We start from the raw sequence: 288,358 nt of genomic DNA, 5'->3' as shown, positions 1-288,358 counted from the left end.
CAGTGAATGGAAGACGGGAGTGATGGGATTAAAGAGCACCTCCTCCTCCATCCCTCATGTGTCATTACTGGGTACAGATGTCATAGGGTGCTGCCTGCCAGGCATTTCTTTCACTCCCCAGGATCATCACTAATAGGACTGTTGGTGTCATACAGACTACATTTTATTAGATGATTAGAGAAGATTAAGCCGGAGACAGTTAAACACCCCACAGCCAGAGCTCTAGCTTGGCTCTTCTATCGCAGTCATTATGCTTCTTCTACATTGGACTAGCTTCTACCTGTAACAATTACAAACATGATTTTAGCATTTTATGCTCTCATGATGTAACTTGCTTATGTTAAGCACTCCCTGCCTCTTTCTTGGTGAAGAAATATAACTTCAGTTTATTTAGACACACAATGGTATGAGTGTATCATAAGATACCTCCATAACTCTCACAATATTTACAGTGCCTTGAAAAGGTATTCATATACCCATTTTGTCATGTTTACAACCAAAAACGTAAATGTATTTTATTGGGATTTTATGTGATAGACCAACACAAAGTGGCACAAAATTGTGAAGTGGAAGGAAAATGATAAATAATGGTTTTCAATTTTTTTTTTTACAAATAAATATGTGAAAAGTGGGTGCATTTGTATTCAGCCCCCTTTACTCTGATAACCCTAACTGAAATATAGTGGAACCAATTGCCTTCAGAAGTCACCTAATTAGTAAATAAATTCCACCTGTGTGTAATTTAATCTCACTATAAATACAGCTGTTCTGTGAAGCCCTTGTTAGAGAACCTTAGTGAACAAACAGCATCAGGAAGGCCAAGGAACACAACAGACAGGTCAGGGATAAAGTTGCGGAGACGTTTACAACAGGGTTAGGTTATAAAAAAATATTCCAAGCTTTGAAAACATCTCACAGAGCACTGTTCAATCCATCATCTGAAAATGGAAAGAGTATGGCACAATTGCAAACCTACCAAGACATGGCCGTCCACCTAAACTGACAGGCCGGGCAAGGAGAGCATTAATCAGAGAAGCAGCCAAGAGGCCCATGGTAACTCTGGAGGAGCTGCAGAGATCCACAGCTCAGATGGGAGAATCTCTCCACAGGACAACTATTATGCCCCGTACACACGGTCGGACTTTGTTCGGACATTCCGACAACAAAATCCTAGGATTTTTTCCAACGGATGTTGGCTCAAACTTGTCTTGCATACACACGGTCACACAAAGTTGTCGGAAAATCCGATCATTTTAAACGCGGTGACGTAAAACATGTACGTCGGGACTATAAACGGGGCAGTGGACAATAGCTTTCATCTCTTTATTTATTCTGAGCATGCGTGGCACTTTGTCCATCGGATTTGTGTACACACGATCGGAATTTCCGACAACGGATTTTGTTGTCGGAAAATTTTATCTCCTGCTCTCCAACTTTGTGTGTCAGAAAATCCGATGGAAAATGTCCGATGGAGCCCACACACGGTCGGAATTTCCGACAACACGCTCCGATCGGACATTTTCCATTGGAAAATCCGACCGTGTGTACAGGGCATTAGTCGTGCCCTCCACAAATCTGGCCTTTATGGAAGAGTGGCAAGAAGTAAGTCATTGTTGAAAGAAAGCCATAAGAAGTCCGTTTGCAGTTTGTGAGAAGCCATCAATATCACTAGTTCTGTTCACATATGAGAAAAAAAAATGGAGTTTGTCCTTTCAGAAATTTTTGTTTAGAAAGTCTGAATCAGATGTCGAAAGTTGTGTACACATTATACAAAAATCGAACGATCGTTCCTCGTATGGAATTTTTCTGCTGATTTTCTTATAGTGTGTACCCACCTTTACTAACCACTCAGGGTCCCTTTCTGCCGATCCTTCCACTGGCTTCTGCTTGCCTAACAAATAAAATTCAGATTACTAACAACAACCTACAAAGCCATCCACAACTCTGCCCTGGGCTACATCACTAAGCTAGTCTTAAAATCGCAACTAAACTGTTCACTTCACTCCCCACAAGACCTCCTGCTCTCTAGCTCCCTTGTCACCTCCTCTCATCCAGGACTTCTTCAGAGCCTCTCTCTTCCTCTGGGACTCCTTACCCCAATCATTCCAGCTATCTTCTACTTTGTCCACCTCTAGGAATCTATGAAAACTCATCTCTTCAGGGAGGCCTATCCCACCTCCACCCAATAAACTGTACTTTTAATTTCTCCATTAGCTCATCCTTCTCAGTTATTACCTTTTGTGTAATTTGACCGTCCCTTTTAGACTGGAAGCTCTCACACGCCAGGTCCTCTGATTCCTCTCGTACTTAATTGTATTGTAGTTGTACTGTCACCCTTATTTTGTAAAGCCCTGCACATGCTGTTGGCACTACTGTATATAAATCCTAAATAATAATATCTAAAGTCCAACTTCACTTTCCCTGCCCCCCCCCGTTCTTCCCCCACCCCTCTTCTTCTCTCCATTATTCCTCTATTCTCTGCACCTTATTTAAAAAAAATGATCTTGCAGTGAGATTCTCTCACTTTGATATCCCCCCCCCAATACCCCCTAGTAATTTTAAGAAGAAGAGGACAGCAATGCCAGCCTCTATATTCATAGAGGCTGGCATTACTGTCCTCTTCTTCTTAAAATTGCTAGTTGCCTGGATGACATGCTGATCCAGAGGCTTTGGTACTTTGTGAGTGGCTAACCTGGAACAGTATACAGATTCAGCCCCCGATCACACTGGGTGCGACTTGTCATGTGACTTGACAGATCAAAATTGTGCCCTATTTGCCGCTATGGAACTATTCAAATCAGTGCCATGCAAGTTGCAGCGACTTTGAAAAATGTTCCTGCACTGTTTTTGAGCAATTTCATGTGCGACTTGCATTGGGAATTATGTATGAATTTGCACACAGGTCGCCAAGCCGCACTGATTGGCGGCTTTGAAATCACGCTGAAGTAGCATGACTTCAAAGGCGCACCCAGTGTGAACAGTTCTCATTCACTCCATTCTTCTAATCTTCATGCTTGTTCCAGGTCAATGACTGAGAAAGTACTGAAAATGGGGACTGCCAGGTAACCAGCATTTTCAGATTAGGTCTAGATCATCTGATTAGCATCAGCAATGGCAGCCTCTGTTTTTTTCCCTGTCAGGTTTTTACAGCTTCATCTGGTTCACACACTCTGTCAATAAAGGCCAGAAATGGAGTGATGCACTAGTAACAAATAGTAACCAATCTACTATCTGTGGCCATAAATTGTTACAAAACTGTTACTTAAACAAAATGTTCTGTAAAATACTCTTCAAGTGTAGAGCAAGCCTTGTAGCTTTGAAGAGTGGAGTGCTCCAAATGCTACAACACATACACAAGAACAAAGCACACATCATAGTGTAGAGCAGGGTTCCATGGAACCATAGGGTTCCTCCAGAGGTTGCTAAGGGTTCCTTCAGCAGTGAGACATTTCTGCCTCCCAGATAAGTTCCCACTGACACCATTGATCTTTTTAGCTATCTGTAAGGGGGTAATTCTTCCTAATGACCACAAGTGTAAGGAACATTCCTCCCAATGACCAGAAGTGTAAGGAGATTTCCTCCCAATGACCACAAGTGAAGGGACCGTTCCTCCCAATGACCTTCACACTAATGTATCATGAGTTGTAGATATAATAATTATTAGCAGGGGGTTCCTCGAGAATGGAAAGCCATTTCAAGCCTTCCTCTGTGTTGAAATGGTTGAGAAATTCTGGTGTAGAGGTTTGGGTGTTCAGCTTAGTGATGGCACTGCTGAGACTGGAGTCACACATTTTCGGATTACACCTTTAAAATTTGAGATCAACACTTTCATAGTTCAAATCAAGAAGGAGAAGAAAGAAATTAATGAATAGATTATTTCTTCGGCTTCTTTCACACTGACATGCTTACCCCCTTGTGAAAAGCAATCTGTGGCGGATAGCTTTTCAGAGGGTGGCTGACAGGCATTCAGGAGGCGTTACAGCCACCTTCTGATACCTGTTTTTTTTCACTTTTTTTTTAATTGCCCTTGTGTAGATTCTATTCAGACAAAATGCATTAGGAGGGGCTTCGTTATGCTGATACTGACACACCTATCTTCACACCCTCCATGGGTCATACAATTGGCAGCTTACGTTGTACATTCTTGCCAGGGCTGGGACATGATCATCTAGAGCCCAGGGTGAACGTGGCAAACTGCCCCCCCCCCCCCCAAGATGTATAAGCATAATGTGTCAGCAAAAATCCCCCCCCCCCCCAAAAAAAAAAAATCAAGCACTAATCTGCATGCTTGCCCCAAAGCATAAATTCCCCCTCCTCCCAGTACAAATACACCCCCTTGCTGAAATCACCCCTCCCAGCACAAATCTTTTCCCCCCACCCCCCCCTCTCAGTTGAAATCCTCTCTTTACATAAATCCCCCGAACACAAATCCCCCCTACTCAAAAAACATTTCCCCTCCAAGCACACATCCTCTCTCCCCACTCTAAATCCCCCCTCCTAGCACAAATCCCCCCCCAAAATTTCCTCCCCTAGTACAAATACCCCCAATCATCCTTACTAGTACAAATCCTAGCCTCCACTCCTCTACCATATCACCACTTCTAGCATAAATTCCCCCACATCCCGGCTTCTAGCACAAATTCCTTTCCCTCATCCTCCTTCCCACCACAAATCTCCCCAAATCACCACTCCTAGCACCCCCTCCCCTCAAATTTCCCCTCCTAGAACAATTCTTACCCTCTGCCACCCCTGAAAATTTCCCCCCACCAACAATCTGACAATCTGATTGCAGCATCCCCCCACCTCACATGTTACCACAGTGCCCAGGGCAGTCCCCCCCCCCCACAAGTGTCCCAGCCCTGATTCTTGTATATACTGTATAAGAGTGTTTTATATGCATTTTTTTATAGAAAGAAATTTTGTGTAATCTGTACTTTTGGAGTGTTTCTCTTTTTTGACTACCAAGTATGACATTAAAAAAGGATGAGGTGGTTGCAGCTCCATTGTTAATCCTGTATGGGAATTGTACCATACTCATGTTCAGATTGATCTATACACTGTGAGGCCCAACCTTCTGGTAAGCCTTGGATTCAATTGTGATGGCAGTGGTTTAGCTAGATGTTCATGGTAGTGCCATTCCTGTTGGGAAAATGTTGTTGAATTAAAGTGACACAATGTCACCTGGGGATTTCTTTTGAACATCGTGTTCGAGGATTTTCTCCTTATGTGGACGAATCCTACTACCATTTTTGTGTATACACTTAAAGACTTACTATGTAAGAGTTTTGCTAGTATGGCTGAAATTTTTATTTGTACATTTTTTTCTAGCACTGCAGTTTTGTATATGAGGACCATTTTACATTGTGGGGCCACACTGCAACTGCAAGCCTTGCATTTGGCTGGCAGTTGTATGGCCCCATTGATCTTAATGGGTGAGTTTGACAAGTGGATCCACCTGTCAAACTGTGCAGCCTGAGTTAATAATGCTGTGGCCACAAAACAAAGCATCATGGTCATGGCATCTGTACAGCCCTGTCAGGTTGTAATGTTATCATTCTGATGGGCAGCCTGGGGGCTTAGCTGCTCTTTTTACCACCCCCAGTCACCCGTGTGATAGAGCCCTTCCAGTTGAATTCCTATAGCCTTGTTTAATTTGCATACTGGTGGCCAGTGCCGGGACAAGGTCACCTAGATCCCAGGGCGAACATGCCCCCCCAAGATGTATCCGCATTACGTGTAAGCAAAAATCTCCCCCCCCCCCCGCCCCAAGAAAAAAAAAAAATTGGGCACTAATCTGCATGATTACCCCCTAAGCATAAATTCCAAACACCCCCCAATCATCCCCAGTAGCACAAACCTCCCTTCCCCCCTATCAAATCACCTCTTCTAGCAAAAGCCCCCCAAATCGACCCTTCTAGCCCAAATCCTCTTCTCCCATCCCCCTCCCAACACAAATCCCCCTGAATCAATACTCCTAGCACACACACACAAATTTCGCCACTTAGAACAATTCTTACCCCCTGCTGCCCCCCAAATTCCTCCTCCCAACACAAATCCCCCCCCCCCCACCTCACATGAAACCCGTGTCCAGGGCAACCGCCCCTCCTGCCCACTCCTTGTTCCGGTCCTCCTGGTGGCCATGAGCTGCAGGATCAGAACACACATATGTTCACCCATCCAGTCTTGATCAGCGTAGGTAATTTCTGTCTGTGGCTGCCAACAGCCTATCTTTGCACTGTACATACTTGGTGGCCAGTGCTATCCACACACAGCTGTCGAACCAAGTCACAGGAATTGGTAGATTCTTGCCGCTGGGATTCACAGCATGGCTAAATGCCTGTGCAAATGCGGTCTTATTTCTCTAATATAATTGTTTAGGTGACCACTGTAACCAGGACAGAAAATGATTGGATCCAAACCATCATGGGACAGAATGTTAGGGGACATCTTCCAATGGGAACAAAATGTATGTTTTGTATGACAGCCACCAAACAGGAGATCCCCTTCATCCTGGAAAGAAAATCAATTTGTGTTGCATCTCCGAGACAGAAGGAGAATCTTCCCAAAGGAAAACAGCAGAAAATGGACAGGTTTTTTTTTATCATATTCTATTCTATCGAAAAAGGAAGAATAAAAATGTTGGCTTTAGGAATACTTTAATCATTTTCTCATTTGGCTTTATTACACAGAATCCTTAACAATTTGAAGAACCCATTAGGTGTATTTAAAGGTACCTGTCTGAAAATGGGGAAGCGGCAATTACTGAGGGTCAAAAGCCAAGTAAGACGTGCCTGATCACACACCTTCCCAGTGTCTAGTTTTCGAGTCCTGAAAGTTGACGACGTATCAACTGTTCAGACTTCAGCTGCCCTCTGACCCCTGAATTCCAACTAATGCATACAACTCATACAATGAAAAATAGGCAAAATGAGTCTAATATAAACCTTTCATAAGTAAGTATGCCTTTTTTATATTAAAGACTAAATATCTAGATACCTGCATATACCAGATCATGACTGGTTCTCTTTAACTTTCCAGCATCCACATGATACTAAAGTATTTGAACTTTATAGGGAAAATGTAGCGTTACAATACCGTAAAACCTTGGATTGAGAGTAACTTGGTTTGAGAGCGTTTTGCAAGACAAGTAAAATTTTTAAATACGTTTTGACTTGATATACAAGCAATATCTGGATATACAAGTAGTGTTATGTCACAACTGAGTATACAAGAGAAGAGAGGCGCCTCTTAGTGTAGCAATATGGTTACATTTAATAAAGGTACAACTTTTAGAAACTCACATGGTTGATGATTTCAAAGATGCACATCTGAGTATGCAGGCATCCGGGGTAAAGCTGTCCACATAGACCATCCTCCTCACAGCCATTGACATCATCCCTTCCACGCTGCACTCCACGAGCGCTTCAAGCCTCACTTTCAGATCACTCTACTGCAGGGTAGTCTTCCTGTTCACGATTGCAGACTGACAGTGGTGAAAGCCGGCGGTGCGGAGGATGGTCTATGTGAACAGCTTTACCCCGGATGCCTTCATACTTAGATGTGCCTCTTTTAATCATCAACCATGTGAGTTGCTAAATGTTGTCCCTTCATTAAATGTAATCATATTGCTACACTTAGAGGCGCCTCTCTTCTCTTTTATACTCTGTAGCTCCTGCTGGATTTTGCTTCTAATCCCCTTGTGGAGGCGACCATTTGTGGATGAACATTTTATGGTTACACAACCTATCACATTGCTATAATCTTTTTATATAGACTATAAACTGAAGGATGTATGAATAAATGGTTGTGAAATGAATCATTTGAGTTCCCATTATTTCTTATGGGGAAATTTGCTTTGATATATGAGTGCTTTGGATTACAAGCATGTTTCTGGAACGAATTATGCTCGCAATCCAAGGTTTTACTGTATATGGTGTTATTATGGGACTCTGGGGCCATTGCCCTGTGTAATGCTTTCTACTGGCAAAAATAATTCAAAGAAAAATAAAACCGAGGCCTGGAATATTCTGCAAATGTGAATGAGACATGGTGCAGCCTCCAACTTGGCAGGTGCTAAAAATATATAGCCTGGATTGTGATAAGTGGCTGTATTTAACAATCTGACAAGCTCCCTCTGACTCACACTATAATTTTATCATCACTTTCCTAGTGAATTAATGAAGGAAGTCAGTACGGGAGCTGGCACAAGCACCATGCAGGGAAATCAAAGCACCTACTACGTAATAAAAACAGGAGAAAATAGGCATCTATTTTTATAAGTAAACTCTTGTTTATACGGCATCTCCTCTGTTGTTGTCAGATACCGCGCTGTTTTTGGTGACTGTAAGGATTATAAAACATTTTATGTTATATGGAAATCCAGGAAAGTAGGATGTTGAGCGTACCCTTGGAACAAGGGGGGGGCTGTTTTTTTAAAGAACCTGACTGTTACTCCTTAGCCTAGACACACATATTACAATCTCATTACACAATTTCCTGGTAATATATACTGTATACCAACTATATACTGTATACACTCAACAGCCACTTTATTAGGTGCACTGTGCTAGTACCGGGTTGGACCCTCTTTTGCCTTCAGAACTGCCTTAATTCTTCATACCATAGATTCAACAGGGTGCTGGAAACTTTCCTCAGAGATTTTGCTCCATATTGACATGATAGCATCACACAGTTGCTGCAGATTTGTCGGCTACACATCCATGATGTGAATCTTCCTTTCCCGCGCATCCCAAAGGTGCTTTATTGGATTGAGATCTGGTGACTGTAGAGGCCATTGGAGTACAGTGACCTCATTGTCATGTTCAAGAAACCAGTGGTGAGATGATTTGAGCTTTGTGACATGGTGCGTTATCCTGTTGGAAGTAGCCATTAGAAGATGGATACATTGTAGTCATAATGGGATGGACATGGTCAGCAACAATACTCAGGTAGGCCATGGCGTTTAGACGAAGCTCAACTGGTACTAAGGGGCCCAAAGTGTGCCAAGAAAAAGAAAATATCCCCCACACCATTACACCACCAGCCTGAACCATTGATACAAGGCAGGATGGATCCATGCTTTCATGTTGTTTATGCCAAATTCTGACCCTACCATCTGAATGTCGTAGCTGAAATCGAGACTCATCAGACCAGGCAAAGTTTTTTAAATTTTCTATTATCTCATTTTGGTGAGCCTTTGCGAATTGTAGCCTCAGTTTCCTGTTCTTACAGGAAACTGAGGCTGACAGGAGTGGCATCCTGTGTGGACTTCTGCTGCTGTAGCCTGTCTGCTTCAAGGTTTGATGTGTTGTGCATTCAGAAAAGGTATTCTGCATACCTTGGTTGTAACGAGTGGTACCTTAGTTGTGACCAGTGCGGTCACAAGCTTTACATTTACCATTAAATTTGTGTGTGGATATACAATCTCCATTTAGATTTTTCAGCAAATGTGTGGGGCCTGCATGATGAGATATAAATGTAGTTGACCATTTAGGTGGACCATAGCACTGCATAGTTGCTGATAAAATTGTACAGTCAGATTGTAGCCATGATCCGTGCATAGTTTGAGTAGGCATAGTATGACTTTGCCTTTATGCGAGACAAAATCTATTTTCAAAGGGTCACAGCAAACATATTTTTGTCAGGCCCCTGCTACTTCTTGCCACTCACTTCGATCATAATTCCCCAGCCTTACCATTTAACAATGGTTATTCTGTGCATCAGATTTGGCACAGTTCAGCCTTCTTGCTGGGGTTGCTTTTCTCTACTTCAGATCTCAGGGCAACAGTAGGGGAAGGGCCTATTTTCATGAACCTCCAAGTACCTCTTCCCCTGGTCAGGAGAAAAGACAGTATTGCCTTATCATGACTTCTGAACGCCACAGCTGCTGTAGAACCTGTTGGACATCCAATCTGTCATTCACAGAGGCTTGTACTGCTGATTTGCTGGCCATGACAGATGATTGACAGCTACGTTTGATTCTGTTGAACATCAGCTGCATTAGACCTGGTTCACCCAGGCTTCAGCCTGTATAAGAGCAGTGTAAACAGCAAGTTTTGACAAAGCATTTGCAGAGCTTTCAACAAGCTTTGATGAAGCTTTTAAAGTACCATTCAACTCCAGTTTGTAAATGTTTAAAGCGGGGGTCCACCTATCTATCTTTTTTTTTTTTTTTTTGAGTTCATTCACAAACTTTTCTTCTCAGCATTACATACTCACATATTGTGTGTAATATGTCCGCCTGTGTCAGATTTAGTCGGAAAGAATAACTTATATTATTCACTGCAGGCGGTTTCCATCTTCATTGTGGGCATTTGAAGCCCACAAGCATTTATTTCCTGGATGTGGTGAATGCTGTGCTCCCAGCATTTACTGCTCGTTCCCGCACATGCTCAGTGGCATCCTGGGAAGCCTGAGACTAGCTCCCAGGAGTCTGGGAGAGGCTAGAAACACGCCTACTCCCACGGGAGGAGAACCAGGAAGTACAAAGAAGAATAGAAAAATAAAAGGTAATTACGGCGATTTAAATTTTTTTAAACGGCATGTCAGCATCTAGGCAAGGAAGAGAATACATACAGATATTGTTCAAAATTTGGGAGGAACCCCGCTTTAACACAGAACCTAATGGGAGTGTTGATTGCCACTTTAACCGCTACCCATCCAGTGATATACTGGTACGTCCTTGAATGGGAAGGGTGGTATCAGTCAGTGTTTCCAGTTGGTGATTCCAAAGCCTGTAAAAGCAATCCAAGCAGCCAAAGAACCACTAGATTACTTTTACAGGCGGCGGAAGAGGGTCCTACCCCCTCCCGGCGCCACCTTTACAGGGCTCTCCTGAGTAATCAAGGAGCCTGGTAAGGATGTGACCAGTGGCATTAAGCTCTGAGCACACAGTGAGAGGAACGGATGTTGTTCCTCTCACTGTGTGACGCCAGAAGCCGGAAGCGACAACGATTTTGTCACTTCTGGTTTGGGCTCTTTGTTTACCTGGATTTTAACGGCCGGGGAAGCAGCTGGTCAGACAGATCTGTGTCTGATCGGCTGCATTGGAAGCCAGAGGAGAGGTCTGGGGGTCTATGGAGATCCCTCTATAAAGAGGACCTGTTACAGCCCATGCTGTCAAAAAGGATGTTGTTTATCCCTTGTCATATCAATAAAGTTAATGAAAAAAAATTTAAAGAGACAGTGTAAAAATGTTTACTTTACATAAAATAAATAATAAAATGTAAAAAAATTAAAGTCCCCCTGTCCGCCTGTGCTCGCCCACCAATGCAAACGTGCCGATTCCCGAACCCATATGTAAACGGCGATCGCACCACACGTGTGAGGTATTCCCGTAACTGTCAGAGTGAGAGCAATGATTCTAGCTTCAGAACTCCTGTGTAACCCCTAACTGGTAACAGTGGTGGCTGGTGCTCCCCCCCAGGGATGCCGATGTAGAGGACTGAGATACAGTCCTGCATATTGTTGGTAGAGGTATCCTGTTCCCAGCAGGTCTTATGGCTCCAGGAAAGAAGCAGCCTGCATTACCTTTCACACATGACAGAAGATGGCAGCAAAGTGCACCTGGGCCCCCCCGCGGGTGGTACTCACACGGTCGGGCTCTGTGTTGGTGCCAATGCAAAGCACTACCACTGAGAGATCACTCTGATAAGGTCGATGGAATCTCCCTGTACATCCTCCCCCCTGTCCGGCCAATATGGTTGCTTCTCCTCTTGGGTTTATTGTCACACAACTGGGTGGGCTCAGGGCACTGTGCTCTGCACCCCAAGCCCACCCTTTTTTGAAGCCAATTAGAGCCTCAGGCTCTAAAAAGAAAAAAATCCTATTTGAATCCATGCGTCCAGTGCCCTGCATGGAGATTAGGGGCCGGACGCATGGATTAGGGGGGCGCCGCCCCTGCGCCCCTAATGGAGCAGCCGCCACTGACTGGTAACCTGTAAAGACTTTTAAAGTGTCGCCTATGGAGATTTTTCGGTACCATAGTTTGGCGCCATTCCACGGGCGGATGCAATTTTAAAGAATGACATGTTTGGTATCTATTTACTAAGCATAATATCATCTTTTATTCTTTACCAAAAATTGGGAATTGTATTATGTTTTTGTGCATTACAATTTATCAAAGTGTATTTTTTCTCCAAAAATTGCGTTTGAAAAACTGCTGCGCAGATACAGTGTGATATAAAAATATGCAACACCCACCATTTTATTCTCTAGAGGGCATCTGCTTAAAAAAATATGTTTGGTGGATTCTAAGTACTTTTCTAGCAAACAAATGATGTTTTATACATGTAGGAAAGGAATGTCAGAATTGGCTCAGACTGGACGTGGTTAAACAAGCTGCTATCAGGCTTCAGCACTTCTTGAAGCTTGTTGAAAGCCTGCTGAACCCTGCTAGCAGCTTGCTTTAAGTGTCAAGTGAGAAAGGGCTTCCTGTTAAAATGCACTCACCCTCTGTGAGTATCCTTCTGGGAAAAATGTCCTCCAACTGGAAGCTAGAGTTACCTGGGAATGGCATTTTAGGAAATTCTGAGAGACACCCTGAAAGTTGGAAAATATTTGCTTTGTTAAATGAGCCTTATTTAGCTGCTGTGTAAAGTTTCTGTTTATTACTGGAGGAACAGTAATGTTTATTCTCTTCTGGAGTACCCGAACCTTAATGGATGTTCTTCTGTATATGGACTAGGGTATGAGGAGGTATAGGTGGTCAGCACTGAAGAGGGCTCTGTCTATACAACGAGGGGTCTGCCCTGTCTTAGGAAGTGCCATATTTTACATTTACAAAGTGGGAATTAGGGTCTCTGTGATGTGTCTGAAGGGGGAACAGAAAGCCAATGGACTGTGTGATGTCTTGGAGCTCCCCTCCAGGAACTGTACCTGTGTTATTAGACAATTTCGGTGTCACACGTTGAGGTCTCCAACCACTTGTAAATCACTAGAGCCTGACAGTCACTGGAAGTGTGACTGCCAGCCCTGATCTTATGGGAAAAGAAGGCCTCATCTTGCCTCCACCATGCTGTCTAAGGTAGGTCATATTGTCCTCGGGAACACCTGTACTCAGACACCACAAGACCTTTTTTGGCAAGGAAAGTTTATTGCACCCACCTCTTTGTTTTAGGTCTGATTTGTTTTCGGAACCTGACTTTATGTGTAAACCCTACTACCTGCCATTTCCCTGACCAATAGGACTACTTCAGAGGCCAGTGAGGATATTCCAATTGGACAAGGGGATGGCAGTTGATAGAGCTTACTCATAATGAAGTCAGGACCCAATAACAATGTAAAGCTAAATCAGAGACTAATAAAGACAATAATACTGTATGCATCTTGTGGTATCTGCACTTACGCAAAATGTTTACTTTGGAAAATTTAAAAAGGAGTACAGATTTACATAAACATCTAAACTGGCATCAAGAAAGAATTGCAGGGAACCTTACATGTCTGCACACATCTTCATATGTCAAGAGGAGCTCTGAAACCTGACATGCTTGATTATGTAGATCTTGAGACTTGAAGGTGAAAAGTCAAGAGCTAGCCTTTCCCTTCCCAAAAATCACAATTGGTCCTCCAATGTGACTTCAGTGACCGGCTATAAGTTGTGGGAGGTGGGGGAGTGTTGCCAAGCTCTTTCAGCAGACTATACTAGAAGAATTTCCTTCAAAATTTTTGGTTTTAGGAGTGTTCATTTCATTTTTTCTTATCCTTAGTGGTATCAAATCGACGTTAATTTTTGACCGCAGTGACGACAAAAATAGGAACAGGATGAAAATTTTTTTTTGAAAGAATGAACTTCTAACAGTGTATGTGGCTTTCATATGGTAACGTTCATTCACTCCAAAATTGGATGTTGAAAGCAAACTACAGGCATACCCCACTTTTAAGTACACAATGGGGTTTATTTACTAAAGTTAGAAAGTGCAAAATCAGGCTCACATCTGCATAGAAACCAATGAGCTTCCAGGTTTTATTACCCAAGCTTAATTGAACAAGCTGAGGTTAGAAGCTCATTGGTTTGTATGCAGAAGTGAGCCTGATTTTGGAAATACCCCATTGTGTACTTAAAAGTGGGGTATGCCTGTAAATGCTTAAACTACTTTTGTCAAGCCATTGAATGTACTGATAATTTTCATGCAAATTTTCACTTGAAAATCTAATAGTGTATAGCAAGCTTAAAGTGATACTAAAGTCTCATTTTTTTATAGTTAAAAATAACAAACAAACATGTTATACTTACCTGCTCTGTTCAGTGTATTTGCACAGAGCAGCCCCGATCCTCCCCTTCTCGGGTCCCTCTTCGGTGCTTCTGGCCCCTCCCTTCTGCTGAGTGCCCCCACAGCAAGCAGCTTGCTGTGGGGGCACCCGAGCTGGGCCATAGCTCCCTGTGCCCATTCAGACACAGAGGCGTGACCTGGCCCTGTCCCTTTCTCTCCTCATTGGATGACTGGTTTTGATTGGCAGCAGTGGGAGCCAATGGCGCCATGCTGCTGTCTCAGCCAATGAGGAGAGGAGTCCCGGACAGCTGAGACACTCCTGCAACATCGCTGGATCTAGATGAAGCTCAGGTAAGTATTAAGGGGGCTGCTGCACACAGAAGGTTTTTTAACTTAAAAAGAAAACTGTCTACCGTGGAAGATGCCATGTGCAGGGGTGTATCTACCGCAAGGAAAACAAGGCGTTTGCCTTGGGCGGCATTTTTCAGGGGGGTGGCACCTCCCCCAAGCAGAAAGGACACTACGAGCAGTGGCCTCGCTACAGGGGTGCGGAGAGTGGGGATCACACCTGGGTGACACCAAGGGCGGCTGTGGATTGACTGTTCAGTGACAGGGGAGCATAGTTAAAAATAAACGCGGTGACTATCAAAAATCAGTACCCCTTACCCTTAATATCTGGTTGAAAGCTGCCTCCATTTTTACCAAGTTGGATCTTAGAGGTGCATACAATCTGATTTGGATACGGGAAGGTGACAAATGGAAAACCGCGTTTAACACTAGAGACGGGCATTGCGAATACTTGGTTATGCCTTTTGGTTTGGGTAATGCCCCGGCTGTGTTCCAAAACGTTGTCAATTAAATCTTCAGGGATCTGCTTGTCCAGAGAAACACTGTACTTCAGCACCGTAGAGAGAATAATCTGTATGCTAAGCTGGAGAAATGTTCTTTTGAATGTTCTGAGGTCCTGTTTCTGGGATGCTTTGTCTCGAGCTTGAGTCTTCGTATGGATCCTGTAAAGGTCTTGGCCTTTACCAACTGGTATAGAAAACAAGTGTAGATGTGGCGCTGTTCTAGTGGAGTAAATATTTGACGGAAAAACCGTAGTTTAATACCTTGTGTAGTCTCCCAGACTAGGTATGAAAGCTGGGTAGTTTAAATTATATATACTATAAATTGCTACACCAATGGACACCATAAATCCGTAGCACCACATTGTGATATATGTGTACACACACACAGGGTTTGAGGCACTTGCCACTAATTTATAGTATATATAATTTAAACTACCCAGCTTTCATACCTAGTCTGGGAGACTACACAAGGTATTAAATGGTGATTTTTCCATCAAATATTTACTCCACTAGAACAGCGCCACATCTACACTTGTTTTCTATACATATTCTAGTACACTCCACCCAGGAGCAATTGTACCTGTAGAGGCACCAGTTCTATATTCCATCTGTACCCATATCCACTGCGCAGACTTATTGTATATCCATTACCAACTGGCCTCTTCCTGCTAGCCTCAAGGCCACACAGAGCTTTCTTGGGTACACAAATTATTATAGGCAGTTCATTAGGAATTACTCTTCCATTGCTGCGCCTATTATCGCCTTGACCAAGAAGGGTGCGAATGCCAAGGACTGGCCCCCTGAAGCTGTCTCTGCATTTCACGACCTGAAACAGGCCTTTCTTTCTGGACCTCTCTTGAGAAGACCTAATCCTGGGGATCCATTTTTTATTGAAGTGGAGGCTTCTTCAGTGGGGGTGGGAGCTGTGCTTCTTCAATCCTTTGAGAAGAGACGTCAACCATGTGCATTCTTCTCAAAAAAAATTCTCAGGCAGAGAGAAATTATGCTATTGGTGATCAGGAACTTCTTGCAATTAAATTGGCGCTAGAGGAGTGGCGTCATCTCTTGGAGGGTTCCCCTCACTCCATAACGATTTTTACTGATAATAAGAATTTACAGTACTTACAGAATGTTAAACGTCTGAATCCCAGACAGGCCAGCTGGAGTCTTTTCTTTTTAATTTCATGATTACGTACAAACCTGGTCGGGCTGATGCACTCTCTAAGTCAATTGACACTTTGGACGAGGAGTCCACCCCTGAACCTGAGCCAATCGTTCTGACCTCATGCATTGTTGCTCATTCTACCACCTGGAGTCAAAAATTCCTCCTGGCAAGACCTTCGTCCCCACTGAACTTAGAGCTAAGATCCTCCATTGGGGACATGATTCCAAGGTGGCAGGTTATGCTGGGTTTCTCTGATCCCTCCTGCTCATCAGTCGCCACTACTTTTGGTTTAACCTCCGTTCAAATGTCAAAGACTACGTTAAGGCTTGTCATGTCTGTGCTCAGTCTAAATCCTCCACACAAGCCCCTGCTGGTCTTCTCATGCCCCTGCCAATTCCTAAGGAGCCCTGGTCTCACATTGCCATGAATTTTATCACGGATCTCCCACTGTCTGAGAATAATACGGTCATTTAGGTGGTAATCGATTGGTTCTCCAATATGGCTCATTTTGTTCCTCTTCCTGGTCTCCCTTCTGCCCCTGCTTTGGTTCCCATTTTTGTTCAAGAAATCTTCCGCCTCCATGGGGTTCCTTCTTCTTCCTTCTCATATTGTTTCCGACAGGGGTGTTCAATGTACGTCTCCTTTTTGGAGAGCTTTTTGCAAATCCCTCAATATTGACTTGAATTTTTCCTCTTCTTACCACCCCCAATCCAATGGACAGACTGAGAGGGTTAAAGGGGTTGTAAACCTACGTGTTTTTTCACCTTAATGCATCCTATGCATTAAGGTGAAAAAACACCTGGCAGTGACCGGCCCCCCAGCCCCCCCGTTTTACTTACCTGAGCACTAGGAACTTGACCCACTGGGACACGCTGTCTCTCTGCCCAGGGTTCTCGGCTCTTGATTGGCTAGATTGATAGCAGCGCAGCCACTGGCTCCCGCTGCTGTCAATCAAATCCAATGATGCGGACACCGGGGGGGGGGGGCTGCATTCGGCCTCTATGGACGCCGAATGCTAGACTCAGGAGCATGTCAGCAAGGTAATCCCCCGGGAGAGCGCTTCTCCAAGGGGGTTATCTGATGTGGGGAGGAGCCGTGAGAGCCGCCGGGGGACTCCAGAAGAGCAGGTTCGGGGCCACTCTGTGCAAAACGAGCTGCACAGTGGAGGTAAGTATGACATGTTTGTTATTTAAAAAAAAAAACGAACCCTTACAAACACTTTAAACCAGAGTTAAAGGTCTTTCTCCACACCTTAGTCTCTGTTCATCATGACGATTGGTCCTCTCTACTCCCGTGGGCAGAATTCTCACAACAGTCATGTAAGTCATGACCAGTTCTCAGAAGACACCCTTTTTCACAGTTTATGGAAAACACCCTCAACTCCCTCTTCCCATGACCTGTTCTCTAGACATTCCAGCTTTGACTACGGCTCAGGAGTCTTTCAATTCCATTTGGGGTGACGTTCATGATTCCCTCTGGGAAGCTGCTGACAAATGCAAAGGCTTTGCCTACCGTCACAGGCGTAAACTACCTTCTCTACAGCCAGGGGACAAAGTCTGGCTCTCCACCAGGAACATCAAGCTCCGAGTTCCTTCTCTGAAGTTTGCTCCAAGATTCATTGGTCCGTACACTATAACCTCTATACTGAATCCAGCTTGTTTCAAACTTCAGATTCCTAAAAGCCTCAAAATTTCTAACTCCTTCCATGTTGCCCTTCTGAAGTCTTTAGACCTCAATAAGTTCTCTCGTCCTCTCCCTACCGGTTTCTGAGGATAATCAGGAGTACGAGTTTAGTCAATTTCTTGATTCCCGGCTTTGTAGAGGCATTCTTCAGTACCTTGTGCATTGTAAAGGGTTTGGTCCTAAGGAGAGGTGCCTGCATCTGAGGTCTTTGCACCTCGTCTGTTGAGGAGGTTTCATCTGAGGTTTCCCTCTAAGCCTGGGCCAAGGCGGGGGAGGGGGAGGCCTCGTGGGGGGGGGGTACTGTCATGAATCCACAGTAATGTTTGTCAGTTACACCTCTATGTGTTCAGCTTGAGAGACCAGCCACCCTTCACCTGGCTGCTTAGGTAATCTCTCCTCAAAGCATGGCTCCACCCACCCCAGTCCCTATCAGGGAACACTATATTAACCTGTGCACTGCAAGCCAGCCCTGCTGATCAATATTGTGTGTTCGGCTTCTGTGTGCTCCTTGCTGTGTGTTTACGGCTGATTCTAGTTACCGATCTTGGCTTGTTCTTGACTGTCCTTGTCTGCTTCATATTCCAACCTTGGCGTGTTCCTTGACTATCCTTACATGCTTCTTGCCCCGACATTTGGCTATCTCCTGACTATCCTTTGTTGTCGCAGTCTGCTACTTCCTCTCTACCTTCCTGTAGTCTACAGTGAGCCTGAGCTGGGAGGCCATGGGGGTTGTGACGTGGAGCCAGACTGCAGCTAAATCCATCCCCACCACTAGGGGCCTCTGGTGAACACCCGCTGGCTCTTAGATTCCGCACCCTGGGAAATTTCATGCTCTAGCTCCCAGTGTGATTCGTGTTGGTGCTGCAAAATACCTGCTCTGCTGAATCACCTAGAGCTCCATCTGAAGCAGTCAGCCTTAGGGTCCATACCCATACTACCTTGCGGTGCACTCCTGACCCAATCGGGGTGCATGTATCACCTGGACTCAGGTGACCTGACAGCGATAATGTCACTGTTACTTTTACAAAGTAAAGGCATTTGGTGCAAAATAGATTTATATAGTTTGTGGCTACTGAGAAATTTTTTAAAAATGAAAGCTTATGTGCTCCAAGGTAACTTTAAAGTGGGATGGTTGGTGTGAGAACAAGCAGTAATAGGCAACTGCAATGTTCCTAGAGACACCACAGTGATCATCTGATGAGGGATTGACATGCCGTGCAGCTGTGTACTCACTGCTTACCAACACCATCTGTGAGAACCCAGAGTGGTAATTTGTTTTAAATAATTTATAGGGTGCTAATGCCTCAATACAAAGACAAGACTAAACACAAAAACAAAAGAATAGTACCTTCGGCTGCACACCAATAGATACATAAATCATCTTTATTATATTAAAAATACATTGTTAAATATACAGTGCCTTGAAAAAGTATTCATACCCCTTGAAATTTTCCACATTTTGTCATGTTACAACCAAAAACGTAAATGCATTTTGTGATTTTATGTGATAGACCAACACAAAGTGGCACATAATTGTGAAGTGGAAGAAAAATGATAAATGTTTTATTTTTTACAAATAAATATGTGAAAAGTGTGGCGTGCATTTGTATTCAGCCCCCTTTACTCTGATACCTCTAACTAAAATGTAGTGGAACCAATTGCCTCCAGAAGTCACCTAATTAGTAAACAGAGTCCACCTGTGTGTAATTTAATCTCAGTATAAATACAGCTGTTCTGAGAAGCCCTCAGAGGTTTATTAGGGAACCTTAGTGAACAAACAGCATCATGAAGGCCAAGGAACACACACACCAGACAGGTCAGGGATAAAGTTGTGGAGAAGTTTAAAGCAGGGTTAGGTTATAAAAAAAATCCCAAGCTTTGAACATCTCACAGAGCACTGTTCAATCCATTATCCGAAAATGGAAAGAGTATTGAGCAACTGCAAACCTACCAAGACATGGCCGTCCGCCTAAACTGACAGGCCGGGCAAGGAGAGCATCAATCAGAGAAGCAGCCAAGAGGCCCATGGTAACTCTGGAAGAGCTGCAGAGATCCACAGCTCAGGTGGGCGAATCTGTCCACTAGACAAACTATTAGTTGTCCACTCCACAAATCTGGCTTTTATGGAAGGGTGACAAGAAAAAAGCCATTGTTGAAAGAAAGCCATAAGAAGTGTTGTTTACAATTTGCGAGAAGCCATGTGGGGGACACAGCAAACATGTGGAAGAAGGTGCTCTGGTCAGATGAGATCAAAATTGAACATTTTGACCTAAAAGCAAAACGCTATGTGTGGAGGAAAACTAACACTGCACATCACCCTGAACACACCACCCCCACTGTGAAACATGGTGGTGGCAGCATTATGTTGTGGGGATGCTTTTCTTCTGCAGGGACAGGGAAGCTGGTCAGAGTTGATGGGAAGATTGATGGAGCCAAATACAGGGCAATCTTACAAGAAAACCTGAAAGAGTCTGCAAAAGACTTGAGACTGGGGCGGAGGTTCACCTTCCAGCAGGACAACGACTCTAATTCACCCCAAAGGTGGTCTATCGGATTGAGGTCAGGACTCTGTGCAGGCCAGTCAAGTTCCTCCACCCCAAACATGATGGACTTTGCTTTGTGCACTGGTCCAAATCATTTGGTGGAGGGGGGCTTATGGTGTGGGGTTGTTTTTCAGGGTTTGGGAACTCTTATGGCGTCAGCATACCAAGACATTTTGGACAATTTCATGCTCCCAACTTTGTGGGAACAGTTTGGGGATGGCCCCTTCCAGTTCCAACATGACTGCGCACCAGTGCACAAAGCAAGGTCCATAAAGACATGGATGAGCGAGTTTGGGGTGGAGGAGCTTGACTGGCCTTCACAGAGTCCTGACTTCAACCTGATATAACATCTTTGGGATGAATTAGAGTGGAGACTGCGAGCCAGGACTTCTCGTCCACATCAGTGCCTGATCTCACAAATGCACTTCTGGAAGAATGGTCAAACACTCCCATAGACACACTCCTATACCTTGTGGACAGTCTTCCCAGAACAGTTGAAGCTGTTGCAGCTGCAAAGGGTGGGCCAACTCAATATTGAACCCTACCGACTAAGACTGGGATGCCATTAAAGTTCATGTGAAGGCAGGTGTCCCAATGCTTTTGAACATATAGTGTGTGTGTGTGTATATATACACACACACACAAATATTTCTTTTTGAGTGGACCCTCACCCTAACCTGCCCTAAATTGCCCTGCCTCCTCCAACCTCTCTCTCTCTCACAATTGGTTGCACATGTCTTTTTGTACTCAAAACATCACTTCTGCAGCTCTCTCCACCTAGGTGAGAATGATATTTCTGCCCCCAACCACAGAGTCTTTGTTATTACAAGGCCCCAACATCGTTGCACATGTGTGGGAAATCTTCTGCAGCCTTATGCCGCGTAGACACGGTCGGACTTTTCAGCTACAAAAGTCCGACAGCCCGTCCGACAGACTTTCGACAGACTTTCGACGGACTTTCGGCGGACTTTCAACAGACTTTCTAACGAACGGACTTGCCTACACACGATCACACAAAAGTCCGGTGATGACGTACACCGGACTAAAATAAGGAAGTTGATAGCCAGTAGCCAATAGCTGCCCTAGCGTGGGTTTTTGTCCATCAAACTAGCATACAGACGAGCGGATTTCTGGGTCCAGCGGAGTTACGACATAAAGATTTGAAGCAAGTTCCAAATCTAAAGTCCGTCAGATTTGTGACTGGAAAAGTCTGCTGAAGGTCTGGTGAAGCCCACACACGATCGGTTTGTCCGCCGGATTTGGTCCGTCGACGTCCGTCGGACAAGTCCGGTCGAAAAGTCCGACCGTGTGTACGCGGCATTAAGGCCTGGCAGAACCCTTAGGCACATCTACATATGTGCCATATTAGCAGCCCTGGAGAGGGGGGTGGAGCCACACAAAAAGGGGCTGAGGTTCCTCTTTAAAGGGGTGTTCCACCCGCAAATTTTTTTTTTTTTTAAGTCAGCAGCTACAAACACAATAGCTGCTGACTTTTATTAAGGACACTTACCTGTCCAGGAAGCCCGTGATGTAGGCCCCCCGAGGCCGATCCGTCCATTGGATTGGGTGCACGAGCCGCCATTCTAACTAAGGAAAACTGCCAGTGGAGCCCTGCGGCTTCACTGCCTGTTTCCTGCTGCGCATGTGCAAGTTGCGCGGCACTTTGTGAATGGCCAGCTGTCTTCTGGGACACACACAGGTTCCAGAAGACAACGGGGAGCTCGCCGCACAAGAGGATATGACGTCCTGCGCCACGGATCAGATGGATTGGAAGTACAGGCTGTAATTCATAAAAAGGTACTATAGAATAAAAAAAAAAATAATAATTTTTAATATCCAAAAACGAGGGATGGAGAGGTGGTCTTTCGTTTATGACCACCTCTCAAAAGTGGGTGGAACTCCGCTTTAAGGAAAGATGTTGACAGATGAATTTAGGCTTCCAGTGCCGACCTCCTTCTGAAATTGTTAGTTGCCTCTCTGTTATGCCGATCCAGGAGCTTCAATACTTACTAGGTTTTTAACCCAAGAAACAAAAACAGATTAGGAGTTTTCATTTTATTTGCTGCATAGTTGATTCCCAGAGGTTCAAAGCCAAAGAACAAACATGACAGCCAAGCAGCAAGCATTTTCAGGAAGGGTTCAGTATTAGCAGTCTACACATTTCTATCAGTACAAGTTTTCTTTAAGCGACATTCCCTCCTTTGCATCTTATATCACAATGCACCTGTATTTATATTTGTCTTCTGTAATCCATGTCTGCTCAGGTGTATTTGCGATGGAAATCACAGAAGGTGTGAATGTAGGTGAGATGAACTGAAGGAACTTCGTACAGGGTAGTGGCACGTGAAATGTCACATCTCCTTACATCTTATAGCACAATTTTACTTATACCTAGAGACCTGTACTGGGAGAAATAAGTATGCTGCCATTGCTGGCCTTTATTTCTAAAAATGCAAATTGCCTGGCTGTCATTCTTATCCATGGGCTTCAAAGGTTTATGAGTTATAGACCCACAACGAGTGTGTGGATCAGGTGGTCGGCCTTCACTGACTTCACTTGCTACATGCTTCCGTCTGTCAGTAACTCAGCAAGTAAGTAAGCCAGAGACAGGCAGGCAACTACCATTTTTAGTTAGAAGTCAGTAATGGCAACCTACATGTTTGTTCTAGTACAGGTTTCCTATAGCAGCCAGTCAAATTATAGCTGTGTTCAAAAGGTTGAGTTGTAAGCATTCTAAAAGTTCAGGGGCCCCTAGACCGAACTGCTGCAGCACTCTTCCTTATCATTTCTTCTGCTTTTGTTTCCCCTTCCAGCCTCTCCCCTTTCCTGCTGCCATTTGCTGCCCTCAGTTCTAAGCCAAAACGATCTAGCAATACTATTGTTTCCACCATAACTTTTATCATGTATTCCTAAATAATCCATAAGCATAGGCTTGTGCAGGGGGTGTGCCAGGTGTGCCTGGGCTCACCCTAATCACCTGTGCAGCGCAGATTTCCCCTGCTGATATTTCACCAAAGCCCCAAATGGGGGGGCTATTGTACACAATGATACAATAAAAAAACTACCAACCTCTGCCCTACTGACTTGTCCACTGCCCTGCTAACACCGTCCATGTTTTAATACATTCTAAAATGTTTTTTACATTTATTTATAAGAGTGTGTGTGTGTGTGTATATAATATGACCTTTGAGGTGCACACCCTAATGCACACACCTATGTCCCTAAGACCTCGTTTACACTTGTGTTTAGGGGCAGTAAAAATGCACAACTAAACCATGTTTTTACCAACCTCCCTTATGCAAAGGCTGTGGAGGGGGGAGTACATATGCCATGGTCGTGATGCTTGGCATTGTGGCATGGCAAAAGTTATCGCTGCTAAACGCGACCATTATATGCTACCAATTTGACTGAAAGGGAGCGCCCTGCAACTGCCCCACAACCGCATGTAATGCACACAGTTGTGTGGGGTTTAAGGGGTGAGAAGGCGATCCAACACCTCCTCACTGCCTGTCAAATACTCTCTCAGAAGCGATCTGAACACAGATCGCTCTTCAGAGAGCAACACTAGTGTAAACTAGCTCTCAAAGAATTGTCTTTGGATGAGATCTGGGAAACTTTTTTTTCCTGAAACATATCATTAGTCATACACTGTCGTAAATTTAAAGTTGGACTCCAAACAGATAAAAAAAGACACACAATATTGCAACTCTGTAATCATTAACACAACCTTTAGGCCTCTTTCACACTTATACGACTTCAAAGTCGTGTGATTTTGCGGCCGCTATTTTGCCGCAATTTTACCGCGATTTGGGAGCAGTACTACTTTGTACGACTTTGCCACAACTTTGGCATTAACAAATGAAAACATACAGTAGGTGACCGCGATATTGTGTCAATTTCGCTGCTGTTATCGGTGAGATTTGACACCTGCGAGCCCTGTCGCAGGAGCCAGCGCCAAGCTGGCTCACTGATCGGGAAAGGAAAACTTTTTTTTCCTTTCGCAATGAGTGACAGGCAGTGCTGACAGCTGTCTGGTATGAATCATGAGGGGGGACTCCGCGTCAAATTTTAAATAAAAAACCGGCGTGGGTACCCCCCCAGGGGCATACCAGACCCTTAAGTCTGGTATGGATTTTAAGGGGAACCCCCTACGCTGAAAAATCGTCATGGGGTCCCCCCAAAATCCATACCAGACCCTTATCCGAGCACGCAGCTCGGCCGGTCAGGAAAGCGGGTGGGGACGAGCGAGCGCCCTCTCCCCTCCTGAACCGTACCAGGCCGCATGCCCTCAACATGGGGGGGTGTGTGCTTTGGGGCAGGGGGGCGCCTGCGTGCCCCCCCCACCCCAAGGCACCTTGTCCCCATGTTGATGAGGACAAGGGCCTCTTCCCAACAACCCTGGCCGTTGGTTGTCGGGGTCTGTGGGCGGAGGGCTTATCGAAATCCGGGAGTCCCCTTTAATAAGGGGGCCCCCAGATCCCAGCCCCCTACCCTATGTGAATGAGTATGGGGTACATGGTACCTCTACCCATTCACCTAGGGAAAAAAGTGTCAATAAAAAAACACACTACACAGATTTTAAAAGCAATTTATTAGGCAGCTCCGGGGGTCTTCTTCCGACTTCTCCGCTCTCTCCAGCCTCTTCTCCCAGTGTTCGGCTTCTCCCGGTGTCTAGTTCTTCTGCTGCTGTCTTGTCCCCTCCTCTCTTCTTCCGATGTTGACACAACGCTCTCTCCAGCTGGAATGCTCTCTGAGCGCTCCGCAATGGACTTATATAGGTGGTGACCCTGCCCCCTTATGAGGTAGTCCCTGGGCATGCTGGGACTGTGCCGTCATAAGGGGGCGTGGACATCGGGTGATGTTGACACTTTTTTCCCTAGGTGAATGGGTAGGGGTACAATGTACCCCATACTCATTCACAAAGGGTAGGGGGCCGGGATCTGGGGGCCCCCTTATTAAAGGGGGCTCCCAGATTCCGATAAGCCCCCCGCCCGCAGACCCGGACAACCAATGGCCAGTGTTGTTGGGAAGAGGCCCTTGTCCTCATCAACATGGGGACAAGGTGCTTTGGGGTGGGGGGGCCTGCAGGGCGCCCCCCCCTGCCCCAAAGCACCACCCCCCGTTGAGGGCATGCGGCCTGGTACGGTTCAAAGGGGGGGCCGCTCACTCGTCCCCACCCCCTTTCCTGACCGGCCGGGCTGCATGCTCGGATAAGGGTCTGGTATGGATTTTGGGGGGGACCCCCACACCAATTTTTCGGCGTAGGGGATTCCCCTTTATATCTATACCAGACCTAAGGGCCTGGTATGCCCCTGGGGGGAAACCCACGCCGTTTTTTTCATTTAAAACTTGGCGCGGCGTTCCCCCTCATGATTCATACCAGACAGCTGTCAGCACTGCCTGTCGCTCATCACGAAAGGAAAAAAAAGTTTTCCTTTCCCGATCAGCGAGCCAGCGCGACATGCACAGTACCCTGTCGGCAAGAAACACAATCTCACGGTCAGGTACTGTACATGGCGTGAGGCTTGTGCTTACAAAGTCGTACTGAAATCGTGTCTATATTATTCAGGTACGATTTGCATACTACTTGAGGGTTTAACATTGAGGTCTATGGAGTACAACTCGCATAGAAGTTGGACCAAAGTAGTGCAGGGACTACTTTCAAGTCGGCGCGACTTAAATTCGTGCCAATATGAATGGTAGTCATTGAAAATCATGGAGAATGGCTTGTCATACGATTTTGCAGTACAAAATCGTGGGACAAGTCGTATAAGTGTGAAAGGGGCCTTAGTGTTACTTTACTGCAGCAGTGAAAAATCAGGTGTCCAGCCAGAAAAGGCTGTGCTGTGCTTTTGTGTAAATGTCACATATGAAGAAACACAAATACTTTAGCTGTTAATACAGATGCCTTATATGTATTGCATATGGGTATTTAGCTGTTTGTGTGTACTGTATCTGATGCTACAAAAAAAAATAGTCATATGTATCATAATTACCTGAAAAATAGGGAGAAAGAAAAAATAATGTAAAAGTAAGAACACTATGAGATGTTCCAAAAGTGTATAGAACATAAAAAGAAGAATGTCTATCTACAGGATCATACTTGTGAAGATGACAACAGCAATGGAGACCTCCGCTGTGAGGTTGCTATGAGCTGCTAAGTGTTTACATTGCTCTTTAAACTCATTTATTGGGCCCACTCACATTAGTATGTTTTCTTCAGTCCTTAATTGATGTTCCTAAGATTTTTTTTGGAGTACCTTACGAGGCGCCAATTCAGGAGAGCTGCCATGTGCAAATTCCAAACCGTCTTGGTCCCATGGCACGTTAGTCATTTGTTTGCTGGCAGAAAAAGGATTGCTAGGAGAGCAGAGAAACCACTCACCTGATTCCATGGCATGGCTCCCTCACTGGTGTAAGAGACTCTGCAGCAAATCTTCAATCAGATTTTAGCTATCAGTAATTTTGAAGTAGATAGAAAACGCAACATTTAGAAAAAGACATGACAGTCAAATACAAGGTGATACGGCATTAAGTCATCAGTATTACATGGTTATACAGTCCATAAGGTACATTTGCTCAGTGGAAATAGACAAGGAAGAATCTCAGGGAATTAGGGCCATGGAGTATCCATTACATTTTAAAGTGGAGTTCCACCCAAAAATGGAACTTCCACTTTTTGGATTCCTCCCCCCCTCCGGTGTCACATTTGGCACCTTTCAGGGGGGAGGAGGGAGCAGATACCTGTCTAATATAGGTATTTGCTCCCACTTCCTGGCATAGATCACCGCAGAGCTTGCGGTGACCTACGCCACTTCCGGCGCCTACGCTCTCCTCCACCGCTGTGTTCTGTGAGACGTAGAACACAGCAGGGACCAGAGAGGATGCGCAGCACGGCTCGCGCATGCGCAGTAGGGTACCAGGAAGTGAAGCCGCATGGCTTTACTTCCTTATTCCCTTACCGAGGATGGCGGCAGCAGCAGCCGAGAGCCGAAGGACGGATCGGCTTCGGCTGCCGGCATCGCGGGCTCTCTGGACAGGTAAGTGTCCATATATTAAAAGTCAGCAGCTGCAGTATTTGTAGCTGCTGGCTTTTAATAATTTTTTTCAGCGAACCTCCGCTTTAAGTAGCAATAAAGAGTAGTGCACCCAGTAAACGGGACCAAATATGGTCAGGTTTACGCATGGTGTTTCGCAGAAAATAAGTGTGTTTTTCATATGCTATACACCTATTGGCAACAAAGTGGCTAAGTGGTTAGCACTTCTGCCCAGCAGCACTAGGGTTGCTGGTTTAAATCCCAACCACGACACTACCTGCCTGGAGTTTGCATGTCCTCCCTGTGTCTGTGTGCATTAACTCCAGTTTCCTCCCACACTCCATAGACATGCTGGCAGGTTATTTAGATTCTGTCTAAATTTGCCCTACTATGTGTAAATGTGAGTTAGGGGCCTTAGATTTTAAGCCCCTTGAGGGCAGGGAGTGGGACTGATGTGAATGTACAATATATATGTGAAGAGCTGCGTAAATTGATGGCGCTATATAAGTACCTGTGATAAATAAATAAATAATACATATTTCGTTCCTAAAACCTTTCCTGTATAGTGGGAAGAGATGTAGAGACCCATTTGATGACTCTGCAGCATTTTGTCCAGTGAGGAAGCCACACAATAAAGTCGGCCATAAACGAATCTAAATTTGGCTGGTTCAGTAGGGACCGGATGAATTTTGATCATTGTGTGGCTGTCCCCATCCAACAAAAGCTGTTCAATTTCTGTTTGAACACTTTTGCCAATCAGCTGTGACTGCTAATCAGTGTATTTTGGCAGCATAGAGTCTCACTTGCAGAATACAATGTGGTGGTGGGGGGGGAATTTCCCATTTCACCTCGATTGTGCCTGCTGGCTGAAAAAAAAAAGATAACAGTTTGTGGCCAACTTATGAGTGGTTGAGTTTTCTTTTTTGTGATCTTATTTCTGGTGACTTGCCTCCAGTGACAAAATCTCTAGTCTGACCTGGACTTTAGCCAGTGGCGGCTAGTGCTCAATATTTTGGGGGGTGGGGTGGGGTGGGTGTCAAACAAACCTGCCCCCCTCACTCACACTACTGCCACCCATGGTACGAACAGGAAGGCGGCGATCAGTGGCTTTACCTTAGGAGGCTGATGACGAGGTGGTGCTCCTGGAAGTTGGAAGAGGCTGTTGCTGCCCCTCCACCTGCTGCTCCTTGCTCCGGCTTGCCGAGGGCTGTTGATTCTCCTCCGGTTGAACAGGAATTGGGTCCTGAGACCCAACTGGCCAGGAGTTGTAAGACTCCCTGGCCAATCGGGTCTCAGGACCCGCTTCCTGATTGACCGGGAGGAGAAGCAGGAAGACATTAGCGAATATTAATTTGCTAATGTCACACAACTGGGTGGGCTCAGGGCGTAGTGCAAATTAGAGCCTTGGGCTATAATCATGTGCTTCCAAAAAAAAAAAAAAAACATTGAAATCCATATGTTCCGTGCCCTGCATGTAGATTAGGGGCCGGGCACATGGATTAGGGGAGCAGCGCCCCTGCGCCCTTAATAGAGCAGCCGCCACTGACTTTAGCAATGCAGAAGGTTGACCCACCCGCTCTCACATCGGCTCCTTCCCATCACTGTTATGGCCTGCCTTACTGGACAATAGGAAACTGCAGAAGATGTGATGGAGCAGGCCAGCAAGAAAGAGACAGAATTTGCATATTAGAGATCTCCAGGTTTTTGAGTTTAAGAATATATTTATTTTTACAGGCACAGACACTTGAATTTAAACCATGTTGGCCAGTGTACTTTGTGAAGGCAATCCACAGATAGACACTGTCACATGATACATCTAGCCTGCGAATGACCACAAGACCTAAGTCACACCAATTAGTCAGGTTACAATTTTCAATCTTGTATTCTGTTACGCGGAAACTGAATTCACCATTATTATCACATAGACAGTAATAGGTGGTTAGTTGCTGACATTCATAGTAGAGTGGAAGTGGACATCATGTATACCCAGGATGATTTAGCTGTGTGGTCATTTTAGAGACAAGAAAATCCTGGTGTGTAGGCCAGCTTTGCACCTTCATAAAGGACCTGGATATACAGTATGGTTGTCATATCTGGAAATGGCCCAGTAATTCTAAACAACAATCATTTCTGGAAATTGCATTGTTTGCTCTTGGCAGTTGCCAGGGATTGGACTTGTCAGAATTTATGGGCAGTGTGGTTAGCATGTCACGCCCTTCTGCTAAGGATAATAGATTAACCTCTGTCAAACAATGACGCCGGTAACCCAACCTGCTGCACCGCTGACATCCTAAACTATGGGAGATCCAACACACAATTCAGTGAAATGTAGAGCAGAGGGATACAGTTACAAGACACTGTTTTATTTAAGAGTTGATCATCTTCTTAATTATTTTCTCTGTGTGAATTTATGATATCTGCCTCAGGCCAATGTCTGGTCAGAGGGAGGTTTTACAAGGAATGTAAACTACTCCAGGATAGTATCATAGCAAAATAGTTGGCCTTCAGTTTTCAGTGCTGGGGCCCTTAGTCTGATTCTAACCAAGGATCACAGCATACTAACACATTGTCCTTACAACAATATACTGTATGTGTGCTAGGGACATTAATCAGTGGCAGGGATTTTTCAGAACACTTCTATGAACATAATATACTGGTACAATATAAATAAAATGTAAAAGTAAGAAGAAATTAGGAATTTAAGTTTTTTCAATGCGCATTTTAACTGTGCAATGTACTCTATAAGGCTATTTAAACTGTGTTATAATAAGCAGGGCCGTCTTTAAGGCAGGGCAAAAGGGGTAGCTGCCCTGGGTCCCATCATTGTGGAGCCCAAAGCAGCTACCTCATACTTCCCAACTACCCCAGTTTAAATTCCCTTGTTCCAAGAAGTTTTAGTCCTGTGCTGTGTCCCGATATTTCAGTGTGAAGTTCTGTTACTAATGCTGCCCAGCTCTGCCCTTTTGCCATGTACAGATGATTCACCTGCAGACCCTGTGTTTACATGTAAATAACATGCATTGATATGTAAATAGAGGCTGCATTAATATGTAAATAGCCACGGACCAGCTGCATTGATATGTAAATAAGGGCTGCATTCATATGTATATCATGCCCCATGAGGTCTTAACCACCATCACCTCTGCTGAATGCTGCCCACTAGGGAGGTAAAGGGATGTGCTTGAAAGTCCTGCCTACAATTGTGGTCATTAAGCCTAAGCCTAACAGCCAATTCCGCAAAGGTAAGCAAATTTGAGGTGGACCCCCTTTTTCAAAATAACATGGTGCCACAGCACCGTGAATTTTGGTGCATGTGAATACGCATATCGCAGCAGATGTGTGAGGGTGTCATTCACAATTAATGGCACTGCTGTGTCTCTGCTAAAGGGCAGCATGTTTCTGTGGTGTCAGGAAAGCGATTTTGCATGCATTCCCGACACACACAAATGTGTCAGTTACATTGGTGGTCAGTGTAAATCTTCTCATTACATCGGGGCTTAGTGTTCAATGCTCTCATTCACACTAGTGGCCAGTGTGAAGGTTCCCCTTACATTGGTGGTCAGGGTAAATGCCTCCTTACATTGGTGGTTACTGTGAATGCTCCTGTTACATTAGTGGTCAGTGTAAATCCCCATCACATTAGTGGTCAGTGTAAATCCCTATTACATTGATGGCCAGTGTAGAAACTCCTCTTTGTAATGCTAATTGTTAATCAAATCCGAATCCTCCCTTGCATTAGTTATCCATGTAGAAGCCACCTTTAAATTGGTGATGAATGTAAATCCCCCCTCACATTGGTGGTCAGTGTAAATCTTCTCATTACATCGGGGCTTAGTGTTCAATGCTCTCATTCACACTAGTGGCCAGTGTGAAGGCTCCCCTTACATTGGTGGTCAGGGTAAATGCCTCCTTACATTGGTGGTTACTGTGAATGCTCCTGTTACATTAGTGGTCAGTGTAAATCCCCATCACATTAGTGGTCAGTGTAAATCCCTATTACATTGATGGCCAGTGTAGAAACTCCTCTTTGTAATGCTAATTGTTAATCAAATCCGAATCCTCCCTTGCATTAGTTATCCATGTAGAAGCCACCTTTAAATTGGTGATGAATGTAAATCCCCCCTCACATTGGTGGCCAGTGTAGAAATCCCCCTTCATTGGTTGTTGACGTAAAATCCCCCTTTACATTGGTGATCAGTGTACATTTCCCTTTACATTGGTGGTAAGTGCAAAATTGCCCTTACACTAATGGTCAGTGTAAATCCCTGTTTACATTGGTGGTCAGTGTAAATTCCCCCTAACATTTGTGGTCGGTGTAGAAGTGTCACCTTGGTGTCACATTGGTGGTCAGTACAAATCTCCTCAATAATGGTTGTCAGTGTAAATTCCCCCTTACATGGAGGTCAATCTATATTCCCCCTTACACTGATGGTTGGTGTAAATGCTCCTATTACATTGGTGTCAGTGTATAAATCCCTCTTTATATCAGTGGGTGGTGTAAAATCCCCCATTACGTGGTGGTCAGTGCAAATTCCCGTTACATTGGTGGTCAGTGTAAATGCCCCCTCACATTGGTGGTCATTGTAAATTCCCCCTCACAATGGTGATCAGTGTAGAATCCCCCACTTTATACTTGCCAAAGATTTACAGCTTTGTTCTACATGATTCAGAATTTGCCACAGTGTACTGCCTCCTAACTAATCCCACCCCCCACCACTGATACAGATCCCATCAACCCCCCAGCATTGCTACTGATCACACACCCTTTCCACCAGCATTGCCACTGATCCCAGGAGTCATAGGATCCATAGGAGTTTTCTGTCTATTGATGGGTCCCCTCACCTCCCCAGTCTATGGTGTGCAGGCACTGAGGAGATTATGTGCTATAACCTTTAGCAACCAATCAGTGAGCAGTAATGATGTGCACTAACTTCTTGTAACCAAACATTGAGCGGTAAGGATATGCAGTAACCTCTAGCAACCAATCATTGAGCAGTAATAATGTACAGTAGCATCTAGCAACCAATTAGTGAGTGGTAAGGATGTCCAGTAACCTCTAGCAAACAATCAGTAAGTAGTATTAATGTACGGCAGTGGTTCTCAACCCCTCCAGTGCTGTGACCCCTTGATAACATTTCCCAAGTCGTGGGGACCCCAAACAGAAAAATTATTTTCGTAGCGTGGGTTGTCAGCACCCAAGGCAAGACAAGTAATTTGCCCCCCCTAACACATGGACATTTAGCACTCCCCGAGTCCCTTCCACTTGTACAGTAATAAAACCCCTAGCGGTACATTTTAGGGTGTTCTCCTTTCTTTGCCTGTTATCTCTCTCTATCGTAATTTCCTGTTTTTTTTCCCGATCCATCTCTCTAACCATCTTTCTTGTTCTTTCTCTCATTCTTTCTCTCCCCTCTTTTCCTCTCCCTTGCATGTATCCTTTATTTTTATTCCTTCTCTTATGCCCCGTACACACGAGTGGATTTTCCGTATGAAAAAACTTGGATGAACTCTGAAAAACTCGGAATTTCGCTTAAGCTTGCCTTGCATACACACGGTCAAACAAAAGTTCTCTGAACTTTCGACCGTCAAGAACGCGGTGACGTACAACACTACAACGAGCCGAGAAAATGAAGTTCAATGCTTCCGAGCATGCGTCGAATTGTTTAGGAGCATGCGTAGGAATTTTGTGTGTCGGAATTTGTACAGACGATCGGAATCTCCGATCGGAACTTTTTCCGACCGAAAAATAGAGAACCTGCTCTCAATCTTTTGCTGGCGGGAATTCCGCCAGCAAAAGTCAGATGGAGCATACACACGGTCCGAATTTCTGACCAAAAGCTCACATCGGACTTTTGCTGGGGGAATTTCTGATAGTGTGTGCGGGGCATAACTCCTTGGTGGGGGGAGGGTGGGGGGAATGGGATGAGTAGCAGTGCTGGCGGGGAGATGGGATGAGTAGCAGCGCTGGGGGGGGGGTGGATGGGATCATTGGCAGTGCTGGTGGGGAGTTCTGATCAGCCAACTTAGGTGCTCTTGATAAAGGTCATCTGCTCATCCGAGAAATGTAGTGCGGACTTTTAATGGCAACTATGATCACAGGTAGTGTTACTCACTGTTTCTCCGACTTTGTGATGTCTCCCAGCAGTGACACCTATGCCGAAATCAGGAGATAGGGTCTCCTCTAGCCCCTCCCACTTCACATTCCTCACCAGTCAGCTGACCTCCAGTCTCCGCCCCCCCAGTCATGCCGTGAACTGAATGGGTGGCTGCGAAAAGGCTGGGAGAGCGGAGCGGGCTTCAAGAACAGCCCAGGATTTGGTGACCCCTGGCAAATCGTCATTCGACCCCCGAGTGGGTCCCGACCCCCAGGTTGAGAACCACTGATGTACGGTAATCTCTAGCAACCAATCAACAAGCAGAAGTAATGTGCTGTAACCTCTGTCAAATAATCGGTGAGCCATAATGTGTGCTGGAGGGAGGGAGGGCAAGAAAATGTTTGCCCAGGGTCCAATCAATATTAAAGATGGCCCTGATATTAGGTAAAGTAACACTAAATTCTTGTTAAAAAAATCTATTCAAGTATGCATTCCTTATTTTTATTTTTTTTTTTTTTAAAGTGCATTCTATTGCTCTCAGCCTCCTCCAAATCTCCAAATTCCTTCTTTTGTTTGTTCTCCATGGTCCCAATATATGTAAGAATGTAGCCACCCTCCCTTGGCAGCTCCTGAGAGGGATTATGTACAATGGATTATGGGATTTGTAGTATGCATAGAGCAGTACATGTGACCCCAACTAACGTGAACTGCTCATTCCAAACAACGAAAGTGAGGAAGATAAGGAGAGGTTTTGGAGCTCACAGAGGAAGTTACATTTAGGCAGAAAAACACAGAAGGAAATTTCATAAAAATTTATTACAGTTATACAAGGGATGTGTATGCATGTGGCTTTGGGGTGGGGGGAATTTGTGTCCCTCAGAAGAGGACGGGGCCATTCAGAAAGCGCAGTGAAACTTGTGAATGCGCAGTAGGAAACCGGCTGTGAAGCCTGAAGGCCTCACTGCCAGTTTCCCTTAGTTGCAGTGGTGGCGCCTGCACCCAAGCTGATGAATGAATTGGCTTCAGGGGGCCGACAACGCGGGATCCATGGACAGGTAAGTGTCTTTATATTAAAAGTCCAACAAGGAGAGGGGCGCCTCTGAGTATAAATCATAAATACATTTTATTAAAACAACAATATCCACTCACATGGAAGTTGGAGAAGTTGCATTAGGGTCGGTTGGCTGGGCTGGAGAGATGCGGTGGAACTACAGGTCACAGCGGTTCCTGCAGGGCATGCCAGGTCCAAAGAGGATTAGTTCTTGCAGCCAGGTTCAGTCTCTTGCAGCGAACAGTCCAACACAAATCCTGCTGGGTTGGGAGCCAGGTTATGTCCCAGATGCACAGATAGGGGTTCCAGGGAAGGAAGGGAGAGATGTGTAGGACGCCAGAGCATCCGTTCAGCCGTGCTGCTGCTCACTGATAGAATGGTGTGAAGCCTCTAGGAAGGGAAAAAGGCCGGCCGAGCCGAAGATCTCAAACGAGGCTTGGAGAGCAAGTACAGCGTGGCGCCCGGTGATGACGTCACACGCATGCGACGCGTTTCAGAATAGGCTTGCCATTGGTGGACGAATGGCCGCATTCGGAATGCGGCCATTCGTCCACCAATGGCAAGCCTATTCTGAAACGCGTCGCATGCGTGTGACGTCATCACCGGGCGCCACGCTGTACTTGCTCTCCAAGCCTCGTTTGAGATCTTCGGCTCGGCCGGCCTTTTTCCCTTCCTAGAGGCTTCACACCATTCTATCAGTGAGCAGCAGCACGGCTGAACGGATGTTCTGGCGTCCTACACATCTCTCCCTTCCTTCCCTGGAACCCCTATCTGTGCATCTGGGACATAACCTGGCTCCCAACCCAGCAGGATTTGTGTTGGACTGTTCGCTGCAAGAGACTGAACCTGGCTGCAAGAACTAATCCTCTTTGGACCTGGCATGCCCTGCAGGAACCGCTGTGACCTGTAGTTCCACCGCATCTCTCCAGCCCAGCCAACTGACCCTAATGCAACTTCTCCAACTTCCATGTGAGTGGATATTGTTGTTTTAATAAAATGTATTTATGCTTTATACTCAGAGGCGCCCCTCTCCTTGTTGTTGTTTTAGCTTGCTGAACCCTGCTTTTGGTTCCTTTGGTGGCCGCCCTGACTGACCTCTTGTATATACTCCCAGTATATATGCATGAACTTACACATGCATTTTTACAGTTTTCAGTTTCTGGACTAATCGGTTTTACTTTCAAGGTAACTGTGCTTTGCGCCTTTTTACTTGTATTATATTAAAAGTCAGCAGCTACAGTAATTCCGTTTTTTTTTGTTTTTTTTTTGAGGCTGGAACTCTGCTTTAACCATGCATGCATAAGGTGTGTTAAAACATTTGCTTGGGAGAGGAAAATGTTACATTTATTTATTCTTTAATTGTTTTCTATTATTATTATTTTATTTTATTACTATTATTATTATTATTATTATTATTATTATTATTATTTTTCATTTAATTATTATTATTGTTATTTTTTTTTTTTTTTGCTTTATTATTCAAATATTCCTTAATACATTACTGATATTTGTAGCAAGTGCTTTTCATATGTTTTCTTTGCATTGTAATACTTGTAATTTTTAAAGGCCCCTTTCACACTGCCGCGACTTGAAAGTCGTGTGCTTTTGCAGCTGCAATTTTGCCGTCATTTCAGGGAATGCCTGTGTTAACTTGAGGTCTATGGACCTCAACTCACATCAAAGTCGGACCAAAGTAGTACAGGGAATACTTTGAAGTCGGTGCAACTTGAAGTCGCACAGATATGAATGGTTTTTTATTGGGAATCATGGGGTATGACTTGTCATGCGACTCTGATGTCCAAAGTCACAGGAAAAGTCACACAAGTGTGAAAGGGGCCTAAATAAAAGAATGGAAAAAAATAAAAACATTTGCTTGTTTTCTCCATCCCCCATGACAGGTGACAACACAAGATTATAATTAACCACTTAAAGCATTTGTTAACCCCCCAAAAAATATAGAATTTCTGTTACCTTAACTGCTTGCCGACCGCCTCACGATGATATACGTCGGCAGAAGGGCTCGTACAGGCGTACGTTCCCCTTTAAGAGGCGGTCAGCGCGCGCGCGCCCGTGGCAAGCTCCGTGAGTCGGGTCGCGGGTCCTGCGGACTCGATCGCCGCGGGGATACCCACGATCGCCTCACAGGGAGGAAGAACGGGGAGATGCTAATGTAAACAAGCATCTCCCCGTTCTGCCTAGTGACAGTGTCACGGATCTCTGCTCCCTGTCATCGGAGCAGAGATGAGTGACGTGTAACACACAGCCCAACCCGCTCACAGTTAGAAACATTCCTTAGGACATACTTAACCCCTCCCCGCCCCCTAGTGGTTAACCCCTTCACTGCCAGTGTCATTTACACAGGAATCAGTGCATTTGTATAGCACTGATTGCTTTATAAATGACAATGGTCCCAAAAATGTGTAAATAAATGTCCGATGTGTCCGCCATAATGTCGCAGTCACGATAAAAATCACTGATTGCCGCCATTTAAAAAAAAAAAAAAATTATTAATAAAAATGCCATAAAACTATCCCCTATTTTGTAAACGCTATAACTTTTGCGCAAACTGATCAATAATCGCTTATTGCGATTTTTTTTTACCAAAAATATGTAGAAGAATTGGCCTAAACTGAGGAAAAAAAATGTTTTTTTATATATTTTTGGGGGATATTTATTAAAGCAAAAAGTTAAAAATAATGCATTTTTTTTCAAAATTGTCGCTCTTTTTTGTTTATAGCGCAAAAAATAAAAACCGCAGGGGTGATCAAATACTCAAATGCTCTATTTGTGGGAAAAAAAGGACGCCAATTTTGTTTGGGAGCCACGTCGCACGACCGCGCAACTGTCAGTTAAAACGACGCAATGCCGAATCGCAAAAAGTGCTCTGGTCAGGAAGGGGGTAAATTCTTCTGGGGCTGAAGTGGTTAACGCAGATTAAACAGCACATTGCCTGTGCTGTGTAATCTGCCCCCTCTAAACTATAAAAAAAAAAAAAAACTGAATCTGGCACTTCCTGTATCCCCTCTCTAATTAGACCACGAAAATCAGGGAGGGCAGCTCCGCCCTGATCACCGTGGTCTAATTGTGGGCCTCCGTCATACGCTGCTGTCCCCTCTGCTCTCCTGTCTCCCCCTTGCTTCCTGCATGTCAGCTTGTGTCTGTGTCTCCGCCCCCCGCCCCCCCCCCCCTGCCCCCTGCCTAGGGTTGCCACTTTTTACCTGAACACCTTAGCGGTGCACAGCAACATTTTTTTAGTAAACACCATAGGATAACAGACCTGGGACACCTTTGTGCACTCCAAAGAGAATAGTAAAGTGGCGTGCATGGGGATTCACCCATTCATGGTCCTGTATTGAGCCATATTTTTATCTGAATAATTTGTCCGGGTTTCAGGTGGACTGAAACCTGGACATATGATTCAAAACCCGGACTGTCTGGGTGAATCCCAGACAGGTGGCAACCCTACCCTGCCACTTCTAGTAGAATGTAAAATCTTTTTTCCTCACTACCTGATACTCTTTCATATCCTGGCAGAGCACACTGTACCTTTCTTTTAGAAAAACAAGCGTTTTAAAATACAGTTTTAGCGCTGTCTTCAGGCCGGTCAGGTGACTCTCGGCCGGTTTCCATGGCTACTGCAAGAGAGACTGAGCAGCCATGTGATCTCCCCGGCTGACGTCAGAGGGAGATCACGGCCTCTCCTGCAGTATCCATTCATCAGAGCTGTACAGCGGCCATGAGTCATGTGACCGGCATGAAGACAGCGCTAAATCAGTATTTACAACTCTCGTTTTTCTATAAGAAAAGTACAGTGTGCTCTGCCAGGCTCTAATAGAGAGTCTGGCAGAGTTTGAGTTATATGGGTTAACAAACCTTTTTTGACCAAGCCTCTTTTTGAGATTTGTTGTTTACAAGTTAAAATAAATTTTTTTGCTAGAAAATACTTAGAACCCCCAAACTATATATATAATTTTTTTTTCAGACATCCTAAAGAATAAAATGGTGGTCGTTGCAATACTTTATGTCACACCGTATTTGTGCAGCAGTTATACAAGCACAATTTTTGGGGAAAAAATACACTTTTTTGAATTAAAAAATAAGACAACAGTAAAGTTAGCCTAATTTTTTTCTATATTGTGAAAAATAATGTTACGCAGAGTAAATCGATACCCAACGTGTCATGCTTCAAAATTGCGCCCACTCGTGGAATGGCGACAAACACAAATTTCTACAGGTTACCAGTTTTCAGTTAGAGGAGGTCTAGTGCTGGAATTATTGCTCTCGCTCATGGAGATAACTCACATGTGTGGTTTGAACAGGGAGATTCACATTTTTTTTTAATTTATTTAACTTTTTTTTTTTTTTTTTTTTTTTTTTTACACCGTCCTTTTAAAAAAAAAAAATGTGGGTCATTTTTATTCCTATTACAAGGAATGTAAACATCCCTTGTAATTCAATAAAAGCATGACAGGACCTCTTTAAATGTGAGATCTGAGGTCTTTTTGACCCCAGATCTCTCATTACACTTAAATGCAATTACAAAATAAATAAATGCCTTTTTTTTTTTCCAAAAAAAAAAATTCCCCTTTAAGATCATTGGGCAGAAGTGACATTTGACGTTGCTTCCATCATCCAATGTTATGGAGCCGAGTGGGGGCCATCATTCCCTCCCGTCCCTTGACGTCATCCTGTTTACATCCATGATGCGCGCGCCTGCGGGTACGCATCGGAAATTCTGTGCTGGTCGTGTCCCTTGGACACAGCCAGTCACAGATCGCTGTAAATGGCCAATCACAGCGGCCATTTACAGTGCGATCTGAGCTTCCAATGGGAGATGATCTCAAGTGTAAACATATGAGATCATCTCTCATTGCCGGCTCTCTCTCCTGACACAGAGACGGCGTGTGAGGAGAGAGAGGATCTGTGCTAAATCGTGAGTGCCAGCTATTTTGTAAAAACACAGTAAAAACACACAGAGCCCAACAGTGCCCATGCAGTGCCACATCAGTGCCATAGTGCTCATTACTGGTGCCACCTGTCAGTGTCACCTGCCACATCAGTGCCACGTGTCATCAGTGCCACGTGTCATCAGTGCCACATGTCATCAGTGCCATCTGCCAGTGTCACATGTCATCAGTGCCACGTGTCAGTGCCATCTGTCACCAGTGCCATCTGCCATTGTCACCTACTACATCAGTGTCACGTGTCATCAGTGCCATCTGTCAGTGCCATCTGTCATCAGTGCCATCTGTCATCAGTGCCACCTGTCATCAGTGCCATCTGTCAGTGTCACCTGCCACATCAGTGCCACCTGTCTGTCACCTGCTACATCAGTGTCACCTGTCAGTGTCACCTACCACATCAGTGTCACGTGTCATCAGTGCCACGTATCAGTGCCATCTGTCACCAGTGCAATCTGCCAGTGTCGCGTGTCATCAGTGCCACATATCAGTGCCATTTGTCATCACTAAGAATGTCACAAAGTTTATTTTCAGCTGAGGAGGCATACAATATTCTTGCGGCCGATGAGAGCAACAGGGAGCTCTCCGCTTCGGATTCCTCCTCATATTCAGATTCTGAGTCTGACGTGGACTACGAGCCTGTCCTAAGCAGTAGTACACTGACAGCCTCAGAGGAGGAGGATGAGAGTCCGCCTGCCAGACGAAGGCGTACTGGTGAGGAGGCAGTGCCATCCACCAGCACAGCAATGCCATCCACCAGCACCGCAATGCCATCCACCAGCACTGCAATGCCATCCACCAGCACAGCAGTGCCATCCACCAGCACCGCAATACCTCGGCAAAGGCCACGTACCAGTGGGGTGTCACCTCAGTCCCAAAGGGTTAGGTCCCATGCCAGCCTTCCCTATTCCCTTCAGAACCCCTTATGGCTTCCTCCTAATTCAGGAGAAGCTATCATTCCCCCTTTCACTGCCCAGCCAGGAGTCCAGGTGGACACAGAAAAATTTTCCCCGATAGCTTTTTTCAACCTTATTTTTACTGAGGACATGCTTGCATCAATTGTGGCTAAGTGCTACCTATATGCTCAACAATTTATAGCATGTAACCCAACGTCCTATTATGCCCGTCCCTACGAGTGGAGAGCCCTAACAGTGGAGGAGTTTAACATTTTTTTGGGCCTCACATTCTGTATGGGACTAACCAAAAAAAATGTATTACGTTCCTATTGGTCTACCCTCCCCATCCACCACATGCCCATCTTTTCCTTAGTAATGCCCAGGACCAGATATCTCATGATTATGAGATTCCTACACTACAATGATAATACCCAGTGCCCTCCCCGAAATGACCCAAATTTTTACAAGCTTTATAAAATTCGGCCACTACTAAAATATTTTTCTGATATCTTCCTCCAGTTGTTTACCCCAGACCAACACATATGCGTGGATGAGGCCCTTGTCAAATTTACTGGCAGGCTGGGAATAAAACAATTTATTCCCACCAAAAGGGCCCGCTATGGGGTGAAGATGTATAAATTGTGCAACTGAGCTACAGGTTATACCTATGCCTTCATGGTATACGAAGGGAAGGACACCCAGCTACATCCCCCTAATTGCCCAGAATACATTGGATCGAGTGGGAAAGTCGTTTGGGAACTCATAAACCCACTACTCGAGAAAGGCTACCATTTGTATGTGGACAAATTTTACACTAGTTTGCCCCTGTGCCGCAACTTTCACAGAAAGAAGACTCCAGCATGTGGTACCGTAAGGAAGAACCACAAGGGCTTTCCTCAAAGCCTCATCAACAAGAAGCTAAGAAGAGGGGAGACGGCGAGTTACGGAATGAGGAAATTCTGGCTGTGAAGTGGAGGACAGAAGGGATGTCTAAGTGGTTTCATCAATCCACAATAATACCGTTGTGGAGATAACCAGGAGGAATGGCCGAATCCAAAAGCCAACATGTATCCACGAATACAACATGTTTATGGGGGGTGTCGACTTCAACGACCAGATGCTCGAACCCTACCTTGCCACGAGACGAACATACCAGTGGTATAAAAAAGTTTCAATTTATTTGTTTAATTTGGCCATATACAACAGCTACGTTATTTATCACAAATCCACTGCAAGCCCCAAATCCTTTCTTGGCTACCTGGAGGAAATTACCACTGCCCTTGTATTCCCGAATGGCCCACCAGAAACCATTCGATCCGATGTGATTAGCAGACTCTCCGAACGCCACTTTCCCGAAAAAATCCCTCCCAGACCAACAGGCCAAAAACGGCAGAAAAAATGCCGGGTGTGCACCAAAGGAGAAGTGAGAAGAGACACCGGTTTTTATTGTCCCCAATGTTTTTCCCAACCAGGCCTCTGCATAGTTGACTGTTTCCGCCGTTACCATACTTCACAAAATTATTAGTGAAGTATGGTAAACATAACCCTCATTTCCTGCCATTTACCTTCACATCCCTTATGCCTCTACCTGCTCTGTAACTGACCCTGGCTTGTTATTTGACCATGCTTCTGCCTACCAATTTTGTTCATATCTCTGCCTGATCTGGAACTGACCCTGGCTTGTTATTCAACCACGCTTCTACCTACGGATTCTGTACATACCTCTGCCTGATCTGGAACTGACCCTGGACTGTTTGACCATCCTTTTTGCCTGACTCTTGGACTGATCTTGTACCTTGCCACTGGACTAGATGGATTCATAACACAGGGGTCTCACATATGTGAAGGGCTCCAGAATTGTTTTTCTGGATGAAGAAAACATTTTTTTTTGTTTTCTCATTCCTAGATTAGGGTCTGGAGACACGGAGGCTTCAAAGAGATTTGGGTGGGAGAAGCCTCTACCCCTATCCCTATTCTGTCCTGAATGAGGCCCTACTTCTTCCTGCTGCCTGTAGGACCTATGCGATCATGCCTCTGCCTGTCGCATTAACTGACCACACCACATGTATGGACCATGTTCCTGCCTACTACCAGGATCAATATTTTGGCACTGTTGACAATCTCTGCCTGCACTGACCCTGGACTGTATATGGACAGTATCCGTGCCTGCACTGACTATGGACAGTGTTCCTGCCTGTTTCCTGGACAATTGCGTTCGCTTATGCTGACCAAGTCCCTGCCTGCTGCCTGGACCAGTGCTATCCTCCTGTGAACAACTGTGCTACTAAAACCACAGGTAATCTTTTTTTTTTTTTACCCTTTGCTCAGCAGAATGTATTTTGGGGTGTAATTCTTGGTATGTGCATGCTATGTGTCCCTAGAACACCTGACGGTGTTCCTTGTATGTGGCCAGGCTGTATAAAAGTCTCACACATGTGGTATCGCCATACTCAGGAGGAGTAGCAGAATTTATTTTGGGGTGTCATTTTTGCTATGTACATGCTATGTGTTGGAAATATCTTATAAATGGACAACTTTGTGTAAAAAAAAAAAGTGTTTTCTTTTTTTTTCCACATTTTCCAAAAACTTCTGGAAAAAAACGAACCGTTCAAAAGACTCACTATGCCTCATAGATTATACGTTGGGGTGTTAGCTTTCCAAAATGGGGTCATTTTGTGGGCGTTTCCATTATCCTGGTGCTCCAGGGCCTTCAAAAGTGTAATAGGAGGTTAACAAGTTAGATGTGTCATTTATGCTCCTAGAACACTTGATGGTGCTCCCTGCATGTTGGGCCTCTCTATGTGGCTAGGCTGTTAAAAAGTCCCACACATGTGGTATCGCCATACTTAGGAGGAGTAGAAGAATGTATTTTGGTGCGTCATTTGTGGTATACTCATGCCATGTAAGAGAAATAACCTATTGCAATGAAATTTTGTGGGAATAAAAAAAAATCTTCATTTTGCAAAGAATTGTGGGAAAAAATGACAACATGAAAAACCTCACCATGCATCTTACTAAATACCTTGGAATGTCTACTTTCAAAAAAGGGGTCATTTGGGCGGTATTTGTACTTTCCTGGCTTGTTCGGGTCACAAGAAATGAGACATCCAGTACATCAGGTGTGATCAATTTTTTATGATTTGCACCACAACTTGTAGACTCTATAACTTTCACACAGACCAAATAATATCCACTAATTTTGGTTATTTTTACCAAAGATATGTAGCAGTATAAATTGAGGCCAAAATTTATGAAGAAAAATGAATAATTTGCAACATTTTATCACAGAAACTAAGAAAAATTTTTTTTTTTTTTTTCTAAACTTTCGGTCTTTTTTCATTTATAGCGCAAAAAATAAAAAACCCAGAGGTGATCAAATACCAACAAAAGAAAGCTCTATTTGTATGAAAAAAAGGACAAAAAATTCATTTGGGTACAGTATTACATGACTGAGTAATTGTCATTCAAAGTGTGAGAGCACTGAAAGCTGAAAATTGGTCTGGCCACGAGGGGGGTTTAAGCGCCCAGTTGTCAAGTGGTTAAAAGCCTAAGTTTATTTATTTATTTATTTTTAATCAGCACAAGGAACAGTAACTACATTTATTGAGGAATGTCCCTTGTGCTGGTTGCTGCCCTCCTAGTTGAAAATTCTGTCCCTGCATGCCACCCCAATACCCCCACAGTGGTAAACTTCCGGTGCTGCAGGGGTCACTATGAGCTGTTGGGCCTGTCATAGTCATCACTCGTCTATTCATAGTAACTGTACTATAGTCCCACAATGAAAAGTGCTCTATGAATAAATGAGGCAGACCTTCAATTCATCCGCCTGTCCTTCATTTTTATTGATGGAAGCGACAGAACAGCTACTATGAATGGATGACAGGTACATTGGCTTATGTTGTTTTTACCCCTGCAGCACCATAAGATTACCGCTAACGGGTGCAGGTGCTGGCATCTTCACTAAGGGAAAAAGGAAGTGAAGCCTTGCAGCTTCACAGCCTGTTTCCTACTGCGCATGCACGAGTTACTCTGTGCTTTCTGAATGGTCCAGCTGTCTTCTGGGACTTGTGTGTCTCCTAGAAGGCAGCGCGGAGAAAGGAGGAGAGGCCAGAAATTTCATAGATCGTTGGTCAGCGATTGTAGCAATCTTACCCCGAAGTGGGAGTGGGTACCAGGTTTTGACAGGTATCCGCCCCCCCCCCCCCCCGTCCTCCTCCAAAAGGTGCCAAATGTGACAGCAGAGGGGGGAGGAAGCAAACAAGTGGAGCTTCCCCTTTTTTGTGAAGCTCTGCTTTAAAGTCATTGTAAATGCTTCATGTTCAAAAAAAATTATAAACAGGTTATACTTACCTGCTCTGTGCAATTGTGTTGCACAGAGCAGCTCTGATCTTCCTCTTCTAGGGTCACCCGGCAGGGCTTTAGACTCCTCCTCTTCTTGATGCGCCACAATAGGACACATCTGCATGCACACTTCCACGTCGGGCTATGTGTAGCCATAGACACACAGCTCGGCTGGGCCCTGCTCCCTGATCCCTCTTCGCAGGATTTGATTAACAGCAGCAGGAGCCAATGGCTCCTGCTGCTGCCTCTGTGCCTATGTGAAGTGAGAGTGAGAACAGCGCTGGCTGCAGACTGGCGCAGCACTGGATCGATATAGGACTTAAGTAAGTACATTGTATATATCAAGGTGGGGGGAGCGGGCAATACATTGAGACATTTTTTACTTTAATGCAGGGAATGCATTAAGGTAAAAAAAATGTCTTGCCTATAAAACCACTTTAAAATTTGAGATTTTATTCATTGAGTTAACATAGGCTTTAAATGTCCCTTACTGTGTGAACAAATGTTGCTGAGATTCACATCATATAAACAGTAATAATAGTAACAATAATAATAAGTTAAAACATTTTACTTAGACAACATATTTCATATTTTCTCCTTGCTTCAATGGGGGCTTGCTGGGATAAATGCTACTCTTATTCTTCCTTAGTCAGAACTAATTTGGCCTCTTCCCTGTTTTATGGCACACATTAATAGAATACAGTGCCATGTATTGTTCTCACTCCAGGATCTCATTGCTGTGTACTACAAAAGCTCTAAACCATTTGTATCAGTATGTGTGCAACTGACGTTTCCATAGTAACCTGTAATGTATTACTAGGTGTTCTGTTTGCTTTTCCTCCTTTTTGTGTCCCTGTGTTATGTAGGAGGTTCCTGTCACCTCCTGTACAGGAATTCTTGTTTGGGTTCAATGTCTGATTGAGATTACTCGCGACTCTCACACTGTACGTGTGACCCACGTTCTGCAGGTCACAGTGCAAAGGTGTGATATCAAGGAATTAACAATTAGCTTATAACATACTAAGCAAACAGCAAGCAAAAGTAATTTGTGTCAGATGCTAATGACCATGTGGAGACTATGGGGGGTATTTACTAAAGGCAAATCCACTTTGCACTACAAGCGCACTTGAAAGTGCAGTCACTGTAGATCTGAGGGGAAGATCTGAAATGAGGGGAAGCTCTGCTGATTTTATCATCCAATCATGTGCAAGCTAAAATGCTGTTTTTTATTTTCCTTGCATGTCCCCCTCAGATCTAAAGCAACTGCACTTCCAAGTGCACTTGTAGTGCAAAGTGGACTTGCCTTCAGTGTTGCCATCCGCTAGTATTTTTACTGGCAGCCAGTAAAAAATGGGCACTTTTCTCCTGCCAGTAAATGCCAGTGAAAGAAAAAGGTTGCCAGTAAAAAATATGGCTGTGACGTTTGGTGGTCGAGACCATCCAAGTGCCTGGTACAGGGTGTTTGGACTGTGCCCGCAGTGTGTCGCGTGAAGTCATGGTGCAAGGGAACGGAGCAGCCGGAGCCTCATGTGCAGGTTTGTGGAACGGGAGAAAGGCAAGCCAGGAGTGGACTGAAGGGACCACCTGGCATGGAGAGAGAGGGTCACTGTGACTCAGGAGGGGAAGTGTCATGTTGGTGAGGTGCCATCATCTGTGCTGTTGTACACTGCTGTCAGCGTCACTGTGAGAGTCAATTGCATGTGTGTGTGTGTGTGTGTGTGTGTGTGTGTGTGTGTGCCGCCCATTCTAATTTTTTGCCCTCTCGATTCCTGTCCCTGAGCTACTTATTTACTATATTGAAAATAAAATAAGTAATATATTTTTGCCTTAATATCTACCTTAAATCACTTTGCTAATTGCATATTGTACTTGTCTGTAGCCTAAATACTGAAATTTGCACTTAAAACTGTCATTTTGTAACTTAAATATGCCAGTAAAAACTTGACTCAGCCAGTAAATTTTGGGTGTCGTGTCAGTAAATTTCAATCTGGTAGGTTGGCAACACTGCTTGCCTTTAGTAAATAACCCCCTGTATCTGTACTCTCTGATCCACCCAACGCAACCTATTGTGGGGGCCACAAGGAAAAAGAGTTTGTAATTGCAGATAGGCTCATGCGCACGGGCATGCCCATACATTGTATCCATGTAACTTTTTGCTAGCATTTATATGCATACAGCACAGCTCCCAACTATCCCTGATTTTGAGGGACTGTCCCTAATTTGGATCAAAGTCCCTCTGTCCCTCTTTCCTCCTCATTTGTCCATGATTTTGGTCTGATCCATATAGTTGTACATAAAATGCACTTTTTATCTTTCAAAAAGTGTTTCTCAGTGCTAAACCTTTCCTCCAATTTCTAAATTGCTGCATTTGTAAATTTTAAAAGGAATAAAGGAATAGTAGTGGTAAAAAAAAAAAACCCTTGTGGATTTAATTAAACTTTTTTTTGGTTAATTCTTCATTAAGGGGGTGTGGCAAGGGGCGTGTGCTATGCCTACATATGTTTGCTAGTAGGTGTCCCTCATTCCCATCTCAAAATGTTGGGAGGTATGATACAGTGTATAGCGCAAAGTGGTTGCTAGGGCTCTAGGTGGCTCTTGCAGATTCGCCCAGCATCCTTCGTTACTAGGATGCAGGCGGTTTTCAAGGAACCCTCCTAGCATCCTCTATTGCTGGTAAGAAGACATCTTCTCAAGGAAGCATTTAAGCTTCCTCTGTTGCTAGGACACATGCAGCTCTTGTACTCCAATAGAGTACATTTGCACTGTACACATGTAAACATTAACACAAATGTTTATGCGCACAATGTGAATTGGACCAATACAGTCCTCTCTGAACACGTTTTTGGTCCAGAATATGGATCTAAACGCCATGATGTACACATACACATTGGCTGCCATAGAGCTGCATTGAAGAAATGCCATACACATCTTAAATAGTTTTTTTTTTCAATGCCCATGTGCATACAGTGTTGAACCCCATGCCCAAAATCTTTACTGTGTAGCTCTGTCTGGAGCCACCCACTCTTTGCAAGAAAAACATCTTGGTTGGATTCTGTGCACAGTCTGCCCATGTGCTACCTGTGGATGTGTGCATTCTTGAACATTATGGCAAAACCCCCCCTAAATCACCTTGAAAATATTTGAACCCCTAAACCTAACACTCAGCCTCGGTTCACACTGGGGCGACTTGTCAGGCGACCTAGTCGCCTGACAAGTCGCCTCCCGTTCTGTGCTATGGAACCGTTCTAATCGGAGCGACGCAAGTCGCTCCGACTTAGAAAAAGGTTCCTGTATTACTTTGGGGGCGACTTGGGGCGACTTGCATAGACTTCTATGCAGAAGTCGTCTCGCAAGTCGCCCCGGCAGTCGTTTGCAGGTCGCCTCGCTGAGGCGACCTGCAAGTCGTGCCGCCCATGTGTGAACCGGCACTAACACAACCCCTGCACCTTAAGAACCCAGTGCCAAAAAACTGTGGGGTTGATTTACTAAAACTAGACAGTGCAAAATCTGGTCTCTTCAGAGAAACCAATCAGCTTCCAGTTTTTTTTTTTACAAAGTTTAAAGCCGAACTTCAGTCATTTTTTCATCTTTCCATCTATTAAATCTTCTGCCCTTGTTGTATTAACTTTGGATAGTAAAACATTTTTTTTCTGCCAGTAAATACCTTATACAGCCCACTTCATGTTTCTTGTCTGGTAAAAAAAAAAACTAGACTAATGACATCATGCACAGCTCTCTCTCTCTCTCACCCTTGTGAGAGTTTTCCAGGAAGAGAGGGAGGATGTCATAAGAGGGCCAATGAGAGCTGCAGAGCTGGAGGTGTGCCTCTGTGTGTCTGTGTAAATCCAAGAAGCAGCTTCAGTTGCCCACAGTTAAAATGGAGGGAGATTTTGGCAGCATATTTTGGCAAGTACAGAATCACAGTATCCATAAAATAATATGCAAAGTGGTTGAAGTGGTTGGAGGGAAGCTTCAGAATGGAAAAGATGTTTTTATTACAAATTATGTGAGCACACTGCAGTTCCTCTTTAATTGAACAAGATGAAATTAGAAGCTGATTGGCTACCATGCACAGCTGCACCAGATTTTGCGCTCGCCAGTTTTGGTAAGTCGTATGTCGATTTCCCTTCTGAGTGTTTTTTGCTTTTGAAAAAAACTTGTCTACCTTGTAGAGATAATTGAGGCATACCCTGAAGACACTGGAGCCAATACTGCATCTTGAAAAAACCTTGAAATCCATCATGAAATTTGGAATAATTTGGAAAAGTTACCCCGATCACCCCCAAATAGAACACAAGTGAGGAAAGATGAGATGAGATTAAATAAATTAAAAAACAATACATCACTGTAATCAATAACAGGCATGACAGCCTATCCTTTATTCTTTTTTATTATTTCTATATCATGCAATATAAACATTAAAACTGGATGGTCCACATAGCGTAAGTAACCACATCAACAAGACTCTGGATTACAAATATATAACAAAGTAAAAAAGTAACATTTTATCGTTAAGAGTCATATCCTTCTTGTCGTACTGTTACTAAATAATTGTATTTGTTTAGGATTGAGGTTACAAGCTTCAATGCAAAAAGCATAAGTGGGCGGTAATCCGCACTGGAACATTAGTTTGATTATCATTAACCTCCCTGGCGGTATGATTATTTCGGATTTTAGGTGCTGAAAGCGGTACCATTATTTTGCATGGAAATTTGGCGTTTTATATTGTAGGTCTGTAAATCTTAACAATAACACACTTAAATCTGTCCAAACCAGAGTCTAGTAGATATCCCGGGTATGATAAAGTTTGAAACACAAAAACATAAATTATAATATAATAAATAAAAATAAATAATTTAAAAAAAAAAAAAAATAGTAATAAAATAAATTTCCCCACAATTCACTATCGCTCAATTCTGCAAGTGTTCTAATTTACTATCGCTGTTTTCTAGCTGGTCTAAAGCCACTTTTGACGTAAAGGGACACTTTTTGGTTGCTATGGATAATCTCCAGTTTCCAGGCAGAAAGAACAGTGTATATCATGTAAAACTGCATGCAGGGCATGGGCCAAAGCACTGGGGACAAAAGGGATGTGAAATCATTTCATACAGTACTGTAATCTGTAAGATTACAGTACTGTATGTGTTATGATTTTTACTTTTTTTTTAATTTGCCGCCAGGCTCCGCCCCCGTGCGTCGCGCTGCTCGCAGGGAACGGAGCCTGGCACGGAGAGGCTTCGGAGGAGGACGGAGTCCTCGGACACTGCGGGGGACATCGCAGGATCCCGGGGACAAGGTAAGTAACGCCGCCCCAGGATCCTGCAATGCGATCCCGAGTGTGGCTCGGGGTTACCGCTAATGGTACTGAATTTTAACCCCGAGCCACACTCGGGAAAACCGCCAGGGAGGCTACAGTGCCCAAAATATCCAGAATGAACTTCATTTGCATTTGTATATTATCAGCAGGAACGCTGGGAGCGCAGTTCTGGCACCCCCATGTATGCAATAGCAAGGAGTAATGAGGTGTGCCGAAGGGTCCCATGATGCCAGCTGCTGGGGGATCTATTGTTGCTGGGGAGGTTTATTGTTGCTGGGGGGGGGGGTATTATGTTGCTAATGGGTCAATTGTTGCTGGGGGGATCTACTGTTAAGGGATGGGTCTTTTTTTGCTGGCTGCTGGTGGGGGTCTATTATTCCTGGGACGGGTCTGTTGTTGTGAGGTAGTATATTGTTGCTGGGGGGGGGGTGGTATTTTTTGGGGTGTCTATTATTGTGGGGGCATCTATTTTTGCTTGGGGGGGCTATTGTTGCTGGCTGCATGGGATCCATTTTACTGCTTTTCTTATTATAATTACCAAATTCCATACAGATTACTTAACACCACAAAATAATACTTGGTTCTGTTTTCTATAAAAGAGGTAGTACTGGGAGGTGGGTATGGGGTGGAAAGAATGGACGGTGATTGGAGGTGGGTGGTGGGGCAGAGACAAGAGGAGACTTGAGGGAAAAAAGCCCTGATTATCAGCATCCATATTAGTATTGTGCTGTTTTGTTACACAGCACCTTACATGACACTTTATGTAAAAAGTTCACCATCTGTATTTGACCCAGCCCCAGTAGAGCTTTGGTGGAATCTACATAACTTGATCCAGGTAAGGGTTATACTCGGTTACTAATATGTTGTTTAGCAAGCTCAGTGCTGAATTGAAGGACAGGCAGACCACCCATGGTTCTTAGAGATATCTGCCCCAAGCTTACATTCTAAGGTCAGAGTATAAAGTACCCACAATACTCACTACACATGTAAAACCTTCTGTGGATGCTCAGGGCAAGAGACCAGACAATATAGCCAGCAATTCCTCTCCCATAAGCCTATAGCCCCGAGTCTCACGGGGTGCAGTGGTGCCATACTCCCGCCGCGGCAGTCCCACTTCCTGCTCGCCACTGACTGATATTCCAGGCGGTGGTTGGTTGCTAGGACCGCCAGGCATCTAGCAACCAACCACGTGACTCAACCCCCGGCATTCAGCGGAGAGCAGAACTTTCCCAGGTTGCAGTCCTGTCCTGGGCTGGCTGCTGCCACACCTCCCGGCTCACTGTCTCCTCAGTGGTTGGTTACTATCAAACAACCAACCACAGTTTGTCCAACTCTGCTTCCTCCCAGTGTGGAACCTTCTCATTTAGACCTGGCTGCTGCCAGTGCCCCGCCTCCCCTTCACACATTGTGAATTTAAAGAAGGTAAGAAACTTTAGGAGGCTTATATTTAATGCTAGAGGAGGAGCAGCTCTGGGACCCTGATGTGGGGGGGGGGGTCACTCTGGGGGCCCTGAAGTAAGGGGGGCTCCCTGGGGACCCTAATGTAAGGGGAGGCTCTCTGGAGACCCTGATGTAAGGAAGGGGCTCTCTGGGGACCCTGATGTAATGAGGTGGGCTCTGGGGTCCCTGATGTTAGTGGGGGGCTCTCTGGGGACCCTGATGTAAAGGGGTCTCTCTGGGGACCCTGATGTAATGACGGGGGCACTGGAGACCCTGATGTAAGTGGGGGGCTCACTGGGGACCCTGATGTAAGTGGGGGGCTCTCTGGGGACCCTGATCTAAAGGGGGGCTCTATGGGGACCCTGATGTAATGAGGGGGCACTGGGGACCCGGATGTAATGAGGGGGCACTGGGGACCCTGATGTAATGAGGGGGGCACTGGGGACCCTGATGTAAGTTGGGGGCTCTGTGGGGACCCTGAAGTATACATGCGTATGCCCACCCAGGCATATGACTTTCTTTACTTCGCTGCTATGGGCTCTAGCCCCAGATCTGTTGTAGACCTAGCAATGCCCCTGTGTGCAAGTATGGGTAGTTTTACATACATAGTTGTGAAAGTTTCTAGTAGCTCTTTCACATATTTGTAGCAATTTTTATTATATTTAACCACATCCCGCCCGACCTATAGCAAAATGACGGTCGGGCGCTGGTTCAGTTATCCTGACTGGGCGTCATATGACATCCAGCAGAATAAGCCGCGACTGCGCTCCCGGGGGGTCATGCAGCATGGCGATCGGTGGTGTGTCAGTCTGGGGGCTCTTTACCACGTGATCAGCCGTGTCCAATCACGGCTGATCACAGTGTAAACAGGAAGAGCCATTTATCGGCTTTTCCTCACTTGCGTCTGACAGACGCGAGTAGAGGAGAGCCAATCGGTGGCTCTCCTGACAGGGGGGGTCTGTGCTGATTGTTTATCAGCGCAGCCCCGCGCAAATGCCCGCCCAGGACCACCAGGGATGCCGCCAGGACCACCAGGGATGCCCACAAAGGGCTTCCACCAGGTATGCCACCCTGAACCACCAGGGATATGCCAATCAGTGCTCAGGCAGATGCCAATCAGTGCCCATCAGCAATGCCTGCCAGTGCCATCAGTGATGCCTATCAGTGCCACCCAGTGCCCATCAGTGCTGCCTATCAGTGCCCATCAGTGCCGCCTATCAGTGCCACCCATAAGTACCCATCAGTGCAGCCTTTCAGTGCCCATCAATGTCACCTATCAGTGCCCACCAGTGCCACCTATGAGTGCCTATCAGTGCCGCTTATCAATGCCCATCAGTGCTGCATATCAGCGCCGCCTATCAGTGGCCATCGTCAGTGCCCATCAGTGTCACCTCATCAATGCCACCTCATTGGTGTCACCTCATCGGTGCCGCTTTATCAGTGCCCGTCAATGCAGCCTCATCAGTACCCATCAGTAAAGGAGAAAATGTACTTATTTACAAAATTTTATAACAGAAACAAAGAAAAAGCATATATTTTTCAAAATTTTCGGTCTTTTTTTATTTGTTTGGCAAAAATTAAAAATCGCAGAGGTGATCAAATACCACCAAAAGAAAGCTCTATTTGTGGGAACAAAATGATAAAAATTAGGTTTGGGTACAGTGTAGCATGACCGCGCATTTGTAATTTAAAAAGTGACAGCGCTGAAAGCTGAAAATTGGCCTGGGCAGGAAGGGGAGAAAGTGCTCTGTATTATAGTGGTTAAAGACAAAACTTTCAGGTATATTTAAAGACAAAGCTTTATTTTATGTCTAGTTTTAGAAAGCCTATGGGATGATTAAAACCTATTTTTTTCTTCTGTCTGTGTCCTATTTACCTTCACTTCCTTTCCCAAACAGAAAGCAGCACTGGCTATCAGAATACAATAGCCCAGCATGGGGGATTTATCTATCCCCTCTTTTAGCATTGTTGGAGGAATCTGTTAGATTTCTTACTACGGTTTCACAATAACTTGCCATGGTAATGCACGTTACTCACCTCTCTGGTACACTATTGTGCATTGCAGTGTGCTGCACTCAGAACATGCTGCATTCCTGATGGGCCACCTTTACACAATGCACATTAGGGCCCCATTCATACTTGGTACATACTTGGTACACGTCCACGTCATTTCCAGAAACTTCAGGTTTTTTTGTGTTGGTCTGTGGAACGCACGCCGCCCAGACCCAGGAACTTGCCAGTAAGCCTTTCATGTGATTGGGGCAATTGTTAGCCCTTTGTGCTTAAGGAAAGTTCTTTTTATTTGTCTTTTTATTTGTGGTAAATCATTATTTTTTATTGGATTCACACTATGGATGCCCGTTTTTGATTTCATTTGGACGCCGCTTTGCATATACCTTGTTCTGAAGTAGGAGAGCATATCGGTCCCAGGAATATTGGATTGGAGACATAGTTTACTACATGCTCTTTACCCCTGCAGGGGTGGGGGCTTCTGGTGAGTGCATATACCTAAGGGGGAGCATGAGAAGTCACTTTATTTGATGCACAGAAGTTGATATACAGTAGCATCACTTGGAAACCAGCACAAGTCACTTTTATGGGGGATATGGACACTGGATACTGAGATACTTTTTTGTCATATATTGTCTTCACGAATGGACTGTATATCTATCATTGCCATTTACTTGATATATATTGGGCCCTCTTCTCCTCTGGGGACAGGGACCCCATCTCTCATGGGGACAGGGCTCCCTTTTCACCCGAGGACAGGGACCCTATCTCCCCTGGAGACAGGGATCCCACCTTCCCTGGAGACAGGGATCCCACCTTCCCTGGAGACAGGGATCCCATCTCCCCTGGAGACAGGGATCCCATCTCCCCTAAGGACAGGGATCCCATCTCCCCTAAGGACAGGGACCCCATCCCCCCTAAGGACAGGAACCCCATCTGCCCTAAGGACAAGGACCCAATCTCCCATGGGGACAGGGACCCCTTCTCAACTGGGGACAGGGACCCCATTACCCATGGAGACAGGGACCCCCAGGTGAGATGGGGTCCCTGTCCCCAGGTGAGAAGGGACCCCATCTCCCATGGGGACAGGGTCCTCTTCTTACCTGGGGACAGGGACCCCATCTCCCCTGGGGACAGAGCCCAATTCTCACCTGGGGACAGGGACCCCCTTCTCACCTGAGGACAGGGACCCCATCGCCCATGGGGACAGGGTTCACTTCTCACCTGGGGACAGGGACCTCTTCTCATCTGGAGGCAGAAACGCCATCTGCCCTAGGGAAAAGGACCCCATCTCTCCTGGGGACTGAGACCCTATCCTGCCTAGGGACAGGAACCTCATCTCCCCTGGCAATGGGGACTCCATCTTACCTAGGGACCCCATCTTCCCTGGGGACCAGGACCCCACCTCCCCTAAGAACAGGAACCCCATCTACAGACCATGCTAGTTGGCAGGGCTGGTGTCAGCCATCCTAGGGTGCCAGCATGTAGGAGGGGGCAGAACACACAGAGGAAATCTGAATCCCCAGCCATTTGGGGGGGTGTACCAGCAGGGGTCACTGGACACCAGGAGGGGTGGGAGGTATAGCAGTACCAGCGTGGGGAGCTGGAGGACAGACAGGGGTCTAGCAGTACCAGTGTGGGGGTGGCTGGAGGATAGGGGGGTACAGCAGTACCAGCGTGCGGTCACTGGAGATGGGGGCGGGTACAGCAGTACCAGCAAGATGTGCACTCCAGCCCCTGTGTGCTCATTCCTGGACCCCCTCGTGGGCTCTGCCAGGTTCCCCCATCCCCTCTCCTGCTGGCTGCTGCTGGGGGTTTGTCAAGATGAAGAGTGGGAAATGGGCTGGTAAATGTGTAATTTACTGACCCCTTCTTTTTTCTGAATTGAGAGTCAGTGATCTGTACCGATCACTGACTCTGTCCATTCATAACTGTGGCATATAGTAAACTGCGTTTACTATGCTTCTGTTTATGAATGGACAGGAAGCTCTGTACAGAGCTATTCCTGTCCATTCGTTCTATGTAGCTGCAGAGAAGGAGATTGGGGGCTGTGTCCTCAGTCTTCCTCTTTGTCTCAAAGGTGGAACATCATAGGTCTGTTTAGACCTCTGATATCTCACCAAAGCCCCCCAATGGGGCTCCTAAAAAATGGTAAAAAATAATATAAAACTACTGATACCAGTGGCAGAACTACAGGGCTCACAAAGGTTGTACCTGTGACCGGGCCCTGGAGTTCCACCACCAGACTCGGAGGGAAGGGCCCCGGCCGGGGTTCAGGGGGGCCCTTCATGGTTTCTTGCACTGGGGCCCTGAATGTTCTAGTTACGCCACTGGTCCTGGATTTAGTAACACTTTAAATCAGAGTCCTTCAATTAGTAAGAATAAAAAAAGAAATGCACAATAAGAAGCATTGCTGCGCTGTAATTTAAAAAACAAATGCTTCTAATTTGGGCTGGAAATGTTTACAGACTTTCTAGTCAGTAGTTGCTAATTATTCCATGCGGTTTACGTATAGATAGAAGAAAAGGTCTGATCTTTCCAGCTCTCATGCCCTGCACACACGACCGGTTTTCCCGTCGGAATAAACTCTGAAGGTTTTTCCGACGGAGTTCCGATTGAATTCCGCTCAAGCTGTCTTGTATACACACGGTCACACCAAATTCCGACCGTCCAGAACGTGGGGACGTACAACACATACGACGGGACTAGAAAACGGAAGTTCAATATCCAGTAGCCAATAGCTTCCATCTCGTACTTGCTTCAGAGCATGCATCGCTTTGGTACGTCGAAACAGCATGCAGACGAGTGGTTTTCCCGATAGGAATTGGTTCCATCGGAAAAATTTAGAACATGTTCTCTTTCTAGGTCTGTCAGAATTTTCGACGTAAAAAGTCCGATGGGGCATACACACGATCGGAATATACGATGAAAAGCTCCCGTCGGACTTTTTCTGTCGGACATTCCACTCGTGTGTACACGGCAGCACAGTCCCAATTATATAAAAGCAGCAATGTGCTGTCAGCACCGTCTCATTCGATTTATATTGCTTCTGCTACTACCTTCATGCTAAGGTAACAGACTGAATGTTCATTAATAATCAATGCTGATATAGCAGTTGTTCCCTTTGCAGATATCTACACAGTAGAATTATATTAATTGTGACTTCCACCTAGAAAAAAAGGGCCAAATAACTAAGCAATAATCAAGTCTCGTCTCCTCCTATGTGACCGTGTATCGATTAACACAGGACAGCACTGTATGAAGAGTATATTGATTTCTTGTATTGTCAATGTTCTTCCTGCATCACTGCCCATACATAGACCCGGTAGGGGTAATTGCCTCACTTTGTTATGTTCTCTGTGGACGGCCTCTTATTGACACATTAATGCTTTTCTGTGATCAGTCAGTTTGTTAGAGAACTCAATTCACCCAGAATATGAGATGTTGTTTGTCATGGTGTTCAGATAAGCAGATGAAATTTTATATCCATTACCCACAGGTCAATACTGAGCGAACATTGGCACCAGTGCCAAAAACAGATGGCTAAGTTTCCAAGGGGAAAGAAAAAGTTTGCACCCATGTTGATACTCACCATTGTTGGTGTTTATCCCTTATAGCGCCACCTGACTTCTCTTCCTCCATTGAACATTCCATATCTCCTTAAAGCAGGGGTCTCAAACTGGCGGCCCTCCAGCTGTTGCGAAACTACAAGTCCAATGAGGCATTGTAAGGCTGACAGTTACAAGCATGACTCTCACAGACAGAGGCATGATGGGGCTTGTAGTTTCGCAACAGCTGGAGGGCCGCCAGTTTGAGACCCCTGCCTTAAAGGGATTGTAAACCCTCGTTTTTTGTTTTTTTTAAAATAACAAACATGTCATACTTACCTCCACTGGGCATTTCGTTTTGTACAGAGTGGCCCCATTCCTCCTCTTCTGGGGTCCCTCGGCGGGGATGGTGGCTCCTCTCTGCATCGAGTGTCCTCTCCTAAGGTGGACACCCGTGTGGGCATGCTCCCGAGTCCCACATCTGTGTCCATTCACACAAAATGCAGAACTCGGCCACCGCTCCCTGGCGCCGCATCATTGGATTTGATTGACAGCAGCGGGAGCCAATGGCTGCGCTGCTATCAGTATATCTAATCGGGACACGATACACCAGCTAGATCTGGTGTGCTTGTTCCCGGCCGGAGGATGACAGCGTTCAGGTAAGTAAAACGGGGGGGGGGGGGGGCTGCAGCACTACATCAGGCTTTTCACCTTAATGTATAGAATGCATTAAGGTGAAAAACCATGAGGGTTTACAACCCCTTTAAGCGTTTGCTCCAGTCCAAGTCATTACTAGTACAATTTTCTTAATTCCATGCCATAACCCCTAAGTTAAAAGTTTCCTAATAGAAATATCGGGCTTACCATGGCTGACCACTGTCTGAAAATGCTAGTTTTCTGTACAACAGACCTAAAACTAATTTGCAATCAGAGAAAAGCTTTGGGTCCCTATCCGCATACATGTTCTGAATAAGTGATAAGTGAATCTTGTAGCAGGCCATAATTTGGAGACCCCTGGGCTATACATGTAGCACCCTGGTGTTTAGGCACATTTGCTCCTAAATTTACCTGCCAGGAGTATCTACCTTGGCTCATTGTTAGGGATCAATTGATTTTACTCTAATGCCCTGTACACACGGTGGGATTTTCCGACGGAAAAAGTGCGATCGGATTGTGTTGTCGGAAATTCCGATCGTGTGTGGGCTCCATCTGACTTTTTCCGTCGGAATTTCCGACACACAAAGTTTGAGAGCAGGATATAAAATTTTCCGACAAAATCCGATCGGTTAAATTGATAAATCGTGTGTACACAAATCCGACGCACAAAGTGCCACGCATGCTCAGAATAAATTAAGAGACGAAAGCTATTGGCTACTGCCCCGTTTATAGTCCCGACTTACGTGTTTTACGTCACCACGTTCAGAACGATCGGATTTTCTGACAACTTTGTGCGACCGTGTGTATGCAAGACAAGTTTGAGTCAACATCCGTCAGAAAAATTCCATGGATTTTGTTGTCGGAATGTCCGATCAATGTCCAATAATGTGCACGGGGCATTAGTCTGTAATTGCTGCACTTCTCTCTTTTGGCGCTAGGTGGTCGGGTACCTGGTGGCATTAGATATGAGAAGGGCAATGCAAGGTCAGATTATGGGTACATTGGGTATCCAAGCCAATGGGCAGGGGTTGTCTTAAATCCCTTGGCCTGCTGGGAGAACTTATATATTTGGGTGGAGTCAGGTGATCAGGGTTCTGTACCACCTGGATGGCTGTCTGGGTGGACGTGTGTTGTATTGCCCGGGCTGCTAGGCCAGAGTTTGGGCCTATCCCGGGCACATCTGACTGCTAGGCTGTCTGAGGGGCCTATCCAGAAGCAAGAGAACAGCGCAGAGTTGGGATTGCGGCTTGCAGTCCAACCAGAAGTGAAGGTTCTGCCGGCCGGAGAACCTGTCGTTGGTAGAGGGGAAGCGGTCGCCACTAAGGGACCAACCACCTTATTACCAGGGACCACAGTGAGTAACTAAAGCAAGTACCGGAGCAGTATTCTCACCAACCGGGGACGATGGAGAATCAGGAAACTTCACTGGGTATCAAGCCAGGGACCCAGCCAACGGAGGTGACGATTGCAGAGCAGCTTTGTGTGTCAAGCCAGGGACCGAGCAGGCCAGTGGGGTGAAGCTTGAGAAGTATCTTGAGTGCCATGCTAGGGACCCAGCAGAGAGGCGGGGTGACACTTGAGGACGATACTACCGTGAAGATTAAAGGAGCTCAAGGGATTCAGTGGCAGTGAATCATCTAGTCTAGTGAGAGACCGGGAGCTCAGTGGGCTGAAGAACTACAAGAAGTGATTTTAGTGGAAGTGAAGGAACTGTTACACTTTGTGTTAGGAACTGTTAAACCATAGGAGACAGCATTCCTACACATGCAGATGTGGCGTCTCGCTGGATACCTTTCCCATGGCTGTCCTCTTGTTGAAGTCTCGGAGTCTGCCAATTAACCTTGCAACTACCTAAGGGTGTATTGGCCCTAACCCTCTCTCCCAAAGTTCTGTTAAGAGAAATAAAATCTCTTTTGCATTCAAGAAGTGTCTGGCACTCAATCAATATACCTCATACTACACCCACCATGCCTTGCAACCCACCATATACAGAAGGATGTCAGCTATCTGTGGCCCTGGAGGTTCTCATTAGACCAATGGAGGCCTGGGACATTGCTACATACATATACTTTAATATATATCTAATAATTACAGGTATTTATATGGCACCACATATTATACTGTTATTGCATATTATACTGTACTTTCCCATCAGTCCCTGCCCACAAATGACTTACTTTCTATGGCTCCTACCTTCAATTCATACATACATGCACGCGTATACAGTTACCAATTACCCTCTCAGTATGTCTTTGGAGTGTGGGAGGAAACAGGAGTACCCAGAGGAAACCCACACAAGCACAAGAAAAACATGCAATTACACATGTTTGGTCCACTATTGTCACCATCACGAAGACTCAGTCTAAGAAATGCCATTGCTGGAGTACATCCATGTAGACAGGAAATGGCTACAAAGGATTAGCAGCACTGAGATGGGGCAAAGGATAGAATTGGGGTCTGTTTTTTCAATAAAGGTGCTCAGATGATCAGAAATGAAAAGACATGCCCTCTTATATTGCAGTTACTGGTCTCCCAAATTTCTGTACATTGGAAACACACCTGAGTCTGATACTGTTCATTATAAAGCTGAACTAAGGTCTGAAAAAAAAAATGTGCAGGCGGGCTCTTAATTGCAGAGAAGACATGCAATGTCTCTTCTGCTATAAATTAAACCTACCTGTCAGCTCATAGTCTTCTGCAGAATGTACACTGAGCTGCGCATGGGCAACTCAGTCTACATTCCAACAGTGTCTGTATGCTGGGAGGACTGCACTGCTGTGCATGCATGGGAGTGACATCATCCTGCATCAGCCAATTAATAAGGTGAAGACCGTCACTGGAAAAAGTTGGGGTGAAGATGCAGGCTCCGGTGAGGGTCCGCACGGGAGTTGGACTGTTGAAGCAGAGGTAAGTATTGCAGGTTTTAGTTCCACTTTAGGCCAGGTTCACCTCCCTGCAAGTGGGGAAAGCATGCAAAAACACACGCATTTCCAAATACTGTGTGGCCCTGAACTGCAGAGAAATGCACTGCACTTCTTAATGGCACCCCCAATTTGTAATAACACCCCCATGCACCGTCAACCATGGCGCAATTTTAATGCACGTTAAACTACATGTTGCCACAGCGCCATGCAATTCAGCACGATTTTAAAAAAGGGTTGGGGATCATTTTTTGCAGATAGGGCAGCCTTTTGAAATGAATTAGCTGCCCAACCCACAACAAGCACACGCAAATGCCCTCGCACAGGTCTGAGCAGAGTCCTAATTATCATCTCATCATTAATTATTCCTTCTAAATACAATTCTCAAGGTAACCAATTTAGGAAAAATATTAACTTTTTATAAAACAAAATTCTAAATTTTACGAATTGTATCTATGATATTTTGACAAATTCTTAGTAAATGCTAACTAATAGACCACCAGGTTGCTTTTATTATTGTTATTATTATTATTTATTATTACTAGCTAGCTGCCATCTTAATGCTAATGCTACTGCTAACTACTGAGGCACTCTTCTGCTTATCAACACTATGTACTAAGCCTCATTGTTGGTTATATTATGTAAATGTTAGCTAGTGAGTCACTATACTGGTCATGTCCTTGCTAACTACTCATGTTAATTACTGAGCCAGCATGTTATTGAAAGTATACAAGTGCTTACTACTGAGCTGCAGTACTGCATGGGTTTATGATAGATACTAATGTAGCCACACATGTATAATGCCTATTATGAATGTATTTTCTTCTCAATGTATCTTTGAGTGTCATTCTTCATCCTTAGTAGGGATGAGCCGAACACCCCCCGGTTCGGTTCGCACCAGAACCCGCGAACGGACCGAAAGTTCGCACGAACGTTAGAACCCCATTGACGTCTATGGGACTCGAACGTTCGAAATCAAAAGTGCTCATTTTAAAGGCTAATTTGCATGGTATTGTCCTAAAAAGGGTTTGGGGACCCGGGTCCTACCCCAGGGGACATGTATCAATGCAAAAAAAACTTTTAAAAACGGCCGTTTTTTCGGGAGCAGTGATTTTAATGATGCTTAAAGTAAAAAAAAAAAAGTGAAATATTCCTTTAAATATCGTACCTGGGGGGTGTCTATAGTATGCCTGTAAAGTGACGCGTGTTTCCCATGTTTAGAACAGTCCCTGCACCAAATGTCATTTTTAAAGGAAAAAATCTCATTTAAAACTGCTTGCGGGTTTAATGTCATGTCGGGTCATGGCAATATGGATGAAAATCAGTGAGACAAACGGCATGGGTACCCCCCAGTCCATTACCAGGCCCTTTGGGTCTTGTATGGATATTAAGGGGAACCCCGCACCCAAATTAAAATAAGGAAAGGTGTGGGGCCACCAGGCCCTATATACTCTGAACAGCAGTATACAGGCGGTGCAAACAAGACAGGGACTGTAGGTTTGTTGTTAAGTAGAATCTGTTTGTAATTTTGAACATTTTTAACGTGTTTAGCTCCAGCCAAAAAATCTTTTCTAAGCTTTTTGGAAAACATAGGGAAGGGTTATCACCCCTGTGACATTTGTTTTGCTGTCTTTCCTCCTCTTCAGAAGATTTCACCTCACTTTTTTGTCCCAATGAAAAATGTTTTTTGAAAATTTGGGTTTTTTTGTGGAACAAGGATTGGAAAGCATCAGTGGAAAGGAGAAATTGTTTTCCCATATTAACTCTTACAGGAGAGAATTTCCCTTCCTAGGGGTAGATTTCATCTCACTTCCTGTTGTCTCCTTCCGTTTGCAAGTAGGAGTCGTTTGTAAGTTAGATGTTTGAAAGTAGGGTCCTGCCCTATATACTCAGCAGAAATTTGGGCCTTAGGTGTTGCTGTGGCCACAACACTGTAAGCCCTCACAGGGCCCTGCTGTGAAATATTAGATCAAGAATTGTAATTACATGCCCCTGTTGAACAGGAGCTGAAAAATTAGGCCTTAGGCACTGGTGCTGGTGCCACAACACTGCAACCCCTCACAGACACTCTAGTTGGAACGCAGGAACGAGCCCTGCTGCAAATTATTGCTTCAAAAATTGTAATTACACGCCCCTGTTAGACAGGGGCAGAAAAATTGGGCCTTAGGCACTGGTGCTGGTGCCACAACACTGCAACCCCTCACAGACACTCTAGTTGGAACGCAGGAACGAGCCCTGCTGCAAAGTATTGCATCAAAAATTGTAATTACACGCCCCTGTTAGACAGGGGCAGAAAAATTGGGCCTTAGGCACTGGTGCTGGTGCCACAACACTGCAACCCCTCACAGACACTCTAGTTGGAACGCAGGAACGAGCCCTGCTGCAAAGTATTGCATCAAAAATTGTAATTACACGCCCCTGTTAGACAGGGGCAGAAAAATTGGGCCCTAGGCACTGGTGCTGGTGCCACAACACTGCAACCCCTCACAGACACTCTAGTTGGAATGCAGGAACGAGCCCTGCTGCAAAGTATTACATCAAAAATTGTAATTACACGCCCCTGTTAAACAGGGGCTGAAAAATTGTGCCTTAGGCACTGGTGGTGGCGCCCAGAACCAAAAATGTTCTTACAAGCTATCAGCGTGATGATTGAGGAGGAAGAGGATAATTACTCAGGGATAGTCACTCAGCATCAGCATAGGCAGTCTTTGAAGGGATCTGAGATTTCAAAAAAAATTATTCGGTTACATCAGCATCAGGTGCTTGGTAGCTGGTGGTGATCCAAGACTCATTCATTTTTATGAAGGTCAGCCGATCGACCGAGTCGGTGGACAGACGCACCCTGTGATCGGTTACCACGCCTCCAGCAGCACTGAATGTGCGTTCCGAAAGAACGCTGGATGCAGGACAGGCCAGTAGCTCAATTGCATACTGTGCAAGCTCTGGCCAGTGATCCATCCTCAAGACCCAGTAACCCAGAGGATTTTCGGTGGGAAAGGTGTCCAAGTCTGATCTTGCCCCTAGGTATTCCTGCACCATGTAAAACAGACGCTGGCGATGGTTGCTGGAACCGATCATACCTTGGGGCTGCGGACCAAAAAATTGTCTGAACGCATCGGTCAGACGGCCACCTTCTCCACCGCTCCTTCTTTGACTGACCGAAGCCTCAGCAACACGTTGTCCAGAAACAGGAGTTTGTAACCTCCCAGTCTCTGGGAACGCGTTGCACAGACCTTTCTGCAAGGCCTCCCGAAGATGTTTCATCCTCTGCTCCCTCTGCGATGGCAAGATAAGGTCCGCAACCTTACCCTTGTAACGTGGATCAAGGAGGGTTGCCAGCCAGTATTGGTCCTTCTCCTTGATACCACGAATACGAGGATCCTTACGCAGGCTTTGCAGGATCAGGGAGGCCATGCAGCGTAGGTTTGCTGAGGCATTCGGTCCGGAGTCCTCTGGGTCACTAAGAACGACATGGTCCGCAGCCACCTCCTCCCAGCCACGTACAAGTCCATGTGTTTCTTGGGACTGATCCCTTAAAGACTGCTGCTGATGCTGAGTGCCAGGCTCCACCTCCATACTGACACAATCTTCCTCCTCCTCCTCTTCCTCCTCGTCCTCTTCCTGTGTGATCGGCGGGCACGCAGGAACACTGTCTGGATAAAGGGGGCCTTGAGAGCTAAGGAAGTCCTCCTCTTCCTGCCTCTGTTCTGCCTCAAGTGCCCTGTCCATTATTCCACGCAGCGTGTGCTCCAACAGGTGGACAAGGGGGACAGTGTCACTGATGCATGCACTGTCACTGCTCACCATCCTCGTGGCCTCCTCGAATGGTGACAGGACAGTGCATGCATCCCTGATCATGGCCCACTGGCGTGGGGAAAAAAAACCAAGCTCCCCTGACCCTGTCCTGGTGCCATAGTCGCACAGGTACTCATTGATGGCCCTCTGCTGCGTGTGCAGCCGCTGCAGCATGGCCAACGTTGAGTTCCACCTGGTGGGCATGTCACAGATTAGGCGGTTCTTGGGCAGGTTAAACTCCTTTTGGAGGTCCGTCAGCCGAGCACTGGCATTATATGACCGGCGGAAATGCACACAGACTTTCCTGGCCTGCCTCAGGACATCCTGTAAGCCCGGGTACCTGCCCAAGAACCGCTGCACCACCAAGTTAAGGACGTGAGCCAAACAGGGCACATGGGTCATTTGTCCCTGTCGGAGGGCAGAGAGGAGGTTGGTGCCATTGTCGCAAACCACCATTCCTGCCTTAAGTTGGCGTGGCGTCAACCACCTCTGAACCTGCCCCTGCAGAGCTGACAGAACCTCTGCCCCAGTGTGGCTCCTGTCCCCCAAGCACACCAGCTCAAGCACCGCATGGCATCTTTTGGCCTGCGTACTTGCGTAGCCCCTTGAACGCCTACGGAGCACCGCTGGTTCCGAGGAAGAGGCCATGGAGGAAGAAGAAGAGGAGGGGGTGGAGGAGAGAGGTGTGTCACAATCAGCATTTTGGAGGCGTGGTGGCAGAACAACCTCCAACACTACTGCACCTTGTCCTGCATCCTTCCCAGCTGCCAGCAGAGTCACCCAATGCGCCGTGAAACTTAGGTAACGTCCCTGTCCATGCCTGCTGGACCATGAGTCAGCGGTAATATGCACCTTACCGCTGACCGCCCTGTCCAGCGAGGCATGGACATTGCCTTCCACATGCCGGTAGAGAGCCGGAATCGCCTTCCGTGAGAAAAAGTGGCGTTTGGGTACCTGCCACTGAGGAACCGCACATTCCACAAACTCACGGAAGGGGGCAGAGTCTACCAACTGAAAAGGCAGCAGTTGAAGTGCTAGCAATTTTGCCAAGCTAGCATTCAACCGCTGGGCATGTGGATGGCTGGGAGCAAACTTCTTTCGGCGGTGCAGCAGCTGGGGCAGGGAAATTTGCCTGGTACAATCTGACGTCGGTGTACCAAAAGCAGATTGCCCACAAGTACTTGGCTGTGACACACCTAATTCTACACCTTCATTCCTCTCACTGCAGGTCTCAGAGAGGACTGAAGGTCTAGTGGGGTTGGAAATCTCAGCTGATGAGGAGCAAGGAGAGATCCTCTTTGTTCTTTGGTGTGGGTCTTTTAGATACGCTTGCCAACGAACTGCATGGCAGGTCAACATATGTCTGGTCAAGCATGTGGTACCCAAGCGGGAGATATTTTGGCCACGCGAGATACGCTTGAGACATATGTTGCAAATAGCAGCGGTGCGATCTGATGCACTCGTCTCAAAAAAGGCCCACACCAAAGAACTTTTTGAATAACGCGCAGAGACTGCAGCGCCCTGCACATGTGGAGCTTTGGGGTGTGATGCAGTCAATGTGTTGCCCTTAGGCTGGCCCCTGGAGGGCATCCTGCCTCGTTGGTGATGTGCTGCCGCCTCCTCCTCCTCCTCCTCCTCCTCCTCCTCCTCCTCCTCCTCTCTCCTATCAGGCACCCACGTTGAGTCAGTGACCTCATCATCCCCTCCCTCCTCATCACTGGAGCAAACCTGGCAGTATGCTGCAGCAGGGGGAGCATGACTGCCAGATTGCTGTCCTTCTTGGGCACCCCCTCTGTCCGCGCTCATGTTACTGCCTTCATCGAGCTCAGTATCGTCATCAGAGCCTTCCAAACGCTGGGCATCCTCCTGGAGCATGTACCCAACACTGTGGTCAAACAGTTCGAGGGAATCCTCATGAGGACATGGTGGAGCTAGGGAAGGAGTCACTGATGACATTGAGCTGAGGGAAGAGGCCGCTGCTTTGCCAGACAAAGCACCCTGGGCATGGGTGAGAGAGGATGAGGAGGATGAGGACGGCTTGGTCATCCACTCGACCAAGTCTTCCGCATGTTGTGGCTCAACATGGCCAGCTGCCGAAAAAAAGGCCAAGCGTGTCCCATGGCCACGTGCTGATGAGGATGCACCGTCTCCACGACCAGCACTAGACACAGAGCCTGCTTGCCCTCTCTTATTGGCTTGTGACTGTCTGCCTCTCCTTCTTGGCCTTCCAGACATACTAATGGCCTGTAGCTGCACTAAGCTGGGATAGAACACCTGTAATTTTCTTCAAGTAGCTTTATATACTGTAACCAGACAAGCCTGCCTGTCAGTAGGAAGATAACAGGAACGGATCTAGCTGAACACTGTGAGCAGGACGCACTGTACTAAATGTAAATAGTCTAGCTGCCTGACCGTGGTACTAATAGGATCAAATAGAACACCTGTAATTTTCTTCAGGTAGCTTTATATACTGTAACCAGACAAGCCTGCCTGTCAGTAGGAAGATAACAGGAACGGATCTAGCTGTACACTGTGAGCAGGACGCACTGTACTAAATGTAAATAGTCTAGCTGCCTGACCGTGGTACTAATAGGATCAAATAGAACACCTGTAATTTTCTTCAGGTAGCTTTATATACTGTAACCAGACAAGCCTGCCTGTCAGTAGGAAGATAACAGGAACGGATCTAGCTGTACACTGTGAGCAGGACGCACTGTACTAAATGTAAATAGTCTAGCTGCCTGACCGTGGTACTAATAGGATCAAATAGAACACCTGTAATTTTCTTCAGGTAGCTTTATATACTGTAACCAGACAAGCCTGCCTGTCAGTAGGAAGATAACAGGAACGGATCTAGCTGAACACTGTGAGCAGGACGCACTGTACTAAATGTAAATAGTCTAGCTGCCTGACCGTGGTACTAATAGGATCAAATAGAACACCTGTAATTTTCTTCAGGTAGCTTTATATACTGTAACCAGACAAGCCTGCCGGTCAGTAGGAATTTAACAGGAACGGATCTAGCTGAACACTGTGAGCAGGACGCACTGCACTAAATGTAAATAGCAGGAACGGATCTAGCTGAACACTGTGAGCAGGACGCACTGCACTAAATGTAAATAGTCTAGAAGATAACAGGAACGGATCTAGCTGAACACTGTGAGCAGGACGCACTGCATTAAATGTAAATAGTCTAGATAGAAGATAACAGGAACGGATCTAGCTAAACTGAATACAGTGTATATATATATATGCAACACCTGGGATGCATATATATACACAATACACTGTAAGTGCAGCTAACTGACTGACTGTTCTGCCTAATCTATCTAACTCAAATCAAATGACACTGTCTCTCTCTCTCTCTATCTCTCAGCACACCGGAACACACACTACACAGGGCCGCCGTGCAGGCGGCCTTATATAGTGTGGGGTGTGTACTAAATGCCCTGAGCCGTAATTGGCCAAAGCCACCCTGGCTTTGGCCAATTACAGCTCTCTCTACTGACAGCGCTGTGATTGGCCAAGCATGCGGGTCATAGTGCATGCTTGGCCAATCATCAGCCAGCAATGCACTGCGATGCCGCAGTGAATTATGGGCCGTGACGCGCCACACGAATTTAGCGCGAACGGCCCATAACGTTCGCAATTCGGCGAACGATCGAACAGCCGATGTTCGAGTCGAACATGGGTTCGACTCGAACACGAAGCTCATCCCTAATCCTTAGATATATAGAGCTTTAGCTGACTTCCAGGTAGAAATCCTGAGACATTTAAATACTTTATCTCTCCTGTCTATTCTCTCTCTATATAATTATGCAAATGTGATTTTATCTGTTTCATATAATTCTTTGACAGCATTGAAACTTTTGTATGCCTCTTGGCTGCATACAGAGAAGGAAAAAGAGTGAAGGTTCCAAAAATGAGCTCATACCTATTAAACATTTACACTTATGTACATGAATAGATATAATCTCTGTACCCTTAACTTTCAGGCTGGGTTACGTAAAGCAGTAGTCATAAATATTTAATTGTCATTAAGCTGTATTCTGTACTGTTAACACATTTTGTGACACTTCTTGTTCCCTCTCTGGTTGTTCTCTTATTCTACGTTAAAGTAAAGTGATTATTAGTAAAGTTAATGTTAATATTGCATTAAAAAAATGTAGCTACTGCTTTTAGATTAAATATGTAATCCAGGCTGGATAAAAAAAAAAAAAAAAAATGACCCCACTCCAGTGCAGATGTAGTATTTAGTTTTCGTTTTTGCTCCACAGTTGCGCAGTCTTTCTCCCCACTACTTATGCTTGTGACGACCAGTCACTCAAATACTCCCTTCTTGCTGGTCTCTGACTGGTCATGTCTCCACCCCTCAAGCCAACATCATCATGTACAATGCAGCACTAGGAACCACAGCTGGTCCTGCAGCTGGTCCTGCAAAGGGCCAACCAGCATTCAGGGAGAGAGGATCAGAACATCTGCTATCATTGGAAAGTGGGTAAAGATAAACAATCCTCTGTTAAAAAGAAGAATGTTTTTTTTTTAAGATTCATACTTACCTAGGTGGATGCAGTATCAGTACAATGCTGCATCTGTCCCCCCAGCGCCTCTAACACTGAGAACCGAGTGACCAAACCCCGCCAATTGCTTGATTCTCACAACTCCGTGAGCAGAGAGCTGGTGACTGTCTCACTGAAGCGCTGGGCTGTGGAGGAGGTGAGAATGGCTGGCTCAGGCTCTCAGCAGCTTGCGATCTTGTTGTTGTGATCTTGTCCAAGCCTGGACGGCTCTGTGATGTCAGCCGACAGTCTGCTGAAAACGGGTCACAGGGTTGCAGAACGAAGTGCACTCCTGTGATGCACAGGAGAAGTATAGCCAAACGAGCTTTGGTTGTACTTCTCCTTTAAATACCCCCCTAGAGAAAAAATAGCATAATATTTTTTCAAAAGCTGGAGGGAGGACATTGATTTTTTTTGTCCAGACCATATTTTTTTCGTCCCCAGACCAGATTTTTGCTAGGAGGAGTGACAAGCAGGAGAGTACCTTACCACCCTAGGCTATGGTGCTATGTGTTTCTATTGATACACATGGTGTAGAGAGACAAAGGTCCAGTCCTTGCAAGCAAGGGTGGCTCTATAGGATGCTGCAACAAAAAGGAGCCACCCTAAAACAGCAATCCTGGGGCAGTGATCATGGCACCAGCTAAAACTGGAACATAGGCAAGGATTAAAAGATAGGGAAGCTGCATAATTAGTAATTGATTAAAGCGGAGTTCCAGCCATTTCTGTGTTTATTAAAAGTCAGCAGCTACAAAAGTGTATCTGCTGACTTTTAATAAACACACCCTCACCTGTCCCACAGTCCAGCGATGCAGCCGCCCAAAGCCTCGCTTTTCTCCTTCTCCTCTCCGTGGCATTGCAAGTGTGGGCACCCAGTGGTGACATCTTGCGGCTTCACAGCTGGGTGTGCACTGCGCATGCGCGAGTCACGCTGCACATCCTGAATGGCCAGGCAATCTTCTGGGACCTGTGACATGTCCCAGAAGATTGCAGCTAGAGAGAGTGGAGAGAAAAACTTCTCAAAGTGGTAGCTGGGTACCTGTCAAAACTAGGTACCCGCCCCCCCCCCCAAAAAAAAATCACACGCCAAATGTTGCATGTCAGGGGGTCAGGAGTCCTTAAAGCGGAAGTTCCACTTTTGGGTGGAACTTTGCTTTAAATCAGCGGCTGAAAGTGAAAAACTGTTTACTGTCTCTTTAGGAGTTAAGCCACATAGGCATTTTTGATGGGCTGTTAACATCTCTGTGTTTGTTTGCAATATAACCCTATTTTAAAGCCTATTAGAGCCTCTGGTTCTAATCGCGTGCTTCAAAATACACACCAACAAAAGGTGCCGGGCACATGGATAGGGAGAGCGGCGGAAGTGTCGAGGGGTGGCGCCGGTGCGCCCACAATGCAAGGGCCGCCATTGGCATCTACTAAGTTGCTGGGAAAACAAAATGAAAGTGGACCTTCAGTCATTTTTCATCTTTCCATCTAATAAATCTTCTGCTCTTGTTTGTTAACTTTGGATAGTAAAACATTTTTTTCTGTCAGTAAATACCTTATACAGCCCACTTCCTGTTTCTTGTCTGGTCATTAGCCTAGGCTTATGACATCATGGACAGCTCTCTCTCTCACTCTTGTGAGAGTTTTCCAGGAAGGGAGGGGGGATGAGTCCTAAGAGGAATGAGAGCTGCAGAGCTGGAGGTGTGCCTTTGTGTGTCTGTAAATCCAGGAAGTGAACAGGCAGCAGCTTCAGCTGCCCACAGTAAAATGGATGCAGCCAGACTTAGTGGAGGGAGATTTCTGCAGCATAGTTGGCAAGTACAGAATCACAGTATATATAAAATAATATGCAAAGTAGTTGGAGGGAAGCTTCAGAATGGCAAAGATGTTTTTATTACAAATTATGTGAACAGACTGCAGTTTCTCTTTTAAAAAAAAAGGATTTTCTTATTTATTTATTTTTTATATTTAATGTTGGTAATATTTTCAGGTAATAGGTGCAATGCATACTTGGCAACAGTCCCGATTTTCCTGGGACAATCCCGATTTTGGGACCCTCGTCCCGATCGGAGGCTGTCCTGATTAAAATCCCGGGATTTTGCTTTTGTCCCTGGAAATCAGCACTGTTTATGGCACTGGTGCTGCTTCTGGCTCCAAAAATATGGCCACCACCACCACTGCGAGATCTCTTTCCTGTTTCCCCCTGGCTCTCAGCTCAGATCTGAACTCCGCCCCTCCAGCCCTCTGCACTGCAGCTCCTCCCACTCTCCCTCTCAAAGTTATTCGGCCATCTACTACCCCCGCCCCTGTCCACGCCCCCTGTTTTCATGGTGTTGTACTGAGACAGTTTTCCCCCATGAAAACCAGGGGCGCGCACTGGGACGGGGGTGGTAGACAGCCGAATAACATTGCGAGGGAAAGTGGGAGGAGCTGCAGTGCAGAGGGCTGGAGGGGCAGAGATCAGCAGGAGCTGGAGTGCAGTAGACTGGAGAGGCAGAGTTCTGATCTCAGCCGAGAGCCAGGGGAAACAAGTTTTCTGGGGGAAACTGATTTTGGCACAACACCGGTCTGTGAGAGGCCGAGTCAAAGGACTCCACTGCACTGGGGACACCTGATGTAAGGAGGGACTCTACTGCACTGGGGACACCTGATGTAAGGAGGGACTCCACTGGGGACACCTGATGTAAGGACGGACTCTACTGCACTGGGGACACCTAATGTAAGGAGGGACTCCGCTGGGGATGCCTGATGTAAGGAGGGACTCCACTGGGGATGCCTGATGTAAGGATGGACTCCGCTGGGGACGCCTGATGTAAGGATGGACTCCGCTGGGGACACCTGATGTAAGGAGGGACTCCGCTGGGGACGCCTGATGTAAGGAGGGACTCCACTGGGGACGTCTGATGTAAGGAGGGACTCCACTGGGAAAGCCTGATGTAAGGAGGGACTCTGCTGGGGACGTCTGATGTATGGATGGACTCCGTTGGGGACAAAGTGTCCCTATAAATTTTTTACAATGTTGGCAACTATGGCAATGGCATTACAGCCAATAGAGTTTACATTTTTTTTATATTTTAAAATTGCACTTTTGTTTGTCAAAAAGCAATATTTTTGTGTGCTTATGAAACTTGGTTTTATTAGTAAAGATGTTATATATTACAATGGCTAAATCTGTGTCTGTAGTGCATGTTCAAACCCTAATACCATAAATAATAACATGTTGTTAGATTTCTACTCCAGGAGTATATAATGAGTTTGGCAATTCATTAGATTTTAGTTGACTAAAATACTATTAAAACTAAAACAATTAAAGTGACTAAAATATATGACTTAAGCTAAAATGGCATTTTAGTCAAAAGACTATGAATAAAAGTGAATTGAAATTTGATGTCACAAATAACACTGTCTTCCAGGGGTCAGTACTATGTAATAACCTGATTTTGGGAATACTAGCTGCCTGCAAACACCTACGCTGCATTTGCAGTGCAGTAAGATATCAGTGTTTGGAAATAAATGTTAGTTTATGAGCCATTAGCCTCATAGTGATAAAGGGCACATTTTCATTCTTTCTCTCAAAGCACAAATCTATTTACATTGAACCTGTTGTCACACTCCTCCCTGTGAAGGAACTAATAATAGCTATTCAAGGAAATCAGCTTGTCAAGGTAAAACACAGGTGAGGTTTTCTGGCCACCAGTCACAGAAAACTGATGTCATCACAGTAAAAAAATCACTGAGATATAAAAGCCTGACCAAAGAAAAAACAGGACGATTGCCCAATGCAACCAACTGACTTTTATCTAATACCCTTGGAAAAAAAAAACCCAAGACATTAGATTGTTTGCTATAGGAAAAAAAAAAAAACTCTACTTTGCTAGAGTTTTAATTGCTCCATTGTGTCCAAATGTATATTTAGCCAGGTGCTGGCAGGATTGCTCCCATTAACTACTTTTAGCCACTTAGCACTGGAAAGTTGTGGGCCTCATTCCACTGGCCTGCTCTTTATACCCCCCCACCCCTCCGTGAAAAAACCCAACAAACTCAGAAGGGCGGCCAGAAGGGAAAGACATTGTCACGAATAGTACTGTGGGACATGCAGACCCACGAGGGTGCGGCCACGAAGTGTAAAGCAAGAGGAAGACTACAGCTCCCGAAAACCCATAGGACAGTGGAAAGGGCGGAGGGATTCATTCACCACTGTGCTGTCCACTGGAGATTCAGGAAGAGACTGAGTAGGGGCCCATTCCGCTTTCCCTATCAACACTGTTGGGCAGGAACTGAATTATCCCAGGACAGGTTAACCACCATATCCAATACATATACATTTAGTCCTATTGCATGCAGCCTGCTAGACTCTGATTTAGGACATCACCGTCTCTGTGAACTGTCTTTATAACTGCCTCTCTTATGCCCTGTACACACAGTCGGACATTGATCGGACATTCCGACAACAAAATCCATGGATTTTTTCCGACAGATGTTGGCTCAAACTTGTCTTGCATACACACGGTCGCACAAAGTTGTCGGAAAATCCGATCGTTCCGAACGCAGTGACGTAAAACATGTACGTCGGGACTATAAACGGGGCAATAGCCAATAGCTTTCGTCTCTTAATTTATTCTAAACATGCATGGCACTTTGTCCGTCAGATTTGTCTACACACGATCGGAATTTAAAGGATCGGATTTTGTTGTCGGAAAATTTTATAGCCTGCTCTCAAACTTTGTGTGTCGGAAATTCCGATGGAAAAAGTCCGATCGAGCCTACACACGGTCGGAATTTCCGACAACAAGCTCCGATCGCACATATTCCGTCGGAAAGTCCGACCGTGTGTACAGGGCATTAGTCTTTACCTCTTTTATCTACCTTACAACTGAACCAAAGACCAGATCAGCCTACCGTGTGACATAACTGGATGCAGGTTTTAAAGTGATTGTTAAGGCAGAAGTTTTTTTATCTAATTCTATGCATTTAGATAAAAAGCCTTCTGTGTGCATCAGCCCCCCTAACATTTACCTAAGGTCCCTCTCTGTCCAGCGATGTCCACGAGTGTCTCAGCCGTCCAAGGTTCTCCCTCCTGTTAGGCTGAGACACAGCAGCAGGGGGCCATTGGTTGCCACTGCTGTCAAAGTCAGCTTGCCAATCATGAGAGAGAGGGGGCGGGACTTCATGTCTGAATGGACACAGGGGGCTGTGACTCGGCTTGGGTGCCCCCATAGCAAGCTGCTTGCTGTAGGGGCACTGAACAGGAGAGAGGGGTCAGGAGCATAGAAGAAGGACATGAGAAGAGGAGGATCTGGGCTGCTCTGTGCAAATCCACTGCAACAGGGCAGGTAAGTGTAACATGTTTGTTTTTTTATAGGAAAAAAAAAGACTTTACAATCACTTAAAAGACACTCTTAAAGTGTACCAATGCTTCAAAAGGGCCCCTATGGTAGCCAGCAGAAGAGACAACTCAAGGAGTACCCCTGGTTTATTTAATCTACTCCTATTTCATCTCCTGTTTTCTCATTTGGGGTTGCTAGGGCCGGGACGGTGTCCTTCAGGCAGCCTTAGGCCCAGCATAGCTACCCGTGTACACATGGCCAGTGTAGCTCCAGGGGTTTAGACATATTTGTTCCTTTGTTTGCTCCTTACTGCACTCTGGGTGACAGTGTGATTGTTTAAGTTGACCTGGGTGACTATTAAAACTTAAGGTCATAAGGTGCTATTAGCTGCTTGACACTTTAAGTGAACTGTTATCTCTGGCAGTTAATGCTTTCTATGGTTGCTCCCTTGATACATTGTTTGACCACTAACAGGCTTCAATATACCAACTTTGTTTTGTTTTACTGGTCTGGTGTCTATCCTTTTAAAATTGGGATTAGTGTGAAGAACTAAGTTTGCGTATTCAGCTGGGTGTGTTAGAGAGGCTGAGGTAAAAAGAAAGATCAAGGCCAGTATCAGAGGACCCATCTCAAAAAGAAGCTCTTTCGGGGGTGACACCACATGTATCATTATTGCTGTAGGGAAATCCAGGATATTTTTTTTTTTACATATCCAACCAATCTAAATGAAGTATTAGCTAACAGACTGTACAACCAGTTTTGGGGTGAACTAAAGCATTTATAAGGTAAATACGCTGCTGCAGTTTTAGTCTTCAATCCATCACTGTTTATTTGTGGATACCCTTGGATCTTTTTATCAGACTATACTATAGGGCCTTGACTTTCAGAGACAGAACCTCTACAGCCCATTAAAATTTTGGCTATTGACAGCTGAATGACAAGAGGCAGAAAGGGGTGGGGCATAATTTTGACTTGTGTTTATTTGGTTTCCACAGCAACACAGAGATTGGTTCGAAGATTAATACATGTACATGCTACCTTAGAAACATTTTTTTTATTTAGTTTGTAATAGAGAAGGGTTAGAACCCCGTAAACCACTGAGGAGATTTCCCTCCACTTTCAGTTCTGAGGATGCAACAGGAAATGAGAGGAAATGTCCCCAAAGTAAAAGGAATTTCCCCTTTTACTATTGTCATCAGATCATTTGTACCTATTAGATGTTTTACCTTCATCATCAGTTTTTGTCTTGGTGACCAGGACAGGTAGAAGGGTAAATCTCCCCAGCAGGGACAAAGACAACAATAAATATTTAACATCGGGTCCAACCCCCTCCCCACTTTATCTAACCATTGGCCTTTACATAAGCTTTTAAGCCTGGTTAGGTTCATGTTAAAAATATTAGCCTAATTACACCATGCTCAGATTTTGCATCGCAAATGGGTGTAGCCAGGTGCTGGGCTACAGCAATATGGGAGACATTGCTTTTTTTTCTTCTGTCCCTCTACTGAGATATTATGCTGCAACCCTCTAAAGGGCCACAATGTTAGCCGACAGAAGAACAACTCAAAGGACCTCTCCTCCTGTAATAATTATTTTGCAAGACCCCTTTGTTACCCTGCCCCCTCCACTACCATCTATCTTTACTTTTGGATAGTGCATATCCAGTCAGTATATGACTAGCATCACTGCCATAAATGCGCTCTGTCAGTATAGTTCCATCAAACTTTACTATTGCTCACTGCTACACATGAGGTTGCCTTGCTACTGTTAATGCTGACCTGGATGCCAAATGTCATCTTATGCCTAGTCTCTATTGTTATGTCTTTACATGCTAAATTATGTTATTACCATTGTTATTCCATGTTATACTTGCCTTGTTATCAACCATTTTAGGTGACAATATATTAGGTTTGCCTTTACTACCTGGTTTGGTGCCTGTTTTTTTTTTGATAAAGCACTATTATTGGGTACTAAGTATTATGTTCAGTAAATTCCTGTGAAATTGTATGTTTACACACTCTGGTGTGTCAGAGGGGCTGAGGTTCTTGAAAAGGTCGAGGCAAAGAACAAAGGACCCATCCTATCCAGCGGCTCCTACTGGGGTAGTGCTACATGGGATATTAAAGGAGAAGTCCAGCCTGAGCTCGTTTGGCTGGGCTTCACCTATGGATCACAGGAGTGCAATTCATTTTGCACTCCTGTGACCCGTTTTCAGACAGCGGGCTGAAGTCCGCTCTCTGCTGACGTCACGGATATCAGTCCAGGCACCGCGTCATCCTGACAATGGAAGTCTGGATCCACCAGGTGCCTGGACTGACACCCATCTCAGCCTCTCAGCGAACCGCTGGGAACCTGAGACAACTGCTCCGCCTCCTCCACAGCTCAGCACTCCAATGAGCGAGGAGGGAAATGAGCAGAGGGCTGGGCTATGACTGACAGTTTACAGCTCTCTGCTCACAGAGCTCTGAAAACCAAGCGATCGTCAATGTTCGATTGCTTAGTTTTCAGTGCAGAGGGGCCGGGGGACAGATGCAGCATCGGACTGATGCTGCATCCACCTAGGTAAGTATAAATCAAAAAAAAAAAAGAAACCCTTACTTATCTTTTAACCTCCCTGGCGGTATTCATGATTGTGGTCCGGGGAGAATTTTCACTACCAAAAGTGGTAACCCTGAGCCACACTTGGGATTACATCACAGGATCCATGTACAGCTTACTTACCTTGTCCCCAAGATCCTGCGATGTCCCCGCGCTGTATCCTCCGCCAAATCATCCGCCTGATTCATCATTGTTCCAGGCTCCTTTCAATGCAAGAGTCATGACGCACGGGGGCGGAGCCCGGCAGCAAATTCAAAAAGCGAAAAATACATAACACACATAACACACTGTAATCTGTAAGATTAAATTACTGTATCAAATAATTTCACCTCCCTTTTGTCCCATTTGCTTTGTCCAGTGCCCTGCCTGCAGTTTTATATTATAAATACTGTTCTTTCTGCCTGGAAACTTGAGAATGTCCATGACATCCAAAAACTGTCCCTTTATGTTAAAAAGTGGTTTTTGACCAGGTAGAAAACAGCGATAATAAATTAGAATCACTTGCAGAATTGAGTGATAGTGATCTGTGGGAAAATTTGTCATCAGACACTGAAAGTAACGACAGCGACAATTCTGCGACTGAGCAATTGATTTTGATTTGATGACATTATTGAATAAAATGTATTATTATTATATTAGTATTTGTTATTATTTATAGTTATTTATTGTATTATAATTTATGATTTCGTGTTTCAAACTTTATCATACCCGGGATGTCTACTAGACTCTTGTTTGGACAGATTTAAGTGAGTTATTCCTAAGAACTACAGGTCTACAATATAAAATGCCAAATTTCCATGGGAAACAATGTGCCGCTTTGACATTCAAAAATCTGACATAATCATACCGCCAGGGAGGTTAATGTATCCACTTCGTGTATAGGAAATATTAGCCACAATACTGCTAGTTACATTGCTGAGGAAATCATGAAATCTTGTCCATGGCTGTGTTAACAATTTGGTACTGAATGAAAGGGAAATGTACTAAAATGCAACATTTTGAAAATACATTTGATTTTCTTTGAATCTTGTTTGATCAACTCCAGATCCTTGTTGGGAAACTCTAGCATTGGAATTATAGGGGTATGAATGAAGTAATTGTTACAGTATGTCAAAAGACTATCAAAAACAACTCTTGCCTTTCCCTTTTTTCTCTGAGGGTTTCTGGTTGGTGGACTGTGCAATCAAAAGACAACAGTATGTGACCTCAATAGCAAATTTTAGTAATTTATTTTAATACTAACTATATAAACTGGTTGGTGATAAAGGTTGACATTAGACGGGGCCGTTGTATATTTATTTACAACATTTAAACCTGTGGCATTTAACAAAGCACTGTATTAAAATCAAAGAACCAATATTGTAGAAGGAAAACGGGGCACACAGATAAAACTCATACAAGGACAAAAAATTCCCTATAGATATTGTCTCTGGTAGAATTAAAATTTGGGAGTTGAGCACTATAAGGTTACAGGGCTACCCATGTGCACCTAAAGCATCACTGAGAGTGATTTAATAAGATGTTTGTGGCATATTTCTGAACGTGTATATGTAGTTGGAAATCTTTCGCCAAATTCATGGAAACCTCAAAAAATTATCATTGTTAGTACTGATGCATGCAAAAAATTCAAATACTTTTTATTTGTAACACATATTATATGGTACTATTCTTGCAACAAATTCATAAAGAAAGGTGATAAGGAAAGCGGAGGTAAATAAGGTCTGTTGGAGTAAAGTGCTCATTGTGTTGCATCTATATCTATTGTGTCTTTGAGACAATTCTGCAACACAATTTGTCTTTAAATTTCTCTAGAACTAATATTTGAGACATCTTATACATTTCTGCACCTCTGAAATGTGATCTACATTCAGATTTGAAGTTTTTCAGAGGCATTTGACAGGCAGTGAGGAGCAGGGCTGGACAAGGGGTGGGCAGGATGGGTGGCTGGCCTGGGAGCAATGGTTTAGTGTAAGGATAGGAGTGCTTTCCTTGTGTTACAAGGCTGACAGGAGTAGTGACAACAGCATCACTACTCCTGTCAGCCCAGTGCTGGGAGCAGCGAGCTGAGAGCCGGGACGCGGTGCAGGCTATGTTCTCACTCCCCCTCCTCCTTCCTGCCAGTGCAGTGCTCCTGTATTAACAAGCAGGCGGCGATGTTCACAGACAAACAAGAGCTGTACTAGCAAGAAAGGAGGTGGGGGAAAGAGAGCACAGAGCACACCACTGAGCACAGCAGTGTCTAGAAGAGAGCATATATGCCCTGGGCACTGGATGACCTTTTCCTGACTGGTGAGGAGGCAATGTGACACCTCCTAACAGCATATTCTAATCCTGTAATTGATGGACAAATGGGCATTTGTGGTGCTTCCATGTTCACTTAAACAGGTCAGGTTCCACAACAGTACTGCCCTCCAAACGATACAGACAGTTTTTGCCATGGCATGAAGCAAAGCATCGCAATTGTGGCATCTGAACACCCTTGTCTGCTACTTTTACAACTTGTAAAAGTAATCCAGCAGCTCTTTAGCTGCTCGGATTAATTTTACCAACTTCAGAATCACTGAAAAAATGCAGCAATGACCGAGATATCACCCTTTCCGATCCAGTGGCATACAGGTTCGTCGCTTGTCGGCAAGTGGTTAACCACTTAAGGACCGAGCCTCTTTCTGAGATTTGGTGTATACAAGTTAAAAACATTTTTTTTTTGCTAGAAAATTACTTAGAACCCCCAAACATTATATATTTTTTTTTTAACACCCTAGAGATTAAAATGGCGATCGTTGCAATGCTTTCTGTCACACCGTATTTGCACAGCGGTCTTATAAGCGCACTTTTTTTGGAAAAAAATACACTTTTTTAGATTAAAAAATAAGACAACGGTAAAGTTAGCCCAATTCTTTTTTATATTGTGAAAGATAATGTTACACCGAGTAAATTGATACCCAACATGTCGCGCTTCAAAATTGTGCCCACTCGTGGCGACAAACTTTTACCCTTAAAAATCTCCATAGGCAACGTTTAAAAAATTCTACAGGTTGCATGTTTTGAGTTACAGAGGAGGCCTGGGTCTTTAATTATTGCTCTCGCTCTAATGATCAAGGCGATACCAAAATCTAACCCTGTAAGGGTTGATGCTGTTTTGCCGAGCATGAGGTGAGTTTTTAACCAAAGGGGAGTGGAAACACTGAGTGCACACGGTGAGGTGAAAGTTTTGAAGATCTCACATCAGGATATATTCAGCTTTCCTTGTTTGAGATGATCCAGTCTCATTTATGGATTATTTTTGCACAAACTTTATTATTAGTTGTTTATTTATGTATTAGTGTTGATCACTATCACCTGTCACTGGGTTTATTTATTTATACTGTTTAGCGCTACTATTTACTTTAGTTTACACTGTAAATGCTTATTTATATTGTTTAATCTGCCTAAAAATAGGCACATCAGCAAGAAAAGAAAATTAAGACGCACCTAGCCAACTAGAGAATGACCATAATTCAGATCTATTGGAAGAAAGCTTGTGTTATGTTTAAAGAGAGGCTCCATTTCCAGCTCAGATGAGTTAGGATGATAAGAAGAGTTTTCTCCATACAAAATGTTCCTGTATATAACATGATTGTGTTATGTTCCAAAGGTCTTCTCCATATTTCTGACTATTTCATTCCCAGAACAGCTTCTTTGGCAATTTATGGCTGTTCAATATCATTCTAAACAAACACAGATCAACTGAGATTAGATCTTTACTATTCCATACCAGGCTGCATACCCAAAGAGATAATAAAGTTATGTGGGCTGCGTGAACTCTGGATCCGAAGGAATGTTTTTCATAGAGTTTATTTCAGACATCCTCTAGCAAAATAAACCTTTATTTAAGGTAATAAGGGGTCCCAAAAGTCTCCATACATAAGAAAAATTATCAAGCTCGTATATTTTATTATACTTTTAATATTTGTAATTATTATTAAAATTGTATTAAAATTTAGCAGTGGTTTTTTTTGTTTTTTTATTTAGTGCGCGTCGGCATTTTTTTTGTTTTTTTTAAATAAAGGACTTGTTACACTGTGGGATTGATTTACTAAAACCGTAGAGTGTAAACTCTGGTGCATGGTAGCCAATCAGCTTCTAACTTCAGCTTGTTCAATTAGGTTTCACAAAAAAAAATTGGATGTTGATTGGTTTCTATCCAGAGCTGCACCAGATTTTGCACTCTCCAGTTTTAGTAAATCAACCCTTGTGTTTATGTTTTTATTTACTTTTTACATTATTTTGGGTGAATAAGTAGGGTACTAAGTACCCCATAGTTATTCACATAAAGGGAGCAGGATCTGGGGGCCCCTTTGATAAGGTGGCTTCCAGACTCCAATAAGTCACCCCCACAACCTCTGGGCCGGGGTTGTGCGGAAGAGGCCCTTGCCCTCATTAACATGGGGACAAGGTGCTTTGGGGGAGTAGCTCGTCCCTTTCCTGGCTTGCTGGGCTGCATGCTTGGATAAAGGTCTGGTATGGATTTTAGGGGGACCCCGCGCCATTTTTAAAAAACAATGTTGGCGTGGGGTTCTCCTCAAAATCTATACCAAACCAAAAGGCCTGGGTAACCCCATGCTGTTTAATAAAAATAAATAATTACCAGCACTTTTTTTGTTTACATTCTTATTTCAGCAGGGAATCCCGCTGACAGCCGATGAGTCATGGTGGTTAAGCACGCAGTCGCCGTCCACTCCTTAACAGCCGACTATTTACAATAAATTTGGATCATTCCTTATGTTATCGAAACAAATGAAAAATGTGACGTCATACGAATGAACGAATGCATTAGTTATTTTTTGTTATAACTTTTTTCATATGCATTGCCATCTGTTTCTACAGTTGTGCTCATAAGTTTACAGAATTTATGATTTCTTGGCCATTTTTCAGAGAATATGAATGATAACACAATCTTTTCTTTCACTCATGGTTAGTGTTTGGCTGAAGCCATTTATTATCAATCAACTGTGTTTACTCTCTTTAAATCATAATGGCAACAGAAACTACCCAAATGACCCTGATCAAAAGTTTACATACTCCAGTTCTTAATACCGTGTATTGCCCCCTTTAACATCAATGACAGCTTGAAGTCATTTGTGGATGAGACTCTTTATCTTCTCAGATGGTAAAGCTGCCCATTCCTCTTGGCAAAAAGCCTCCAGTTCCTGGAAATTCTTGGGTTGTCTTGAATGAACTGCACGTTTTGAGATCTCCCCAGAGTGACTCAATGATTTTGAGGTCAGTAAAATGAGATGGCCACTCCAGAACCTTCACTTTATTCTGCTGTAGCCAATGACAGGTCGACTTGGCCTTGTGTTTTGGATCATTGTCATGTTGGAATGTCCAAGTACGTCCCATGCACAGCTTCCTGGCTGATGGATGCAAATGTTCCTCCAGTATCTTTTGATAACATACTACATTCATCTTGCCATCAGTTTTGACCAAATTTCCTGTGCGTTTATAGCTCACACATCCCCAAAACATCAGTGATCCACCTCCGTGTTTCACAGTAGGAATAGTGTATCTTTCATCATAGGCCTTGTTGACTCCTCTCCAAGTGTAGCGTTTATGGTTGTGGCCAAAAAGCTCAATTTTGGTCTCATTACTCCAAATGACTTTGTGCCAGAAGGTTTGAGGCTTATCTTTGTGCTGTTTGGCGTATTGTAAGCTGTATACTTTGTGGCATTTGCGTAGTAATGGCTTTCTTCTGGCGACTCGACCATTCAGCTCATCTTTCTTCAGGTGCCTCCTTATTGTGCATCTTGAAACATCCACACCACATGTTTTCAGAGAGTCCTGTATTTCACCTGAAGTTGTTTGTGGGTTTTTCTTTGCATCCCGAACAATTTTCCTGGCAGTTGTGGCTGAAGTTTTAGTTGGTCTACCTGACCGTGGTTTGGTTTCAACAGAACCCCTCATTTTCCACTTCTTGATTAGAGTTTGAACACTGCTGATTGGTATTCTCAATTCCTTGGATATCTTTTTATATCTCTTTCCTGTTTTATACAGTTCTACCTTTTCCCGCAGATCCTTTGACACTTCTTTTGCTTTCCATATGAATCAGAATCCAGAAACGTCAGTGCAGCACTGGATGAAGGACGCAAGGGTCTGTCAGGAGTCCTGAAACTCATTGACCTTTTATACACACAGACTAATTACAAGCAAACAGATCACAGGTGAGGATGGTTACCTTTTAATAGCCATTCAAACCCCTTTGTGTCAACTTGTGTGCATATTATCAGGCCAAAATCACCAGGGTATGTAAACTTTTGATCAGGGTCATTTGGGTAGTTTCTGTTGCCATTAGGATTTAAAAAGAGTGAACATAGTTGATTGATAATAAATGGCTTCAGCCAAACACTAACCATGCGTGAAAGAAAAGTTTTTGTGTTATCATTCATATTCTCTGAAAAATGGCCAAGAAATCATAAATTCTGCCAGGGTATGTAAACTTATGAGCACAACTGTATGTCCATTAGGAAATTTGGATACATCCGAATCTCTGAAAATGACATTTTCGCCCAAAAACAAAATCAAAACAAATAGCACATATCTATTATACAGTCTTACAAGATCTCAGGCTACAGGTGCCTGTAGTGCCATATGGTGCAGGCACATGGCCTCAGAGAAGGTACCCAAAAATGAAGTAAACACACACAGTCTTTAGTGCACTGGATTTTCTTGTATTACTCTGTGCAGATTGTCGGTACCAAACATAAACAGTTTTGTAAGTGAGAGTAGGCATTCCAGAATTTGTATTATCGCTGTGTTACCTGTCTTTTAGCTTGTATTACAGGAGGAGGGATTCTGGTAGAGGGGTTGTGGTATATGTTGTACCAAGACTGCACTGTTTCTACTGCAAGAGGAGACTCCCACCCAGCAGGAGTTCTCCCTAGGCTGTCCCATCTCATGAGGAACCTTTTCCTGTACTAAACCCTTTCCCTAACCAGCAGATACTGTACCTGTTCCTAACCTACCATTTGCTCCAGGCGCTCCCAAATGACATGTGCCACCCTATTAATAAGGTCCCTCTTCAAGATGGTTTCATGAGCTCTCATGGAATTTCAGTGTCCAGTCAGACAACTATATTTCCCAAGATACCAGGTGGAGTCCCTAAGGGGACAAATACCTTATGAAACTCCTCTCCACTTGTGATAGTGGCACAGTGCCACTTACAGGTTGGAAGAATGCTTGCACCTGCCTATACGCAAGATAAAGCACATGGCGGGCATTTTAAATATCGCAGCACAGAGACCTAGGCAGCACAGGTGCAGGACATAAATAGGTACGCATTATTAACAAGTCATAAGGATATAGGTAAGTATACCCAGATAGCAAGGATAACTTGCCACAAATTTGTGACAGTGTTGAATTGTAAGTCTTATTAACTTGCTGCACATCTTCCCTGGCAAGTTGTACACTTGCAGAGCACTTGAAGCACAAGTTCTAGTTGACACTTTTTCAATTTGTAGCAAATGTGCATGGCAAGTCTCTAGCAAGAGCAAAGTTGCAGTGGTGAGTCTACAGCAAGAGCTCTGCAAGTCTACAGTGTGAAAACTCAGCCACAGTGAACCCCGTGGTGGGATGACTATTGCACAACATAACTGAACCAGACCTTGTAGTAGACTTGCAGAATGTTTGCAAAGAAAGTTGATCTGGAGCCATCCAATGCGGACTTGCTGCAATTGTGCAACAAACTTTTAAAGCCTGGCAAGTCTAGCAATAGCTGAGCAAGTCATTTTCAAACTTGCAGCGCAATTGCTTGGTATCTGGTTAAGGTGAGGGAAGAGGGTCCTCTCTAACATGAAATGTATGTACAAGTACTATATATATATAGTACCTGTTTTTAGACACTGGTGTTTAAGTAGAACAGGCAAAACTTAGTTTTTTCGTTTTGGATAGTTAGGGAGGGTTATACCCCTGTCAGGTTTTTTTTTTGCCATCTGTGTCACATCGGGAGATTTACCTTCAATTCCTGTTCCCTGTTCCATAGCCAAAACAGGAAGTGAGAAGAAGTCCCTGGAGATTAAGGGATTCCCTTGGGGTCCTCCAGGTCACCAAAATTAGTGTCCCCGTTGGAAGATTTCCCCCTTATTACTGTTCTGAGGACAACCCAAAATGTGGGATTTTCTTTTACTTTTCACTTCATGATAACGGTAAACAGGACAAATAGGGAGGGGGCATATGTAACAACAAAAATCTAACCGGTGTTCGAATCCATCTCCACTCTTTCCAAAACGAAACAAAAAAAGTTTTGCCTTTAGTTATACTTTAAGCAATATTTTTTGTAAGGTTATAAACTCCTATCTGGATTTTTTTGTAGACTCTTTACCCACTGAGAAAATTCCATGTTCTTTTCTGGAAACAGGTGCCACCTGTAATGGGAAAATGCATTAGCTGAGTTTCAAATTGAAGGGTTAGAACCTTTGTCAGTGTGTGTTTGTTCTCTGTTTGTACTCCTGTTGGGAGCATTTCTTCACTTCCTGTCCCAGTTTCAGCAGAAAGCAAGTTCAAATCTCCCACACAGGGGCCCCCTCACCGCTCTATACAAAATTAGACAAAGTTCTGGACAGACCTCTGCTTTAATATCAATGTATTTAACAGAAAGAAAAATAACTGAATATTAAGTTGTCTATCTTTTCCTGAATGCGACTCAAAGTGACCCAACAGGAAAAGTGAGGATTTGGTGAACTTGTTATTCCTGACGCTCCTCTCAGCTGGATACCATGTGATTAGTGAAAGTATATGTGCTTAGTAGCCAACAGGTGTTGATAAACCAGTTTGTGAATCCATTGTCCTTCACATGGGATAATTTATTAGTGGATATGCTGTTAACAATTATAGTGCTGGAGCTACCACAGCAAGACAAATAGGAGGGATCCAAAGCCTCGTACACACGATCGGATTTTCCGAGGGGAAATGTGTGATGACAAGCTGTTGCCGGAAAATCCGACCTTGTGTACGCTCCATCAGACAATTGTTGGTCAACTTTCCGCGGACAAATGTTGAATCGCAGGTTTATACATTTTCCGCAGACAAATGTCTGTTGTCGGATTTTCCGAGTGTGTGTACACAAGTCTATCAGACAAAAGTCCAAAGTACAAACATGCATGCTCAGAAGCAAGGACGAGCCAGAAGCGGTCGGTCTTGTAAACTAGGGTTCGTAATAGAGAATTAACATTCGTGACGTGGCAAATTATGAAATCTCGAAATTCAGCGCACATTCTCTTCTTCTTTAATGGGATAATAATGAAGCTGCTTTGCTGGTGATACTGATGGAGTTATTGCAAACAAATTTTCAAAGGCTTTTTTTTTCTAGTGATATCAAGAATAATATTATTGTGCTTTTTTTGGGGGGGAGGGGGGGGGCAAGTTACCACAACACCATTATCTCCTAGTTTTTAAGATCAAAGATACAACTATGTTGGTGTTCCTTGTTAATTTTACATTGTATTTTTTAAAATGTAACTGCCTACTCCCAAACTGTCATTTGAAGTAAAACACATAGCCAAGTATTATTCTCCACAATTTTTTTTATTGTGCATTAAAAAAAGAAAACAAATAAAATTAGACATGCTATCTGCCAATAGAACTTAACCAAAAAGTGCATTCTATGTATCCAAAAATATAGAAAATATACAAAATCAAATCATTATTCAACCAAACAAATAATGTCAAAGCAATAACTCCAAGGCCAATAATAAACATCACGTTATTTCCTCCGATTCCACAACATGGTTGGTTGACAAATGGCCGTTCAATAACGAACTGAAAAGTGCAAAATGAAAAGTGCAAAATGAAAAGCACGAATCAACACTCACCAAACTTCTACTAATACAAAATGAGCTGAAGGAGCCCAAAGAGTGGCGCTAAAGAGCTGTAAAACAATGTAGTACGTCACTACGTTCGTAATTGTTGGCCAACAATTGAGTGGCCATGTGTATACAAGACAAGTTTGGGCCAAAGCCCTTCGGACAAAATTCCACGGTTTTGATCAAGTGTACGAGGCTTAAGAAAATTGAGGAAGAAAAAATATGGTGTCACCTAAAACAACCAGCAAGGCTGGCACCCATTCATGATGGGAAAGGATACATGAAGTCTAGTTATATAAAAAGTGATCCGTAAAGGGATTTCTGTGCTACTATATATAAAAACTAAATATTGAGTGTAAGTGGAATTGCTGTAAAATCTAAAAGTGAACACCACTCACTACAAACAAACAAAGAGGATATATAAATGAATATATATGCGATCCTGCGCAAAACCTAATAATATTGAAAGGCTAATAGAATTATCAATATAAAAATAATATACAATGATGAATCGTCACATTACAGTGAAAATGAAAACACAAATCTCAATAGTGATTATAACAGTAAAGAAAGTCCAATAATAGATAATTGAAAAGAAAGAGAAGTGTTGATTGTTGATCTTGTGACTTGTGATATACATACCACTGCTATGTGCTCTCAGAACTCTCACCTTAAGGCCCCTTTCACACTGGGCGGTTTGCAGGCTTTCACACTGAAGTGGTGCGCTGGCAGGAGAAGAAAAAATCTTGTCAGCCGCATCTTTGGAGCGGTGAAGGAGCGGTGTATTCACCGCTCCTAAACCGCTCCTGCCCATTGAAATCAATGGGACAGCGCGGCTATACCGCGGCAATACCGCGGCTACAGCCGCACTATACGAGTGGATTTAACCCCTTTTCGTCCGCCAGCGGGGGGTTAAAACCGCACCGCTAGCGGCCGAATACCGCGGTAAAACAGCGCTAAAAATAGCGCTGTTTTACCGCCGACGCCCCCTACCGCCCCAGTGTGAAAGGGGCCTAAGGGCATAGATAATATGCCTTAATATATTCACTGGGAAACGGCCTCAATCCGAGATCCAGGATCAATGGCGGTGTCTGCTCGCTACATAGAATTACATTCCCTCCAGATCGTTGATAAGATCCATATGTAAAATAAGTGAGCCTCCAATAGTGTGATATCAAAGATAACTGGATTTATTAAATAAAATAACTGCTTACACTATAGCAGCAGCAAGCGCGCCAAACATGAACAAAGAAACAGCGTTCCACGCCACCTCTTACGTCACTTCCGGTCCGCGATAGATACTTCCGATTACGTCCTACACGTTACGTCATTTCACATGACTTCCTCAGGGTCCCTGAGGTGTCTGAGGTGTCGTGGAACGCCGTTTCTTTGTTCATGTTTGGCGTGCCAGCTGCTGCTATAGTGTAAGAAGTTATTTTATTTAATAAATCCAGTTATCTTTGATATCACACTATTGGAGGCTCACTTATTTTACATATGGATCTCATCAACGATCTGGAGGTGGAGGGGATGTGATTCTATGTAGAGAGCAGACACCGCCATTGATCCTGGATCTCGGATTGAGGCCGTTCCCCAGTGGATATATTAAGGCATATTATCTATGCCCTTCAGGTGAGAGTTCTGAAAGCACATAGCGGTGGTGTGTATATCACAAGTCACGAGATCAACAATCAACACTTCTCTTTCTTTTGAATTATCTATTATTGGACTTTCTTCACTGTTATAATCACTATTGAGATTTGTGTTTTCACTTTCACTGTAATGTGACAATTCATCATTGTTTATTATTTTTAGATTGATAAGTCTAGTTATATAGTGCTGTCCTTTTATAAGATTTCTAGAAATTATAAAATAAAGTGCTGTGCTACCCCTAACAGCCAATTAGAGGATAAATGTTCTTATTCAGTGTGGATAAAAATAAAGGAGGAAAACTTGACTGGTCTCTATGAACAGTGCAGAAGATACCAGCGACACTGGTCTGGTATGCTACAGTATAGCTACTGAATGTGCTGTGTAGAAGATTTATTACTGGGATGTGATTTGTGGCTTTTTATTCTCTGCAACAATAAAGACATCTTTTGTGGGAATTGTTTGTAGTGGCAGCTTGTTATTGTCTACTCTATACGCTTATTGTGGCTTGAATCATGCTGCCTGGCTTTAATGACTGAGAGAGCTGTTCAATTATTAAAGGAGTTCTAGGTGCAAAGCACACTTTCATTTTATAATATCAGCATTCTAATTTCAATACAAATAAAAGTTATTTTTGCCAATCCATTATAAGCTTACTTAACAAATCTCTTTTATGGTTTAAGTTTTCCCTCTCTGCTGGTTATCTTTTTCCACAACTTCCTATTCCCTGCATGCTTTGTAGCTTCTCCTCTGTTTTTACTTTCAATTTCTAAGGACTACATATCCCATGGTACCTTGCTGCCTACAAGCAGCGATTCTTGTACTGACTCTGCCTCCTTAACCTCTTGCCAACCGCCCCACGTACATTTACTGTGGAGCAGCGTCTCCTGTGTGCAGAATCACGTACAGGTACGTGATTCTGCACTCCCAGGTCTGTGGTGCACACGTGTGCCACCGGCGACCCGCTTCTGCTGTGATTGGACACAACAGGAGCCGATCAGCGGGTCTGGCAGGCCAGATTTCCGCCGCGACTCACCGATCGGCGGTAAACAAGGCAGATTGCCGTTCTATTAGTAGTGAAGACAGAGATCTTGTGTTTCTGCTAAGCAGGAACACGGATCTCTGTCTTCCCACAGTTAAAGCACAACCCCCACAGTTAGCAAGAACCCCCTAGGGACACATTTAATCCTTTGATCACCCCTAATGTTAACCCTTTCCCTGCCAGTGTCATTAGTACAGTGACAGTGCATATTTTTTAGCACTGATCACTGTATTAGTGTCACTGGTCCCAAAAAAAGTTCTAAAAGTTTCACTTACTGTCCGATTTGTCTGCCACAATGTCGCTGATCGCTGCCATTATTAGTAAAAAAAATAAATAAACAAAAAGTCCATAAACCTATCCCATAGCTATAACTTTTGCGCAAACCAATCAATATATGTTTTTTGGGATTTTTTTTTTACCAAAAATATGTACCAGAATACATATTGGCCTAAATTGGTGAAGAAATTAGATTTTTAATTTTGGGGGGGGGGGGTATGTTTTAAAGCAGAAAGTAAAAAATGTTTTTTTTTTTTTCAAAATTGTCAGTCTTTTTTTGTTTATAGTGCAAAAAATTAAAATCGCAGAGGTAATCAAATACCTCCAAAAAAAAGCTCCATTTGTGGGAAAAAAAGGACATCAATTTTATTTGGGCACAATGTTGCACGACCACGCATTTGTCATTTAAAATAACGCAGTGCCATATCCCAAAAAATGGCCTGGTCATGACGGGGGTAAACCTTCCGGAGCTGAAGCAGTTAAACTCCTCCTCTCAGCACCTCTGTAGATCAGAAGGAAGGCTCTGTGAAATGTGTGACACAGCAGTGCTACTCACAGGGCATAATAAATACATGTAAAAAAATTAAAGGAAGTAATTGTGACATTAGTCTTTAGAAATAGCACGGAAACAGCAGAGGAGAAGCCGAAAAGCATGAAGGGAATGCAGGAAGTTGTGGAAAGAGATGGCCAGCAGACAGGCAGCATTCACAACATATAAGTAGATTTTTCATGCAAACTTATATTGGATAGTCAAAAATAACTATTGTTTGTATGGCTGTTATAATGCTGATGCTATAAAATGAAAGTATATTCTGTGACCATAGAACTCCTTAAAGCGGAGTTCCACCTAAAAGGGGAAGCTCCGCTTGTTTGCTTCTCCCACCCCCTCCGCTACCACATTTGGCACCTTTTGGGGGGAGGGGGAGCGGGTACCTGTTTCTGACAGGTATCCATCCCCACTTCTGGGAGAGCTCGCCACAGTGAGGTCTCCCAGAAGTTCGGCCCCCCTCCTTCTTCCCCCCGTCGCCGGGCCATTCAAAAAACACATTAGGGAACCGGCTGTGAAGCCACAATGCTTCACTGCTGGTTTCCCTTACAAGGAATTGCCAATTGAAAAATTGTCTGTGGTGCCAACATCGCGGGATCCCTGGACAGGTAAGTGTCCTAGTATTAAAAGTCAGCAGCTACAGTATTTGTAGCTGCTGACTTTTAATTTTTGGAGGGGGGAGGACATGGACTGGAGCTCCTCTTTAAAGTATAACTAAAGGAAAAACTTTTCATTTAGTTTTGGATAGAGTGGAGATGGATTAGAACACCTGCCAGGTTTTTATTGCCGTCTGTGCCCTCATTAGGGAGATTCACCCTCTCTATTTGTCCTGTTTACCATTATCATCAAAAGTGAAAGTAGAAGAAACCCCAATTTTGGGTTGTCCCCAGAAAAGTATTAGAGGTAAAATTTTCCAATGGGGACACTAGTTCTGGTGTGACCTGGGGGACCCCAAGGAATTCCCTTAATTTGGAGAGATTTCCTCTCACTTCCTGTTTTCGATATGGGACAGAAAGTGAAGGGAAATCTCCCCAATTGGACACAAAATAAACTGACAGGGGTTATAACCCTCCCTTGTTCTATCCAAAATGAAAAAAAAAGTTTTCCCTAAAGTTTATTCTGACTAAGTCAAAGTACTGCTCAGACTGCCAGAGCTTGTTTACACCAGATGGGTTCTATTGTACTTTGCTGTGTATTTCAGCACACATAAATAGGCATGGGCATTAGAAAATGCATTATTTTCAGTTAGGCATTGTAATTGTTGCCTACCAACACTGTGATGATTATTGTCACCTATAGGAGCTAAGCTTTGGGACTGATTTATGTGGGCGTTCTGAATTAGGCAGTGGTCTCCCAACTGAAGGTATCAAAATGCAGTAGATGACAGAGAAGAGCTGGTGTAGCCAGTTCACACAGGAGGAAAAAATATAGTTGAGATACAAGCAGGGTTAAGCCAGCCTACATATTCAATATTAAGGCAGGAGACAGGAACAAAACTTGAGAGTCATGTAAGCAGACATGGCCATGACATAGGAAAGTGAATTGTCAAAGCCAAATACATTTAGAAGAAAATAAGATCACAATTTACAAAACAAGCATCGTCAGTGACTAGGATGTCACAGCAACCAAATGTGTACCCATGAGCCAACTTAACCCAAAGCAACCAGAGAGTTGAATGATCTATCCTTTAAAATGTCCTCAACCAATGAAAAAGGCATCAGCATCCACTTATGCATGGGCATGCTCATCCATATGGTGCCATGTGAGGGAACAAATGGGTTACTGGTGCATGCACTGAGACATGTGGAGGGAGTGCACAGGACAGGAGGCCACAGAGAAGAGAGTAGGAGAGAAAGCAGCTGCAGTAGCAGAAGGCCCAACAGGAGGATACACTGGTGAGAACAAACCTTAAGTTCACTGCCTAACATCTGATTATGCCCTAGGCGTTGTTGCAGATGACTGCTAACCACCTTGTTAGATGAAATAATTGGAGCTAGATGTAATGATGATCACACAGTGTTTCATGTGACCTGTATTTTTTCCTAGTTTATAAATGGCTTCTTGAAATAGGCAAATGCTAATGTGTGAGTTTTCAAGGCATTGGTGCAAATGAGCCCTCACCTAGAGTACCACTAGTTTAGAAACAATGTAGGAGACCATACTCGCAGTTGCACTATTCTTTCAATTTCATCCTCTCAGATTTTTACTTCATTGTTGAGCAACAGTTGTGAAGCACTGAGATTTCTGGCTGTGTATTCATAATGATTTGCCTGTGTCTGACTCCACGCAGACAAGCATACCTTGTTTTTCTCTTTTTGGCACGTCTAACAGCACTGAGCTGCCGCTGCCTAAACTTTTCCCTTCACATGGCTAAATATTAAGAAACTTGTCACATGAGATTTAAATAATCCTGCTGAAGATTAATCATTAGCCAAAATCATGTAAATTAATAGAGCTGTTTCAAAACTGGGGCAGACTTCCAGCACGGACCTGAATAATCCTCGACAGAAACAGAAAAAACAATCTTATTGGAATAGGTTAGTGGAATCTGATAGAATGAGATAAAAGACTCAGAAAAGAATTTCTACTTCTGCATGTGTTCAATAAAAGGTAAAGTTCAAACGTCATCTTACCTAGACAGGGACCACAGCTTTCAACTTTAAATATAATACCACTTAAGCCTCGTACACACAATCAGATCTTCGGACGACCATTCGTCCGTTTTCTGTTGCATGCTAGTCTCATGTCGAAAGGGTATGAAAATTCTTGTACAACAGAATTCAACTTCAGAAGTGACGTAATGTGTTGAATAGTTTTGTATATGTTCTTTAGTTTCTGAGCATACGTAATCTTGCTCTTGAGATTTTTTTCAGACGAAAACCGTACTAATTAAACGAAAGTTGGACGTTTAGTTCAAGCACGACAAAAATTTTATAGTCTGCACATCCAGCTTTTGTCGGACGAAAAATCGGAATTGGTTGTCAAAGGCACCATACTAACGATCCGAAAATCAGCAGATCGTTTGTCGGATAAAATTTTACTTCCAATTTTAGTATCGTGTGTACGGGCCTTTACAATTAATTTCATCCATTAAGATACGGTTGTGTTCTATTAAAACCATTCTCTGGTGTTGGTCTTTAGTCCACCAAATATGGATGCAACAAGGATCCTGGTTGGAACGTGGGAGAAGTGGGCCTCTCAGTGTTACTACGTTGCAGACCTGGAGCTGACAAGTTTTCATTTAAAAGGAAAGTGGTGGTATTTTTTCAGGAACCATATACTTAAAGCCCAGGTTGTCCCCACCTTGGAGCCTCTCCCAGCCTCTTAGAAGAAAAAAAATTATGTTTCTGTATGGTCACCTGATGCACAAGGTCTCCTTGCATTTGGGTGGTCCCAAATGCAGAGGGAAATTTTGTATAAAGTCTGATCGTATGTATGAGGCTTTACTGATAGTGGACTCCAGGACAAATAGGGAGAAAGAATCTACCTACTGGGAACACAGACAATTAAAACCTAACCTTACCTACTCTGTCCAATGAGAATTAAAGGTTGTCTTTGTTTCTGTTCACTAGTAGTCCTAAAAGAAGTGGGGCAGTGACACATCAACAAAACTGCAGGCATAGAAAAGTGTTGTCACTCCTATGCTGTGCAGTCATTACAGTGATAGGCTGTCTCACTGCCAAAGACAGTAAGGGGAGAGGGGAGGAGGGAAATCTAATCTATTTTCTTTTATAAATATATATATATATATATATATATATATATATTTAAATATCTCTTTGAAGAGTTTCTTATGTTTTACCTTTCCCATCTATGTATGAACATTTCCATTAAGAAAAATATTGACAAAATACCCAGATAATGGTAGCTAAACTAATAATCAAACAATGAAAATATACACTTCTATAATAATTAATAAACATATCCCCATTATAGGTCTCTATATTTACATCCCCGGTTTTGGCTATCCCAAACACACAAACTGAGTCAGGAATTTGCTCCCGATTGATATGCTGGAACCTAGGTCCCTTGTAAGTAAAGTCACACATATTTAGTAATGAGATATTAAACCAATATATTTGCATAATACATTCAAATCATACGTTTAAATATGTCTTTTATGCAGCCTGGACTTTTTTATCCTCCCTATAGCCATCAACCCAGCTGCCTAAGCCATTGTTCTATGAGTTCCAATTGCCACTGCAAGCACATATAATATCCATGTGAGATTTAACAGGTATGTAACCTAAAGACAATAACCATAAAGCAGCCAGTATGTTATTGGTTGTGCAATGCAGATAAACATATTTAACTGTATGACTCTATGACTTTTGTGTTTTTACAAAAAATGGTTTTAAGTGATATGAAATAAACAATGATTGAATTTTATGGATATTGTGTTCATTCACACCTTTAAAGTCCCTAGTTCTTTTCCACTCGTGCAACTAAAGTGTTTTTTTGTTCTGAAATGATCACAGAAAATTAAATGGTTCAATGAAAAACACAGAATCTACTGGAATGTGTATAGCTTCAGTTTAGTGACATTTCCTTATCTTTAAACTGAAACTGTAAATATTGACACATATTGATTTTTATCTAGAACACAGGTCAATGCTTTTTGGGCAAAAAAAAAAAAGACCACGCAGCCTGCATCAATCAGGACAGTGCATTTCATGTATTTTGCTTAAAAGGGTGCCACTAGTTAGAAAAAGTAGAGCCCCTATTAAACCCCCACTACACAACAATATAGGAGGTCACATTCAGCATAGAGCTTGACCACATTACTGAAAGATTAAATGCACTGCAAATATTGATCATAGATAAAAAAGGAAACTTAAAGTGCATCTAACATGACATTTTTCAAACTAAGAGCATGAATACTAAGTAACGTGTACAGTAAGTGTATTACAGGTATTTTGTTTATTTCAGGTACTTATATAGCGCCATTAATTTACACAGCGCTTTACATATACATTGTACATTCACATCAGTCTCTACCCTCAAGGAGCTTACAATCTAAGGTCCCTAACTCACATTAATACATATACTAGGGACAATTTAGACAGGATCCAATTAACCTCCCAGCATGTCTTTGGAGTGTGGGAGGAAACCGGTGTACCTGGAGGAAACCCACACAGGCACAGGGAGAACAAGCAAACTCCAGGCAGGTAGTGTTGTGGTGTGGTTGGAATTCAAACCAGCGACCCTTCTTACTGCTAGGCGAGAGTGCTATCCACTACACCACTGTGCCGCCCTAGGTATTTACACTATTACCTCTTACAAAGTTTACAATACTTAACCTGAGAATGCTTTCACTTATTTTTATCTCCAGAAAGAGGGCACCATCTTTGTTCAGGGTCAATGCCTACTTCCCGGACTTATACTGGCTCAGAGATGACCCAATTGTCATGGTTTAGTTTGCAGTTTCCTGCCTGTGAAATTCTTACCTCCTTGCTGCAGTGGTTCTGTTAGACCTGTGATTCTATCCACATGTGTTCTTTGGCTCCTGTGTTCACTTATTATATTTTTAAAAAATGTATATGATTTGTGTTTTCATTAGACCCTGCAAGGTACATGCAAAGTCCCACCTCGTTTTGTTCTATTATAGTATATGTTCATTTTGGGATGGTACCTTTGTAGGGTCATAATTGTCTCACACTCATCACCGTACCCCCTTATCATGTGTTCACTTATGGGCATCACCTGCTATACTATGGGTTTATATTTCTTTCCCTTTTATCACTTCCTGGCCTGCCACGCAGTTTGCTTCCCTATACAATACATGCTCAGTGCAGCCCCCCCACAACCTCCTAGTTATCTGAGTTCCTGTTTACCTAGTAATGTATGTATGCTAGTCCAACGTACCGAAAACGACTCAAGGGCGGCGATTGGCTACTAGCTATTGAACTTCCTTTTCTAGTCTGGTCGTACGTCATCACGTTCGAAACGATCGGAATTTGGTGGGATCGTGTGTAGGCAAGTCTGTTTCGTTGGAACTCCGTCAGAACTCCGTTGAAAAGTCCTTCGGAGTTCAGTCCGACAAAAAGTCTGCTCGTGTGTACGCGCCATAAGAGGACACAAACTATGTATCTCCTTACTTTGGAGAGATCCTTTCCCTGACAGGGCAATGAATAAGGAAAAAAGCCTGTCTGGGGTTAATGATTTCCTACTCTATCCAAAACTAAAAAAAAAACTTTGGTTTTACATACACTTTAAGCTGGCCACACACATAGCATTTTTTGGTCAATTTCAACCATGTTCAATCAATTCCTTTGAAAGCAATTGTTGGAAAATAAGCAATCTACCACCCACTAGTTCATCTTTAATAAAGAAGGGAAATTGCAATTGCATTGAAATAAAATCAAAACTGGAAAAAACTGACAATCTAATAGAAGGCTGTTGGATTTTCTGCTAAATCCTGTTAATTCTATCTCCTTGTGGTCAATTAGAATTATTAATTATATTATTAATTTTAACAGAAAATGAAATTGAAAGTTTAATCCCTCGATCAAATTGCCATATGTATGTCCAGCATATGACAATCTGAGTGTGCATTTGTATATTAGCATGCTGTTCAGGTTTTACATGCACAACTGGCTATCTTCTAATACCCATGTCTAATGGGTACCTAATTCTTATGCATACCTTCCTATCAATAAATCCTCATAAATTATACACTACTAGTTCCTTATTCAGCAGTCAAATTTTACAGGCCGTGTTAAATTTGGTAATGATATAAACACACTGAGGATTTTCAGGTATGGAAAGCTTCTGTTTTATACTTCACTTTTGACCTCTTGTTATTCTCAAGCAATTCTCAGCTAACTGTTTGCAGACTACTACCATCCTGTTTTATTATGTACCGCAAATCACTCTGCTGACTTGGGAACCGACTACATAACAATGTGGACTCATGATGTGCAAGCAGGAAGTAAACCCATACATGAGAGTCACGGCAGTGCAAGTTTGTTCAATGTTGTGACCATTGTGTCTCAGAAAAGGAGATTATTCACAAAGCAGAATAAAAAAAAATGTGATAACAGTATGAACTCATTTTGCTGTTCAATAAAAAAAGTGTATCTCCAGTCAAAACCTAATTTTTAAAATAGGGGGGGAGGGGGGAGGTTAGGACTAAGGTTTTAATTGTTGTCAGTGTCCCTAAAAACCAAATAGGTTTCACATTCTATACCAAGCTAAAAAGAAAAATGGCTAGAGCATGGCTATATCAATGGAGGCTGAAGGGTCAAATGTAGACAGACTCTTTTGATGTCAGCCTATCTAAAAAAGATCCAGAAGTGGGGCTTTAAGCTATTCACTCATGGATTTGCTAACAGGCTTCAAATCTTTATCTGCTGAAAGATTCAGTTTTGTTTCAAACTCATCTTTCAGACAGATGGCCTCATATCATCATCAATCACATTTTGATATGAGCAAAATTGAAATAATTCATAGTTTACTTGATAATTGTAAGCTGTCCAGGCCCTGAAGTAGCAAAGCAAACTCCAAACCATACAATTTCCACCGCCATGCTTTACAGTTGGTTTGAGGGTTTTCTCCTAATTTGCTATCTTCTGTTTGCACAAAATGTCTCCTGTTACTGTGGCCTAGCAACTCTATCTCTGATTTGTCTGTTCACAGCACATTGTTTAAGAAGGCCTGATCTTTGCATATACTATATGTTCAATAGCCAACTTTAATCTTCTCTAAATTTCTTTTTGGACAGCAAAGGCTAGTTTATGTCAAACTTCCAATACAAAATAATTTGGTGAAAATTTTCTGATAGTAGATGCATGCACTCATGCACTTTTTTACAAACTATTGCAAAAGTTACCTGGAGATCCCATAACAAAATTTTGTGGTTCTTGGAGACTTCTTTTAGCATCAGCTCTTGGACTTATATTGCTGACAAATTAGTTGTCGTTTGAAAACTATGACATTAAATATCTTCTTACACTGTAATGGATGAAATCGAATAATTTGGCTTTAATTTAAATCCATTGAATCCAGATTCAAAGGCATCCACATCCTTATTTTTGAGGGCCGTAGAGAGCCCTTTTGATCTTGTCATGATGACCCACACACATCAATAGACAAGAAAACACTAGACCTTAGATGTCTGAGGTTTAAATAAGAGACTGTCTGCCTGCATATTCACTAAGGTGGTTCTAATCATTTATCCACTTAACCCCTGGACCATTTGGCTGCCCAAAGACCAGAGCACTTTTTGCAATTCGGTACTGAGACGCTTTAACTGACAATTGCGCGGCTGTGCGACGTGGCTCCCAAACAAAATTGATGTCCTTTTTTCCCCACAAATAGAGCTTTCTTTTGGTGGTATTTGATCACCTCTGCGGTTATTATTTTTTGCGCTATAAACAAAAAATAGCGACAATTTTGAAAAAAATGCATTATTTTTTTACTTTTTGCTATAAAAATTTTTTTTTTCCCCTCAGTTTAGGCTACGTATTCTTCTACATATTTTTGGTAAAAAAAAAATTGCATAAGCGTTTATTGATTGGTTTGCGCAAAAGTTATAGCATCTACAAAATAGGGGATAGTTTTATGGCATTTTTATTAATATTTTTTTTTAGGGCTGTGGAAATTAAAGATTAATTCCTCGATTAATCGATTAATTTTTTTGATCAATCAAAATTTTGATTGGTGCTCACGTCTCTGCCGGCTTCAGGGAGTTTCGTCAGAGATCCGGTGACGTCGTGGACATCGACGTCACCGGACTCCTCCCCCTTCCCGAAGTGCCTCCGTCTGCTAACGAAGGGGGGAGGAGTCTGGTGACGTTGAAGTTCTGATTGAATGTAACGTGTACGGGGGAGGAGCTACACATGACGTCACCCGCTGCTGCCCTACGGAACTAGCACGATTGTCTGTTTTACATGCTGTGTTTTTATCATCTTTATGTGAGTAGTTTGTGTTTGAACACAAAAATTAAATCTTATGCTTAAGTGGTGAGCACTTAGATCTTTTCTTTCTACCCATGACCTGGCGTCCTTACTGAGATCTAAGGAGACGTGAGAGAAGTTTATGGTCCGTGTTAACCCTTTTGATACCCGCTTGCATGACCACCTGTTTGCACAGGGTTCCATACCATAAGGTGATAGTGATTAGTTAGACCGGAGCTGGAGGGATTGTCACGCTATGTGGAAAAAAAAATGACTTACGTCAGTGCTACAGTTTGAATTTAAAACGTATTTGTGTGAACTGTGAAGTTAAGTCATGGATTGTGGAAACAAACTAGTGTCGGGTGATTGTATATAGTGTATACCACATTTACCACTGACTAATGCAGAGTTGCAATGCAGAGTTGGAGATCAGCTAAAAGTAGTTGGATCTGTATGGGCGTTATAATTAATCGAAATTAGTCGATTAATCGATTTAAAAAAAAAAACGATTAATCGAGCACGAAAATTTTAACCAGTAACAGCCCTATTTTTTTTTACTAGTAATGGCGGTGATCAGCAATTTTTATCATGTTTGCGACATTATGGCAGACAGATCGGACACTTTTGGTGCGATTTTGGGACCATTCACATTTATACAGCGATCAGTGCAATTAAAAATGCATTGATTACTGTGCAAATGTGACTGGCAGTGAAGGGGTAAACCACTATGTGGCGCTGTAGGGGTTAAATGTGTCCTAGGGAGTGATTCTAACTGTGGGGGGCTATGTGTGACACGACACTAATCTCCGCTCCTGATTACAGGGAGCTGTGATCAGTATCAGTGTCATTAGGCAGAACGGGGAAATGCTTGTTTACATCAGCATTTCCCCGTTCTTCCTCTCCGTGAGGCGATCGTGGGTACCCCTGCGGACATCGAGTCCACGGGACCTGCTATCACACTCACGGAGGTCGCGAGCGCCCACAAACCACTTCTTAAAGGGCAACGTACAGGTATGTTAATCTGCCTGTATGTGCCCTTCTGCCGATGTATATCAGCGTACGCCGGTCGGCAAGCGGTTAAGAAACTCTTAAATCTAATTTCATGGATTTAAGGTGGTGGTAAGGCCAGGTTCACATATGTGCGATATGGATGCGGGTTTCCCATACTGGGAACCGTGACCCTACATATGTGAACCCAGCCTAAATGTAACGTTGGACTTACTTTTTCCATGTGACAAATCTGTATTATCTTTGTTGGTATTTCTCAATTTAAAGTCGTCCAACACAATCACTATCTACTTGTTTCCCCAGCCATAGCCATAGATCTGAAGTACTACAGCATGGAGGGAAGATATTTTTTCCCAGAGAACTTGCAGCTGGAATTTATAAGTCTTGGGTGGTTTGAACAGACTCACATACTTCCATAGATAACATTCTCAATTTGGTCATTAAGCCTGCTTCTACAAAGTATTTTTTATACACCAGCATTTCTCCTCGGCCCTCACAACCATCGTCAAGTAGGAGTTAACAAGCAGCAATAATGTATAATAAAAATATATTCATATATCGAAACTTTGAAGCAGAAATATCAAAATTCAAATAACAATGTTTAGAATAGTATTTTAATTATTTCACTTATGATGGGAATCATTTGTAAAGCATCTGGGAAACTGCTGACCTTTCACTATAAGACAGTCACTGTCCAAGCACTTTACTGGCAATGTCTGTATGTCTGAATTTTATAAGAATGTCATATACTGTACAGTTATGCTGGGTTGTTTTATTTATAAATTACTTTATATGTGTCCAACTGTAAAATGTTCACACTATAATAAATACGTAATAAATGCTATCCAGGGTAAAACTTAGCCTCTTTTGCTCCTATGTGCAGTTCTTACATGCACAGATATTCCTTCAAGGATTGACAGATAGGAATGCAGAGTTCTCTTGTGCAAAGTAACTATATAACTTTAGTACTTTCCATTGTTAGTCTTTGTTTGTGCATTCTCTCTTGCCTTAGTGCCAATTGACCAAAGCCTGCTGCCTTCAGCAGCTCCATCAAAATGTATTTACGCCCATTTAGGTAATTTTGTTTCTAATCTATCCTACTGGGATAACTCCAGTTAACCCATGAATTTTATTTAAACGAGTCTGGTTCCACCTGTAGAGAAGTGAAATAGATCTGTAGTTGAAAGTGCCCCTCCTTTTATCCTTCAGCATCCAGTGTGACTCCTTCTGTCCCCCCAATGGGCTCCCTTAGTCTCTTTGGGTAGCTACGCATCAGCACAAAGATCATGTTTGCCCCTCTATTCTCAATTTGTCCTGGTGACCTTTGACAAAAAGAATTTACAGTTGTCACTGGAACAGGAGGTTAGGGTAAGTCTTACAAAGAGGGCACCTATAACTCTTCCAGAGGGGGTATTACCTAGGCATGTGCAATTCGTTTCGTTCCAAATTCGTTTTTTAACGAATTTCGACAAATTCGTTAATTCGGGAATATCCGAATTAACGAAAACCCGTTTAACGAATTTTTTCCAAATATTCGTAAATTCGATAAAATTGGACATTCGTAAATTCGGGCATTCATACATTCGTACATTAGTAAATTAGTGAATTCATAAATTTGTAAATTCGAAAATTCGGAAATCTGAAATAATAGTTAACTAATAATAACTTAACTATTAGTAATTACTAGTAACTTTTAAATTATAGGTATTGTAATTTCCTTTCAAATTTGGCTGTTAGTGAACGTAACACATACAAATTTATCCGAAGTTATGAATGAGCCGAAAAAACGGAATGGAACGTAATGAATTAATAATAATAAATAACAATAATAATAATAATAACGTTTTATTATTATTATTTATTATTGATTTGTTCCGTTCCATTTGTTTAGATGCAGCATTCGTTTTCGATAATTTGTAACTTCGAACAAATTCGTATTTGTTACGTTCACTGACAGTCAAATTTGAAAGGAAATTACAAAACCTATAATTTAATAGTTAGTTACTATTTCAGATTTTAAAATTTTCGGGTTTTTGGATTTTCAAACTTCGAATTTACAAAATTTCCGAATTTTCTAATTTACAAATGTACGATTTTACGAATTTACAAATGTACGAATTTACAAATGTACAAATGTAAAAATGTACGAATGAACGAATGTTCGAATTTATGAATGTACGAATGAACGCATTTACGAATTTACGAATGAACAAATTTACGAATCGCGATCATAACGAATGACCCGAAAAACGAAAAAAATAATAAACTAATGAAACAAAAACGAAAATGAACAAATTTTTTGGCTGTGCACATGTCTATTTACCCTCACTTTGAAGAGATTTCCACTCATTTCCTGTTGTGTCTCAGGGACAGGAAGTGAAGGGAGATCTCTCTCAAAAAACAAAGATGGAAAGATGGCAAAAAAAACCCTTACAGCAGTTTAACTCACCCTTATTCTATCTAAAATTTCAAAAAAGTTTTGGCTTTAGATATACTTTAAGGGCTCATTTAAACTTGCTTTAAAACATGGCTTCGTACACGCTTTTTTAAAGCTCTCTGAGCTCAAGTCAAAGTGCTTGTCACTAACTAAAATGGTAAGCTTACAGTCTTGTTTACACCTTGCTTTTGCTTTGCTTTGGCTTCACTTCAAAAATGATACCTCATGCCGCTTTAGTGGTGCTTCAAAGCGTCTTCAAAACCACCATAGAAGCCTATAACAAAGCTCGCTTGAAGCACCTGCAGCTTTTGAGAGGCTTTAATTCAGCTTTAGCTTTGCTTTGTTTTGGAGAAATTGCAAGTATGAGATATCAACACGCACACAGGGCATCTGCCAAGCTTCATTAAATCTTCAAAAAAGCAACATCGAAGCATAATCAAAGCGCCACCGAAGCATTGTAGAAGCATCAAAAACACATCAAAAAAGCATGTTGAAGCAGTAGGCGCTTTAATGTGTGTTTATGTTGAAGCAAGTGTCAATGAGCCCTAAGGGCTGTGGTCCTAACAAGGGGCCAGCAATGGCAGCCCCTGTACTTTTCCTTTGTAATTGGTTCCAACCCCTTACTGCTCTTTCCAAACCTAAAATGAATGTTTGGCCTTTAGTTACTCTTTAAAGTAGAACTATAGGCAAAACTTTTTTTTTATTTTGGGTTGAGTAAGAGAGGGTTAGAACCCCTGGCAGATTTTTTATTTTTGCCATCTGTGTCTTATTGGGGAAACTTTCCTTCACTTCCTGACCCACAGCCAAACCAGGAAGTGAGAGGAAATCCCTGCAAATTAAGGGAATCACTTGGAACCCCCAAAGTCACCAGAACTAGTGTCCCCATTGAATGATTTCCCCTCTATTACTTCTGGGGACAACCCAACATTTGGGATTTTCTTTCATTTTTACTTTCAATTATAATTGAAACAGGTCAAATAGAGGAGGGTGAATCTCCCTAATGTGGGCATAGACAACAATAAAAACTTAATAGGTGTATTAATCCATCTCCATTCTGTACAAAACTAAAAAAAAAAGAAAAAAGTTTTGCCTTTCATTATACTTTAAACATGCAAGCAGAAAATGAGCTTCAGAATTCATTATCACTATTCTGTACTTATTGTAGGTGCGTAGTGATAAGTAAAATTGGGAGTTTTATTTTGTTGTATTCCTTCTCTACTGATTAAAGTGGCTGTAAACCCTTTTAAGTGGCTTTTACCTATAGGTAAGCCTAGAATAAGGCTTACCTATAGGTAGTGGAAATATCTCCTAAACGTGCGGCGTTTAGGAGATATTTCACTTGTAGTGTGTCAATGTCGCCATCGGCGCATGCGCTGTGAAGAAACGGACCATCGTGCCGTTTCTTCCCCATCATGTGCCGTAACAGATGGCTCCCATGCGTGACTCCGGCCAGTCACAGAGCCGGAGTCTGTGGCCCCGGAAGGAAGAGAGCCCATTATGCTTTTAATTTGCAGGCCTTGCGGGGAACAAAAGAGGAAGTAAAATCCATCGGGATTTACTTCCTCTTTAAATGCATTGGAGACAATAAGGGAGATCTTTGTGCTGGTTTTTCAGGGTGCAATTGGCTTTATTTGGCTCTAGAGGGTTACAGAAGTGTCTTCCAATTATCCTGGACCTGGAACATAAACGCAGATGCTCATTGACCTCATAAATTACATATTTCATTTGTTTTGTTTTTTTAGAAAAAAATAAAAGCAAACGAAAATAAAATGTGACCTACACTAATAATACAATTGTGCAAAAAATAGTAAAGAGACAAAATTCAAAGAACACTAAAGGATCTGATTATCAATGTTTTTACCTGAAATTGAACTATAACTCAAGTCACACATGTTTCTACTTTAATCTGAAAAATATGTAAAACTTGGATGAATGTTGTGTGAATCCTGGGTGACACACGTTGATAAATAGAACCCTAGATTAATGGACTTAAACTCCCCTCAATACACCCCCAAAGAAAACACAACCTCCAAATTAAGAAAAAAAGATTTTTTTTTTTTTTCAACGAAATCACTGCACTTAATCCCTAAATGGTGGAGAAGTGCTTAGGTTCAAGTTCATATTTAGGGTCTCGTTGAATATTTGCGTGTCAAACTTTCTGGCACAGAAATACACACCAAAAAATAATCAAGATAACTGACAGCTTAAAAATTAGAGCTTTGCAGGAGAGGTGTGTCATTAGATAAGAAAAACTGTGATAAAGGTTCCCAAGCAAATGGACTTCCATGGAACACCTAAAAGCTAAGCTATATCAGTGAAGAATCCTATGATCCTATAAGAAGCTATTATTTTACTCTGATTATAGACAGCTTGACTGTGATCCAGTAGACAGCTTCTCTGATGCTAAGACAATAAATACACTGTAAAAGTGGAAAGTTTTAAAAATGTCAAATATTTTATGAACACTTTTGTCTACAGGTGATCCAGTGCTAGCATCGTGGTCCAAAAAACTTAACTGAACTGTTTTTGATGTAGATCAGTTGAGCAGAATTTTAATCCCTTCCAGATGATGTTTTAGTTTATTGTATCCGGTGCAGACAGTAAGCATGCCAATCACATTATGTGTGACACCATGTCACAGCTATAACATAGTTGGGTTGAAATTTTTCTCACCGGAGCTATTTTATTGATAAGGTTCACATTGTATTAATAATGTCATAACATGGCACTTTGCCGTCATCTCCTGGGATCAAGTTTTTTATTGTCAATGATTTGTGACTCGGCTTTTATCCCTAATGAGCCATAACATGTCAGCAGAGTTTATGGTAAGCCTTACTGCTATGTCTTTCTTTAGTTACCGCTAAAGGGTCACATGTGGCCTATATAAAACGTATAGGTCTATAAATATCACGTCTACAAAAATGTAAGACAAGTCTTATGCCCCATACATACGGTCAGATTTTCCGACGGAAAATGTTCGATGGGAGCTTGTTGTCGGAAATTCCGACCGTGTTTAGGCTCCCTGGACATTTTCCATCGGAATTTCCGTCACACAAAATCCGTTGTCGGAAATTCTGATTGTGTGTACACAATTTAGACGCACAAAGTTCCACGCAAGCAGGAGAGCCGCACCGGCTATTGAACTTCGTTTTCTCAGCTCATCGTACGTGTTGTACGTCACCGCGTTCTTGACGTTCGGAATTTCCAACAAGATTTGTGTGACCGTGTGTATGCAAGACAAGTTTGAGCCAACATCCGTCGGTAAAAATCTATGGATTTTGTTGTCAGAATGTCCGATCGTGTGTGTACGGGGCATTAGAATGCTGTTATCTGTATTTAAAGGGAAATGAACAGTAAATGATTATATTAATATGAATATATTATCATATTATGACCTAAATATATATAAATATTTATGATATGACTAAATAAAATAATTATTGGTAAAAACTCTGTTAGGAATGATTTGTCCCCAGCCTTGTTGTATAGTATAAACTGAATTCAATTGTTGAAAAATAACCATTTATCAACGGGTTACTTAATAGTTTAATAGTTAAAGTTGTTCTCTCCACTCTCTCCCACCTTTTAGGCTCAGGAGCCCGTGACTCCCGCTGCTATCAATCACAGCCATTGAGGAGGGAGCAGGGGGTGGGGCTGAGCCCCTTTCTGTGTGTCAATGGGCAAAGTTAGTGTTAGCAGGGCTCAAAATTTCAAGTCCTGAACTACTAGCCAGGCCTTAAGAGTTACTCGCAGCCTGTTACCCCACCTAACCCCTACCCTGTCCTGCCCCTAAACACACCCTCGTAATTATCTCATGAAATCACATTGTTAAATGTTTTATGCGGAATTAAATTGCAAAAATAAAAATTAACAACAACAACTTTATTAGTGCCCATCAGTACACCCTAATCAGTGCCCATCAATGCAGCCTATTAGTGCCCATCAGTGCAGCCTATCAGTGCAGCATATCACTGCTGCCTATCAGTTCTGCCTCATTAGTACCCATTAGTGCAGCCTCATCAGTGCCGCCTTATATGTGCCCAGCAATGCAGCCTCATCAGTGCCCATCAATGCAGCCTATCAGTGCCCATCAGCGCATCCTATCAGTGCCCATCAGAGCAGCCTCATTAGTGCAGCCTCATCAGTGCCCAACAGTGCAGCCACATCAGTACCCATCAGTGCAGCCTATCAGTGCCCATCAATGTAGCCTATCAGTGCCCATGGATGCAGCCTCATCAGTTTCCATGAATACAGCCTATCTCTGCATGGGGATCATAGGGAGGAGAGCCGCTGGATCACAGAGAGGATCTCCCACTGTGACATAGCTTTTATCTGAAACGCCGGCCACTGTCAAACAAACTCCCGCCTCCTGGACGGGCTACTATGATAAAATGTCACATTACTTCAATTTCCTGGCATTGGACCAGTGTGTTGTCTATCATAGGAGGCGGTCCAGGAGGCGGGACTCAGATACAAGCCTTGTCAGAGAAGGAGATCCCCTTTCTGTGTGATCCAGCCGGCTCTCCTCTTCCTCTGCTCTCCCTTCCCCACAATTTCCTGGCTGATCGCTGGGAGGAGAATTGGCTCTCTTTCAATCCCAAGCTATTTTCCACTCGCCAAATACGAGCAGGCAAGTGGAAATTTTGAGGGCTGGTGTTAGGATGGAATTCTAAGTTCATAGGAATTACCTTCTGGTTGGCAAACAGGATTCATTGAACCCTCTGTGAATTGAACCCAGGCTAATTCACTCTTCAATGCTGTAGATTTATAAAGATTGACATTTTTTTTTTAAATGACATTATTATTATAATAATACAGGATTTATATAACACCAACAGTTTGCACAGTGCTTTACAACATGAGGGCAGACAGTACACTTACAATACAATACAATACAGGAGAAATCAGGGTGCCCTGCTCGTTAGAGCTTACAATCTAAGAGGGAGGGTCAAGTCATACAAAAGGTAATAACCGTGGGGGATAAGCTCATGGAAAATATTAAAAGTTCAGTTGTTAGGTAGAGGCAGGATAGGTTTCTCTAAAGGGATGAGTTTTCAGGGATTGTCTAAAGGTGGATACATTATGTGCTGAAGCATATATTAGTTTTCAATGATGGAGTTTATATCTTCTTTCAGTAAAACTCCTTCACCTTTGGTTTTGTCAGGATCTCCAGGTAAGAAACTTTGCAACACATTCAAAAAAGAATTTGCTTAAAGCGGACTGTCACACTAAAACTCATCTCTTCTTACCCTGCCATCTCCCCCCTCTTTTGCTCTTTAAATTGGATTTATCGTTTTGTCTATTTATTTTTTAAAAACATTTAGTGTCCTGCAAAGCAGTATTTCCTCAATTCTTGCCTAGGCAAGAATGATATCTGGGCCCCCCCACCCCCTTTCTGGATTCTGCATGTGTGCAGATATGATACAGGGCTTTGGGTCTGCACATGCACAGTTTTCAGAGTTTGTCTGCGCATGTGCAATGGGCAGATGGGCAGCACAGAACTGACAAACTTCGCCGTCTTTGCGCACGCACAGGAATATCCTGCACAGGTGTGCTGAAGGGCTCTGCCAGGTTCTGATGACCGTTAATCTGCACACGCACCATAATGACTGGCAGAGGAGGGCAGATAGGGCAGAGTCACGAAGAACAAGCACTGAAGTTCCACTGAAGGAGCAGTGGCGGCCCGTGCACTGTGGGCGCACGGGCGCCACCCCCCACATCCATGCGCCCGGCCCCTTTCAGGACACCAGACACATGGATTCCTATGGTGGGGGTGGGAGGGGTGTTACTTTTTGAAGCACCTGATTAGAGCCTCTGGCTTCAAAATAGGGTGGGCTCAGGGTGCAGAGAGTGCGCCCTGATCCCACCTAATTGTGTGATGATAGTGAATTAATTTTCGCTGTTTTCACACTAACCTTCTTCCCCGCCAATCAGGAGGCAGGGCGTCAGACCTGTTTCCTGATTGGCCAAAGTGCCAGGCCACCCTATTGGATGTCTGGTGCTTAGGAAGAGGAGCGTAGGAGATATGCTGGAGCGGAGGTCGCCGCTGCTCTGGTGCATTGGAAAGGAGCTGCTGCAGCAAGTCCCCTCTGTTAGAGCCGCGCGCGCATGCGGGGGGGTTGGTAGTGCTGTCAGAGCCGCGAGCCCTGCGAGTGAGGGGGGTCGGTGGGCACAGTGGCTGCATATGATGGGCACAGTGGCTGCATATGATGGGCACAGTGGCTCCATATGATGGGCACAAGTGGCTGCATATGATGGACACTGTGGCTGCATATGATGGGCACAGTGGCTGCATATAATGGGCACAGTGGCTGCGTTTGATGGGCACAATGGCTGGAATTGCAGGGCACAATGGCTGCATTTGATGGGCACGGTGAGGCTGCAATTGATGGGGGGGGGTGTTTCAGTATTTTTCAGTTTGTTTGCGCCCCCCAAAAATTTTGAGCAAAAGCCACCACTGTTTAAGGAAAACTGCACCGGTGCCTTAGGTTTTATAGGCATATATATGAAATGATAAATATATATATATTTCCTTGCACAGCTTGTCAAATTGATAATGAACTGATGTTTTTTACTGACCATTAAATTACAGAAAGAATAAAAATAGATGAGGCGAACAAAGTTCTTTTCTTGCAAGCTGCTCTGAACAGAAAGGCAGCCAAGATTCTAAGAAGGAAAGCATTGTCCCGTATTATACTAAGACAAGATGCCATTTCCGATTATGGCTGAACCTGAGGTCATTACTGTCCAAAGGCATTCATGTTTGCTCCCAGATGCATGTGCCTAATACTTGTCTCATTGCTCGCTCTCTGATGAATGTGTTAATGTGCTATGATTTATTACAGAGCTCATTTCTGAACTCTTACACGTGTTTTCTCATTTTCACTCATGCATGGCGGTCATTCCCTGTTGACTTCGGCCATTATAACTTCCACTTTCAATGTAAGATGCAGCTTGAAAGCAGATTGTAGAATATTTGTTTTTCTTATGGGAAAGAATGGTTTAATTATGACGTATGATCCATCCCACTGGAGTTTATTCTGGAAAACTAACAGCGTGTGTGTGTGTGTGGAAATGAAAATCCTACCATGTATTTATTAAGCTGCCCACACAGGAATACCAATCAACTGTGGCATGTGAAATATGACAGAGCACATTTTCCATAAAGTTTTTCAGGACAATTTATAATATATAATCCACCAGTGAGACTGTAGACCTATGCAATTACAATGATGGCGGCTCAAACTCAACTGATTTATAATAACCATCAAACCTGCTATTTGATTTGGTCGACTTCCAAATAATTATATACATTTGGCTAAAACTATAGTTTTATCATTTATTTTATTCATGATTTATTATAGTATATATTTTCATAATAAATTATTTCCATTTGGTAGATCATTTCTGTAATGTACATTCACTGGCCTCTTTATTAGGTACACCTTGCTAGTACCAGGTTGGACCCTCTTTTGCCTTCAGAACGGCCTTAATTCTTCATGGCAAAGATTCAACAAGGTGTTGGAAACATTCCTCAGAGATTTTGGTCCATAGTGACATGATAGCATCACGCAGTTGCTGCAGATTTGTCGGCTGCACATCCGTGATGCAAATCTCCTGTTCCGCCACATCCCAAAGGTATTCTATTGGATTGAGATCTGGTGACTGTGGAGGCCATTGGAGTACAGTGATCTCATTGTCATGTTCAAGAAACCAGTGGTGAGATGATTTGAGCTTTGTGACATGGTGCATTATCCTGCTGGAAGTAGCCATCAGAAGATGGGTACACTGTAGTCATAAAGGGATGGACATGGTCAGAAACAATACTCAGGTAGGCCGATGTGTTTAAACAATGCTCAATTGGTTCTAAGGGACCCAAAGTGTGCCAAGAAAATATCCCCCACATTATTACACCACCAGCCTGAACCGTTCATACAGGCAGGATGGATCCATGTTTTCATGTTGCATACCCCAAATTCTGATCATACCATCTGAATGGTGCAGCTGAAATCGAGACTCTTCAGACCAGGCAACGTGTTTCCAATCTTCTATTGTCCAATGTTGGTGAGCCTGTGTGAATTGTATTCTCAGTTTCCTGTTCTTAGCTGACAAGAGTGGTATCTGGTGTGGTCTTCTGCTGCTGCAGCCCATCTGCTTCAAGGTTCGATGTGTTGTACATTCAGAGATGGTATTCTGCATACCTTGGTTGTAATGAGTGGTTATCTGAGTTACTGTTGCCTTTCTATCATCTCAAACCAGTCTGCCCATTCTCCTCTGACCCCTGACATCAACAAGGCATTTTCCTCCATACAACTGCCGCTCACTGGATATTTTCTCTTTTTCGGACCATTCTCTGTAAACCCTATAGATGATTGTGCTTGAAAATTCCAGTAGATCAGCAGTTTTTGAAATACTCAGACCAGCCCGTCTGGCACCAACAACCATGCCACGTTCAAAGTCACTTAAATCTCCTTTCTTTCCCATTCTGATGCCCAGTTTGAATTTCAGCAAGTCGTCTTCACCATCACTTTGTAACCTCCCACCAGCAAACCACCTGACACAGTGACGTCCAGCTGACGATTTTCCTCTGCGCCCTCCACATCAAGCCTGGGAAACTGGAAATGACCGGCTCCGCCGAGCTCAACAGGACCGCGCTGCCAAAAGACTCCCTGGACTCCTGTGACACCATCTGGTTGCTACCCAATGATGTGCCCACAAACAACTGCTATTTAGTGAGTGTAACTATTTGTGAATAAAATGTACTTTTAAACTACTACACTCAGATTGGCGCTGCTCTTTTGTCTTTTATGTTCCTTACCAGAGTAACTTCTGCTCTCCAGCCAACAGCCTTTCTAGTGTGGATCTCCAGACTCTCACTACCCCTGAGGTTACTACCCAGGACTTATGGACTTTTAACTTTAATTGAATTAATCTTATTTTATTTTCAACTTTAACTTTGAGTCACCCACATTTATTAACCATTTTGTTATCTTTGAATGTTTTTAAAAAAATGTAATTGCCTTCACCATTATCATTTTTCTTACTTCCTCCCCATACTATACATATGTGTATAGTTAGAGGGCTGATTTGCTTTTATCATATCCCAGCTTGTGCCTGGGAGGGCCCTTGCGTGACAAATATTATTGTCTTTTGTAACGAGCCCCTGCTCGCTCGGTTCCACTCTCCCGACACTCCTCTGCAGCTATAGAATCAGATTGCAGATCGCAACATCTGATGGTTCGGCCATCCGATGCTCCGGGACTAGAACTACAGCTATGTGCCGTTCTAATCCAGTTGTGTAGCTCAGAACAAACACCAGGCAGGCTGTATGTAAGTTCAACCAGGAATCTCTTTTATTGAAAAATACAGGCTCTTTTATACAATAAAAGAGGAGGTGCGTACCTCCGGCTCATATTACTCTGAACATACACCTGTGACCAGAAACCTAATTAACATGGGCTGATTAACTAATCCCTTTAGACAGCCTAGATGACTCAGTCATGACCTTTAGGCCAGACTGGCCGTCTTGTAGCTCAGAAAACCCAATCAACATTATCTCAATAGCAGAGTTAATTAACACAAACAACAATGGGGATCTAATGACTCTTAGATCCCATACTAGAGACTTATTTACAATACACATTCTAGCAGGCAACAGGCAGACAGGTGGCTGGAGTTGACATCAGCATCTCCTAACAGTATTTGTCCCAGCATTATGAATCAGCCACTATTTCTAATATGGCAAATCCAGGGTCCCCAGAGTCTGTGTGTCTTGGGGGACCAGGATCCGAATCCACAGTAATACCACCTCAAGGGTCCCCAGGCATACAGCTTACGAAAAGCACCATTCCCCCAAAATGCCAGGGCCCACGATCGATCGGCAAGAGGTTAGCATTCAGTCCCCTCCAAAAGTCTCTCTCCCGGCTAGGTCTGTCACATCTTTCTAGATGCCTAAATGCATTGGGTTGCTGCCATGTGATTGGCTGATTAGCAATTTGTGTTACCAAGCAATTGAATAGGTGTACCTAATAAAGTGGCCGGTGAGTGTATCTTGGTACCTATATTGGTTGAAGGCAGCATATCTTACTGGTTATTAGCAGATTTCTCTGCCCTCATATGGATGACTGAGCACCATAATGCTGTTCAAGGAGCAATTCGACAAACACATACTGAATTTTACTCTTTTTTCTAAAGTGGACCTAACAATTTTTTTTTTTATGTTACGTTCATGTGCAAATGTGCTTAGTGCTAAGTGTAACATTTCCAGGTATCTATTACCTCTCAAAGACATCACATCCTAACAATGCCTTTGTCTGCTTTTCTCCCTGAAAGGATGCCACCATCTTTGTTCAGGGATCATTCAGAGTCAGCAACTAAATAGTTAGATCTGGATTTAGATGCTGACTCAGAAATGCCAAAACCACAGACATCCTGCTGTACATTTCTTGGCTGCATTTATAAATGTGTGACACAGATCAGCCCCTGCTTCAGCCTCTCACCTTGCATAGCCTGAAATCTATATACTTCAATAGAAAACCTGTACACAGCTCAAGTCTGCCTCACGTACTGTATATTGTCTAACAATATATCCAATACCCCCTTTGCCAGCAGCAATTATTGTAAAATGACAATACACAGCACTGGTAATGCCTGCCCTGTCTGGTTTTCTATAATGTGAAGGAATACATATTCCCTCATACAACAATAAAAACATAAGCTCGCTATATTATCCTTTGTTCACTGAATATACAACAATCAGAACTTTATGACCACCAATCTAATATTGAGTAGGTTCTCCTTTGCCACCAATACATCCCATTTTGCCATCAAAACAGGCCTGATCCATCAGGGCATGGGCACAACTAGACCACTGAAGGAATGCTGTAGTTTTAGGCACCAAGCTGTCAGATCCTTTAGTTCTGTAATTCCTTGTTTCCACTGGGCGGATCGGTTTGGTTCGGTTTGGTACAGTACGCTATTTTGAGTGTTTCCATTATAAAAGCGGCCCACACAACCGAACAGAACCGCACCATTCTGGGTCCTGCTTCAGATATGGGGCCATAGAAAATGGTACGGTTCGGTTAGGGCGGAGCTATGATACATTCCAATGATTGGCGGAGGTGTGATGCCATGCTAGGCATTTTTTTCTAAACCCACGTATGGCCCCTGGCGGTCCAACGCTTACCTGAATAGGCCGGACCATTCTAGGCCTTCCAAACTGTACCGACCCGAACCGATCCGCTCAGTGGAAACGAGGCATTAGTTGTGATGTAGAGCCTTCATGGATAGGACTTGTTTTTCAAGCACATCCCACAGATGCTCGATGGATTGAGACCTGGAGAATTTGGAGGCCAAACCATTCTTGAATCATTTTTGCAGTGTGGCATGGTGCATTATCCTGCTGAAAGAGGTCACTGCCATCAGAGAATACAGTTTCCATAAAGGGGTAACTTGGTCAGCAACAATGTTTAGGTAGGTGGTACGTGTCAAAGTAACAGCCACATGAATGGCAGGACCCAAGGTTTCCCAGAAGAATATTGCCCAAAGCATAACACTGCTTCTGCCAGCTTGCCTTCTTCCCAGTCAGTATCCTGGTGCCATCTCTTTCTTGGGTTAGCAACACACAGCTATCTACATGATGTTAAATAAAAACATGATTCATCAGACCAGGCCTCCTTCTTCCATTGCTCCAAAGTCCAGTTCTGATGCTCCCGTGCCCATTGTAGGCAGTTTTGGTTGTGGAAACGGGTCAGCATGGGCACCCTGACCAGTCGGCAGCTACGTAGCCCCATGCACAACAAAATGCAATGTCCATTTTTTACTTGCGGCCTAATATACTGTATTCCATTGACAGATGCCATTGTACCAAGCTAATCAATTTTATTCCCCCTAATGACTTGCCGCCAAATCACATACCCGGTATGTCATTTGACTTCAAGTGGTTGTCCTGGGGTGATGCCTGTGATGCCTGCAGCTGCAGGTATCACCCCAGTAACTTTTTAAAGGGTTGTCTCTCTTGTAAAAGCAATCGCAGCAGTTAACTAGCCACTTGACTGCTATTACAAGCAACGGGAGGGGACATCCCCCCTCCCGTCTCCTTCTGCGGTTCTCTCTGGCTTTCTCTCGTCCCACCGTCCACCGGCTAGTTGGAGACCCATACAAAACCAGAACTGACTTTGCTCCGCTCCTGGGTATGGTATCCTGAAAGCGATGGCATAATATTATTATTATTCAGGATTTATATAGCGCACAGTTTGCGCAGCACTTTACAACATGGGGCAGACAGTACAGTTACAATACAATTCAATACAGGAGGGATCAGAGGACCCTGCTCCTTAGAGCTTACAATCTAGAAGGGAGTGTCAAGTAAAACAAAAGGTAATAGCTGTAGGGCAAGATCAGATGGAGAAAATGAAAATACAGTTGTTAGGTGTGGGTAGGATAGGCTTCTCTGAAGAGGAGGGTTTTCAGGGATCGTCTAAAAGCTAATAGAGTAGGAGATAATCGGACAAATTGGGGTAAGTAGTTCCAAAAGATTGGAGAGGCTCCGGAAAAGTACTGGAGGCGAGCATGAGAGGAGGTGATGAGGCAGATAGAGTGCAGGAGGTCTTGAGAAGAACGAAGAGAACAATTAGGTTGGTATTTTGAGACTATGTCAGTGATGTAGCTGGGGGCAGAATTGTGGATGGCTTTGTAAGTATGATTTCACTTCCTGTTTACCTAGATGTCAACTGCTCCATTTTTTGAAAATTAAAAGTATTCAAGAACGCAGATCTTGGCGTTTTGAATGCTTTAAAGTGCAAAGGGGGGATTTGGGGTCTTATTGATACCAGATCCCTCCATTAAGAGTACCTGTCACATGCCTATTGGTGTCACAAGGATGTTTACATTCCTTGTGACAGTAATAAAAGTAATAAGCAACAGTTTAAAAATAAAATAAATGAATTGATAATTGAATTTTTTTTTTAACGTGCCCAAGTTCCCCCATGCTAGCGTGCAAAGACAAATGCGTGCGTCGGTCCTGCGCGCATGCAAACAGCGATTATCCCACAGGTATTTGCATGAACATCGGACCATGGGCAGTAATTCTAGCACTAGACCTCCACTGTAATGCCCCGTACACACGGTCGGATTTTCCAACGGAAAATGTGTGATAGGACCTTGTTGTCGGAAATTCCGACCGTGTGTAGGCTCCATCACACATTTTCCATCGGATTTTCCGACACACAAAGTTTGAGAACAGGCTATAAAATTTTCCGACAACAAAATCCATTGTCGGAATTTCCGATCGTGTGTACACAAATCCGACGCACAAAGTGCCACGCATGCTCAGAATAAATAAAGAGATGAAAGCTATTGGCTACTGCCCCGTTAATAGTCCCGATGTACGTGTTTTACGTCACCGCGTTCAGAATGATCGGATTTTCCGACAACTTTGTGTGACCGTGTGTATGCAAGACAAGTTTGAGCCAACATCCGTCGGAAAAAATCCTAGGATTTTGTTGTCGGAATGTCCGATCAATGTCCGATCGTATGTACGGGGCATAGCTCTAAGTGGTAACCTGTAAAGGCTTTTAAAGCATCACCTACGGATAGTAAAATTTATGTAGTCTGTCGCCTTAGCGTGGGTGTGCACAATTTTAAAGCGTGAGATGTTTGATATCTATTTAATGGGAATGACATCGTCTTTTATATTTTAAAAAAACTGGGTTATGTATTTTTTTTTGCATTTAAATTTTAAAAAAGTAATTTTTTCCCAAAAATTACATTTGAAAAAACGCTGCGCAAATACTGTGTGACATGAAAAATTGCAAAACCCACCATTTTTTTCTCTAGGGCCTCTGCTTTAAAAAAATATATACAATGTTTGGGGGTTCTAAGTAATTTTCTAGCAAAAAATACTGATTCTTACATGTGAACAAAAAGTGCTAGAAAATACCTGGTCTTTAAGTGGTTCATCTGTTATTGATCATGAAGTTATGGCTGATCGGTAACCATATAAATAAATATGGCTAATCTAATTTTATAGAGAACAGCATTCTAAAAAAGTTTGGAGGTCGATGAAAAGTCATTTTTTAACTTTGGTAATTGTTTATGTTCAGATTACAGACTATGAGCTTTGGGCAAAATGCAGTAATTTAACTATCCTACATAACCTGCCTGACAAATGTTGAAATATTAGTTATTGGAACAATCACTGTGTTCATCTGAAGAGGAAATTATGTCATACTAATTACTGAATATTTAAATACTTTGCATGTGTATTTAACCAACTGAAACCTATCCAAACAAGATCATCTTAGTGTTTTTGTCAGCGACCTTTGCCAAAAGCTTCTTGTCCTGTCTTGACAATATGGTAAGTATTCTATACTAACCAGGAGCAGAGTTCTATACTAACCAGGAGAATAATGTTTAACATGACATACTAATCATAAGAATATCAAAAAACTATTGATGCAATAAACAGTCCTTATACCAGGGAAAAATTGTGAAATCATAAAAAGGAAAAATAAAAATATATAAAATATAAATATCTCTCCAATATTACACAGTCTTATGTGATAGAGAAGAACAAGTGCAGAGCTTGAGGTAGTGAAAAAGATGGCACACTCCTGAATTCCCAGTCAGAGTTCATAGAGATGTTCCAAATATTCAATCCACACCGCATGTGACCATCACCAAGAGAAATGTCTGCTTGCTGGATAAATTCGACCTGTAAAGAGGTCAAAACGCCTGTGGCTGATTACCCTGCCAGGGCCTTGTAAGTTGCGATTCCGCTCGGCACACCAGGATCTTATTTTCAGTAGGAAGTGTGATGTGATTATTTTTCTGGCTCGTTTGTTTACATATTTAAGGTGATGGAGCAACACGTCGCCCCCGTGACCCAGGACAACGTCAATCTGTGACGAAACTAGTCGGGCGGACGACGTGCTGATGTCATCGCGACATACGAGGTCCCGGAAGCACGGGCGTTTTGTTTTTCTAATACCGGCCGGTATATTCCTTTTAACGGAGATGTTCTCCTACTTTTAAAGACAAATGTACTACCTTTAACAATAAAATAGTGTTTATAAAATAAAATATAAATATGCTATGTGAAGCATCCTCCTTTTTTTTTCTGAGTGGGACATCTGTGAACACCGGCAAGTGAGAACAAGAAAGAGAGTGACTGCTGGATCCTGGTGTGCCGAATGGAATTGCAACTTACAAGGCCCTGGCAGGGTAATCAGCCCCAGGCGTTTTGAAAGGTTATGTGCGACTCTGCTCCTGGTTATACTGATTTTTTGTGATATCGCACATTAGAGTTGCTGCATTTTTCTGAATCTTTTTTAAATTATCATTTATAGTGTTTCATAATAAGCGCGGTTTCTCTCCCTTTATATAGTTTTATATAATGCCTAACAGAACTTTCAATGTAATTGCCCCAGATCTGTTGAAATAAAAGTAAAAGGCAGCCATCACTGCAGTACTCACCTTCTCCCTGGTACTGACCCTTGCACATACTGGCCTGTGTGCAGACTGTCATGTACAGCCCTCTCCTCATGGTGGCCTTGGCTCACAGGACACTGTTGCAGAGAATGGCACACTTTTCACAAATTGTGGTATGTATTAGGGATCAGCCACCACCAGAGAAAAGAAAAATCCAGAACAAAAGAAAGAGGACCCCGCTTGTTAGGTGCCCTTGTATTTGTAATATGGCTGGGAACATTGTGGGGGTTAAAACAATCTTGTTGCTCCAGGTGAACCGGCAATGATGGTGTCTGCAATCCAGCTATGCATGGGGTACATAGAAGAAGATTGGATGGCTGCACACCCTTATAATGCAGATAAAAGCTTATTTATTCAAAAAATCGTCAATAAAAACAGGCACAAGGCATATTGTCAAGGGGAAAAAAGGTTGACGCATTTCACACGTTTAGTACGTGCTTTGTCAAAACCGTCAATACATTCTGGAAATGATCTTTAAAGGGGTTCAGTAGTCAAAATATGGTTTGGATTGTTAAATAAGAACTTTCAACTGTTTCTAACAGCAGGGTTAATACAATTTAAATCTGACCTGGGCAAATTGCAGCCCCCAGGCCACATCTGGCCCTTTGGCCCTTTGGTTGTCCCTGTCCAGCCCATGATGCCTCCACTGTTAGCATGCCTCTCTCACTGAGGAAGAGCTGCAAGAACTAAAAGGAGAGAGCCTGGGGAGCTGGTTGGCATAGCCGAGCCGAGTCAGAATCTGCAGAAATCCCCACTGTACCAATCTCAGGATCTCTCCGTCCAGTGCTTGCCAGTCATCTCCCTGGCCTGTCAGTCACATTAGATCAGTCAATTAACACCCCCCCCCCCCCCCCCCCCCGTGCCTTTCAGTTCCCCTACTGCTTTACCAGCCTGCACTACACCAGCATTGTGACCAGAAGATCAGCAGAAGACACAGACCACACTACTCAAGGAAGAAAAATCAGCAGCTACAAGGGTTCCTTTGGTATCACACTCTTTTTAGGCACTATTTATAGAAAGCAGAGAATAAAAAGGTGAATTGTGACCTTTGTGACTGTATCTGTCTTTTATTCACAGGAAAATTAAAAAAAAAAAAAAAGAATCCTTCTGGTCACCATGGGCAGCTTCTAACTTTTGCACATTCTTTTATCACTCTTTTATTGTACCTAGACCACGTAGAATTCAACTCTGGAAGCCAAAGAAGTAGAATTGGCCATTATGGTGACCGTTTCACTGAACTATGGTAAAATATGTGGACAAGACCAGGATTATCTTAAACACTTATCTTATGGCACCAACATCCCTTTATGTCAATAAAGAGCACAGAAGAGAGGAGATATGGGACTTTAAGTGTGCCACTTATACAAATCCATGCATTTAATGTTTTTAATTTTTTCTATGTGAATCAATAAATACCTTATTTTAACTAATGCTGTATGGATTTGTATAACTGGTACACTTAAAGTCCCATATCTCCTCTCTTCTGTGCTCTTTAATGATTTGTGGTTGCTTGATTGTAGGACATACTTGTGTGGGCAAGTCTTTCTAAATCATCGGTGCCCTGTACCTATGCCTGACATCACAGTGTTGATAATTGCTTCCTGTCTCTACATATTTTTGCATATTCATTGCTGTCAATCAATGGCTGTTTAAGCAGCGATGAGTCATGCAGAAGGCTTGAAGCTTACTGTATAGTCAATGCTTAGAAAATTACTATTCCAGTTGTAAAGTAATTGCTTTATTGAATTATCTCAATGGTACAATAATAAGAAGTGCGTATAATAAATTGTTTATGTCCCTTACTCATTATTCCATCTAACCGTATCAATATTATGAACGTATTTAAGAAAAATGCAAACCATGTATATACAACAACTTTCAGATGTTTTTTTTTTTCTGCAGGGAGTCAAATCAAAAGATAGCAATAAGATAGTAATGAAGATTTTCAATAATATTTATGGGGTCAAAGCATGCGTATTATAATTGATTTTTTCCTACCAGTTCTTTGATTGTAATGTGGTGGCTACATTAGTTCTCTTTTTTCAAGCTTTTTCCTTTTCCTTTCACCTGGCTATCCTGGCAGTAATAGCGGTTTAAATAAATCCCTCCTCCATCTTAAAGAGGATATGCACTTGCCAAGCACTTGCAATTTTTTCCCCCCTTCCCACTTACCAGGTTGTCCGTTGCTTTCATTACTGTTACTCACCCGCCCAGAGGATCCAGCATTGTCCGGCTGAGATCCTCTGGTTCTCTGCCACCCCTTATGCCCCGTACACACGATCAGAAATGCCGCCAGCAAAACTCAGATGAGAGGTTTTGGTCGGAAAATGCGACCGAGTGTATGCTCCATTAGACTTTTGCTGGTGGAATTCCAGCCAGCAAAAGATTGAGAGCAGGTTCTCTATTTTTCGGGCGAAAAAAGATCCTATCCGAAAATGCGATCATATACAATTCCCACGCGCAAAAAATCATGCATGCTCGGAAACAAGTCGACGCATGCTTGGAAGCATTGAACTTCATTTTCTCGGCTCATCGTAGTTGTACGTCACCGCGTTCTTGACGGTCGAAAATTCAGAGAACTTTTGTGAGAGCTTGCTCAAGGCAAGCGGAATTCCTTCGGAAAAACCATCCAAGTTTTTTCTGAGGGAATTTCTGTTCGTGTGTATGGAGCATTAGTCTCATGCCGCCATATTCATTATGACATCATCAAAAGGCACATCGGTTCTTCCTACGGATGATGCGGCAGTGGCCCGCCCCCTCCACCTTTGTAAATGAAGTGCTGTGCCTACTGGGATATGTGATTTGCATATCCCAATAGGCAAAGGGAATACAATGCACATCGTTCCCCGCAACTTTTTTTCTTTAAAAATGAAGAAAAGAAAAAAATAGCCCTAATCAGGCAGCAGAGGGGAGGGGGTGGATAGTATGGAAGTCTCTCTTAAGGCCTGGTTCACATCTATGCAGGTTGCAGTTTGCATATTCCAGGTGCATTTTGCGTTTTTCAATACACATTTTGGAACCATTGAGGTCCATGGAATCAAAAACCAGAAAAAAAACCCTGGCCCTTTCCATAAAATGCACAGATGTGAACTACATTCAAAGGAAACCATGTAAAATAGACTGCAGTGTGTTTCTGCAAAACTGAAAATGCACTAAAAATGCATAGGCGTGATCCAGGCATAAGGGTGAAGATTGGATTTAAATGAAAATAAAACGTTTGGCCTGTGGATATTTAAATTTTTTTTTGGATGTTTTGAGAAAATCTGCGCTCTTTTCTTCTGACTTGTGTATTTATCTTCCACTTCAGGTCTTGCACTTGTATACTCCTTGTGGATTAGAACAATTTTTCACTTTAGCCATAAGCCTATTGATTCCACAATAATGTCATTACTTATGATACAAGTAATACACATATTTTTCCAGGACAAATAAAACTTTCTTTTTAGAATATTGTGTTGCAAAAATTATTTGATCTTTTATGCAAACAGGAAAAACATGCAATATAACTAAAAGAAAATAATTCTTTTTTCTTAGCTTTACTGGTGATAACTTATAAAATGAGTGTTACTGTAGATGAAAAGTGTTAATCTTATTCTATAACTTGTCAGTGATACTAAGGCCTGATTTATAATGGAGAGCAGACATTGCTATCTGCTCTCTGTTATACTCTGCTCTAGGGATGAGCTATGTAGACTGCCAATCATAAACGGCCAAGGCATTCTGTGCCCTGAAGCCGCATGTATACAAGGGGCATGTAAATGCGCAAATGTGGGGCGAGGAATGCCTTAGTTGCTTATGAATGATTCATTGTATGTGCAGATCAAATGAGAGTAAAAAATCAAATGCATTTTAACAAAATGATTGTTACAATGTAGTTATTTCCTCGAAAGCTTTATTAATGTAAACTAGTGAGCTTAAAGGGGTTGTAAAGGTATTTTTTTTTTAAATAACAAACATGTTATACTTACCTTCACTGTGCAGCTCGTTTTGCACAGAGAGGCCCCGAACCTGGTCTTCTGGGGTCCCTCGGCGGCTGTTTCAGCTCTTCAGCTCCTCTCCGCAAGGACTCAACACCTTAATGCGAGCTCCCTCGCATGGTGGTTAGTTCTTGCGGGCGCGCTCCCGTGATACAGCTGGCGGCTATAGCCGCTCACTGTATCACTCGGCCCCGCCCTCCGGCACGCCGCGTCATTGGATGTGATTGACAACAGCGCAAGCCAATGGCTGCGCTGCTTTTAATCCATCCACTGTAGCAAATCAGCAGCCAGGCTGAGCGGCGAAGAGGATGTCGGGAGCGAGGGGTCAGGTAAGTAAAACTGGGGGCGGCGGTATTGTTGGAAGTATTTTCACCTTAATGCATAGAATGCATTAGGGTGAAAAAACGTTTACCTTTACAACCCCTTTAAAGTCCAACTCCAGGTCAGTCAATCCCCCAATTTTACTTGTCTCCTCCCTCAAAAATGCTAGTTGCCTGACTTTCTATGTCTTCAGCATTTTCACTATTCCATAAAAAGCACATAGGTTAGAAAAGTCAGGGATGGAGTGCTAGCTCCTATGCTTTACATTATTTTTGGTTTAATTACTGAAGCTCTGTTATAAAGCAACTGAAGACATTGGGTCAACTAGAGCAGTTGTTCTCAACCTCAGTCCTCAAGTACCCCCAACAGGCCATGTTTTCAGGTTTCCCTTTATCTTGCACAGGTGCTTTAAATCAGAGTCAATGGCTTGGTATTTTGGACAGTTATTTTACCTAAAAGAAATTCCCAAAACATGGCCTGTTGGAGATACTTGAGGAGCGAGGTTGAGAACCACTGGGCTAGAGCAGCCGAGGTCGATAATGGCAGCCTTGATTGCAAGCCTCCTTTAAATGTGTATCAGCACATAACTCATAAATCCTTTTTACACCTTCTGTTCAAGTGATGATGAGTAAAATAACACGTCTCCGCAACCATGTTATCCAGCTGTCCATATAAAAAAAAATATGCTGGAATGTGAATGGTGAAAGGATGGCAAAACTGCAGAACATTTGAAAAGCTGTGAATATACTCTAATTAATGGAACTTGGAAGATACCAGTGTCGGTGTTAACATTTGGTTAACAGACTCACAATTCTAGGTGTGATGTAATTAACTCTGCTCTGTAACATGCAGAATCAGTATTCCTAGGAAACAAAAGAGACAGGATAAAAGGTTATTTAACAATTGAAGTACATTTGATGGTCAGCATGCATTTATTGAAATACAGAGATAATTTACTTACACATGATGCTAACTTATTTTAGGTTAGGTACACCCAGTTATTCATGGTGCAAGCTTTGTGGATTTAGTGGCTATCATACTCAAAAAATGCACACGCTGTGAATTTTACAGGCCTATTCAATATCTAAGCAAAGCAATTACTGATGTTAGAAAGATGACACCACTTGACCAATAAAGGAGGATTGTACATGGCAAGCAACAATTATGTATATTTTGGTTTTCTCCAGTTTTGAAAGACGGCCCCATCCATGTCTATAAAGACAGGCTGCACTGGTGAAGATTTCCACTTGCAGGTTGTATACAGGAGAGGAGGCTGCAAATATAAATAAGCAAGTGGGTTAGGTGTTTAAAGGTAGTCTGCAGTATGGGACTTGGGAGGGTGAACTGAGGCATTTTTATTATGTGATCACGTCCTTCAAATTTCACTTTATTTTTTTTAAATCAATGTACTTTACTATATGGAACAGTTAGTTTGGTATTAATCTTCTCTTCTTATTTGTGGAGTCTTCAAAAAGCTGGGTGAGGCTTTCGGCTAGAACTTGTCAGACTAGGTCAGAACTCTGCATAGCAAAGCTTACATTTAATTTCCATGCTGAGCTCTTCTCCGTTGTGGCAACAGAATGAAGCAATGCTGGAGAGCAGCCACAACAAACTCACCACAGTGGTGTGTCGTAATGAAAGCTTTACAGAACTGTGGCAAAGATATAAAACATTCAGCACCTAGGTTGTGACAGTTCATTCTGAAGGTGCAGGTCTTGGGGTATCATATATAGTCAAATTACAGCAGAAGTAATTATACCCTCAATGTCAAGAGGACCACCAGCATTTTCTCAGCATGGTAATACTATGGAGAAGAGAAGGTCAGGATTAAGGCTAGAGTCACATCTAAGTGGTTGCCAAAAGTAAAACAGTGTCAGCTAGCACAGGGAAACTTCATCAAACACAGAATTGCTATACAAGCCAGCAAAGTCCATTTATATTTCTGTGCTGCAGTCACCCACAGAAGCAATCATAGAGGGCTCTTAAAAATTAATTATGAACATTTTTATGCAGCATACCATTTTGTTCTTGTTTTTTTCTGGCAGAAACACATCAAATGCATGCAGGAAAGGGCAGCAAAATTTGTGCAAAAAGCATGTTAACGGACATTTAACATATACAAAAGAGAATAAAACACATGTTCTAACCTGCATGAATTTTACTGCATCAAGTATATCTACAATCAATCAAGCTGGCCAAAAAAGTTATCAGGTAGAATGGAAATTTTTGGAACATCCAAATATGTTAAATGTTCAAGCTGTACAATGTGTTCACAACATATAAACTCATTTTTATTAGTATTCTTGTAAAAGCCAGATAAAGGTCAATTAATGGAAAGGACTGTTCTTGCCAGACCAACCTTATAACATTCTACATGGGAGTGAGCAGTCATTTGGATAGAGGAAGGCCCATGAATCTAGTTTACTTTGTGAGCAGTGTGTCCTAAACCTCTGTCTTGGAAACAATTCTGTTTAACTGGTTCATAAAAGATATAGCAGTTGGAATAAATAGTTCAATCTCAGTGTTTGCTGATGATACCAAGCTAAGCAGGGCAATAACTTTGAACCAAGGTATAGCAACTTTCAAAGAATAACTAGATAAAATAGAGGGGTGGGCAGCTACATGGCAGATGAGGTTTAATACTGAAAAATGTAAAGTAATGCACTCAGGAGCTAAAAATATACATGCAAGATACTAATTGGGGGAAAACATCTGGGAAAATTGAGGATGGCAAAGAATCTGGTGGTCCTTGTAGACCACAAACTCAGCAATACCATGCAATCCTAAGCTGAAGGAAGTAAGGCTAGCAGACTAGTATCATGCATTAAAAATGTTTTTTGATCAAAGGATGAAACTAAAATGCTACCAGATTACAAATCTCTGGTTCGGCCACATCTTGAGCATACGGTCCAGTTTTGGTCACCAATCCATGGGAAGGATGTCCTTGAACTTGAGAGAGTCCAGAGAAGGGCAACAAAACCCAATAAGAGGGCTGGAGGACTGCATTTAAGAGGAATGGTCATGTGACGGCGCCCCAGAACGACTGCTCTCACGTGCCCTGGGGGTGCGCAGCGTGGCGATCGTGACCCCAATCTCTGTAGAAAATCCAATGACATGGCTCTTTAACCATGTGATCGGCTGTGTTCAATCACAGCTGGTCACATGTAAATGCGGAAGTGCCGTTAATTGGCTCTCCTTGCCTCACACTGACAGAGTGTGTGATGAAGAGTGCCGATCAGTGGTATCTCCTCGCAGGGGAGACCAGGGTAGGTAATCAGGGCACTGATCATCAGTGCCCTGATTACAGGAAAGCCCTAGCAGTGCCCAATAGTGCCACCAAACAGTGCCTATCAGTGTCAGCAATCAGTGCCCATCAGTGCCACCAATCAGTGCTCATCAGTGCCACCAATCAGTGCCCATAAATTATGCCAGACAGTGCAGCCTTTCAGTGCCCATCAGTGCCTGCTCATCAATGCCTCCCATCAGTGCCCATCCCTCCCCCAACAGCGCCCATCAGTTCCCATCAGTGCCCCCCACTAGTGCAGCCCATGAGTGCCCACCAGTGCCACCTATCAGTGCTCATAAGTGCCGCATATCATGGCCACCTATCAGTGCCATATATTAGTGCCTCCTCATCAGTGCCACCTAATCAGTGCCCATAAGTGCCACCTCATCAGTGCCCATAAGCGCCACCTCATCAGTGCCCATAAGTGCCATCTCATCAGTGTACATCAGTGCAGCCTCATTAGCGCACATCAGTGAAGGAGAAAAATTACTTATTTAAAAATTTACTGACAGAAACTAAGAAAAACTTTTTTTTCAAAATTTTTTGGTCTTTTTTCTTGTAAAAAATAAAAAACCCAGCAGTGATTAAATACTACCAAAAGAAAGCTCTATTTGTGTGAAGAAAATTATCAAAAATTCATTTGGGTACAGTGTTGCATGTCCGCGCAATTGTCATTCAAAGTGCGAGAGTGCTGAAAGCTGAACATTGGCCTGGGCAGGAAGGGGGTGAAAATGCCCTGTATTGAAGTGGTTAAAGTGGCTGTAAAGTCACATATATTTATTACTTTTATCCTCTATGTTTGTGGTCCATGTTTAGTGCATTGTGTGTGTTTTTTAACAAATATATGATTCTAAATACCTTCTTTGTCCAGTGCTGCTGTGCGGTTGTGTCCTTCCTCTGCTCCCCTTCCCGATCTAAGGGTGCACAGTGGGAGAGGCAGAGATTCCCTTCTGATGTATGAAAGCTAGTGGAAGGGGGACACATGACCACACACTGTACTTAACATGGACCTAAAACAGAGAGGATAAAAGTAACTAATAGATGTTACTTTACAACCACAGGGGAATAGTTTTACTCAAGGCAGGAGGGGAAGGGAGGGGTGGGGAGGAGATTGGCACGCAACACAGACAATAGAAATGACAGGGAGAGAGGGATGGGAAGAAGCAGAGATGCAGAGATGCTGAACACACAGCAGGTTGATGAAGGAATGTAAACTGAGCACACTATCATGGATCAGCAGGACAAATGACACTGCAAAAGCCCTATGCTATATATCATGTTTTAAAGGGACAGGAGCATTTTTTTTTGTTAGGATTACAACCACTTTAAGCCTCAGCAACCAGCAACCTGAGAAATAATTTATTTTTCCATGCAGCCAGTCTTTGTTTCTGTTTGTCTCTTCCAAATTATATAAACGGCTTTATCAAGAGAGGGGAAAATCCTTTCTCAAAGTGTGGCTGCAATACAGCTTGATCCCAATCTGAAAACCTTATATGGTAGTCAGGTAAGGACTGGGTAATTGATGGCTGACTTGGGGGTCCAGAGGCAACCTCTGGAAGTGCTTGACATTGCATACCCAGCTTTAACTACATTTGTTGTGCGTTGGGGAGGAGGGAATAATTGATTATGCCAGGTCACAAAACAAAGTGGCAGGTGGAGGAAAGGCTTGTGCTTACTACATCTGTCATTCTTGAGGTGATGTCTACCCATTTTGACCATCTAAGGCTGTAACTGTCTTTGAGGTCTCAGCTGTACCTCCTGACGGATGTCTGAGCTTTTTCTGATCTTGGAGTGCACACTACATGGTTCCTTCACCCTCTATAATCAATCTACGAGTGGTGTTCAAGTCAAACCGGGACTTTTAATTTTACAGGTATAAAAAAGGGATGCTAGTGTGGTGGTACTACAGGCAGTAGTAAGTGGCAATTATTACTGATAGGCGGTGCACATGTCATGGGCCAGTTCCGGCACCGTTAATCAAGATAGCAAACAACAGTGTTAGTGCATGCATGGAACAATGTGTGGTGATGAAGTTTCTTGTGAACAAAGACGTAAAATCCATGGATACCTACAGAAGACTTCAAGCACAGTACGGTGATGAGACGCTCAGTCGCAGTATGAAATTTAAATGGTGTAAACGTTTCAAAGATGGCCAAACGTCCGTCAGTGACGATCCCAGCCGCAGTTGTTCCCACCCACAGTAGTCATTCCCTTGAACATTCAACGACTGGAACGCCCAATCCTGGATAATCGACTTATAACCTATCATGAAATTGCACAGGAGACTAATCTTTCTGTGGTGCATTGATGACGAAGTGAGGCAGGCTGTCCTAGGATGGTTCAGGCACACTGACAAATCTTTCTATGCCGAAGCTTTCCAGGCATTAGTTAAATGCTGGAATAAGTGTATAAATGTAGCAGGGAAGTATGTTGAAACGTGTTCTTTTATTATATAAAAGCAAAAGTCCCAGTTTGATTTGAACGCCCCTCGTATATAGATGTATATAGATGAAAATAGCAAACATGATCTTGTGTCAATCATCCTTGCTATGAACTTCTCTCTCATTTAATTAGTGAAAACAATACCATCAACTTGAAATTTTAGCTGACTTGTAGGTGATAGGGAATGAATTTATGGGTGTACAGGCTAATATTTACATGCCATTGCCCTCACTCTCTCAGCCCCCTTGCCAGGGGCCCACCAGCTCTAGAAAGCATTGGGTGTCTTTGAGAAAAGTCCCTTAAACTAGGTTTGACAACACTTCCCAACATTACAACTTTCTATTTTTTTTTTGTTTTGTTTATTGCGTACTGTCAAAATTAGATTTTCAGTTTTAATACATATTTTGAAGTGTTTATTTACAATGGGCATCAAAGCAATATATTTTTTGAATTGTTACTTGGCAAAAATATGGCAAAAACCAAATAACAAGCACTTTCTTAATTAGTGTAAAACCTGAAAAATTGTAACTTCGTTTAGAAATGAAAACATTTCATCTGTCACTGCCACCCATAACCTCTAATTGCTAATGCAGGAGCACAATAACCAAGCTGAAGTGCCTCCCAAAAGCCGTTTGAGAAGCTTGCTAAAGCTGTTTAAATTGTTAAATAAGCCGTCTGAGCTGAAGTGTATTGTAAATACATAAACAGTTCAGTGATTTGATTGAAGTTTCCCTTCGACTGTTCTATTTTCTCCAGTATGCAACATCCGACTTCAACAACACATATACTTTAATATCTTTCACATTTTATAGTCACATTGTTAATTCTTTTACACAATGAATATAGATTCGGATATGTCTCCTTGGTCTCTTTCTGAAAGAGTACAATAATAAATGGCTTGTTTTCAGGCTAAACAATGGATCCGAACAAGGCATTGTCCATTCTTCCGGATTCTTCCAATGACACTCTATACTAACACACATTACATTTCATCCCTTTATTTGCAGTCTGGAATAGCAGCCAAGTTCACACTGTCTGCAAACAAATGCTTTACAATATGCTGCAGAAATGCACATCATGTACAGTGTTATAAGTACTATAAAATTTTATAATTAAGGAGCCATTGTGCGTACAATGAGAGCGTAAACATGCAAAAATTATAAGGCAAGAGCAACATTCACTACATAACCTTAGAAAATGGAAAGAGAGCCCAGCATGTCAGAAATCCTGATAGACACACTTTGGTTAAATAAATATATATAATGTATTTTTTTGGATGCACCACTTGGGAAAAAGTAAGGTTCCCCAGCTGCAGGTTCCTATGGCAAAGAGTGAAGACAACCTCAAGCCTGATTACAATAAGACTAAGGGGTCAACTCACTAATGTTTACTGCATACGATAACACGGTCACTGACTCATGTGCATAAATTATAGCATTCAGTAAAAAAAAAGGCAATTCATTAAAAAAAAAACAAGGATTATGCTGTATTTTTGGCTAAATGAAAAATGTGTCGGTAAATATCGCCAAAATACAATGTGGTAAGCTCTTAAATCCAATTCACAAATGGAACAGAGAGTAAAAAAAATGTGATATTTATCACCAGGTTTTTGCTGGCGGTATAGCATGTGGTATTTGTCAGAAACAGTGTGGGGGTCCCCCCCAATAGCTGGTTGCTAAGGTGGGGTCAGGAAGCCGGCCGCCGCGTCCTGAACAATGGAAGACTCATCATCTGTCAGCGGGTTCCCCACTGACAGCTGAATATAAACAAAGCATGACGAAAATGAAAAATAAAAAAAACAGCGCACGGTCCCCCCCCCCCCCTCATACGGGTCTAGTATGGATTTTAAGGGGAACCCCATGCAAATTTTTTTTTAAAAAAGGCATGGGGATCCCCCCCAAAATCCACACTGGACCGAGCATGCAGCCCAGCAGGTCAGGAAAGGAAGGGGACGAGTGAGCGTCCCCCCCGAACCATACCAGGCCACATGCCCTCAACATGGGGGGTGCTTTGGGGCAGGGGGGTCTCAGCTCCCCCGCCCCAAAGCACCTTTTCCCCACGTTGATGGGGACAAGGGCCTCTTCCCCACAACGCTGGGCTGTGGGAGTCTGCAGGCAGGGGGCTTATTGGAATCTGGAAGCCCCCTTTATCAAGAGGGCCCCCAGATCTTCCCCATAGCTATTAAAGAACTGTCAGGTGGAGGAGCAGGCAGTCGGCGGGAGCCTGCATCTGCACCGGAGGGTTTTTTCCTTCTTCTTTTTCGGGTCCCGCAGTGCGGTGGTGAGGCGGGCTTCATGATTGACGTTGGATCTACTTCGGGGGACATTTTTATTTTTTAATAATTTGTTAAAAAACTTGTGTGTTTGTGTTATTTTTTCTTTTTGACACGTTTTTGGTGAATAAGTAGGGGTACAATGTACCCCTACTCATTCATATAGGGGGGAAGTCAGGAACTGGGGGCACCCTTGTTAAAGAACGCTTCTAGATTCCAATAAGCCCCCCGACCGCAGACTTCCACAACAACAGCCCAGTGTTATGGGGAAGAGGCCCTTGTCCCCATCAACATGCTTTGTGCACTGGTCCATAAAATTTGGTGGAGGGGAGATTATGGTGTGGGGTTTGTTTTTCAGGGGTTGGGCTTGGCCCATTAGTTCCAGTGAAGGAAACTCCTAAGGCATCAGTCTACCAAGACATTTTGGACAATATTATGCTCCCACCTTCGTGGGAACAGTTTGGGGATGGCCCCTTTCTGTTCCAACATTACTGCGCACCAGTGCACAAAGCAAGATCCATAAAGACATGGATGAGTGAGTTTTGGGTGGGGGGACTTGACTGGTCTGCACAGAGTCCTGAACCTCAACCCAATAGAACATCTTTGCGATGAATTAGAGTTGAGACTGCGAGCCAGGCCTTTTTGCTCAAAATCAGTGCCTGACCTCACAAATGCACTTAAGGAAGAATGGTCAAACATTCCCATAGACACACTCCTAAACCTTGTGGACAGCCTTCCCAGAAGAGTTAAAGCTTTTATAGCTGCAAAAAGTGGGCCAACTCAATATTGAACCCTACAGACTAAGACTGGGATGCCATTAAAGTTCATGTGTGTGTAAAGGCAGGCGTCCCAATACTTTTCACACTATAGTGTAGATTCACACAGGAAAACTCTCTTTTGAGTCAATTCAAGGTTATCTTAACTGAAGCCCTGATGAAGGGGAATTTTTTCTGACCCCGAGACACATTGGCTGCTTTTTAGTATAAACGAATACATTGATTTGTACTATTTTATCCTTTGGTCTGGCACTCCTTCCATTAATGCATGTTTTTTTCTGGTAACCTGCTGGGTTACCCACTGGAGGGTAGCTTTGTCCATTGTGAGCAGCCTAACCCGAGCCAGTGAGCTCTGTGAATGTTTTTTGTCCTCTCACTACTTTGTACAAACTCACATCACCGTCCCAGTGCCTCTTGGATGTTTTTTTCTTCATTGGAATCAGCTGATTTGTATGATCCATACTGGATCCCGAATTAGATGTATCAGTTTGCTTATTTCAAGATGAACATTCTAATGGCAAGTCGGTTTATTTTTTAACTGCACTGCTGGTAAAATACGTCCTATAATACTTATAAAAGGGAATTGTTTAGAATGACTGGGACTGATTGGGTGAGGATCACAGAGGGTAGATTGTCATATTTTATCAATGGTGAAAGGCACATTCACGTAAGGCTTTGATAAGACAATGAATAAAGTTAGATGCTTTGGAGGTGGCGTTCCCCCTTCAGTCATGGACTATACAATACACAGACATCTCCCAACCCTGCATGGTACACTTTGATCACACAATATATTTTCAGATCAGAAACCTTCCATGTCCTGTCTCTGATTCATAAATGAAAGACAGTTTCTGGAAAGTCTAACAAGCATTTCCTTTTCTTTGAACACAGTTTTAATATATAATCATGCAGAGCCCTTGGAAGAAAAAAATGACAGATAAAATGAAATCCTTTGAAGGTAATGTGTCCTAATATGCAGTGAAAAAAAAATCACATCTTATACAAAAAATGGCAGGTTATTTTCAAAGCTGCCTGGGATTAATATTCCATCTGAATTAATCATTTTTAGAAAACTACTTGCAGATATAATACTTTATTTTAGTTAAAGCTGAACTTTGAGCAGATGTAAAAGACACACATTAATGCAGCTCTGTATTCATTAATGCATCATTAAATGTCTTTTTTTGATGCATGGAGTGAAAGTACTTAAATTTGACTTGTCTTGTAATCCTTGCAGAGCACATATTAAACTAGGAGAGGGGGAAGCAGCACAAGCTATGCTGCTGCAAGGAGCATGCTAGTGGGAGGAGAGAGCAGAGACTCATCACGCTGCGCTGTTTCTTTTTTCACTGTCCAGTCACAGGAGGGGCTAGGGTGAAGACCTGTAAGGGTCACTGAACTGAGGAAAAGAAAAACCAGGTCTCCTACCCTTTCAGACAGGGTTTTCTGTGACAGAAGTGTGTAAATCTGATGGCTGGACGGACTGGAGTTCCCGCATTTGGATTGTGGTTGCAGCATGGTCCCATTGATATCAAAGGAGAAGTTTGACAGGCAGTGCCACCTCGACGAGCTGAATCAAATGTTCCACAGCCACAAATCAAAGCACTATGGCATGTGTACCACCCACTTTCAGATGCCATGGTAGACTTCAGGTGGGTGGTTGGGGGACAGTAACAACACGTCTGTCTGTTTATACTGCCTCAGATAAATAATGATCATTTTAAATAATACCGATTTGTTCAATATGAGCAAAGAATGCATATAAAAAGCACAAGATTCTTAATAATATTTCAAATTTATCATTCATAAAGCTCCATATTATCAATCTCAAATTACAGCAATGTCCAGAAAAAAATAATACTAGGAATAGTCAGTCTAATGCCGCGTACACATGATCGGATTTTCCGATGGGAAATGTTGGATGTGAGCTTGTTGGCGGTAAGTCTGACCGTGTGTATGCTCCATCGGACATTTGTTGTCGGACTTTCCGCCAACAAAATGTTGGCTAGCATGTTCTCAAATTTTCCGCCAACAAATGTTTGTTGTCAGAAAGTCCGATCATGTGTACACAAGTCCATCGCACAAAAGTCCACGCATCCTCGGAATTAAGTACGAGCCGGTCTTGTAAAACTAGCGTTCACAATGGAGTCATCACGTATGTCTTGTTTGTCACTACGTTCGTAATTGTTGACCAACATTTGTGTGGCCGTGTGTACGCAAGACAGGTTGCAGCCAACACCGTTCGAACAAAAATCCACGGTTTTGTTGTCGGAAAGTCCGATCATGTGTACAGGGCATTAACAGTATCTGGGGGAAAAGCTTGGTGGTTCTAGCCCTAATGCTGCATAAATTGAAACCTGAAGGGTGGGGGTGGGGGGAAACAGTGCAAGAGCAGGATGGAAGAGTCCCTTATAATACTGAGGGCCATCTTCCTTCTGGGCAGTCCTTACCACCCGCTGCAGTGCCTGTTTATCTGCAGCAGAGCAATTAACATACTACTTGGCAATGCACCTATAAAATCGAATGAGGACTGTAGTAGAAAGGTCAGCACATTCAATCTCCTCAAACCATAAAGTAATTGATAGACTTCCTCACTATGTTGGCTTCCCAGATAGCAAGCAATTGAGCTGCAAGTTTTAAAATGGCTTGCACAATTGCAGCATGTCCACATTGCATATCTCCAGAGCAACTTTCTTTGCAAACATTCTGAAAGTCTGCTGCAAGTTATGGTTCAGTTATGTTGTGCAATAGTCATCCCACCACAGGGGTCACTGAGGCTGAATTTTCATGCTGTAGACTTGCAGAGCTCTTGCTGTAGACTCACCACTGCAGCTTTGCTCTTGCTAGAGATTTGCCACGCAAATTTGCTACAAATTGGAGAAGTGCCAACTAGAACTTGTGCTTCAAGTGTTCTGCGAGCGAAAAAACTGCCAGTGACAATGTTCAGCAAGTTAACAAGACTTACAATTCAACACTGCCACAAATTTGTGGCAAGTTATCCTTATATCTGGGTTTATTGCTTTTTTTTTAAACCTTTAAAAGAAAAATTATTTTAAAGCAGAGTCTACTCAGGAACCAAAGACAAACAAGCCACAAATGAAGTTAATGCTATTTTTCTACCAGCATGTAAAATACATGAAGAGATGAACTGACAGTATCAAATATAATCATGCTGAGAAAAAGCTGCTGTGTGAATAGGACATAGTCTGATCCTCTCCACTATCAGCTGCCAAACCCAGGACAGCTGTCAAAATACACAGGAGGGAAGACGTCGTCATTCAAATGAGAGGCCTGAGAGTTTCCAGAGGAGCTGTGGAGAGGCCTGTAATTAGCAGTCAGCAGAAGTGCAGCCACCTTCCATGTAGTTCTGGTGAGCCGTGTTCCTCTGTGGCCTATGTCCTTTAATTTATGGTTTATATGGAGACATTAAATGTTTGGAGAAATCGGATGTTCCTTCGCCAAGTGCCACATTTTCCCTAATATATCAGTGTGATTATTTTATTCTGACACTGAAGTTCAGAGCTTACAGATGACTTAGCTATCAAAAGATGTAAAAGGATACATTCTTCAGACTTTCAATGGGTGCCTTAAAGCTGAAATAAGTTATCTTCTAAAAACACTGCTTTGCTACACCTACTTACCTTCCGCCCTGTCCAATGGGATTGTCTCTGTGGCTGGTAAGGGCAACATCATTGGTCCTGTCTTTGGAACAAATCTCATTGAAGCTGTTTGCATGTTTCAGTTTTTATACAACAGAATAGGCTGAGTAGTTGTCAGAAGCCATGAATCAGACCGAGAAAGAAGTACAGTTAAATCACACTTGTTTAATAATAAAAGTAATTAGAACAAACATAGTCAAAACATAGCCAAAGTTTGGTAACCGGAACGGATAGTCAGACAAGCCAGAAAGTCAGGAAGCCAGGGAACAGCATAGTGAAACAGCAAGCAGTATCTGGAGCCAGAAGGAATGTCAGCCAAGCAAGTCTTTAACAGGAACAAAGGGAGTCTCTGTGAAGTTGTCCAAGGCGAAGGCAGAGATCATCTTGGCTGAACAGCTTAAGTAGGCAGAACTGACGAACAGGATTTCATCAAGGTGAGTCACTGTGGAGAGATAGGAGCTGGCAATTAGCCGACAGCTGAGCAAACAGCTCAGAGAAGGAAGGGCTAAGCCCAGCCCTGACAGTAGTCCAATAAATCAACAGAGCAATACCAATTTTTTACTATTTTTGGAGGGCAATCTTCTTGCCAATTCCATCTGAAAAGAATATCCTTTCAATTTTTTAAGTCAAGTTAATAAATGAATGTTTAGCATTGTTCTGACACACTACTTGGGTAAATCAATAATTTTCTTTTAACTTTTGGAGCCCTTGTAAATACCAACTTTCAAAAAGTCAGCATTTCCATAGGATTTTTAAGGGGCTTCACCAGCTTACTGGGGCAAGGAGCAACAGTTAGAAGTGATCACTTTATTATACCTGTTTTGTGCATCACCATAACTTTGATCATTAGATATTTATTTAAAAAGCACAGTTATGGCCATCCTTTGATAATACCAAGACTTTAGGATAAAAAAAGCTCTGCACCTTTACAAAGCAGTGAGGTACTTTACAAATGTGCATAGCACGATGATGCCTTTGTAGACCCTGCAGAGCCTATTAAGGCCTCATGAACACTGGATGTTTTATTCTTGTTGTTAGGGGTGTCTGTTTTTCTCCTGGCTCTAAATGCCCCTGCATGCTAGCCTATGTGTTCATGCACACATAGGTATTTAGAGGAGTTTAGAGGAGTTTAGGAGGCCGAAAAAAAGAAAGACAGCAGGGTTTTGGCAGAAAAATTTTTTGAGGCATTTAAATGTGTGTTTAGAGCCTGGGAGTTAATTCATTTAAGTGACTAGAATTATTATTTAGGTCAATGAAATTAATTAACGCCCAGTCGCTTTATGTGCCTAAACGTTACACACCTTTAAAAGTGTTGAGTGTTTTCTCTGCCAAAACACTGCTGCCAGGAGGTAAGACGTCTAGGAGAGTTGGCCAAACATCCAGTGTGCATGAGGCCTAAAAATGAATAAAAGTTGTAAAAAAAAAAAAAAAGAGAATTTAGGAGGGGAGCCTGGTCATGTAACCTGTCAATGTCATATGCTTGACTCTCCTGCAATCAAGAATCATGAGAAAACACCATGGGATGCTGCAGGCTCCATATCTTGGCCGATATTTTATGAAGGGGTTGCAATTTGCAACCAAAGATATACATTAGCACTGAAGTATAACAAACAACTATTGGTAAGCACGTGAGAGGGTGATAAAGTTGCCAGGGGGTGGTCAGATTAGAAAACGGAGGCACTGGCATTTGTGTTTAGCATGTGCGGTACAGCTGTGGTAATACAGTACTGACTCATGTAGGACTGTGAAAACATTACAAGCCTGCACGTGGAATCTTTTAATTTTATGCTGCAGATGGTTTCCTTTTATTTCTCTTTAACAGATATTAACAACTTCAATGCAAAAGTTAAATAGTTTAGCACACTGCTCGTTTTAAAGGTCTGTTATATGATATCTCTAGGGCATGATAATTCTTTTGATGTGTAGAATGACAGTTCTCAAAACTGGTACACGCAAAAAATGATTGTTTCACCAGATACGATGGATATTTTGGTTGTAGGTGGAAGCTGGTTAGAAAACTGGGTCATGAAGATGAAGCTAATCCATAATCTATTTTTGAGCTGTACTGTCCATTGGTTGTGCTAGGTAAAGTCTATACAGTTATTATTATATGTGGGATTCTATAATATAACCATTGTCCTGGGAAAACTCTACAAAGGAAATGGAAAAAGACTTCAATCTCTAGAACTTTATTGTATAGTGTGAGAATTTTGTACAAAACTACATTTCTTACTTGAGCATTGATTTTAGTGAAACTTTTTTTTTACGATCTACAACTTTAGAAAGTTATATGTGTTAGTTTTCTAATATATATAATAGTTTTATAATATACTATATATATCATTTACATGTTTAACGCAATGACTAAACTTTGTAGCCCAATTATATAGTCACTTTAAATCACGTGCACCCAGCTAAATCAGAGCAACGGCTCTGAAATCAGCAAAGCACTCTCTGCTGATGGAAAGCTAATGAGTCAGATCTCAGGAGAGAGACCACTGCTTCCATACAGAGAGGTAGGGTCCTAAAGGATGCATCCGGAATAAATGTAGCTGATTTATGTAAACTGAAAGGTTCACTTGTGCTTTAATTAGGAATTTCAACCAAAGCTTCTTTTTTAACATGGGAAAACAATATATCGTCTTTTAGTTTTTATAAATAATGTTGATGTTGCCTTTTGGGAGATTCTTCCTCTCTGCCAGATTTCCTCTCTCTTTGTCGATTCTTCCACTCACTTCCTGTTGTAGAGAATAGTAAAGGAAATAAAGGAAAATCTCTGCAATAGGGACAGCAAGAAGAATCTCACTCTTCCCCATTCTACTGAAAAAAAAAGTCTTGGCTGGAGTACCGCTTATTGCGCTATGTTTCAGAGTGCCTTGCTTACTTTAATGTTAATGGACTGATTTTTTTTATATACAGTAGTGGAGAACATCCAAAAATAAAATAAAAGCTTCTCAGTTTTGGTATGTAAAAATTATATAGTGGTAATATAAAAAAAATATATATATAGTGGTAAATCATTCACTGGCTTTGTGTGTCCCTTGTGGGCTCTAACAACAAAATTTGACCACTAGTGTACACCATTCTTGTCCCGAGTCTCTCTCTCCATTTCTTGTGATGTCAGGTTGGTGGTGTTGGGAAATCAGATGGGCAAGTCTTATAGTCTGAGACCACAACAGATGTAAGAGGTAAAAGGGTAACAACTCGCCCCCCTATCCTCTACCTTACATTGAAATATTTGGTCTTTTTAATCATATTTCTGTTGTGCAGTTTAGGAATTGAAGAAATAGTGCAATTATTTTACATGTTATTCAACTGTACCAGTTTTCAAAGATTAGTTGTTTTTTGGGTGTCTACCAGGTTTCTAAAGGCTCAACAGACCTGGATCTAACCTAAAATTACAGTTTGCCTTTCGAAGTACTGGTATTAACAGTATTCATTGTTAATTGATATAGTAGTGCTGAACTTGCTCTACCAGTCTGACCAGTTACAAAAAGAAAAGTGTAATTATGCAATACAAAAAGAATGCAATTATATATTAGGATAGCTGGACAGTATATACCAGTTAAAATATTAAAACACTGTTTGTATGCATAATCAAATTTAGGGTAGACCTGTCAGTGACTTTACAAGTCTGCAAGGATAAATTATTGACCTATCACATTATACCGCAACAGTATTATTTTCAATAAAAAGCTAAACCTTTTATCATTAAATGCAGTCCTTCAGATTCAGAATACTTTAATAATGCCAAAGGTATTCTGAATCTGAATCGGAAGCCATTAAATGCAGTCCTTAGCGCCAGTCAAACAAATTTTCCTAGGCTCAGATGATGTCATCAGTTTGCTGTAGGTAGGAGAAAAGCGTTTTTTCAGTCTCCTCTCCTCCAGTACTCATATTGTAGCAAGTCACAAGGTAAGACTGATCTGCGTCAACATTTATTAACACTAATATAAAAAAGGCACAATCACCAGGATTCACATGATGTCATCTCTGAAGCAACATCTCAGCACATGAAATAGATGCTTACCCTGGATAATGCCTAAACAAAGACAGTGCTGTCCTTCAGGAGAGGAGAGCAGATGAAGGCATTGTCAGGAGGGTTCTATGATCTCTGTAAGGCCGGGCATAGACAGAGAGAATTTCATGCCTGTAACCACTGGTTGCAACAAACAGTGTTCACAGGGTAACCCAGCACAGTGGTGTAGTGGTTAGCACTTTCACCTAGCAGCAAAAAGGGGTCGCTGGTTTGAATCCCGACCACAACACCATCTGCCTGGAGTTTGCATGTTCTCCCTGTGCCTGAGTGGGTTTCCTCCGGTTTCCTCACACACTCTAAAAGACATGCTGGTAGGTTAATCGGATCCTGTCTAAAATTGGCCCTAGTATATGTATTAATGTGTGTTAGGGACCTTAGGTTGTAAGCTCCTTGAGGGTAGGGACTGATGTGAATGTACAATGTATATGTAAAGCACTGCATAAATTGATGGCGCTATATAAGTACCTGAAATAATAATAATCCCTCCCATCTAGCCATCATATTCTCCCGATGAGGGAGCAGGGAGAGCCACCCCCCCCCCCCCCCCGGGAGAAGACAGTGATTATTGTAATAGCTGGCAGGCTGGTTGTACTCAAATTAATTGATCAATCAACTTGGGTACATTCAGCCTGCCCATGCATGGTTTGAATCTCGACTGGTTAAGCAGGAACCGGCCAAGATTCGAATCGTCTATGGCTGGCTTTGTTGTTGTTGTTTAGTTGTGTCTGACTCTTTTGCCGCGTACACACGAGCGGACTTTACGGCAGACTTTGCCCGGTTTACTTTTCGACGGACTTTATGACGGACTTTCCGAATGAAAGGTCTTGTCTACACACAATCCACCAAAGTCTGTCGAATTCGTACGTGATGACGTACGACCAGACTAAAACAAGGAAGTTTATAGCCAGTAGCCAATAGCTGCTCTAGCGTGGCTTTTTGTCCGTCGAACTAGCATACAGACGAGCGGACTTTTCGACCGGAATCGAGTTCGACGGATAGATTTGAAACATGTTTCAAATCTAAGTCCGTCCAACTTTTGAGAAAACAAAGTCCGCTGGAGCCCACACATGATCGAATTGTCCGTCTAAATCCCGTCCGACGGGCAAAGTCTGCCGTGAAGTCCGCTCGTGTGTTCGCGGCATTTGTGACCTCATGGACCATAGCGCACCAGGCTTTTCTGTCCTTCACTGCCTCCCGGAGCTTGCTTAACTTCATGTTCATTGTTTCAATGTCGCTATCTATCCGTCCTGTTTTCTGTCGTCCTTTTCTCCTTTTTCCTTCCATGTTTCCCAGCATCAGGGAAAGATGTCCTGTCTTTGCATTAGGTGGCCAAAGTATTTGAGTTTCAGCTTCAGGATCTATCCTTTCAGTGAATATTCGGGGTTGATTTCCTTCAGGATTAACTGGTTTGATCTTCTTGCTGCCCAAGGGACTTTCAAGAGTCTTCTCCAACACCATAGTTCAAAAGCATAAATTCTTTGGCATTCAGCTTTCCTTATGGTCCAACTTTCACAGCCATAGGTTACTACTGAGAATATTCAAAAAAGATAGGGACAAAAGTCCCCAAAGGTATTCTTCAGAAAGGATACAGAAAGTGTAAAGGACTAATTTAACTTTATTTAATTGTACAAAAACAAATAAATACTTGTCTAAAATAGTGAACAAGTTCCCAAATTCCTCCTCAAAACACATTTAATTAAAATTAAGATAAGAAGGTCTTAATAGAACACCGGTGACCATAGCAAATCCAGCCATACACATCAGTCACCCATCTCACACACGGTTCAATCTAATTGTTGTATATTCACAGCAGATTGGCCTAGTAACTCAATAGAGACAAAAGTCACTGTGATATAGATGAGATTAGCCAGCGGTGATTATGTATATAGAGTTCGTGTGTTCCGCTCAGCAAATAACTTCCACTCAAACTTGTAAAGCAGTAATGCATATGGATTTCAAAATCGCACAGTTTGAAAAGCGCAGGTCATTGGTTGCTATGTAGGTATGGATCACAATTGATTTAATCAGGAATAATATTGGTCAAAGGATGTTCAGCAGGTAACTTCCCCTCAGACTTGTAAAGCAACAATGCATATGAATTTCAAAATCGCACAGTTTGAAAAACGCAGGTCATTGGTTGCTATGTAAGTATGGATCACAACTGATTAATCAAGGATAACCTCGGTCAAAGGGTGTTCAGCAAGTAACTTCTACTCAAACTTGTAAAGCAGCAATGCATATGGATTTCAAAATCGCACAGTTTAAAAAGCGCATTCAGCTTTCCTTATGGTCCAACTTTCACAGCCATAGGTTACTACTGAGAATACCATAGCTTTGCCTATACGGCACTTTGTCAGGAGGGTGATGTCTCTGCTTTTTATAATGTGTATAATTTATTTATAATTATAATTATTAAGTTATAATGTTGTTTTTATAATGGCTGGCTTAAGAGGTAATAAATATCTTTAAGAGTTATCCTTAGAATTTCCCAATTTCCCTTTGGGATTAATAAAGTATTTTGTATCATTTTCTTTACACATTGCTTAGCATGCATGCATTTAACTTAAAGGACTATATATGATGCTAGATCTAGTTTCATTTTGGTAGCAGCTTTATTTCTGTGAATGATATACATAAAAGCATATTTTTCCATGACATCTTAACCTACAATAAACATAATAGAGGTTTGTTTGGACAGACTATTTGACACTGCATGCCAGTTCTGGACTGATAACATTAGAGCAGTAGGCTGCTAACAACCATTCCCTTAATAAGCACGACTACCGTAGGGGGGCTCAAGAAACAAAGCAAATCAAAACAGAGAGGTGAAATTGTGCACTGGTTTATAAGGGAGTGACAAATATTCATCAGCAACATGTGGCTATGACTTCAATTGTAAACAGGGAAGAAGGCCAACTGGACCGGGAACTGCTGAACTCATCCCTAATAACTCCAACTCCCATCGCTACTTAATCATATCCAATTTAGAAAACCTTAGACAATACAGAAACGGAGTGCATATTGTATGTTATCATTCACTTTGACACTTGCAGGACAATATAAATGACCAGGAGGCTGATAGTTTAATGTGTTCCCTGGAGGCATGAAACACATTGCTGACATCTAGGAAAAAAGTAAGCACAAAGTTGCAAGAAGTATTTTAAGCAGGTTGCCAATATCATGTCTTCTTGATATTGGTTGTATGACTTAGAATGTGGCAAAGGGCATCTACATTCATATTGTTTGAGTTTATACTATATTTGTTATAATTACTTACTTCTCATATTTATATCTTATGGTCCCTGAGGGAACTTGGGAACTTGTAAAGTCTATACTGTCATACAAAACCAATCTTGGGGGAATTTTGTTGAATTCCATATTGCCAGGATCCACTCAGCTGCCTGATTGACAGCTAGCTCCAGCTCTTAGCATGCAGCTGAAAGCCGAAGCCAGCTGCACCCCGCCCCCTCTCCTACTCGGCGCTCCAGTGAGCTCTGAAGGGGCAGAGCGCAGAACGGTGACTGACAGTCACTGCTCTTCGCTTCAGGCAGACCAAGAGTGGTCATGTGATCCATCAGTTCTCGGTCTTAGAGCTGACATGGGACAGCCATGTGCAGTATAGAGGTACGTTTTTTCGATTGGGCACGCTGGGCAATTGCCCGGGGGTCCCATTCGCATGGAGGGCCCCACCGAGGGCCAATCCTCAGCGCCAGGGCCGCCATCAGGGGGGTACAGCCCATACAACTGTAAGGGGCCCCGGCATCCCTAGGGGCCTGAACGAGATTCGCTGCTTTGGGTACTTTCCTGCATATCCTCTGTGGCAATGAAGCTCTCTGTGACAGGTGTCGGCTGCTTATCACAGCAGCACACCATCACCTAGCCGATGGAGCCAGTCCCCTCCATTCTGACCAGGGGCGGACTGAGGGCGCAGGCTAAGTGGATGGGGGGGTACACTTGTCACTGTGGGGACAGCAGCTTCTAAATACATACACTGTGCCGGCGATGTTTGTATTTAGAACCTCCAAAGCAGCTCTTCTCTCCCTCCGTCTCCTGCACTGTGAGATCTCTGACTCCACCCCCTCCCTCGCACTGCCTCCAATCACCAGTGCGGTGTGCTGAGGGGCGGAGCTCACTGTAGCTACTGCTGGCCGGTGTCTTGCCGAGAAAGTTTCCCCGGCGCTTAAGGACCCCCCTGTACTGCGCATGCGCTGCGCTTGCGCAGTACGAACGACTACGGAGCCGCCGAAAATTACCGAAGAAGAACAGCTGATTGTCAGCTCTATACGGCGCCTGTGCACTACATTTTGCCCTAAGTCCACGTTAAAGCCCCACCATCCAAGTGGACATAGAGTTAGAATATTAAAATGCCGAGCGCAGCGAGGCCGTGCCCGAAGCATGGCGAACGTAGCGAGCCTGCGAGGGGCCTGGTACAAAGTGTTTTTTTTTACTATAGTCTTGGCACGCAGGCGCCGTGTACAGCTGACTTAGGTGTTCAGCTTCGGCTCTTTTCGGCGGCTCCCTTGTTGTTCCTACTGCGCAAGCGCTGCGCCTGTGCAGTACAGGGGGGTCATTATCCGCTGAGGGGAACTTCTTCAACAGAACACCAGGATGTCCGCTCACACTACAGGGAGAAGGAGGTGGGATCATTTTTTTTTACTGAGTAAAGTCTCGGAAGAAAAGCTGCAAAAGTTTCTGTAGGATTTGTCTTGTAGGTATTGTGATCAGTGATAAGAAGACGAGGAGAATGAAGAGACAGCGAGTGTGACAGATCTCTCCCAAACTGGCACACAGCCCTATCTATAAAAACATCCCCCATACACTCTGTACAGATAAAGTGAAGGTCATTTATGACCATTCATATAACTCTGTGTTTATGTGGTGAGTTTATACTTCTGATGGTTGAATAACACAGGGTTATATGAATTGTCATAAATACATTTCACATTATCTGGACTTACATAGAGTGCTAGGGGTTGGATTATATAGATATTTACATCTTATAACAGGAGGATGTTTTCTTTACATACCAATTCTGTATTGAAAAGCGCATTCATCTTTCCTTATGGTCCAACTTTCACAGCCATAGGTTACTACTGAGAATACCATAGCTTTGCCTATACGGCACTTTGTCAGGAGGGTGATGGCTCTGCTTTTTATAATGTGTATAATTTATTTATAATTATAATTATTAAGTTATAATGTTGTTTTTATAATGGCTGGCTTAAGAGGTAATAAGTGTGCAGTATTATTGGTGTAAGTTCACAAATTGAGACACTTTTTATATTGTATTATATTCTACTTTTGATTATTTTATTTGCTGATCTTAGCAATATTGTGATGGCTATAAAGAAAGAAAGGGTCAGCATGTGTCCACCAGAATCTGATGGGGAAGAGTCAAATCTGCAGCAGCACAACACAACACAGTCCCTGAATTTATGATATATCTGTACAGATTTTCATTACCTTCTACCCAATGTATACAGTACCTTGCAAAGGCCAAAATTGGCCTTTTGTTTTTCAGTGGAAAATGTGTTTTGTAATCAATGTCCTCAGAGATATAGCGGTCTCTGATTATCATTCTATCCTGGTTTTAGGATTAATGCCGCGTACACACGATCGGACTTTATGGCATACTTGGTCCGGCGTACTGGATTTCGTCGGACAATTCGATCGTGTGTGGGCTCCATCAGACTTTGTTTTCTCAAAAGTTTGACGGACTTAGATTTGAAACATGTTTCAAATCTATCTGACGGACTCAAGTCCGGTCGAAAAGTCCGCTCGTCTGTATGCTAGTCCAACGGACAAAAACCGATGCTAGGGCAGCTATTGGCTACTGGTTATGAACATCCTTGTTTTAGTCTGTTCGTACATCATCACGTACGAATCCGTCAGACTTTGATTGATCCTGTGTAGGCAAGTCTGTTCATTCAGAAAGTCCGTAGAAAAGTCCGCCGGGCAAAGTATGCCGTAAAGTCCGGTCGTGTGTATGTGGCATAAGTGTAAAATGATGTAGCTTCTGCATGTCTGGTGTTTCCCAGGTACTGTGAATAAGGTTGGTTTTATCTGTATCACCAGAAGGGCCTACTTCTTTAGGCTCCCATACCCTTTACTGTGAAGACAATAATCTGATTGACCACTTGCTTACTAGTAATTATTTTTTAATTGAAAAGTAGTAGTAGTACTTTAAAAAGCTGTGGTTTAACAGCAAGCAGGACATTGCTTTAAATTAAATATGCCATAAACCTGGTCAGGTCAAACTGAGCACAGGATGAGAAGATGCATACATTATTTCCAGTGATCAATAGATGCTGAGATATATGAAGATGTAGAATGTTCCTGTAAAAGTCAAGTTTACCCTGTTATCTCCCATCTACTGAATCTTTCTAGTAATGGTCCTTAATGCCTTGTAAGAAGGCTCAAAGGATGGAAGAGGTAAAACCAAGCTCAGAAAAGATTTGCTTTTCAATTCAGTTGTCTATAACTCTGCCTTTCTCTGCAATCTTTAGGATATTACAAAAATGGTGCTTTGACATTTGGCATCCCAATATAAAATGTCTGAACACGTCTGATATAAAGTCTCTCTATGTAAAACTACAAACTTTACCCCCATTAGACAGGATCATGAGTTAAGACAATGCACTAGCACTGTGGAACATACAATATCTCACAAAAGTAAGTACACCCCTCACATTTTTGTAAATATTTTATTATATCTTTTCATGTGACAACACTGAAGAAATTACACTTTGCTACAATGTAAAGTAGTGAGTGTACAGCTTGTATATTAGTGTAAATTTGCTGTCCTCTCAAAATAACTCAACACACAGCCATTTATGTCTAAACCTCTGGCAAGAAAAGTGAGTACAACCCTAAGTGTAAATGTCCAAATTGGGCCCAATTAGCCATTTTCCCTCCTCAATGTCATGTGACTCATTAGTGTTACAAGGTCTTAGGTGTGAATGGGGAGCAGGTGTGTTAAATTTGGTGTTATCGCTCTCACTCTCTCATGCTGGTCACTGGAAGTTCAACATGGCACCTCATGGCAAAGAACTCTCTGAGGATCTGAAAAAAAGAACTGTTGCTCTACATAAAGATGGCCTAGGCTATAAGAAGATTGCCAAGACCCTGAAACTGAGCTGCAGCACGGTGGCCAAGACCATACAGCAGTTTAACAGGACAGGTTCCACTCAGAACAGGCCTCGCCATGGTCGACCAAAGAAGTTGAGTGCTCAGCGTCATATCCAGAGGTTGTCTTTGGGAAAGAATGAAGCCTCTTCTAAGAACAATGCACAAGAAAGCCTGCAAACAGTTTGCTGAAGACAAGCAGACTAAGGACATGGATTACTGGAACCATGTCCTGTGATCTGATGAGACCAAGATAAACTTATTTGGTTCAGATGGTGTTAAGCATGTGTGGCAGCAACCAGGTGAGGAGTACAAAGACAAGTGTGTCTTGCCTACGGTCAAGCATGTTGGTGGGAGTGTCATGGTCTGGGGCTGCATGAGTGCTGCCGGCTCTGGGGAGCTACAGTTCATTGAGGGAACAATGAATGCCAATATGTACTGTGACATACTGAAGCAGTATGGAGACTGGGCCATAGGGCAGTATTCCAACATGATAACGACCCCAAACACACCTCCAAGACGACCACTGCCTTGCTAAAGAAACTGAGGGTAAAGATGATGGACTGGCCAAGCATGTCTCCAGACCTAAACCCTATTGAGCATCTGTGGGGCATCCTCAAAGGGAAGGTGGAGGAGCTCAAGGTCTCTAACATCCGCCAGCTCCGTGATGTTGTCATGGAGGAGTGGAAGAGGACTCCAGTGGCAACCTGTGAGGCTCTGGTGAATTCCATGCCCAAGAGGGTTAAGGCAGTGCTGGAAAGCAATGGGGACCACACAAAATATTGACACTTTGGCCCCAATTTGGACATTTTCACTTAGGGGTGTACTCACTTTTGTTGCCAGCGGATTTAGACATTAATGGCTGTGTGTTGAGTTATTTTGAGGGGACAGCAAATTTACACTGTTACACAAGCTGTACACTCACTACTTTACGTTGTAGCAAAGTCTAATTTCTTCAGTGTTGTCACAAGATAAAATAAAATATTTAAAAAAAAGTGAGGGGTGTACTCACTTTTATGAGATACTGTAAACAGTCAATATTGTATTAAATATATTACATTAATCCTTGATGATTGCATTGATTTTTGTTAGAATTTGTTTTCCATTGGCAGGTCATCTTCCTGTGGTTTGGGGTCATTTCAAGGGATTAGAAACATAGTGTCCCAAAGGGAAACGATTAGTTTGTTTTGTGATGTCATGTAATTATGTTAAGTAATGGATTCTTGTAGATGAATTGCACTGACGTAGCCCTCCACAGTGACATAAAGAAAAACTGTGGGTTTCCACATGACCCGAGCAGATATATACAGACTATATATATACAATCCCAGCTGTTGCAGCAGTTAACATTTCACATAGTACAATTAATGCCCTTCACCCAAGTAGTTTAGAAACAATCAGCAAACGCATCATTTTGCTGAGTGATTGTGATGATAAACTATGTGGGTTTGGCTCAGTTACCTGGACAGGGTCAGGGGAGTGCAGGTACTGGATGTAATATGACGATACTTTACTGACACCATAGTTAAAAATGCAAAATAAATAAATAAATAAAATAAAATTAGTTTTCATATAGTGTTCGCTGTCTGCCCTTTTCTATTTTAAAGACTGTTCCATTTAGGCTTAATGTACATGGGATGTTTTACAACCTCCCCTGAATGATTTAACTTGACAGATAGTAAACGACGTTTAAAACCTCCCGTTTTGTTGTATTTACATGCTGTGTTTAGCCATGTTTGCGTTTAGAAGCTTTTTACAAGCGTTTACAAGCTGTTACAGGCATTTTGCGTTTCAAATGCCTCTGAACATCCGTCCTGAACGCTTCTTTTTGCGTTCCAAAAAATGCTTCTAAACTCAACTGCCTAGAAATGATTATAAATGACCCTGTGTACATGTACTGATAAAATAACATAGAGGAGAGTTCAGGGGCAGCTGAAAAAAAAACACCCAACTGCTCCTAAATGTCCGTTTACCAGCATCAGTGTACATGAAGCCTACAAGATTTTTACCAGGGGATTGTCTGTTGACAGACTGTTTGCCTAAAATCTCACCGTTAGTAGGCTCCTTCAGACAATTGTTGTCCAACATGTTGGATGGCAGGCTAGTAAATTTACGGTGGACGACGGTCTGTTGTCAGATTTTCGTTTTGTGTGTCCGTCACACAAAAGTCCAAAGTACAAACACGCATGCTCGGAATCAATGCTCACCAAACACGACATTAGCAGAAGGTGCCCAAAGGTTGGCGCGCAAGAGCTGAAATTCCTTGCAGTACGTCACTACGTTCATGTTTGTTGGCTGACAATTGTGTGCCGTTAGTATGTAAGACAAGTTCCTGGCACACGCCCTTTGGAGAAAAGTCAGATGCTCTGTTGGCTAACAATCCGATCGTGTGTTCGAGGCTTAAGTTTTGCTGGGTCTAGGTCAGTTTTGGTAATAGTTTTAGGGTGCATGATAATATATAAATAAAAGGACCATCTTTTTTTCCTGTCCACGTTAAATTCTTCCATTAAATTTGTAACCTGCAGTGCAAAACGAGCATTTAAAAGCTGGTTGGTTGCTATGATTACATATTTTAATGTAGACATTTTGTATGGTGAGGTATTTTCAAAAATCACTGCACAAAATGAAGTTGTCAGACATCTACTAAACAACAGATAAGCATGCAGGAAGAAAGATCCTGATGTTTGGATGCCCAGGTACCTAGCATTGCATTTTAGGAGAAAGGACGGAGGTTCTCAGTGGCAGAATTCTAGCCATATAGCCACTCAGCTACTTAAAAAGAAATTCCTTTAAAGTGTTACTAAACCCACAACAGTAAAATCAGTCTGTATATGCAGTAAAGCATGGTTGTTATACTCACGGTGAAACCTAAGGGGTTAACCCTCTGCATTGTGTAAAAGAGCTGTTTGATCCTGTCTTCTCTGATCCACCCCTTCTTTTACCGTCTCCAATTGATCTGCTGATAGAACAGAGCTTTGGGTCCAGCTGCACATGCTCAGTTTGGTGTGTATTGCTAGAGAGTTTTTTTTTTCTTGGGAGAGTGCATGTGATCAGCACAGGGCCAATCAGCACTGTCCAGACAGAGGGTCAGGGGTCCTGCATAGGACAGTCAGAGCAGAATGAAAACTCCTCTTACAAGCTTTAACCAGACACTGATAGAAGTCATAAGACTTCTCTAACTGCTGATGAGAAAATGTATTTAGCAGTTTATATTTACTAAAATAATTGCATTTCCGTGCTCTGTGTACTGTGGGAGACCAGATATAGTGAATGCAGGGTCCTGGGTTTAGTAACACTATAAATGTGCATAGTGCTATGTTGACTTCGGTTAGTCCTATGGTGACTTCAGGACCTGTCAAAGTCATATAATCAACTTTCTCCCAAACACAGTGCTCTATGTAGATTTTTAAATACAGGGAACTCTGTGGATCAACAATGGGCCGTAAAATTTGGGCTGCTGTGTGAGCACTCCAATGGATTATAACCGAAAACATATAGCAATGGCCGCTCTCCTTTATATGTCAGTCCCTTGCTCTTCCCAAAGCTGAAATACCAGTTATTTCACTTGGCTCTGGTAGGCAAAAAGGGGGGGGGGCAAAGAGCTGTTGAGAATCTTTAGGGAGTTATAGGCATAGTACCAGTTGCCTTAAAAAAAAAACGCATTAGGAACATTTTATTCACGTGAAGAGTATGTAAAAATAATTGAGAATCAACATACTAAAAATAAAGTTAAAAAAGCAAAGAAAAAATCTACATACCATATACCTTCTAAAACTTAGAAGTTTATTCACTGTGTTTCATTGTGTTTATTCACTTAGTGAATAAACACAATGCGATCCCTCCATTAAAGTCTAGCACTTGTTTCTGGTGTGTGGCTGACAGCTCTATAAATGTTTAGAATGCCTCCCAGTAACACCAGTTTCTTCCCATTACCTTTCACTTCCCTGTACAGTTCATGTTACAGAAGTTTAACTTTCTCAAACTGTGTAAGATGATTGGCCTGTGTCAGAGGTCAGCCTGTGACCAGAGAAGTCCCCCTCCCGTGGGAAAAGGGTGATAGTCCAGCTTACCCATTGTGTCCCATCATACAGGGATGTACAGAAAAGACACAGGTCAGTAATCTGCCATGAAGATGTATTGTGAGTTGCTTTTCATGATCTTTGTCTTGTCTGTTTTTTCAGACACTCCAAGTGAAAGCACACCACATAATACAATTTACTGTCTGTAATTCTGTCCTGGCACTTATTGCTTGGCACATACATCCAACAAGCAGCACTGGGTGTGATCTATACACAGCTATTAATAAACCAAACCCAATTCCACCACAGTGTTCTACATATGGCAGCCTTGTATTGCTGGGTTTCTTGGTCAATTTCCCCCAGGGGCACAATACATGGAGTTCGAGTCTTTTTTTTTAAATTCATGGGTATTCTGGCTTCCCTAATACCCAAAAGACTTATGAGCAGATGTTTCCCACCTACCATTTTCCCATAGCCCCGCACTGGATGTGAGGATATAAAGGGGAGTGTCCACTGCTGGAGCATAGGGTAATAGAGGAGAGTGCCAGCTGCCTGGGGTGGAGGATCGGGTAAGCAAAACTGCTTTTAATGGTCCCCTAGACCTAAACAAGCATTTAAGCCTTGCAGAGTGGGAGCAGCCTCATTGCACGGGTACATTTTTCCTTTCCCCATAGATGGGCTTTAAAACCCCTGTGTTTTCTCATTTTGCTTCTTTGTCCCACTGAGAAGATTTCCCTTCATTTCCTGACTCAGAGATATAACAGGAAGTACAAAAAACTTCTCCATGTTAGGGGAAATCCACTCTTAGGGCGGCCATACACGGAGCAAATTTATTTTCTGCAACCACGAGTTGTTGATGCGGTAATCCCCCCTTCCGAGCCGTTGTCTTCTCGCGGCCGGGCAAGACAGTGATTATTGCTAGCGGCTATAGCAGCCGCTAGCGATAATCGCAGGTAAAACCCAGCAGGCTGGTTGGACCCAAGTTCATCGATTGATCGGTTCATTTAGCCTGCCCATACACGGTTTCGAATCTCGGACAGTTCCTGCTGAACCGGCCAAGATTTGAAACATGTAAGGCCAGCCTTAGACAGTTGTCACTGATACAGGTATCCACTTTGGAAACTTTCTTCTAATCTCCTACTTCAACCATAGCCTGGCCCAGATTAAGGAACTAATACCCTAAGCACAGCCCAATGTCCCCTGGCCTCTTCATAAAATTACATCACTGGCTCAGTCTGCTGCTTCCCCAATGCTAGGAGCAGGTGTGAAATGAGTAGCTATCCTGTGGTAGATATAGGCACTATTAAAAAAATTTAACAGCGAAAATAAAAAAACTACTGACACCAGTGGCGGGACACTTACGACTGGGCTCTGGCATTTCGCCACTGTGAGGGGATCCCAAGATGGCAGGAATTGTCCTGGTGTGGAACTGTAATAAAGTGTCCCACGATGGGATTAAAGGGCTTCGGAATCAGTGGGAAGGGCCCTGGTCGGGGGCCAGGGGGGGGGGCACTTATGGTTTCATGCACCGGGGGCATGGAGGTTCTAGTCATGCCTTTGCAATGTGCTGACTGCAGTCTGTTACCTGTAAAATGGGACACTAAGTATAATGAAATCAAAGAAGTGGCCTTTGTAGTGTGTCTAAAAGAATACAGTATTGTGCATCATATGTACAGTATTTCTTTAAGGCTGGGTTCACACTGATGCGAATTGGATGTGGCTTTCCCCGCATCCAATTTGCATGACAGGAGACTGTGACCAGCTCACAATAGAGCCGGTTCTCACATCTCCGGGGTGGCCGTGGAGCGCACTGGAAAAGGGTCCTGTGTGTCTTTGGCTCTGTATCAGGTGTGAATTCAGGCAAAAATCCGGGCCATTTGCCATGTGGTGGTTTTTCATTTGGAGCACTTATTTTATTTTATACACCCCCGACGAAGCTCTTTTTTAGCGTGAAACGTGTAGGGTATTTTCTTAGTGAGTTTGGGTGCTCTATCATATTAGATGGTATGTTGGTTGGTGGGGAGGGGTTTTATTTCTAAGTTGTTCTCATATCTCTTGGTTATCAGTGGCCAGGAGTCAGTGTTTTATTGCAGTCAGGACGCTTTTTAAGTCCGGCAGGAATGAAAGTAATAGATTGAATTTAGGAACATAAAGTAGGATGATTTCTTTACCTGAAACGGTGAATAGGGACGCACCAGACCTCTTGCTGTGACCCGCGGCCACAGCAAGTGTGAACCCAGCCATAAACTTTTACATGATGTGATTAGTAGATCTTTTTTTTGTTGTTGTTGATTTTAAGACCTTGGTTGCTGTCCTAGAAAGTCCCTAGTTTTTTTCTGCTGTAACCATTTAGTATGCCACATTAGGTATTTATACATGTGCTTGTCAAGCTCTAAACCTCTGAACTGTTGAAACCCAAAAAACAGTGTTGTTACGAAACCTGCCCTTCAGTGCACATAGAAACCTTAAGTGAATGCTAAATTTGTTTTCTCAAGCACTGCATATAACAAAAAATGTCGTACCTTTTTTTTTTTTATCCCTTCTTGCATCTCAGTGCTATTGATCTCCTGCATCCTTATTGCAGAATAACTTCCTACCAACATGTTTGCATCCCAGCAAATTTCCTGATGTGACAACAGTGTACCATGCCTACCTAGTGTGTATTGGCACAGCCACTTGTAGTATTTATTACAAGGGTGAAAATGCAGGAGAAGGGTTAGAAGACAGGAGAAGTGCTTTGTCACCCTTTAACAGGATTATTGGATATTCATATAATGAAACCTCCTGTGTGTGTTTGTGTATATATACAGACCAATCAGAAGCAGAGTGGGACCTGGGAATGTTGGACAGGAGGGTTCTGACAAGGCCACCTACAAAGTGGATTTTACCAGGTTCGCATACAATAATAATGTATAATATAATAATTAATAATATATATATATAATAATTGTATGATGGGTGTTCTCTTGAATGTGCTGTTGTTTAGATAACAGGTCCATTTGGAGAACCAGTTACTCCATAGCTCCCAGTTGTTCTTCATTTGAAGCGACTGGCCCTATTTTGAACACAGGAATGCTGTCAGATCAGGACTGGGCAGAGTTTGCCTACCTACCCTCCCTAGACTGCTCCTTTTTCAGCAGCATAAAATGTGGGTAGGGAATGGGTAAACGAACCCTACAAAGTCCCCATCTGACAGCCAGTGATGTCACCAGTGCTGGGCACCCAGGGCATGTGCCCTGCACTTTCTGCAGGGTGCCCTGAGTCCCTGACACCGTAATCCCCCACCACTGCAGCAGCCATCAACTCTCCCTGCTGGTTGACTGTCAAAAATAAAAAAGTCAGAGCAGAGAGAAGCTTCTCCTAGGCTGCTCCTCAACTCTGATGTGCCAGGATGAGAAGAAGCCTGGGAGGAAAGACATCCCATGACCATCTGCTGTGCTGCATTTGAGGTCTGTAAGTTTCAGGGAGGGAGCAAGGAGTTGTACTGGGGATACAATGGGGGGTCCGGGATGAACATTTGTGCTATTGAGGGATTTTAAGGGGAGTGGGGGGATTTGTGCTAGGAGAGGGGATGTGGGGGGGGGGGGAATTTGTGCTTGGGGGAGAGGATTTGTGTCAAGGGGCGATTTGGTGGTGGATTTGGCTGGGTCAGGGAATGGAAGGGATTTGTGTTAGGAGGGGGAATTTTGGGGGAAGAGGGTATGTGCTAGGAAGGGGGATTTTGGTGGGAGGGGGAACATGATTTATGCTAGGAGGGGGGGAATGATGGGCAATTTTGTGCAAGGAGAGGGGATTTGGGGGGGAGATATTTATGATTTATGCTTAGGGGAGAGGATTTGTGTCAAGAGATTTGGGGGGGATTTATGCTGGGTGGTGGGATGGGAGGATTTGTACTGGGGGGGATTTTCATTTTTTTTTTTGGGGGGGGGGGGTGGATTTGTGCATCATACAGTAAGTCATAAGAATTCTGCATTTCTAAAAAGATCAACAGGTATTTTTTGTAAATGCTAAAAATGCTCTTAGCTTGAGAAACAAAGAAAACGAATCCCGCCACCACATCTAAGGACTGAAAGCTGTAATATTTTACAATTTTATTCTTGGGTTTAGTTACCCCCCCCCCCCCCCCCCCCCCATTCTTCATGGTTTGCATAACTTGGAGAGTGGTGTGGGTATGTCCTTTGCACATACAGAATACTTTCTGCCGAAAAGTGTCTCTCTTTCATCTCAGAAAGTTGGGAGGTATGAGTAACTCTCTTTTTTGTATTACGGGAAGTCCACTGAATGGTTGGTTTGCTTTGATTTCCTCTGGATGACTGAACACATCAGAAGTCTAATCAGTTGTGATTAATAAGGCATAATGAACTTTGGTGGCACCTGTAAATTGCCCTCAAGGGGGAATGAAAGATACCAAATTGTGAACTAGAACATTCAATACAACATAAAGCTGCCCACCTACACCGCTAGATTAGTCCCAACTCACAACTCATTTTCTCTAATTGACTCCTTACTGAGTGGATATACAATGTAATAATAACCCTGGCAGAGAAGGACAGGCCTAGGTGTTACAGCTTTCCCAACTGTCCTTCTAAACATCTGACAGTTCAGACTCAGCAGTGAGGTCAACAGCTTCACAGGGAGAGTGGAACATGACAAAGGCAGCTCTGACCCCGGGTACTAAAAGAAGCTTTGTTTAACAGAACACCATGGTGGAGAGTGAAGCAATGTGACACACAGAGACAGGCTGCAGCTGCCAGCACTCTCCAGGCTGTGAGCATTTCATTGTGTGCCTTCAACTGGTTGTGTGTTCCTATATGCATGGCTTATTATTAACTCAACATGGACTCTGGCTATCTTCCTTCTTTTTGTTTGTCTGGAGTTAAAATTTTGCACGCCATCATTCTGAAACAAAAGTTAATGACACAATCTAAATGAAAGTGAAAAAGTCTAAGTTGGGCTTACATTTTAATAAAAAAAATGAGTTGCCTATGCAATGTTTTAGAGGACAGAACAAAGTTTGCTCAAATCCTAGGGCATGTACACATAAAGTGCACTGAGCTGTGTCGATCTGCGCTGATCGATGCAGGCTCAATGCAAGGACACATAGAAAACAATTGTTCTCTATGTGCCTGGTTCACACCATACATGTGTGGCGATGTGTGTTTTGTAACAGTCAGCATAAGGGAATTCACTAGAGTCTACTTCTAACATGTTAAAGCAGAGTTTTGCCCAAAAGTGGAAGTTCCGCTTTAAGGAATCCTCACCCCCTTACATGCCACATTTGGCATGTCATTTTTTCGGGGAGTGGGTACCTAATTTTGACAGTTACCCAGCTCTCACTTCCCCTCGGGCCGCCTAGGCGACTGAGCGGAAGTTCTCCTCTCCCCCTTCCTCCCTTCAATCCCCTGGGGCACGTCACAGGTCCCAGAAGATTGCCCAGCCATTGAGGAGGTGCAGCGCGACACGCACATGCACAGTGCACACCCGGCTGTGAAGCCGCAAGCTGTCACTGCCAGGTGCCCACACTTGTGATCCCGGCGCCGGGGAGAGACAAGGGAGAGAACCAATGGTTTGGGTGGCCGCATCGCTGGATCTTGGGACAGGTGAGTGCGTGTTTATTAAAAGTCAGCAGATACACTTTCTGTAGCTGCTGACTTTTCCTTGTCAAAAGAAGTTTATTGAGTATACAATGTTATAAAGATACATAAAGTAAGTTTACAAGGATCTATAAAGTAAGATCATTGTTTAACAGTAGGGTTTATATAGGTAAATATCATGAAATTTCAAATATTAAACATTGGGTTCACGTAAACCTAAATTAAAGATATATATCATTTCCTTAGTTACTTTTGTAGTTATTTAAATGATTTATACCTACTATACATATTGTTTACAAGTAGAGTGTATATAGGTCAAATAAATACTGATAATGAGCTTTAATCGTAAGGTGGATAAAAGGAAAGAGAAAGAAGAAAAAGGGTTGAAAGGTAGAGGTATGGTCCACAAGGTTGTCCCGCTCGTCAGTTTATTATTCTTTTTAGTTCTCTTTGAAGCCTTAGAATGGGTGTCTCTGTAAGTCATTTAATCTGTTACCATGGCAACAGGACAGAGTCATTGAAGTTTGACAGGAACTGTTGTTTTATCCAAGGATGCCAAAGTTTTTCAAATTTTGGAATTTGATTTTGATCGATGGCTACCATCTTAGCATGGGACATTGTATTATTCATTCTGTGAATTGTTTCTGCTAGTACCAATGTAGGAGATTTCCATGCCTTGGCCACTGTTTGTTTTGCAGCCGTTATTAGTTGGATCATAAGTTTGAATTGAGAGAGTGTTAACCATTCCGGTTTTAGATTAAGTAAAGTTAAATATGGATCTGGTTGTATTATTTTTTTAAATATTTTAGATGCAATCACGAAGACTTCCTTCCAGAAGGTTTGGATTACTGGGCACGTCCACCATATGTGTAAATATGTGCCTATTTCTGGGCATCCTCGAAAACAAAGAGCTGAGGTATTAGGTGAATATTTTGCCACTCTAGCGGGTACAAGGTACCAGCGAGTTAGGACTTTATAATTTGTCTCCAGTGCTAAGATGTTGGGTGAAGATGACTTAGATGTGAGCCATATGTTAGACCAGTCCGTGTCTTCTAAAGTTCGTAGCTGCTGACTTTTAATAAACTCAAAAACAGCTAGAACTCCGCTTTACAGTAGAAGTCCACCCTAACACTAAAATCCCTCCATCTACAGACATCCACAATCTAACACTAACCTATCTAACCCTGTAAAGAAGAAATCAGTATACATACCTTTTCTGAAGTCGTTCTGGTCCGGTCCCACGCTGAGCTGTCAGCCGCTTTAAGAAGAAAACAGAGGTCTCAGCAACAGAGGTTTAAAGGGGTTGTAAACCCTCAAGGAGTTCCGCCTAATTGTTTTTTTTTAAGTCAGCAGCTACAAATACTGCTGACTTTTAAAATAAGGAACCTTACCTGTCCAGGGCGCCCACGATGTCGGCACCCGAAGCCGATCTATCCCTCGGCTGTTGGGTGCTGCCGCCACCATCCTCCGTAGGGGAATCAGGAAGTGAAGCCTTGCGACTTCACTTCCTGGTTCCCTGCTGCACATGTGCGACTATCCCACTGGTCCCTACTGTTTTCTGGGACCCGTGTGTCTCCCAGAAGACAGCGGGGGGGGGACGGGAAGTGGCATAGATACCCGCGGGTGGCTCGGGTATCTATGCACGGAAGTGGGAGCAAATTACCTGTATTAGACAGGTATCTGCTCCCCCCTGAAAGGTGCCAAATGTGACACCGGAGGGGGGGGGGACCGGAAAAGCGGAAGTTCCATTTTTGGGTGGAACTCCGCTTTAATGCATTCTATTCATTAAGGTGAAAAACCTTCTGTAGTGCAGCAGCCCGCCAGAGCCCCCTTTTTACTTGAACCCGATCGTTTCAGTGACGGGGATGAGCACAGCAGCTCCAGCCACTGTCTCGGGACCTCATTGGATAGATTGGCTCCCATTGCTATCAATCAAATCCAGTGACACGGGAGCCGGGGGGCAAGGCCGAGTCCTGCTGTCTGTGTCAATGGACGCAGCAGCAGGACTCGGGAGCGCGTCCGCATGAGTGCCCCCATAGAATGTGGCTCTCCGTGAGGGCACTCGAGAAGAGGAGGAGCCAGGAGCGCCACGGGGGGGACCCCAGAAGAGGAGGATCGGGCCACTTTGTGTAAAACCCTTGCACAGAGGAGGTAAGTATAACATATTTGTTATTTTAAAAAAAGCAAACCTTTACAACCCCTTTAACCAACAGATGAGTTGGTTTACTAAAGGCAAATAGACTGTGCACTTTGCAAGTGCAGTTGCACTCTGCAAAGTAATTTGCTCCAGAGCTTAGTAAATGAGGTAAAGCTTCATTGTGTAAAGAATTTCCAATCATATGCAGGGAAATAAATGAACAGCACATGATTAAATGTTGGAACTCAGCAGAGCTTCCCCATATTTCCTAAGCTCTGGAGCAAATTCCCTTGCAGAGTGCACAGTCTATTTTCCTTTAGCAAATAAACCCCACTGAGTTACAGGTGTTGAATCTGTACACTATTTTAACCAAGGAAGGATTTACCCCCTTAAAGACCAGGCCATTTTTTGTGATACAGCACTGCGTTACTTTAACTGACAATTGCGCGGTCGTGCGATGTTGTACTCAAGCAAAATTGATGTCCATTTTTTCATTTTTTGCGCTATAAACTAAAAAACAGCAACTATTTTGAAAAAAAACCCAATATTTTTTACTTTCTGCTATAAAACATATCCAATAAAAATATGGAAAAAAATCTAATTTCTTCATCAATTTAGGCCAATGTGTGTCCTGCTACATATTTTTGGTAACAAAAATCCCAATTAGCATATATTGATTAGTTTGCGCAAAAGTTATAGCGTCTACAAACTATGGGACAGATTAGGGACTTTTTTTTTTACTAGTAATGGCGACGATCAGTAATTTTTTGCGGGACTGCGACATTGCGGCAGACAAATTGGACACTAAGTGACACTTTTTGGGGACCAGTGACACTAATACAGTGATCAGTGCTAACAAAATGCACTGTCACAGTATAAATGACACTGGCAGGGAAGAGGTTAACATCAGGGGTAATCAAAGGGTTAAATGTGTTTCCTATGTGTGCTTTCTAACTGTGTGGGGGATGCTGACACTAGACAAAGAGAGAGATCAGTGTTCCTGATTAGTAGGAATCACAGATCTCTCTCTTCCTCTGTGACAGAACAACGGTCTGCCTTGTTTACACGTTCTATCATTCCCCTGAATGATCGTGGGTGGCCAGCGGGGCAGTGGCTCCCGCAGTGTCCAATCACAGTGGGAGCAGATCGCCGGCGGCGCACGCGCACACCCCAGACCAGTACATTTAATTTTTAAAGCTTGAAGTGGAACTACATTGCAACTGAGCACCACAAACCAAAAAAGCTGTTTCATTTATTTTTAACATTCAAAGCAAACCCCCCCACCCATCCATTACTCCATGCTTTATTTTGCTAAGAAACAACTTTGAAAAACACCCCCCTAGCTATTCTGGCCAAGGTCATCTTGCTCAGTTGTGGATAGAGTAAGGAATGATTGAAACCCAGTTAGCAGCGGCGACTAGTGGTATATTTTTGGGGGGTCAGCAACCTGTCCGCCGCCAACCCCATACCCCCTCCCCCCCGGCGGTCGGTCGGGTCTCCTGCACCATCCCCTCTGGTTGGTTGATTGATTGGTCCTCGCACTTACCTCATCTAGGTTTCCTCCAGGCGGTGGGCCTCTGCATCTCCTCCTTCCTCGGCTTCAAGGCAGCGCAGCTTCCCCTGCGTCTCTTCCTTCCCTCCTCCTCGGCGGCCAATAGGATCGCTTCTCCTCCCGGCCAATTGGGTCTCAGAACCCTGCTTCCTGAGCCAGGATTGGCCGGGAGGAGAAGCAGGAAGATAATAACGAATAATAATTTACTATTGTCACACAAGTGGGTTGGCTTGTGGGAGTGGGAAGTGGGGGCCCACCCTTTTTTGAAGCCAGTTAGAGCCTCAGGCTCTAATTGTGTGCTTCTAAAAAAAAAAAACTCCCATTGGAATTCATGCGTCCAGCTCCCTGCATGTAAATTGGGGGCCGGGTGCATGGATTAGGGGGGTGGCGCCCCTGCGCCCGGTATGGACGGGCCACCGCTGCTAGTTAGACCTTTATTGCTGTCTGTGTTCAATTGGTAGATTCATACTCTCTAGTTACTATTTTCACCAGGACAGAAAGTGATTTTACGTGTCACCTTAAAATTAGACGCAGGCACGTTTTCCTATGGGAAGACCTATTCTTAAAAAGAGCAGGTTTCTGCTTACTTTGGAGAGATTTCTTTTCACAGCCTGTTGCCTCTCAGGGAGAGGAAGTGACAGAAAATCCCCCTAATGGGATGCAAGCCAACCCAGCTACAACCTTCCTGCTTCTGCAGTAAGCCAAAGGAACAGTACAATTAGTCAAAGCCGTGCACTTGCCTGTCACTTTACTAGGGAGGATACACTGGCATTTGATGTAGCTATGCTAGTACAGTACAGATAATACAAATGGCACAGCATCTCAGTGCCTACTGCAATCATTGTTATCAATTCAGGGGATGGGAGAACAACAGAAAAATTGATGCTCAGTGCAAGGAGGTTTTCTAGCAAGCTGAAAGTAGTCTTCAATAATGTGTACTTCTGAGATCTTATTATCACCCCAAAGGAAGTTCTACAGTACCCAATCTGAAACTAATTGTCATATTGAGTCTTTGAGTTGGATAGAATTAAGTAGTGTATTGCCACCATCATTTCCTGCTCTAATGTTGCAAAAATGGCTGTCCAAGTGATAGCAGCATCAAGAAGTAAATGGCTGAGAGAGCAGAATAATTTAATGCTGGTATTGTATTATTGTATATATCATTATTCTGTGACCTTTTTTATAGTAAGTGAAAGATAAAAAAAAATAATTGGATTGTTATTTTCTTGTCAGTCTTTATCTTTGTCCCTGTAAATGGCAGCAAAATGTGCTGTACGTCATTGCAGTTTACCAGTTCCATTATTTCCCGCCAAGCTGTGTCTGCAAGGCTGACTGAAATCACTGCAAAAAATGTGTATAAAGAGTTTCTGAAAAGAAAATGTCACAAAGGAAGAAGAACATTAAAATAAAGAAGGATAAAAAAGTACATCAAATCCGTGTTCGAAACTGCGAAACTGTATTACGTTTACGAAAAAAACTCCAGTAATAATCACTTTTAAAACTGTATGAAAATTTTAGAGTTACTTACTACTCACATTATTTTACTCTTACATGAAAATACATAAAACAAAACAATTCAAAAATGTTAAAGTACCCAGTCTGCTGCACCCTGACTTTTAATAAACACAAAACTGAGTGGAACTCCACTTTAAGGACTATCATAACTGCACCTCAAAGGGCCTCAAGGTTAGCGGGCCAAATAACAACCTCAGAGATTGCCCCCCCCCCCCCCCCACCAGCCATCTTACAAGTTCCCCTCATAATTCTACGCTGTTTATGTTCTTTAAATTTTAACTACGTTTACCCAGTTGGTCAAGGGCTAGTACAACCACCATTTGTACATACCAGCTGTTTAACCCTGTTATTGTTTTACTACTGCCTGTTTTTGCATCCTGGGTTGGCACTGCTACTATTCCTGCCAACTCAGTTGTCCTTCGCCTCATATTTTTATTTTTTTTGTTAGCCATTTAGTGTGCTGGACTGTGTACCCCTATAACTATTTTGATTCTACTTGCGGGGTTATCAAATCTCTAAAAGAATAATACATTGAGTTTACCCATATTACATGCCTGGTGTCAGGTTTTATTAAGCTAACTCTGGCATTGGGTAACAGGAATTATTTGCTGTGTTCCAGTGTGTTTGCCTGTATTCACTTAAAGTGGTTGTATACCCTTTTTTAAAAACTTTTACCTACAGATAAGCCTATAATAAGGCTTACCTGTAGATAAAATTAATATGTCCTAAACCTGTACGGTTTAGGAGATATTTACTTTGCATGCAGCTGCTGACGTCAGCGGTGCATGAGCTGTGAAGGCCCGGCTGAAGGTCCGACAGACACTGCTGGACCTTACCGGGAAGAAGACTCCCGCGCACATGCGTGGGAGTGACATAATCGAGGCTTCGGCCACTCACAGCGCCGGAGCTGCGATACCCGGAAGAAGCGCTGAGGGAACATGTCAGCTCCCTCGCCGTGGACCGGGATCAGATGTCAAGGCCTCGTTCTAAGGTGAGTATTTCATAATGAGCTAGTATACTAGCTCATTATACCTTTGCCTTGCAGATTTTTTTTTTTGAAAAAAAAAAAAAAAAAAAGGTGCGGGTATACAACTGCTTTAACTAAGTGTGTCAGGGGGCAGAGGCTCTTGAGGAGGTCAAGGCTAAGAACAGAAGGCCCATCTTAACTAGCGGTTCCTTTGGAGGTAGCGCTACACCTAGTTCATAAGAGGTCAAAGCATTATAAAGTGATCCTCTTCACTTAGTTCACATTTGCTGCAGGTCTTTCTGAGCTTCCAAACATAGAATTCCACACAAAGTGTTGACGCGTTGTGAAGTGAATCTATTCCCAGACTGAGAACACGTCTGTGAGAGAAGAATTAGCTCACACAGAAAAATAAACCAAAAAGACCTCTAGGTCCAACAGAAAGCACAATCCTTTTACAGAACATTACACTTACACTATCTATTATGTAATATAAATGAGGTGACAGCCAAATGGGCAAATATACTGCCAAAACTGAACGTTCAGTTATAAATCTTTGATTTATTACTTTCCTAATGCAGACATATAGATAAAGTGTGGAGAATAATGTAGATGGAAATTTCTTTGCACACAGAAGAGTTTTATTTCTTTTTGTTTAGTCATGGATTTAGCACTTATTCACCAGATCCATTATAGGATAAACTGAGTTTTTCTGTATTACAGTTCCTGGGTTAAAAGTAGAAGGTGAAATCAGACTTAGGCTCCACTTAGGCGAATAATGCAGCAAGCAATCCTTCTACTGTAAGGGTTACCCTGTTTTATCAATAATCCCTGCTTGTGTCCTCTGTTACCCATCAACTATTGTATAGGAAGTAATAGATAGTTTACTTTGTCAGCCCTTGCCGCACCTCTGAAAAACCATCCACTGTGGGTTACCTTTTTAGATGGCGGTTAACAGGCAACTGAGAGGCGATATGTTGCCTTCTTAACACCTGCTTTAACCCTGAAAGACCCACACTACCGCACCACAAGGCAGTTGCGGCTCGGTCCTAGTCACTTGGATAAGTTGCATTTGGCAGCAGTACTACCCTCTGAACATGACATGGGGTTAAATGTATGCCACGGACACAGTATGTGGAAACCCCCAGAATGGCCACTAGCTGGTGCAGCTTAAGGGGGCAGTCAACCAGTGCTAAAGCAGTGGTTTAACCACCTACTTTAACTGCCTCTCTGGCTGCCCATTTGAGCAAGCCCTTAAGCTCTTCAATTATTAAAGCCATCATATAGCCTGTAGTTGTTAGTCACATCCATCTAAACTTGTTTTGTAAGGTTCACTACTCCGACAAGTAGCTTCCTCAATTCAATGAGTTTTGGGGACATACACATGCATATACATCCACATGGGTAACTCCAACACTTAAATCCAAACACCAGTTCCTGTCTGTCTGGGAGTTGTTTTTTTTTCAGTTTTACATGTTCTAGCTCCTCCTTTTGCATTATCTATAAAAAACATCCTGTGGTGAGAGTGGGATCCTTATATAATGAGCACCGCAAGTGTGCAAACCAAAGAACTCAAGCCTGGACATATCAAGGCTAAAGTTCTTTAGAGATATATGATAAAAAACGCTCAAGGGGTTTAATGCTTTAGTATCTACCAAACCAGAAATATCAGTTTTAGTTGGACTTACCCTTTGGAGCACAAGTACACAATCACTCTGGCCTCATTCTTTGCTGTGGAAATTCCAGTCATCCTGCTACAAAAGTTCCCTCATAGGAATAAATACTGCCACAATGCATTTATATACTAAGAAAAGAAGACAATAGGGATGGGTTTGGAAGTGGCATCTTCAATCATATTTGGGATCCTCAGCTTTCCCAAGATCTCGCTAGAAAGTTTGTGATGTATCCCTTGCCTAGACATCATAAGCAGAAGCTGGAGTGTAAAATAAGTATATTTTCACTTTTCTGTTTTAGCTGATTTTATTTTTTTAATTAGTTCTGCATTTTTACATGGAGAGTGGAGGTCCAAAAGGTAAGTTCATGCAAGGTCCATTTTAGACATAGCTTCACTTTTCCCAGTTTGCACTGAGCTGGTACGCTGTTATTATCAGCTCTATATCCATATGGTCATTAGGCATCTGTGTAGAAATGGATAGGAGGCAGGCTATATGTCAGGCTAGCTCATATGGCCTAGAAGGTTACAAAACTTTTCTCAGATGCCCACTTAACCAATTATCCCCTGGATCCTGTTCCCTCACAACTACTACGGTCACCCTCTTCTTCTATCCTATGCTCCCTCACTCACATCTTCAATCTCTCCCTCTCTAGTGGCACCTTCCCCTCCCTTCTAAAACATGCGCAGATCACTTCCATACTTAAAAAGCCCTCACTGGACCCTACCAACCTGAACAACTTAAGACCCATTTCATTGCTCCCATTCACCTCTAAACTTCTAGAATGCTTAGTCTACAACCGCCTTAGCTCCTACCTCAGTGAAAATAACCTTCTTGACCCTTTACAGTCTGGCTTTCGCTCACAGCACTCCACAGAAACTGCCTTACTGAAACTCACTAACGATTTACTAACTGCTAAGACCAACAGCCAGTACTCCATACTCCTACTACGTGACCTCTCTGCGGCCTTTGATACTGTTGACCACCCGCTCCTTCTCAATAAACTACATTCCCTTGGCCTCCGAGATTCTGCTCTATCCTGGTTCTCTGCCTATTTATCACAGCGCTCCTTCAGTGTCACCTACAACTCTGTCTCCTCCGCTCCATTGATCCTTTCTGTGGGGGTCCCCCAAGGCTCTGTTCTTGAACCCCTTCTCTTCTCTATCTACACCTCCTCCCTTGGTCACTTGATAACTGCCCACAGCTTCCAAAACCACTTATACGCTGATGACACCCAAATCTATCTGTCTAATCCTCACCTCACTCCTTCAGTCTCCTCTCGCATTACTAACTTACTAACCGACACATCAGCATGGATGTCTCACCACTTCCTTAAACTCAATCTCTCTAAAACTGAGCTATTAATATTCCCCCCCACCCGTGCCCCCCTTCATGACTTTTCAATCAAAATCAACAATGCAACCATCAGTCCCTCGCCTCATGCAAGGGTACTAGGTGTAATCCTAGACTCTGACTTGTCATTTCAGCCTCAAATCCAATCATTGTCTAAAGTTTGTAGAATTCACCTCTGTAACATCTCTAAAATTCGCCCTTTTTTAACAAATGAAACCACCAAGTTTCTCATTCACTCCCTTGTTATCTCTCGCCTTGACTACTGCAACTCCCTTCTCATTGGCCTGCCTCTCCATAGGCTGTCCCCTCTTCAGTCTATCATAAATGCTGCTGTCAGACTTATCCACGTTACCAACCACTCAATGTCTGCCAACCCTCTCCTCCAATCCCTACACTGGCTCCCAATCACCCAGCGAATTAAATTCAAAATACTAACCACAACATACAAAGCCATTCACAACTCTGCCCCGAGCTACATCACCAATCTTGTCTCCAAATATCACCCAAATCGTCCTCTCCACTCTTCTTAAGACCTCCTACTCTCAAGCTCTCTCGTCTCCTCCTCTCATGCTCGTCTCCAGGATTTCTCCAGAGCCTCACCCATCCTCTGGAACTCGCTACCTCCACCTGTCCGGCTATCCCCTACTCTTGCTACCTTCAGGAGATCCCTGAAAACTCATCTCTCCAGGAAAGCCTATAACGTCTCTAATTAATCTTTTACCACTTCCATCAGCTCATTCCCCAGTTACAACCTTTTGTACCACCTGCCCCACCCTATTAGATTGTAAGTTCTTCTGAGCAGGGCCCTCTTAATCCTCCTGTATCTTATTGTATTATAACTGTATTGTCTCCCTTTTATATTGTAAAGTGATGCGTAAACTGTTGGCGCTATATAAATCCTGTATAATAATAATAATAATAATAGAAGGGGGGATACTATGCATAAACCATGCAAATTTTATGAATCAGCTTTTGGGGGCAATAAGGGTTAAAATGCAAAGCCTATCTAAACCAAATAATGTAATATATTGCAGCTTACCAATCCTTAAATGTGGTGGCTGCATTTGTTTTCTTTTCTAGTCTATTTTTCCCTTTATTTTCACCTGGTGGTCTAGCCAGTAACACCCTTCCTGTTTTAGGATGTCTTCACTCTGAATGGAGGAGCAACACAGACAAATTGGACAGCAGATATATATATATATATATATACAGTGGGGAGGGAAAGTATTCATACACCCTTAAATTTTTGACTCTTTGTTATATTGCAGCCATTTGCTAAAATCATTTAAGTTCATTTTTTTTCCTCATTAATGTACACACAGCACCCCATATTGACAGAAAAACACAGAATTGTTGACATTTTTTCAGATTTATTAAAAAAGAAAAACTGAAATATCACATGGTCCTAAGTATTCAGACCCTTTGCTGTGACACATTCGTATATTAAACTCAGGTGCTGTCCATTTCTTCTAATCATCCTTGAGATGGTTCTACACCTTCATTTGAGTCCAGCTGTGTTTGATTATACTGATTGGACTTGATTAGGAAAGCCACACACCTGTCTATATAAGACCTTACAGATCACAGAGCATGTCAGAGCAAATGAGAATCATGAGGTCAAAGGAACTGCCTGAAGAGCTCAGAGACAGAATTGTGGCATGGCACAGGTCTGGCCAAGGTTACAAAAAAATTTCTGCTGCACTTAAGGTTCCTAAGAGCACAGTGGCCTCCATAATCCCTAAATGGAAGACGTTTGGGATGACCAGAACCTTTCCTAGAGCTGGCCGTCCGGCCAAACTGAGCTATCGGGGGAGAAGAGCCTTGGTGAGAGAGGTAAAGAAGAACCCAAAGATCACTGTGGCTTAGCTCCAGAGATGAAGTCGGGAGATGGGAGAAAGTTGTAGAAAGTCAACCATCACTGCAGCCCTCCACCAGTTGGGGCTTTATGGCAGAGTGGCCCGACGGAAGCCTCTCCTCAGTGCAAGACACATGAAAGCCCGCATGGAGTTTGCTAAAAAACACCTCAAGGACTCCAAGATGGTGAGAAATAAGATTCTCTGGTCTGATGAGACCAAGATAGATCTTTTTGGCCTTAATTCTAAGCAGTATGTGTGGAGAAAACTAGGCACTGCTCATCACCTGTCCAATACAGTGCCAACAGTGAAGCATGGTGGTGGCAGCATCATGCTGTGGGGGTGTTTTTCAGCTGCAGGGACAGGACGACTAGTTGCAATTGAGGGAAAGATGAATGCGGCCAAGTACAGGGATATCCTGGACGAAAACCTTCTCCAGAGTGCTCAGGACCTCAGACTGGGCTGAAGGTTTACCTTCCAACAAGACAATGACCCTAAGCACACAGCTAAAATAACAAAGGAGTGGCTTCACAACTCCGTGACTGAATGGCCCAGCCAGAGCCCTGACAAACCCAATTGAGCATCTCTGGAAAGACCTAAAAATGGCTGTCCAACAATGTTTACCAACCAACCTGACAGAACTGGAGAGGATCTGCAAGGAGGAATGGCAGAGGATCCCCAAATCCAGGTGTGAAAAACTTGTTGCATCTTTCCCAAAAAGACTCATGGCTGTATTAGATCAAAAGGGTGCTTCTACTAAGTACTGAACAAAGGGTCTGAATACTTAGGACCATGTGATATTTCAGTTTTTCTTTTTAATAAATCTGCAAAAATGTCAACAATTCTTTGTTTTCCTGTCAATATGGGGTGCTGTGTGTACATTAATGAGGAATAAAATTAACTTAAATGATTTTAGCAAATGGCTGCAATATAACAAAGAGTGAAAAATTTAAGGTTGTCTGAATACTTTCCATCCCCACTTTATATAAACAGACACACACACTGTTATAAATAAATGTAAAGAAACATTTAATATTTTATAAAAACATAGACGTTGTCAGTAGGGCAGTGGGGCCTGGGCAAAAGGGGGAATCTGTGCCACACTGGATGATTAGGATGTGCCCAGCCACACCCAGCAGACGGTCTTTCTGACGGACTTTCGACTGAGTTACTAAGGACTTTCGAACGACCGGACTTGCCCACACACAAACGGACTAAAGTCCGTTCGAAAGTCCGTTGGTTTGGATGTGATGACGTATGAAGGGACTAGAATAAGGTAGTTCACAGCCAGTAGCCAATAGCTGCCCTTGCGTCATTTTCGGACTAGTATACAGACGAACGGATTTTTCGACCGGACTCGAGTCCGTCGGAAAGATTTGAAACATGTTCTAAATCTACAGTTTGTCTGATTTTCTGACAGCAAAGGTCCGATGAAGCCCACACACGATCGAATTGTCCGGTGGATTTGTTCCGTCGAACCTTTGCTGTCGAAAAATCCGCTCTTGTGTACACGGCATTAGGTGCACTAGCAGATTTATATCACATGAATAACACATTAAAGTTGTCCAGCTAACACTTTTTAAGCAGTTACAGCAACAGTTTTTTTTTCTTTTGGGATAAAGGTTTTACATAAATGAATAAAAGCTGACCATTGGAATCACCCCTTTCAGTGTTAAATGGCTTTTTTTAAACCTTAAACTGACACTTTTGCTGGTCCACTCATAATTTAACAAATCAGTTTGAATCTTCTTCTTATGACTATTTATTCCACTCAACTAACCATCTGCAGCCAAGTACATACACTGATGTCTTTCAGACGTTTTGCAAAGCCCTTTAAATAACCATGTGTCTCTATATTTGAAGACCCATGAAAGGTGGGCATCACTTTTTTTCTAAAAAGAATAGTCTTGTGTGACCTTTTCAATTTCAAACATACAAAGTAGTGAGCTACAACCAGAATGCAGACTTACAACTGCAAGGCCAATCTTCCAGATCAAAGAGCTCCTGTTATGTTTCTACTTACACATCGTTTCCCTGTGATTCAGACAAGATGTCCAGCCTTATTTAAAACAAAAAAGAAACTTTTTTGTTTGTCATCAAAGCCATGTGGTAGTTTCCCAGTCTGAAATAATTGTTCTCTAGAGAAAATCAGAGTGCCCAACAAAGAGGACTTTGTGCTGTGGAGAAGATGACAGAGATTAGTGATTGAACAGTCCGTCCTCTACTTTCTACCTTCAGCATCAGATATGGAAATATGTCTTTTCTATGCATTCTTTATTTATTCAAAATTCAGACATTAAAGTTATACTAAAGGATCATTTTTTATTTTTTTAAAATAACAAATATATCATCCTTACCTCCACTGTACAGCTCGTTTTGCACAGAGTGGCCCCGAACATGCATTTCTGGGGTCCCTCGGCAGCTCTTGCGGCTCCTCCCCACATTAGATAACCCCCTGGGAGAAGCGCTCTCTTGAGGGGGTTACCTTGGGGGCTCGCTCCCGAGTCCAGCATTCGGCGTTCATAGAGGCCGAATGCAGGACTTGGACCCGCCCCCCCAGCGCCCACGTCATTGGATTTGATTGACAGCAGCAGGAGCCAATGGCTGCGCTGCTATTAATCTATCCAATCAAGAGCCGGGAACCCGTGGAGAGAGGGACGGTGGGGACACGCCAACAGAATTTCAGGGCTCAGGTAAGTAAAAATAGGATGCATTAGGGTGAAAAAACATGAGCCTTTACAACTCCTTTAAGTACAATGCAAGTCACATCCCCAGACGATGAAACTCACTCTTTTCAGAGGTAGTCTAATTACTGTATACAATAGGTAGTGCAGAGAACAATTAACATATTCATGTAGTTGAGCTTGGCAGAAAAGAACTTTAGAGGGAGTGGTGGTCAATGTGCAGGTTGGTTTTCTGATTTTGGGTGATGAAAAGGGTAGGCTAGAAGTAGGTAGAATAGTTGGTGGACGGGGAAAGAAAAAAGGTACAAGTGGGGAGGGATTTGGGAGGATCCTCCATCAACCAAATTCTCCTCTTTACCTAAATCTGTCTCCATTTTAGGGGTAATGATTTTAAGTATGTCCTAAAGTAACACTAAACAACTTCTTTATTGTTCAAAAATAATCCATACACATCTACTACTTAATTGCCTTGTAATCTATTTTTTATTCAATCGTTTCTCACTGTTTCTTGCTCCCTTCCTGTAATGTCCCCTGTGTCCTCCAGAACCTCTCCCTTTCCCCCTGCACTTCCATTTGTTTGGAACGTTGCTCCTTAGTTGCAATCATGTGCACTGGCTTAAGTGTGAGTCAGAGTCAGTGGCATAACTAAAATCTTCAGGGCCCAATGGAAGAAACCATGAAGGGCCCCCCTGACGCCTGCACAGGGCCCTTTACTCCGAGCCCGGTGGCGGAACAACAGGGCCCGGTTGCAAGTGGGTGGATGCATATAACGGAAGCTATTTCTTAATTTCCCCCAGCTTCTCCTCCTCTCCCTCCCGCAGGCATTCAGCGGCTGCAGGAGGAAAATGGAGAGCGATCGGTTGCTCTATGCCAAAGTTTCTCAATCTTTTTTCAGTCAGGGCACCCTTGAAGTATACCCTTAGGTGAATGGGGCTGCACTGCAACCACTCTGCAACTGTGTGCATTGCATGCAGTTGCAGCATAGTGATGCATTTAAGGGGTTAAAACAGGCGGTCAGGAGGCAACATATTGCCTCTTTACCGGCTTTCAAATATCTCTGAGCATGGATTGTTTTTCAGAGGAACAGCATTTTTTTGCTGGTACTTTGAACAAGCCCAAAAAAAAAAAATCAGTTCTGATTGTAGACATATAGGGGGTCAGGATTAAACGTGTATAGAAAAAAAGCGCATACATACATCTAAACACATACACACACATATACTGTATATATATACACACACACATAATAAACACACATATACTGTATATATACACACACATATATATAAACACACACATATATATATATAAATGCACACACATATAAACACATGCAAACACATGCAAACACACACATACATACACATGCACACAGATACACATATATAAACATATATACATGCACACACATACACACACACATACACACACACATACACACACACATACACACATACATACAGAAAGCCTTTTAAAAATCGTCAGTGCTTTACCTTACCTCTTCCTGCCAGGTACTGCACTGTAGGGGGAGACAAAGAGCACAGCACACACTGTGCTTTCCCTTTATGTCTATCAGTGTGATGAGCTCCCTTCACAGTGCTGATTACAGTTTGGCTGAGGATCAGGGAGCTCGGTCTCAGCCGCTCATCCTATCGAGATATACAGGGGCCCTCAAGGACCCTTGCAGCATGGGGCCCGGTCGCCATGGCGACCCCAGCGACCCCTATACTTCTGCCACTGGTCAGAGTATATTTTGGCCTTCATTAACTTCTAGCGCACTAGAGGGTGCTACACTGGCAACAAGTGTCCTCATTAGAAGGTTTTTCCTCAATTTTTGTTCCAGTGGCAATTCAAAATTTTGGATCTACCTTCACTTTCATTCAGAGGGATATTGGTAATCAGGACAATTAGAGAAAGTAAAAACCTGACAGTGGTTCTAACCCCTCACTACTCTATTCAAATCTAAAATCAAGGTTTTGCCTTTAGCTATACTTTAACCCTTTCATGTTGACTGTATGCAAATATGTGGGCCCCCTGGACTGGGCTTTTTTTCCGTGGGGCCACATTTTTGCTCATCTCCTTTTGTGCTGGGAGTGCGAAAAAGTGTGTGTAGAAAAAAAAAATAATAATAAAAAAACCTGGATCAAGGTTCGATCTAGGTCAGCCCCAGGGTTAGTGTTTGGGTCAGTATTTTCTTGGACAGGATTTTTTTTTAATTAATATTAATATTTTAATTAATATTAATTTTTGAATATGATTAAAAAAAAAAAAGCAAAATGCGCACTATTGTTTCTGCTGTACTATGGGTACAAACAACAACTAACATACACATATGTGGCATCGCTGCGATCGCCAGGAGCAGGTGAATTTATTTAGAGTTGTTCTTTGGTGGTAGGGTATGGTAGTAGCAAGAAATATACAGTTAAATTTAAAAAAACCTTTTTTGTATTATTTTGGCCTAGTTTTCCTTAGATATTATAAAAAAAATCAGGAGATATCCATTACCATTTACCCCCAAGTAAAAGTCAGATTTGTCCTGAAAAAAACAAGGTATAATCCACCTGGATGCACAAAGAAGTTGTGATAATATGTACGCTTTTACTGCCACATGTCAAAGTTGCAAAATTGGGCTTAGGCATTAAAATTTGTTTTACCCTTAGGCACGAAGGGGTTAATTGTAACCATTTTTCAAAGTTTTAGAGTGATTTAGATGGTTTTAGGACTTACTACCCAGGGCCAGTGGCAGCTGGTGGGCTTTTCTCTTGGGGGTCGACAAACAACCAGCACACCACCCCCCACCCCGCACGGCGCAGCACTGATGCACCCCCCCTGCATAAGGGACGTCCGGGGGCTTGCAGCACTGACAGCTGCTAGCACAACCCCCCCCCCCCGGAGGTCCGGCATTTACTGGTTCAGTGCAGGCAGCGGTGGTGTGCACTCCTCTCCTCCTCCTGTGGTTTGCAGCAGCGGCAGTAGGTTTCACGACCTACCTCCTGATTGGCGGGGAGGAACTGTAGTGTGACCATAGTGAAAATTCATTCATCACACAACAGGGTGGATCGGGACACAGTGCTCTGCGCCCCGAGCCTGAGCCCTGATAAAAACCACAGTAATAATCCTAGAATGTTAAACCCACCCCACTGTATATAGAACTGAAAACCAATTTGGCTGGACATGGAGTACACTTGAAGTTAATACTGAACTGTTCCCTTAAAGTAAACCCATGGATGCATTTCACCCACCAAATCCAGACAATTCAAATTACATAAAGGCCTCCAGCTGTCCTTCCTATCTAATCTTCTATCAATAATGGAGTAGAATTTTTTTTTAACTCTTACTGTATAGCTTAACATTGTACAGTTGTTACGCATTACCTCTTCAGAATCCTTAACGTTAGTCCAAAAGAATTAAAATTAGACTCAGAACCCAACTTTTGCATCTGTTTTCTCTCTTTGCTTATCCTCTGCTTGAATGTCTTATGGTGGTCAGTGAGAGAGATGTTCCTTGGACAAGTCCCTGATGACCCTTTTTGTTTTGAACTGCTGGTATACCTATCCAGTGTGAAACATGACTATGTGTTATGCCTCTATTAACTCTTCCATAATTATACGTATACAAACAACATATATGACAGATAATAGGGATTTGTAATGTTAACCGTTAAACAATGTCACATTTAACAATCTGTATCTAGAGTTGGACGGAGTCAGGCACCGTGACGTCACCACGCATACAACTGGTTCCTGAAATATGGAGAATGTGTAGCGCTGTCATTTATCATCCTATTCATCCTATGTAAGTTGTTTTAACTGGAGGACTTTCTATGATTCACACATGGATGTTATCTCTTGGATATATGCTATAACTTGTATTGTATTGTATACCTTTATTGCCTTCTCAATTATTGCTCACATGTATCGTTTATGTGCACATGGACTCATTTTTTTTTTAGATTAGCACAGCAGTTGTGGATACATTCTAGTCTGTGTCTATCTTTCATGGTTTTACTTCTTTAATGTATACTTTTTTGTCAATAGAAATAAATATTATACAAATAATAAAGGTAAACCTGTTACCTTATAATGGGTAAACTAAAATCTAAGGAACCTTCTCATACTTACTGTACATGTTCAAAAGAAACACATATTTTCATGATTAGTTGCACACCACATGATTTCTTAAACAAGCTTTATAAAACAATAAAGAGGCCATGTCGTTTTTATATTCTGCTGTTATACACATTGATTGTTCTCATAAGATGCTTAGAAGAAAACTTTATTGATTTTTGTCCAACATCATAAAGTTTTAATGCTCTGACATAGATAAGATATATTCTGGTCAATAGTGGTTATTACTGAAGACCTGTGATGATTAATTGTTCTCATACATGATTATAGCATCACCTGCTATATACCGTGGTACCTGTTACCTTACACTAGTAAGGGATGAGTGAACTTTTATTACCCCTTCAAGATTTCGTTAACACAGTTTTGCCATTTTAGAGTAATGTGTTGGAGTCAATGGGGGGGGGGGGAGAATTAGGGTGATTCTTAAGAGCACAAATGGCTTTAAAAGGCTACTGAAGTTACAGATGCTTCTTTCATTTATCCTGGACACGTTTTTGTGATTAAAAATGACCTCTCATCAGTCTCATTATTTTACATTTTATATCACAAAAAGAAAATGAATGCAGTAGAAAAAACAGTAAGGTAAAAATGATAAGCAACTGAAAGCAAACAAAAAAATAAAAACCCAAATGCAAAGCACACTAAATGAAATAAACCAAACTACTCAAAATACACCCCCTAAAAAGGAGGACCCTTACCTGTTCACAAAAACGCAGATCTGTCAATAATAATTAATTATCTACTAATGTCTGGATCCAAAAAGCATATTTAAATAAACAATCCCCTCCTATTTACCCTTAAAGGTATCAAAGTCTACTAAAGTTTCTTTTGTATTAAGGACATGCCCGTAGGTCTGATTTTTTTTAAATTAGTCCTTTTAACTTCTTCCTGCTCCATTCATTACGATTCTAATACTTAATGACAACATTAAATAAAATGCACAGCAAATGTAGCATCAATATTTGACTTTAATTTTTTATAAATCTTTATTTTATTTTATTTTTTGTTGTCACTGTGATGGGATTACACTTGTGTGATTGCTGCTTCTGACCTTTATTGGCCTGCTAGTTGGTTCATTAAATCTCAGGTCACAAGGGTGGTTCACCTAATAGATAACCAAGTCTGTAATACCTCTAAAGAAATTCTTAATAGGAATTATGTGGCCTAACTAAAAGCTATAGAAAATTACTCTTCATAAGATAATTGCAATTAAGGCAGTTCAAATAAAATGACCATCTATGTCAAATGGCTATCTATACTGACAATGTACTAGTATGTTTGACAGTATTTTACGCTTATATTACACAAAGACATTTTTAAAAATATAACTCTTTTCTTGTTTTTTGCTTTAAAGTAGAGCTTTAGCTTAGCCCAACACACCCCTCTCTTTATTTGAAACTCATTGAAAAAAACATTGAATATATTTCCTTTTTTCCAGCAATCTTTGCTATGGCCACATCATGTCACAGGTCATCTTCCTCCTTTTCCTCCAGTGGTGGATGGGTCCAAATTGCTTCACTCTCTGCTGCCTTCTTCTGTAATAGAACAGGTCGATAACAGCCTGGGTTCACAGTAAGTGGGTTAAATGTCACTGGGCGATATCCAGGGACGGACTGACAACTCATGGGGCCCTTGGGCAATAGGAGAAGATTATGGGGCCCCCCGGGCAATAGGAGAAAATTATGGGGCCCCCAGGCAATAGGAGATTATGGGGCCCCCGGGCAATAGGAGATTATGGGGCCCCCAGGCAATATATTATGGGGTCACACAGTATACACACACACACACACAGACACACAATATACACACACAGAATACACATACACACAGTGAAAAGGTACTGGAGAGGTGGGGCAGCTATAATCTTGGGATTTTTAAAAAAACACAGATTTTTACATACCGTCCTTGGTTTTATTGAGGCTGGCAACCCTGATGGGGCCCCTTAGTGGCATTGGGCCCTCAGGCAGTGCCCGAGTGCCCGAATGGTCAGTCCACCCCTAGTGATATCCAAAAAACAGAAGATGGGTTTGCGGGACCTTTCGGTGGGGAACAGCATTGGAAGAGTCGATAAGTATTGAAAGAAGAGCTGATTTTTTCATTTTTTTTAAAGCAAAGACCAGCCAGGAGATTTTAACTGTTTGTAGGCAGCTTTTGAATATTTCTTCTTGAGATTCATTGATTTTGTTACTTTTTGCTTTGGATCCCCCCTATCAAGTAATTTTCAGCTGAAGGGTTAATGCTAGAGAAATATCTCTTCTCTTCCTGTCTTGCGGGAAAACTGTCAGTGAGAGGACATCTCCCCAAAGTGAGGGGCATTACTACCTTAGACAGTTGTGACCAGAACATTTGCCCTCTTCTTTTCTTGCTCTCATGACAACTCTAAAATATCTTGATAACAATGATCACCAGGGCAAAGAGTGGGATGAAACATCCCAAGAGGGACAACATAAACAACAATAAGTTTCCCCATTGTTACCAAAACAAAAAAAAAGTTTTGCCTTTACATGCATTTTAATAAAGCTTATGGAAGATAATACATGCTTGTGTTTGTTGCAACTACTGTCTGCATACTCCTAGAATTGAAGACTATAAGACTGGCCAAACCCCGATCTGCTAGCGGTTTAGATTTAGAAGTACCACCCCAGAGCAAGTGAACTGTAAGTACACAGCACACTTTTCCACCAATAAAAATGTACAAACTGAACAAAGAAATCAATGATCAGGATCTGGCAAGCAACACCAGAAAATTGTTTCCACATTAAAATTTGTTAAGCTGGGTATACTAGATTTGTTCCCCAGTTTGGAGACCTTAACAATCCATATCTGTTGAACAGGGAGGGCCTCACACAGACTGAAATTTGTCCGATCCTTGCTGAACCGATCTACTCACCCTGATAGCCCCACCACCATAGGCTACAGCCTTTGTTAGCTATGCTGAAATATGGCCCTGGTGCAATCAGTGAATGCAAGGAATTGAAAAGGGAAAGAAAATATAAAAAACTCATAGCGGAACATCGCAGTTGCAGTTTGGAAAGGTTATTAAGCACACTAATTTCCGTTAATTAGTTTTGATTTGGCCCAGTAATTATAGCATTATTTTTAATTTGATTGCATAGTTATATTATTGACGTATACAATGTAATTACCGTGCAAGAATTTATCAATTAAGTAATATTAAGATCTGTTATTAAAGTTGCTTACATGATTATTCACAGACAGGCTGGAATGTGTTTCTGCCAGGACAGTATTTATGGAATGTGATGTGAGATTAAGGTTAAGCATACCATTTCCATACCAAGCTACCTGCAGAAGAACTGCTTGGATCTGATTGTTATCTTCATCCGTTTTTTTCCTCGGTACATCTCCCTATGTCCCTATGTCTTTCTCATGTACCGCAGAGAGAAGGACCTATTCTACTTGAATTCTTATTCCTAAGCTCTGATTTTACAGTTTAATAACTGTACTCACAAAAATGTTTTTTTATTCTAATACAAAGTCGAGAGGATGGACAATGATCACATCATACTTAATCCACAAAGCTTTGTAAGCAGAAATACGTTAGCTTTCTGTCCATTGGCTCCCGTTGGTTTTAATCAAAGTCAGTTAGCCAATTAGGAGAGAGAAGGGGCAGGGCCAGGACGCGACTTCAAGAAGAGGAGGATCCGGGCTGCTCTGTGAAAAACCACTGCACGGGGCAGGTAAGTATGACATGTTTATTATTTTTCTAGAAAAAAAAAATAGACTTTACAATTACTTTATTAAAGCAGACCCCGTGCTCTTTCCTGTACCACATTCTAGTATTAGCTTTAACTAAATTAATAACGAATTACAAGGGGTAGAGCTTGTACAAAGGGGCACCATGATTTAGGTGTGATTAGGGCACTATGATGTTTAAGTCTGTACATACTACCAGATCACCATGCCATGGCAGAATTCCAGAGGACAGTACAGTAACATGCAGATCTCAACTTTGGGGAGTAAGTGACTGAGCGCACACAGGTGATTTCTAGTAGCCTAACAATGCAACTTACAGGAGAAAGTAAAGCAGTCGATAGATTATGCAATTTTCTTTCCTTCTACCAATTGCTTGCTTTTCCCATCAACACAGTCAGTGTTGATAGGGTATTCCCTCCCTCAGCACTATCGTTTTCTGCCAGAGGGGCGCCCTCACTGCTGGCAGAAAACAATGATCATTGCTGGTGGCTATAGCCATCAGCAGTGATTGTATGAGAAAAAAATCAGACAGGCTGGTTGCACTGAAGTCCATCGAAGGATCGACTTCAGTACAACCAGTGTGCCCAAGATGGATTGAATTTTGGCCAGTTCCTGCTGAACCAGCCAAGATTTGATCCATCTACAGCCAACCTAAAGCAGAAGCTGTTTACTTTTAGTCTCTGTTTCTAATTGAATCTCCCTTCAGAGTTATCTTAAAGTAGTTGTAAATCTTAAACATTAAAAATGAACAAAGCATATACCTCTACAAAGTGTACTAGACTGAATTCAAAGCACTGAGTGTGGTTCCTTATTGATCATTGATCCCACTGTTGTCTGCATCAGTCACTGAAAAGACTCTGAGGATGGCCATATATTATACAATTTTCCTTTAGATTTACCAAATCCATATATATGAGGTCAAACCTAAACCCTTTCAATCTGCATGCAATCAGGCAGGCCCTTGCACTGTTGAATAAGAAAATTGTATAATGTATGGCCAGCTTAAGCCAACAAAACAGCCTAGAGGGAGACAGCCCACCCCCTCCAGCACGCAGCAGTTGACTTATAGGCTAAGCTCTGTATGTTTTTCTATGCGCCTGTTAGAGGGGTGTGTGTCCCTCCCCTCCACTCAGCAGTCAGATAGCAAGGACTTCTCTACTCTAGCTCTGCTGTTTGTGTAATGTCAGATCCCACCCACTGCTGTTAGAGCTAAGAAAAATCCTTTGATCAGTGTGTTTTTAGAACGCCTACTTTAAGGTAGAACTAAAGGCAACATTTTAAACAGGAAACAGTAAGCAAGGATTATGACAACTGTCATTTTTTAGCCATCTCTGTCCCATTGGGGAGATTACCCATCTCGTCCTGTCCTATATTTAAAACAGGAAGTGAGAGGAAACCCCATCATAGTGAGGAAATACCTGGTTGTCACCAGGGTCACCACCAGAACTAATGCCCCCATTGGATGTTTTGGTACCAACCCAAAAATTTGGGATTTGGGATTTTCTTTACTCTTCACTCTTGGTGATAACAATAAACAGGACAAATAGGCAGTGTGAATCTCCCTTTCGGGGCACAGACAACATTACAAACCTGGCAGGCATTCCTCTTCATGCTATAAAAAAAAACTTTTGCCTTTAGAATCACTTTACAAATTGCCAGATTAACATGTGCAAAGGAATCAATAGCTCCACCTACTGGGTGGTATTGGAAGAGTAGTTATGAAATACTCATATGCAATATTTTATGTTTACGGGACCAAAAAAAACCCCAAAAAACTATTTTTTACATTTGTATTTTTTTCATGATCCATATAAATAAAGGAAAAATCTAAAAACTTGGTACATTTCCCTTAAAAGTAAGACCATTTAAACAGATGAACAGGGAGTGTGACAGTTTTTTTTTGTGTGGCATGTGACTTAGATGTGGCACACAAACACTGACAGATGAAAACCAGAGTGACCAGCCTGTGTTTAACATGCTGTTGGAATACTAATCAGGCTGCTCATGTTGAAGTTGGCATTAAGTAAATCACGATCCCCTGGCACATCCTTTACCCTTCTAATGAAAGCTGGCCATGTAATTAACAGCTTAAAGCTATGCTTGGCACGTACATCAAATTCCATTTTGAATGTGGGAATTTCTTTTGCAACCAGTCTCAGAATGGGTGTTTTAATTGCCAAGAGTTCACTGGTGGTCCCACATTTGTATGGGGCACGTTGCCACAATGTAAATTTAACAAAAACACTTTTATGTCCTTCTGATGTCTCAGAAGCATGAATGTGGTCCCCTTAATTATTTTGTGCCCCCACTTAATGCTACTTTTTTTTAACAAAGGTACCCATGCACATGGGATGACTGGTGCCGTTTTAGGCAGTAAAGGCTAACAGCTTCATATTTTGGGGCACCACGAAACACCTCTAGCTAACCAATCATGGGGAGATATGGATTGGACTGGTCTGAAAACCTTGCCTGTTTTTCTGGGTTGGATGAGTTTGTGCCAGTGTGAGAAGTGCGTGCCTCTGCTCCCTTCTCACTTCCCAGGCATTCTTTGGCATTAATTAATAGAGCATTATTAGAACGTGTATTGCAAATTATTTCCTGACTGCTTCAGATACATCCTGCTTTGTGAAGTCATAATATAATATAAAAGTAAACATATGTGTAGTAATCGCCTAAAGCTGAACTCCAGACAAGTACCTAAATGCACACTTTAAATACCTATAATATATGGGAACTGTTTTACCTGCCAAAGGATTTGTACTTTTGTGGTTGCAGGTTTATGATCCAGGCATCCAAGTCAGATAGCACAATACAAAATAATCAAAACACTGCGCTTACTCAATTAAATAGCAGCTCACACGACAAACAAGGAGATTTGTAAAAGGTACAGGTGCATATATAGTGTAGCGCTAACTTAAATTACAAAGATTTTTAAATTGAAAAAAATGCGTACACAAAAAAATGCATACACAAAAAACGCAAATGATTGCATATATCACAAATATTGATGTGAGATACTCTAATAGGCATCTATAAAAACAAGATTTTGAAAAAGGGTAAAAGTCTCATGGACATGATAGTGTTGTTCACCACGTGGATAGCTGGTAAAGAAGTGACACAGGTATAATGGGTCCCCCGCGTAGAAGCAATGCAGGCTTACCAGAACAGTTGGACTCATACAAACATATGTCTCATGAGTCAGTAAAGCTTGTATTGCCAATAGGCAATGAAGTGGGGTCTCCCAACCAAACGATATGGAATCCAAATTGCATCTAGGACTCTGGGCAGAGCTCTTCTACACGTAACTTTGTCTCGGTGTGATGACCTCAGATTCTGACTCCTTTCTGTCTCTGGATGTGCTGCCCTGGCTCCCTTGGATTTTTCAAAATCTTGTTTTTATAGATGCCTATTAGAGTATCTCACATCAATATTTGTGATATATGCAGTCATTTGCGTTTTTTGTGTATGCATTTTTTTGTGTATGCATTTTTTTCAATTTAAAAATCTTTGTAATTTAAGTTAGCGCTACACTATATATGCACAAGTCAGATAGCACAGCCAGAAGGTCAGTTCCCATTACTACAGCACAACTTGATCAATACACACCCCCAGCCTGATGATTGGACAATGGAGGAGCAACAGCATCCTCATGAAATCATCATGTGCTCATTCTACTCTCTTCCTATCAGTATATGCATGATTGGCTCCCAACTTTGCCCCTTCCTCTCCCAGTGATAGTGCTGTGCTGTGCATGGGGATCACTGGAGCCAAAGATCAAGTTTATTTTGGTATTTCAAATATATAGTGCCTTGAAAAAGTATTCATACCCCTTGAAATTTTCCACATTTTGTCATGTTACAACCAAAAACGCAATTGTATTTTATTGGGATTTTATGTGATAGGCCAACATAAAATGGCACAAAATTGTGAAGTGGAAGGAAAATGATAAATGGTTTTCAATTTTTTTTTACAAACAGATGAAAAACTGTAATGTGCATTTGTATTCAGCCCCCCTGAGTCAATACTTTGTAGAACCACCTTTTGCTGCAATTACAGCTGCAAGTCTTTTTGGGGATGTCTCTACCAGCTTTGCACATCTAGAGAGTGACATTTTTGCCCATTCATCTTTGCAAAATAGCTCAAGCTCTGTCAGATTGGATGGAGAGTGTCTGTAAAGAGCAGTTTTTAAGTCTTGCCATGGATTCTCAATTAAATTTAGGTCTGGATTTTGACTGGACCATTCTAACACATGAATATGCTTTGATCTAAACCATTCCATTGCAGCTCTGGCTGTATGTTTAGGGTCGTTGTCCTGCTGGTAGGTAAACCTTTGCCCCAGTCTCAAGTCTTTTGCAGACTCTACCAGGTTTTCTTCTAAGATTGGCCTGTATTTGGCTCCATCCATCTTCCCATCAACTCTGATCAGCTTCCCGTCCCTGCTGAAGAAAAGCACCCCCACAACATGATGCTGCCACCACCATGTTTCACGGTGGGGATGGTGTGTTCAGGGTGATGTTCGGTGTTAGTTTTCCACCACACATAGCATTTTGCTTTTAGGTCAAAAAGTTAAAATTTGGTCTCATCTGACCAGAGCACCTTCTTCCACCTGTTTGCTGTGTCCCCCATATGGCTTCTCGCAAAATGCAAATGGGACTTCTTATGGCTTTCTTTCAACAATGGCTTTCTACTTGCCACTCTTCAATAAAGGACAGATTTGTGGAGTGCACGACTAATAGTTGTTCTGTGGACAGATTCTCCCACCTGAGCTGTGGATCTCTGCAGCTCCTCCAGAGTTACCATGGGCCTCTTGGCTGCTTCTCTGATAAATGCTCTCCTTGCCTGGCCTCTCAGTTTAGGTGGACGGCCATGTCTTGGTAGGTTTGCAGTGCCATACTCTTTCCATTTTCAGATGATGGATTGAACAGTGCTCCGTGAGATGTTCAAAGTTTGGGATTTTTTTTATAGCCTAACCCTTCTTTAAACTTCTCCACAATTTTATCCCTGACCTATCTGGTGTGTTCCTTGGCCTTCATTATGCTGTTTGTTCACTAAGGTTGTCTAAAAAACCTCTGAGGGCTTCACAGAACAGCTGTATTTATACTGAGATTAAATTGCACACAGGTGGACTTTATTTACTAATTAGGTGACTTCTGGAGGCAATTGGTTCCATTAGATTTTAGTTAGGGTTATCAGAGTAAAGGGGACTGAATACAAATGCACACCACCCTTTTCGGATATTTATTTGTAAAAGATTTTGAAAACCATTTATCATTTTCCTTCCACTTCACAATTATGTGTCACTTTGTGTTGTTCTATCACATAAAATCCCAATAAAATACATTTACATTTTTGGTTGTAACATGACAAAATGTGGAAAATTTCAAGGGGTATAAATACTTTTTCAAGGCACTGTACATTAGGCTGTTTTAATTAACATTAATAATTGATATTTTAGACTCACTTGGAGTTCAGCTTTGAATAATAGGTATGTTAATCTTTTATTTGAGTAGGAGCTGCATACTTGAAATCTGCCCTCAGCTTCTTATTTTGTATAATTGGCGCTGGGTAAAGCCAGTGCTCACTAAATGAACCAGCTACATACAACATTAAAGTGGTTGTAAGCCCTTACAGACCACTTTTCACTACAGGTAAGCCTATAATAAAGCTTACCTGTAGCTAGCGTGTATATCTCCTAAACCTGCACAGTTTAGGAGATATCCCCTGTATCAGCATGTGCCAACGTCATCGGCACATGCGCACTGAAGCAATGGCTCGTTCGTGCCATTGCTTCAGCTGTTGTGCTGTTACCGGTGGCTTCCGCGCGCACGCACGAGAGTGATGTCATCTCGGCTCTGCCCAATCACAGCTCCAGGAGCCAGTGATACCTGGAAGTAACTCATGTTGTAGGGCAGAGCGGTGTGCCGGGGCCTCTGCGGGGGGCTTCGATCTAAGGTGAGTATTTCATAATGAGCTAGTATACTAGCTCATTATGCCTTTGTCTTGCAGTTTTTTTTGGAGTTTTTTTTCACGTGGGTTTACAACCACTTTTAATCCATCTGCAGAGCCATGAAGAACCTAAAGTAGAACTAAAGGCAAAACTTTTTTCATTTTGGATAGAGTAAAGGGGGGGGGGGTTTGTTGTAATTTTGTCAGTTTTTTTTTTTTTTTGCTATCTGTGTCCAATTAGAGAATCCTCCACTTCCTGTCCCAAAGCCGCCAAAACAGAAAGTGAGAGTTAATCCCTCGAAAATGAGGGAATCCCCAGGGGCATCAAAGCTCTTTGTAAGATTTCCTTTCTATACCTGTTCTGGTTACAGCCCACGTCTAACTAATGGGGACACAGACAACAATAAAAACTTGACAGGTGTTCTAACTCTTCTATACTCTATCCAAAACTTAAAAGTTTTACCTTTAGTTATACTTTAAGCTTTCCTAAGACAACACAAACAGACACTTTGAAGCCTGCTCAGGTTTATATAACATTGGGCTCAATGCATTGCTCATACACTGAGAAACTTGACCTCTGTGTGTACAAGCCCTGTGTCTACAGGTCATCACACATGCATACTATGACCACTGTATTAATAAATAAACCTTTTGATCTTCAAGTCTTTCCACATGAGTGCTCTGCTGGTATCATTAAAGTTAAAGGAAGAGCCTGGGTCATTCACCACCTGATCCCTATAAACATTAATGTTGTACAAGTTATCTTCTGGTAAGGGTCTGTGTATCGGGTATGTAAGGTATCTTTATTTTAAATGAATATTCATCCTCACTTTTACGATTCTGTTTAGAAAAACAGTTACATTTATTTATTACAAGCATTTATATAGCACTGACAATTTACGCAGCATATACGTATATTGTACATTCACATCAGTCCCTGCGCTCAAGGAACTTATAATCTATGGTCCCTGACTCAGATTCATACATACACATACAACAACCAATTTAGACAGGAGCCAATTAACCTACCAGCATGTCTTTCAAGTGTGGGAGGAAACCCGAGTACCCGGAAGAAACCCACGTTGGCACAGGGAGAAAATGCAAAATCCAGGCAGGTAACGCCATGGGTGGGATTCAAACCAACAACTCTAGTGCTGCTAGGCAGAAGTGCTAACCACTTAGCCACAAATAAAATCAATGCATATATGAAATTCCCATAAGCACAGAAAAATTAATGTAAGGAGTGTTTTACTAACTAAACAGCAATAATAAATCAAAATCAAATGTTTTGCTTTTTTCACATTTTTTCAGTTTCAGCCCTCTGTTTGTTAGAAGTCTTTAGTTTTCATTGGCCTGTGATTGATTCTCATTAGTACTGCAATCGAAGCCAGTGCTAGAAGGCATCTGAATGGAGTTGTGATCACAGGTCTGAATGGGGTACAGGATGTCATGTAATTCCTAGGACATGTCCCTAATTGAAGGTCTGAATGATGGGAGACTCTTCATTAAGGGCAGCAGTTCAATTATTACTTATTTGTTGTGGAATTTTCCCTATCCCCTTGCCGAACTGATGGGTGACTACAGGAAAAAAACAGCTACAAAAGTTCAGCTTCTTTGGTCAGTTCTTTGCTACGAGCCTGCTTGTAAGCAGGGGTCAGTACCCTTTTTAGTAAGGTTCCTCCCCTGGGTGTAGTTGGTCTGTACCCCTTTATGAGTCAGAGTGGTTGGAGCCCTAGTCAGATAGTCAGACGGGAGTATGGGAACAGGTCACCCAACGTACAATATGTAGGATTTTAGTTTGAACAGTTCCCTTCGGGGCTAGGTTGACAAGAGACTATCAGAGAGCCCAGGGCTGGGGGAATCACAGTGAAGAGAAAGTGTGAAAGATGGCTAGACTTTTTGAGTTCAATGTTTTTGCACTGAATTGAACTGTACTGATGGCCTGTAGTGTGACCTTGAAGAAGTGGCTGTACAGAGTGTTATCCTGTTACCTCACAGCATAGGCGTCGCCAGGGTGTGGCTATCAAGGCTGGAGCCCCAAATGTGGAGCCCATAGCCCCGAGTCTCAGCAGGTCACGGCTGCGGCGTTGGAGGAGAGACAAGCGGGCGGGTCTCAGCTGCGGCGGGCGGCATTGGAGGCGGAGGAGTGAAGAGCGGGCGGGTCGTGGTTGCGGCGGGCGGCATTGGAGGTGGAGGAGAGAAGAGCAGGCAGGTCGCGGCTGCAGCGGGCGGCATTGGAGGTGGAGGAGAGAAGAGCAGGCGGGTCGCGGCTGCGGTGGGCAGCATTGGAGGTGGAAGAAAGAAGAGCGGGTGGGTCACGGCTGTGGCATTGAAGGTGGAGGAGAGACGAGCGGGTGGGTCGTGGCTGCGGCGGGCGGCATTGGAGGTGGAGGAGAGAAGAGCGAGTGGGTTGCAGCTGCAGCGGGCGGCATTGGAGGTGGAGGAGAGACGAGCGGGTGGACGAGCAGAGATAACATCATCTCTCTCTGCCCGCCCGTCACCACTCTTCTGCCCTCACAGCCGGGCCACTTCAACATGGTAGCGATGTGCGGCGGGGAGCAGAGAGATGACATCAAATTAGCGCTCTTCCGCCCTCACAGAGCGGCCCTTTTAAATGTCGGAGGTGCGGTGGGGAGCAGAAAGATTACGTTATCTTTCACTGCCCGCCCCGCATCTCCGCTCTCCTGCCCTCACTAAATGAGCCAGTGCTGCCAGCCTGCCACCAATGCAGCGACAATGCACATTTGGTGGCACTGGCTGGCATGGCAAGTGACAATCTGCTAATGGTGGCAAGTGATGTGGCAAGTAACAATCTGCTAATGGTGGCAAGTGACAATCTGCAAATGGTGGCAAGTGATGTGGCAAGTGACAATCTGCAAATGGTGGCAAGTGACGTGGCAAGTGATGATCTGCAAATGGTGGCAAGTGACGTGGCAAGTGACAATCTGCAAATGGTGGCAAGTGATGTGGAAAGTGACAATCTGCAAATGATGGCAGGTGACGTGGCAAGTGACAATCTGCAAATGGTGGCAAGTGATGTGGCAAGTGACAATCCACAAATGGTGGCAAGTGACGTGGCAAGTGACAATTTGCAAATGGTGGCAAGTGATGTGGCAAGGGATGTGGCAAGTGACAATCTGCAAATGGTGGCAAGTGATGTGGCAAGTGACAATCTGCAAATGGTGGCAGGTGACGTGGTAAGTGACACACCCAGGGCTCCCACTGATTCTGCATTATGATGAGTTGAACCACTTCATTATATATTACAATGTAACAATAGAAACAATGCGCTTCGATCACCATGACACCATATCAACCATGGTGCCATAATGATTGAAACACCAACACCAGCCTTCCTTTGCCCGTGAAAAATTGTTTACCACCCCCCACCCCCCCCCCCCAGGTTGGTGACCACTGCTATGGGCTCTAGCCCCAGATCTTTTGCAGACCTAGCAATGCCCCTGCCTCACAGTAAATAAAGTGAGGGGACAAGCAGGGCAGATCTATAATCCCACAACCTAATGATATACCCCACTCCCTCAAAAAATGGTCTATTAATATATTTGGCGCATCATTTTTTCTCTGTTCACCTCACAGTAAAAGCATTATAGGCTTGTTTACACTTGCTTCAAAACGGGGCTTTGGACACGCTTTTTTAAAGTTCTTTGAAAGCCAGTCAAAGCCCCTGTTACTTAATAAAATGGTTAGCTTACAGTGCTGTTTACACCTTGCATTTGCTTTGCTTCGCTTTAAAAATTATACCCCATGGTGCTTTAGTGGTGCTTAAAAGCATCTTCAAAGCCTTCATAGAAGTCTATGACAAAGCTTGTTTGAAGCGCCCGAAGCTTTTGAAAGGCTTTTATTCAGCATGAGCTTTGCATTATTTTGAAGAAATTGCAGATATGAGAAAGCACCACACACAGGTCATCTGCCAAGGATCATTGAAGCGCCACCAAAGCATCATTGAAGTACCACCTAAGCATCATTGAAGGACCACCAAAGCACCACTAAAGCATCATCGAAGCAACACCGAAGCATCACCAAAGCACCACCGAAGCATCATTGAAGCACCACCAAAGCATCACTAAGGAATCATCGAAGCATGATTGAGGCATCATCAAAGCACCACCAAAGCATCATTGAAGCACCGCCAAAGCATCACAAAAGCTTTAAAAACAAATCAAATAAGCATGTTAAAGTCAAAGCAAGCAAATGAGCCCTAAAAGGCTATTCATGTGGACATTCTTTATTCAAGAAGGTGTGCCTGAGGTCAGGAGAATGTGAGTACTACAGTGAATGTAGGTCTCAAGCCTGGACCATGTAAAACACAATGGGTTAGATCTACTAAACTTGGAGCACTCAGAATCTGGTGCAGCTGTGCATGGTAGCCAATCAACTTCTAACTTCAGCTTCTCCAAATAAAGTGTTACTAAACAACAGTCTGTATATGCAGCAAAGCATGCTTGTTATACACACTGTGGAACTTAAGGGGTTAATCCTCTGCTTGGTGTGAAAAGGCTGTTTTATCCCATATGCACAGATCCTCCCCCTCCTGCACTGTCTATCTGGGGAAGGCCAGCTAACACAGGCAGAGTAGCCGACTTGCACATGCTCAGTTGTGTCTTTTATGCTGGAGAGAACAGTTTCTTGTTCTCAGAGAGCCAGGTCACATGATATAGACATCACACATGTGGGCGTGTATACAGGCTGCAGTGGAAATCTCCTCCTTGCTGAACTCTCAGCACTGGAGAAACTCTGCAGTTTATGATGTAACCGTTGTATACAGATCAGCCAAAATGGTATATAGTGGCAACATTTTAATGTAGAAAGAAGATTTATAAGTTGTGGGCACTGTGGGGGGTAGTAACACTTTAAGCTTTGACAATAAAACCCGGAAGCTGATTGGTTTCTATACAGAGTTGCACCAGATTTTGCACACTCCAGTTTTAGTGTGTACTGTATGTGTACCCTATCTGAAGAAGGAGTAGGGCGGCACCCTTGGCCAGCTTGGAGGGAGTTGGCGGCGAAAGAGGGCTGCCAACATGCTGATTAAACAATGAAGTACCACTGATGAGATCATCTCTCTCATATATTATAAAATATATATTTTTTAAATGCAAGTAGTGTAAATATCTGAATTTGGTTTGTTACCAGCATCTTATAGTCCATGTACAGCAAAGCTTAAGCTGGGAAAGGAAAAAGCAGCCAAAGCAGGTGTGCTGCATTGAAAAAGTGTGCTAGGAGGAGAGATCAGAGTGACAAAGAGATGAGCTCATCAGTCTAATGCTCCTACTTTCCCTGTCCAATCACAGGCTGGGGAGGGACATGACCTGTCAGTGTTACTTAAATGCAGCAGTGAAAAATCAGGTCTTCTGTCCTGCCAGACTGAACTGGGTAAAATCTAAAGATCAAATAGACAAAAATGCTAAACCTTTTGGCAGATAAAATAAGCTCCTGTATTTTATTTGTATATTATGTGTATATTTAGCTTTTTAGCTGGAGTTCAACTTAAAAAAATATATATTTGTTTTTAAATAATTGCTATACATACATATGATCATGTGTAATTTTATTATTTTCTTGGCGGTAAGTCAGGGAATCAAAAACAAAGTATTGGGTGCTTTTTGACTTGGAGTTTATTTGAGATATTATATATACTTTATATATTTAACAGCAAACAAGTATACACATTATAAGCCTTTAAGCAATTGTTAGCCCATGTAAGCATGCAGGTAAGCATTTATTACCAAAGTAAAGTCTTAGGTGCTTTTCGCTTCACAAAATAATCATATTTGATTTTACAGATAACAATAGCAATATATGTAACTGTCAACGTGGGCGTGCACTTGTGTTCTCTCACTGTGTAAATCAAACCAATACTAATCCAACCAGCATTCAAATAAAACCAACACATCATTTTCACTTATACAACGCTGTCAAAATCACTGACATTTAGATGACTTATAGTTGTAATGTGACAGCCGCGTTTGGGGGGTGACGGGATGCCCTCTGTTATATTACATTTACCTTGTTTGTTTCTGTGTTGGCACACAAGCATAAAACATAAAGATATGTCATGTCCATTACATTTGCCCTAAACATATCTGTTCTATGAAAAATACTATGAACATAGGAGCCACAGACCTTTGTCAACATAAGAAAGGAACTGCAAGAGTCACCAAGGAATGCATATTTGCAATCTTGTATCTAGTGTGATTCCGGTGGCAATCAGGACCATATTAGATAATGCTCCATGTACAGTATGGAGCTCTTGAACCATCCATATCATTTTTTGTTACAAAAATTATGGGCACTTGTCATCGTGTGGACTGTCTATATATGCCAGATTTGTCCTTAACATTAATTTAGTTACAGATCAGACTATCTGCCACACAGAAAGAAAAGTATTTGGTAGTGTCTTTTATGCACATGTTTAACCCCTTGAAGACTAAGCATTTTTCAGACACTTGTTGCTTCCAAGTTAAAATCAGTATTTGTTGCTAGAAAATGACTTAGAACCCCTAAACATTATATTTATTTTTTTAACAGAGACCCTAGAGAATAAAATTGTGGTCGTTACAATTTTGTATGCAAAAAAGCCACGTAGTTAAGTCCTACAAGGTTTTTACCATTTACTAGTGGGGGAGCCCTCCACTAATTACTCTACCACAAATAACCCAACAACCAGGTGGATATGGGATGTGATTGTTTTTATCTTATACAATAAAGACCAAGTTTTGTATGTGAAAGAGAATAGGCACACGTTTCTGTATACAGTTCTCTCTTTCTTTTTTCTCTCCTTCTTTCCTCTCCTCCCTGTCCACTGGGACACTAGAATTGTCAACCCTAGAGGGTAAGGGTATCCAATAGATTGGTCTATTAATAGAGTTCATTGAGTGGGATCATAGGGATTGAGCTCATATCCACCTTGTTGGGTTATTTGTGCAATATTTTATGTCACACTGTATTTGCGCAGCGGTCTTTCAAACGCAATATCTTTGGTAAAAAGTACATGTTTATGAATTAAAAAAACAGTAAAGTTAGCCCACTTTTTTTGTATAATGTGAAAGATGATGTTGCACTGAGTAAATAGACACCTAACATGTCATGCTTTAAAATTACGCACACTCGAGAAATGACGTCAAACTACAGTACTTAAAAAATCTCCATATGCCAACGCTTTGAAAAATTTTATGAATAATCATATGTCTGAAGCTGTGCACAAAAAAAAAAAAAGGCAAGCAAAGGGCAAATAATTAGTCACCAGTATTACTTGTGGTTTTCTTGCAACTGACCTCTTACCCATTGCTGACTTAGCACTCCCTGTTCTGTACTGTGTGTCTTTGTGGAGTCAGCCATCTTGGTAGAGGAAAAAGGCTTTGTTTCGTGGAGGGGGGGGGGGTCAGAGATGACCCCCCCTCCACCAAATAAATCAGGCAGTGGCAGAGAAGGGAGGGGGTAATTATAAGCCTATGCTGTTGAGCTCTGTAAACAACTGACTTTTTCAACAATGCATATATATAGATAGCCTGGAAAATGTGTAGAAAACAGTCTGTAGCTCCACACACTGACCATAAACAGAAATACAAAATATTCCTTTGCAATATTTAAAATATAACTGAAGGGGAAGGTTCTTTAGTTTTGGGTAGAGCATGGGAGCATTAGAACTGTTTTTTTTATCACTGTTTATGTCCCCACTAGAGAGATTCCCTCTTTTTGTCCTGGTTACTATTGTCAATGAACCTGAAAGTGAAGGAAAATGTAAAATTTTGAGTTACCAAACAGAACAGGAATAGCAGTAAAATCTTCCAATATAGACATCTGTTCTGGTGACAGCTGTCTAAGAAAAGATTTTTCTCACTTTCTTTGGGATCTGTTCCCACTTCCTGTTTTGTCTACAGGAGAGGAAATGAAAAGAAGTCTTCTGAATGGGTAACAGATGGCAAAAAAAAAATGTCCCTACTCTATCAATAATGGGAACAAAATGCAAAAATACTTGTAAAAATACTTGTAAAAATGTATGTAAAAAATGTATTTTTTTTTTTTTTTTAGATATGACCGTAATAAATTAGCAGAATATATACAGTACATACCTCTACATTCCATTTAACTGCAGCTCCAATTGATATAAATCTTGCAGCCATCAATTGCTTCTAATACTTTTCTGGGTATTGTAGAAGAAAATTTATTTGGAGATGTATAGTAGTTAGCTAGGGCAGTGGTCTCCAAACTGTGGCCCTTTGCTTGTCTCTAGTGACGTCACCTGCCTGACGAAGGGGCACTACGTGGCTCTGAAACGTTGCTGTATGTTTTACATGTGACCACGAAAATAAAGCTTTGGACCCTTTTGAGGAATCCTTAGTGTGCTGATGACATTGTCTTCACTTTGACCATTCCATCCACTGACACTAAAAGTGGGGCATTATTTCTCCTAATATTACCAATGATGGGGCACCATTCTTTCCACTGACATCAATGATGGGGCATTATTGCTTCCACTGACACCAACGATGGGGCACTATTCCTTTCAAAGACACCAATGATGGGGCGCTATTCCTTTCATGGACACCAATGATAGGGCACTCTTCCTCCTACTAATACCAACGACGGGGCACTATTCCTCTTCCTACTGAACACAGGCACTATGTAATTTATTTACTTCTACTGACCACCAAGTTTGAGGCATGGTTTACTCCCACTGACACTGGGAAATGTTCTACTCATACTGGCCACAGTCTGACTCCCTAAAGTCTGATGGACAGTAAACTGGCCCTTTGTTTGGAAAGTTTGGAAAGTTTGGAGACCCAGATCTAGGGGATAGACAAATACTAGAAACAGAAGTGTTCAATGTGGCTCAGTGGCTCATTAATTTTCTTTTGAAATAATTTTTTTTCTTTTTATGATTTTCCCCCGGCAGCATTTAAAATAAAAAAGCTGGCTGCAATACTCACCTCTTCTCCAGCACTGTCCCCTGCAGTACTGCTTTTTTAGTTACAAAGCCACAATATGATTTCAGTCAATAAGACTAAGGGCATACTGTAAGTGCAGGGCGTCATGGACCACCCCCTGTGGGAGTGTCACAGTGTCCGGCACTCATAGAGTATTGATAGAGGAAAATGATCCTCCATGTCACATGACGGACCTAAAGGGTTCTGGAAATGGTAGGTATAAAAAATAAAAAGCAAGCATACATACTGTTGATCAGGACCTCCAGGGGGTAAGGGGAAGCCCGGAGTGTAGAGTTTAGCTTTAAAAATGGAAAAAGTGACCCAACTGAATGGCCGAGTCCCTGGTAATCCTGTCCTGGAACATAAGTAGAATAATAACTTTGGTATGTATGACGTGCTTTAAAAAATGATATATAGCATCTTTGGATAGCTCCGCTCCCAAGAGGTATCTAACAGCCAAGATTTCTTTTCATTAATAAAGCTAATAAATAACCAAACTAATGGATGGCTGTACAAAATATTTAGAGGTTGGTTGTCCAGAATCATTGACCTCTCACCAAGATTACTGATGCATATACAGTACACTGGGTTTCAGATTGTGGGAATATTTATTTCTTCTGCTTGATGTCAAAACTACTGTTCCTTAAGACACAAGGCCAGCAATGCAACATCATTGTCATCTTTTCACTGCATCCTGCTGCTAAAATTATTACTAATCCTTATCTTTTAATTGCAGATTTTTATAATACATTTGTGTACTGTGCGACCTCCTACCCTCAGAAGGAAAGACAGAACTCAGGACCCAAGAATACCTAGAGCTCTGCATTTTTGAAGGTTTGAAATCAGAACAGGAAAATTAGGATTTAGAACTGCAGTAATATGATCAGGGCTTAAATCTGAACTCCGGACAGATACAAAATACATAAATGAATGCACCTTTTTATTCATCCTATACATCCTTAAAGTGGTTCTAAAGGTGCAAGTTTTCTTTACCACAATGCAGTCTCTGCATTAAGATAAAAAACCTGCAAGCAGCCCCCCACCCCCCTTATACTTACCTGAGTCTGATCTTGATCCAGCGATGTGAATGAGAGCAGCAGCTCTCCTCACTGGACAGAGAGGCAGCAACAGGTGTCAATCACAGCCAGTGAGAAGGGAGTGGGGGCGGGGCCAAGCTGCGCTCTGTGTGTTAATAGACACACAGAGCTGGCTCAGGAGTGAGCACGCACCAGTATCCCCCATAGCAAGCTGCTTGCTATGGAGGCACTCAGCATGGGGGAGAAGGAGGAGTGCCGGAGGGGGACACAAGAAGAGGAGGATCGGGGCTGGGTGCAAAACCATTACACAGAGCAGATAAGTATAACATGTTTGTTATTTTATTTAAATTTACCTTTAGAATCACTTTTACTTCATTCCCGCCCATTCTCTGAAAATCTGTAGTGGTTCACAATTCAGAGTATGACTAAGCAGCTCCTGTCAGGCATTCTGGAGGTGAAATTTGCTGAACGCCAAGTTTTTATGGGCTGGTGCACCACAACTACGAGCCGAGCATTTGCTTCACTGTTGTGATTCAGCCTCATTGACTTGAAAGGAGGCGCCTGCCAATTTCACGTGCCGCATAAAATTTTCTGCAGCTGCCACACAAAGCATCGCATCCACGGTATGTGAACAGCCCCCTCTAGCTGTATTGTAGACTTTGGCACCCCCCCTCAGCTGGGGCCAGACATTAACGGAGGGAACCCCCCCTGCCGCCGCGGGAGACAGACGTCCTCCTTACCTCTGTCCTGCCTAGACTCCAATCTCCCCTCCTCGAGCCAGGGAGTGCTGGATGGCGGAGCCGGATGTTGGATGGTGAGCTGGATGCAGGATTGAAACTGCATCCCTGGAGTGGCGGCTGGTGGGTCCGTCGGTCTTCCCCTTGCTTCTCCCCTGGCCGCATATCTCCTCCCTCCTCCTCCTACCCCTTGGCCAATAACATTGCTTTTCCTTTTGGCCAATCGGGAAACGGGTCTCACGACCCACTTTCTGATTGGCTGGGAGGAGAATCAGTGTGAGAATTGTGAATATTCATTTGCTATTCTCACACAACTGGGTGGGCCCCGAGCCCACCCTTTTTTTTTTAGTCTATTAGAGCATCTGGCTCTAATCATGTGCTTCAAACAAAAACACCCCTCCCTCATACATGGGTCCGGCTCCCTGTATGTAGATCAGGGGGCTGGACGCATGGATAGGGGGGCGACGCCAGTGCGCCAGTGCACTGGGTAAAACCATGGCTCAAGTACATTTGACTTGGTCCCTGTACAGCAGAGTTCAGAATAGGGGAGAGAGAAGACAGTTTGTTAGGAGGACAGAGAAGAGTGATAGAGAGACAAGTTTATGTCTGTTGCTCCTTAACTTTCACTGTCCGGTAACAGGTGGGTGAAGGTGCAAGTCCTGTAGGTGGTGCTGAACCGCAGCAGAGAAAAATTTCTCCTTCCCTGCCAGACAGGGCTGTGCAGTGTACCAGGGCAGTGCAAACTCAGGAATGGTTGAAGAAAAATACAAAGATTTTGGTAGGCAAGACATAAAAAAATATGTATTTCCGCTGCCCCCTCGACCTTCCTATTGGCCCTATACTATGATAGAAAGTTCTATTGACCAATAGGAAGGCTGGTAGTGTGCACTTTGTAGGAGCAGTGAGGGACAGTGCAATACGCTGCAGTGATATACTGTGCTGCTTGATGCGCTGCAATAAAATTATGCCTGTATCATCGTATTGCTGTATTGGACTACATCTATTGGAAGCAAAGCTGTTTGCCTTGTCTTTGTGTTGTGTCCAGCGCAGCACAACAGCAGTGGTTTGAACCAGTCCGAAAATGCAGAAGGTGGGAGAAAATGGGCCAGCTCTCAACAGCTCTTAAAATGTGTATATAAATATGCCCAGTATATACACTATATTGCCAAAAGTATTGGGACGCCTGCCTTTACACGCACATGAACTTTAATGGCATCCCAGTTCTAGCCCGTAGGGTTCAATATTGAGTTGGCCCACCCTTTGCAGCTATAACAGCTTCAACTCTTCTGGGAAGGCTGTTCACAAGGTTTAGCAGTGTGTCTATGGGAATATTTGACCATTCTTCCAAAAGTGCATTTGTTAGGTCATGTACTGATGTTGGATGAGAAGGTCTGGCTGGCAGTCTCCGCCAGGCCAGTCAAGTTCCTCCATCCCAAACTTACTCATCCATGTCTTTATGAACCTTGCTTTGTGCAGGGGTGTGCAGTCATGTTGGAACAGGAAGGGGCCATTCCCAAACTGTTCCCACAAAGTTGGGTGTATGAAATTGTCTAAAATGTCTTGGTATGCTGACGCCTTAAGTTCCCTCCACTGGAACTAAGGGGCCAAGCCCAACCCCTGAAATACAGCCTCACACCATAATCCCCCCTCTACCAAATGATTTGGATCAGTGCACAAAGGTCCATAAGACATGAATGAGTGAGTTTGAGGTGGAGGAACTTGACTGGCCTGCACAGTCCTGAGTCCTGACCTCAACCCGATAGAACACCTTTGAGATGAATTAGAGCAGAGACTGTGAGCCAGACCTTCTCGTCCACATCTCGTCCTGACCTCACAAATGCACTTCTGGAAGAATGGTCAAACATTCCCATAGACACACTCCTAAACCTTGTAGACAGCCTTCCCAGAAGAGTTGAAGCTGTTATACATGCAAAGGGTGGACCAACTCAATATTGATCCCTATGGACTAAGACTAGGATGCCTTAAAATTCATGTGCATGTAAAGGCAAGTGTCCCAATACTTTTGGTAATATTGTGTATGTATATATACATAGATATATATATCTATATCTATATATAGATATAAATATATATACAGTGCCTTGAAAAAGTATTTATACCCCTTGAAATTTTCCACATTTTGTCATGCTACAACCAGAAAAGTAAATGGATTTTATTGGGATTTTTTTGTAATAGACATACACAAAGTGGCACAAAATTGTGAAGTGGAAGAAAAAAAGATAAATGGTTTTCCAATTTTTTTTACAAATAAATATCTGAAAAGCGTGGTGTGCATTTGTATTTAGTCCCCTTTTACTCTGATACCCCTAACTAGTGGAACCAATTGCCTTCAGAACTTACCAGACTGATCAGGGATAAAGTTGTGGAGAAGCTTAAAGCAGGGTTAGGTTATAAAAAAATATCCCAAGCTTTGAACATCTCACGAAGCACCATTCAATCCATCATCCAAAAATAGAAAGAGTAAAAGAGTATGGCACAACTGCAAACCTACCAAGACATGGCTGTCCACCTAAACTGACAGGCCGGGCAAGGAGAGCATTAATCAGAGAAGCGGCCAAGAGGCCCATGGTAACTCTGGAGGAGCTACAGAGATCCACAGCTCAGGTGGCAGAAACTGTCCACAGGACAACTATTAGTTGTGCTCTCCACAAATCTGGCCCTTATGGAAGGGTGACAAGAAGAGAGCCATTGTTGAAAGAAAGTCATTAGAAGTCCCGTTTGCAGCTTGAGAGAAGCCATGTGGGAGACACAGCAAACATGTGGAAGAAGGTTCTCTGGTCAGATGAGACCAAAATTGAACTTTTTGGCCTAAAAGCAAAACACTACGTGTGGCGGAAAACTAACACTGCACATCACCCTGAACACACCATCCCCACCGTGAAACGTGGTGGTAGCAGCATCATGTTGTGGGGATGCTTTTCTTCAGCAGAGACAGGGAAGCTGGTCAGAGTTGATGGGAAGATGGATGGAGCCAAATACAGGGCAATCTTAAAAGAAAACCTGTTAGAGTCTGCAAAAGACTTGAGACTGGGGTGGAGGTTCACCTTTCAGCAGGACAACGATCCTAAACATACAGCCAGAGCTACAATGGAATGGTTTAGATCAAAGCATATTTATGTGTTAGAATGGCCCAGTAAAAGTCCAGACCTAAATCTAATTGAGAATCTGTGGCAAGACTTGAAAATTGCTGTTCACAGACACTCTCCATCCAATCTGACAGAGCTTGAGCTATTTTGCAAAGTAAAATGGAAAAAAATGTAATTCTCTGGTGGAGACATCCCCAAAAAGACTTGCAGCTGTAATTACAGTGAAAGGTGGTTCTACAAATTATTGACTCAGGGGGGCTGAATACGAATGCACACCACACTTTTCACATATTTATTTGTAAATAATTTGGAAAACCATTTATCATTTTCCTTCCACTTCACAATTATGTGCCACTTTGTGTTGGTCTATCACATAAAATCCCAATTAAAATCCATTTATGATTTTTGGTTGTAACATGACAAAATGTGGAAAATTTCAAGGGGTGTGAATACTTTTTATACTTTTTCAAGACACTGTGAATATATATATATATATATATATATATATATATATATATATATATATATATATATATATATATATATATATTGTAAAGTTATGATGTGCAAACACCACCAGGTACCTGCATTGTAGTACAGCCTGTTTAAGTACATTATGGCACAGACAGATGGCAAACAACAGTGATAAATATCAAGCCAACATCTCTGGTATTAGCTAGAAAGTCCTTAATATCTCCCAAGCATAACATGAATACTTAAATATGTTTGTGCAGTTCAGTTTTCCTGGAAAGATCTGACAAGGAAAGAGATTCTGAGAATACTCACCCTTCAAACACATCACAGTTGATTGAAACTGTAACATTGGGGTATACCACTGCTATGTACTGTACAATGTAACAACTCCAGAGGATGTGATCCTTCATGGGTGGCTGCAGGCATCAAAAGTAACCCTAATCCATCAAGCTCAGTGTTTTCTACAGCAAGACTGTCTCTGGCATAGTCAAACAACGGTTAGCAGCTTCTGATGTCAAATAATTCTGCTGTAGTAATTATTAGAAGTCCATTATGAAAATATATGACTGCCACCACAGAGTAATAAAAATATAAAACTAAAATTGATGAAATAAATAAAATCCTATTTTTTTTTTTACTTTACATAACATTATATTTAACAATTAAGACTTCTGCTGTAGTAATTAATAGGACACCAATATGAAAATACATGACTTCCAGCACAGACTAATAAAAAAATAAGCAAAAATAGTTTAAATAAATAAAATCCTGTTTTTTCACTTTACATATTAACATTATATTTAACAGATAACGAATGATAAAGTCAAAATATGATGGCGTCCCTTTAACCTGGCTAGCTAAATAATGACACAGCAAATGGCAGTTTGTTTGCCTTCCGTTGGCTGGCTGTTCTGGCAATCTTTCAGGTTTTTCTTCATCTTACAGCTGCATGATGTCCTGCTAGGAAAGCCGCACATATCAAACACTCTAATTAAGTGACTATAGTTGGAGGGACAAGTACACGTGGAAATCAAGCAATTAAGTACAGACATTGTACTTGGAACGCCTACACTCTCACATGAGTCACCAGAGAAGGAGCTGTAAATTGCACAGAGATTTTTGCAGACAGCATAATCCTACATCATTCGCTGACCGCCCACAGAAAATCGCCACATGCCTTACGTTGTACCTGTCAGAGAGCCAGCACAACTGCTGAGCATATAAATCCATAATATGAATTCACAGGGCTAATTCTCTTGTAGATCTGCTGACTAATCTACTTTTATACTGGCATAAAATACTTGTGTGAACTTGTAAAAATTTTCCGATTTTAAGTTGTTTTTTGGCTTTTTTAGTTGCACTGAAACAAGTTGAGCCTGTCAGCTTCCAGTACAACAGCCACATATTCAGGTAACTGTTCGGAATCGGGAACATAGTGCTATCTTCCCTCAGGACAACCTGGCACAGTTTATAGGATGGTTCACACAGTTGTCCCCGTTCACATCAAAGACAGAGTGGTGCACATGGCATCCAATGTACAGTCCCTACCCTTCCAATAGGCCAGACAAGAAGTGAAACCGTTAATGCACTCCGGGCTGGAGCAAAGAACTGAAGGAACTTTGCACGCAAGTTAGGAATGATGAAGGAAACAGAAATATATTTGAATTTAGGATAATAGGGTACATATGAAAGAAAACCGTCACCGCTCTAAGCCCTGTTTGAATCCAGACTACAGTGCCAGGCCAATCCCACTCTTAAAGGGGAACTTTACTTTTGAAAATGCTCCCTCACCCCTCCTAACACCGATTCTGACCAACCTGTGTAAGAAAGAGCTGTATACTTACCTATTTTCAGGCTGCCTAGGTCCAGTCTGGTGATCCGGCTCCCCTGTGTCAGCTAGCGGCCCCTGCAGGAGTGAGGAGGGAGCACTGACAACAGATGGGTCATAGTAAGACTATGGATGATGTCACTACTCCCAGGTCAAGTGCTCTCTCCTCTAGCCCTGGCTGACATCCAGCTACCTCCAATTCCATGCAGGTACGAAAAAAAAAAAATTAAAAGGACTGCATTCTTTTCTGTTTTTCTGGACCTACTGGTGACGAATCACAGGTAGCCTAATGTAAATGGACACAAGTCTGTTTACATATAGCAGTTCATAGATCCAACATGGGTTCTCAAGCATCCACTGTCACTATGTGGACAAGAAAAACTGAACGGGCACAGATGCCAAAAAATAAAGACACCCGTCCCATGCTGCTCTAAATCAGTAGAGGATCTGTTCACAAATCCCCTGCAGAATGGAACAGAGAATGCCCTTGAGAACAGACTGCAAGGCTGGCCATACATGATTTTTTTTTTCCTCAACTCGCAGGTTGAAGGAAAAATAAAATTGGACCGATTCCTGCATTTAAACATTTATTGCTGAGCTATTGTATTCTGCTTCCAAGGAGCCTTCCCCGCTGAGCAAATACAATGATCAGTGTTGCTGGCTACGGCTTGTGGCACTGATTATTCAGGAAAAACCCAACAGGCTGGTTGTACACAAATCAATTGCTAGATTGTCTTGGGTATAGTGATAAATTGTGTAAGATGCGCTGACTTATGCCGTGTACACACGATCGGACATTCTGTCAACAAACTCCTGGATTTCTTTCCGACGGATGTTGGCTCAAACTTGTCTTGCATACACACGGTCACACAAATGTTGTCGGAAATTGTCAAGAACGCGGTGACATACAACATGTACGATGAGCTGAGAAAAATGAAGTTCAATAGCCAGTGCGGCTCTTCTGCTTGATTCCGAGCATGCGTGGAATTTTGTGCTTTGGAATTGTGTACACATGATCGGAATTTCCAACAACGGATTTTGTTGTCAGAAAATTTGAGAACCAGCCCTCAAATTTTAGTTGTTGGAAAATTCCAACAACAAATGTCCAATGGAGCCTTCACACGGTCGGAATTTCCGACAACAAGCTCACATCGAACAATTGTTGTCGGAAATTCTGACCGTGTGTACGTGGCATAAGTGTTAAGGATAAGAACAATCCCACAATAGACACTACAAAAAATTCCATTGTGAATACATATAAACCACTGAAGTAAAACCTGTGTGGATGCGACAAAAATATGTGTGATTGTACCTACCAGGTAAGTATCACTGCCAGATATACAAAGGTAAACACAATTGCTATAAAAAGTGAAAAAAACACTCTAGACATGAAGAAAATTCCAATGAAAAGTGAAAAAAAGGGGGTATAGTGATCTGTAAAAAACACCAATAAAAAAGTCCCAAGTGAAATTGGATGCTGGTCCCAAAGTGTATAGCTGCCACTCAGATTTTGGCATGAAACACCACTGTGCTCGGAGGTAATAAAAGTGGCTGCTTACCAGACCCACACGGGTCACTGAGAGTGTGTGCTGATCCACAGTTTTGGACAGTGTTCATCTGTATACCAACTTGCGGAGGCTCAAGATGGACACCAGCTCCTGGCAGACCCATATGGATTGATGAGTATGTGTGGTCATCTGCAGCTGATGGACTGCGTTCCTCTATAAACCAACCTGCAGTGGCTCAAGTGGATCACCGGCTCTCAGCTCACAGTGGAATGGAAAAATTGAAGGAAGACTAATGGTGCATTACCATTGATAAAATCCAAAAAAATTATTTAAAATGCACTTACAGACTATAAAAAATAGCACAGATATCGTGTTGGCGCAACCACCTGCAGTGCGGTCCGTGCGCACTGATGTCATGGTTGACTCCATCAGATGCGCTTCCCCTAAGAAGGTGTCAACTGGGATTGAAGGTCCGGTGATCCACTTGAGCCACCGCGAGTTGGTGAAGAAGAACGCAGTCCATCAGCTGTGCATAAGCACACATACTTGTCAATCCATCTGGGTCTGCTGGGAGCCGGTGTCCATCTTGAGCCTCTGCAAGTTGGTATACAGATGAACACTGTCCAACGCTGTGGATCAGCAAACATGCTCAGTGACCTGTGCTGGTCTGGTAAGCAGCCAATTTTATTACCTTAGAGCACGGTGGTGTTTCATGCCAAATTCTGAGAGGCGACCATACAATTTGTGTATCTGGCAGTGATACTTACCTGATAGGTACAATCACATATTTTTGTTGCATCCACACAGGTTTTACTTCAGTGGTTTACATGTACCCAGATAGCAAGGATAACGTACCACAAATTTGTGACAGTGTTGTAAGTCTTATTAACTTGCTGCACATTGTCACTGGCAAGTTGTACACTTGCAGAACACTTGAAGCACAAGTTCTAGTTGCGTTGCAAGTCTCTAGCAAGATAAAAGTTGAAGTGGTGAGTCTACAGCAAGAGCTCTGCAAGTCTACAGCGTGAAAATTCAGCCACAGTGACCCCCTGTGGTGGGATGACTATAGCACAACATAACTGAACCAGAACTTGTAGCAGACTTACACAATGTTTGCAAAGAAAGTTTATCTGGAGTCATACAATGCACACTTGCTGCAATTGTGCAGCAAACATTTAAAGCCTGGCAAGTCTAGCAATAGCGAGCAAGTAATTTTCAAACTTGCAGTGTAATTGCTTGCTATCTGGGTATTCACATCTTAATTTTTTGTAGTGTCTATTGTGGGATTGTTCTTATCCTTAACACTTAGTCAGTGCATTTTACACAATTTATCACTATATTATTTCCTGGTGTACAGGGAATTTCAGGTGCAGCAGGCATTTGCTAATTACTGGTCAGCGCCTCCTTTTAACACTTACACATTGGGGGTTATTTACTAAAGGCAAATCCACTTTGCACTGTAAGTGCACTTGGAAGTGCAGTCGCTGTAGATCTGAGGGGGACATGCAAGAAAAAAAAAAATAAACAGCATTTTAGCTTGCACGTGATTGGATAATAAAATCAGCAGAGCTTCCCCTCATTGCAGAACTTACCCTCCGATCTACAGTGATCTACAGTGACAGCACTTCCAAGTGCACTTTCAGTGCACTTGTACGGCAGAGTGGATTTGCCTTTAGTTAATCAACCCCATTGTCTTGTGTATAACCTGCTAACCTATACATGGATCAAAATTCAGCCGGTCACTGTTGAACCAGCCAAATTTAAATCCATATATGGTCGGCTTAAAGGGGTTGTAAAGGCAGTGCTCACAATCACTACCAGTCCCTCTTCTAGGATAACATGTACTATACCAGTGGTTCTCAAACTTTCTAGTGCCATGACCCCTTCATAAAATTTCCCAAGTCGTGGGGACCCCTAACAGTAAAATTATTTTCGTAGCGTGGGTTGTCAGCACCCAAGGCAAGACAAGTAATTTGCACCCCTAACCCATGGACATTTAGCGCTCCCCGAGTCCCTTCCACTCTTACAGTATTAAACCCCTTATGGTACATTTTAGGATGTACCATTCTCTTTGTTCCTTTCTTTCCCTTTTATCTCTCTCTCTATCCTGATTTCTTGTTTTTTTCCCCCCATCCCTCTCTTTAGCCATCTTTCTTGTTCTTGCTCTTATTTTTTCTCTCCCTTTTTCTTTGTCATTCCCCCCCTCTTTTCCTCTCCCTTCCATGTATTCTCTATTTTTACTCCTTGGTGGGGGGTGGGGGGGTGGGATGAGTGGCAGTGTTGGGGGGAGTTCTGTTCAGCCAACTTGGGTGCTCTTGATCAAAGTCATCTGCTGATCTGAGAACTGTAGTGGGGACTTTTAATGGCAAATCTAATCACAGGTAGTTTTACTCACTGTGTCTCCAGCTCTATGGTGTCTCACAGTAGTGACACCTATGCCGAAATCAGGGGATAGGGTCTCCTCCAGCCTTTCCCACTTCACATTCCTCACGAGTCAACTGACTTCTAGTCTCTGCCCCCCAGCCATGCCGTGAACTGAATGGGTGGCTGCGAAGAGGCTGAGTGGGCGGCCACAGGCTCCAGGAAAAGCTCAGTTGGGCAGCCGCGATAAAGCTGGGAGAGTGGTGCGGGCTTCAGGAACAGCCCAGTATTCAGTGACCCCTGGCAAATCGTAATTTGACCCCCGAGGGGTTCCCGACCCCCAGGTTGAGAACCACTGTACTATACAGTGTGTGTCATTTTGTAAAATTCTTCTTCTAAATACCTTATTTCTCCTTGCCGATTAGCGGTCACGGGACCGCCCGTCACTCTCTTCCTCCAATGTATGTACTACAGAGGGAGGGCCAGAGATCCCCCTCTGATGTCTGCTAGGTGGTCACAGACAAAGACGTAATACACAAAGGTAATACTGTCTGATTGTCTTATACCCGCACTGTGAGGACTGAATGCTTTTTACAGTCTAAGCACCAGGAAAATGTGAGTGTTTTTATATATAGTGATTATTAAATCAAATGTTTTAAAAGATAAAGCCAGCTTTCTCGCTTTATGATTTGGGCGTATAGAGATGAGTGTAAGAAAAGGAGGATTCTAATCTCAGGATCGCCAGCTAAGGAATGAAAGAGCATAAAACAGATCCCCAAAGAGGGACAAAAGCTCATATAGACCAATGGTTGGTTCTATCCCCCAGGTGAGGGCACATCGGATGAGGGGATTATCACTAATGTATGTGGATGACTGGAGCACATAGTGGTGAACACTAATTAAGGAAGCAGTCGTTTGGATATGTAAACACAAGACTGTTTTTTTTATGAAAGATTGAACATATGCAAGCAAATTCATACCAAAGGACACTTATGGACTGATGCATTGTTTGTTTTGTTAATGTTATATATGGTTTGATATGATATGCTGATTTTGAAAAATGCTATGCAAACAGATTTAAAGGGACACTAGCACATTAGCATTTGGGAGGGCGGCACCACCTTTAAATATAATTTTGCAAATTGATACATGTTTAGAGAGTGTGTATAGGTGTGAGTGATCCGCTAAGTTTTGTTGTCTTATATTACTCAATGCACAGCATAGCAGCGCGCAAGTACACCCATTTTTAAGATTCAATGAACTACTACAGCGCTCCACAGTGCCATGGTAGTTCATTGAATACTACAAACCGACAGCTGCTAAGGATGTTGAGACCTTAATTTTTCCTTTCACAGAGGACTGTAAATGAGTGACGTGCCCGGGTGGGCGTGGGTACCCTGTATCTTTCAGAGCAGGGGATCGGGGGTGGGGGCAGGTCTGTTCATAACATGTTACATGTTACACCCTGAATATGGGTGTAACATGTTACAAAAAAACAGCTGATCACAGGATGTAAACACAAGACTTTTATTGTTTTTTTTTTCCTCGCACTCAGCGTGAGGAGAGAAGAAGAAGCCGATAACCGATTATCAGTGCAGTCCCAACAGTGCCCCCAGTGCTGCCAGTCAGTGCCCACCAGTGCTGCCAGTCAGTGCCCACCACTGCTGCTAATCAGTGCCCATCAGTGCTGCCAATCGGCACCCATCAGTGCCTCATCATCAGTATCACCTATCAGTGCTACCTGCCAGTGCCTATCAGTGCCCATCAGTGCCACCTCTGTGCCCTTCAGTGCCATCTATCAGTGCAGCCTCATCAGTGCCCCCTTTCAATGCCTCCTCATCAGTGCCCATTAGTGCCAACTATCAGAGCCCATCAGTGCCACCTATCAGTGCAGCCTCATTAGTGCCCTCTTTCAGTGCCTCCTCATCAGTGCCCATTAGTGCGACTTATCAGGGCTCATCAGTGTAGCCTCATCAGCGTTCATCAGTGAAGGAGAAAAATTACTGAATTTTATAATAAGCTATGAATTTTTTTTTTACATTTATGTTTTTTTTTTTTTTTGTTTAGCAAAAAATAAAAAACCCAGCAGTGAATAAATACCACAAAAATAAAGCTCTATTTATGTGAAAAAAATCCATATGGGTGCAGTGTTGCACTACCGCGCAGTTGTCATTCAAAGTGCAATAGTGCTGAAAGCTGAAAATTGGCCTTGGCAGAAAGGGTGTAAAAGTGCCCAGTAGGCAAGTGAGTAATGGTGAAATGTGTCAAAGCCAGGGGACTTACGCTTTGTTAATATGGAAGCTGCCATGGCTGACCTCTGCTTCGGAAAATAGTAGTTCACTGACTATCATGTTGAAGTTGAACTAATAGCTTCAGTGCTTTCTAGCCCCCTGAATCTGAATGAGTATGGAGATCAGGAGTGCTCATTTCATTCTGACTTTCCTGATCTGCAAGCCTGTCCCTGGTCAGTACTGAGCCAGGAAATTAGCATTTTCAGAAGAAGGTCAGCAATGGCAGCTCTTATACTTCTCTCAGTTCAGACTCCTTTTGAGTCAGCAATGTATAACTTGTAAGCAAAATATTGGTCAGTTCCATTTGCCGTTAATCCTGAGGGTTCTTATCTCTCATGTTTGTAGAGCTGCTTGACGTTGATGTAGGTTACATTATAAGCATTAGTTGCAGCAGGCACAGAACTTATTTGGGTTACAGAACTTGTCAGCAGTGCAATTTTCCAATCACTTTAGTCTCTATTTTAGGCTTTTTATCACCAGTCTGAAAATAGCTCTTTGATAAAATTGCAACCATGCTTTACCATAGCTACAGTATTGCTTTGAAGGAGACAGTTGTGAATGGTATTTCACATACAGAGTGTGAGGACTGAAGAGATCCGTGAATAGAAGACAGCTGGATCTCCTCACTCATTGGAATGTTATGTGTTTCCACCATGTTTTACACAGGCATAAAAAACAAACTGCCCTAATAATGCTTTTTCATGGTACTAAGCAGTTATTGGATGCCCATGTGTATATTTCTGACATAAAACAGACAGAACAGTAGAATTAACCTTCTGTTAGCTACCTGCCAACAATGTATATTGGATGGAATAACTTATATTGTGCAGGACCAGTGTACCAGGTTTGTGGGACCCGTTAGCATAGGAGGTCTTACTGTTGAGTTGCTGCAGTTGCAAAGTTTAAATTATTTTTTCAAAAGTTGAGTCACTAAAGTTGAAACCAATACATACAATACATACGTAGTGTGCAAAAGTTTTAAGCAGGTGTAAAAAAATAGAGTAAATGAAGAATGCTTTCAGAAATAAAAGTGTTAATAGTTTATTTTTATTAATTAACAAAATGGAAAGTAATTGAGAAGAGAGAAATCCAAATCAAATCAATATTTGGAGTGACCACCCTTAGCCTTCAGAATTCTTCACAGTTTTTGAAGGAACTTGGTAGGTAGGTTGTTCCAAACATCTAACCACAGATCTTCTGTGAATGTAGGCTGCTTCAAATCCTTCTGTCTCTGCATGTAATTTCAGGTAGACTTGATGATGTTGAGATCAGGGCTCTGTGGGGGCCAAACCATCACTTCCAGGACTCCTTGTTCTTCTTTAAACTGAAGATAGGCCTTAATGGCATTGGCTGTGTGTTTGGGGTAACTGTCCTGCTGCAGAATAGATTTGGGGCCAATCACATGGCTCCCTTATGGTATTGCATGATGGATAAATATCTGCCTGTATTTCTCAGCATTGAGGACACCATTGATCCTGATCAAATCTCCAACTCTATTTGCAGAAATGCAGCTCCAAACCTCCTCGATCCTTTACTGTTGCCTGCAGACACTCATTATTGTACTGTCCAGCCCTTCGCAAACAAACTGGCTCCTGCTACAGCCAAATATTTCAAATTTTGTTTCCAAGTCGGAGGTATGGCTTTTTGGAGCAATTTTTCCATGGAGACAACTTCTGGCCAGAATTATTTGGTAGATGTCCTCCATAGCATAGCCTGGCTTCCTGTGACATTAACTTGCTTATTAGCTCTACAAATAGGCAGAATTGAATAGTCATGGGAAACCAGGCTATGCTATGGAGGACATCTAACAGAGCCAAAATTACAAAAAAGAATTAAAAAAAAACTGTATCTGTCTCTACACAGTACTGTCAGCTTTTCCAAACAGCTCCAAGGTCCCATTCACACTAACGAATGGGGCCATTTTAGAATACCCACAGGTGACTCAGTGGATATCCATGTGAATAGGTGTGGGCAGGAAGCCCCAATAAAAGCAATGGGAGCCTAACAGCATCAGCAGCTATTCGTGGCTGTTCTCATGTAGTTGCTCATGCAGCAATTACCTGAGAATGATCAGCCCTGGATGCAGAGTGCTTTTAGTGGGACTTCCTGCCTGCACCTATTCATATAGATCCCCACTGAGTCTCTTGTGGGTATTCTAAAATGGCCCCATTCGCAAGTTGGGGAACATCAGCACCATACAATGTAGTAGAGTTGGATTACTTGCCCTTTCTTCCAATACTGTTGTGTAGGGGATCACAGGAAGCTAATATAAAGGCAGTTTCAGGAGTTTATATTAGTTATGTTTAAAAAAAGAATTGAATATCCAGGTGGATCAAAAGTTTATGTTTTTAAATATCTGCATTAAAGTCAGATTTAAAATGCACAGAAGTAGTGTATGACATATGTACTAGTAATGAAGGTTAAGTTTACAACCTTTACATAGTTACATAGTTGGTGATTTTGAAAAAAGACATCAGTCCATCCAGTTCTACCTATGATGTGTGTGTGTGTATGTGTTTATGTCAATAGTACATCGTATACCCCTGTATGTTGTGGTCATTGAGGTGCCCATCTTATAGTTCTTTGAAACTATCGACGCTCCTTACTGATACCACTGCTTGTGGAAGAGAATTCCACATCCTTACCGCTCTGATAGTAAAGAACCCTCTACACAGTTTAGGTTAAACCGCTTCTCTTTCAACTTTAGTGAATGGCCACGTGTCCTTTTAAATACCCTTTCACTAAATAGTTTTTTCCCTATGCTAAGGTCGCCAGTACAGTATTTGTACATTGATATCATATCCCATCTCAAGCGTCTCTTCTCCAGAGAGAACAAGTTCAATGCTTGTATTCTTTCCCCATAGCTGAGGTCCTCTGTTCCCTTAATTAGCTTTTTTGCCCTTCTGTGGACTCTCTCTAGTTCTAGTACATCCTTCCTGAGGACTGGTGCCCAGAAATGGGCGGCATATTCAAGATGCGGCCGGACCAGAGTCTTTGTAGAGTGAGAGAATTATCATTTTATCTCCCCTTTTTAATGCATGCCAATATTCTGTAGGTTTTGCTTTCAGCAGACTGGCATTGCATGCCATTGCTGAGTCTGTCATCTACTAGGACCCTGGGTCTTTTTCCATCCTAGATTCCCCCAGAGGCTCTCCCCCAAGCCAGTAACTTGCACTGGTGTTTGTGGCACCCAAATACATTACCTTAAATTTTTCAACATTAAACGTCATCTGCCATGTAGTTGCCCACCCCATTATTTGGTTGAGGTCGTCTTGCAAGGTTTCCACATCCTGCGTAGAAGTTATTGCCCTGCTTAACTATGTATCATCCGCAAATACTGAGATTGAGCTGTTTATCCCAGCCTCTAGATCGTTTATGAATAAATTAAACAGGATTGGTCACAGGACAGATCCCTGGGGGACCCCACTTTCCACACCGGACCATTCCAAGTACTCCCCATTTATCACCACCCTTTGGACTTGCCCCTGTAGCCAGTTTTCAATCCAGGTACTCACCCTATAGTCCATGCCGACAGACCTCAGGATTTTACAGTGAACGCTTGTGGGGAACTGTATTGAACGCCTTTGCAAAACCCAGATTCTCCACATCCACAGCCCTTCCTTTATCTAGATGGCAGCTCACTTCTTCATAGAAGGTTAATAGATTGGTCTGGCAAGAACGATTCTTCATGAATCCATGCTGATCACTGCTAATGATACAGTTTTCATTACTAAAATCTTGTATATAATCACTTATCATCCCCTCCAATAACTTGCAGACTATTGATGTTCTAAGTATTAATGGACAGTAGTAGTATGGTAAACTTTATAATGGTCTTCCTGGGGAGGGGGGTTTCTGCTGAATGCACAGAAATTTACATTTACACTAATTGTTTAAACATTTGATTGGTACTTTGATCATGTATGCACCACTATTTTTATCCATGGCCAGTTAAGAGTAATTCTTCAGAAAATAGTTTATCTCTTAACGTCTACTTTAGAAGGCAGTGCTCTGGTTCTGGATCGCTAATTATTTTGACTTTGTATAACATAACCTGTCATCAGTTGGTGAAACAAGCTCCACGTATAATGACATCTCCCACCTGCAGAAAATGCAGTGAGCTGTTGCATGTCATGTTTAGTTGGTTACCAGGAAAGTAAACAGGCTTAATCTCAGGTGACTTCTATTACCAGGGGGATTAGTTACCACTCAGGATGATTTCACAAGGCTTGCCTGTGAACAAAGCCATGGTTTATAATCAATGTCCCATGATAATTGCACTCCCACTGATCATGATTATCAGCTGAGCTATAATGATCATCATTAAACAAGACATGCCATTATGATAAATGACATTCCCTAAACATCCTCTGCTCTAGGTTGTCATTCAAACACATACAAGACCATCTGGATTAACCCCTTCCCGCCGACCGTACGCAGTTGTGCGTACTTGGGTTTCCGGGGTTATACCGGGATGATGCCCACAGCTGCAGGCATCATCCCGGTACCGTTGTTTAGAGCCGGCGATCGGCTATCCGAATATAAATATAACAACCGATGCAGCTAAAAGCCGCTTGGCTGTTATACCGGAGGAGCGGGAGGGGACTCCCCCCCCTCCCGCTGCCTCTCGCCACTCTTACCGGGCCTCCCGTGCGATCGGGAGGCCCGGTGTCCAATCGGCTGCCTTTGGCAGCTGGGGGCGGGCTGTAACGAAGCTGGGGGCAGCTTCGTTCCAGCCTTCTCATTGTAAACATCATGACGTCACTTCCCGTTTACTCGGCTGCCAGTGGCGCCGGTTTTAAAAAAATACACAGTATTCAGAATCGCCATTTTTGGCGATCTGAATACCTTGAAGTGCAAAGGAGGGATCGGGGGTCTTTTAGACCCCCGATCCCTCCATAAAGAGTACCTGTCACCACCTATTACTGTCACAAGGGATGTTTACATTCCTTGTGACAGCAATAAAAGTCCAATTTTTTTTTTAAACACAATTTATAAGTATAAAAATAAAAAAAAAAAAAAATGTTTTAAAGCGCCCCCGTCCCCGCAAGCTCGCGCAGCGAAGAAAACGCATACGGAAGTCACGCCCGCATATGTAAACGGTGTTCAAATCACACATGTGAGGTATTGCCACGATCGTCAGAGCGAGAGCAATAATTCTAGCCCTAGACCTCCTCTGTAACTCAAACCTAGTAACCGTGAAAAAAAATTTAAAGCGTCGCCTATGGAAATTCATAGGTACCGTAGTTTGTCGCCATTCCACTAGTGCGTGCAATTATAAAGGGTGACATGTTTGGTATTTATTTACTCGGCGTAACATCATCTTTCACATTATACAAAAAAATTGGGGTAACTTTACTGTTTGGATTTTTTAAAATTCATGAAAGTGTCCCTTTTCCAAAAATTTGCGTTTAAAACACTGCTGCACAAATACAGTGTGATTTAAAATATTGCAACAATCTCCATTTTATTCTCTAGATTCTCTGCTAAAAATATATATATAATGTTTGGGGGTTCTAAGTAATTTTCTAGCAAAAAAAAACGTATTTTAACTTGTAAACACCAAATTTCAAAAATAGGCTTCGTCATGAAAGGGTTAAGACTATCACTTTATATAAATGCATAATAAAGTATGTCCCTTGTGCAGTTTTAGTTGTCTCTCTCTTTGGTCTAATGCAGTGGTCTCCATACTGCGGCCCATGGGCCAGATACGGCCCTTTGCCTGCCTTTATCTGGCCCTTGGGGCACTATTTCTCCCACTGATATGAGACACTATTCCTGCTACTGACACCAATGATGAGGCACTATTCCTTCTACTGACACCAACAGCGGGGTACTATTGATCTTTTATTAAAAAGAATCAAGCAACCAATTTTATACAAAAGTAAAAAACAAAACCATAGTACAAAACTTCAACAGAAATCCAAGGAATACACATCCATGTTCAGAATATATACAATATATACATAATCCACTATCAAAATTATTTACATAAAGCAGCAGAGAGGGCCTAAGAGGCACAACCCATCACCTATGTACGCAGCCATTTATCAAAAATTAATCCAAAAAAAATAATAATCTAGGGTGATAAGAGACAGACAGCCACACCCGGGAAAGAGACTCCTGGCAGTCAGGGAGGCTTGAAACCCCTCCACGCCTTTAACCAAGCCCCCTGACTCCGCTTGTCCCTCTCGAGTACCCGAATCTTCTCCACCTCATGCAAAATGTCGTACACCACCACCTGAACAGGAAGGATTTTACGCCGAATGCTGACCTGACACCGTGCGTTCCAAGTGAAATAACGGACTACTAGGCTAACTAGAAAAAGTGTATCTAAACAAAAACCACCACCAGTATTGAATGCTCCATACACCCACTCAGCATAACCCAGCCTGGAGAGGAAAGGAACACGAGGGCCCGCCCCACCTGTTTATACACCTCTATGTTAAAAGGGCAATGAAGCAGAAAATGGTCCATAGTCTCCTCCTCACCTGCACACTCCTCCCGAGGACAGCTACGATCCACCCCACTGCGGAATTTCAAATTGCCCCTAACATAGAGCCTCCCATGGAAGCACAACCAGGCCAGATCCCTGAATTTAGGGGGTACTCTGTTCAAATTATTAAGTCTTAACCCTGCCCTCAAAACTGGGCCTGGGCAATCCCTTAAGGCCAGTGGGTCATGAAAGACTTCGCTCAAGACTCGGCTCATAAGGACTTTCCTTGGAACCGATCTGAGATCTTCAGCCGACAATCGCCACTGCCGTAGTAACTTCAGGCACGGAGCGACATAGGCTGGTAGCTGACCACGATGACCCCTGAGATTCTTCACTTGGCCACCTTCTTCCCAAAGTCGTAGAAAAGGCCTAAACCAAGATCTAAATATGCCTGCCCATCCAGGAGGTTCCACTGCAAGCATATTAAAATGTTAAACTTAAGAAAAAGCAGTGAAAAGAAAAGAACTGGGTTGACCATACCTAAGCCACCCTCCTTCCTGGATAGATAGGTGACATTCCTCTTGATGGGGTTCAGTCTGTTCCCCCACAACATCTGGAAGAACACACTACTGACCCTAGCATAGAGAGACACTGGCAAGATGCAGACAAAGCTGACATACAAGAAGATCGGAATCAGGTAAGTCTTAATCAGATCAACCCTTTCCCTCATGGATAACTTCCATCTCTTCCAGCTGACCACCTTAGTATTGACAATTTCCAGTCTGCCTTCCCAGTTTTTGAGGCCATAATCGCCAGGTCCAAATTCAATGCCTAGAATCTTAATTCTTTCCTGGGGCACTGGAAAGGTGTCCGGGAGATCAAACCCCTCACCTTCCTTTCCCATCCAGAAAACTTCACTCTTTTCCTGATTGATCTTGGAGCCTGATGCTTCAGAATACCGTGATGTCAGAGAGTGCTGATGGCGAGAAAGCAAAGACTCTGCTACTGACGATAGGCGCCAGAAAAATATCTTTGCCAGTATCTTTCTATCGACATTAAGAAGGCTGATGGGGCGCCAATTCTCAATCATCGAAGGATCTTTACCCTTTGAAAGAAGAATCACAGCCGAGTGCCTCATGGAAGGGGGAAGTACCCCCTCTGCAAGGCAACTGTTAAAAACCTCTACCAAATGTGGGGCCAGAATAGGCTTAAAAGCTTTGTAAAACTCAGCCGTCAAGCCATCCGGTCCAGGTGACTTTTTGATGGCAAGCTGTTCTATTGCCCTCATCACCTCTTCAACTGTGATCTCCTCTGTCAAATTCATCAATGGGACATCTTCATCATTTAGACCTGGAGTAGAGTCCAAAAAGCTTTGCATCTTGTCACGGTCAAGCTCTTTCCTCCCAAGAAGGTAAGCATAAAAGGACCTCACGACCTCCAGAATCCCTGACCTGGACTTTGTCAAGGAACCTGTACTGTCCTTAAGGCCAACGACCGTTTTAACTACTACACCTTGTTTGCAGTTCTGGTAAGGGTCAGGCGAGTGGTACTTCCCATAGTCCCTCTCCAGAACCAAAGAGGCATGCCAGTCATATTGACACTTCCTGAGAAGGAGTTTCACTTCGGAGATTGCCCCAGGATCTCCTCCTCTCGAGACAAGAATATCCAGCTTCCTCCGTAAACGTTGGTAGGTCATGTATTTATTAAACTGCTTTCTATTGGCTAGGCCCCTGAAGAATCCAGCAATCCTCTTTTTGGTCAGCTCCCACCACTCAGCCTTGCTGCTACAAAAGTCCAGGTTGGTCACCTGTGCCTATAAGAATTCCTCAAAGGATTGTCTAACATGTTCTTCCTTGAGTAGAGTCGAATTCAATCTCCAGATGCCCTTGCCCCTCTGAGGGGCTTCTGAAGCATTCAGCACCACAGATAGCATACAGTGATCAGAGAACTCTACTGCCTGCACCACTGGGGGTGAGAAAGCAGAGGTCTCCTTAAAAAAAAACCTATCTATTCTACTCTGACTATTACCTCGATGAAATGTGAACCCGGTGTCATCCGGGAGGTGCTTAATGTGCACATCCACAAGACCAGCATCCCTAACCATACTATTTAAAAAAACGCTATCATATCCCAGCCTGTCCTTGAAGTCCTTCCTGTCCTTGGGCCTAGTTACTGTATTAAAGTCACCTCCAAAGACCACTTGCCGGGATGTAAAAAGAAATGGCTTGATCCTTGTAAAAAGGCATTTCCTGTCCCACTTTGTGTGCGGCCCATAAACATTAATTAGGCGCAGGTCCTGCCCTCCCACAAGGACGTCTAAGACCATACATCTCCCAATCTCCACCTCAATAACCCGCCGGACAGTTACCATGCCGGTTTTAAACAACACCGCCACACCGCCACACCGCCGTAAGGCTCGGCCGCAAGAGACCAGTAAGATGGACCATACCTCCACTCTCTCTTGGCCATATGAATATCTGCCAAGGAGGTGAGCCTAGTCTCTTGCAAAAATAAAATTTCAGCATCTAATTGGCTGAACAAAAAGAAGGCCATAGAACGAGCTCTTACTGACTTAATGCTGGCGACATTTATTGTCACCACTTTTAATGGAGGGGGAACCGCCATTTGGGTTATTGGGTGGATTGCTTCTTAGCTCCCCTCTGCTGCTCATCACCAGAAGCCTCTCTCTTTCTTGAGGCCGCCTCAAATTCCATTTCAGAATCGGAACTTCGCTCCGAAGAAGCTCCAGATGAGGAAATATCCCACGTAGAGGACCTATAACGGTTGGAGACAGGCACTGGAGCCTGTTCCGTCCTCACCACCTGCTTCTTCCGCTTCCCAACCTTCCTTCTCTCCTCCAGGTACTGCAGGTCAGCTTCAGAGATGCCCTCATCTCTTACTTTTTTCTGTGAAGTCTTTCCACAAGACTTCTTTATAGAGGAAGAAGCGACCTTTTTAGTACATGTTACCACTCCTGGTGGGGGGGGTGCTCCCTTTGAGTCAGACTTAGGAGGGGTAGACTCCTGGGGGGGAACTGACTCGGGGGGCACAGACTTGGAAGGTTCTGACACAAGAGGAGGGGATACAGTAGGCTGGGGGGACACAGAGACAGATACAGAAGGAATACTTACAGACACAGGAGGGGTGGCCACAGGAACTGGAGAGGGATCCTGAACAGGACCAGGGGAGTTGGTCACCGCAGAGGAGGATGGTACACCAGGGGCCTCACCCTCCATCCTGTCCAGCCTTGACAAGTCATCTAGTACCTCCTTCGCCATATTGTGCCAGGCTTCAGGACATCTGCTATAGGGGTGGCCAAGGCGCAGGCGCAGGTTGCACCTGATCATCTCGGTGCAGTCCTTGGCCATATGACCCTGACCCCGACACACTGAACATATCAAGGCTGAACAGGAAGAGCTCAAATGCCCCTTTTCTCCACAGCGATGACACAGCTTTGGCTGACCAGGGTAGAAAACAGTCATCCTATCCCTCCCTATAAAAGCTGAGGAGGGCAGGTGACGGACAACATTCCCATCCCTGGCCAACCTGACTGTAACCAACCAACCCCCAGTCCAGATGTTACGTTCATCAAGTATTTTATCGGGCTTAGTCAATACCTCACCATAATTCTTTAACCAGACCTCTAAATCTCGAGCAGGGACACTCTCATTAGTGAGAATAATTGTGATTTTTTTCACTGTAGACCTTTGTGAAACTGCAACTGGGGTCAGACCTTCCCATTCGGGTCTTGACCTGCACCGAGCCTCATATCGCTCCCAGAACAGGTCAAGACCCTCTGGCCTGGTGAAACTAATAGTATATTCCCGGCTCCCAGCAACATGTATTAGGGCATACAGATCGTTTGCCCCAAAACCCATCTCCAAAATCATGTCCACCACCGCACGCCGTGCTGGAGGGATTGCACCACCTTCCCATTTAAGAATCACTACATTTAGTCTCGGACCCCCAGCAGAAGCCAGAGACCCAAGACCAGATCCCGGGGTGCTCAAGGTGGTAGGTCGCAGGGGGAAAACCCGGGGGCAGAGCTACCAGGAGCAGAGCGTACCACCTGAGCAAATGTAGGTTTATCAGGGCCAAGGCCCCACACTGATGTCACATTAGTCTGTACATTACTATTATTATTATTATCTGCTGGAACGGAGTTGGTAGGACTGTCCATCACACTTGTGCTGGGATAATTTTTATCAGTCACACAAACATTCACATTCCCATCAGGAATAGTGAAAGTCACAGTTTCTGATGTAATACCAGCTGTCTCCTGAAGCTGTGCTGTAGAGTCCTCAGCAGCTGTGGGGCAAACAGCTTTAGACTCAGCTAAAGGGTGGTTAATTGGTTCTGCTGAATGTTGCAGTTCCTCTGCAGGAATGTCATTTTTTAAATGCATATTTTGCTGCACTGCAGCATCAGCAGGCACAGCATTGCCACACATGGGACTAGCAGCCCGATTGTCACTGGGCACATTGTCTGTATCAGTCACAGTGTTCACAAAAACAGTTTTATGCACTACATGGGGCTTGACAGGCTTTACCTTGTCAGGCATATTATCAGTAATGTCCTCCTCATGGAACACCAGCTGATCTTCCCGCATAGGTGACTCCATTGCCTGGATGGCCCTGAGCATGCCTCCTGAGTCCTGGGAAGGCATGGGGCTGCTTACCTCTCCCTGAGGGGGCAGGGGGTCTGAACTGGGGGTCTCCTCCTCCACCTCCATTTTTGTCATTCTGGCAAACCTTCTGTCATTGCAGAATTTTTCCTTAAAGGGCCCATCTCTGCCTTCCATCATGGACACAATGGTTTTCTGGTGTTCAACCCGGACCTTGGCCAGTTGGATCTCCGGATCCATGGACCCACGTTTCTGGCTATGCAAGCCCTCACGCTGTCTTCTCAGGCGCTTCACCTCCGCTCTGAGCTTGTACAGTTTGTCTCTCTCCTTATTCAGGACCTTAATCCCGGCCACCACTCGCTACCGAATGGCCTCGGAACCTTCATCCTCACCAGGGGTAGAGAGATCCCCAGTCATGGCTTGTACAGGGGCAGGCATGTTACCTGATGGCCCAGGAGATGGCTGCGAGCTTCCAGCAGGAGAGGCCCCGCTGGCCTCCATGGCTTCCCCAGAAAGGGGCCAGGAGAGCTGGGAGAGATTTCACCCCACTAACACCAACGATGGAGCTATGGTTGCCACCTCATCCCTTTAAACCCGAACACACATTAATTACACAGGTTCTGTGGCTGATTAAGTTGGTAATTAAACTGACTTGGGGCCTTATCTGCATTTAATTAGCCTCAGAACCTGTGTAATTCATATGTGTTCGGGTTTAAAGGGATGAGGTGGCAACTCTAGATGGAGCACTATTCACCCCTTTAATACCAATTGATAGTTCACTATTCCTCCCATTGACACCACTGATGGGACACTATTCGTCCCACTAATACCAACGATGGGGCACTATTCTCTCAATTAATACCAATGATGGGGCACTATTCCTCTCAATAATACCAATGACAGGATACTTTTCCTCCTTCTATTGACCACAGGAACTATGTAATTTACTCCCACTGACCACCAAGCCCGAAACACTTTCTACTCCCACTGACCACAGTCTGGCCCCCTTAAAAATTGAAGGACAGTTAACTAGCCCTTGGTTTAGAAAGTTTGGATACCCCTAGTCCAATGTGTACATCTCTATACAAACTTTACCATTTTACTACCAAGAGTGTTATGCTGCACTAAACTTTTTTATCCAACCTCTGTATAACTGCAATTGTTTTTTCAAGGGCTTATACAAAGGAAAATTGTGATAAATAAAAACACTGTGTGGTTTAGCAAATCATTTTATGCATATCAGATCTTTGTAGTCCATCTAACTGCTGCCCTGGCAGGGATGTGTCCCTTGCCTGTATCCTGTGTGCTATAAGATGTCCCTCTTTATCATTTCAGAAGGTTGGGAGGTATGTTACCAAGTTTAATACTGGAAATTAATTATGTTCCAGGCACAAGAGGCCTGCTGTAATTCCTTCTGACACACAAATTGCTTATAGGAGAACATTCATAGCGAGATCGGTTTGGATGAACACAGTGACGTCATCTCATATACCTAGAATAGAGACCCAAATATGACATAATGTGGAGTTCAGGTGCACATTTCTCTGTATGAAGAGAGCTCAGTAGACAATGCTTTGCAGCTTGCCCAATTGCTATTTCCCCAGATGAGCCTTAGCTGGTGCTCTAACAGGTCTTTTTGCTCTCATCTCTATGGTTAAGCCCTGTAGGTGGGGTGAAAAATGTCAGAGGAGCATAGCCAGGAGGCGTTCAGGCTGAAGCTGTCTTTACCTCTCTATATAGTGGCTGGGTTCGGTGTGTGGCGTTTCCACCTTCTCTCTTCCAACCTGTTTCAGCTAGCCTGGATGATCTTGTTTGAATGTCGGCACTTGATCTGCGCTTTGGAAAGCAGGGGGAAGTTTTGCTGTGGAGCAGCGCTTCAAGTTTTTGTATAAGGGCTACTAATTAGTTTCACAGCCATATATGTAAAATCCCACACACCAGTACAGAAATTGAGATATTTCAGGCAAAAGAAGGTTACAAATTGCCAACTGTTAGTAAACCGATTGGGATTTCTGGACAGAAAGACAGCTTTGTCTAGGAAAAGACTGCTCCTTGCTGTTTCACATTGGGGTTGATTTAACCCCTTCTGGACTGCCCTGTGCATATATACTGTGGGCTGCCCTTCTGCGTGAAATCACATATCTGTATGTGATTTAATTTCCTCGGTCTCGGGCGCGCAATCACAGCAGGAGCCAATCAGCGGGTCCCCCTGACCTGACATCCGCCGGTACCCGCCGATTTTTCCTAAGGCAGACAGAATGGAGGTCTGTGTAAGTAAATAAGGCAGATTGCCGTTCTGTGACAGGAGAAGACAGAGATCTTGTGCTTCTGCTATACAGGGACATGGAGGTGGTGCTTGCAGAGCAGCCTTGTGTGCCAAGCTAGGGACCGAGCCAGTTAGCAGGGGTGAAGCTTGAAGGTATCTGAAGTGCCAAGCTAGGGACCCAGCAGGGAAGCGTGGGTGACGCTTGAGGGAGATACCACTGCAAAGGCTTTGATGAGCTCACAGGATTCAAGGTCAGTGAATCAGAGGGTCTAGTGAGAGACCGGGAGCTCAAGGGGCTGAAGAACTACAAGGAGAAGTTGTAGTGCAGCTGAGAGAACTGTTACTTTGAGTTAGGAACTGTTTAAGTACCGTTACCATAGGAATCAGCAATCCTGCAGGTGCAGAAGTAACACCTTGCTGGGGCCTTTCCTTGTAAGGCTGCCCTCCTATTTAAGTGTCGGAGTCTGCCATTTGAAATTGCAACTACTTAAGGGTGTCCTGGCCCTAACCCTCTTTCCCTTGCAAAATACAAAAAATGACTGTCAAAGTAATAAAACCTCTTTTACATCCAAGAAGTGTCTGGCGCCCAATGACTTTTACCACCTTTGCACACACTATGCCTCACAACCTACCACATATTGAAGGATGTCAGCTATCTTTGGTCTTGAAGGTCATCATTAGACTGTAAGAAGTCAGAGATTCTGCTACAGAAGATTGGAAAAATGTTGCCTGGTCTGATGAGTCTCGATTTCAGCTGCGACATTCAGATGGTGGGGTCAGAATTTTGTGTAAACAACATGAAAGCATGGATCCATCTTGCCTTGTATCAACGGTTCAGGCTGGTGGTGGTGGTGATGTAATGGTGTGGGATATTTTCTTGGCACACTTTGGGCCCCTTAGTACAGTACTAATTGACCATCATTTAAATGCCACGGTCTACCTGAGTATTGTTTTTGACCATGTCCATCCCTTTATGACTACAGTGTACCCATCTTCTGATGACTACTTCCAGCAGGATAATGCACCATGTCACAAAGCTCCAATTATCTTACCACTGGTTTCTTGAACATGACCATGAGTTTACTGTACCCCAATGGCCTCCGCAGTCACCAGATCTCAATCCAATAGAGCCCCTTTAGGGTGTGGTGGAACGGGAGATTCACATCATGGATGTGCAACTGCAAAATGTGCCAAGTATAGAACACCATTAAAAAGTACCTACGTCCTAACATATTTGAAGAGAAGATATTTGGTTGGGGCTATCATGGACTTTCATGGTACCTTACAAAGGCTTTACACACACAACATATTATACAAATATAGAATTTATTACAAAAATTATTTGTTTAAAAGAGACATACTGTCAGAGAGCTTACCTTGCTGGTCATAGTGCTGGCCGCCCTGGGGCGCGCCGGTGCTCGTTGGCACGCGCGTTCCTGTGCGTGCTACTGTGCACGCTTGGTGTGTGTACTGGCGTGCGGGTGCGCGCGCGGGCGTGCGCGAATGTCTGTGAGCGTCGGCGTGCACGTGCGCACTGTTGGTGCCAACCGGCCTATTTAGGTTTGCCATGCATTCTGCTCAGTGCTGCCTGATCATCAGCTCCCTGTGCCTTAGTTCCCATTGCCTGTCTCGTGTTCCTGTGTACCTGATCTCCTTACGACCCGGATTGCCTTTGGATTCTCCTGTTTGCTGCCTGTACCTGACCTTGGCCTGTATGACTCCGCTTCTGCCTGCTCCTGTTGTACCTTTGCTGCCAGCCTGTTGCCAAACCCTGCTTGTGCCCCGATCTGCCTGTCTTGCTCCTGCTCAGCACCTGTAACCAGTGTTCCTGACTACTGACTTGCTGCTTGAAGATCACCTCTCATCCTGTACCTGGATCCCTTCAGCAGGCTCTCATACCATTCCGCACTTCCGTGCCTCCTGTCTGCTCTACCAGGGGCCGTGAGTCGGATAAGTAAGGGAGTCTACCCTCTGCCCAAGCGGACTCATCAGTCTGGTAAGTGGAAGTCTGACAGTATCAGGCAGCCATGACTGAGTCCGGGCAAGGGGCCTCCCCCATGGATGAACTGTGCAGACACCTGGCGGGACTTACCCAAGCTGTAAAAAGCCTTCAGGAAGGCTACTCAAGATTAGAGGAACAAGTTCAGGCTTTATCTCCTCCTTCCAACCCCCAGGGGGCATCCTCTGCTGGATTCCAATCTGCACCCTCCGTAGTAATGCTTCCTCCAGAGCCCAGAGTACCCACACCGGAAAAGTTTGCCAGAGAACGCAGCAAGTATCGTGCCTTCCGCAATTCCTGCGAGCTCTACTTTGCTCTGCAACCCCGCACTTTTTCACTGGAAGCAACCAAAGTAGGATTTGTTATTTCCTTACTGGCTGGTGAGCCACAAACCTGGGCCCACCGCTTTCTGGAGCAAAAGTCTATCTCCCTAGATAGACTAGATGATTTCTTCACGGCCATTTCCCAACTATATGAAGATCCCCAACTGACAGCGACTGCTGAAGCTACACTGCACTCTCTGCAACAAGGTCGCAGAGCGACCAAAGACTATGCAGTAGACTTCAGACGTTGGAGCGCTGACACGGACTGGAACGATGCTGCCCTGTGTCACCAGTTCAGAATGGGGCTATCTGACCCACTCAAGGACGAGTTGGCACGAGTTGGGGTACCTCATTCTTTGAAAGAGCTCATCGATCTCGCCATCCACATTGACCGTCGCTTAAGAGAGCGTCGGTCAGAAAGGTCTATCAGCCACCTTCGTCCCACCTGGATGTTACCAAAGGTTCCCAGTTCTGTCGGTCAGTTTCCTCCTGCTTCTTCTGTTTCAGCTCCAAAACCCCCTGAACCCATGCAACTCAGTTTGCTCTGGCCCACGCTTACTCCGGAAGACGAACCCACAACCTGTGCCTATACTGCGGTGAATCCGGGCATTACGTGAGAGCCTGCCCCAACATGATGCGTAAGTGTCGTCCTGCCTCTTCAATGGGTGCATCTGTGTTGCCTAAACCTGGTTCTCATCTTGCTCTTTCCATCACTCTGCAGCTTCCAGGAGGGAATATTCCAGTGTCGGTAATTATTGATTCCGGTGCATGCAGCTGCTTCGTCGACTTGATCTTCGCTGCCAACCATCGTATCCCGCTTCAACCCAAGGCTCAGGGGCTTGCTGTTCATCTGGCAGATGGTTCCATCCTTAGTTCCGGCCCGGTCACACAAGAGACCATCCCCTTGCTGGCCACCATGGGTACCCACCATCAGGAGCTTTTGTGTCTAGACGCCATCTCTTCTCCTCTCTTCCCTATCATCCTGGGAATGCCCTGGCTACAGGCCCACAATCCCAGTATCAACTGGGCCACAGGAGAAGTTAAATTTCTCTCAGAATATTGCCAACAGCATTGTTTACATCAGTCTTCTGAGATGACCTCCCAACTCCTTTGCTTGGACTCAGGTGCTGAGCTACGTCAGTCCATTCCTGAAGCTTATCTGGACTTCCTGGATGTATTCAGTAAAAAAGGAGCAGAGACCTTGCCCCCTTACAGGCCGTATGAGTGCCCAATAGAACTGTTACCTGGTAATGAGGTTCCATTTGGGAGAATCTTCCCGCTAACTGAGCAGGAGTTAGACACACTAAAGGCTTACATAGATGAAAACTTGGAAAAAGGGTTCATTCGTCCTTCTACCTCCCCAGCCGGTGCCGGCATCTTCTTTGGTGAGAAGAAAGACCACTCATTACGTCCCTGCAACGACTACCGGAAGTTGAATAAGATAACTATTAAAAATCGTTATCCCTTGCCTCTAGTACCTGAACTAGATTAGGAACCGCAGCCATATTCACGAAGTTAGACCTCCGCGGAGCTTACAACTTGATCCGTATCAGAAAAGGGGACGAATGGAAGACGGCCTACCGTACTCGATTCGGGCACTTTGAGTACCTTGTCATGCCATTTGGATTATGCAACGCTCCCGCAACCTTTCAACATTTTGTTAACGATATTTTCCATGATTACCTGGACTTGTATGTAATAGTATATCTTGATGACATCTTGATCTTCTCCTCTTCATTAACCGATCACCGTAGACATATCCGCAATGTTCTAACCCGGCTTAGGCAACATGGGCTCTATGCAAAACTCGAAAAATGCGAGTTCGAACGTCAATGCATTCAATTCTTGGGCCTAGTCATCTCAGTGGAGGGTATCAAGATGGATCCTCAAAAGGTATCTGCTATTCTGGACTGGCCCGCTCCGATGGATAAAAAAGGTGTACAACGCTTTATTGGCTTTGCCAACTTCTACCGGAAGTTTATCAAAGGTTTTTCTACAATAATTGCTCCAATCACTGAATTGACCAAGCAGGGAACCCGATTCTCTTGGACCGGCTTTCAGTCGGCTCTCGAAAAACTCAAAGAACTATTCACATCAGTTACCATTCTGAAACATTCTAATCCTGTCCTACCATTTGTCTTGGAGGTCGACGCTTCGGAGATCGCAGTGGGAGCGGTGCTCTCTCAACGACAGGGCGCCAAAGCCCTCCTCTATCCAGTAGCGTTCTTTTCACGCAAACTCTCAATGTCAGAAAGAAATTATGATGTGGGGGATCGAGAACTTCTGGCCATCAAGGCGGCTCTGGAGGAAAGGCGTTACCTGTTAGAGGGTGCTGCACATCCCATCTTGGTCTACACCGACCACAAGAATCTGGAATACCTGAGAACAGCCAAAAGATTAAGACCACGTCAGGCCAGATGGGCACTTTTCTTTTCACAATTCCAGTTCCACATAACTTACAGACCCGGTTCCAAGAATATAAAGTCAGACGCTCTTTCCCGTATGTTTTACGATTCAGAGAAGACCGTATCTCCCGATACGATTCTTCCTTCTGGGAACTTCTTGCTCCTCCAAGGGGACCTTGTCTCCCGGATAAGACAGGCCTCTGTGGGAATGCTTCCGTACCCTGAAACCGATTTGAGAGAGGGCCTGTTTTGGCGAAGAGACAAGATCGTGGTTCCTGAGAAGTTAAGGGTAACTGTAATGGAACTATGTCATGATCATAAATTGGCCGGACATTTCGGTGTCCTGAAGACCACTGAGCTGGTACAGCGCACCTTCTGGTGGCCTTAATTATCCTGTGACTGTAAAAATTTTGTGGATTCATGTAACACTTGCGCTCGGAGTAAGAACAGTAGGACAAAGGCCTGGGGATTATTAAAACCCTTACCTGTTCCAGAGAGGCAATGGAAGATGATATAGATGGACTTCATCGTGGAACTGCCTCCCTCCAAGGGATTTTCTACTATTTTTGTTGTGGTAGACAGGCTGTCCAAGATGGCACATTTTCTCCCCATGAAGGGTACACCTTCGGCTATGGATACAGCAAAGATTTTTGTCAAAGAAGTTGTTAGGCTACATGGAGTCCCAGCAAGCATTGTGTTCGATCGGGGTGTCCAATTTACTTCAAGGTTCTGGAAGGCCCTCTGTGGTTCCCTCGAAATCAAATTGGCATTTTCATCCGCCTATCATCCCCAGACGAACGGGCAAACTGAGAGAACCAACCAGACCTTGGAGCAATACCTCAGGTGCTTCTCTGCCTTCTCTCAGGATGACTAGGTCTCCTTATTACCTGTTGCAGAATTCTCCTATAACAACTCCTTGCACTTTGCCATCAAACACCATTTTTCGCTAATTACGGTTTCCATCCATCCTTTCTGCCAATCTCAATACCTGAATGTACTGTTCCGGCTGCCTCTGAGACTATGAGTTTCTTTTCCACCAACAACAAACTCCTACAAGAAACTATGGCCAAATTCCAGGATTACAATAAAAAAATGTTTGATAAGAAGAGGCGTGGAGAATTGATCTTGGAGCCTGGCAACCAAGTGTGGTTGTCCACAATAAACCTGAAAATGACTTGTCCCTCTAGGAAATTAGGCCCTAAGTTTATGGGTCCTTTCCCGGTGAAGAGGAAAATAAATGATGTGACCTATGAACTTGATCTGCCAGACTCTCTAAAAGTGCACCCGGTCTTCCACGTGACGCTACTGAAACCTGCTACCTCTAATCCTTTTGCTGGCCGCACTATCGGCCCACCCAAACCTGTTATAATTGACAACTAGGAAGAATTCAAAGTAGATGCAATCCTAGACTGTAGAAAAAGGAGGAATGGAATTCAGTACCTCATTAAATGGAAGGGGTATGGCCCTGAAGACAATTCCTGGGAGCCAAAGAGCAATTTGCATACCCCGGAACTTTTACAGACTTTCAGGAATGTTCATGCCTCCAAGCTGGCCCAACTGGGCATCCAGAGGCTGCCTTTAGGGAGGGGGCACTGTCAGAGAGCTTACCTTGCTCGTCGTGGTGCTGGCCGCCCTGGGGCGCGCCGGTGCGTGTGTTCCTGTGCGTGCTACTGTGCACGCTCCTGCAGGCGTTGGTGTGTGTACTGGCATGCGGGCGCGTGCGTGTGCACACGCTGGCGTGCGCACGCGCTGGCGTGCGCGCGCCTGTGAGCGTCGGCGTGCATGTGCCCGCCGTTGGCGCCAACCGGCCTATTTAGGTTTGCCATGCACTCTGCTCAGTGCTGCCTGATCATCAGCTCCCTGTGCCTTAGTTCCCGTTGCCTGTCTCGTGTTCCTGTGTACCTGATTTCTTTACGACCCGGATTCCCTTTGGATTGTCCTGTTTGCTGCCTGTACCTGACCTTGGCCTGTTTGACTCCGCTTCTGCCTGCTCCTGTTGTACCTTTGCTGCCAGCCTGTTGCCGAACCCTGCTTGTGCGCCGATCTGCCTGTTTTGCTCCTGCTCAGCACCTGTAACCAGTGTTCCTGACTACTGACCTGCTGCTTGAAGATCACCTCTCATCCTGTACCTGGATCCCTTCAGCAGGTTCTCATACCATTCCACACTTCCGTGCCTCCTGTCTGCTCTACCAGGGGCCGTGAGTCAGACAAGTAAGGGAGTCTACCCTCTGCCCAAGCGGACTCATCAGTCTGGTAAGTGGAAGTCTGACACATACATATAAAAAAACACAATGATATGTGTCACTATGGGACACTCTATTGCTCTATAAAGTCAAACCACACAGATGCAGTGACACTAAAGGGCTATCACTCTCAAGTTGTCACATGTCATATGTATATCTAACGCTTGACATGTTTCCTGGGTGAACTTCCGCTTCTTCAGGAGCTTATTGTATATTACAGGGCAAGTATCAGCTTTATTTCTATAAACAAAAAGAAAAGGGAGACAATTAAAACATACAAATTTATAGAAAACTACAGTATAATAGTTTGGTTGCACGCGGTCTTTCCCGTGACGCGACCAGGTGTGTGGACCCACAGGTATAAGTCTATCCCGGCGAATGTTTGAGCAGTATACCAGGGGCACACAGGTTCCCAGTCTAGTGATTGGTTGGTGTCATAAAATAAGGCTTTATATATGGTTGTAAAAGAGGAAAATATATATTTTTCAATGGTTCACACAAAAAGATGCAGGCATCCAGACCCCTCCCCCTTGTAGGTTGAGCTCAGATGACAAAAGTTTAAGCACCTATAAGGGTCCTTTCACATGGGCGGTCCGCCCGGCGGACTCCTCTTTGCTCAGCGGGGGATCGATCCGCTGATCCCTGCTAAGCAGTCGCGGATGACATGTCCATCTCCGCTCACTGTGCAGAGACGGACCTGTCAGAGCCCCACTAAGGGGAGATCCGCCAGACGGATGGAAAATAGGGTCTCCATCCGTCTGGATTTCACGGACTGGATTGGATTGGATAGCAGTGGGTGTCAGCAGACATGTCACCACTGACATCACCGACTCTATAGGAGTGAATGGAGCATCCGATCAGGTCCGCCTAAAAAAGTGACAGGCAGACCTATCACAAAGCCCACGGGAAAGGGGCCTAAGTATAGTTGGACATTTTATTGTCAAAAGGCAACAATTTTTCAGAAAGTAGATTAGAAAACCTACAGAATTAAATTCACCTGAGAGATGTACCCAGAGAAGTTTAAAAAACAAGGTAGACTACTGGAGCTGATAAAGGCTATATCAAGATGATCCAATGAAAAAACCTATATGAACGGAGGGTGGTCATGGTGAAATTCCTGACTTATTGAAGGCTAATCATTAACCAGCACAAATATCTCAAATTACTTTAAGTTATAAAGAATATATATCTGGATGCAGCAGGGAAAAACTAAATCCAGGTCTGTAGCTGAAGAGAATCTCCAGAGAAGTGGTCAATCTTAGTTCTAGAGACACTTGTGAAGGAACTCTCTGAGATGCAGAGGAAGCAATATGAGAGGTCTATTTACCTACTCATAAACATGTTAATGACCATTAAAAAAGCAGCCAGTAAATCACCAACGAGGGGGGAAGAAAATAATTTCCCATAGATGGCATCGGCAGTGGGATTGTGTGCCGCCACCCCTTAAATAGAGCACTCTCTGTTCATATAGGTTTTTTCATTGGACGATCTTGATATAGCCCTTCATCAGCTTCAGTAGTTTACCTTGTTTTTTAAACTTCTCTGGGTACATCTCTCAGGTGAATTGAATTCTGTAGGTTTTCTAATATACTTTCTGCAAAATTGGTGTTTTTTGACTAAGACAATAAAATGTCCAACTATACTTATAGGTACTAAAACTATTGTCATCTGAGCTCAATCCATGAGGAGAAGGGGTCTGGACGCCTTGCATCTTTTGCTACAGTGTGTGAACCATTAAAAAATATACAGTATCTCACAAAAATGAGTACACCCCTCACATTTTTGTAAATATTTTTAAATATTATAAATATTATATCTTTTCATGTGACAACACTGAAGAAATTACACTTTGCTACAATAAAAAGTAGTGAGTGTACAGCATATTATGTGTGCATATTTGCTGTCCCCTCAAAATAACTCAACACACAGTCATTAATGTCTAAACCGCTGGCAACAAAAGTGAGTATACCCCTAAGTGAAAATGTCCAAATTGGGCCCAATTAGCCATTTTCCCTCCCTGGTGTCATGTGACTCGTTAGCGTTACAAGGTCTTAGGTGTGAATGGGGAGCAGGTATGTTAAATTTGGTGTTATCGCTCTCACTCTCTCATACTGGTCACTGGAAGTTCAACATGGCACCTCATGGCAAAGAACTCTCTTAAGGATCTGAAAAAAAGAATTGTTGCTCTACATAAAGGTGGCCTAGGCTATAAGAAGATTGCCAAGACCCTGAAACTGAGCTGCAGCATGGTGGCCAAGACCATACAGCGGTTTAACAGGACAGGTTCCACTCAGAACAGGCCTTGCCATGGTTGACTAAAGAAGTTGAGTGCATGTGCTCAGCATCATATCCAGCATATCCAGAGGTTGTCTTTGGGAAGTAGATGTATGAGTGCTGCCAGCATTGCTGCAGAGGTTGAAGGGGTGGGGGGTCAGCCTGTCAGTGCTAAGACCACACGCCACACACTGCATCAAATTGGTCTGCATGGCTGTCATTCCACAAGGAAGCCTCTTCTAAAGATGATGCAAAGAAAGCCCCAAAACAGTTTTCTGAAGACAAGTAGACTAAGGATTGCTGGAACCATGTCCAGTGGTCTGATGAGACCAAGATAAACGTATTTGGTTCAGATGGTGTCAAGCGTGTGTGGTGGCAACCAGGTGAGGAGTACAAAGACAAGTGTGTCTTGCCTACAGTCAAGCATGGTGGTGGGAGTGTCATGGTCTGGGGCTGCATGAGTGCTGCCGGCGCTGGGGAGCTACAGTTCATTGGGTGAACCATAATTGAAAACATGTACTATGACAAACTGAAGCAGAGCATGATCCCCTCCATTCAGGGACTGGGCCGCAGGGCAATATTCCAACATGATAATGACCCCAAACACACCTCCAAGATGACCACTGCCTTGCTAAAGAAGCTGAGGGTAAAGGTGATTGACTGGCCAAGCATGTCTCCAGACCTAAACCCTATTGAGCATCTGTGGGGCATCCTCAAATGGAAGGGGGAGGAGCGCAAGGTCTCTAACATTCACCAGCTTCGTGATGTCATCATGGAGGAGTGGAAGAGGACTCCAGTGGCAACCTGTGAAGCTCTGGTGAATGCCATGCCAAGGGGGTTAAAGCAGTGCTGGAAAATAATGGTGGCCACACAAAATATTGACACTTTGAGCCCAATTTGGACATTTTCACTTAGGTATGAACTCACTTTTGTTTCCAGCGGTTTAAACATTAATGGCTGTATGTTGAGCTATTTTGAGGGCACACGCAAATTTACATTGTTATTCAAGCTGTCCACTCACTACTTTACATTGTAGCAAAGTGTTATTTCTTCAGTGTTGTTACATGAAAAGATATAATAAAAAAATTTACAAAAATGTGAGGGGTGTACTCACTTTTGTGAGATACTGTATATTTTCCTAGTTTTCAACCATATATAAAGCCTTATCTTATGACACCAATCAATCACTAGACTGGGAACCTGTGCGCCCCTGGTATAGTGCTCCCACAGTCACCGGGATAGACTTGTACCTGCGGGTGCTCACACCTAGTCGCGTCACGAGTAAGACTGCGTGCAGCTTGTGTAACAAAACTATTATACTGTATTTTTATATATACAGTGGGGACGGAAAGTATTCAGACCCCCTTAAATTTTTCACTCTTTGTTATATTGCAGCCATTTGCTAAAATCATTTAAGTTCATTTGTTTCCTCATTAATGTACACACAGCACCCCATATTGACAGAAAAACACAGAATTGTTGACATTTTTGCAGATTTATTTAAAAAAAAAAAAACTGAAATATGACATGGTCCTAAGTATTCAGACCCTTTGCTCAGTATTTAGTAGATGCACCCTTTTGATCTAATACAGCCATGAGTCTTTTTAGGAAAGATGCAACAAGTTTTTCACACCTGGATTTGGGGATCCTCTGCCATTCCTCCTTGCAGATCCTCTCCAGTTCTGTCAGGTTGGATGGTAAACGTTGGTGGACAGACATTTTTAGGTCTCTCCAGAGATGCTCAATTGGGTTTAAGTCAGGGCTCTGGCTGGGCCATTCAAGAACAGTCGCAGAGTTGTTGTGAAGCCACTCTTTTGTTATTTTAGCTGTGTGCTTAGGGTCATTGTCTTGTTGGAAGGTAAACCTTCGGCCCAGTCTGAGGTCCTGAGCACTCTAGAGAAGGTTTTCGTCCAAGATATTCCTGTACTTGGCCGCATTCATCTTTCCCTCGATTGCAACCAGTCGTCCTGTCCCTGCAGCTGAAAAACACCCCCACAGCATGATGCTGCCACCACCATGCTTCACTGTTGGCACTGTATTGGACAGGTGATGAGCAGTGCCTGTTTTTCTCCACACATACCACTTAGAATTAAGGCCAAAAAGTTCTTCTGGTCTCATCAGACCAGAGAATCTTATTTCTCACCATCTTGGAGTCCTTCAGGTGTTTTTTTATCAAGCTCTATGTGGGCTTTTATGTGTCTTGCACTGAGGAGAGGCTTCTATCGGGCCACTCTGCCATAAAGCCCCGACTGGTGGAGGGCTGCAGTGATGGTTGACTTTCTACAACTTTCTCCCATCTCCCAACTGCATCTCTGGAGCTCAGCCACAGTGATCTTTGGGTTCTTCTTTACCTCTCCCACCAGGGCTCTTCTCCCCCAATAGCTCAGTTTGGCCGGACGGCCAGCTCTAGGAAGGGTTCTGGTCATCCCAAACGTCTTCCATTTAAGTATTATAGAGGCCACTGTGCTCTTAGGAACCTTAAGTGCAGCAGAATTTTTTTTGTAACCTTGGCCAGATCTGTGCCTTACCACAATTCTGTCTCTGAGCTCTTCAGGCAGTTCCTTTGACCTCATGATTCTCATTTGCTCTGACATGCACTGTGAGCTGTAAGGTCTTATATAGACAATTGTGTGGCTTTCCTAATCAAGTCCAATCAGTATAATCAAACACAGCTGGACTCAAATGAAGGTGAGAAGGATTTTTTCTCATCTCAAGGATGATGAGAAGAAATAGCACCTGAGTTAAATATATGAGTGTCACAGCAAAGGGTCTGAATACTTAGGGCCATGTGATATTTCAGTTTTTCTTTTTTAATAAATCTGCAAAAATGTCAACAATTCTGTGTTTTTCTGTCAATATGGGGTGCTGTGTGTACATTAATGAGGGAAAAAAAATGAACTTAAATGATTTTAGCAAATGGCTGCAATATAACAAAGAGTGAAAAATTTAAGGGGGTCTGAATACTTTCCATCCCCACTGTATATGTGTATGTTATAATTGTCTCCCTTTTCTTTTTGTTTATGGAAATAAAGCTGATACTTTCTCTGTAATATACAATAAGCTCCTGAAGAAGCGGAAGTTTATCCACGAAACATGTCGAGCATTAGATATACATATGACATGGGACAACTTGAAAGTGCTAGCCCTTTAATGTCACTGCATCTGTGTGGTTTAACTTTATAGAGCAATTGAGTGTCTCATAGTGACACATATCATTGTAGTTTTTTATATGTATGTCATTTATAAACAAATAATTTTTGTAATACATTCTACATTTGTATATTATGTTGTGTGTGTGTAAAGCCTTTGTACGGTACCATGAAAGTCCACTATAGCCTCAACCAGATATCTTCTCTTTATTTATGGATGTGCAGCTAAAAAATCTGCAGCAACTGCGTGATGCTATCATGTCAATATGGACCAAAATCTCTGAGGAATGTTTCCAACACCTTGTTGAATCTATGCCAAGAATTAAGTCAAAGGGGATCCAAATAGTAAGGTGTACCTAATAAAGTGGCCGGTGAGTTTATATGTACACACACTGTATATATTCAGGTGTTCTTGCTGTAAATTATTGTTAGCAAGGTGACAGCTAGATAAAAAATCACTAGAAAGAACACTGTATTCTTGCTATAGGGCAAAGTGCACAGAAATGCTGTATCATGCACCTTATCATCATTTCCCATGTAGGACCTGAGAATTCACATAGGCCAGAGAACTTATTTTATTATGGCAAGTTTCATTTTCTTTCTTTCTGGTCAAACTATATCAGCTTATTGAATGTTGTAAACAGATGTGTAGGGTAGGCAAAGATAAACTTTCAATTTACGGGCTTTCCATAAGACCAGGCCTAAACTAATTTCTAGATTTGCCAACCAGGTTTTTAGCATATGTCCAAATACTGAAGGGTCTTTTCTTTCGATCGGCCTACGGGCCCCTGTCTTTTTAAAATTTTTTTCCTAACGGACCCCTGTCAGATAACTCATAAATTTGCATCCCATCTGCAGCCTGGTCTCTGCATCTAGACACAATTAAAGAGGATGTACCATTATCCCTCCATCGTATAAATATTTTTTTCCCAGGTGTGCTAAGGTGGAGCCATCATGGAAAACTGAAAATCGAATGTCAAATACTTAGCGCAATTTTCATTTCCGGACGAGCTCTGTGGCAGCACGCTTCCCACCCAGCTTGGTAGGACTAGTTACGGAAAGCCAGCCTGCAGGTGGGATGCAAACTTATTAGGGTCCTAATGGTGCAGTTGGGGGGGGGGGGGCTACCCATGTGTGCTGCCATAGAGCTTGTCTGGAAAGGAAAATTGCAGTGAGTATTTGACATTCATATTTCCATTGTTAGAGATGTTGTGGAAAAAAACACTATACTCTTGCGCTATTAAGCACTCTTTCAGCCTTTTGGTACAATGCATCTTTATCAACCCGCGTCTCCCGCATTTCCCCATATAAACAGACATAATCACCATCCTGATGTTCTTAGCTCCATCACTCTAACCAACTGACCAGAACCCCGGAGCAATCTTTATTCATATAACAAATAGAGCCTCATAGTTTCACAATCGACCAATCAAGCACAGGCATTCCTTCAAACAGGAGGGGTTATACAACAACCAATGAACTAGGGGAGTCTTATGGGCGTGTCTGGCCATGGGCAGCGTGTATGATTTCCCGCCCCCTGTCTCTGTAAGCTATCATCCTCAGCTAGACAATGGAAACTGCATGGCTGGAATTCATGGACGCTGTCCAACCATAACGCACCCAAAGAGTCCGATTTTTACCGTTGGTATGAATCCTTATTCTGCATTGTTCAAAGAACAATGCATACCCGGATTATACTACTGTCCAGTGTGGATGGGAAATTATCTGCAGGGGCATGCCACGTCCCCCCCAAATGTGTTGACCAGGCACACAGGGGTGACACGAGTGCACATCCGCTAAACCGATAATGTCTTTGCAGAGCGAACATATCCCCCCCAGATGATTGTTCTGTGCATCGCACAGGGGCTCTTCGCTGGCGGACATATCCCCACTCTGCAAACACTTCTCTACATCCCCAAGGAGTTTTTCACTACCAAACGAATCTCAAGCAGTGTCAGTCTGCCCTAGTCAGCTCTTTAGAGTGGGTTGCAGGAGAACTAACACTGGGAGACACTATGACAATACATATTAAATACATCTTCATAAAATTTCCACAACAGAGTGTAAATCTGGGCAAGTAAAAAAAGCACATTTAGTATATTTCTGCAATATATGCACATTTGCCCAAGTTTTGTTTCTTTAAAAAAGTTACAAGTACAGAAAAAGGCCTATTACCCTTGCTAGAAATCTATAGCGTTCCTAACATTCTCTAGTGAGCTGACAGCACACCCTCTGCTGCAATGAAATCTCAGTGGCGTGAACTGGCATATTGCAACATATCATTCAGTAGTATGTCTATTCTAAGCTGCTTAACGCTCATCAAAGCCCAAAAAGGGAAATATGATATATATATCAGTTTACCAGTCCTTAGATAAGGTGGCTGTATTAGTTTGATTTTTTTCAGGCTAAGAACATTTTCATTAAGTACAGAAAAAAATTAATTGTTGATCTTGCCAGAAATGCGGCATCCTTGTCACTTCCTTTGAGTCGAAAAAAAACAAAACAAACAATGTATTTTTTCCTTTTTTTAACCACTAATCCCATTAATCCAAAATGTAATAGAAACGAACAACTACATACATATTTGAAGTCAAGTCTGTGTGATAACCATAGCTTCCTTCATAGCTGCAATACATTACATTTTTCTTTTTGGGTTTAGATTAAGACTTCTGATTGGTTTCCATGAGTTACTACATTGGGATGCTATCCAACAAACCCAATTTCAGCCACTAAAGTGTGTGTACATTGCACTTAGCCCATACGGGACAGGGTAGTTCCTGTGGAATGTAAATGATCAGCAAGCAAAGGAAGCAATAGGCGAGTCTCACAAGCGGACAGACGCTGAGGACGCCATGGTTGGCAAGCAGAAGTCTGTAAACAATGTCATTGCACAAAGCAATAGTAAATATTTTCCTCCTTGAACTTTTCAGGCAGTACAAAACGGATGAATAGATGCTCTTCAGAGCAAACACTTCTTGTAAAGCAGCCATTTAATGTCATGTCATTACTGTTTTTGTTTCCAAATGTCAGAAGAATTACTTGTTACTAAGAGAGCTTCCATAGTCACCCACACAGGAAAATGAGGTCACCCAGCTGTCAGAGAACACTTTGATAATACAATTAGGCATCTTTAATGTATTTTAGGGTGGAGAAGCTGTACTTATAATATACAAGACATCTGCATTTAGAAATGTGAAAGGCTTGTGTGATTTAAAATGTGAATTCAAATTTTACCTTTAAACAAGTCAAGTGTACCAAAAGTGCTACTTTGTAATACGTTACATGGTTGCAAATAAGGATGAGCTCCGGCATGTTCGCACACTTCACGTGCAGAGCCCGCCAGGAAGTCGGCACGGCGCTGCGCTAATCACAGGCAGTGAGACATTCTCCCGATGTGCGGCTGCAGAGATCGGGAAATGTCTCACTGCCTGTGATTAGCGCAGCGCCGTGTCGACTTCCTGGCGGGCTCTGCACGTGGAGTGTGCGAACTCGCCGGAGCTCATCCTTAGTTACAAAGTTAAGCAAGTTGAGAAAGACGCACATCTATGCAACAAACTACAGTGTTGGCAAAAACTAGCAATTCGAGTTAAAACGAGTAGAATGAAAGTGAATTGTGCACCAAGAAACCCATTTGTTGTTCCTTGCAGCCTTGAAACCATCCAACTCTTGGGCAGCACAGTGGCTAAGTTATAGGGTAACTCCACTTTTGTGGGAAAAAAAAGCAAATAAAGAAAAAACAATATAGCGTGTACATTTGCAACACAAATCATATTGGAATTGAATGTTATTAAAAATTACCTTTCCTTTTCAATCTGTAGCTCTGTAATTTTCTGTAAAATGCAATGCAATATGGCTACCTGGAGGTGTTCTGTAAACAAAGTGTGTATAGAACCCCCCCAATATAACTTCCTGCTTGTGTGATTGGCTCACCAATTTTTCCAGAAGTCTGTCTAAGATAGAAGACAGATTTCAGGCATCCCCTACAACAAAAATGTCATTTTTGGTGAGATACTCCCAATAGGAATACATTTAAAGGGTAGCAGCTTTCCTCATTAGTGCTCTGCAGCTGATTTCCTCAGAATAACAAAAGGTAGGAATCTGCAACAAAGTTTGTTAAAATCCTTGCAATGTACATAGATCACCCAGGAGGGAAAGTTTTTTTTCTCAACAAAAGTGGAGTTAAGACTTCCATCAAGCAGCACTAGGGTCGCCGGTCCAAATCCCAGCCACGACACTACCCACTTGGAGTTTACATGTTCTCCCTGTGCCTGTGTGGGTTTCCTCCAGGTACTCTGGTTTCCTCCCACTCTAAAGACATGCTGGTAGGTTAATTGGATCCTGTCTTAAAAAATTGCCCCAAGTATATGTATGAATGAATGTGAGTTAGGGACCTTAGATTGTAAGTTCCTTGGGGGAAGGGACTGTTGTAATTGTACAATATATATGTAAGGGGGTGCGTAAATTGATGGTGGTATACAGTGGCGACTGGTGGTTTGGGGGGGCGGCAAACAATGCTCCCACAGGTGTCCCCCCACCCGCACTTACCCCATCTATGGAGTGGGCAGCACTTCCCTCTGGGCGACGGGCGGCAATTTCCTTTGCATCACGGTGGCTGTGCTCCTCCACATCCAATAGGAAATGGGTCTCAAGACCAATTTCACACAACTGAGTGGGCACAGGGCGCAGTGCTCTGTGTCCCGAGCCTACCCTTTTTTGAAGCCGGACGCATGGATAGGGGGGCGGCGCCCCTGAGCCCTAATGGACACCACTAGTGCTATATAAGTTCCTGCAATAAATAAAAAAATAAATACATTCTTCTTTGCCACCTTAATTGGTATAAAGTAGTCATTGATGAACCACTAAAACTAAAATATTGCTGTAATGTCACATACTGGGTGGAAGGATGAAGTGGAGAACATGCTATCTTCTGCACCTCTGTGCTGACAAGTAATAATTGCAGATGTGTAGTAAGTATGTCAAACCAATTAAAGCAAACACACTTAAAGAAAGGTTTAAGTCTGGGCAATTGGCTCTTTAGAGTAGATAGAAGAAAGGCCATACTTAGCACAGGAAACTCTTGAGTCAGGGCTGCATTAGAGAATGTACTCAGAACATCCTCCTAAAGGTGTTAGTTACTGTAGATTTGGGTCAGGATATCACAGGCGAGTTTGTGCTGCTCTAGTTCTAATAATGCTGCCAAAAAAATGTATTTGTGTTCTCGCTACTAATTATGTCCAATTCTTGAGATGCTGTATTGTGTCATGTTCACACAAGCGGTAAAAACAGGAGTTTCCGATTTTTTTTTTACTGCTCCCCAACCCTGGCCACTCACCTCCAAAGGAATATGGTGGCCGGTGGTACACTCTGTCATGGGTTTGCATTGCTTTGTAGCAATTTTAACTCAACAGTTTGACAAGCTGTGGCTCTTGCCAAACTCACCCACTGAAGTCAATGAGAGTGCAACACAACCGAGAGCCAAACACTAGCTACTATCAACTCCTGAACGGCTGTAAATTGCCTCTGAAAAGCATTCCATTCTGTACAGCAGGGACTGCCAACAGTGTAAACCTAGCCTTAGAGCAATGCTTGCCACTTTTTACATCGCAGCATTTTTTCCCAGTGACTGCTGACTGAGTGACAGATGCTTCACATGTTACATGGGGGGCCTATGGAAAGTAGCTGTAAATCTCATGATCCCCTTCACAGATAAAGATGCTGTTTTTCTGTTTTATTTTAGGGCTCATTTACAAAGTCTCCAATGCAGCAAAACAAGAGAAAATCCGGTATTATGTACACCAATGCATTGTGCTGCAGTGCAATAGAAAAAAATCCACATCCTGAATGTGACAGTGCTTAGGCACACTTCCATGCTTCTAGACTCACAGAATCCTATTGGGATTTTGATACCCATTCACTGCTACTTCTGATTGTTGGATTATTTTCATGACGTCATTAGGGGACAGGGTCTAGCACCTGGAAAAGCTGATCCATGGAGCCACTACAGTGGATGAAAAAAGTAGATCCAGCAGCTGCAGAATAACTATTGTTACTGGTATGCCATTTGAGACTAGCTTGTCTGACACTGAAAGATAAGGTTGCCTTACTCTAGATCCACTTTAAATCTGAACTCTGGGGAAAAATATGATTCGGGGTCATTTACTGTGTAAGAATAAATTACCTCCATTGATACCTTTCCTGCTTATGGCTGCTGATCTGTTCAACAAAACTGACTATCATTCAGTCCCCACAGTACTGTAAATGCCAAATGTCAGGGGCTAAGACTTGTAGTTCTGGTGGTAGTACAATGTTTGTAGCAGGTCACTCGTACATCCTCCATTCATAAATAAACTTTGTTTTCTGAATGCAAGGCTTTCTGTGATCAGAAGAGTGGAAATGATGACATCCATTGGAACTGCAGATCTCAGGTTTGGCACTTACAGTACTATGTCAGTAAAAGTAACAGTTTGACCAAATGCAGCAGAAGCAAAAAATGAGACCGGCATCAACAGAAGTTATTTATTTTTACACAGCAAATGTGGTTTGTTTTCTGGTATTCAGCTTTAATTAAAAATGAAATTGGAAACACTGAAAGTTGGGATTCCCAAAGTTATAGCATAAAATCTGTATCCTGGAATTTTACTGATTGAGAGGTATGAGAGAGGATTAGATACCTATAAAGGCAATGATCTAAACCACTTTATAGTTGGCATAGGCAGCCCAATGTCAATCAGCTGGTGAGGTACTTCAATCCTGGCATTCCCTGATAAATACATACAGACCTGTAATTGCTTGGCAGCTGAGGGATCACAAGCTGGACAAACTTGTATGTGCTTAGAATAAAGCCCTCAGTTTGGAGAATGTCAGCTCCCTCTCAGGAGCCACCAGCAGAGGCAATCCCTAACAACAGCAGGTGTCCAGTCTGCATCCCCAAATACAGCCATGTCTAGACAGATCAGATTAAATGGTTATATGGTTTAACCAGAGAAAGTAGCCAAGCAGTATTTACACATGGTGTGATAGAGCAGCCAGAGACCAGCAAATTTCACAATGATTAAGCCTGCCTTGTCACGATTGCCACTGTGAATGAAGGCAGTGACTTTTTTGTTGTTGTTGCAAACAAGCATGAAAACACTGACCTCCTTTTACAAGGAAAATAGCATAATCCATACTTGGTTGCAGATATTACCAGAATACGGGAAAAAGTACCCAAGAGATAGCATGTACCTTTGTTGCTCCTTATTTCTTTCTTATAGATGTTTATCTCAAGGGTGGTCTAATGGTTTACATCATTTATGATACTCAGGACACGTGTCAACAGCCTACCTAGGGAGCCAACATCAGAAAGTCCTCACTTTGATAATGAGCAGACATACAAGGTGTGTCTAAAAACTTATGCCCTGGTTGGCTAGTCAGTAAACCAAGAAAGGGGGCATACCCAAGATAAGTAATGGATAATTGTAGAAGAGGAATGCGCAAGGAGGTGCCCTTAAAAAGGGGAATGGGTGGGAGGGTATCGTGCACCGGAACCGACAAGGGATACAGGTGAATATGCTGCTTACATACCCCCCGGACTCCTCCCATAAACTCAGGCCACAATACTGGCCTTCTAACTTATGGTCGAAGTCCTTCAACCGAAACAGATATGGAACCACATAAAAATGCCATAAGACTTACAACACAACATAGACCTGAGGTATACCCAGGTCGGCTGGTCAGAAGAAAGGGGACAAAAATACTAGGATAGGGAAGTAATTCTTTATTGGCCGGTGACATTTAGGCTTCACCAAGCTTGGTGAAGGCTTGCGACATTTCTACCTGAGGGTTCAGGATGTACCGGACAAGGCCAGCGGATTTCCACCTGCCCAACCTCATGATGCCATGGTCTGGCACCCCGTGCTGAGATGCGGCTGAAGCCACTCCGATCCAAAAGGAATATCGTCTGGGGTCGAGACCTAGGTTAACCAAGAGGGTACAGACATGTCTGATGAACTGGCTAGTACTCAGAGGGCTGGTGGGGAAAGGTAACAATGGGCTGGAGTCACACTGGCTTGGAAGATGTGTCAATAACCGGTCAAGGACCACTACTGGGCACCAGATGTCGTGGGTCTGAAAGAGCTTGACATCGACCCCAGGGCCAGATTGTTGGGTTTGGACACTGCCAGGTGTAGGACAAAGTGGTCTTGAAAGCTAGCCAGATGGCGCCTGCATAGGACCTGGCAACCGGGGCCACTATAGGTGAACTCGCTGGGCCATAGGAAACTGTGGAAGGCTAAGTTGATAGCCGCTTGGATGACCAGGCTGGGTAGTAACCGGAATGGGGAACGTTAGAAGATGGCTGACATGTCCCTGAATGTGGCGCTTGAAATTGGTAAGCGCTTGCTATTGAGTACTGGCTGATGCTTCTGGGTGCAATGTAGGATGGCTTTGTGCTGCGAACAAGGAACGCTTTCCAGGGTCTTGCAAGGACAGAAAATTATGGATGCCAGCCAAGTACAGCCTGATTTTGTTGTGGGACAAGGCAAGCTGTGTGTGGCAAAACTACATGAGATCCAGGAAGTGCTTGATGTCTTCTGTCGCAGACCCAGGATACGGGGCTAGAAACCTGCAGTAAGCGTTCCAGGCGGTGTGATAGGCCTTCAGTGTGTTGCGTGATAATGACTGGGTAATGAGATGGGTCACATTGTTAAGGTGTTCATTTAGCCCATAGTCAGCTGCGAGCAAGGTGGGATAGGAGAAGTGGTCGGGTCGGCTCCGGGTTTCTGCAGAAAGAACAATGTGAAGTTAAGATGGGACAGTGCGTCCACTGCGACATTGCACTTGCCCGTGATGTAGGGACAGTGCACATTGAATTTATGCTAAAGGGACAACTGCATCAGCCTGCGCAGGAAGGACAAGATGGCTAGAGACCTGGACCTGCCTTTATTGACAGTTTCAGCCGTGGCTAGGTTGTCTGTGGCAAAGACCACTGTCTGTCCTGGCTAGGTGTGGCCCCAAACCTGAGCTGCTGCCACAATGGGATAGAGTTCTAAAAGGGTTGATGACTGGCTAAACCCAGGGATCAGGAGGATCTTTTGTGGCCACAGCCTAATGAACCAATAAGAGTCAAAAATTGCAGTGAAGCTTGTGGCGTCTGTGGCATCCGTGACTACGTGAGGTGACAAAGCCAATGCCTAATGGAATAAACATGGATATGTCGTTCCAGTTTGCGAGGAACTCGTTCCACATTGCCAGATCAGCTATTGCTGCTTGGTCCAGCCTGAGGACTTGATTGGGGTCCTATGCTGAGAGAGGAAACCAGGAGGCGTGAATTGAAGGATCGCCCCTGAGGGGCAAAATTGAGCATCTCTAACACAGACTGTAGCTGTGTCTTGATACACCCTTGCGAAAGGGTGAAGGCATGAATGATCGGCCTAATCTGGGCCAACTTGTCAGGAGGTAGGCTAGCCTGTCTGGAGTGAGTGTCAAGAGTGATGCCTAGGAAGGTGATGGACTGCGAAAGTCAGTTTGGTGGTGAAGTCGAATGAGCCTTTTCATTTGATGCCATGCCACTGCCAGAGAGAAGGCTCAAAGGGTAGCAGTTTGAATGCTTGAGAACTTGCCCTTTACAGATCTGCGTACCCCCCCCCAGTGACAGGACAGGCCATCCCAACTTGTCCACCTGGGGTGTCCGTGCGGGGGCCGGCATGACCTGGACAGCACTAGAGGTGGAGTGTAGGGCCAGGAAACGTCTGGAATCTGCATTGGAACATCAGTTCGCTAGCACCCAACTGACCTGAAAGAGGAAGACAGACATGCGAATGAGTGGCCGTGAACGTGTGCCACTTGGTAGATGATGAGTGGCCATGAACGTGTGCCACTTGGTAGATGATGAGTCGCTGTGAACGTGTGTCACTGGAAGATGAGTTGCAATAATGTGTTGCAAAAAAGGAACTTCATAAGGGAGGCAGAAAACAAGAAAGCAGAGAAATTGGACTCTGCGTGGGGAGGAACCCTAGACCATGTTAGTCGTTGTCGTGATCGTATGTTTGCAACATGAGAACGAAACGTGCTGACTTGTGTCGGAACTGCGAACTGAAGCATTGTATGCGTTGCAAGTGAGCGTGAACGCACAAATAAGATGGTACGAGTAGCAACTGGGTGCTTGTGGCAGGTGCCTCGGGGGGAAGGCTGAGCTGCGGAAGCTTGTGGTGTATGTGTAAGACAGGATGTGTTGAATCGTGTCAAAGATTTGAATTGCTGTGTCACAGATACGACTAGGAGTTAAATCAAGCTATGGTGGGTGAGCGGAATTGACCCACCGATTGTGGCGAGGCCTTCAATGCCATAGTTCCGTGGCAAGTTTGGGGATGGCCCATCCCTCAGGGTGCGAGTGCACCTATGCTCTGAACCTGCGGAGAGTAACAGAGGGGCGGAAGTATGTGTTTGAGGAGAGTCGTCAAGATAAGAACACAAAAACAAGTAAGAAAGTAATGTGAAAGACAGAACAAGGAACGAGAATCACAGGGAAGAAGCCGATTTGCATTCTGAAACGTTGAACGCTTGAAAGGTTTTTTTTTACTCTCTACCTGAGAAAAGGACGTTCAACTTGTAGAAGGATGGAACAACCTGAACTGGACTGACCTAATGGAGAAACGACAGACAGAAACTGTGAGCGGCCGACATGCCACTGGAGACAACGTGTGGCCGGATTGTGTATCACTGGAGACGTGCTTGCAATGATTGCAAGAAAATAGCCTCATCAGGGAGTCGAAAACGAGGACAGAAGAGAAATTGGAGCAGTGGGGATAAGCCATGGTTGTGTGCAATCGTGAGTCCTGATCATATGTTTGTGGTGCCTCAACAGAGAGACCGAGCTGAAGGAAGCTTGTGGTGTGTGATAGATGGAATCGACTTGTATCGTGACGAGGATTCGAATCGTATCGCCAGCGAGGCTGGGATTCAAATCGGGCTGTAGGGTGTATGGATGGTCCCCGTTTCAAATTGATGTGCTGCTGACGTGACTAGACTCTAATTGGGCTGTAGAGTGTATGAATGGACCTGATTTTGATCGTTGTGCCGCCGATGCGACTAGATTCGAATCAGGCTGTAGAGTGTGTGAATGACCTGTCAGAGTATATGAAGCAGAGTATCGGCTGAGTTATGAGTACGTACGAGCATACGAATGGATTGGTACTAGTAACGACTAGTAGCTTATGGCAGATGCCTCACAATAGAGACCAAACTGTAGTAAGCTGATGATAGATGGAATCGTGATGTGTGGTCCTGAAGATACGAATCATTATGCTGCCAGTGCGACTGGATTCGAATCGGGCTATGGGGTGCATGAATCAGCCGAACAGTAATTGTGAGGTTTGTGGGAGTAACAAATATTGCATGTAGGCGACAAACTATCAGTTAGTGATGTCTGAGCCGAGCGATATCAGATAATGACTGGCAAAGACTCTGAGGTTTTTACGAAACTACGAACGACTCCATACGTGGTATGCCAATGTGACTGGGATTAGAATCGGGCTGTCGTAGATTGTTAGGGTGCCACCCCCCTCTAAAACCGAACACATACCAACCACCCAGCCCCCAAGGCTTAATCAAAATGTAGACAAGACACCAAGTGAATCTAATTACCTCCTCAATCAGCCACAGAACTGTGCAATAAATACATGCTCATCTCCAAGAGATGAGGCTGCAACCCCATAGACTGTGAATCCTGCAACCAGCAAAGCCTGTGCCGAGTAATGTCATACAACAGACGACAGCGGCTCGAAGGCTTGGATCTATGAATGAAATTGTATGTTTGTAAAAGGAATGACAAACAAGGCAGAGGGAACCTACAAATCTACTATGCCTGTGCCGAATGATGTCGGGACACGACCGACAACGTATGTATATATGCCACCTGGGGGAGGGTCTTTGCTGAAAGAGGGCCTGGGCGCTGGCCTAGAAGTAATGTTTTGCCTAGTTTGCTGCTGAAAACTATCCTGGAGAACTAGGTATGAGCTACTGTCGGTAGATATTATCCCCTTCCCGCCGACCATACGCAGATATGCGTACTCGGCTTTCCGGGGTTATACCGGGATGATGCCTGCAGCTGCAGGCATCATCCCAGTACCGTTGTTTACAGCGGGCAATCGGCTACCCGTGTATAACAACCGATGCGGCTAAAAGCCGCTCCGGTTGTTATACCGGAGGAGCGGGAGGGGACATCCCCCCTCCCGCCGCCTCCCGCCGCTGTTACCGGGCCTCCCGTGCGATCGGGAGTCCCGGTGTCCTTTCGGCTGCCTTCGGCGGCTGGGGGCGGGCTGGAACGAAGCTGTGAGCGGCTTCGTTCCAGCCTTCTCCTTGTAAACGCGGAAGCGACGTCATGACGTCACTTCCCGTTTACTCGGCTGCCAATGGCGCCGAATTTAAAAAAGTACACAGTATTCAGAATCGCCGTTTTCGGCGATCTGAATACTTTGAAGTGTAAAGGAGGGATGGGGGGTCTTTTAGACCCCCCATCCCTCCATAAAGAGTACCTGTCACCTGTCAGCAATAAAAGTAAAAAAAAAAAAAAAAAAAATTTTTAAACACAATTTATAAAGTAAAAAAATAAATAAAATAAATTAAAAAAAAAAATTTTTTTTAAAGTGCCCCTGTCCCCGCGAGCTCGCGCAGCAAAGAAAACGCATACGGAAGTCGCGCCCGCATATGTAAACGGTGTTCAAATCACACATGTAAGGTATCGCCGCGATCGTCAGAGCGAGAGCAATAATTCTAGCCCTAGACCTCCTCTGTAGCTCAAACCTGGTAACCGTAAAAAATTTTTAAAACGTCGCCTATGGAAATTCATAGGTACCGTAGTTTGTCGCCATTCCACGAGTGCGTGCAATTATAAAGGGTGACATGTTTGGTATCTATTTACTCGGCGTAACATCATCTTTCACATTATACAAAAAAATTGGGGTAACTTTACTGTTTGGATTTTTTAAAATTCATGAAAGTGTCACTTTTCCAAAAATTTGCGTTTAAAACACCGCTGCACAAATACCGTGTGATAAAAAATATTGCAACAATCGCCATTTTATTCTCTAGATTCTCTGCTAAAAAAATATATATAATGTTTGGGAACTCTAAGTAATTTTCTAGCAAAAAATACGGATTTTAACTTGCAAACACCAAATTTCAAAAATAGGCTTAGTCATGAAAGGGTTAAAGGAGGTTCTGGTGGCTCCTCTTGAGGTATTTGTGTTGCTTGAAGCTGCTGAACAGTTTGAAACGTACAGTTTGTTAGTCCCTGCCTGTATTGACTGTGGCTAGCAGAGATGAGAGAGTCAGTTTTGGTTGTTTTTGGATATCCTGTGTCCTAACCCTCTTTCCTTGAGTGGAATAACTTTTTACACATTCCAAATGTTTGGACTTTAGATACACTTGAACTTTTAAAACAGGTGTCTATCGTCTCTTGCTTTTTGAGCAAATACTCGTTCAATGTCATCATAGTGTTAATATGCTACGAACAAGTGCAGTGGCGGCTGGTGCTCAAAATTTTTTTTGGGGGGGGGGTGCAAAAAAATTTTGAAAAAAAATCATCAATTGCAGCCACTGTGCCATCAAACGCTGCCACTGTGCCCTCAAATGCTGCCACTGTGCCCTCAAATGCTGCCACTGTGCCCTCAAACGCTGCCACTGTGCCCTCAAATGCTGCCACTGTGTCCATCAAACGCTGCCACTGTACCCATCAAACGCTGCCACTGTGCCATCAAACTCTGCCACTGTGCTCTCAAATGCTGCCACTGTGCCATCAATTGCAGCTACTGTGCCCATCAAACGCTGCCACTGTGCCCATCAAACGCTGCCACTGTGCCATCAAATGCTGCCAGTGTGCCCATCAAATGCTGCCAGTGTGCCCATCACACTAATCCCAGTCACATTGGCATACCACATATGGAGTCGTTCGTAGTTTCGTAAAAACCTCAGAGTCTTTGCCAGTCATTATCTGATATCGCTCGGCTCAGACATCACTAACTGATAGTTTGTCGCCTCCATGCAATATTTGTTACTCCCACAAGCCACACACAGGTCCCCCACAAAACCATCACATCGCAACACCGCATTAGGCCAGACACAGGCCTCACAATTACTGTTCGGCTGATTCATGCACCCCATAGCCCGATTCGAATCCAGTCGCACTGGCAGCATAATGATTCGTATCTTCAGGACCACACATCACGATTCCATCTATCATCAGCTTACTACAGTTCGGTCTCTATTGTGAGGCATCTGCCATAAGCTGGGCATCATATGTTGCCAGTGTGCCCATTTAATGCTGCCAGTCTGCCCATCGTATGCTGCCAGTGTGCCCATCAAATGCTGCCAGTGTGCCCATCATATGCTGCCAGTGTGCCCATCATATGCTGCCAGTGTGCCAATCATATGCACCGCTGACAAATCCGCCCCCCCCCCCCGCGCGGATGGATTGCGGGACACACCGCTGACACCACCTCCCCCCCGTGGATGGATCGCGGGACACAATGCTGACACAACCCCCCCAGAGATGGATCGGCACTTACCTTGTGCTCTTCTCCGGCGTCTCCTCTCCTCTCACTTCCTCTGTCCCACTTCCGCCAAAGGGCTGAGCATCCAATAGGGATGCCTGATGCCTTGGCCAATCAGGAAACAGGTCTCACTGACCTGCCTCTGGATTGGTTGGGAGGCAATGCAGTGTGAAAATAGCAAATATTCATTCGCTTTTGTCACACAATTGGGTGCAATCAGGGCGCACTCTCTGCGCCCCGAGCCCACCCTTTTTTGAAGCTTATTAGAGCCTCTTCCACCCCCTCCTGCCCCTGCCATAGGAATCCATGCGTCCAGCGTCCTGAAAGGGGCCGGGCGCATGGATAGGGAGGCAGCAGCAGGGATAGGTGGGGCGGCGCCCGTGCGCCCACAATGCACGGGCCGCCACTGAACAAGTGAATGATTGATAGTAAGATACAGTATAATGTGTGATTATTTTATTGGTCGAGTGTGACTCCCACACTCCACAGACATACCAGTAAGTTAATTGGTCTAAATTGGTCCTAGTATACTGACTGTATGTATGTATGTATGCATGTGAGGTAGGGAACTTAGATTGTAAGCTCCTTGAAGACAGGGACTGATGTGAATGTACAAAATACTGTATATGTAAAGTACTGTGTAAGTTGTTGACTCTATATAAATATTTGTAAGAAATAAAATGGTGGTGGTGGACAAAGACACAGTATGACCAGGGATTTTTTTCAGGGGGAACTTGGTGGAACTCAGTTCCACCACCTCTGGCTCAGACCCTTTGGTGCCTGATCACCACAATCACTTGTAAACACAAAAGTCTGGTTTCTGTGTTTACAAGTGACAGCTCTGAATTCTGTGTGTAACCCCCATGAACTCTGCACTCTGTATGTAATGCAATCCTGATATTTAATGCCCCTTTAAGACATTTCTACTGTTTGTGAAATATGACCACACCCACTATTTGATGTGTTTGGAGGGTGTATGTGGGGGAGGGGTTTTGGGGGGTCGTGGTTGAGTTCCAGCACCTATTGTTTGAGAAAAAAAGCCCTGAGTATAACTCATACTCTTACCTTATCTTAAGCAGAGTGGCTGCAGACAGCACATTATTCAAACTACCATTGTAACCATCAGAAAGCTCACCCTGAGCAATGATGTGCAACATCCACCAATCTAATCTAATAATAATTAGTAATCTAAAGTCTGCGATTTTTATTGTGACTGCGACATTATGGCGGACACATCGGGCACTTTTGACCATTTTGGGACCATTGTCATTTATACAGCGATCAGTGCTTAAAAAATGCACTGATTACTGTATAAGTGACACTGGCAGGGAAGGGGTTAACCGGTTCAATACAGGGCATTTTCACCCCCTTCCTTCCCAGACCAATTTTTAGTTTTCAGCGCTTTCGCACTTTAAACGACAATTGCGCGGTCGTGCAAAGTTGTACCCAAACAAAATTGACGTCCTTTTTTTCACACAAATAGCGCTTTCTTTTGGTGGTATTTGATCACCTCTGCGGTTTTTATTTTTTGCGCTATAAACAAAAGAAGAGCGACAATTTTGAAAAAAACACAATATTTTTTACTTTTTGCTATAATAAATATCCCAATTTAAAAAAAAAAAAAAACAAATTTTTTCCTCAGTTTCGGCCGATACGTATTCTTCTACATATGTTTGGTAAAAAAAAATCGCAATAAGTGTATATTGATTGGTTTGCGCAAAAGTTATAGCGTCTACAAAATACGGGATTGATTTATGGCATTTTTAAAAAAAAATTATTTATTTATTTATTTTACTAGTAATAGCGGCGATCGCGATTTTTTTCGTGACAGCGACATTATGGTGGACACATCGGACACTTTTGACACATTTTTGGGACCATTCACATTTATACAGCAATCAATGCTATAAAATTGCATTGATTACTGTGTAAATGTGACAGGCAGTGAAGGGGTTAACCACTAGGGGGACACAAGGGGTTAAATGTGTTTCCTAAGGAATGCTTCTAACTGTAGGGGGCGGGGACGTACAAGGGGAGGAGACCGATCAGTGTTCCACTGTCCTGGGAACACAGATCGCTCTCCTCTCACCTGACAGGACGTAGATCTGTGTGTTTACACACACAGATCCACGGTCCAGCCCAGTTAACGGGCAATCGCGGGTGCCCGGCGGACATCGCGGCCGCCGGGCACACGCACCGGGAACCAGAGGCCGTCATATGACGTCCGCCCAGGATGGGAGATCCCATCTGTGGACGTCATATGTCTATACGCGGGTATTGAAGTGGTTAAACGCTAGGGGGCGATCAAGGGGTTAAGTGTGTCCTAGGGAGTGTTCCTAACTGTGGGGGGGGTGGGCTTCAACTCACATGACAGCGATCACTGCTCTCAATGACAGCGAGCAGTAGATCTCTGTCATGTCACTAGGCAGAACGGGGAAATGCCTTGTTTACAAAGGCATCTCCCCGTTCTTCCGCTCTGTGACACGATCGCGGGCCCGCCAGCTGACATTGAGTCCATTGTGCCGACGTACATCGTCGTGCGCTGGTCGGCTAGTGGTTAAGCAAAATATTCATTCAAGCAGATAGTAAGTTGATACTTTTTTAATGAACCTAGTAGATGACTAAAGAGTAACAGCTAGGCTCCTTTCACACTAGTGTTTGTGTGAGAATTACATGGACCTTTACATGCATGTTTCCCAGTATTTTGTCTAAAAAACACTGCAAGTACAGAAAAATGGCCCAAACTCTTGCCTACTGCTCACCATGTAAAAGCCTTTGGTCCAATTTATTTAAACTCTCTAAAATAAGACAGCGCCTCCTGGTAAAGCACCACTCTAACATGTTTTACACATATTAGAACGTATTCATGGGGTCCAAGTCAACCGGGTAAGACCACCCTTATATCAGGTAAAAACAGATGAACCTGCCGGATGGATGGCTCACTGATCCACTTGGACAGTGCTCTTTACTAAACACTGTTGCCATAACCCCCAAAACACTGCAGTTTCTGCAGGAATGTTACAATGTGTAAAAAAAATAGTTTCTAGATATACTGTGTGATTATTCAGAGAGCCTCTTCCAAATCATAAGAGATCACACAATGGATATTTGTAAATGCATATACAATACTAATTAATATAATGTTTCCCTTATATCAAAATATATATGTGTTGAGGATGAGCTAGTAAACATCTAAGTCCAGAATTATGAATCCACAATGGTGGTCTCGCGAAACGCGTTGGATACTACTGATGCTTGTATATCATTTTGATGCCTGTATACTGTTTTTTATATACCATTTATTTACCAATGTATGTGGAATGTTATCTTTTCATACTGTATGTATACCTCATCGGCCTGCATTTACTGCTGTTGTGTTTTGCATGCACGATAATTTGCAATAAATCTATTTTTTATATACTCATGATATGTTTCTTGGCTAACCATACTCACCTCATTCAAAGTCCCAGGGCGAATCCTATGTATATATGACAAGTACACACTATAGAGGGATATGCTTTGTTTGTATTTCATGTCTGAGATTTACAACCACTTTAAATAAGATCACTACATTTATTAAAAAGAAAGTAACAGTTTAAACCAAACACATTCATACAGTACATGATATCCAAATTCATCTATTAAATAGGGATGGAAAATCTAATGTATGTTCAAGCTATTCATTTAGTCATAGGTGTGTACAGCCTATTGCATTAGGGTGTGCACCTCAACGCTCAAACACATATGTGTGTGCATGTGTATTTTTACTGATGGTGTCAGTAGGGCAGAGATTGGTGTCAATAGGGCGGTGGATGGTGTCGGTAGTTTTTATTTTTATTTTTTACAATTTTATTTTTTTTATTAGATTTTTACACATTTTTTTAGGAGCCCTGTTAGTGGGCTTTGGTGAAATATCAGGGGTTTAAACAGGGGGAATCAGCATGACACAGGGCGATTAGGGTGTGCCCAGGCACACCTGGCATACCCTGTGCACACGCCTATGCATTCTGTATAAATCTATCTCTCAAGAGACTGTAATAATTTAATATGAGAAACAGGTAAATTATTACAAGGGAAATTATCTCTGAAAAGCTGCCAGAAGGATTTTTACATCTGGTTGGGTGAAATGACCGCTTTCCCTGCTGCTGTAGTGGATGAACAACAGAATACAGTGGGGAATGCAGGCATCTGACACACCTGGAAGTGTGTCGGATGTGAAGATCTCTTTGCACACAATGACAGTTCTATGAATGGACATTAGGACAAGTAAAGCAGGATTTTTTTCATATTTCTTACAGTGAAAGGGTCACTTCAAGAATTGATCCAGTAGTCACTCACAATGAATGGTACCATGCAGAATTTTTTTCCTTCATGCAATCATCTTCCAGTTACCTAATGCAGAACCTCCAACTTGAGATAAGGCTGAGTTGTTTTGTTTGGAGTTGTCGCAACAACCAACCTCAGTTCACACCTCGCTGAGCCCATTGCTATGCCACCTTCTGCTTCTATTGTTAAAAGAAATGTTATCACTTGTCTAACTCTGAAATGTACATTAATTGCGGTTAGTGTCAGCATTACTATATCAGAAACGAGGTGGAAAGATAACTAACTGTTCAGCACATTTTGAACGGGGTTCCTCAAGTGAAATTCAGTTTTTTACCCTTTGGTCTTATTTAAGTTGCAATTACACATGTAAAGTATAACTGGAAGCTTGGAAATGTAGTCAGTGCTAAGCTTTTAGGGTGGTTGGTTCTGGGGTATATGAAGGACTAGTTTAGGATGGGATTACAGCTTTGCTTTTTGGTAACCCATGCATTACCTCAATGCATGGTTCCACACAATGCATTGTGTGTTGTGGTGGCATGCATTTTGAGGCAACTGTGTTGCAGCTCTCTACAACACATGGTAACACACTAATGAATAGCTAGGCATGGCTTGGGTTGTACAGGGGTGTGCTGGTAGCTCTTTAAAAAATAGTGAGCTGCCTTAATGCAAGAAATGTTAGTGTGCAACTGCCTTAGGGATGTACATAATAATGTTCAAACAGAAGATAAAATCACTGAACAATGGAAAGAAAAAAAATACAGGAAAAAAGCATTAAACAGACACTGCCTCCTTTCCCATGCAAGGCAAAGTGTCAGTGTCTCTACAAAGGGCTCTACCCAACCCCCTTATATTCCCCTTACCTGCACCACATTGTAACCCCTTGGTCCTTTGCAGTTGGCAGGAATAGGACAGCTCAGGTCACAGTCATGATATACAGAGCCAATCAGAGTGGCTTTTCATCTCTTGGTCACTGTGAACCAATCACAGCCATCACAAGTGTAAACACTAGTAGTGTTTACAAACATTTAGCCCATTCACAGTGGAGGAAGCTCCCCTTCCTCCATTATGAATAAGGAAGGAGGATCTTGGGAGATCAAGTGTAGGTAATTGCCAGGGATCTCGTACAGCAGGTGCTCATTCCTATGCGCATGTGCAGATTTACGAGCACAGAAGCCCAAGGTGAGCAAGGACTAGAATGTGCACACAAATGCACATTGGCACATACATGCGGGTGCGTGTGCAAGCATCCACAGATTTGCAGCCTATTTAAACTGAGAGTCTGCCTGGCTTCATTGCTGGATTGTCTTCAGCTCTAGTTCCTGTGTTCTCCGCTTCCTGATTTGGTACCCCACTGCCAACACATTATCGACTTCTGCCTGTTACCGACCTTGAGCTTGATCCTGATTCTGCACCTGTCCAGTGGCTCCCACTGAACAAGGTTTGTGATCAGACGCCACACCACCACTAGAAGGACTCCTGTATCTCCAAGCTACAGCTCACTACTACAGCTTCCTAGCACCTGCGCCCTTCCACTGCCCTAGCAGTCCCTGTCTTCACTGCCAGAGGTGCTTTGACAGGAATTGTGCAAGAGCCCACCCTCATCATTTCGGGCTCCACAGTCAGATATGTGACACTGACAAACAAACAAGTTTAGAGTTTGGAACTTTGGAAGTTCCCCTCTCCCTCTATGTCTAAGGTAATATGCTAAGTGATTATGCCCTCCTTTTCTCTGTGGTAACAGTTTTACAACATATTCAAATTCAATATGTTAATTCCCAACAGGTATTTAAGTATTGCACATGTCCCTCCTATGGTCACTAATAGAATCCTGGGTTAGTCTTCCACCTGCCTTGATGCATGAAGTCTTTAATTTGATCATTTCTTCTGAGCACCCCGGTAGGATACACTTCCCAAATGATCTAGTATATGTAAATGGTTCTGTTTTGTTATATTTGATTTGTTGATGCCTTTTCACTTTTGTATTTTTTCATTTATGAATTGTATATTTCATTTATTTTGATAGCGTTTTCAGCAACCATAAGATTCCCGAAAAAGACATATGTTGGTGAAACATGTAGAGCCGAAGTTGCTGCACCATTGCTCAAGCATCATGTTCCTCTGTGATGGGTTTATTACGTGCAATTGGCTGTTTTTTAAGATTTTGTAAATGCAATAAAATAGTTTTTTTTTTTTTTTTATCATATTGCATATCAAAATGCTATTTGTAGAGTATTGACTTTGACACTTTTAAAATAATTTTTCTATTTTGTATATACTACCAAAAGAAAGCTCTAGCTGTTGATATATTTAAATATTTAGGTACAATGTTGCATGACCGAGTAATTGTAAGTCAAACTATCACAGCACTGAAATAAAAAAAAATGACCTGGTATTGAAAGGGATATTACAGGCTGGTACTGAGGGTGGTTAATTTAGTATAAAAATTGGAAATTTTAAAAAAAGGTAATTGGAAAGAAAAATATATACCAAAGGCCATTGGAATCTCTCAGAAAGCTAGTAAAGTTCTTTTTAAAATATCTCTCCCAGTACAAACATTATAGGTTTAACCGTATAATTACATACATTAATCTTATACAATTAAACACTGAGCAGTAGCAGCTCAAAGCTATGAACATTCAGTTCCCGCAAGCATCACAAGATACACTGTATCTACAATTATAGACTGCCTTTAGATAATATATTGGCTAATTAAAAGAGTGAGCTGTTAATGTTTAATTTACAGTTCAATATACTTGCTGTAGATACATGCTAATGTGTTAACTTCCCATAGCTATGCATATCTTCTTTACCATCTGTCAAAATTCAGCAACTCCCCCTAGTGTTTGAAATATAAACTTCAATTTCTACCCACTGACTACAAAATGACAAAGGGTTTTGCTTTGCAATAGTATGTTACTTCAAAATGCGTCTACACATGTTCACTCAGGTTTTTGTTCTGGTTTATTGAAAATCCAGATTATATCAATTTAGCGGAATTAGATCTTTTACGCAAGTGTTGGTGATTGCCAAGTTGTAGACTGGAGGTATCTGCGGGGTCCAATGCTGCCATATTTAACTGTTTAAACAACAAACACTTTTTAGTTTTTAACATTGCACTGTCATATTTTAACGGCTCTTATAATAATATGGGTATTAAAAACCATCAGCTAGCAGATAAGTTTTAATTTTCATTTATTCCATGATTATTGTGAATCTGTAGGTTTGAAAGAAATGAGAGTGTGCAAAGATTCCTCACTCACTAGTATTCAATATCCCTTTTATTATTGGCAAACTATTAGACAATCTGAATAAAAGATTGTCACATTTCAACAGCTGTGTTATACATGCACATACTTTTCAGGTTTTAATGTACAGAGAATAAGTAGGAAGACTTCAGGCAGCGCACTCTTTGCAAATGTATGTGCTGTGCCAATGAGACTTTTCAGGCCAATTAAGTACTGGCAACCAGTCGGTGTTCTGGTTCTGTAGAGGCCTTGTAAAAAAAGAAACAGTATCTACAGACACCGCAAGATAATATCTGCACAGATACAGACGGTCTCCGTGTTACAAACAAGACAGGGTCTGTAGGTTTGTTCTTAAGTTGAATCTGTTTGTAAGTCAGAAATGTACATTTTTTAAGTGTAGCTTCAGCCCAAAAAAAATATTTTTAAGCTTTTTGGATAGTAATAGGGAAGGGTTATCACCCCTGTAAAGTTTATTTTGCTGTCTGTGCCCCTGTTCAGAAGATTTCACCTCACTTTCTGTCCCAATAACAAATTGCATTTTGAACATTTTGGGTTGTTGTGGAAACAAGGATTGATGATAAAGCTTCAGTGGAGACACCTTTTTTCAATAATAACCCTTAGTGAATTTCCCTTCCTAGGGGTAGATTTCCTCTCACTTCTTGTTGTCTCCCTTTGTAAGTAGGAGTCGTTTGTAAGTTGGATGTTTTGAACTAGGGACCGCCTGTACTCACATATTCTTTAAGCTTATGATTGGTATACATCCCAACTTTCTGGGCTGAGAAAAAAGGATACCTATCATCACAAAGTATGTATGTGTAAGTAGGATAATATAGCCAGTTAGGTGCTGCCCCCGGACAGGAAGGTTATCTCTAGGTCCGACCCACTGGTCATGTGTGTAAAAGAGGGACAGTGGTCCAGAACAGGGTGCGCCGGGCCAGAGAGCCCCCTGAGAGAGCCAGCTAGTGTCATTTTGAGTTTGAGCAGGGGCAGCCCGTCCATTAAGAAAGACCTCCCCTATCCATGCCGCCGCCACCCCCTATCCATAAATTACAGTGGCGGGCGTGTTTTTTTGAAGCACCGATTAGAGCCAGAGGCTTCAAAATAGGGTGGACTCCGGACGCATTGCGCTTGGAGCCCACCCAGGTGTGTTAGAATAGCGAATAAATATTCACTCTTCTCACACTGAATCGCCTCTCCGCCAATCAGTAAACGTGGGTCTGTGACCCATGTTTCCCGATTGGCCAAAAGTAGAAGCATTTTGATTGGTCACCGAGGAGGAGGAAGGAGAAGGAAGCCGCCAAGCAGGGGAAGGAGAAGCTGCTTGTGATGCCCGGGGAGAGCAGGGGAAGCAGCCCGTGATTGTCCGCCATTGATGAGGTAAGTGGACCGACCGTGGGAGTGATGGGTGCACTGTTTGCCGCCCCCCCCTCCGAAAAAATTACCACCAGCCGCCACTGGGTTTGAGTTACCTCCAACAACATGTTCCTGACAAAGGCCTAGTGGAGAGTTGAGACTGATGGCCATAAGAGAGAAAGATGGCAAATGACACCCACGAGGAGCAGAAGAAAGTTGCTTGTCACCATCTGGATGTGAAGTCACTAGAACATGGGGCTTGCCCCGAAGACACCAGCCCTGGAGGATGCCTTTGATGGACTTGTTTTACACCAACACTACCTTTTCATGTATGCTGGGACAGCACACAGCCTGTAGTTAGAGTGGGGAATTAGAGGAGAATTCTGTCCATGAATGTGGAACTCTGTAATTACCTTTTGCATTTTTCTAAGTAAAGCATTTGGAACTTTGTTCCCGCCTGGTCTGAAGTTACTGAAAGGGATGTAATGCAAGTAACCAGCACACAATAGTCTACTGAGTGGGTCTCCATTGGAGGATGAAGACATTGGTGTGGAGTGCAGTGTAATTACACAAGTCGTTACCAGGGTTAACAGAAGTTTATCAAGCAGCCTGTCGATAGCGTGTACCTTGTTATAGGTGAAATTGCCTCTAGAAGGGAAGAAGATGTTGTCAGCACTCCTTCTGCCACCAGTCTGTCTTCTAGAGCAACGGGAGTGGATTTGCGCTGCAAAGGTCCCCATCCTGTACAGAGATACGGAAGGTCAAAATTTAAAGTGATTGTAATAGGCAACCCATTCAGTTTACAATAGAAAAGAAAGGCAAAAAGTTTTGCATAGATATTAAAAAAAAAAACATTATGAATACCTTTTTTCCCTTTTTTATGAATGATCACATTCCCTCTGTTCTCAGCTGCATAAGAGCTGGGGGAGGAAATGCAGCAGTACACTGAATTTCCCAGTGAATGGCTGTGCAGCGGGGGCGTGTCAGGACAAGTCTGATGATTGGAGGAGAGCAGACTGAGTTCCCAGCACAGCTAGAGAATTGACCATGTTGTGCTATTCTGCTTAGTGCAGTCACTTTTTAATAGGAAAGCTGAGGGACACCAGGGATTTCACACAAAGGAAGCATTAAAAAGATAACAGGGTACTTTTTCATACAAGTACATGGTACAGCAGGCACATATCAGGAATATGAAGTGTTGGGGTAACAAATGGTTTAAGTCAAGTGCACGTGTGGAGGTGCATTGCTGGGCCCATTCTGCTACCAGGAATGGTAATGGAAATGCTAAACAGGTGGACGTGGACAGGGCTCAGCGTGTCCATCCTAAATGCAAGGTTACTGGGAAGATGTACATTGATACGGGACCACAGAGTTAACTGTAAAATAGTTACAGTGCGAGAGAGTATGAGCAGAGGCCTGTCTTAAGGTGCAGCCTCAGAGTCTCAGCCTTGTCCCAGGGCATTGATGAAAATAACACAAAGTAAAGGTACTCTATGTGTGAGGAGAGTGACCCTGTTACAGGTGCCTAGAGTAGCCCAGAAGAACCTACCCTGGGGTAGTCCTCTCATGTAACCCAGAACTTGGCGCCCAAAGAGTTAATGGGAAAACATGGAGGAAGGTCTACCCCTTACATATGTAAAGAACAAACCTTTGCCATGCCCCCCAGTTACACAGACCATGAATAATTAATGCACAAAAAATGATCGGTTAAACCCATAAATGTTTTTTTGTCCATTATACTGCCTTTTCAAAATAACCAATTCAACAATTTAGAGTTAGAAGAAAAGGTTTGCAGTATAACACTACTGGTAATTAAATAGTGCATGTTATAGAGGTCTAAACGTCAAGCCAAGAAGATGAAAACTGAGGGAAAAGAGAGATTTGGTTTTAAAGTAGAGACAGTTGGGAACTATTGGTTTGGAAGTTGACCCGAGCAGCCAAATGAGTGGCCCACAACATTTAGCAGAAAAATCTTTCAATGTGCACCCCTCCTGGCCAGGGTACAGGATGGACTTACCTTCAGCACAAGGAGAGGGCTAGCATTACCCCAGAATGGATCTATGGCTGCAGTGGAGAGCATCACATGACAACGAAGGATGTTAGTCACTTTAGTCTTTCCCAAGTTTTATTGCTGCAGCTTACAAGGGAGAGGGTTAGGGCAGAAGTCTCCTATAGTAATAGGGCTTCCAGACTCCACTCCTGCTGTCACAGTGCATAATGTGGACCACAGTCTGTATTGCAAAAAAGGACGTTCTGGCAGTGGGTATGTTTAGGTTTCTTCCTTCCAAGGGAGCACCAGGTTCCTTCGAGGGCAGACGTCCATCCTCCTCCTCCTGGACTTCTTCCCTTGGCTCTCCACTCTGGATGCTTTATCCTTCTCGACAAGGCAGGGCAGCCAGGAACTCTGAGCTTGGCATTAAACAGGTTCCAAGCTTGCTTGGCACAGACACCATTGCAGACTCTCCCCATGCAGCAGCCTGGGGGGGGGAAAGTGCTCACCCGGCCACTCTCCAAGCTTTTATATCTTCTCCCAGCATGAAACACTGGCTTAAACCTCCTAGTGGTAGCTAAAGAGAACACAAATGCTCAATAGAACAAGATTGTCAACACCCCCATAACTATTGCCAGTGACACTCAGTGTTAGCAGTAGGAAACTGCACCATCCGAACCTAGGGGAGAAATCAAAAGATAAAAACTACAAATTGAACCAGGCAAGCTACTACTTAGGAAACGTAAATTTACTAGATACCACCGAACAGTGGGGTGGCTGCAAATGGGTTTGTAAACAAAAAAACTGTAAATCTCATCTATACCTGGACAAAATCAGATTATGCAGCTTTCCTATGGATCTTTATAGATGGGCGAATAAAAGTATGAAGGAAAAATATTGGGACCACCAGATATTTAACCACTTCAGCCCTGGAAGATTTGACTGCTCAATGACCAGGTCATTTTTTGCGATACGGCACTGCATTGCTTTATTTGTTTTTTTTAGAATTCAATTTTATTAGATTTTTCATTTATAACAAACCATACAATGCTGTACAAGAGAAAATAAATGAGAGAGTGAGCTATTATATATATATATATACTTCCATCCTTACTCTTCTAACTTAAGTCATTTTTCCCAGTTATATAGGTTATATTCTATACAATATATAAAACCAGTCACACCCACCTAATCCAAACAAAACAAAAAAAAAAAAAAAACACAACAAAAACCCCTAAAAAGAGGAAAAAAAAGAAAAAAAAGGGGGAGAGAGGAGGCAAAGAAAGGGCACGACCAGAGAGTACTATCATGCAAAAGATATGTACGGAACCCGAATCGATGAGGGTAAAGAAAAAAAGAACCCCGGTGAAAGTGAACATGCGAGAAGGTGCATTACTTTATATGTGTACATTTGTCCATGTATATTTCATATAAAGGATAGTGAAGAAGAAAAAGAAAATGCAAAAAAGTACCAAAATCTTCTTTGTTTATATGTGTCATATATCTCTGATTATGTACATTTTTATATACTTATCTGTGTGTGTTTTACAAAGCAAACACCACAAAAAAAAAGGGAGGGACCCTGCTCCACCCTCTTGGTCTTCCCCTCCCCTCCTCCCCTAGAAAAAAAAAACCCCACAGAATTATATAATCTACATTTATTTTACATACATTTACTAAGTATCTGATGCGCCTATGTGAAGGCTTAGACTCTGCAGCAATGTTACCCTCCTATTATTGCAATACTTGCCTATATCCACCTTCTAATTTATTTTGCCCAATCTCCCCAATTCTGCCCATATATTCTCAAATTTGTCTTGTTGATTTCTAATTTTATGCACCCATCTTTCTGCCTCCATTATTACTTCTACCTCTCTTTTCCATTCCAGGAGTGTAGGGCGTGTAATTTGATTCCGGTGCCTAGGTATCAATGTTTTAGCTGCGTTCAGCAGATGTGGAATAACACTTTTTTTTATATTATTTAATAGATACCAGCATTCCATGGAATAGAAAATGTAGAGGCAATGCTTCTAGAGGTTTAATGGATAACTTCTCTATCCATGGGGCTACCTCTTCCCAAAGGGGTCTAATTCTTGGGAAAGCCCACCATATATGAAGATATGTACCCCTCTGCTTACAGTGTCGCTTTAACTGACAAATGCGCGGTCGTGCAATGCTGTACGCAAACAAAATTTACATCCTTTTTTCCCACAAATAGAGCTTTCTTTTGGTGGTATTTGATCACCCCTGCGGTTTTTATTTTTTGCGCTATAAACAAAAGAGTGACAATTTTGAAAAAAACACAATATACATTGCTATAATAAATATCCCACATTAAAAAAAAACAAAAAACACATTTTTTCCCCAGCTTAGGCCGATATGTATTCTGCTACAAATTTTAGGTAAACAAAAATCGCAATAAGCGTATATTGATTGGCATCGGCTCCAGGCACACGCTGTGCCCCTAGTGGCCAAAGGGAAAGCAACATAAGGTAACGTCGATTTGCCAAGCTGAGTGAACCTGCCTCAGTAAAACTACGGCGGCTGATCCGGAAGTGGTTAAATGAGGTATGCTATTGCTAAATAAAACAGTGTATGGAGTATGTATATAGTAAAATATTTAATTTTATCAAACGCAGTTCCTTTGGTCTAGGGCTGCATGATACAATTTCCACAACATAAACACAGCCATATGTACACCCCTCACATTTTTGAAAATATTTCATTATATCTTTTTATGTGACAACACTGAGAAAATGACACTTTGCTATAACTTTTAAATTTGCTGTCCTCTCAAAATAACTCAACACACAGCCATTAATGTCTAAACCACTGGCAACAAAAGTGAGTACACCCCTAAGTGAAAATGTCCAAACTGGGCCCAAAGTGCCAAAGTGTCAAAATTTTGTGTGGCCACCATTATTTTACAGCACTGCCTTAACCCTCTTGGGCATGGAGTTCACCAGAGCGTCACAGGTTGCCACTGAAGTCCTCTTGATGACATCACGGAGCTGGTGGATGTTAGAGACCTTGCGCTCCTCCACCTTCCGTTTGAGGATGCCCCACAGATGCTCAATAGGATTTAGGTCTGGAGACATGCTTGGCCAGTCTATCACCTTTACCCTCAGCTTCTCTAGCAAGGCAGTGGTCATCTTGGAGGTGTGTTTGGAGTCGGTATCATGTTGGAATACTGCCCTATGGCCCAGTCTCTGAAGGGAGGGGATCATGCTCTGCTTCAGTATGTCACAGTACATGTTGGCATTCATGGTTCCCTCAATGAACTGTAGCTCCCCTGTGCTGCCAGCACTCATGCAGCCCCAGACCATGACACTCCCACCACCATGCTTGACTGTAGGCAAGACACACTTGTCTTTGTGCTCCTCACCTGGTTGCCGCCACACACTCATGACACCATCTGAACCAATTAAGTTTATCTTGGTCTCATCAGACCATAGGACATGGTTCCAGTAATCCATGTCCTTAGTCTGCTTGTCTTCAGCAAACTGTTTGCGGGCTTTCTTGTGCATCATATTTAGAAGAGGCTTCCTTCTGGGACGACAGCCATGCAGACCAATTTGATGCAGTGTGTGTCTTATGGTCTGGTATGGTATGAGCATTGATAGGCTGACCCCCCACCCCTTCAACCTCTGCAGCAATGCTGTCAGCACTCATACATCTACTTCCCAAAGACAACCTCTAAATATGACGCCGAGCACGTGCACTCAACTTCTTTGGTAGACCATGGCGAGGCCTATTCTGAGTGAAAACTGTCCTGTTAAACCGCTGTATGGTCTTGGCCACCATGCTGCAGCTCAGTTACAGGGTCTTGGTAATCTTCTTATAGCCTAGGCAATCTTTATGTAGAGCAATGATTATTTTTTTCAGGTTGAACTTCCAGTGACCAGTATCAAAGAATGAGAGCAACAACACCAAATTTAACTCACCTGCTCCCCATTCACACCTGAGACCTTGTAACACCAACAAGTCACATGACACTGGGGAGGGAAAATGGCTAATTGGGCCCAATTTGGACATTTTCACTTAGGGGTGTACTCACTTTTGTTGCCAACGGTTTAGACATTAATGGCTGTGAGTTATTTTGAGGGGACAGCAAATTTACACTGTTATACAAGCTGTACACTCACTTTTGAGGAGTGTACTCACTTTTGTGAGATACTGTATATAGTAAAACCTTTGACCACCTTTGACCTTTGACCAGCTTTTACTCTTTATATTTAACATATATTCATTTATTTGTGTGTATATATCAATATGTATCACCATTGTATGATATTTTATATGTGTATTTATTAAATGTGTATTTAATATGATCTCATCTATATATGGCTATGTTTATGTTGTGGAAACTGTATCATGCAGCCCTAGATCAAAGAACTGCATTTGTTAAAATGAAAGGTTTTACTATATACATACTCCATACGCTGTTTCATTTAGCAATAGCATACCTCATTTAAAATCCAAATATTTTTCCTTTATGCTTCTATTCACATTATCAGGGATGGAGGCTTGCTACTGCGGCTATGCCAGGTCATGTTTCTTTTCATTACTTTGAAATTTAGGGTGGAAGACACCCACTTTCCTGTGACCTGCCATACCACCAATATCAATAATAGATCATATATTTCAGAGTATCAGCTGACTGTTCTTTCTGAATTTACTACCTTTTCCAATATTTGTTTTATATCACCCTTTCTCACCAGGCACGAGATCGGCTTGTGTGATCTGAGTGGGGATTTTTGGGGGAGGTGTACTCTGATTTGTTTGGTTCCGGGGCTGCGATGCGCAGCAATGCCTCCCTTCCCTATCATCTACCCCAAGAGGAGAGCGGGGAGTAGGGAAGCCACCTCATCCATTTAAACCCGAACACCTTCGAATTACACAGGTTCTGAGGCTAATTAAATGCAGATAAGGCACCAAGTGAGTTTAATTACCACCTTAATCAGCCACAGAACCTGTCTAATTATTAGGTGTTTGGGTTTAAAGGGATGTGATTGTTTCCATCACGCACCACAGGATGGGTAGGCAGTGATCTGCTTCCGGTTCCAGTCGGCTGCAGTGGCCGATACTCTGCCCCCCTTCGCCCACACGGCGTGAGCATGATGTTGGCGGGCACCCATCCCAAATCCTGGGTATTTGTAGCCGGAACTGGCCAGGTGAATCACTTTGCAATCCATAACCATCGATGAGACACCGCACCTCTGGTTCACACATTGTCAGCACACATGTCAGCCAGGAAGGGGTAATTTGTGACTGCATCCACACATTTTTTGTCTTTTCACTTTTTTACACAGTTTTTTACACCAGTGGTTCTCAACCCTGTCCTCAAGTACCCCCAACAGGCCATGTTTGCAGGTTTTCCTTTATCTTGCACAGGTGCTTTAAATCAGAGTGAATGGCTTGGTATTTTGGACAGCTATTTTATCTAAGAGAAATTGGGGGTACTTGAGGACAGGGTTGAGAACCACTGTTTCACAGTTTATTTCAATTCATTCACATACACCATTATTAAATTTAATTCACATTAACATATATCATTTATTACATACCTTTCATCCCAGATAGATGCGGTTTTTTGTGTGTATATATACAATCTCACTCTCACAGATTGCACTGTGGTCACCCGACCTGTTTCCTGGCGGTTCCTTTAATCCGGTTAAGGTTTTTTCCACCTCAGCTCAGCTTTCTGTATTTACAGTGTATTTTTTGCATCCACTCTTTATGTTAAACATATATTCATGTATTCGTTTGTATATATCAATATGTACGACCAATTTATAATATTTTATATGCTTATTTGGTAAGTGTGTATTTAATATCAACTCATCTGTATATGGCTGTGTTTATGTTGTGGAAAATGTATCATTGAGCCCTAGACCAAAGGAACTGCGTTTGATAAAATTAAAGGTTTTACTATATACATACTCCATACACTGTGTTGGAAGGCAACATGGTCTAATGACATATTTCTGGAGTTTCTCTGTCAATTTTACTGCGTTTATTGGTAACAGTGTTTTGGTGTTATCCAGAGTTTGAATTGGATCTGTCATAGATCTGTTACATATCTGTTTTCTATTCCCAAAGATCAGCCATGCTGATACTTGCAGTTCCATGGCTTTAAAGGGTAGAGGTCTGATGTTCTTCCTGGTTGATACCAGGTCTGGAATTTAATGAGTTGCACATCAAAGATTTGTAGTGTATCTGAAAGAAGAGATCAGGCCTCCATCAAGGCTGAACAAAGCTTGGCTCTGGACCATCTGTTGTTATAACGCTATGCAAGCAAGCTTGAAAGGGACCATAGCTGGCAAGATGATTAATGAATGTCCTGCTACAGAAGATCAAATGACCAAAAAGCATGGAAGATATATAGACATGATACATGGACAATGCTGCCCCTAGAGACCAATACAGCAGGACGGACAGTAATATAATATATTGAGGAGATCTTCCCCACAAGTACTGTGATTCCTCAAAATTCTAGATGGGATGGCAATGGGGTTGGATCTGAATGGTGTATGACTGAAGTATAAAAGGACTGAATGAGTCAGAGAGCTTCCTCCCTACCCTTTTCTCTCTTGGCTCAAGCCTGGTGGCTCTCTGAGCCACATGGCTCCCTCATTTGCCATCCTGAACCTAGGCAACGAAACAATATCTCGAGGAAAGCATTGTGATAAGTATCGTTGACGTTCTTTTGTCATATACTCTGTATAATTCTCTAAAGTATTTCCATGCTAGCATATTCCAATTTTCTTGGGAAATAAATAAGACATTGTTTTACTAAGCAGTGTGTTTGTTTTCATAGCTAACCTTATATCATTGTGCTTATCAGAGTTTTAATAGACTAGCTAACTATGGGAATAGACAAGTTAATACATACATGCAATAAATAGAGGGGATCTGTAACCACCCTCAAATAATATTTATTGTACCAATTTATTGCACACTGTTTTATTTAGCAATAGCCTACCTCATTTAAAGTCCCAATATTTTTTCTTCATGCTTTTATTCACATTATCAGGGATGGAGGCTTGCTACTGCAGCTATGCCTGGTCAGGTTTCTTTTCTTATCTTTAGAGATAGATGTCCTGTAATCTGTTCAGTTTTTCTCTTGGCCTTTAAATGAAGCAATTTTTCACAAAACTCTACTTCCCCAGGCTCCCTGTAGTCCAATTTTTACCTTGATGTTTTCACTTCAAATTATTTTTGGCAGGCAGACGGCTGCCTATGGGTAGAAAGTGCTAGGGATCCATATATTTATTGTCTCAATGTAAGATTTTCTGCACAATCTCTTGCATTTTAGTATCTGGTTGGGCCACCTATGGAACTGTGCATGCTTACATTTACAGTTTAGACCTCCGTTAACACCTCTGATATTCCTGACTGTAAAATGCTTAGCTTAACCTAGGAAAAAAAAAGGCAGAGCAGTTCGGCCTCAGAGCTGTACATATCAGTGTTGTAGGCAGGATGATCTATAGGGTTTAAAGCGAAGGGGAGATCACCAGTCTTCAACACCAGGCAAAAGCTGGGAATGAATGTGGATTGTCTCCAACTACATTAACAAGGTGTAATTAGCACATTAAATAAATGTCTCTGTGCATTTTCAGGACAAGGTCTTTTAGCACTCCAGGGAAAAAGGTAAAAGTGTGCCCTCCTCACCATGACCCATGAAATACTTCTGCAACATAGCTTGCATCCCCTCCTTCTGAAGCACCCAAAATGGCGCGGTCCATCTCATTTGCCTACCCCTGGAGGAGAGGGACACATAATAAAAAGACTGAAAAGGAAAAGTAGAATGATGACCGTTTGATGCATATAATATAAAATGACCTGTTTGCATAAACACAGCTCAGCGGTCTTTATTGTAAAAGAGTGAGTTCCATTTTCTTTTGTTTATAGTAATATTCTGATTCTAATATGATGCATGACACAATCAGATCTAACAGCGTGCCAGGAAAAATAAAATCTGTGGGTCACCTACTGAAAGAGGTTACAGTCTTCACTTCCTGCAGGGCTACTGTGTGACATGAAGACACTTAAACCCAATTCTAACTAGTATTTTTTAGCATTTCTAAGAACATTGTGCACCCATCTGGACTAAAAAGCTGCAAAAACAAGTAGCCATTTCATTTTATCTGAGTTTAAAATATTCTAGTGTGATGGCACACTCCCTCCTTATTACCAATAAAACTTTCCCATATTTGTAAATTGATGCTACCATGAAAGTTCTAGGAATATCAGACTGGGAAGGGGTGGCCATTGTAATAGATATAATGACAAATAAAGCTGACCATATGGGTCTGGAGGATCTTAGTTATGAGGAAAGGTTGCGAGCACTGAACTTATTCTCTCTGGAGAAGAGACGCTTGAGAGGGGATATGATTTCAATGTACAAATACCATACTGGTGACCCCACAATAGGGATAATACTTTTTCGCCGAAGGGAGTTTAACAAGACACGTGGCCACTCATTAAAATTAGGAGAAAAGAGGTTTAACCTTAAACTATGTAGAGGGTTCTTTACTGTAAGAGCGGCAAGGATGTGGAATTCCCTTCCACAGGCGGTGGTGTCAGGGGACAGCATCGATAGTTTCAAAAAAATTTTAGGTAAGCACCTGAACGACCACTACATACAGGGATATACAATGTAATACTGACATTTAATCACACACATAGGTTGGACTTGATGGACTTGTGGCTAGCTTTGTTTTTTGTTGTTTTTATTGGGGGGGTACAACTTGGATAGGGATTAGGAATATGGGATGCCTATAGGATAAGTTATTGCCATCATATTTAAGGATTTAGTACATTCTGAATAAAGTTAGAGCCAGAAGATTTAATGTGAAAATTGAATTAGATATGAATCTCCTCCTGCATCTCCATGCAGACTGTTGCTCCTCCTGCAGCTCAACCTCTGCAGACTATACCATCTAAGCGTTCTCTTACCATCCAACCGTGTGGTGGCAGAGACATCACTAATGACCGTGTAAAAGCAATGTTCTTAGATCTCTTTCACCTCCTGCCCATAACTTGTTTCCTCCTGTTCACTTGAGGATTGTCACCAGCACCAGAACTTTGTTATTTTATGCTGACACTGCTAAATATACAGCCACTTACCTACTTTGCACTTTATATGGACACTACTTATATTTTTTGTTTTCACATATAAGAACATTTGCAGCATATATGAAGGAAACGTTTTTTTGTATGCTTTTATATGCCATTTAGGATTTTACCTATCCCTTCAGGATTTATTACAATTTTAGTGCACTTTCTTTTGAGCACTGTTTTTTCACTTCATGTGTACACCATAGGGATATACAGTATTTTCTATCACTGTTCTATGAAGAATCATTTGAGTGTTTGATATACTTTTATTGTCTTATTGATACGCTTTTATTGTTTTATCCGAAGAAATCGCAGGGCATGCGATACGTTTTTATACTACCTAGGATTGGATATATTTTGACCGTTGAACATTGTCTCTTTCAACTATATCTTTTATTGAGCACCTTTGTACTTTATTACGCACAGTATTTAGGTTCATAGCGCAGCACTACCTTCACTTTATATATTTTCTGGGTTCTGATATTTCCTTCAGTGTTGCAGCATATTGTTAAAAAATGCACACATTTGGTAGCGCGGGAATATCATTGCATCATATGCTGTACTATGTACTTGTATGAAAAGGCATCCTTTTCTGTTTATAGTGCTTCCTTTGTGTGAAATACCTGGTGTTCCTGCAGTCCCTCTGCTTTCCTATTAAAAACTGACCACACTAGACATGAGGGCACAGCATGATCAGTTTTCTAGCTGAGCTGAGAACTCAGCCCAGCCTGCTCTCCTCCAATGATCAGACTGATGCATGACACAACCCCCCCCCCTCCTCCCCAACAGCCATTTACTGGGAAGACCAGTGTGTTGCTGTTTCCTCCTCCCCCAGCTTTCTAAGCTCATTGTGCAGCTGAAAACAGAGGGTATGTAATCGACAGCCCCTCAAGTCAGCTTCAGCAAACTCTCCACAAATTAGGCCACTAGCTAGCCCAACTGAGGCCTGAATGAGCTGCTGGCACATGCAGAATTGCCTAGGGGCAATCAGGGGGCCCTCTCAAGTCTCATATTATTTATAGCCCTTCCCAGCAACCATCTCTGCAGTTTCACACAGGGTATGGCTGAAACAGTATAAATATTCAGCTGCTGATTAGACTCTCCCTGCCCATTATCTTCCACAATATTTCTGGACAAACAGGGGAAGCAGTTAATCCTGCAGCCACTGAAACATAGAACAGACCAGAACAATCAAACAGCTATATTGATTACAGTGAGCCAGAACTAAATTTGTCTAGCAATGAAATGCAGCTCCACTGAATACAGCGGGTCAGAACTAAATGTACCTAACCTAGCACCTATCTAGGAGGGTGCTACAAATGTGATGTAAAATACCCTTAAAGAGGAAAAGAACTGGAAGCCGTGTCTGAAAAAGGCAGATAGGGAGCAAAGGACAAGTCACCAGTGTTGCCTGTGGTCCACCTGCAGCTCATTTTCTACCCATTACCATGCCATTACCTGACTTATCACGTCTAGTTCTGCACTGTGTCACCGTCTTGGTAAAATCAGGGCTTTGCTTCCTTATCTTTTCATTTTAATTAGGACCCTGGAACTTAACAAACTAAAGCAACCCAAGATTACAAAATATGATTTATTAATACAAAAAATACAACAGGACATTTACTATGCAATAAAAAAACTGTTTAGTATAGACAATGCATATGACAGTTTATTCATGCATAACCATCAAACTAGCTGTTAATACTAAAGCTATTTTTCCACTCCTTATCGATCAAGGCATTTCGCACGTTTTCATGCTTCTTCAGGAACATGGTAAAATAGTCAGAGGGCTTCCAGGGTCTGTATGGGTCCAGGGGCGGACTGACCATTGAGCCACTCGGGCACTGCCCGAGGGCCCTGGGCCACTAGGGGGCCCCATCAGGGTTGCCAGCCCCAGTAAAACCAGGGACAGTATGGACCAGGAACAGCCAATAGACAGTATGGACCAGGGACAGCCAATAGAAACATGTCTGTGTATACTGTGTGTGTCTATACTATGTGGCCCCATAATCTCTGATTGCCTGGGGGCCCCATAATCTCCTATTGCCCGGGGGCCCCATGAGTTGTCAGTCCGCCCCTGTATGGGTCCTGCCATAGATGTAATCTAGAGGTCTGCAAAACAAGGTTCCTGTCCTCAGTGTCCTTTCACTCCTGGGATGCTGGCAGCGAACCATCCCATGAGCCATAACAAGGATTCTTTACTCCTGAGAAGAAAGTCTTGCTTGGGCTTATATATAATATGGTCTCTTGTAGTATTTTCACCATTATACCAATTATAACAACATAGATTGCAAAACATACAAAACACATTGACCAATATGTTTTGAAAAATAGCTATATTGTTTAAAATACCTAGTTTGATGGCTATGCACGAATAAGCTGTGATATGTGTTGCCTATACTAAGCCGTATTTAATGATATATTATACTGTATATCTTGTTGTCATTTTTGGATTAATAAATCATATTTTTGTAATCTTAGGTCTCTTAGGTAATCAAATTCCAGGGTGCTATATATTAAAGTCCTAATTGATTAGAAAAAGAAGCTTGAATTTTGTGGATAAAAGCACTCTGGGGAACAATATATCTTATAATTGTCCCTACCTATATGAACTGTATACATTGCTCCTTTATGTCAAAGCCTCCATCAAGGAAAACAGTAGTGTAATTACCAGTAATGAAATCTCACACAAAATTTCCCTAAGACCACTTTCACTTGGGCTGTCCGATCAGGTTCCCCCTGTCAGCTTTTCAGGCAGACCTGGTTGGACCCTCCAGTCCCTTCTATGGAGCTGTGGATGTCAGCGGGCACATGTACGCTGACACCCGCCGCCAAGAAACAGACAGATGGTGTTCCTGCAGATCGTATGGAAATCGACAGGTGGTCCGTTTCCATCCAATTGCCCCATAGAGAAGAGGGGGACTGTGTCCGTGTCCGTTCTGCATAGTGGAGCAGACATGAACGTCAGCCTCCTGCTAAGCTGGGGTCAGCAGAGAGTACCCCTGCTGAGCAAGCGGATTCTGCTTAGCTGAGGCCCCCGTATAAAATGGGGCCTAAATTAGCAGTCAGAGGCAGCAGTGCCTTGGATCTCATACTGCAGATATATAGCTATGCGACTGTAGGCATAGGAGTGCCTAGGCACAACCACATACTAGGGAGTCCACTGCTATTTTTCAGGAGGAATTCCAGGAAAAAGGTATATTTTTAGGCAGGTAAGTATAACATGTTTGTTATTTTTAACTAAAAAAAAAAGAGATTTTAGTATCACTTTAAGTCACCCAGTGGATTTCTTTAAAGCACTCACTTTTATTTCTGCGAGCACGAGCTCCAAGCCTGCTGGTAAATAATTACCTAATACGAGTTGTGTGGCTTGACAAGTAACAGTGACTCATTGTGTAAACAGTAAAATGTTTTTCTCCAGGTAAAACATTGTCTTTCAATGGGCACGACCATCTGAAACTGTCACTGACTTGCTGATTGATTTTAATTTACTGCAAAGGGCACTGACACATATTTTATGTATAACACACTGCCACCTGCATAAAAAACTCCTCTCTAAACCAAATCTATAAATCTATTACTTATTAACAATTTAATCTGAAGCTGGAGGACTCCTAATATCCAAATTACTGGACCTTATACCCCGGAGGGACAGCATAATGCCTAATGAAAGCTCATTTGTAGAAAGAGACATCCAGAGGCTGTCCAGGCAATCAAAGAGGCTATTTTCACACTGGGGCGGGCGGGCACCGGCGGTAAAGCGGCGCTAACGTCGTTTTAGCGGTGCTATTCAGCCGCTATATCGGGGTGGCTTTAACCCCCGCTAGCGGCCGAAAAAGGGTTAAAACCGCCCGCAAAGTGCCGCTGCAGTGGGTTTGCGGCGCTGCCTCATTGTTTTCAATGGGAAGGGGCGCTTTAGGAGCGGTGAATACACAGCTCCTATAGCGCTGCAAAGATGCGGCTTGCAGGACTTTTTTGACTGTCCCGCAAGCGCACCGCTCCAATGTGAAAGCCCCCGGGCTTTCACATTAGAGTGAATTGAGCGGCTATTTCAGGGCGCTTTGCAGGCGATAATTTTAGCACTATAGCGCCTGCAAAGCGCCTCAGTGTGAAAGTAGCCAGAGACTGCCCAGTTGCAGAGACACCATCAAGGTGCAGTTCTTATGTGATTAGTTGATGATACTCCGAGTCCTGAGAAACCGAAGTGGTCACGCATACCAACTGTTTTTTGTTTGTTTTTTTCCTTCATTTGTGTATGACCCTTGGAGGCAGACAAGATCTCTGTGGGTTACAAAAGACTTTTGACAGGGGCCTTTTAAACCTCTTGTATTTGAATTGTTTGGTTGTTGTACTGCCTGTACAGACATCTGTAGAAGACATCTTCTTAGGGAGGGATCGACCAAACAGGATGCATGTAGAAGGAGTTAAGGGGTGAAGAGGATAATACAGACCCAAATTTCAGTTTTATGTTCTACTTGGCAACTTTTACAAAGCCCTGAATATAACAACAGTCTGTGGGGATCATCAGACTCATGGAGAGGCAATAGGAGGCAATGCCTTCCCAAAATGAATTATGTGTTCCTCCTAGATATTTTGCATTTAGCATTTCTTTCATAATAAGGGTGATTAGTCTTTAATATCTTTTATCATTGCTATCATTGCATTTAAATGTCTTTTATCATTGCTCAGAGCCAGCTCTAGAGGTCCCACAGTTCCCTAATACACTGCATACAGATGTATGGGTGATTGCATAGAACATATATTTGAAGTTTGCTTTGTGCTGCTTGGAAATTTACTTAGTGAAAAGTTTGATGATGAAATAAGGGCTTCTGCTGCCAGAAACTTTGCCACCCTAATGTCCTTGGGTCATACTGATTTTAACCACTTCAATACTGGGCACTTTCGCCCCTTCGTGCCCAGGACAATTTTCAGCTTTCAGCGCTGTCGCACGTTGAATGACAATTGCGTAGTCATGCAACACTGTACCTAAACAACATTTTTATAATTTTCTTCCCACAAATAGAGTTTTCTTTTGGTGGTATTTGATCACCTCTGGGGTTTCTATTTTTTATGAAACAAATTTAAAAAAACTGACATTTTTGAAAAAAAACATTTTTTTTCTTAATTTCTGTCATAAAATTTTTGTTTTCTCCTTCACTGATGTGCACCGATAGGTGGCACTGATATGCAGCACTGATGGGCACTCATGGGCACTGGCATTATACAAGGTACATGAGAAACCACCTTTTTTCAAGACATGCTAGAGCAGCTAGACCATTATTATGCCTCCAGAATTGGGAGTGTGGCATCTACCCAACTTCTCTCTGCTGGTGGACACAAGGACCTTCATCTATATATACAGTCCCTGACAAAAGTCTTGTCGCTTCTCTATTTTGTAGAAACTCCTGCTATTAACCTGACTTTTATGAAAAGGTAAAGCCCTCCCAAATGATGTTTAATGCACTGAAATAAATTAGTTTCACTGAAAAAAGATTTATCATTTAATCAAGACAGACAGGTCAAATTTTGGCAAGACAAAAGTTTTGTCGCCTATACAGAAATTGAACAACTTTAATGAAAATCCAAAAATATGTCAGCAAATTAAGTAGTGGTGCTGTGAGATCCAAATTTAATATCTTGTATGACTTTCATGAGCTTGAAGGACAGCTTCCATGCGGTTTGGCAAGGATTCTTGCAATTTATTGATGAAGTCATCAGGAATAGCAAAGAAAACAGTCTTGCATTCTTCCCAGAGTTCATCAATATTCTTTGGGTTCGTCTTCCATGCTTCATCTTTCATCCTACACCACATATGCTCAATGATGTTCATGTCTGGTGACTGGGCTGGCCAATTCTGGAGCATCTTGATCTTCTTTGCCTTAAGGAACTTTAATGTGGAGATGGAAGAATGCGATGGAGCACCATCCTGCTGCAAAATTTGCCCTTTTTTATGGTTGGGAATATAAGAGGTAGCTAAGATTTCTTGGTATTTTAGACTATTGATGTTGCCTTCCACCCTGCAGATCCCTCGCACACCCCCATACTGGATGTAACACCAGACCATGATTTTGCCTCCACCAAACTTCACAGTGTTCTGGGTAAATCTCAGCTCCATGCGGGTTTCAGTAGGTTTCCTGCAATATTTGCGGCGACTGTGGTGTAATTCAACAGAAGATTCATCTGAAAAATCCACCTTCTGACACTTTTCCAGAGTCCATCCTTTTAGTAGGCTGTGGCCCTTGGCAAATGCCACACGGTTCTTCAATTGTCTTTTGCTTAGTGCTGGCTTATGGGCACTGATTCGACTATGGAGGCCATTTTGAGACAGAATCCGACAAACTGTTCTTGTTGACACAGGGACTTCAGGTGACCAGGTCTCGTGGAGCACTGCTGCAGTGGAAAATGGGCTGGCCTTGGATTTTCGAGCCAACAAACGGTCCTCTCGAGCAGTTGTCTTGCGGGGTCGGCCTGGCCTGGCCTTGTCCAAAACGTCTCCAGTCTCTTCAAATCTTTTTTTTATCCTCTGAACTTGACACTGAGACACATTGAAGGTGTCTGCCACATCAGCAGTGGATCTGGTCTTCAGCCTCTTGATAATCAACACTTTAGTCTCCGGGTGAATCTTAGGCATGTTTGCAGAGGTCTAGTTGCAGCTGAGAAGGTCTAGTGTACTGGTGTTCTTTTTATACACACCTGAGACCTAATTGATCCATTATTAGTCACAGGTGAAGCTCATATAACAAGGCGACAACACTTATGTCTTGGCAAAAATTGACTCAATGGGCTTTACCAAGCTGTGAATATTAGAATACTTTTTGTCAGTTTCGTTTTGCACTGAAACATTATTACAAAAGCTGTTGGGATTAAAATGACCCATTTCTTGTAACAACATCTTGATTAGAAATATATTTTAGCGGCACTTCAGGTCAATTTGTACACAAGCGACAAGACTTTTGTCAGGGACTGTATATATATATAGATATATATATATCTATATATATATATATATACATACACACTGAAGCAGGAAGCAATATACATTGGCCCGGAAGTGAATCTGTAAACAGGTGTGTGTTTTGAGGCCAAATCATTTAGACATACACACATGACCCACACAAACACCACCCCATGTAAAAAAAAATAAAAAAATATCTTAATTTGCAAATAAGGATCATCTCTTCCTCAGAGAACAATGAGCGGGGCATGGTGGTGGGAAGAAATTAGCAGCAGTACAAGCGACTTCCTGGAGGGGCGTGATGTCATTCCTGTGTGCTGGCCAAGGCTTCCGGGTACCAGATATGCGCCACGGGTACATACCTCCAAGCACACAGCAGTTGCGCATCTCACATACACAAAGGTCACGCATCTAGGTGCAGGAACCCAATTTTTATGGTAATTAATAGTAAAGCAGATGCAGATTTCCAGGACTGGACTAACAAATGTTTATAGTGAAAGGCAACTGGTGTTTTCTATTAAACAAGGGCTAAATGGCCATTGACATGCATCACAGTTGAAGGGATGTGTCTTTGCAAAGTCAAACTAAATGAAATCCTTTCTTATTTTTGCTTGGGGATAGAGTGCAAAGGGATTAGAAGTCTTGTCAGTTTTTGGGGATGTCTGCACCCCTGGTGAAGACACCTCCCAAATTTTGCCAGATTCTCCTTCAAATGTATTTAATTCCTGTCACATTGCCAAACAGGAAGTGAGGGTAAAACCCCATCAATGTCTTGCCCTGGGGGCACCCTAAATAGTTTCCCCATTAGGTAAATTGCACTCTAGCATTTTGCTGTGCACACCCAAACTTATTAGGCATCTTGAGACAATATTATATACACTCACAATATACACTGGTATGAAATGACAATGCACAATAGATTGCAACACTACAGTGGGAAAAAAACATATCCAGTGACTAAATGAAAAGTAGTGACTAAATATAAGTGATAACTTGAATCACAAAACTCAAAAATGTCTAAGGCCCCTTTCACACGATTGGACCGTTCAGGTCCGCCTGTCAGTTTTGACGGCGGACCTGAATGGGCGCTCCATGTTAGTCTATGGAGCGTCGGATGTCAGCGGAGACATGTCCGCTGACATCCGACCCCGTCCGATCCGCTAAAAGCAGACGGATGGCCCTACGTCCAGGTCCGTCGCTGACGGATCGGGTGAGATCTGATGAAAACGGACATGCTGTCCGTCTTCATCCAATCTTTCCATAGGCGGCAGCGGCGCCTGACAAGCCCCTCCCTGCTCAATGAGCAGAGAGGGACCTGTCATCCACTGGCTCAGCGGAGATCAACTGACAGATCTCCCGCTGAGCCGGCGGACCGAGGCGGGCTCCGTAGAAACAGAGTCCGCCTTGTGTGAAAGGGGCCTAATAATTAGACAATGAAGTAGTGACTAAAGATAAATAGTAAACATGGGTTAACATATAAAAAGCAAAAAATCCAATAGTGATAGGATAACCAAATGTGGTTAATAAATAAGTCCATAAACAATATGTGAAAAGTTGTAGACTCTTGTAAGGTGATGAATAACGAAAACACCCAAAAGAGTGTGACCAGATAGAAGTGCCTCCACCACAGCAAACACTGCCGCTTACCAGATCGTAGTGGTCCCTTATTATAAGGGACCACAATAAGCAGATGGCTATCACCCCAGCCCAGGATCTTTAAGATCAGACAGATCGGGCACAGTGATAGGATCCCCATAAAACAATAAACACTCGCAATAGAGTAAAAACCCTCTACATTTATTAGGATAAAACATAAGCCAAATGCACACTTGCATTTGCGTAGATAAAACACAGCATAAAAGAAAACAAGCCGGCCGGCCTCGAATATATGGACTAAGCGTATAGCAGTGAAGTCAGTGCGTCGCTCCTCCTCCCTATGCATTTCGTCACACAACAGGGCATCGTCACAGAGCCGGCCGGCTTGTTTTCTTTTATGCTGTGTTTTATCTACTCAAATGTAAGTGTGCATTTGGCTTATGTTTTATCCTAATAAATGTTAAGAGTTTTTACACTATTGCGAGTGTTTGTTGTTTTATGGGGATCCTATCACTGTGCCCGATCAGACTTGCGTGGGGACCATCACCGCGGAGGCTGAAGAGTCCACTGTGCATATTAAAGATCCCGGGCTGGGTTGATAGCCATCTGCTTATTGTGGTCCCTTATAATAAGGGACCACTATGATCTGGTAAGCGGCAGTGTTTGCTGTGGTGGAGTCACTTCTATCTGATCACACACTTTTGGGTGGTTTCGTTATTCATCACTTTACAAGAGTCTACAGCTTTTCACATATTGTTTATAGACTTATTTATTAACCACATTTGGTTATCCTATAACTATTGGACTTTTTGCTTTTTATATGTTAACCCATGTTTACCATTTATCTTTAGTCACTACTTCATTGTCTAATTATTAGACATTTTTGAGTTTTGTGATTCAATTTATCACTTACATTTAGTCACTACTGTTCATTTAGTCACTGGATATGTTTTTTCTCACTGTAGTTTTGCAATCTATTGTGCATTGTCATTTCATACCAGTGTATATTGTGAGTGTATATAATATTGTCTCACAGATTAATTTGTTTAAGCGCAGCTCCCCCTGTTTTTTATTGCGTTTTAGTGTTGTATAACATTTTGAGTTGCTGCTGGGATTTTCTTTCATAAATAGCGCAGTTTTCTTTTTTTTCTATTAGGCATCTTGGGCTTTGGGGTTTATTTACTAAAGGCAAATCCACTTTGCACTGCAAGTGCACTTGGAAGTGCAGTCTCTTGAGATCCGAGGGGGACATGCAAGGAAAAAAATAAAAACCGCATCTGTGCTTCTACATAATTGGATGATAAAATCACCAGTGCTTCCCCTCAGATTTACAGCGAATACACTTGTATTGCAGTGTGGATTTGCCTTTAATAAACCCCAAAATACCTAATAATTTGGGGTGTACACAACAAAGTGCTAGAGTGCAATTTGCCTAATGGGGACACTAGTTAGATTGACCTGTGTGTCCCCAAGGAAAGTCATTGGTAGGGTTTTACCCCCACTTCCTGTTTGGCTATGTAGCAGGAAGTGAAGCCAATTTTCAAAAAAGGGACACAAAGCCCACCCTAAAAAGACAAGCAGGGGTTCTAACACTCACTTGGTTTCCCTCAAATGCCCACAATTAGAATAGGATTGTCTTGAGCTAGATTTTAGCTTGGTACTCTAAATCAGTGGTTCTCAACCCTGTCCTCAAGTACCCCCAACAGGCCATGTTTGCAGGTTTTCCTTCCTTTCCAGGCCATAATGTACAAAGAACTTTTCTACTAAGATCTTGGCCATCATGGATGCCTGTTGATCCTTTGTGGGAAGTGCCTTTACATAATGGTCGGTTATCACCAGGATATTTCCCTGCCCACTCAGATCAGACTCCAAGCACAGGAAGTCAATGCATACCAGCTCCAGTGGTCCCTGACTCTGAAGGTGGCCCATTGGGGTGGCTCGGTGAGGCAAAGTCTTCCTTTGGATACATCTAAGGCAAGAGTGGCAGTAGCCCTCGACTTCAGCCCACATGCAGGGCCAATAGAATCGGTCCCTCACCAGTTGGAAAGTGCTCTCAGACCCTAGATGGCCATGATGGTCATGTAGAGCAATTAACACTGTCTCCCGATGCTTTTCTGTTAGGAATAACTGCCATTTCTCTTCAGGATCATCAGAGGGGCCCCTTCGGTAGACTACCCCTTGTTGCAGCTGCAACCGATTCCACTCTCGGTGCAATAAACGGGCCTCTTTTAGGGAGTCAGTAAGGAGCAAGTCAGGGCGTTGGCTCTCCAAGGCCTTTAATGCCAAACTACAGAGGGGATCTTCTGGTCCCTTCACAGGTCCTTTTTGGATAGCTTTGGCAGACCTTCATCCCCGACTTGGGTGATGTTGCAATAGCATCTGGGCACCCCAGCGGCTGACACTCCACTTCCTCAGCCCTGGCTCCACCTCTAACTTGCTGTTCCGCTCCTTGACAAAGGGCTCTTACCCCCTCAGGGGTCAGCTGGGTCCATTCTTCTAGGGAGTCTCGGGAACAGTGGGGCCTTCTTGACAAAGCATCTCCATCCTTGTTCCCGATCCCTGGCCGGTACTTCAGGCTGAAAGTAAACCCTGATAGGGCAGCCAACCATCTGTGACCCGTGGCATCCAACTTGGTGGTAGTGAGTAGGTATGTGAGGGGATTATTGTTGGTCTTAATTACGAACTCTTCTCCATATAGGTAATCCCTCAGTTTATCCACTACTGCCCACTTCAAGGCCAGCAACTCGAGTCTGTGTGTGGGGTAGTTCTGCCCAGCGGGTGCCAAACTCCAAACTCCATCATGTTCTTGATACAGCACCCCGTCTAACGCTTCTTGGCTGGCATCTACATGTAGTTCATACGGCTTAGCTAGATCTGCGTAGGCCAAGACTGGGGCAGTCGTAAAGCCCCACATCAGCTGTCTAAAAGCCTCTTCACACTGGGCAGTCCACTGTCCCTGAATGGACTCATTGGGCTTCCTGGGCCCTCCAGCTGGTCTTACAGGCTTAAATCTGGATCATCATCTTCCTCTTCACTTTTCAGTAACTCATTGAGTGGGTGAGCTATTTTAGCAAATCCCTCAACGAATCTCCGGTAATATGAGCAGAATCCCAGAAATGACCTAAGCTCGGTCACATTAGTGGGTCTCAGCCAGGAGGTGACGGATTCCAGCTTCTGAGGGTCTGTGGCCATTCCATCGGCAGAAACGATATGGCCAAGGTAGTTGAGCGAAGGTTGATAAAACTGGCACTTCTCCATGGAGAGCTTCAAGCCTTTGTCATGGAGTCTCTTCAGGACCTTTTTCAGATGCTCTTCATGCTCCTCCAAAGTCCTGCCAAACACGATGACGTCATCTAAGTACACCAACACTTCGATCAGGTTCATGTCACCCACAGTCTTCTCAAGTCAGCCTTTCGAAGGTGGCCGGGGTGCTGGACAGGCCTTGAGGCATGCGATCACATTCAAAGAATCCCACTGGGATAATGAAAGCGGTCTTCTCCCGATCTTCAGGGTGCATGGGGATTTGGTAGTACCAGCTCTTCAAATCTAGCACGCTAAACCATTTTGCCCCTGACAGGCTCTGTAAGGCATCTTCTATCCTTGGGGTGGTATATTGATCAGGAATGGTCCTTTGGTTTAGCATCCTGTAGTCAATACACAACCGCAGCGACCCATTCTTCTTCCGCACCACCACTATTGGGGAAGTGTATGGACTCCAAGACTCTCGGATGACACCTGCTCTCTTCAACTCTGCCAGCTGTTCACGCAGGTCTTCCAAGTCCCCTAAAGGAATCCGTCTGACTCTTTCTCGGAATGGCTTATCCTCTTGAAGACGGATCCGGTGTTGGGCACTTTTTGCACATCCCACATGAAACTCACTCTTGCAGAATGCAGCCCGCCATCTTAGGAGCTGGGTCTTGGCCCTTTCCCTCCAGGCAGGTGAGAGAGGAGTATTCTTCGGATAGACCTCCTCCACAGGGATTTCATCTTTCCCTCCCCCCACCAAATCACACGGTGAGACTGGGGTGGCCAGGTTTACTTGCCCCAGCAACATCCTAGCTGGCATCTTCACAGGTGAGGCTGTTGTGTTGCGAACACTAACTGAGATCTTCCCATGACTTCTCTGTAATGCCTTAGTTGGGACCACTTCAGGAATTATCTCCAACCCTAAGTCTTCTTTCTGACCATCCGCTTCAAGGACACTGAAAGGGCCTGGTTGCTTCCAATTCCACTTGACGGATGCTCTCAAACAAGCTACCTCACCGGGCTGTAACACTTTCTCACTCCGGTCCAAGCGCCACTTGGATCTTTCCCACTCCTTCAGCTGGTGCCTTCTGTTCTTGCACCAGGAGCTGATAGGCTTGTTTCAACATGGAGTGCACATTTGTAGTTGAAGTGCCCTGCTCTTGGACAAGAGGTGTTAACAGTCTTCTGACAAGGTCAGTATTAGTCCCAATGATGAGGGAACTTTTACTAGCCCTTGGTGGATGAGGACAGATCACTGCCAAAGTATCAAAAGTCTCAGCCTTCCCAGCCATCATAGCGGTAGTTCTGAGTCCCAATACCCCATATCTCTGGCTCTTCTAACTTCTGTAATGGCAGGTGTTTGGGGTGCGTGTCATAAAAGTCTCTATAGAGGAGGGTCACTTGAGCTCCAGTATCCAGGAGGGCCTTGGTGTAGATTCCTTCCACTTGGATGAAGACAAATAGAGAAGGTCCCACTAACTTGGGAGGGAATTTGTGAGAAGTGGCAGGCAGGGCCTGTTCGGTGGCTTGTATCCACACTCCTTTCTTATGGGAAGCCTGATTGAGTTTCCGTTGAGCTCGGAGAGTCTGGTGTGCACTGACTTCCTGAAGCTGGGCTGTATGTGTCAAAAGGAGTTCTGCAAAGTAAAGTAGTGAGTGTACAGCTTGTATAACATTGTAAATTTGCTGTCCCCTCAAAATAACTAAACACACAGCCATTAGTGTCTAAACTGCTGGCAACAAAAGTGAGTACACCCCTAAGTGAAAATGTGCAAATTGGGCCCAAAGTGTCAATATTTTGTGTGGCCACCATTGTTGTCCAGTACTGCCTTAACCCTCCTGGGCATGGAGTTCACCAGAGCTTCACAGGTTGCCACTGGAGTCCTCTTCCACTCCTCCATGATGACATTATGTTAGAGACCTTGTTCTCCTCCACCTTCCATTTGAGGATGCCCCACAGATGCTCAATAGGGTTTAGGTCTGGAGACATGCTTGGCCAGTCTATCACCTTTACCCTCAGCTTCTTTAACAAGGCAGTGGTCGTCTTGGAGGTGTGTTTGGGGTCATTATCATGTTGGAATACTGCCCTGCGGCCCAGTCTCTGAAGGGAGGGGATCATGCTCTGCTTCAGTATGTCACAGTATATGTTGGCATTCATGGTTCCCTCAATAAACTATAGCTCCCCAGTGCCGGCAGCACTCATGCAGCCCCAGACCATGACACTCCCACCACCATGCTTGACTGTAGGCAATCATAAAAAGGGGAGAATTGGGGAATTTGGGATTTTGAATGAAGCCATGGCCGGGTATGGTCATATGCCTCCATCCCTATAATTATGAGGAAAAGGAGCAAAAATGCAGCAGGAAAAGCAGCAAAGATGAAACAAAAAGGTTGGGCCTTTAAATGAAGCTCATGGTAACAAAATTAATAGAATGGTGGATAGTAATATATTTAATAATACATACATACGTGTTTACATACATTAAATTTCATATACATAGAAATGCACACTTCCATAGTGCAAACTTCTAAAACAGTAATATCCAGTAGTAACATATTTATAAACATTAATCACATGATAAGATTAAGGAATCAACATTCATGATTGGATATACACATATTGAAAAATAGCATTTGCACGGTCTATGGTCTTTCTGATCCCGGTCACAATAAAAATTGTATATACAGTGCCTTGCAAATGTATTCACCCCCCTTGGCATTTTTCGTGTTTTGTTGCCTCACAACCTGGAATTAACATGGATTGTTTGAGGATTTGCATCATTTAATTTACAGAACATGCCCACAACTTTGAAGATTTTTTTTTTATTATGAAGCAAACAACAAATAGGACAAAATAACAGAAAAAGTCAATGTGCATAACTATTCACCCCCCTAAAATACTTTGTAGAGCCACCTTTTGCGGCTATCACAGCTCCAAGTCGCTTTGGATAAGTCTCTATGAGCTTGCCACATCTTACCACTGGGATTTTTGCCCATTCCTCCTTGCAAAACTGCTCCAGCTCCTTCAAGTTGGATGGTTTGCGTTTGTGAACATCAATCTTTAAGTCTGGCCACAGATTTTCTATTGGATTGAGGTCTGGGCTTTGACTAGGCTATTCCAACACATTTACATGCTTCCCCTTAAACCACTCAAGTGTTTCTTTAGCAGTGTGTTTGGGGTCATTGTCCTGCTGGAAGGTGAACCTCAGTTGTAGCCTCAAATCACATACAGAGTGGTACAGGTTTTGCTCAAGAATATCCCTTTATTTATCACCATCCATCTTTCCCTCAACTCTGACCAGTTTCCTAGTCCCGACTGCTGAAAAACACCCCCCCCCATGATGCTGCCACCACCATGTTTCACTGTGGGGATGATGTTCTTTAGGTGATGTGATGTGTTGGTTTGCACCAGACATAGCGTTTTCTTTGATGGCCAAAAAGTTCAATTTTAGTCTCATCAGACCAGAGCACCTTCCTCCATACATTTTGGGAGTCTCCCTCATGCCTTTTCGCAAACTCAAAACGTGCCATTTTGTTTTTTGCTGAAAGTAATAGCTTTCTTCTGGCCACTCTGCCATAAAGCCCAACTCTATGGAGCGTACGGCTTATTGTCGTCCTATGTACAGATATTCGAGTCTCTGCTGTGCAACTCTGCAGCTCCTCCAGGGTTACCTTGGGTCTCTGTGTTGCCTCTCTGATTAATGCCCTCCTTGCCCGTTCTGTGAGTTTAGGTGTGCGGCATTCTCTTGGCAGGTTTGCTGTTGTGCCATGTTCTTTCCATTTGGTTATGATAGATTTGAAAGTGCTCCTAGGGATCATCAAAGATTTGGATATTTTTTTATAACCTAACCCTGACTTGTACTTTTCAGCAACATTGTCCCTTACTTGTTTGGAGAGTTCCTTGGTCTTCATGGTAGTGTTTGGTTAATGGTGCCTCTTGCTTAGGTATTGTAGCCTCTGGGGCCTTTCAAAAAGGTGTGTATATGTAATGACAGATCATGTGACACTTAGATTGCACACAAGTGGATATCATTTCACTAATTATGTGACTTCTGAAGGTAATTGGTTGCACCAGAGCTTTTTATGGGCTTCATAACAAAGGGGGTAAATACAAACGCATTTCTGAAAAATAGTTTTATGTATATATTTTTCTAATTTTACTTCACCAACTTAGACTATTGTGTTCTGATCCATCACATATAATTCAGATTAAAAAAACATTGAACTAAAGGCTGTAATGTAACAAAATAGGTAAAAAGCCAAGGGGGTGAATACTTTTTCAAGGCACTGTATGAGCACATATCTTAAAGGGCGTGTAATTGAAGTACATGACATCTGGTAGCTTGACGAGTTTCTCAGCTTTAAGCCACTCTTCAAGAGCAGACAAGTGATGTATCTGCAATGGGAGAGTAAATTAACTAAGTAAACCAGCTTGTATCAATATAGGGGAGGATAGATAGAAAACACCCTCCTATTTTAAACAAGATCACTTACAGGTGTATGTGCACTTAATGGCGGGATTTCATTGATTGTGAGCCACCCAAGGGCATCAGTATCGGGAGCTGAGGGGGCATGTTCAGCGGCGGCACCCATCACAGACAACGTCCCAGGCGGATCCGGGCACACCGAGCACTCCTGGTGTAAATATGGGAAGCATCAGTGATGATAAGTCAATCAAGTGAACCAATATTGGGGATATGTGAGTGAATTAATAATTAAAAGTGAGGGTGGACTAGATAGTAAAGATGCTTAGTGCAGAAATGAAAAATGATCTTGTTGTGACTAAGCGGGAGTGGAGGTGGAAGACTATAATACAAGGTCGCCATCAAGACACCAGGTTACAGGGATGGAGAAAGTGGGAGGGATAAGGGGAGGGGATGGCTCATGAGGGTCTGATAAATACCTGGTGCTTGAAGGGAGGGAAACCAGTCCAACGAAAAACGTGAAGGCCAATGTGCAAGAGAGCTCAGAGCAACTCAGACCCCACCAGGGCGGCTGCCTATAGATGCAAAGACATCTTTGGAGACACACTGAGATTCATATAATTTTTTTCACTCTATTAATAGTGGAAGGCACTTTAACACCATTAGGGACTTTGGTCAATGTTAACTGTCTATTACTGTTTTATCATTGATTTTCAGCCATAAAAGCAGTCCTGGAATGGAAGTGCAGAGAAAACTTACTTCCATAAGTTATCATACTATTGTAGTTCTACCCTGATATTCAAATGTCCCAGGTCCTGTTCCCACTAAGGCAGCAGCCAAGCAAACAACAACTTTATACTCTGATTCCAGAAATCACTGTCCATAAGAGTTGCGTTTTTAAAAGTTTATTGCAGACACTTTTCATTATGGTAGCACTGCTGAACAGTCCCTTAAGCAGTGGGACACTTAGTGGACAGCATCAATAGAAATGACCCAGGCCAGGCAAGCCTTGTAAATTGTGCAGCAGGGGTGAAAACCCGCAAACAGTCACTGAAATTCTTCCCTCTTCGGGTCAGTGCGCACAGTGTCATTCCAGCTTGTAATGTTACTCTCTGATTCCAACAGACAGGCTCCCCCTGTGAACTTCAGAGGCAGGTCTTCAGTGGTACCCCTCTTGAATTCCTGAAAGGGTTGTGGCTCAGCAGGTCCTTTCAGCATGGCTGGGATCCTGATGACCAGGCTGGGCCTTCAGCAGGACAGCCAGGTAGGCAAGCAGCCCTCCCTGGCTGGGAGATTCTCCTCCTGGACATGAACCCTGGTGTCAGGGCTCCAGACTATTTATACACTCCCCAACCACCATCTGGACACACCTCTCCAGGAAATGGGTGGGGCTGCATAAATATTCAGGCTGCCTATCTGGCTCTTGCACCCACTATATTCTGGAAAGCTCCAGAAACAGGGGGAAGCAATCAGACTTGCATCCCGCAGAACCCAGAGCAGGCTAAAGCAATCAATTCTGCTCTGCTGATTACAGAAGAGCCAAAAACTAAATTTGTCTTCCCAAAAACCTAGCAGCCTAGCAGCAGGGTGTTACAGTCTTTATTAATTAGGTATTCACCATAATAAATGAATAAATCTATGCATTCTGTTTCCACCTGATCCACTTCTATCCTAGCCATGAGGTGACTACATTGATAAAAATTAGCCTCAAAGATTCCAAAGCTGAATAAATGTGAAGTATTTGATTTCTTCACAAGCAGAACATCATATCTCTTACACCCACACAGGAATTCTATCTACAGAATTTTTTTATTATGGTTTCTTTATAGCTACATGTTTAGAGTGTTAGTGCGAGATAACAAATATATGCTTTGTAGATAGTCTTACATGTAAAAATGTGTTTGCCTCCGGAACCACTTGTCAAAATTAACCACATATACAGCATATACTGTATTTATTGGCGTATAACACTCACTTTTTCACCATGAAAATCGGTTGCAAATAGCGCGTGCGTGTTATACTCCAATACTTCAATGTTAGCTGCCTTGGAGGGGACAGGGAGGGGGGTGAGATGAGCGCCGTTAGATTACATACAGTGAGAATCTCCTGTTTACTTGGCGGCTTCTGTAATAGGAAGTCCTGTCTCCTGGGCCGCCATTGGACCACTGTTCTGTCTATCATAGGAGATTCTCACTGTATGTAATCTGTCAGCGATTGTCCTGCCCCCCTCCCTGTCCTCTCTAGGCTGCAGATGGGCATCGATCAGGCTGCACTGATGGCAATGGTGAGGCTGTTTCATTGATGGCAATGGTGAGGCTGTTTCATTGATGGCAATGCTGAGGCTGTTTCATTGATGGCAATGGTGAGGTTGTTTCATTGATGGCAATGGTAAGGCTGTTTTATTGATGGCAGTGGTGAGGCTGCATTGATGTGGACTGATGAGACTGCATTGATGGCACTTGTGAGGCTGCAGATGGACATTGATTAGGCTGCATTGATGGCAATTGTGATGCTGCAGATGGACACTGACCCTTATTTTGCTGCAAAGTTCCTTATTTTTCCTGAAACTTCCCTCTTAAAATGAATGTACGTGTTATACGCCTGTGTGTGTTATACGCCGATAAATACGGTATATGTAGTGCACCCCCTAAGGAGCCCCAGATTAACTGGGATCCCCCACCCTGAACAGCCAGGCACACAGAATTTTCACAGGCACTTCAGAGACAAGGAACAGTCTGTTACTTTGTTTTTGTGGTTTATTGACGGTTAATAACTTAGATGGGGATGGGAAATTATAGGATGCACACTTAACTTCAGCAACAACACTTTAACAACATCTTCAGAGACATCTTCCTATGCACAGTCTATATACAGTCTATATACAGCCTCCTTGACTAGGGATGGGCCGAACACCCCCCGGTTCGGTTCGCACCAGAACATGCAAACAGGCAAAAAATTTGTTCGAACACGCGAACACCGCTAAAGTCTATGGGACACGAACATGAATAATCAAAAGTGCTAATTTTAAAGGCTTATATGCATGGTATTGTCTTAAAAAGTGTTTGGACCCCGGGTCCTGCCCCAGGGGACATATATCAATGCAAAAAAAGTTTTAAAAACGGCCGTTTTTTCGGGAGCAGTGATTTTAATAATGCTTAAAGTGAAAACTTTTTTTTGCATTGATACATGTCCCCTGGGGCAGGACCCAGGTCCCCAAACACTTTTTATGACAATACCATGCATATAAGCCTTTAAAATTAGCACTTTTGATTTCTCCCATAGACTTTTAAAGGGTGCTCCCCGGCTTTCGAATTTGCCGCGAACACCCCAAATTGTTCGCTATTCGGCGAACACCCTTACATTCGACTCGAACATCGGAACTTATGTTTGACTCGAACATCAGGACCATCCCTATCTTTGACACTGCTCCTGCACTTTACTTGAGTGCTGAACTCCAGCTAGATCACTGTAAATGAACCTGACAGACGCAGTCAGATTTAGCAATGGCCTTTTGCATGCAGGAACTTGAAGCCCCTTGTTGTGTAGAAGTACTTATTTATTAGCTTGTACTCTTACTCCTGTGGCTACTGGTGCCAGCACCACCTCTTCAGGCACTGCCAACACACCTGGCTGCAGCTGCCCCTTTCACTAGCCCCCCAAGGCTAACCTTCCTCCACAGTCCTCCAGACTGTCTCTCTAACCAGCCCACCCGGCTGACTTTGCACGAGATCTCCCAGGGAAGGGATGAAGACTTGGCACAACATTGTCTTCAGGAAGAACTGGCTACGTATGTCAGTCTCCCCCCTTGTTAGTCCCCAGTAGTAGTGCTCTACGCACACTGTCCTCCACTTGCTCCCATGCACCCAGGAAGGGCTTCCTCCATGTGGTATGGCAGGATCCTTCCAGCACCTGAGCCCTGGCCCAAGGTTACCCCCACACCCCCCCTAGACTACGGGGCACCGCAGAGGCCACCAACAGCCTCCACAGCACTAAATCTCCATCTTTCAACTGACTGCCCCTGCTGGCATTGATCATTGTCTATTTATGAGTTAAGTTAAGTCTTTCCCCTTGCCAGCCCTCATAGATGTTCCAGGCAGCTCCTCCTAACCTCCACCCACTAGCTCTAGAAGTTTCTACAACATTCTAGACCAGGGGGAGGCACCAGAGGAGCTATCAGGATGAGTCATCCAGCCCTGACTCACTGAACCCTGACCCAGATTCACAGCTCAGGCCTAGCCCTGAGCTGACTAAATTTACCTACACTAACAAAACCTACACTAACAACTAGCACACACTAGAGGGTGCTACATATACCAGGATAAATGCTACAGACAGAATTAAAGTAAATCTCAAGCAGAAATATTTATTTTAATAATTTATTTTTCTTTATTCATCAAATTTGTGAGTACAAGACTATAAAAGGTATGAGATTTCAAGGGCCTGCTTTAAATGTGTTTGTTCAGTGTTACACGGGGGAGGGGGGGTTAAGTGTTAAAGTGACTCTGTCATGATTTCTATTCAGTTAAAACAAATAACTTAGAAAAGGATATAGTACAGAATTACCTTTCCTTCTGCCCGGACCGCCATACATTGCTAAAGTTGGAAATAGATGGACAGAATTTCAAAAGAAAATTCTTAGGAAATTTTGGACAAAAATTCCAAGAACATTCACAGATTCACAGATTGAATGTTAGTGAAAAGATTTTGTTTGTTTTTAACATTTGATTGTAAAAGAAATGCACTCTACCAAATGAAAACAAACAACATACCCTGTTTAAAATTCTTTCATTTGAGAAAAATTTTCCATCCTGCTCCTTTGAATTTTTCCATCAGTGCAGTCACAAATGAATGAAAACAAACTTTCTTGAAACATTCTTTTCCTAAAAATGATTGTTCGAAATTCTACCCATCTATGGCCAGGGCAACGGTCCAAAGTCTGCTGGGAGTTTTGGGAGGCTCGATCTCCTGGCTTCCGCTGCAGCTTTTCCTCCTGCTGACCTCTAGATCACTGCAGCACACAAGTGTCAGGTTAAGGTTAGCAGGAGGAACCAGTGAGAGTTGTGAGGGACCCAGGAGATTAGCAGCTTGAACATGTATTGCAATGTATATGAACCAAAATCAAAAACATGTGCAGAGGGTTAATTCAGATTTTTTTAATATGTGGTTTTACTCCTTTAGCACTGGATGGGTTAGGGGTATAAGCTATTTGAATTTGATCACAGACATATCTTATTTCTATTTGAGAACAGAGGTCTGACTCTCCAGTGTGCTGCTAGCACACAGTATTTTAATGTTAAAAAAAAAGAAGAGCATATTTATTACTGTATATGTAGCTTGACAGAATTATAGTAATAAATACCAAGACTTTGGTTGGGCTTTAAGTGTCAGGATCAGCATAAAGGCTGTGTTAAGGGTCATGTGGCATTTTTCTTTCACTGACACCCCCACTCTGGCGCCAAAAATACAACCCACCATAAAAAAAATAGATGCATTTACTCATTGTATATAGCTGCTGGTTCTTGTTTCATGCCACAAACCTTTATAGCAATCATTGCTGGTTGACCTTATATAACTTTCTCAGACAGTGCTTTTATTCGAAATGACATGCAAATTTATTTGACCGACAGATTAAATGCTGCCTTTTATTATCCAGCATGGAAATTCACACTCTTTGTACAGCTGGTGTATTATTTAATGATGATATATAATATGTGTGTCGAATTTATGAATCTCAATGAACAACCAGGGAAAATTCTTCCCCTACACACAAAAGTCAATGTTCCTTGAACTTTTCATTGCAGACAGCATTGTGGGTGTATTATAGGTGATAGTGTTAGCCAAATATTTGCTTTTCAAAGACATACAGTACATTAGAAAGCCTAATGAGATAATAAAATAGGGCCCGCCAACCCCGTCTGTCCTGGCTTTTATTACCTTTACATAAATCCTGAAATGAGTTGATATAATTTTGTTCTTAGAATCTGGGTACTGATGCCACAAATATATAGAAATAGATACAAAAATCAGACAATGGAAACACTACATTTCAGTTTAAGGCTGGGTTCACACTATTGGATACTGGTTTCCCCACATCCAATTCGCAAGTCAGGAGATTGTGACCAGCTCTCTATGGAGCCGGTTCACACATCTCCGGATGGCTCTGGGGCGAATCGCACAGGAGTCCTGTGCATCTACCGGTCCATTTCAGGTCCGAATTCATACAAAAATTCAGACCTGAAATCGGACCTGAAACAGCGAACAGGGATGCTCCGGACCCCTGCTGTGAGCCGCTCAGTGTTTTAGTGTGAACCCAGCCTAAACAGAACTTTACCCACAACAGCTTGGGTAATGTTCTTTAG

The sequence above is a fragment of the Aquarana catesbeiana genome, linkage group LG02 (assembly GCF_042186555.1).
Source record: "Aquarana catesbeiana isolate 2022-GZ linkage group LG02, ASM4218655v1, whole genome shotgun sequence".
NCBI classification, from domain to species: Eukaryota; Metazoa; Chordata; class Amphibia; order Anura; family Ranidae; genus Aquarana; species Aquarana catesbeiana.
This window is presented reverse-complemented; position numbering follows the sequence as displayed.